This window comes from Sorex araneus, chromosome X (assembly GCF_027595985.1).
Source record: "Sorex araneus isolate mSorAra2 chromosome X, mSorAra2.pri, whole genome shotgun sequence".
NCBI classification, from domain to species: domain Eukaryota; kingdom Metazoa; phylum Chordata; class Mammalia; order Eulipotyphla; family Soricidae; genus Sorex; species Sorex araneus.
The window spans coordinates 82,190,740-82,479,097 of record NC_073313.1 but is presented as its reverse complement, the minus strand read 5'-3'; the positions used below and the strand labels follow the sequence as shown (position 1 = coordinate 82,479,097).

General features: G+C 44.3%; 1 protein-coding gene and 1 non-coding gene across 2 annotated transcripts; one reads left to right on the top strand and one right to left on the bottom strand.

The window, feature by feature from the left end:
- Positions 1-56,864: 56,864 nt before the first annotated feature.
- On the top strand, positions 56,865-57,030 carry LOC129400609 (U1 spliceosomal RNA). Its single transcript, XR_008627815.1, has one exon. It is a non-coding gene; the product is annotated as a U1 spliceosomal RNA (small nuclear RNA).
- Positions 57,031-138,582: 81,552 nt separating this feature from the next.
- On the bottom strand, positions 138,583-284,333 carry GPC4 (glypican 4). The gene is made up of 9 exons (XM_004606377.2): positions 283,618-284,333; positions 185,908-186,066; positions 168,844-169,235; positions 149,096-149,261; positions 144,019-144,149; positions 143,753-143,920; positions 142,436-142,572; positions 141,188-141,363; positions 138,583-141,089 (listed from the first exon to the last, which is right to left on the bottom strand). The coding sequence occupies exons 1-9, from the start codon at positions 283,775-283,777 to the stop codon at positions 140,887-140,889; spliced, it is 1,692 nt and encodes a 563-aa protein (XP_004606434.1). The 5' UTR covers positions 283,778-284,333; the 3' UTR covers positions 138,583-140,886.
- Between the last annotated feature and the right edge of the window lie 4,025 nt (positions 284,334-288,358).

Here is a 288,358-nt window from a genome sequence, read left to right as displayed (position 1 = left end):
GCTGACCCGAGTTTGATCCCCAGCATCCCATATGGTCCCCCGAGCACTGCCAGGAGTAATTCCTGAGTGCATGATCCAGGAGTAACCCCTGCGCATCGCCGGGTGCGACCCCCTCCAAAGAAGCAAAATTATGAGGCAGTCATTAAATTAATTCAACTGTATGGAAAAAGGGTTGCAGCAATAGCACAGTGGGTAGGGCGTTTGCCTTGCATGTGGCCAACCCAGGTTCGATTCCTCTGCCCCTCTAAGAGAGCCCAGCAAGCTACTGAGAGTATCTCACCCACACGGCAGAGCCTGGCAAGCTATCGTGGCGTATTCGATATGCTAAAAACAATAATAATAAGTCACACAATGGAGACGTTACTGGTGCCCGCTCGAGCAAGTCAATGATCAATGGGATGGCAGTGATACAGTTATATATATATATATATATATATATATAATATTTTGCTTGTTGGGTTACACCCGGCGATGCACAGGGGTCACTCCTGGCTCTGCACTCAGGAATTACCCCTGGTGGTACTCAGGGGACCATATGGGATGCTGGGAATAGAACCCGGGTCGGCCGCGTGCAAGGCAAGTGCCCTACCCGCTGTGCTATCACTCCAGCCCTGATACAGTGATATATTTTGTTTCATAAAAGTAGTTTACAATATTTCATTACAAATAATATTCAAACACCAATCCCACCACCGTGCACCTTCCCACCACAATAAAAGGGAAGTTTGTGAAGGTTGTTGTATTTTATTCTGGAAACATTTCAGCCAGAATATAAGAGAATACAAGCAAGTATGTTAAAACCAAACAAATGGGTACTACTTTTGATAAGTGAGATAGAGTCAGACGTTGCATGGCCGCTAATGCAGCCACACACTCCAGGAAAATCTGTGGCGCTCTCTTTCAGGAGCTTTGGTTTATAGTCTCTGGTCTTGGCCGTTGATGAGATTACGTGGTGCCTGGGGTCAGTTTGTGGGTGTGACTGCCAAGCTACTGGAAAACTTGGGAGCTGGGAGGTGGAGGCCCAGTCCGGATCCATGTTTTCATGTTTTAAAAACCTTTCCAGACCAGGAATGTGGGATAGTGATAGAGCTCTGAATGTGGGATGCCCTGTGTTCAGTCCCTCCCATGCCACAAAACAAACACACAAAAATCTTGATGGCTGGAAAGAGATTGCCACCGGTGGGTCTAATCAAGTCTCAGAATTAGTGAAGAAATTCTAACTGGTCTTCTACAGAAGTCCAGGAAACCCTACTTAGAAGCAGTAAGACGCAAAGTAAAAACCAACACATAAGATGGGAAAAGAAAAAAGGCAATAAAGGGAATTCCAAGAATGAACTTCCGCGCTTTAAGGCTAAAAGGAAAATATGGTTAGAATTTAAGAAACAAATTACATGACAACTTCAAAACAAAAATACACAGAAGGTACAAAGAAAAGGCAAGGGGAAGTTGAATACTACACAAGTTGCTGGTATCAAAGTGCAAACAGAGAAAATAAGGGAAAGTCAAAGAAGTTAAAGCAAACTGCAAAAAAAAATAACCATGCAAAATACCGCAATATGGCAAAAAATCCATGATGTTAATAATGTTTTCCATTTAAAAAATTTTAATTGAAGAGGCAGGGAGAGGGGTGGAATGGGGGTGAGGGATACTGGGGACATTGGTGATGGAAAATGTGGACTGGTAGAGGGACGGGTGTTTGATAATTGTATGACTGAAATTCAAACATGAAAGTTTTATAACTGTAGCTCACGGTGATTCAATAAAAAGTACAATAATATAAAAATAAATAAATATTTTTTTCTTTTTGGGTCACACCTGGCAATGCATAGGGGTTGCTCCTGGCTCTGCACTCAGGAATCACCCGTTGCAGTGCTCAGGGGACCATATGGGATGCTGGGAATCGAACCCAGGTCGGCCGCATCCAAGGCAAATGCCCTATCCGCTATGCTATCACTCCAGCCCCCAAAATAAAAATAATTGAATTACTGTGAGATGCACAGAGCCAGTGCCCCCACTTTCCCTCCCATCTCTCCAAGCGCCTCCCCCTATGAATATTTATATGGCAGGCACCTCTCCTCTCTCTCTTTCTCTCTCATTTTAGGCATATGGTTTGCAATGCAGATGCTGAAAGGTTATTATGTATATCCCTTTACTTACTTTCAACATTCATCTCTTGTCCAAAGTGATCTTTTCTAACTAATGTCATTGTAATGTATCCTCCTCTATCTTAACTATCCTCCACCCCCCACACCCTTGTGGATGTACTTTTTCTTTTTTTCTTTTTAGGCACTCTGGTTTATAATACTGCTACTGATAGGGTATCATCCATCTCACTTTACCTCTTTTTAGCACCTAGTCCTAATCCAGAGTGACCACTTCCTCTCTCAATGTCGTAGAGGTTCATTCTCTGACTTATCCCACCTCTTCATCCTTGCGTACCCACCAAGGGGATTCTTCTTACGAAGGACCAATTCCCCTGCTCTTTGTTTCTGTTGGCGTCGGGCTTTAGTTATTGCTCTATTTTTTTCTACATACCTCAAATTAGTACTATTGTTCTGTGTCTGTCCCTCTCCCATTTTCACACAACATGTTACTCTCTGTACATCAGCAAATTGCATGACTTAATCTTTTCTTACAGCTGAGTACTATTCCATTGTGTAGATGTACCATAGTTTCTTTAGACAGTCCTCTATTCTTGGACTTTTGGGTTGTTTTCAAATTTTGGCTATTGTGAATAGTGCTACAATGAACATACAAGTGCAGATAACATTTCTGCTATGTATTTTTGGCCCCTTGGGGTTACATTGCCATCAGTACAGTTGTTGGGTTGTATGGAAACTCAATTTCTCGTCTCTGAGGAATATCTATATTGTCTTCTATAAAGGCTGGACAGGTTGACATTCTCACCAGCAGTAAAGGAGAGTCCCTTTACCCCCACCATCCTCCCCAACACTGGTGGTTGTTGTTCCTTTTGATGAATGCCAGTCTCTGTGGTGTGAGGTGATACTTCATTGTTGTTTTTATTTGCATCTCCATGGTTACTAGTGATACAGAGCACCTTTTTTATGTAACTTTTTGCCATTTGTATTTCTTCCTTGAGGAAGTTTCTGTTCTTCTCTCCGTTTTTGATGGGGTGGGATGTTTTAACTCTTGTAAATTTCTACAAGAGCCTTATATAGCTTTGATATTAAATATTTATTATATGGATGTTGGATAAATAATGTTTCAATTCCATCGACTGTCTTTGTATCCTGGTCATCATTTCCTTTGTGGTACAGAAGCCTCTTAGTTTAATATCCCATTTGTTTACCTTTGCTTCCACTTACTTGGTCAGTGGTGTTTCATCGGTGAAGATGCATCAAGTGTGAATGTCATGGAGGGTTCTGCCTATGTTTTCCCCTATGTACCTTATGGATTCAGGACTGATATTGAGGTCTTTAATCCATTTCGGTTTGACTATTTTGCATGGATTTACAACAAAGTCTGAGTTCATTTTTATGCACATAGCTACCTAGCTTTCCTAGCACCACTTTTTGAAGAGGCTTTACTTTTTCCATTCGTGTTTTTTGCTCCTTTATCAAAGATTAACTGACCATATACCTGAGGGTCTGTCTCCATCAGAAATTGTGGGATACAGCAAAAGCAGTGTGAAGAGTAAGTTTTATAGGTATGCAAGAAGGAATAAAGGCCCATATAAACAACTTAACTGCATAGCTTAAGTAACTGGAAAATGGCCAATAAAACTGCCCAAAACAGACAGACTAAAGGAAAACATAGAGTAGAAATTAAAAAATTGAAATTAATAAATTGGAATCCTCAAGAAAAACCAACCCAAAATATTAATGAAATCAAAAGCTGGTTCTTTGAAAAAATAAACATGATCAAAATCACACGATCAAAACATGATCAAAACCACTAGCAAAATCACAAAGAGAGAGGATCATAATTAACTCAATCAGAAATGAAAGGGAGGACATCACAGAAGATACCACAGAAGTTCAAAGGATCATCAGAAATTACTTAGAAAATTTTTATTCCACAAAATGAGAGAACCTAGAAGAAGTAGATGAATTCTTGAACTCCTATAACTTTCCAAGGCTGAACCAAGAAGATATGGAACACCTGACATGACTTACCAGTATTGAGGAAATCTAAATGGTAATCAAAAGTCTCTCCCTAAGAATGCCTTGCCACAGAGGCAGGGTGGGATGATGGGGGTTGGGGTGGGGGTGATGGGAGGGATACTGGGAACATTGGTGGAGGAGAATGGGCACTGGTGGAGGGATGTAAACCAAATACAAACATGAAAGTTCATAAGTTTGTAACTATCCCACGGTGATTTACTAATAAATTTTTTTTAAAAATTAAAAGAAAAAACTTAACAATCCTATAACGAGACATAACAATTTTCACATAAAAATGATTTTTTAATTACTTATTGATTTTGACATTGGACTTTGTTATCTAATCAATTTCACCTCTAGAAATGTATCAACAGTTGTGATATTTTTTTTTGCTCTTTTGGGTCACACCCGGCAATGCACAGGGGTTACTCCTGGTTCCACACTCAGGAATTACTCCTGGCGGTGCTCAGGGGACCATATGGGATGCTGGGATTCGAACCCAGGTCGGCCGCGTGCAAGGCAAACGCCATATCCACTGTGCTATCGCTCCAGCCCCATCAACAGTTGTAATTTTTGTCTATATTAAAATAAATTTTGAAAAAAAATTTTAAAAGTCATTTCCAATGGGAAAAAAAGACATTGCCTATTACCCTCTTGTGCCAATGTGTCCTCAAGATGATATGTCTGTGCATTATTGTCTATGACTTATCACATGAACATTGTCTGAAGTTATTTTTTAAAAAATTAAATAAAATAAAACAGACTCAATAACAGAGCACAAAAAAAGTCTCTCCCTAAACAAAAACCAAAGCAAAATTTGCAAAGCTACTACTAATAGACCTGAGGAGAGACATCTATAGTAATTAAATAGTAGTGGTAAACTTTAACACCCCATTCTCATCAATGGATCCATCAACTACTTAGAAAATCAATATGGAAACAATGGTCTTAAATGAAGAATTAGAAGAACTGGGCTTAATAGGCACACACACATGGCTCTCTATGTTTCCCCTCAGCCAAATCAAATACAGATTCTTTTTCAGTGAACATGGAACATTCTCCAAGATAGACATGGATAGACATGGAACAAGTATCCATAAAGTCATGAAAAAAATCATATCAAGTTTCTTCTCAGAGTACAATGCTGGGAAAGTAGAAACTAGTAAACACAAAGCTGGAGAGGCTCAAACAGTTGAGACTAAATAACATTCTATTAAACAACTATTTAGTCAAAGCGAAAATCAAAGAAGAAATTAAAATATTACTGTAAAGAATAGGAATGAAGAAATAAACTATCAGGATCTATGCGACATGGCAAAAGTAGCTCCTTTATCAAAGATTAACTGAGGGATGGTCATAGAAGCACAAGTTTAAATCAGGAAGCAAGAAAATGCTCCAATAAATAACTTAATTTCATATCTTAAGAAACTAGAAAAGTAGTAACAATTGAAACCCAAAATAAGAGGAAGGAAAGAAATCATAAAAATCAGTGCAGAAATAAATAATTTAGAAATCAAGAAAGCATTACAAAGAGGTTAAGAGCTTTTTTAAAATAAATAAATAAATAAAATTGACAAACCTCTTATTGAAAATAATGAGTAAAGAAAGAAAACGTAATAAATCAGATCAGAAATAAAAAGACAGAAGCTACAAATACTACAGAAACACACAAAAATATATAAGATAATACTACAAAAAATACTTTATGCAACTAAATTGGAAGACCTAGAAGAAGTGAATACATTTTAAGAATTATAGACTTCCCAAGTTTGTATCAGAAGGAAATCAAAAACCTGTAGAAGCCAATTGCAAGCCAGGAAATTGAAATTGTATTTAAATGTCTCCCCAAAACCGGAAGCCCAGGTTAGACAGGTTCACTATTGAGCTCTACCAAGCAATCAAAGAAGATCCAAAAACCTATTCTCAAGTTCTTCCAGAAGTTGCTCCAGAAAATAGAAGCAACACTAACTTTTCCTGAAGATTTCTATGAGGGCAATATTCTTCTAATACCAAAAAGTGATAGAGACATTACTAAAAAAATCAATTTACATACCAGTATATTCGATGCATATAGATGCATAGACACTCAACAAAATCCTAGAAAATTGAATTCAATAATATGTGGGTGGCAGAGAAAGTATGTACAGAGAGTATGGAGGGAGAAAAAGGAGGTATGGCACTTGCCTGGCAAGCAGTCAACCTGGCATTTTTCCTTGTTACTGCATATGGTTTACTGAGCATTGCCAGTATTGATTTTGAGCACAGAGCCAAGAGTAAACCCTGAACACTGCTGGGTGCAGCCCCCCAAGCAAACAAACAAAAACCATGAAACAGATCATGCACTACAATCAAGTAGGATTCATTTCAAGGATGCAAAGATGGCTCACTATATGCAGGTCAATTAAAGTTAATACCACGTCAACAAAAAGAAATAAAAGTCAGGGCTGGAGAGATAGTACTTCAGGTAGGGTGCTTGCTTGCCTTGCAGGAGGCCAACCCAGGTTCTATCCCCGCACCCCATATGGTTCAGAAATGATTCCTGAGCACATAGCCAGGAGTTATTCCAGAGCATCACTAAGTGTGGACCCAAAACAAACCAAACAGAACAAAAAACCCAAACCCAAACCAAAAGATAAAAATCATATGATCATAGCAATTGATACATAGATTTTTGAAAAGCCTTATCACTGATTTAATAAAAATGGGAATAAACGGAACTTACCACAATAGAGGAAAAATCTTAAATAACAAACTCCCAGTTAACATTATACCGAATGGAAGAAACCCGAAAGCTTTTCCTTTAGTATCAAGCTCAAATCTTGCATGTGTTTGACATCACTTCAACCCCCAGTACCACATAGTCACATCAGCATTGTTGAGTGCAGCCTTGAAAACCCCTGAATATTCCAGGGTGCAGATCTAGAGGTCCGCAGTCTCTAAGCAAACACTTGTGGGGTGGCTGGGTCATTCTGGGCAGCACAGGGCCCAAGCAGAACCACATCTTTGGGTCCTCACATTGAACTCCAACCTGGTTGAGCGGAGCCTCCTGGCTTGCTAAGCACTACTTGGAATACCCCCAAATAAATAAGAAAACATGCAGGGCCAGGAAAAATAGTACAGCAGGTAAGGAATTCTTCTTTCACGCAACTGACTCAGATTCAATCCCTAGTACCACATAGGGTCCCTGAAGCCCACCAGGAGTGATCCCTAAGAGCAGAGCCAGGAGTCAGCCCTGACCACCACCAGGTGTGACCCTAAAAATAAAAATAATAAATAAAAATAGATAAAAATAAAATATACACATAGTTTTAAAAATAAATAAGTTTTTTGGTACAACAGTTGTGGAAAACAGAACGGAGAGTTCTCAGTAAACTTAGAATTAAACTGTCATATGACCCAGCAATTCCACTTTTGGGAATCTATCAAAGGACATTAAAAACACTCTCTCAAAAGAATATATGCACACCATTATTCATTGCTGCACTCAGCGCAATAGCGAAGATATGGAATCAACCTAGGTATCCAGTAACAGATAAATGGATTATGAATATGGTATTTATACACAATGGAATACTATGCAGTTGCAAGGAATGATGAAATCATGCAATTTGCTACAACATGGTTGGAACTGGAAGATATCATGTTGAGTGAAGTAAGCCAGAACAGGATGATATCACTTATCTGTGGAATATTGATGGTGAGGAATTCTAGGTGAGGAAATGTATTGAAGTAAAAGGAAGGTGCCTAGATCACTCCTGACCCTAGTGTTTAGAGAGAAGGACAGAAAAGAAAGAAATCAAGGGAGGAAGAGGAGAATGAGAAGTAATGGGTGAACAGGCATCAAGGCTTCAGTTATACAGTGATAAGAGTGAGAAGCATAGCCATATAGCCAAAACGCAGATTCAACAAAACTGAAAACATGAGATCTAAGAGGCAACCACTGAAACTTTGTAATGTGCCCGTCAAGTTAAATAGGCAGGGGTGGGGTGGGGTGAGGAGGGAATCTGGGAACACTGGCAGAGATAAGTTGACACTGGTGGAGGGAACAGTTTTGAATTATTGTATGCCTAAATCTGAACTACCGATAACTTTGTAAATCATGACTCTTTAATAAAAAATGGTCATCTGTGATATCATCCAGGCTTTGTTGGTGCATTTAAGGAGCACAGACAGAATAGATTTAACATCATTATTTTTGTTTTGTTTTATTTTATTTAGGGGCCACATTCAGCCAAACTCAGTGGCTACTCCTGACTCTGTGCTCAGGGATCATTTAAAAAAAAATTTTAGTGAGTCACTGTAAGGTACAGTTACAGACTTATTAACTTTAGTGCTTGCATTTCAGTCACACAGTGGTCGAGTGGCCATCCTCCACCAGTGCCCATTTTCCACCACCAATGGTCCCAGCATCTCTCCCACCACCCACACCCCGTCCTCCCCCCACCTCACCCCGCCTCTGTGGCAGGGCATTCCCTTTTGCTCTCTCTCTCCTTTTGGGTGTTGTGGTTTGCAGTAGGAGTATTAAGTGGCCATCATGTTTGGTCTACTAAGAGTCTACTTTCAGCCCGCATCTGTCAAGGGTCATTTTACCAATACTCAGGGGACTCTATGGGATGCAGGGGATCGAACCCAGGTTAGCCATATGTAAAGCCTTATCTGCTGTACTATCTCCCTGACCGCTGAAGCATCACTCTTAAGGATGCAGAACTTTTACAATGGCAAGTGAGCATTGGCATCAACGTAAAGTCACCAGCTACATTAGTACGAACAAGAGAATATCTCCTTTGAATCCTGGAAGTTTTAAAAAGTTTTAAAAAGATACACTTCTTTTATCTAACTTTTCTTCTGTAGTTATAATCTTGTTCCAGTATTAGGCTGTTTCACCTACATTGAAAACCTATTGTTGAATGCAGCTACTCCGAACAATGATCTTATTTTGGGTCAGAAATATAGCTTAATCGGCTGGGTGCATGCCTTGCCTACAGGAGGTCCCAAGTTCTATCCATGGTATTACATGGTTCCTTGAGTACCACCAGGAGCAACTCCTCTGGAAGAGTGGTGACTGAGCACTGCTGGGTGTGATCCAATTCCCCCAGAAAACAAAGTCAGTAATTTTAGTTAGTTCTTTTGGAGAACTTGATAGAATCTCTATTCTATGTCAGTATTTTCTGCTTCCCCTTGCACTAAGATGTTATGGCCTTTTTAAATTAAATTTCATAAGTAAAACTAACTATTCTTCTGCAGCGCCCTCACTTCTCTGAGCCCTTATAGTATTAAGAGAGTTAGTGCCTAGCTCAGGATTAGGCTTCAGCTTAAGGGAATGTTGTGGTTGGTTTGATCTTCTATGCAGACCACTAATACTTTCTCCCTATCAGCCATAAGGCTGTTTTGCTTTCTTATCATTTGTGTGTTCACTGGAGTAGCACTTTTCATTTCCTTTAAGAACTTTCCCTTTGTATTCACAACTTGAACAACTGTTTGGCACAAGTGACTTAGCTTTTAGTCTCACTTGGCTTTCCACATGCCTTTTTCATTAAGTTCCATCACTTATAGCTTTTGATGCGAAGTGAATCTTGAATCCTGTCACTTGAATGTGTAGAGGTCATTGCCGTGTGATTAATTGATCTGGTTTCAATATTGTGTCTCAGGGAACAGGAAGGCCCCAAATATCTGGGGATGTGGCTGGTAGGCAGAACCATCATAACACACACAACATTGATCTATTAACTGTCTTGTATGGGTGCAGTTTGTAGCACCCCCAAACAGTTACAATAGTAACATCAAAATGTGGCACCCCAAAACAGTTTAAATAGTAACATCAAAAATCACAAATTACTATCATATGTATAACAGCAGTGACAAAGTGTGAAATATTAAAATAATTATCAAAATTGGATATACAAACACAAAGGGAGTGCATGTTACTGGGGAAAAATGGTGTAAGAGAGGGTCAAGGAAGCTAGAGTACATGCTCTGAGTGCTGCAGGCCCAGGTTTATTCCCCAGCACCCCTGAAGCAACCCACCAGAACCAAGCCTCGTAAATTGCCCCTGAGCAGCACCACTCTATGTGAGCTCAGATCAATGGTGCCAATATACTTGCTCAACTTTAAGTTGCTTCGAGTCTTTAATTTGTAAAACCCAGGATCTGGGAAGCATGGTTATCTGAAGGCAATAAAACTGTTTGGCCTTCTGGGGTTATGATCTAAACTTCTTCCTAACTCCTGTCTTCTACCTCCTTACAAGCCTCATTTCCTTCCCATGAGACCCTGCATGGCATGGATAGCTCCTGTATATAGCACCTGGGAGCACAGTCAATTTTGTTTTCCGAGCCTCTCCTCATCTTTCTCCTGTGCCCATCTCTGACTTTTGACCATGTCAAAAAGAATAAGTCATAAGCATCCCAATCAACATGCTGTGGATTGGAGGTACAATGACAAATAAGTCACACAGAGCCCCTGCCTTCAAGGAACTTGAAACTCAATAGACGACTTGGGTTATATCTGTGGCACTGCAAAAAAAAAAATTTTGAGGAAAAAGAAATAATCATCCTCCTTCACGATACTTTAGACACACTAATAATAGCTAACATTAATAAACCATTATCATGGCTCAGATATGAGGTGAAGCACTAGATATTGTCTTAGACAATCCTTACAGCAACTAAATTAGGTGAACTCTCTTACTCGTCCCTATCCAGATAATAAGATTGAGGCAGGGCTAAGAAGATAGTTCAAAGGGATGACCTTAAGCACTGAGTCAGGATAGCATTGAGCACCACTGGGTGTGATCCCAAAACAAAAACAGAAAAAATAAAACATTGAAGCATAGAAAGGTGAAATAACTTGGCCAAGGTCATATACGTAACAATGGGGTGCCAGGATTTGAGGTTTGGTCTATATGGTTTTTAGTTATATCATATTGAGACTCTAAGGGGCAGGATAGATAGTAAAGTAGGTAGGGAGCTTGGGTTTCACAGGGCTGACTTGGGTGAGATCCCCAGCATCCCGTATTGGTGCATTGAGCATTGCCAGTAGTAATTCCTGACTGCAGAGCCAGGAGAAATCCCCCAAGCATTACCAGGTGTGGCCCAAAAACAAAACAGAAAAATGAAATACAATTTGAAGGCCCAGAAAGATAGTGCAGCAGGCAGAGCACTTGCATTGCATGCAACTAACACAAATTTGATCCCCAACACCTATATGGCTCCTTGAACCTCACCAGAAGTGATCCCTGATAGCAGAGTCAGGAGTAAACCCAGAGGACTTATCGATGGGAATGCCCACCCCCATCAAAAATGAAAAAGAATCAATTCTCTTTTTTTCTTTTTTTTGGGTCACACCCACCAATGCTCAGGGGTTACTCCTGGCTCTGCACTCAGGAATAACTCCTGGCGTTGCCTGGGGGACCATATGGGGTGCCGGGGATCGAACCTGGGTCAGCCACGTGCAAGGCAAACGCCCTACCTGCTATGCTATGGCTCCGGCCGCAAGAAACAATTCTTAACTTATTTGCATTACCCAGAAACTGATTCTGTGTTGGCTGGGATAGTAAGGCCCACGCAATATTTTCCATACTCAATCCATGTTAAGAAGAATCTCACATTTTCCAGCAAAAAAATCATTTTTGGATCAAATGAAAAAAATCACTTAAATTGGGAGAGGTGGGGAAAGGTTTGGGATATTTCTTATTTTAAAAAAGAAACTTTAGTTTCTAACAAATGACTAAATATTAAATAACATTTTTGAATAAAGATAAATATACTCTTACCCATGCCCCCACTGCCTGAAAGCAACTTTCCATTTTGCCCGTTTAGACGTGCTCATTTGTTACCATGTTCACCATAATGGCCTTCATAATGGTTACAAACAATGCAGTATTTTACATTTAATTACTTGACATCAGACCATAAGTATTTTTGGTTTTGTTTTTGTTTGAGGGCCACACTTGGCAGTGCTCAGGACTTACTCCTCGCTATGAACTCAGGGATCACTCCTGGAAGGTCTAGGGGAACATATGGGGAGCCGGAGATCGAACCCCAGTCAGTTATGTGTGAGGTAAGTGCCCTACCTACTGTACTATTTCTCTGAGCCACAGAAGTATTTTTTGGTGTTTTGACAGTTTTCTTAGTTACCATTTGAATTTACTATTAGTTGAGGCCAAAGCAATAGTATAGAAGGAAGGGCAATTTCCTTGCACATGGCAGACCCATTTTCAATCCCTGGCACCACGTATGGTTTTCAAGCCCCACCTAAGCATAGAGCTAGGAGTAAGTTCTCAATTCTTCCATGTATGGCCCTCAAACCAAACACTAAATAAAATTTAAAAAAATGTAATTGCGGGGCTGGAGAAATAGCACAGCAGGTAGGGCATTTGCCTTGCACGCGGCCGACCGGGGTTCAAATCCCAGCATCCCATGGTCCCCTGAGCACCGCCATGAGTAATTCCTGAGTGAAGAGTCAGGAGTAATCCCTGTGCATCGCCGGTTGTGACCCAAAAAGCAAAAAAAAAATTAATTGGTAGCATTAATAGTCTGTAGAGTAGTGAGGCCATAATCTATTTAACCATCCCCTGTTGTTAATTGTGTAGGTCATTTCCAATTATTTAGGAGTATAAATAACAGAAATACTCTCATTGATCTAAATTGATATTTATTGAAATACTTTCATTCATCTACCTTTCTATATTTTCTTGAATTTCAGTTTCTTTGGAGAGAGATGCAGTTGAGGCCACACTTGGTAGTGCTCAGGGCTTAGTCCTGGTTCTGTGCTCAGGTGTCACTCCTAGTGGTGCTCAGGGGACCCTATGTAATGTCAGGGATTTGACACAGGGCTGGTCGAGTGCAAGGTGAGTGCCTGAACACCTATACTTTCTCTCCAGCCCTGGACATTTTCTTGAGATACATTCCCCTAAGTGGAGTTACTGCATCAAATTTTGTGGAAAAGGATTTTAAGTGTCTAGAACCAAGTGGATGGTTGTCTGGTATAATTTTTACTTCTCCTTCAAGACTCATTTCAAAGATTCGCTCCTGTTCAAGCATAGTGAATTACTCCCTTATTTGTGAAAAATTATACTCAGTTCTTGACCTCAATTGCAGTATCAGTGGAGTAATATTAGTCAAGTTATTTAACTTTCCTAGGTTGCATATTCTTTTCCACAATATGGGGATAACCATACCTTACATGCATCATGACTGAAATGATTCACTGAATAACATATATAATGTCTATGAAGTCCTTAGCATTATGAACAATTTCATTTTAAAATGAAAGCAATTATTACCATCACATAGTATTGTATTTTGTGATTATCCAGCTACTTGACCATGAGTTACTGAGAAGAGGGATCATGTCTTGGTTATACGTACGTATCAATATATCAATATAACACAGTCACTGTCACATCAGAAGCATTCACTACTACCAGCACTGTTTGGAAATACTCTTTTGTGGGGGTGGAATGATAAAAATAAGGAAAATAAAATACCATTTTAAACTTTGCCTTCCTAGCATTGAGCTTCTGCTGATATCTGTACAGAGAAGAAGGTTTCTATTCCAGCACATGTAAGGCTGTTTCTGCCACAAAAAGGAAAAATAAAGAATACTTGTGGAAAAGATTCATTTTTACTCTGTTGGAAAGAGTTGAAGTTACTATTTATAACTGATAGCAACCAGACACATTAGCCATTATTTTTTTAATTTCATTTCAATAAAAATTAAATAAAATCTATTCCTCATGGGCTGGAGTGATAGCATAGCGGGTAGGGTGTTTGCCTTGCACACGGACAACCCAGGTTCGATTCTTCTGTCCCTTTCAGTGAACCTGGCAAGCTACCAATAGTATCTCGCCCACACAGCAGAGCCTGGCAAGCTACCCGTGGCGTATTCTATATGCCCAAAACAGTAGCAAGTCTTTCAATGGAGGCGTTACTGGTGCCCACTCGAGCAAATCGATGAGCAACAGGATGACAGTAACACTGATACAGTGATACTCCTCATCTTGCCTAGCCATACTTCAGGTGCATATAGGGCCAAATCACTACAAAATTGGATGGAACAAAAAGTTCTAGCAGATAATGTTGCCGGTGATTCAAAAACAACTTCCTCTTTGATTTTGAAAGCATTTCATAGTAAATTTGCAGTAAAGTTTACTTTCAAAATTGAATTTAACAAATTTTAGATTTGATTTTTATAGGGGAAGGACACCCTGAAATTCTCAGGGGCTATATAGTACCACGAATCAAAGTCATGGCCGTGCATATGCTAGGAATGTGCCCTACGACTGCAGTCATATTCCTGACCTCTGTAATTGACTTATTTGGGGGCAGCATACAGCAGTGTTCACGGAAACTTCTGGCCTAATGTTTGGTGGCATGAGCAGTGCTGCTTAGTGAATCACACAGTGTCAGCAATCAAATATGGGCTGCCACATATAAAACACGTACTCCAGTCGTTTGACACATCACCCTGTCTGTAATGGGCTAATTTTCAATACAACTAATATTCCCTCAGCATCTACTAGCTATGAAGTGGAGAAGATGACCATGGAACTTTAGAAATAGCCAGAAGAAATAAGAATGATATTTTAAAATTACAGAGGATCAAGAGTAGAAAATTTTGCCTTGCATATTTGAAACCATAGTTTGATCCCTGGCACTGAAAAAATATGAAAACAAACCAAGCTTCCATCAAAGGATGAGTGGATAGAGAAGATATAATTATATATTCTATCTCTTTCCACGTATGTACACACACTGGACTACTATTCAACAATACAGAGGAAGGAAATCTTGCAACATGCAACAATATGGATGAACTTTGAGGGAATTACAATAAACAAACTAAAAACAAATCAAATAGCAAAAGGCAGACATGCAAAAAAATGGGTTTAGACCTTGACCTGACACCATGCACAAAAGTCAGATCAAAATGGATTAAAGACCTCAACATTAGACCACAAACCATAAGGTACATTGAAGACAAGGTCGGCAAAACCTTCCACGATATTGAAGATAAAGGTATCTTCAAAGGTGACACGGAACTAAGCAATCTAGTAAAAACAGAGATCAACAAATGGGACTACATTAAACTAAAAAGCTTCTGCACCGCAAAAGATACAGTGACCAGAATCCAAAGACTATCCACAGAATGGGAAAGGATACTTACACAATACCCATCAGATAAGGGGTTGATATCAATGGTATATAAAGCACTGGTTGAACTCTACAAGAAGAAAACATCCAACCCCATCAAAAAATGGGGCGAAGAAATGAACAGAAACTTTACCAAGGAAGAAATACGAATGGCCAAAAGGCACATGAAAAAGTGCTCTGCATCACTAATCATCAGAGAGATGCAGATCAAAACAACCATGAGATACCACCTCACACCACAGAGACTAGTACACGTCCAAAAGAACAAAAGCAACCGCTGTTGGAGAGGATGTGGGGAGAAAGGGACCCTTCTTCACTGCTGGTGGGAATGCCGACTGGTTCAGCCCTTCTGGAAAACAATTTGGACGATTCTCAAAAAATTGGATATTGAATTCCCATTTGACCCAGCAATACCACTGCTGGGAATATATCCCAGAGAGGCAAAAAAGTACAATCGAAACAACATCTGCACATGTATGTTCATCGCAGCACTGTTTACAATAGCCAGAATCTGGAAAAAACCCAAATGCCCCAGAACGGATGACTGGTTGAGGAAACTTTGGTACATCTATACAATGGAATACTATGCAGCTGTTAGAAAAAAGGAGGTCAAGAATTTTGTAGTTAAGTGGATGGGCATGAAAAGTTTCATGCTGAGTGAAATGAGTCAGAAAGAGAGAGACAGACATAGAAAGATTGCACTCATCTATGGTATATATAATAACAGAGTGGGAGACTAACACCCAAGAACTGTAGAAATAAGTACCAGGAGGTTGACTCCATGGCTTCGAGGCTGGCCTCACGTTCCGGGGAAGGGGCAACTCAGAGAGGTGATCACCAACTACATTGTAGTCGAAGGCCATGTGGGGGAAGGGAGTTGCGGGCTGAATGAGGGCTAGAGACTGAGCACAGCGGCCACTCAACACCTTTATTGCAAACCACAACAGCTAATTAGAGAGAGAGAACAGAAGGGAATGCCCTGCCACAGTGGCAGGGTGGGGTGGGGGGGAGATGGGATTGGGGAGGGTGGGAGGGACGTTGGGTTTACGGGTGGTAGAGAATGGGCACTGGTGAATGGATGGGTTCCCGAACTTTGTATGAGGGAAGTATAAGCACAAAAGTGTATAAATCTGTAACTGTACCCTCACGGTGATTCTCTAATTAAAAATAAATAAATTTTAAAAAAGGCAGATATTATAGTATTTCATTTTACCTGTGTGAAATGTACAAAGTAAAACAAAACAAAATTCGTAGATATAGTGAAGAGAAAGTTAGTTGGGAGAGGTGAGGGTGAAATGAATAAAGTGGGTCAAGATTCACAAACTCCCAGTTATAAACTCAATAAGTCACTGGAATGTAACATACAGCATCATGCATATTGTACTGCATAATGCAAATTGAAAGGTGCCAAGAGAGTAAATCCTAAAAGTTAAATCTGAATGACAATAGATGATAACTAAATTTACTGAGATCATTTTATGTAGCATACAAATATTGAATTCATTTTGTAAAATATTGAATCATAAATTAGATGTTGTACACATAAAACTAATATATTAATTATATCTCAATTCGGAAATATTTTTACAGACAGCAAGTCAGTGTAAAACATGGAATTCATTCATAAAAGCACTATTCACAGTCGTCAAAACAAGAAAGCCCTAGATCCATCCATAAGTGATTGAATAAACAAATTGTGGTATCACTGTATCACTGTCTTCCCATTGCTCATTGCTTTGCTCGAGCAGGCACAGTAACGTCTCCATTGTGAGACTTGTTACTGTTTTTGGCATATTGAATACACCACGGGTAGCTTGCCAGGCTCTGCCGTGGGGGCGAGATACTCTCGTAGCTTGCCGGGCTCTCCAAGAGGGACAGAGGAATCGAACCCAGCTCAGCAGCATGCAAGGCAAATGCCCTACCCACTTTGCTATTACTCCAGAGATATTGATATTGAATATACAAATCGTGGTATAAAGTGAAATATTATTCAGTCATAAAAAGGAATGAAGTATTGATACAAGCTACATTTTGGGTTAATCTCAAAAACATAATGATAAATGAAAGAAGTCAGGCACAGAAAGTCACATATTGTATGATTCCTCTTAGATGAACTAGGTAAATCAATAAAGAATGAATCCTGGTGGTTGCTAGAGCCTGGGGAAAGAGGAGAATGAAGAGTTGTTGCCTAATGGCTAAGTGGTTTTTCTTTCAAAGTAATGGAAATATTTTGTAACTAGATAGAGGTGGTGGTTACTCATCACGAATGTTCCAAATGCCACTAAACTGTTTTCTTAAAAATGGTTGATTTAATAAAATAAAATGGTTGATTTCCTGCTATGCAAATTTCAATTCAATGCAGGAATATTTTGTCACAGACATTCCACAAAGCAGATCCCTGGCATGCAGATAAAGTATAGGATTATTCAAACTATAAAATGGGCAGTGGTTTCTTCAGCTGGGTTTCTGCAGAGTAGGACAGCTGCCAAGGAAAGGTGGTTCTTGAAGGTCTCTCTGGGTAGTCTGCTGGGCATGTGCATTTCCCAGGATAAGTAGTCTAAGGTATTGCATCTGGTTATGTTGAGACAGAGCGGTTCTTGGTCTTGGAATTAAAAGAATTTACAGTGGAATGCACAGAGGTCTCTAAACACAAAGCAAGTTTATTGAAGGATAAGGAAAAGTATACTCCTTAGTTCTGGGAGCGGGCAACTAGAAAGCAGTCTGCCCCCAAGGAAATCAAGATTCTGGCCTTTTAATCCCATTTTCATACTGGAGGGAGAGAAGACCGAAGGAAAGACAAAAGTTGTAGGTGGTCTTTTCCTGAAAAGCTCAACCCCTGGACTGCTGCCCCAGTCTCCAACCCTTTTCTACTTTTTTCAAGCAAAACTGGAAAAGTCATGGGGATTCTGAGGGACAGCAGCATCAAAATGACAACAGGAATGTTAGGCTCCGTGGGATATGAGTAAAGGTCACTCAGTAGGCAGTTTCGTTTTCCATCTTGGCTTCAGCTGGTTTAAAGCATTGGTGTTGGGGAGTTTGTGAGCCCAGATGTTAATCAGTTCTTAGCAGAGCAGGATTCTTAGCATTCATCTGGGGTCAATATTCTGTCCCTAATAATTTGGATTCAAGTTGGTTATGGGTTTAAGCAAACCCATCCTCTCCCTTTCTCCCCCCCTTTTTCCTTCCCTTGCCCAATTCATTCCACTTTGCCTGCTGTGAATCCTAGGGAATGGATACATTTTCTAATTGAAGTTGAGAGGAGTGGAAGCAATAATGGTAGGAGTGAATGGAAAAGGAATATAACCAAAGGACTCAACTGCTGGGGACAGAGATCTTTTTTATGTAATTTTTAAAAATGTTATTGAATCACCGTGAAATAGTTACAAGCTTTCATGTTTGGGTTACAATCTCACAATGATCAAACACCCATCCCTCCATCAGTGCACATTCCCCACCACCTATATCCCAGGTATACCCCCCTTTCCCACCCTCCCCCTGCCTCTATGGCAGCCAATATTCCCCATACTGACAGAGATCTTTTTATGCTCGAGATTCTTATATCAGTTAAAGTTCTTTAGAACCTGGATGAAAAAGAAATCCTAGTGGTTCTTGGTCCTGGGTTTGAACTCTGTGTGAGCCAAGTAGCTTGGTTCATTTAGTTCCCCAGATGTCTTTTTCTTACGGAATACAATCCTAGTGCACAGACCACCTTGAGTCTAGTCCAGTTTCATTAGTGATTTGTAGAGTGACTTTGACAAGTTCCTTCCCTTATACTAACATCAGTGTTCGTATCTTCAAAAATGTTGTTCTAAAAGGCACAGTAGGGGCCGGAGCGATAGCACAGCGGGTAGGGCGTTTGCCTTGCACGTGGCCGACCCGGGTTCGATCCCCGGCATCCCATATGGTCCCCCAAGCACCGCCAGGAGTAATTCCTGAGTGCAAAAGCCAGGAGTAACCCCTGAGCAGCGCTGGGTGTGACCCAAAAAGCAAATAAATAAATAAATAAATAAATAAAAGGCACAGTATTCAGAGAAAATGGAAAGTGCACCATCCTCTTCATGAATTTTCAAAAAAGGTAAAGTAGTTCTCCTTTTACATCAAGGAAACGTTTAAAATTTTGAGAAGGCCAATCAACAGTGCACAGGTTCATCCAATATTCCCTAACAGAAGTCTTTGTGCGTGTGTATGTACGTGCGTGCATGCATGCATGTGTGCATGTGTATGTATTTGTGCATGAGTGCTTGCGTGCTCAGGAGCTACTCCCAGCCCTGTGATCAGAGGTCATTCTTGGTCGTGCTTAGGAAAACCTGTAGTACTGGGGACAAGCCTCTTGCAAGCAAAGCCTATTGCAATATTCCCTGAGGCCCAGAAAGCCTTCTGGTTGTATTATTTGTGGCAAGGAGATTCCAAGAAGAGGACCCTAGGGATCACTCATTCCTGGCACTATTTGGATGACCAGGCTGGTGTTTCATGCAGTGCCTGTGGACCACCAAGGCCACATCTGGCAGTGGTCAGGGGCCCCCTTCCAGTGCTATACCAGCAGTTTTTGGGAGACCATGTGGTTCAGGGGATCAAATCTGGGTTTGGTGCATGCCAGGCATAGATCCTAACAAATGTGCTATCTCCTGCCCCCCCCTTTTGCCTGGTGATACTTTCCTAATCCTCCCTGAAAGATAGTGGTCTTGCCAAGTCATTCTAGCTGTCCCTTCAGATATAAACATGCTATTTCATGAGAAGACATGGAGCACAATTGTGATGCATTTACAGAGAGAAATCCAGAGATCTGTGCCCAAGCTCACCTGGAACCAATGTGCTCCTCATCATTGAAAGACCCAGCCACCCTGTCAGCTGTTGGTAAGCAAGGGTAATTCTCCAACTCAGAACCCAGATCCAGTGACTTGAGACAGTGCAAAAAAAAAACTGGAGAGGCTGGAGTGATAGTACAGCGGGGTAGGGCATTTGCCTTGCACACGGCCAACCTGGGTTTGATCCCCGGCACCCCATATGGTCCCCCAAGCACCTCCAGGAATAATTCCTGAGGGCAAAGCCAGGAGTAACCCCTGAGCATCGCTGTGTGTGACCCAAAAAAGAAAAAAAAAAGCTGGAGTGTGAAAATGATTTCTTTTGCTTTCTGAAGGTTGGGAGAGAGAAGATGGCAACTGCCGTGTGGAGAGAGACAGGGAAGTGGTAGAGTCAAAAAGCAGCCAAGATTCCAGTAGAACCAGACAGGTTCTCTAGAACTGAGAATAAGTGTTGGCCACATCAGAGCTTGGTGGCGCCCATGTGGAGGACTGCTTGTATTCTCTGTAAAGCATTTCTTTTGGTTCTTTCCTTCCTGTACAGAAAAAAAGAATGGTTTTAAAATAGCAGCTTGTTTCAACTACATGTAGAGGAATTTCTCCCAAAGAAGTGTTCTGTCTAAAAGAGGGCCAGAGCATTAAAGGAGGAACATGTGGTGAGGATAAGGCTCACAACAGTGACTATTAAAATGAGAGAAATCCCCTAGCATCAGACAGATAGTACAGGGAGTGGGTAAGTGCTTGCCTTGTACGTGTGACTGATCCCTGTTGGGTCCTGGGTCCGTGAGGAGTAAATCCTGAACACCAATGCATGGAGAGAGAGAGAGAGAAAGAGAGAGCCCCTGAAGGGAGAAACCTAAGAGGACCAAGTCAACCTGTTACAGTTCAAACGGTTAAAAACAGGTAGCTTCTGGGTTCTTGGGACGGTGAGTAAAAACAGCATGCTAACCGAGAGCTATCCTCCATGTTACAACTCTTTATTTACAACTCCTAAGAAGGCAGCAGCAACTTCTGTCTAAAGAGGGTCAACCCTAGCAACTACCTTTCAGTAGCTCTCATTCACCAGCGACAACTTCTCAATGGCAGCTCTGGCTAGACCTTCTGTCTCTTTCAGGACCTAAATTTCCAGCAACTAATGGTCAGTGCTTATATTCTTTTTTTGTTAAATTTGGGGCACATCCAGTGATGCTCAGTGGTTACCCTGGGCTCTGTGCTCAGGAACTACTCCTGGAGGGTGCTGGGAAACATATGGGTTGCTGGAGATGGAGCTGGTCGGCTGCGTGCAAGGCAAGTGCTGTACCTGCTGTGCTATCGCTCCAGCCCTCATGTGCTTATATACTTTAAGTATCCCCGCCTGTTGTCTCACTTGATTATGCCCAATATTAACAAGGGACTGAAAACCCATCAAGGTGATTGACTACACAAAACAGCCAATAATCAGATCATCTATATAAAGACCAATTAGATTTCCTGGATAAAGATCAGTCAGATCACTTTCAGGCGCCACCCAGATGGAATATGCAGAGTCACTTGCCTCTTTCAGTTCTACTTTCAGTTTCAATCCCCCACCCACCGCTCCTCTTCCTAATGGACCTGTTTCCAGTCTCTTCTGATGAACTGCATAGCCATGGATGTTGTCTATGTTCTGATTTTAGGGTTTTCAGTTGTACCCGCAAAGCTTAGGGGTTACTCCTGGCTCTGTGCTCAAGAACTTTCCCTGGAGAGCTTGAGGACTATACTGGATGTGGGGAATGGAACCAAGTCAGCCGCATGCAAGGCAAATACCACACTCACTGTACCATTTTTCCAGCCCCTAGGCTTTGTTTTAATAAGAATGCCTATTACCTTGCAGAACCTTTTTATTGCATCTAACCATTGAGTCCTTTGAGAAGCCAAGGAAGGTGTGACCTACTGCCATGCTCCACAAAGTAGGAGATACTGGTCCTGTAGAGTTCTGGAATCACTGTGGGGTGGGGGACTTAGGTGCAATTAAGGAGGGTGCTTTCTGTTTGTTCACTTAAAGAAGGTAGATTTCCAAGGCAACACTAAGTTATTTCTTTTGTTGTTGTTGCTTGTGTTTTGCTGTTTTTTGGAATTGTACCCAGTGGTGCTCAGGGGTCACTCCTGGTGTAGCTTAGGGAACCATATGGGATACCAGGGATCAAACCTGGGTCAGCCGCATGCAAGGCAATCGCCCTATCCACAGTGTTATCACTTCAGCTCCATGACTTCTTTTCTGAAAAGGAGACTGTAGCACAGAAAGGTTTGGGTACTTTTGACTCACTGAATGGAGTCAGGTTTCTTTAGCTAACTGTCAAAAAGAGGTAGTCCTCTCTCACTCAGTCTCTCTTCTCCACTTAGGCACATTAATGCTGTTTTAAGGAAATACCATACCTAGCCTACAAATAATTCTGCCCTAGGGACTGAAGAGATAGCTTAATGAGCCGAGTATTGCCTTGCATGCAGGAGGCCCAGGTTCAATCCCTGGTACCCCAAGGCAAGCACCACTTGGAGCACCACTAGGAGCAACCCCAAAGCATAAAGCTGGAAGCAACTCCTGAACACAGCCGGGTATGGGCCCCCAAACAAACAAAAAGTAAATTGAAATAACTCTGCCCTTACAATGAAAACATTTCAGCCCTCTGTCCCTGCTCACCAATCTGCTCCCAGTCCCAAGACATTATCCCAGGACTCACCACCATGTAAACTTGTAATCTTTTTTTATGTCACTATCTATATTGGTTTATAAAACAGAGGTATGCAATACACTGGAAAGAAAAATGGCACCTGTCAAATACCAAACCCTATGAAATGCCTGCGCAATTTCACTTTTCACCTAGTAAATATCCAATTATTTTCCAGAATAGCTCTTTCCAGAATTCAAATCTGTTTCCATTAATATTAAAAGTTTAGAGGTCTGGGAGAACAGGAAGGGGCTGATTAAAAGCAGACGTGGTTCATTATCTGGTTAATCACAATCCAGCATTTCCCACCCCCATTTACCAACATAAGGTTCTGCCTTGAAAAAGGTCACCCTAACATTCTGCAAATAAAACCTTATCCTATAACCTATCCCAGGCTGGAGCTCCACTTTGGAGGTTCTGAGATGGGTATCACTATAAAAGAAATTTATTTGCTCTCATTTCACCAGGGAAAGAAAAATATCTCACAAAGAATCACTGACCGTTCGGTGGCAGACTGGATGGCCAGCATGTTTGTTAGAGTCAGGCTTGGCCTGAATAGCAATCAGAGGAGATCTGAAGTCAGACGTGCCTTCTGAGAGTTCATGCTTATTTAGGAGACAGGAGACTTAGAGACGGCAAAGGGGTGGCTGAAATTGCACCTCCAGGTAGCAGCCAAGCTGGAACTTAGCCACAGAGCACTGTGGGGTGGTGGGCGTGTGGGAAAAGTGCCGAAAGAGCCTGAATTTGGATGAAATGTATTCATTTCTCAACCCCCCACATCTCCATGGACCACATGTTCATGGCTCATCATTTATGGCTCTCTTGAGAACAGATTCAAAGACAGAGCCCAAATGGGTATTTTAATGCAAAGCATATTAGGAGGCCAGAAGGAAAGAGGAGGTGTCTTCTCAGGCAGCCTGGATGTACTTGGTGGGGAAAACTTTGCTCCAGGTCTTGCTCATTCAGAGGCTCATGGTGCCACTGCAAACGGGGAAACCACAAAAGCAGCAGGGCACAAAAGCTGTGCCTTCCCTTTTATTGAGTTCAAGTTTAACAAGCTATGACAAGTGGAATATTAGGACATAGCTCATCAGGTTCAAAGCCAACTTTCTCAAGCTCATGCAATTGCTTAGAAATCCTTCAGTTGTTGGGGCTGGAGAGCTAGTATAGGCAATAAGGTACTTGTCTTGCATGCAGCTATGTCAGCCATGACCCTGGTTCAAATCTCTGGCACCACAAATGGTCCTCTGAGCACCACGAGGGGTTACTCCTGAACACAGAGCCAGAAATAGCCCCTGAGTATCACCGGGTATGGCCCCAAAGCCTGAAATAAATAACTAAATTTAATTTGATAGGAACACTAATGCCCACAGATGTGACCTCTAAGATTTGGCTTTGGTCATCATTGTTATTTTTAAAGACTACACATGTGAGTATAAGCGGGCTCTAACCTAGAGATGCAGGCAGGTTTTAACATCAAGAGAAATCAGCTAAGGAATGGCATGGCATGTGAAAAGGGGAATTTCCTCTCCTTTTCTGCCCCCTTTAATTTTACGTTCAACTTTGTTTTGTTTGGTTGCCACACTCGGCAGTGCTGGGGGGCTAGCACTGCCTTGGTGCTTGGGGATCTCCACCACAAGTGCGTGAGGGATCAGTGCAGTTCTGAGAACCGAACTCAGGCCTCCTGCATACAAAGCATGTGCTCCAGGCCATGGAGCCATCTACCAGGTCCTATAGCTAAAAAATTATAAAATATGCATACAATAAAGTGGACTATTTCATCATCAAGTTCAGTGTCATTAAGTACAGCCACAAGTTGCAATCCGTTCTACCTTTCATTCACAGGACATCTCTCATGAAAAAACTGAAACTGTTCCCATTAATAATTGGTCTGCATTTCTCTTCCCCACCCCCCCACCCCAACAGCCAACGTTTTACTTGGTCTATATGGATTTGATTACTTTTACATCCCTGATAAAAGTGGAATCATACAGATTCTAAGTGAAATGTCCGTCTGTGACCAGCTTATTTCAGTTAGCATATGGTATTAAAGTTTTCATGTTGTAGCAAGTGTCAGAATTTCCTTCCTTTCTTTTTCTTGGAGGGTGGAGGCCTCCCAAGGGGACCCTGCTGGTGGTTCTCCATCAACTGCATCAAGGAACTTGCAGTGGAAGAATTTTTTTTCTTCTTTCCACCCCAAGGCCTGAGCTAAGTTGTCCTTGGACAGGCAGAGTCGAGATGGCGGAGCAGAGGAGTTAACCACATACGATGGCCACTATTTGTTGTGTTCTGGGACAATTAATAGGTCCTCAAGCACATTGCTGGAGAAGAAGAGTACTAGAGAAAGAGAACAGGACTAAAGCAGCAGGAGCCAGCTATGGAGCTGCAGTGTCAGCCTGTATCCCATTGCTACTTTCAATGGCACCCACACGCCAAGCATGCTAAGAACCTTACAAAGTCTCCTTCATGTTCGCTTCTCTGCTCTGCTTCGTATTCCTCCTGTGGCTGAGCCCTGAATATGTGTGTCGCATGTGTATGCAGTTCCACCTCCAACATACAGAATCGCTGGCTTCATCAGCTTCATCAGCTTCATCAGCTCAGCTGCCATAATTAATATTGACTCAGTGGCTTAAACTGCAATGTTCTTTTTATCAGTTATGGAGGCTGAAAAGTTCTAGATTAAGGTTCCCACAGAGTTGGTTTCTTGGGGAAGGGGAGAGGAAGAATTATCTTTCTTCCTCATCTCAATGGTCCCAGTTCTCTGGGACCAGTCTGACCTCATTTAACCTTAATGACATCCTAAAGACCCTGTCTCTAGATGCAGCCACATTGGGGAGTTTCAGCTGCAGCATATGAATTTTAAGGGATGCAATTCATCCCATAGCAGGTTCTCACCTGGGTTTTCTCTCTGTGCCCTCTGGTACTTGTAGATAAGTAGGTTATGCGGTATTCAATGGGCAGTGGCCAAACTTCTCAGAGACTTTGCTCAAAGAACAAGGCTCCATGAGACAAATAATTGATTTGATACTTATGCATGGACATATTTTCCAAAAATTTCCCCACACCATTTACTATAGTAGTGAATCCAAGAATATAAAGGCCAATATAGGAAATGCCTAATACAAGAAAAAATGGTTGAATCAAGGCAACAAACCGGTAAGATATGTTACAAGATCAGTGAAGTAGCTCAGTGATAGAGCACATATCTGGCTTGTGTGAGGTATGAATTTGAACCTCAGTATTGCAAATGTATATCATACATATAAGTGTGTATTCTGTCTTGTTTTGCCAGCTATATCTTATAACAATAAGATCAACGAATATGTATATAGTGTTTATCCTTTTGAAACTAAGCACAATATCCAGAAGGAATTCAGTTGTAGCTGTGTTTATCTGCACACTCTTTTGATGGACCAAAAATATTTGAATGAGCAATACAGACATTGTCTTGTCTTTGTGTCCCATCACATTTATTTTCCTGTGGTAAATCAGTAAAATTGTGGTGAAATCACTGTATTATGTGTTGCTCAAATCAAAATTTTTCACGTGTCTTGCAGAATAATTAGTTATGATCTAAAGTGAAGGTCAGCAATGCTTCTCTATTACAGGCCATAGTAGCAAAAGTTTGAGACTTTGCAGAGTGTACAGTCTGTCTTACTACTGAACTCTGCCATTATAGCCCAAAGCTATGGCAGACAATGTTAAAAAATAGAGTGTGTGACTGTATGCCAACAAAACTCAATTTACTAAAGCAAGCAGCTTGCCAATGTCCATAGTTCACTAATCCATGACAAAATTAAAAACTGAAATAAAATCATGGGCCCATGAATGTAGCTCAGCAGTAGAACCTGTACCTTATATGTGTAGGCCCTGCATTTAATCCCTGCTGCTACATACATACACAACAAATGTATTACATTTTTATGATGAAACATAGTTTCATGAAAATCATAAATAAAACCTTTTTGAAAGTGTCATACTTCAAAACAGCTTTTTAAAAAATACTCAAAATACAAAGCAAGTTATAAAATTCTTTTTAAAATTTTTTTAAAAACAAGTTATAAAATTCTAAGCAATAAATTAAAATTATTTTAATAGGCCAGAGAGAAGGAAGGACAGCCTAAAGTGCTTTGCATGTGGCAGCCTTGGATTTGATCCCTGGTACTGAGCACCATCAGGAGTGACTCTCCAAATAATAAAATAAAATTTCATTTAAATAAAATTCTTTGTCTGGAGTTGAGCAATCATTTTCATCTTGTTTTGTTTTGGGGCCACACCTGGTTGTGCTCAAGACTTACTCCTGGCTCTGAGCTCAGTAATCACTTCTGGTGGGCTTGGGGGTCGAACTCAGGTCAGCTCTGTGCAAGGCAAATGCCTTACCGCTGCACTAGCTTTCTGGCCCCTGTTTTTTTTTATCATTTCTTACACACATTTTATAAAATTTAAAGATATTTGCGATTTGAGTATTCAAAGTCCATTGAAATCTTGCTACACACAATTTTCACCTAGACCTCCATATTCACAAATTTTGTAGTAAAATGAATAGAGTGCAAAATGTTCCTTAGCTGCCAAGGACAAATCTTATGAATTCAATGCTAATTTGTGAATACCTTCAGAACCACAAATTGAAAGCAACAAAACGAATTTCTGGGAAACGATAATTGGTTATGCAAGAATCTGTTGGTGTCTTTTTCCATTCGCTCCTTCCTCCCTCTCCCTTCCTTCATTGTGGTTGCTGCTGTTGTTGCGATGACCAAGAGTGGCAGTCATACCTCAGGCTGTGGTGCTCACCAGGAGTTCTTCAGCAGGTTGCAGTACATATACATCTGGCCACTGGTGATCACTCACCCCACAGCTTGTGCTACTTTAGTTGTGGTGCTTATAAACATGTTCTCCAGGACTCCCACAATTAGTTGAGATACACAAGTTATAGTTGTGGAGCTTGCTTGGCATGGCTGCAGAGCTAACACACACATGCTTGCAAGCAGTCACACTTCCTGCCCGTGATACTGGAACATCTCTTTCAGTTGCAGCGCTGTCTGAGAGTTGCATCTGCTTTTTCAGTGGTCCTCACATATTCCTGTCTATGACACAGCTTTTACTCTGTGCCTCCTGGACTTCACTTTCAAAGCATCAAGTCTTACAGATTTTCAATATTGCCACAAAGGAGGTCAGTTAGCATTTGGTTATCAAATTTGCTTTTGTTTTAGTAGCTACCAGGATGAATTTGTCCTCCACTGAATGTCAAGACCTCCCCATGATTGAAATTTGGTTCAAACTGAATGCAAGTTGTTAAAACAAAACTCTCTGGTCTTCAGGGTACCGGCAAGAGGTTTTTCTTGGGGAGGATTGTCTTTCTATTTTGTCCCCTTGGCTCCCAGTGGTGGAGATGGTGGTGTTGGATGAGATTCTGGAGCTTCTCTTGGGAATTATTTGGGAGCATGGTTGAAGCGCCTAGTCTCACCATTATTATCATAGTTAGCATGTCCAGGACAGGGACAGGATTGGATGCAAAGGATCATAATAATTCTCTGGAGAAGGAGAGGCAAGACAAGAGCTGTCTTTGCACACACAGGATCCCCACAGGAAAAAACTAGGAGCCACAGGGAGACATTACACAGACATCACTGCTGTTTGCAGAGAGCCAGCAAAGACAAGGACCGTTCAGACAGCAAGAAGCATCCTGGGCTGGTGCTATTCAAGCAATGGCCATCCATGTGTCCATCGGTTAAGAAGAGATTAGACTATTTACAGACCAGAAATGGAGAGAGATAATACAGCAGGTAAGGCTCCAGCCTTGCATGCATCCTACCCAGGTTCCATCCCCAGCATCATATAGGATCTCCCAAGCCCATCCTGGAGTGATTCCTGAACACAGAGCCAGGACTAAGCCCCAAGGACAGTGAGGTGTGCCCCACCCCCCCCTGCACCGAGCGCTTACTAGCTTTCTGAACCATTAGACAGAGTTATTATCAAAAGGGGTCCCAGAGGAGCGATAGTACAGTGGGTATGGTGCATGTCTTGCACATGGCCAACCTAGGTTTGATTCTCAGCAACCCCTCTGGTCCCCCAATCACCACCAGTAGTGATCCATGAGTAAAGAGCAGCAATAAGCCCTGAACACTGCAGAGTATGGCTCAAAAACCAAAAAGGGGAGACCTGGGGAGGTAGCTAAAGGTGGTAGAGCACTATGAGGCCCTGCATTTGACCCCCAGTACCACATCACATTCATGGCCTTCTAAGGACCACGTTGAGTTTGTACTAGTGGGCCCTGAGCACCTCCATGGGTGATCAATCTATAAAATAGATGATCCTCAGGCTACAGAAGTCTATTCCAGACAATTTCAGTTAGCGCAATTCATAGGGGCAAATTTATTTTAGGGAACTGAGAAATCTAAAATTATTATGATGGCACTTCCCTTTGGGGTGATGTGTTGTCTATCCTTCAATAAGCACAAAACATTTGTTGTATATATTTTCTACCCTCTAACACTGTTGCTTGTATCTTTTTTGGGAGGGCAGTGGTCTTTGGACCACACCTGGTGGTGCTTAGGGGCTATTCCTGGTCCCATGCTCAGCAGTGACCACTGGTAGTGCTCCAGGGATTTTGTGCGATGCCAGGGATAAGAACCAAAGATTACCAAATGCAAAGTAAGTCCCTTTTTTGTTTGTTTATTATTTTTCATTAGTGAATCACCGTGAGGGTACAATTACAGATTTACACATTTTTGTGCTGCAAAGAAAGTCCCTTAACCTCTGTAATATCTGCCCTGCCCCAAATACTTTCTTCATACCTTTCCCACCTTTCCTTACTGGCCCAGAAGGGTCAAACATGCAGGATTCTTGAGAGCACCTCCTTCACAACTCAGGGAGCCACTGCCTATGAAGAGAGGTGCCAGGAGGTATGGCTCTTTGGACTACATTCAGAGGATGAAAAGGGAGTAGAAAGAGAATTAATTCTGTTACAAAAACGAATATGAGTTCTTAAATGTTGAATTTGTCTACTACTACCATTCTATTCTATTTAGTTGGTTTGAGGGTCACACCCCATGGTTCTTAGAGGCTATTCCTTGCTCTGTGATTGGGAGTGATCCCTGGTGGTACTTAGGATACAATATGTGGGTTCTCTACATGCAAAGCAAGCACCTTAACCCCTGTGCTTTATCTCTAGCTCTATCACCTGAAATTTTAATCAAGGAATGAATTGCTACTGATGGTGAAAGCAGGCCTGCCAATTATGTGAATCCCCAGAGCTTCTTCTGAATGTGCAGGGGAATTTGAAAGCAGATGAAAGATTTCCTGATGCACACCCCAAACTCCAGCGCTGCTCCCCATGATGCTACCTGTGCGTCATTGCTCAAGGACCGAAGAGCCTCACTTGACCAATTTGAAATCCTTGCACTGTGTGGAGATGAGTAGAAAACAGAATGCAAACGCTCTAAGTTGAAAGTCTATTTCCTACAGAGAAGATGAGACATCTGGTTTGTTGTTAAATAAGATGAATCCTAAGGGATCTTTGACAATGAGTTGCTTTTCGAAATCTGCCTTGTAGTAATTTAAACAAACATGCATGAGGACCATATGGATGAAATGTACAAAAAGGGATGATATTGGATTGGCAAACAATGAGAGAATCTTAGAATAGCAGAATAGAGGGGATTTCCACAGGATTGACAGTCAATGCTTTCTTCTCCTCTCCCTGCATGCTTTCCTTCCAGCAGGCAAGCTGCATGCCCTGAGTTTTCAGCACCTATTGTATGGGGTGGCAGTTAACACAAAATAAACCAGGAATAAGTGGGTTTGTGGCAAGAGAGTGGGATCTTTCAGAAGAAAAATAAAATGGGCTAGCCCGGTTCTGCTGATATCTGATGACAAGATGTATGAATGTGCCAGCACTTTACCTGTGAACCATGTTGTTTCTGGAAACTGGATCCAAGTTGCACTGTGCACACCTAGTATTATAGTATAGGGTTGGGGAGGGAAGTGCACAATATCAGAGACTTAAATGGTTTGCATTCATTAAGCTTCCACCTCTTTGGAAATCCATTTTTGTATAGGTGAGAGCAGGGGAGTTGGGCCACACCCAACAGTGCTCAAGGGTTATTACTGTTCTCTGTGATCAGGAGTGATGGAGTGACTCCTGGTGGCAGCCCAGGGATCATGCAGTGCCATAGAACCTATAGTGGCTGTCTGGTGAGGCAAGTGCCTTAACCCCCGTGCTTCCTCTGGGTCCCAGAAATCCCTTTTTGCATTTAAACAACCCAAAGCTAACATGTCTGGATTGAAAGCCTCAGAGTTCAGGTCTAGTTTCTCTAAGGGTAGGTGAACGGGCACACATGTCAGAGCTGTTTGCATGTATGTGGGTGTGTTGATTGCTCACTCACCAATGGTTGTTTGTAAGTCCCTTATCAACCACAAATTGTCACCATCTTAGAGCCCAGCATTAGTCCTGCCGTGTGTTCGCTCTTCACTTGGACAAAAGGCTCAGGAAGACCGTGATCTAGGCTGCCATTCATGGCCTGGGCTAAGCAGAAGCAGGTTTGGGAGGAATCAAATCACTTTCCCCTCTACTTCAAAGGGGCAGACAGGAGACTGACTGAGAGTCCAGGAGGAATGCAAGGAATTTCAATAAGAAAATTTGATTAGAAATGTAAGGAGCCGTAGCTGTTCCTGAAAAACAATCAAGCAATTGAAAAGTACCGAATGGGGATTTTAAGAGGCACCGAGAAAATGCGAATCTGAAGTATGACTCTATCGTTTAATTCAAAGAACAAAGATAGATCAAAGGCTAAGTATATCGTTTGCTTAAATTTCTATAACAAAAAACATAGAGAAGAAATTGAAGAGCTTTGAATGTCTCAGGGAAATTAAAGAAAAATCGCGGGGTTTCTTTTTTCTCTTTAAGTATCATGGGATACTATCTAGCTTTTTAATGTGAAGATTATACAAGAATTCTTTGTAACTTTTTTGGGGGGAGTACTCCCCAGTGGTGCTCAGGGCCCCACAGGCAATTCTCAGCCAATTGGCTTGTGGTTTAATTCAGGGGCCTGAGGATGCAATTTGGTCAGGCTCTGCTGTTTGGGGGATGGGGCAGGGCCTAGTGTGCTGGAGGCCTCCCGGGACACACCCAGCAGTGCTCAGGAGTCTTCATGGCTGCACCCGATAAAGCTCAAGGCTCTCTGCAGTGCTAGGAATTGAACCCAGGTCAGACACATACAAGGCATATGCCATCACCTCTGAACTATCTCCAGCACTCTTTGAACTCGTTTGGCATTTAAGTCTAAAATGATTTCAAACTTAGAAGAGTTCAAAGGAATAATATAAATGTTCATCAAAATATAGGAACCAAGCGGTTCCGACCTGCATTATTCCCAGCAGCCCCACAAAAACAATCCAAACATTCATCAAATAAAATATCAAGTTTGATCAACAGTAACCATTACGTACTGGTGAAAATAATCAAAGTACTGGACCAAGGAGATCACTCAGGGGCTCAGAAGCGCATGCTTGTCCCAGACCCACTATTGCTGGGCCCAAGCAGTGCCCTGGGCATTAATTCATCTATCGCAGTTGGCCAAGTCTCATGAACAGTGAATCCCAGATTCACCGAGCAGTGTTTAGGGGACCCTCCAACCCAAAAGCACAAACCAGAGCTAGAGCAATATGAAACAAGATGAGAGGATTTCACAGACAAATTTTTTTGTTGTTGTTTTGTTACTGGGGCACCCAGTAATGCTCAGGGGTCACTCCTAGCTCTACACTCGGGAATTATTCCTGGCAAGCTCGGGGAACCGTATAGAAGGCTAAAGATTGAACCTGGCTCAGCTGTTTATCAAAATGCCTTACCTGCTGTGTTATTGCTCCAGCCAAAGCCTGTTTTAAAATGCAGTCATAATTTATTGTACAGTATAAGTAGTTCTAGGTTTCTCCCTGATGTTCAGGTCTCTTTTTAACCTGTGCATCAGGTTACTCATCTGTCCCTTTGTTATACTTGGCTCAGTGTATGACTTCCTGGTCTGAGTTCTGCAATGGATCTCTGTAAGCTGTGTTCCCTTGTTGGGGGTTGTTGCCTTATACTCTGTCGCTGGGATATGGGCTGTGAGAGGCAGGCCATGGAGTGAGTCACAGTGGCTTTCTATACCCTAGGCTGTTCTCTTTTTATCGAATCACCTTGAGATACCCAGTCACAAAGTTGCTCACGATTGGGTTTCAGTCACACAATGTTCAACACCTATCTCTTCACCAGTGTACAGTTCCCACCACCAGTTTCCCTCCTGCTAAGCCCCCACCACCAGCCTGCCTCTATGGCAGACATTTTTGTCTCTCTCTTTCCTTCTGGGCATTGTGGTTTACAATATAGTACTGAAAGGTTATCATGTATCTTGCCCAGTTCTTGTCCAGAGTGATAATTCCCAACTATTATTGTCATAGTGGTACTTCTCTCTCTTAGCTGCTTCCTCCACTTGTGGCAAGCTTCCAACCATGGACCAGTCCTCTTGGCCCCGTTTCTATTGTTTATGGGCACTAGTCTCATACCATGCTTTTTTATATACCACAAATGAGTGCTATCATTCTATGTCTGTCCCTCTCCTTCTGACCCATTTTATTTAGCATGGTACTCTCCCTGTCCATACACTGAAAAGCAAATTTCATGGCTTCATTTTTCCTGTGGCTTCAGAAGATTGCATTGTGTAGCTGAACCATAGTTTCTTTATCCAGTCTGTTCTCAGTCATTTGGGTTTTTTCCAGATTCTGGCTATTGTGAATGGTGCTGCAATGAACATAGAATTACAGATGTCTTTTCTTCTATGTGTTTTTGGGCTCCCATCTTATAATCTCAGAAGTGGTATTGCTGGATCCTATGGAAGCTCAGTTTCTAGGTTTTTTTTTTCTTTTTGGGTCACACCCGGCAATGCAAAGGGGTTACTTCTGGCTTTGCACACAGGAATAATTCCTGGTGGTGCTCAGGGAACCATATGGGATGCTGGGAATCAAACCCGGGTTGGCCGTGTGCAAGGTGAATGCCCTACCCACTGTGCTATTGCTCCAGCCCCTCAGTTTCTAGTTTTTTGAGGAATACCCATATTGTTTTCCAAAGGGGGTGGGCCAATCCGCATTCCTCCCAACAATGAACAAGAGTTTGTTTCTTCCTACATCTGCACCAGCACTGGTTGCTCTTGTTCTTTTTTATTGTGCCAGTCTCTGTGGTGTGAGATGATATCTCATTGTGTTGATTTGCATCTTCCTGACGATTATCAGGATAGGGCATTGTTTTATGTGCCTTTTGGCATCTGTATTTCTTCTTTGAGGAAGTTGCTGTTCATTTTTTCTCTCCATATTTTTATGGGATTGAACTGTTTTTCTTGTACAGTATTACCAATGCCTTATATATATTTGATATTAACCCCTTATCAGCTGGTCATTGGGTAAATTTAGTTTTCCGTTCTAAGGTCTGTCTTTGTACTTTGTTCACCATTTCTTTTGAGGTGCAGAAGCTTCTTAATTTAATGTAGTTCCATTAGTTTATCTTTGTTTCAACTTGCTTGGTCAGTGGTGTTTCATATTTGAAGATTCTCTAGGCTATTCTTTGTTCTCAGGTCACATGGACGAGAGCTGCTGCTTTCCCGGGTAACAGGGGGTAACAGGTAACAGGCAAAAGAGGAAGTTACCCAACCTCCCTTTTATATTTTACTATTTCCCACCAGTCATCTCATGATCTGCTTTGGCTCTCACAAACAAGCTCTTGAATGAAAGAACCCAAATCAAAGGTAAAGTAGTGTAGGGTTCCATTCATAGAAAGCTCAAGTATAATCAGAACTTACCTACAGCAATGACACTCAAAATGGGAATTAATCTGATGCTGGGGAGGAAGTGGCCATGAGAGAGTTTGGGATTGGTTGAAAGTGTCACAGTTCATGGAGGTGCAAGGTAGGCTCTGAGCACGTGACTCAAATATAGTCACAGCTCTATAAACAAAATTTGACTATTAAAAAAAGAAAAAGAATAAAAGGCTTGGCATTAGATAGCTCCCATTCTGGCTTCTTATCTTATCTTCTTATCTTGTTCATCTTTCCCATCCATCATTTCCCTTTTTTTGCTTTTTTTTGTGCACTGGGTTTCAGTAGAGAGCATGTGTCTATTTCAGTACATTAGAGTGGGCTCCTGTCTACTCATTCACCAGGTTGCAAGTTCCTCAAGGATAGGAAGTATGTCTTAATCACCTTCCCCTAGCACAGAACAGATACCTCCCCCCACAGTTTATTTATTTTTACCTTTTATTGATTGAAATTCTGTGGTTTATTTATTTAATTGGGTAGGGGCACACCTGGAACTGCTCTGGGGCTATTCCTGGCTATGCACTCAGGAATCACTCCCAGTAGTGCTTGGGGAACCATATGGGACACCAAGGATTCAACCTGGGTCGGCCACATGCAAGACAAGACAAGACAAGCACTGTACTATCTCTACGGCCCCAATTCTGTGATTTATAATAGATGATGTTTTCTCATGCACGTAATTTCAACACCACACACATAACCACTGAATCCACCTCCCTCCCCCAAGGAACGCAACAGAACCTTCAACCACCTACCAACTCAATGTGGTCCCATGTTTTAGAAGCCACACTATGGACCCCTCTGGCTATGCCCTTCCCAGGAGAAGAAAAACAAAGTACCAAGGAAAGTCTCGATCCATAAAGTGCATGCCTTCCCTTCTAGTCCATATTGTGAATGCCCAGTGTTCAAGAATTGCCAGCCTTGGCAGCTAAGTGCCTGCTTCCAGAACCTTCTGTGCTTGCTTTTGTGATCAGTTTATCCTCCAAGTAGTATGTGAAAGTCTTTGGTAGAAAAGGGGCCTTAGATATCAACCTCATGTGTGTGAGATCCCCTGGGGGTTTAAGTGGGGAAATGGGGTGAAAAAAGGGGAATGGAAGCTTAAACTGAGGACTGGGGTTCTAGAAAGGATTCATCTATGCTGCTAGGTTTGATATGAACCACTGAAGAATCAGATCATTTTATTTTAAGATAAGGCAACAGTTTTAATAAAGAGTTACATAGAATATTATTTTTATAGCATGCTCTGTAAAACAAATATCCTAAGACTGATGGACAGTGTACTTCATAGAATTTGAGGATTTTCAAATTGAACCTGAGCTTTCAGGTCATTGCCAAGATTCACATATTTGGCAAGGTAGAACGAGAGAACAGTTTGGTTAGCAGTGTTAGCTTAATGTGCTTTCAAATTTTTAGACCTGTTGCTTTTGGAGGGGGAGTGGTTTGGATCCCACCTGGCTATGCACAGGGCTTACACCTGGTAAGCCTGACTCACTCCTAGTGGGGCTCAGGGGACCCTATGGGTGCCAGATATCAAACCCAGGTCAACTCTGTGCAAGGTCAGTGCCCTACCCACAGGACTATCTCTCTAGCCCTAAAGCAGCAGCTCTATAGTGGCTCCACAGGCGCAGTCCAAGAACTTTCCTGAGGGCCAAGGAACAAGAGAAAATGTACTGAGTAAAAAAAAAAAAGTTAGTTGGTGGAATAGCGAGGACAATGGTGAGAAAGAGACAGACTGTTGTGCAAAAACCAACAGAGAGACACTGCGAGTTCTTTCTTTATGGGGGGATGGTGCTGGGGGTGGAACCCAGAGCCTCATCTCTGCTATGCATGTGCTCTACCCTGAGCTACACCCCCTTAAAGTTTCTGAACAGAAGAGAGCTATGGCAAATGACACATTTTTAGGAAGACACATCTGGCACTAGCAGAGACTAGTCAGCAAGAGGAAGTGAGGAGGAGGAGAAAGAGGAGGAGGAAGAGGATGCGAAATTTAGTCATGGAAACTTCTGCCAGTTCATTCTGTTTTGCCCACAGTAAGAAATATCTCCATACCAGAGGTAAAAGGCTGGCTGAATCTTTGTCTCATTTTTTCACATACTGGATCTTGCTCTAGAGAAAAGCGCCACAGGTTACTTACTAAATCAGGTTTTCCACAATGGAGTGAGACATAGTCCTTCATACCATGGGGCCTGGGCACCATCCAGGTCAATAACCAAACCCATTCTACAGAAAGACACTGTGTCTTTTTTCCAGTGACATCTCCTGGATGACAGTTGGAATCACTTGAGAGCCCAGTGTCTTTTGTATTCACCGTTGCCTTTCTGAAGAGACGTTCCCATAGGACCAATTTGCAAACACACAACAAATTCCAATAGGAATATTACATGAATGCCTTAAATTGTCAAGAGCTCCCCGCCCAATTTACCCAAGCTAATAGAATTGGCCCACATTCCCGCATTTGCATTGGAGCATGCATACGCCTCGATCAAATGAAGACGACCCAAACAGATGTGCTTTCTGGCAGCTCAGCAAAACCCGCACATGGTCCAGCACAGAGACATGCACGGCACGAGCTCGCTGAGGCTGGGACTCAGGTTTTTCACAAGAATAGTTACCACTGGACCAGAAAGATAGGACAGGGGAAAAGCATCTATGCATGAGGCTGATCCTGGTTTGATCCAAAGCGCTGCATCTGGTTCCCCGAGGCTCTGTCAGAAGTGCTTCCTGAGCACAGAGCCAGGAGCACTTCCAGGTGTGGTCCAACCCCAGCCCCCAATGGTCTAACATAAAGATAGGTAGAAACATTACTCAGAACTCTTTGATTTAGCTCTCAGTGTTGTAAACAGAATTAAACACCCAACCACTTGGCTTTATGGCTTCCATCTACTGGAGTCCATGGTAGATCTGAGCTTCCTTGTTCTGGTTGGATGAATTAAAAAAAATGTGGGGGGGAGGAGGATAGAGTAATAGTACAGCGGGTAGGGATTTTGCTTAGCAAGTGACTTACCTGGATTTGATCCCCAGTACTCCATATGACCCCCTGAGTTCATTAGGAGTGGTTCCTGAATGCAAAGCCAAGAGTAAACCCTGAGCACCATTTGGTGTGACCCAAAAACAAAAGAAAATTAAGTGGGTTCACAAACTAACAGTCCTAAGACATATGAACGACCTCCAGTTGCTAAACATCATTATCCTAGGTACCGTTCTGAACACTCTGATACAACACCACCACTCTGGAACTCGTCTTCGGGAGAAACTCAAAGGAATGGTTTGAGTTAACACAAGAACAAAAATAAGAATCCTGTCCCTTCTCTGTATGCCATTGTAATTAAAAGCAAAGATGGAGCCGAGTCCAAGAGACTAGATTACAGTGTTCTGGGTGGAAACACCGCCAGGGCTGAGCTCACCCGACACAGTCACCGCACCCACCCAGCTTGGAAACCCACCAGAGAAACAATTTCATCAAATCATCCAAAGCCATTTGGCCTATGTGTCTGGGGCCTTTGTAGATCATTTTCAGCTTAACTTGAGAAAAATGTCCTTGTCACCCCACCTTCAAAACCTATCCCAATAATGAAAAGACAATCCATCTTTTTACAGCAATGTTGACTCATTCACATAAACTAGAAGCAAATTTTACTTGATGCCAATTGCAAATTTAGGACTAGGTTTTTGAGAAATAGGGACTACTGATATTCATGGAGTAGTATCCCCTTAATACGTGAAAGTCTTGTAGAGACTGGAAGTATTATCAAAGTTATGATGGGATAGGAGTGACCATTCAAGGGCTGCTGTGCATACTTTGAATGCGGCAGCATCAGATCCATCCCCAGCATTGTATGGTCCCCCAAGCACCTTCAGATGCAACCCCTCGATACTGTAGCCCTGGCACAATAGAAGTGTGGCCTCAAAACAAACAAAATTAATGATAGCTCTAGGTGATGGAATATATAATAGCAGAGATAAGCCTCGATAGCATCATTGATTCTGCATATATTTTTTTCTTCAGAGCAATTTTCTCTGAAAAAGTTGGCATATTTCCCCTGTTCCTTACTTCTTCCTCTTTGCCTTCTCATATATTTTAAGTCCCAACCAAAACATCTGTATATCCAAGGAGCTCCCCATAACCAGCTGCTATCATTAAAACTATTACATTTAAACTGGTATCTTTGAGCACACCAGATGTTTTAAAGGAAGTAAGGATAATAGAGATAGTACAGTAGGCAGGACACTTGCCTCACAAGCAGCCAACCAGTATTTGATGTCCAGCACCCCTTTTGGTCCCCTGAGGCTGCCAAGACTGATCCGTGAGCTCAGAGCCAGGAATGAGCCCAAAGAACCACCAGGCCAGCATGATCCCACCCCACCCCCATAAAAAGAAAGTAAATGAAAGCACCATTTACTGCTTTCTACTATTCTTTCTACATTTGTCTAAGGTCAAGATAAATACTAATCACTGTTGTGATTTTTATATGATATCTTCTCACCCTAGTCAGTTCTTAAGGATTCAGATTGCCCAATTGCTTGGAATATTAACTCTTTTAAGAGACATTTTCTTAAAGAGGACATATAAATGGATGGTAGGCATATGAATAAGTGTTCTGTGTCACTTCTTATTGGAGAAGTGCAAATCAAAACAGCAGTAAGATATAATCTCGCACCAGTGAAAATGGCCTATGCCAAAAGACTGGAAACAACCAGCGTTGGTGGGGACGTGTTGGAAAAGTAACTCATTTACTATTGGTGAAAATGTTGCTTGGTTTGGCCTTCATGGAAAACAAAATGGAAACTTCTCCAGAAAGTAAGAATGGAGCTATAATATGGCCCATTAATTTCAATTCTTGGCATCTACACCAAACACAAAACCATTCATTTTTAAAGACACATACACACCTATACTCACTGTAGTGCTTAGAACAAGATATGAAAACAACCCAAATGTCCAAGGACAGATGAATGGATAGAGAAATTGTGGTAGAAATACTCAATGAAATACTATGCCACTGTATGATAAAATGAAATTATGCAGTTTGATGCTCCTTGAATGGAACTAGAAGGTAGTTTTTAATTGAATAAGTGTGTCACCGTGAGATACAGTTACAAAGCTTTCAAGATTGAGTTTCAGTGGAGTTCATGCCCAATTCAATCAGCTTAATCAATGATTGAATAAATAGCAGTATTACTACATTATAAAAAAGATTGAGTTTTTGTCATACAATGTTCCAATACCCATCTCTCCAGTGTACATTTCCGACCACCAATATTCCCAGTTTCCCTCCTGCCACCCCTCCCCCAGCTGCTTCTATGGCAGGCACCTTTATCTCTCTCTCTCTCTCTCTCTCTCTCTCTCTCTCTCTCTCTCTTTCTCCTTTTGGGCATTATATCTTGAAATACAGATACTGAGAGGCCATCATGTTTGGTCATTTGCCCACTTTCATCACACATGTCCAATAGAGATTAAGCCCTTTCAACCATTATTGTCATAATGGTCCCATCTCTGTCCCAACTACCCTCTCCCCCAGGCCTTGAGGTAGGTTTTCAATTGTGGACCAGTCATCTTGACCCTTGTTTCTACTGTCCTTGGGTGTTAGTCTCTTGCTATGTTTTGTTTCTTTTTTATATCCCATAAATGAGTGCAGTAATTCTATGTCTGTCCTTCTCCTTCTGACTTAGTTCACTGAGCATGATACTCTCCATCTCCATCCATTTATAAGCAAATTCTATGACTTCATTTTTATAACAGCTTGTAGTATTCCACTGTGTAGATGTACCCTGGTATCTTTAACCAGTCATCCATTCTTGGACACTCAGGTTGTTTCCAGATTCTGGCTATGGTGAACAGTACTGCAATGAACATACAAGTGCAGATGTCATATCTGCTGCATATTTTTGTAGCCCAGTGGCATATTCCCAGAAGTGGTATTGCTAGGTCATATAGAAACTCAATTTCTGGTTTTTTGAGGAATGCCCATATTGGTTTCCAAAAAGGCTGGACCTGGAGGAAAACATAGGAAGAACCCTCCATGATATTGAAGCTAAAGGCATCTGTAAAGATGAAACACTGCTGACCAAGTAAGTGAAAGCAAAGATAAACAAATGGGGCATTAAGCTAAGAAGCTTCTGTACCTGAAAAGATACAGGGACAGTCCATGGAATGGGGAAATTTACCCATTACCCATCTAATAATGGGTTAATATCCAAGGTATATAAGGCACTGGTAGAACTTTATATGAGAAAACCTCCAACTCCATCAAAAAAATGGGAGAAGAAATGAACAGAAAATTTCTTAGAGAAGAAATACAAATGGTCAAAGGGCACATGAAAAAGTGCCCTACATCACTAATCATCAGGGAGATGAGAATCAAAACAACAATGAGATATCATCTTCCACCACAACAACTGCACACATCAAAAAGAATAAGAACAACCAATGCTGGTGCAGATACATGGAGAAAGGTTATCTCATTCACTGTTGGTGGGAATGCGGACTGGAAGGTATCATTTTAAGCGAAATAAGTTAGAGGTACAAAGGAAAATATCTGATGAATTCTCTCATATGTGGAACAGAGAGAAGCATGATAAGGACCAAATATAAACATACCTTGAGAGTTGATCTCTAAGACTAAGTTCATCAAGGGAGTGGGATACAGGTTTGGGGAAGGGGACCTTGAAATAGTGGTGGAGGGAGATTGACACTCTTTTAGTGGGCTTGGAGTTAGAACACTGTATGCCTGAAACTTTATTATTAACAGTATTGTAAACCATGGCCTTCAATAAAAGAAGAAAATATGGGAATTTCCCTGTTCTGAAAAGTTGATGCATGATTGTTGGATAACATTGGGTTGCCCTTGCTCCTCCTGCAAGGAGCTTAGGTTTATTGAGTTACTCCCACAACAGTGCCCCTGAGGCACACCCAATTCCATCAAGCACTAATAATCTCATATTGGTTTTATCTTTCCTTTATGGCACTTGCATGGCTTAGCAATGTGGGTTTTTTTTGTATAGACACAGGATGACAGTTCATGCCATGCTTTTGTAATATGGGAGTTAATTGACTCCAAATAATATTTACTCCTGGGCATCCATCATACTTACCTGGTTTAAACCTCAATTGCCCTTAGTTCCTAATACCCACCTCCAAAGCAAGTTCCCGGTGAAGGGACTGGATGGGCCCAGGGCAAGCTGTGAACCTACACTGACATAAAAATGGGCCAGGCCAAGCACCATAATACTATACATTAAGAGCACGGTCTTGGACAAATTCTGTTATGACCCAAAAAGAAGTAATTAAATAAGGATCCTGCTGGGGCTAGGAAAGACTAACCTGGCCTGAGAACTGTGGTCTGGAATATGTAGCAAGATGTTCCCAGGAAGAGCCAACCTTTAAGCTTAATATATCTCTTACTGTGTTAATACAAAATGACTAGAAATATTATAAGAAGTAAATTTACTATGATTGTTTAAATGGATTACGATCTGAGGAAAGGAGAAAGCAATACACCCTGGATGGAATCCTGCCCTTGAGAGGATCGCCTAGTAATCTGGAGTGCTGAACACTCAGATGAGATTTTGTCTTTGAGTTAATCTCCTAGAACTTCCTCTCAAAGAGTAACTTTACCTCTGTTTGTTGTTATGACAATGTTCACCCTCACCTATGTGTACCCCCACCCTTGATGCTTTCTATATAACTATGCTGTAAGGGGAAAGAGGAAACTAGAAAGAGAAGTACTAGATGAGAACTAAGAGAACTTCGAGGTCTACGAGGAGACTAGGATGATGGAACTATGATGACTGGGACTACAAGCAAAACTATGACTACGTTTGTGATGTAAGGGGTGATATCTGACCACACTGGGGAGGAGAGAGAAATAAACTGACTACTAACATGCCTGGGGCCCTGTTTCTCCACTCCCCACCCCTTAATCTATCTGCTGCCATGGGCAGGCCAGGGGAAAAGTTCTCAGCCACCAAACCCACACGTGCCCATGTGCCTTTCTTTGAAACGCACAGCTGATGTCCTTGAGTGAGCCTGAGCCACCAGCTGGAGGGCATCTAAAGATAAGCATTGCATTGGTGGAACCCCCCCCCACTTCCAAAGCTTATTGGGAGAACAAATTTTTGGGTTAATGGGGACTTAAACATCCTAGCTGTTTCCCTCTACTTAGAGAAGAGTGTGATAGTAATTTTTTAGGGTGCTGGGAGTTAGAAGCCTAGCCATCCCCCCTACTAATATGGGACAGAATCTGGGCCTCCCCAGACTCTTCCAGTGTATCTCAGGCCAGATTGAATTGGATAAGCCATTTATGGATTTGATTCAGTATTTATGGATTTGATTCAGTATCTTTCCCACAGAACAGGGGACCTGGAAGAATTAGCCCATATGTTTCCAAAAAAAGTTTAAATATTGGGCTATTGACTGTGATAATTATTTGTATCTCTTACATAATTGAGTACAATGGTTCCTATAGAATACATCATCAATATTTGTTAAGTAGTCAGTGAGTGACTGACTTATAAAACTTTAACACATTCACAGGTGAAGCATACATCCTTCCGTTGGTCTCTTCTTACCTCATTGAGTCTTCAAGGTTAAATGTGTAGAGCAACAACAGGTGTGATTCAAAAATTCAGAGTAGGTTGGGGAGGGTGATGCCACCCATCATCTTTTTCCCAAGAATTGTTTTAGCTATCCGTGGGCGTTTATTGTTCCATATAAATTTCAGGATTGCTTGCTCCGCTTCTTTGAAGAATGCCATGGGTATCCCTATAGGGATCGCGTTAAATCTGTATAATGCTTTTGGGAGTATTGCCATTTTGACAATGTTTATTCTCCCTATCCATGAGCAGGGGATATGTTTCCATTTCCTCATGTCCTCTTTTATTTCATGGAGTAGAGTTATATAGTTTTCTTTGTAGAGGTCCTTTACTTCTTTAGTTAAGCTGATTCCAAGATATTTGATTTTCTGGGGCACAATTTTGAATGGGATTGCTTTTTTCATGTCCCTTTCCTCTGTCTCATTGTTTGCATATAGGAAGGCCATGGACTTTTGGGTATTGATTTTATAGCCTGCGACTTTACTGTATAGGTCAATTGTTTCTAAGAGTTTCTTACTGGAGCTTTTAGGTTTCTCTAGGTATAGCATCATATCGTCTGCGAATAGTGAGAGCTTGATTTCTTCCTTTCCGATCTGAATCCCCTTAATATCTTTTTCTTGCCTGATGGCTATTGCTAATACTTCCAATACTATATTAAAGAGAAGTGGTGAGAGTGGGCATCCTTGTCTTGTCCCCGATCTTAGAGGAAAAGCCCTTAGTTTTTCTCCATTGATTATAATGCTTGCCCTAGGTTCGTGGTAGATGGCTTTGACTATCTTGAGAAAAGTTCCTCCAAAACCCATTTTGGTGAGAGTTTTTATCATGAATGGGTGCTGGATCTTGTCAAATGCTTTCTCTGCATCTATTGATATGATCATATGGTTTTTATCTTTACTTTTGTTGATGTGATGGATGGACGATTCTCAAAAAACTAGAGGTTGAGCTCCCATTTGACCCAGCAATACCACTGCTGGGAATATATCCCAGAAAAGCCAAAAAGTATAGTCGAAGTGACATATGCACTTATATGTTCACCGCTGCACTGTTTACAATAGCCAGAATCTGGAAAAAACCCGAGTGCCCTAGAACAGATGACTGGTTGAAGAAACTCTGGTACATCTATACAATGGAATACTATGCAGCTGTTAGAAAAAATGAGGTCATGACGTTTGCATATAAGTGGATCAACATGGAAAGTATCATGCTAAGTGAAATGAGTCAGAAAGAGAGAGATAGACATAGAAAGATTGCACTCATCTGTGGAATATAGAATAATAGACTATAAGACTAACGCCCAAGAATAGTAGAAATAAGTACCAGGAGAATGTTTTCATGGCTTGGAGGCTGGTCTCTCATTCTGGGTAACTCAGGGAAGGGACCACCAAGTAAAATGTGGTTGGAGGTCATGTGGGGGAAGGGTGAGGCGGGTGGAATACAGACTAGAGACTGAACACAAGGGCCACTCAACACCTCTATTGCAAACCACAACACCTAATCAGAGAGAGAGAACAAAAGGGAATTCCCTGCCATAGTGGCAGGGTGGGGTGGGGGGAGATGGGTCTGGGGAGGGGGGAGGGATGTTGGGTTTACTAGTGGTGGAGAATGGGCACTGGTGAAGGGATGGGTTATTGAACTTTGTATGGGGGAAGCATGAGCACAAAGATGTATGGATCTGTAACTGTACCCTCACGATGACTCTCTAATTAAAAATAAACTAATAAAAAAAATTCAGAGTAGGGCTCTAGAAATAATGCTGTGGTAAGGCACTTGTCTTGCATGTGGCTGACCCTGGTTCAAATCCCATGTACTGCATGTCATCTTCTTAGCACCACCAGGGCACAGAACCAGGAATAGCTGCTGAGCACCACCAAGTGTGCCTCAACCTACCCTCAATCAAACAAATAAACAAATAAGACCCAGAGCAAAGGAAATTAGGAACAAGCCAGAAATAGAGACTAACAAAACTTTCAAAATCCTCAAGATTTCCCAATTGACTTTCTTGGCTTCCTTTTCCCTGACTTTCAGTATTCAAGACTTTCAAAAAACATGTGTGAGTGTGTATATATATATATATATATATATATATATATATATATATTGGGGGGTGGCTCTCGGGGGTTACTCCTAAACCTGCACTCAGGAACTACTCCTGGTGGGGCTCAGGGGATCATACACGATTGAACTCCGGTTGGCCACATGCAAGACAAGCGCCCTACTGGCTGTACTATTGACATATAAACATATGACTATTTTTTCGTTCTTTTATATAATCACCATGAGATACAGTTATAAAGCTTTCATGTTTGAGTTTCAGTCATACAATGATCGAACATCCATCCCTCCACAGTGCACATTTTCCACCACCAACGTTCCCAATATCCCCCACCATCCCATCCCTCCTTTCCCCTCTGTGGCAGACAATTTCCCCCATACTCTCTCTACTTTTGGGCATAACATATGCCTTTTAATGGTCAGGCGCCCCTTGAATTAAACGCCAAGTTTGCAGCCTCCTTACTGTTCCTCAAGCACAGGAAACATTTGAGCTTCAGCATCTTTCCACTTAATTTTCCCTCTGCCTAGAAAGATCTAATAGCCAACATCCCTAGATATCACTCTCACCCCATCACTCTTGCATCTGATCAAATGATATTCTTATGCAATGCCTTCCCTGACGCCTCACTGTCCTATCCCCATTACTCCCTATTCATACATCCTAGAGTTTATCTTTACTTCACATGTTTGGAGTAAACTCATTGCCACATGCTTATTGGTTGATTTGTTGACTTTCTCTGAAAATGTAAGTTCCATGTGTAGGGATAGGGAAAATGGTGTTGTAACTTAGTCACCATTTCCTAGAAATGAGAATGCTCTCTGACATGAAAGAGGTGCTCAGTAAATATTTGTGCAATGGATAGAACAAGTAGCTATAAAAAGGGTTGACCCTTGGAGTCCTCATAATGGCTCTCTAACTGCACTTAAAGCATTTGGAATTCTACCAATTTCCATAGAACAATGCCAACTTATTCAGACATTAATTTAATATTGTAAACATTTAATAGTAAAAGCTATAATATATGAGTTTACTGTGTTCTAAGCATTTGATTTAATCCCAAGACAGCCCATAGAGGAGTACTTTTGGGGGGGTTCTTTATAAGTTTCCTTTTTTAAATTTTATTGAATCACCATAAGATAGTTACAACCTTTCATGTTTGGGTTACAATCTCACAATGATCAAACACCCATCCTTCCACCAGTGCACATTCCCCACCACCGATATCCTGGGTATAGCCCCCGCCTTTCCCACCCTCCCCCTGCCTTCATGGCAGACAATATTCCCCATACTGTCTCTCTACTTTTGGGCATTATGGCTTGCAACACAGACACTGAGAGGTCATCATGTTTGATCCATTATCTACTTTCGGCACACATCTCCCATCCCAACTGGTTCCTCCATTTTCTTAGTGATCCCTTCTCTATTCCATCTGTCTTCTCCCCTCCACTCATGAAGCAGGCGTCCAGCTATGGGGCAATCCTCCTGGCCCTTGTCTCTACTGTTCTTGGGTGTCAGCCTCATGTGATGTTATTTTATACTCCACAAATGAGTGCAGTCCTTCTATGTCTCTCCCTCTCTTTCTGATTCATTTCACTTAGCATGATAATCTCCATGTCTATATAGAGGAGTACTTTTAATATTCCTCCATGTTACAGATAAGGAAACTGAGGTTCTTAGAACTAAAAAAAATCTCAAATTCCACAGCTAGTTAAATTGGATTGGAGGAGGGAGCTTTGGAGCCTTACACAAGATGAACGGATGAGCGAGTATCACTTGAGTATGGGCAGTTGGGAGAGTGGTTATACAATGAAGAGGTTGGTTGTGAGTTGATAAATGATTGACCAGTTATAAGAACAAGGAAGTAGGACCAGAAAGATAGTCCAGTGGTTAAGGCACTTGCAGTGCATGTGTCAACACTGTTTCAATTCCCAGCACTACTTATGATTCCCTGAGCACCACGAGGTGTGGTACCTGAGCACAGAGCTAGGAGTAGACCCTGTGTCTCCCCAGGTATGACCCCAATACACACAAAAGAAACAAAAAGAAAAATAACTAGGAGGTGTAAAATGAGTCTAAGATATAGCCCTTTAATCACCACATCTGGAAGTAGTAAATCCTGTTGGGATTGTGGCAAAAAATAAGTTCTTAGTTTCCAAGTACCATTGGAAGTTGTCCTTGGCAGCCCTGGTTGGGAGAACCAGGAGAGAAAAGTAACATATTCAGGATCTCATCTCTTGCAACTGAAGTCAGACAGACCCACTTCCAAGCCCAAGCTGGGCAGGTTAGTCCCTAGCACACCTCCTAAAGGTGGGCTCGAATCAACCTTGACTTAGGCAAAGACTTCCAGAACAGGGGGTTCTTATTGGGAGCAAGTGGGATTTGAGGCCATTCCCAGTGGTGTTTGGGGGCTACTTCTGCCTCTGTGTTAAGGGATCACTCCTGCAAGTGCTCAGGGAATCCTATGCGGTGCTGGGAATCTAAGCCAGATTGGTCACAAGCAAGGCCAATACATTCTCCCCTGCACTATCTGTCCAGCCTGAGAGACCAGGGGTTCTCGCAGATGATTCCTGAGTCAGTCCAGACTAGAACCAGCTCTATCCAGAACTCCTTCTGCTTACATAGCCCTGACCACTGCAGCAGTGTTTTCTTTTCCAGACTTATATTTTGTGGCTGCTGTGAGTTACTATCAATTAAGGAGGAAGGGAGGGGCCACTTGTGAACATGGAACCAGGCACAATCCCTAATGTTCCAAATTGATCTAGGCAGTAGGAGCCTGATTCAGTAGATCCTAGGTATGGTTTCCAAGAAACAACAACAAAAGATATAGAATCTCAGTTCCTAAATCCAGAACAGCCAAATCTGCATTTGACCGGCCTTCCAAATGATTTTTATGTGACTGAAGTTAGATATCCATTGTATTGCCAGCCTTAATTGCCTAAAGCCAGAGTTGTCGATTTTGGCTACATCTAGGAATCTCCTAGGAAGCATAGAAATATAGTGGATTCTGGGGTGACTTAAAAATCTTACCAGAAATGCCAATCAAAACGATAAGATATCACCTCACACCAGAGAGAATGGCTAGTATTTAAAAAAAAACTGGATAAAACCCAGTGTTGGCAAGGATGTGGGGGGAAAGGAACCCTCATTTCCTGTTGATGTGACTGTCATCTGATCTAGCATCTATGGGTCTGTCACCTAATCTAGCGTCTACGGAAAGTGGTATGGGGATTTCTCCAAAAAGTCATAATAGAGCTCCTATAGGACCCAGAGATTCCTCTTTCTGGCATCTACACTCAGAATACAAAAAACATTCATTTGATAAGATGTATGCACACCCATGTTCATTATGGCACTAAATACCAAAGCCAAGATAAAGAAGCAATGCAAATGTCTAATGACAGATGAAGAATAAGGAGGTTATGACAAAAGCATATGTATATATGAATATTATTCAGCTATGAGAAAAGAAGAAACCATGAAGTTTGCTGCAATTTGGATGGAGCCTAAGGATATTACAGTTGACATAAGCCAGAAAGAGAAAGACTACTGTTGAATGATATCACTAATCTGTGGAATAGAGAGAAACAAAATAAGGAAAGAGACAATATCATGCTATTTAACCCTTGGCCTTGTATTACAAAATTGAGATTACCAAGCAGTGGGTGAAGTGGATGGAGCAGAGGAAGAGGCAAGCTAGAGGTGCCATATGGGCGGTGGTGGAGAGGTATAGAAACTTTTTGATATCAGAACAGTAAATAACAACACTACTGTAGTCATATTACTTAAACTAAATAGTTTTTAAAACAGATCAAAGTCTTCTGTAGTGTACAGGAGTTTCACGCGCAGCTATAGTATATATTGGCTAAGAACAAACCCACAGTCCTTCGGTAAGAGTTCCTTCCAGAATGATTCTCTAAGCAAGGTTTTGTGTGCATGATTTTCTTTTAAATATCTACTAGGTCTGAAGTATAAAGTGACATTTGAGCAGATTTGGCATCTCCCAGGAGATTATTCAAGGCTCTCTCAGGAGATACTAGGGGTGAACCCACTGGGCCAATGGGGTCAATGATCAGATCTCCAACTCAGTTGCCGAAGTCACCCTCAACATTCAGAGCCCAAAGCCAGAGAGATAGTACAGAGGTTAAGGAGTTTGCCTTGGACACAGCTGATTCAATTTATTCCCTGGCACTACATATAGTCTCAAAGCAGTACCAGGTCTCGCTCCTTAGCACAAAGATAGAAATAACCCCTGAGCACCAGGGAGGTAGCCACCCTACCAAATAATCAGGGCTCTATCTATATCCCTACAACAAATAAACCCACGGCACCTGCTCTTAAAGGGGGGCATTGGTACCAAGGTAGCTATGTGCTTCCCATTGGGCTCATTTGAGATTGTTTTAGGACTTGATGATTGGAAAAAGAGGAAGCTCCAAAGAGCTGAATTTTGCTTTTCTAATCCCTGCCCCCTCCAAAGAAACAAGGTTTGTGTGAAGTAGCTACCACATTCAAATCTTCAAGCCTCATCAAAGGCTCCAGGTCCATTTGTGTGTCTCGGCTGTGACTGATAAATAGCCATCCATCCTCCTGTGACTGCAGTGGCCGTTTGTTGTCATAGTAGGTAAGCAATTGTATAAATTACCTCTCATCCAAGTCACACTATATGTTTGCCAAAATGACTTCTTCTAGAATTGTCAAAGCGGAAATAGAGTGCACGGAGAGAAATTGCGTTTGCTCCAAGGGGCTATGAATGCACCATTAAGGAAGCCTCAAAAAGAGATTAGCAATCCATCTGGTGTGTTTGCACATCATTTAGTGCCATTTTGGGGTATTTCAGAAGTAATGACAGTAACGGAGGGGAGGAAGAAGAGGTGCTACTGGCCATTAAGACCATATACTAAGAGGCTGTGGTCATTAGGGCATGCAGCCAGGCAGGGCGCTGACCTCAGCTCAGCGAGAACGGTGAACACGCCAAAGTTTCATAAAAATCAGTGCTGAGATACCAGTGCCAGGAAATTCGCTAAGACATTGTTATAAATTATGGGCCACGTTCCCTGAATAAATGACTCTCCACATCTTCAGATATCCGCCCCCTCTGTGTGTGTGTGTGTTTCTCTTTGTTTCCACCACGTCTCGGGTCAGAGATACTACAGAGGTTAAGACACTTGCCTTGCACATGAGCCACCCCATTTCAATCCCCAATAATGCATATAATCCCCTGAACACGTCCAGGGCAGACTCCTGGGTACAGAATGCAGAATGCGGTGTTGTCCCTGAGCATCACCAGGTATGGCCCCAAACTTTTCCACAAAACGCCCCCTCTCCTGTCTACAAATATACTCCTCAAAGAAAACTGACCATGAACCACCTCTGGCACCATGTAAGCTCTTTCATTGGCCATGATCCAGAGATCCATAAATAAATTCTGAAAGAGATGAATAAATTGCACGATTCTTCCAGACACCGTGCAAGGCTGAGTCATCCAGGGTGCTCCGGAGGAGGAGTGGATGAGCCCAGCACCCGCCCAAACAGAGCCCTGGCATCCAAAAATACTACACTCCGAAATCACCTTTATGCTCCCAGCCAGACTCCACTGCTCAGGATGAGTCTCGTCCAGAAATTAATCTGTTAAGAACTCAGGACTCGACCTAGAGTTGCTTTAAGTTCCAGGGATGGAAATGAGGGCTTCCACAAGCAAAGCCTGTGCTCCAGCTTTGAACTATCTCCTTGACTCCCAAATGAACTCTTTCAAAACCATTTATATTGTCCTATTTTCTTCCCACAGAAATGCTGTTTTTTTTTTTTTTTGCTATACTGGTTAGGTTTTTACCTAGTCTGTGAGAGAAATTGCAATTTCAATCCAGATAAACTCTCTTTGTCTTTGAATTTGTCCTCACTTTCAGGTTAAAAGTTCAGTATGAAAAAAAAGTTCAGTATGAGGAGCTAGAAAGATTATTTGGTGGGTTGGGTCCTTGCCCTGCATACGGCTAACCAGGGTTCAAGTTTCAGGATCCCATATGGTCTCCCAAGTCCAGAGCATCACTGAATAGGGCCCCAAACAAAAGTTCAGTATGAAAAAGAAAATTCTTTCCCCACTCCTTCCCAACTTCCTGACTCCTAAAAGTAACCAATGTTAAAAATTTCTTGTGTTGGGGCTGGAGCGATACCATAGCGGGTAGGGTGTTTGCCTTGCACTCGGCCAACCCAGGTTCGAATCCCAGCATCCCATATGGTCCCCCAAGCACCTCCAGGAGTAATTCCTGAGTGCAAAGCCAGGAGTAACCCCTGTGCATCGCCAGGTGTGACCCAAAAAAGAAAAAAAAAAGATAAAAATGTCTTGTGTTAAACCATAAGGTACATTGAAGACAATGTCGGCGAAACCCTCCACGATATTGAAGATAAAGGTATCTTCAAAGGTGGCACGGAACTAAGCAATCTAGTAAAAACAGAGATCAACAAATGGGACTACATTAAACTAAAAAGCTTCTGCACCGCAAGAAATACATTGACCAGAATCCAAAGACTATCCACAGAATGGGAAAGGATATTTACACAATACCCATCAGATAAGGGGTTGATATCAATGGTATATAAAGCACTGGTTGAACTCTACAAGAAGAAAACATCCAACCCCATCAAAAAATGGGGCGAAGAAATGAACAGAAACTTTACCAAGGAAGAAATACGAATGGCCAAAAGGCACATGAAAAAGTGCTCTGCATCACTAATCATCAGAGAGATGCAGATCAAAACAACCATGAGATACCACCTCACACCACAGAGACTAGCACACATCCAAAAGAACAAAAGCAACCGCTGTTGGAGAGGATGTGGGGAGAAAGGGACCCTTCTTCACTGCTGGTGGGAATGCCGACTGGTTCAGCCCTTCTGGAAAACAATTTGGACGATTCTCAAAAAATTAGATATTGAATTCCCATTTGACCCAGCAATACCACTGCTGGGAATATATCCCAGAGAGGCAAAAAAGTACAATCGAAACAACATCTGCACATGTATGTTCATCGCAGCACTGTTTACAATAGCCAGAATCTGGAAAAAACCCGAATGCCCCAGAACGGATGACTGGTTGAGGAAACTTTGGTACATCTATACAATGGAATACTATGCAGCTGTTAGAAAAAAGGAGGTCAAGAATTTTGTAGTTAAGTGGATGGGCATGAAAAGTTTCATGCTGAGTGAAATGAGTCAGAAAGAGAGAGACAGACATAGAAAGATTGCACTCATCTATGGTATATAGAATAACAGAGTGGGAGACTATCACCTAAGAACTGTAGAAATAAGTACCAGGAGGTTGACTCCATGGCTTCGAGGCTGGCCTCACGTTCCGGGGAAAGGTCAACTCAGAGAAGCGATCACCAACTACATTGTAGTCGAAGGCCATGTGGGGGAAGGGAGTTGCGGGCTGAATGAGGGCTAGAGACTGAGCACAGCGGCCACTCAACACCTTTATTGCAAACCACAACAGCTAATTAGAGAGAGAGAACAGAAGGGAATGCCTTGCCACAGTGGCAGGGTGGGGTGGGGGGGGAGATGGGATTGGGGAGGGTGGGAGGGACGCTGGGTTTACGGGTGGTGGAGAATGGGCACTGGTGAAGGGATGGGTTCCCGAACTTTGTATGAGGGAAGTATAAGCACAAAAGTGTATAAATCTGTAACTGTACCCTCACGGTGATTCTCTAATTAAAAATAAATAAAATTAAAAAAAAATGTCTTGTGTTTTCTTCTTCTCTGAAGATCATATTCATGTCAGTATATATAGGCCTATGTATGAATAATTCTTTTAGATCTGAGGATCACACTATTTTGTACCATGCTTCTTTTAAAAAACCATTCTAGTGTAAAGCAAACAAAAGTGCATAAAATGTAATTGTCCAGTTTAAGCAGTACAAGAAGCATGGATACAATTGCTGCCCAGGTCAAGAAATATCTAGGGGGACTGGAGCGATAGCACAGCGGGGAGGGCGGGCGTTTGTCTTGCATGCGGCCAACCCGGGTTCTATTCCCAGCATCCCATATGGTCCCCTGAGCAATACCAGGGGTGATTCCTGAGTGCAGAGCCAGGAGTAACCCCTGTGCATCACCGGGTATGACCCAAAAAGCCAAAAAAAAAAAGAAATATCTAGGGCCAGAGAGCTAAGTCAGGGCCTATGGACTTGAGTTCTACTCCCCGGGGATGAGTCTCTGGGACTATATACGGCCCTCTGAGCACAGAAGTCCCTGAGCAGCAATGAATGTGTCCCCAAAACCAAAAGAAGAAACAAAAATATCTGCAAAAATAAGTTTATCAAGAAGGGGGAGAGGTATGTGAGTGGGGCAACTTGAGACCCTGGTGGACACGTGAGTGGTGAGTATGGTATTAGACCATTGTATGCCTGAAAATGAATTATTAACCTTGTAAATATTGTGTATTGTAAATTACAATTTCTAAATAAAATATGGGGAGAAGAAAGAAAACTGACCAATGGGAAGACCTATAACTTTAGCTTCATCATTTCCCAAGTCAAACTGTGCAAGCTCTTAATGAAACGTGGGTCACATCCATTTTCCACCAAACACTCCCCCACACTGTAGCAGTCTTCAGATCAGATCAACACGTAAAGATCCCCAGAACATCCCAAGGTAATGTTGGGATCCTTTTGCGTGCAAGGAAATAGTCACTTACCTTGCACACAAAAGGATTCTTCTTCAGTAGGTATTTTCTTTTTCTTTCGTGACCTTCTCTTCTGCTCCTAGGTCATTAGGGCATGCAGCCAGGCAGGGCGCTGGCTGGAGAAATATTACAGGGAAGACCTGTAATATACAGGGAAGACCTGTAATATTTCTCAATCTACCAATATAACTGTAGTGAGATGAATGCCACTTGCTTCTACCGCATTATGAAAATTGGAAATTCTGTATACTATCCCATTGTGTTCCCCACCACTACCCTATGTTATATCCAATGCCAAAATCTTGACCTCTGGGGAAATGTTCAGAAACAATCAACACAGAGTGGATTTAAAAAGCTAAAAAATGACAGCAAAAGAGTTTATTTCAGATTGAAATGATAGTACAGGGGGTGAGGCTTGCTTAGCAAGCTGTCAACTCAAGTCCAATCCCCTGTATGGTCACCGTGAGTACCACCAGGGTCACTCCTGAAAACAGTGTCAGCATAGTCCCTGGATGCAGCGGATTATAGTCCAAGCCCTCCTCCATCATCCAAAAATGTTTTTTTCTTGGCAGAAACACAACCTGCACCAACCCAGGAAGGAAGGGAGCCAGAGGTAAGAATCTCTGTGAAATGCAGTCAGTGGGAGCTTAACCCAGAGTTCTGTCTTATTTTCTTTTTTGATCTGCATTCAGAAGCCTCGTGAAGTGTGTGAGGTTCTCTATGAGCAGGATATGGAGTTCACTCATTTGGTCTGCTTCAAGCAACAGGTTAGCTTCCTAGTACAGATATGTGTTGGATACATAGTCAAGACTCTACACATATTTTCTGCTTTGTGTTTTAATTGGAAAAATACAATATGAATTGAAAACTTTGGAGAAGTTAGTTTGGGGATCACGTGCCCCCTGCCTTGCTTGTACAGGTCCTGAGTTTAATCCCCAGCACCTTATGCCCCCCCCCACCCCAAGAGCACTACTGGGTGGAACCCTGGCTGCCCTTCTATATCTCCAGATCCTAGCATTGAACTATTTAGATTGGCTGCCCAAGTGGTTCCAGTAGTGATCTCCACCACGCGGAGTTCCTTGAGCACTGCTTGGGACACCCCAAATCCAAAAAACTTCAGGTAAAGGTTATCAACATAGACTATCCTGTCTCTAGAGTCAACAACAAGAGGAACAACCCGATCTGTGTCTTCTGGTCTACTTCTCTACTTTTGCTCCCATTCCTGGTCTTGCAGCCCTATGGGGTGTGAGTCAGAGCACAATCTCCCATCAGGACCCAGCATTGTCTAGGACAGGAATTTTGCTAAGAGAGCAGATGCCAGACAAAAAGGACAACCTCTGTCCCCGGGGCACTGTACTTCTCTTACAGAAAGGGAATTCCAAATGCAATGACACATACAAGCAGACCATTATACCTCAGTTTCCAGGACAAGAATTTCTAAATGGCCATTCACAGACTGTTTCAGAAGCTCTTCATAGGATCCCCGTGGCATTTGAGCATTAGAGCCAATATAATTGGGCCCCAGGAGAAAGCACTTAGTTATTGGTTAAATATTATTCAGAAAATTCTAGAATAGTGTTTCCCAAGTAGGAGATACCAAGCCAGACTGATCCAGGAGTGTGGTTATAGCCTCAGATGCGATTGCAGGCAATTTCTGTTCATTTGTTTAACAGACTAACTCCGGCTGGTACCACTGGTGGCTTACATTTGGATGTCCCATGGGCAGTGTGTATCACTGGTGGCTCACATTTTGATATCACATAACATCATATATATTAGGTCACCAAATATGTACAATAGTTCATTAAACTCATCTGTCAAATAGAAATAACTGCCATATGGCTGATAATTGACTTACTGATTGATCACTTCAAAATTTTAATTATATTTATTGAATATCTAATATATATGTATTTAAAACCATAGAATATATGTAATGATGTAAATGTGGAAAGAATAAAGATTTCTAAAGGGTCACTGGATGACTTTTTTTTCTAAGAAGAGGGCAGTGGGCCACATAACTTTGGGAACTGCTCTAAGAGCTGAGTATTACTTTCTCATAACAAGCCTAACCTTTTATCAGCAATAGTAAAATTTGTCACTACAAAAGCATGTGATTGATTTTGAAAATAATGTCTAAGGGCCAGGCAGATAGTATAGTGGTTAAGGCACTTTCTTTGTAGCCCACCAACCTGACACCACATACCTTGAGTGCCACCAGGGGTCACTCATGAGCTCAGAGCCAGGAATAGCCACTGAGCTGTCATGTGTGACCCCAAAACCAAAACTGGAAAAAAATTCTAAAAAGTAATAACATCTATAAACAAAAGACTCTAATGTAAATATAGTCCAGTAATAGCAGAACAAAAATTTTCAGGGGGAAGGAAGTACCCATAATTTCATGTACCATTTTTTCTGTTTTAAGTTTTCCCTACCTCCCAGCCCCAATGTATATTTATACTTTCATTATATATGATATTTTTAAAAGTATTTGCTGTTTTTATATACACAGTAGTACACATATATGATACAAAAATTAAGAGTTCAAAGGACTGGATCACGTGCTTTGTATACTGGAACCCTAGACTCCATCCCAGCGTTATATGGTCTCTTGACTACCTCTTAGAGTAACCCCTTCTCATCTCCACCAGGTGTGTCTCCAAAACCCAAACAAAATTAATATAGATAAGCAGAAAGAAAATCAAAATGGCTAAAAGTCTAAGCAATCAGGGCTGGAGCAATAGCACAGAGGGTAGAGAGTCTGCCTTGCTCACGGTGAACCCGGATTAAATTCCCAGCATCCCGTATGGTCCCCTGAGCACCGCCAGGGGTAATTCCTGAGTGCAGAGCCAGGAATGACCCCTGTGCATTGCTGGGTGTGATCCAAAAAGAAAAAAAAAGTCTAAGCAGTCATAGACAACCAATATTAAAGTTTTGGCGCACATTTCCCAACTTAAAACATTACCTGACAGGGGAGATACCATGATCACAAATGTGGTTTTTTTCCAGGGCAAGGCTTATTCATTGCATTCCAGATGTGCTGACCCCAATGATTTTCCGAAATGTGGGAAACTCGACTGCATAATTTGTGGTAGTGGGGGACTGCATTCGCTCTCTCCCCTGGGGAAAAAAATCACACACCCCACTGCATTTAGATCTATGGTTTTCTATTTAAGAAATTGCCTTATAATTTTGTTTAATAATAGATTGTGGACACATTTCTATAAACAACATTGTTGTAAGATACTTCTTACAACCTCTCACAGCCCAATAGCCCCAATTATTAACGTCATGAGTCAATTCTCAGGGAACTACATTAAAGTATATCGACTAAGAAGATCATGATCCACTGCCCATTGTGTGCCTTGCATAGAGTTTGATTTTTCGGAGAAGAACATATTATCTACCATCTATTACCAACTTATGCACCAGGCAGGGTGCTATTGGCTCATTGCAAAGATTCCCTTTGAGATAGGTGTCTATTCAATCCTTTGTAATTATTCCCGTTCCATGAAGAAAATGAGAGGGCCTGAAAGAAGTACTTAAATTGTTCTCTTAGAGAGACAGTACAGATTAGGAACTTGCCTTGCATGCAGGTACAATGACCATGACCCTAGTTCTAATCCTCAGTACCACATATGGTCCGTTAAACACCAACCAGGACTCGCTCCTGAGCACAGAGCCAGGAATAATCCCTGTGCACTTCTAGGTGCAGCCCAAAAACTTCCTCCAAAATAAGTAAAATAAACTTATGTCAAAGCTAGAAAGCAAGGGATGCCAAGTTGAAAATAAATCTGACTTCAAGGCCACTCTTGTTGTTTGAGACTAATTTGGGGGGGGGGCTGGAGCAATAGCACAGTGGGTAGGGAGTTTGCCTTGCACACAGCCGACCCAGGTCTGATTCCCAGCACCCCATATGGTCCCCTGAGCACCGCCAGGGGTGATTTCTGAGTGCAGAGCCAGGAGTAACCCCTGTGCATGGCCAGGTGTGACCCAAAAAGCAAAAAAAAAAAAAAAAGGTCGAGAGACTAATTTGGGAGTGAAGCCATGGCAGTTAACATTTGATAAGCGAATGGGCTGGAACAGAGTTTGGGGGTTAGAAGGGTTCTAGTAGAGTCAGTTTAATAAATACCCTCAACTTTTGTGGAAGCCAGAGGTATAGTACAGAGGTTAAAGTGCTTGCCTTGCATGTAACTGACTCTGGTTAGATCCATCTGCAACACTGCACATGGTTTCCAAGCATGGCCAGGAGTGATTCCCCTAAGAGTGGAGCTGGGAATAGGTCTGGAGCACCCACTGGGAGTTCCCCTAACCCCCCTCCCCAAATTTAAAAGAATCTCAACTTGTATGAGACTGACAATTCATCCCACGATTTCAGAGAAATTGGAGAGATCCCTATTGGCAAGAATAGTCAGAGAGCTTCATGAGGAGGAGGAATTAGGGAATGCTCTTGAGAAAAAAGCGAGAAAGGCATTTTTGTATGAGGCGGCAGCAGGGCACAAGGCTTGGTGGTAGAAATGTAACATTGAATGGACTTGGCCTTGGCCTAATAAGCACACTAGTCTCATGAGAGGAAGGGTTGGCCCTGGCAATGAGGCCATTGAAGAGGGCTGAGTGCCTGCACGTATGGTCCTGCACAGTGTCAATGAGAGTCACTCATACTCTGACAGTATTTGAGGAGCCAAACTATGTAGAACATTTTGTTTCCATATGGTGAGTTACTTATGAATTCCAGAACTTGGAAACCTTGCAACCTTTGGAAAGAACCAGACTACATATTAAGGGATTAAAGTTTGAAATGTCATTTTCCGTTTCTGTCCAAATGAGGTTGAGGCATTTTTTGATGAAAAAAAAATAATTAAGCTTTTCATGACTGGTTTCTTGCACGGTATCGGAATGCTCTGGATCACTGGTTGACTTGAGGGTAGCTGCTAAATGCTGAAATACAAATCCACACTGATCCTGTAGATTGCCAGCATCCAAGTCCAGTCCTGATGCTGCGTAGTAAGATTTGGGTTTCTGAGTTAAGCATGCCACTCGAAATCTTTTCTTTCAATTCACTTTGATAAGGCCCATTCTTTAACCAAACTTCTCTTTCTCTTTCATTTGCTCTATCTTTTGATCTGAGTCACCCTAGTGGAAGTAACTTCCTTTTGAAACACCCTTTTTGATGGAGTCTACACATTCTACAGTTAGGCAGCGTCTTAGCCTCCAACAAACCAGTTTCTTGATTCTGTGGGCAGGGGCAGACTGTTTTGATCCTGGTGCACGCGCACACACACACACACACACACACACACACGCACACGCACACACACCAAAACACTGGTTATCTGAATATTTGACCCTTGAACCAATTATTCTAATGACAAGTAGATCCCGGCCGGAGATAAGAAATAGTACTTGTAGGGGCTGGAGCGGTAGCATAGTGGGTAGGGTGTTTGCCTTGCACACGGCTAACTCGGATTCAATTCCCAGCATCCCATATGGTACCCTGGCACGGCCAGGAGTGATTCCTGAGTGCAGAGCCAGGAGTAACCCCTGTGTATCACCGGGTGTGACCCAAAAAGAAAAAAAAGAAATAGTACTTTGTAGGATTACATAGCCTCAGGTAGTTTAGGTTTATTGGGTTACTCCCGTTACAGTGCTCCCATGCCTCTGTATTTATTTGTAGCTTCTTTCTTAGTGTTCTGTTGACTTGTAAATATTGTTTTTCTCTTCTCCTTGAGTCCTTTGCATAGTTTATTCAGAGCAATGTCCCTTTTGTATGGACACAGGAAGACTTAACAAATGCTATGCTTTTGTAACCTGGGAGTCATTTGACTCTACATGATATTTTCCTCCTGGGCATCTGTTCTCTCAACCTAAGCCTCAGCTGCCCTTACTTCCTAGCACCTCCAAAAGCAGGGTCCCGACGAGGGACGAGACCGACCCAGGGCAAGCAGTGAGTTGTGTGCTACCCTGGCATCGAGATGGGCCTGGCCAAAATGCCTAATGCTCAATTATAAGTTAAAAGCTTGATCATGGACAAATGTTGTCATGATCCAAACAGTGATAACTAGATTCAGACCCTGCTAGGGTTAGGGATGATTAATCTGGCCTGAGTGCTGTAGTCTGAGTCTGTGACAAGATGTTGCCAGGAGAGCTGTCTTGCAAGCCTCAATGTATCTCTTGCTATGTCCATACAAAAAAACTAGTATTAAGATGTTAATGAGTGTTTGGACTAAGGAAAGGAGAAAAACACCTTAAGAGTCAGAAAGGGCTTTGGAATGCCCAGCCCTCAGGAAGGGCTTTCTTATGTTGATTTTGCTACCTGGCTGGGTGTAGCCTAGGGGCAAGGGAGAGAGAGAAAGAGGGAGGAGAGAGACAAGAGAATCCAGAGAGAGGCTGCAGCAGATCCAGAGAGAGGACGGAGCTGGGAGTGTGGGAGATGAGAAAGATGGAAGATTGGATAAACGGTAATTAATCAGCAACCAGCTTGGTCCTCATTCTTCCTTCGCCTGTCCTTGGCCAACGGCCGTCCCGATCCAGCCCATACACAGTGGTTCCAGAGCACCGAACGTGGGCGGTGAGATAGAGCTGCCCAGAGAGCTGGCGAATGCACACGCCCTTCAGCGTGCTTTAGTTTTTTTACAGTACTTGTATTTGTCCCCCCTTCATTGTTGCAACAGGGGAGAAAGGTTCCAAGGTCATCAACAAGATAGTGGGCTGGGTTTTAAACTTCTCATTGAAAGCACAGTCAATGCTGTGTTCACCAGGCATGCTCTGGTTTGGCTAGGATGCAGGTGAGAAGGCAGGATGCAATGCCTTCTTCAGGGAAGACTTTGAAAGTGGGTACTACCCCTTATTTGCTTTTACCAACCAAATTTTGGTTGCTTTACCCACTGGCATTCATTTGTCGAGAAAATCAAATGTGAACCCTCGGACACACTAACAAGGGTAGCAAAGATTGGTTTCCGGGATTCACAAGGTGACCCAAGTTGAGGATAACTTGGGCCAAGTGGCTTGAACTGCTATTAATCTTTGCTGCCTTTCTTTAGATGTGTGGTAGTGAGTCATCCTCTGGAATTGGATCAATCCTGTCTTGTAGAAGTGGACAGAGATTCCACCCAGATCTCATATAACATGCTGGCCTGAAGCTCAACATGCTCTCTCTTTTGGTATCAATTCTTAGCTACAGGGTATTTTACCAAGTCTGAGTAATTATTAAGCCCAGCTCTTATTTCTTAATTTCATTTAAAATTGTTTTAGAATAGTACCAACATGATTTTATCCTTGCAGTGCTGCTACTCTCTGCCCACCTCAGAGTACTAGGATACCTCTGTCATTGTCACCAGTCCCCTTCCCTCACACCATTCTCTTTAGACCTGTCAGACCACAGTTCTATTGGCCTTATGTCAGGGCCAATTGTCATTGTCAAGTGTCAAATGACAATTGTCATTGTCTTGTCATTGTCAAGCACAATGTAAATGTGTGTGTTTTAATTTTTCTATTTGGAGGGCCATACCCAGCAATGCTCATGGCCTTCTACTGGCTCTGTGCTAAGATCACTCCTGGTGGGTCTCAGGGGACCATGTGGGATGCTGGGGGCTGAGCCTTGGTTAGTCATATGCCAGATAAGTGCTCTACTCACTGTATTATCTCTCTGCCCCCCAATTTTTCTTTGGTTACTTGATTGACAGAAATCCCTAAATTGTTGCTTTAAACTGCAGTCCAGTCCAGTCCAGTCCAGTCCAGGAGTGAAGCAATAGCACAGCTGGTAGGGCGTTTGCCTTGCACAGGGCCGACCCAGGTTCGATTCCTCCTTCCCTCTCGGAGAGGCCAGCAAGCTACTGAGTGCATCCCGCCCACAAGGCAGAGCCTGGCAAGCTACCCGTGTTTTGATATGTCAAAAACAGTAACAACAATAACAGTAACAACAATGGAGACGTTACTGGCGCCTGCTTGGGCAAATAGATGAACAACGGGATGACAGTGCTACAGTGCTAAATTGCAGTGCTAGTTTTCCACTCCTTAGCACCACCTTGTCAGTAGCCCGCCACCACTGTCCCGAGATTCCCCTCACCACATACCTTCAACCTTTGGCACCACAGATTTCGGTTTTATTGGCACTGGCTCAGAATGTGTTTCCCCAGGGAATGTCTTCTCCGCTTGGTTTCTTTATAGTCCACTTACCATTCAGCGATGATCTTTTTCCTTCAGCCTCACTTCACTCAGCTCAAACCCCTCCAACTCTATCCCCTAGCAGGAAACTGTAAACTGTGATGAGGATAGTTCATGGCATGCCATGGCATGCCACAGTACAGAGCTCAGCCTTAGAGATGATATACCAACTGTCCCTAATCCAAATCCCTCTACTCATATAAGCAGTACTCTCTGAAGCTGGCTTTCCTGATTAACACAATTAGTGTGGTTCTAGAACCTAGGAATTAGACGATCTGCCATTGAGTCCTGTTCCTCATTGCCTCTGTGACCTGAGACCTGGGTCACATTTCAATTCTCTGGACCTACATTTTCTCACCTGTCACGTGGATCGCTCTATTTCTGCTCTGCTCACCCATCAGTGCTGCTGTGATTATCATAGCAGCTAATGTACATCAAAGTACTTCAAAGACCAGCGCTTAGAACACGGACACCAGAGTGTTTTCATCACTTTGGACTTTGAGGGCATGTGATGGTTATGTTGTTCATTCAACCTAAAACTTTATAATCCAAAGAATAGCAGGCCTCTATATATTTTCTTAAACCAGCCTTTGCAGCCTTGCAAAGGTTTTGAAAATTAAGCCCCAAATTTGAACACTCCAGGAAAATCTAGACCCCCAAACATTACTTGAGATAAACCAATAAAAAGGGGACTTTTTTTCACTTTAGGAGCTTCCAAATGCCATCCCAGCAGATGGGCCCCAGCTGTCAGTGACAATGCGGCCCTTGAAGCATTGCCAAGAGCCTACCACCCAGATGTTCTGCGCATCTGTTCCACGTTTAGCAAACTCCTAAACTTTCCAGAAACTACCTAAGACACTCTAAGATGTTATTTACGCCAGGCAATGGCACAGGAAACCAGCTTAAATCAAAGGGAGAAGGATGTCTTTTGTGTGGAAGGTCCCGAGCAAGGCTTGGCAATTTCTCTGAAGGGAGAGTCAGACATAACAAATTCCTGTTCTGTATACACAAGGGTGAAGTGAACCAAGCGAACATAGGTCTGGAGAGAGACAAGGGTCACCAGCACAGGCTGCCTGATGCTATCCCACATCCTCGTCCCCTTTCAAGATCTATATGAGCTAATAAGCACCTCATGCTTTTAAGATGCAAGTAATCACCAGGAAGACCAGATTCTTTTGTGTTACTTACACCTTAGTAGAAATGCCTTTAGCTAAGTCTCAGTTATATCCCTCAATCTGACAAATATGTCAATGTGACCAGCAAGACTTTAAGTACTTTTTGAATTTCAGGTTTGTGGAGAAGGGTGGCTCTGGGTGGATGGTGAGATAGGGTGTCATACCTTTCCTGGGCCTAAGGTGAACAAGGGCTACCAGAAAGCCAGATGAAAAGAATCAAAAAGTGGGGAGTAAAGGCCTTAAAGACTCAGGGTAGGTTTCTAGAAGGCCAGTGAAAATAACACAAACTTGGCATTTGAATATGTAAGCTGTGGCTAGCCCATGAGAGATGATGGGATTTGGGCGAGAGAAATAATATCAGAAGTAAGGCCAACTTGCATGTGGTCAACCCTTGTTTAAATGTCTGGCACTGCATATGGCTCCTAAAGCACCACAAAGGGTCATTCCTGAGCACAAAGTCAGGCATAGCCCCTGAGCACCACCAAGTGTGGCCCCACACCCCTTCCCAATCAAGTGATGGGAGTGAAGATTAGTTTTACTTCAAGGAGAATGGAGGAAGGCTGTGGTGACACTATGTACTTAGTCACTCGTAGCAATCTCAGTTACCGAGCTTGTGGATCTCAGTTATCAAGGCCTTGGCATACTCTTCACTCAGCCTCAAGAACAAGTACTCTTCATAATTGGGGCAATTTGATCTTTTTAAGTTAATTTTATTTTTTGTTTAAAATACTATTAATAGGGGCTGGAGCGATAGCACAGTGGGTAGGGCATTTGCCTTGCACGTGACCAACCCGGGTTTGATTCCCAGCATCCCATATGGTCCCCTGAGCACTGCCAGGAGTAATTCCTGAGTGCATGAGCCAGGAGTAACCCCTGTGCATCACCGGGTTTGACCCAAAAGCAAAAATGAAAATACTATTAATAATGGCTTCTCATGGACATAATTCAATCTGAGCTCACAGAGCCATACTAGCAGTCTAGCCTCAGAGCCCTGGTTCATCCCCATACCCAGGAAGCCCCAGGGCTCCGAACTTGCATCCCCATTGAACCAACTCACCAGAGAAAACGAAAGTTTCAGGTGAACATGAATTTTTTTCTTTTAGGAATTTAAGGAGAAAAGTGAAAGCTTCCAAGAGTCCCAAGAGATGGATATCAATTGAAGCACCTTCAATAGGCCCAAATCCACATTTCCACTTCAAGACACCAGAGAAATTGTACAGAGGGCCATGGTACTCTCCCTGTATGTGGCACATCATGGTTTGATCCCAGCACTGCATATGGTCCCTCAAGCCTGGGATCACTCCTGAGCACAGAGCCAGGAACAGGCCTGAGCACCTGTGAATATGGTCAGAGGAAGGAAGAAAATAGGATGAAGCCAGGGAGATAGTACAAAAGGCTGATTACATGCTTTGTCTTGTTCAAGCCCTGGCATTATCCCCTAACGACCACCAAACAAACCAAAAGAGGATGGATGGATCCATAGATAGATAGGTTGTTAAACACATATAGTCAGACACTGGTGGAAAAAAAAGATGTTTGTGTTTTTTGCTCTATTCTTAAAAGTTCTATTTTTAAAATGGATCATTTAGGGGATGTGTAATTTTTGTCCATGCTTAATTTGGGGGAAGGAGGGGATCATGCCCAGCAGTGCTCAGGGAATAGTCTTGGTTCTGTGTTCAGGGGATATTCCTGGTGGTGTTTCGGGGGGACCATATCAGGGATCAAACTGAGTCAACTATTTGTAAGACAAGTAGTTTAACCCCTGTACTATCTCTCTGGCCCCATACCTGCTTAACTTAGAACAAGTTCATTTCTGAAGAAGGTGGAACACTAGTTGAGTGTATTCCTTGCCAAAATGGTCTCAGCAGGCTTTGCCATCCAACTTCAGAGACAGAAAGAGCATCAAAATAAGAGAGGTCCAAAGTTTTAGAGAAAATGCAGCCAGGATATCATGGTTTTTAATACTGTGTCCCAAAACTCTTCAGAAGGAAAATATTCCTCCAGTTTAAAACACCTTTATCATTCTGCTTGAGTAATTGTATACACATGTGTGTTTTAAACTCACTCCTGTGAAAATTAGCACAGTTTATTAATGGACAAACACACATTTGCTGATTAAAGTGAGTTGAAAGAAGATCTTAGGACATAAAGAACGCCTTTCATGAGAAAACTAGAGTGACAGACTTGGGGGTAGGATGGTGTTAGGGATTGGACCCAGAGCCTCATACACATACAAAGTATGTGCTCTACCACTGAGCTGTGAGTAGCTCCTGAGTACTGCCAAGTGTGACTTTACCCCTACACTTAAAGTAAAATGAAAGTATACATTATCTGTAGAAATGCCTCAGTAGTAGAGGGAGGGAGGGAGGGACGAAGGAAGGAAGGAAGGAAGGAAGGAAGGAAGGAAGGAAGGAAGGAAGGAAGGAAGGAAGGAAGGAAGGAAGGAAGGAAGGAAGGAAGGAAGGAAGGAAGGGAGGGAGGGAGGGAGGGAGGGAGGGAGGGAGGAAGGGAGGGAGGGAGGAAGGAAGGAGGGAAGGGATGGAGGGAGGGAAGACAGGAGGGAGGGACGAAGGAAGAAAGGGAGGAAAGGACGGAGGAAAGGGAGGAAAGGAGGGAAGGAGGACAGGAGGGAGGAAGGGGGAGGGAGGGAGGGAGGAAGGGAGGGAGGGAGGATGGAAGGAAAGTAGGGATGGAGGAAGGGAGGAAGAGAGGGAGGGAGGGAGGAAAGGAGGGAGGGAGAAAGGGAGGGAGGGAGAAAGGGAGGGAGGAAGTGAGGGAAGGAGAGAGGATGGAAGGAAAGGAGGGAAGAAGGGAGGAAGGGAGGGAGGGAGGGAGGAAAGGAGGAAGGGAAGGCAGATGGAAGAAAGAAAGGGAAAAGAAGGGTGGGGAAAGAAAAAAAGGGAAAAGAAATGGAGGAGGAGAGGGAGGACAGAGGCAATTCATAAACAGGCATAGACTGGCAGCTGTGGGCTGCCTTCCAGAAAGCGGACCTGAGCATTTAGATTACTTTCTGAAACTCCTTTCTCATAGGCACGGAGCTATTCCAGAATCAAATTTAGGCTCTGCCAAGTCCAGGCTCCTGAAAGCAGCTGAAGCCTTCTGGTAGCCTCATTGTTCCACCAGACTCCTCTGATTCTTAGAAATGACACGTGGAAGGTGCCCTTTCTATGGCCTTCAGTAACAGCCTTTCCCTCTGCTTTTACTGGCCTGCTTGTCTGTGGAGCTGTTGCGAGACCGCACAGGGCCACTGGGCTCAGAAGTGAGTGTGTGTGTTTGCAGACTAGTAACTAGGAGCAGGCCGGACGAAGCCCCTAATCTTTAAGAGGATTCTCTAATCACCGGAACGTGGTGGGCCCGGCCTGTGCTGGCGAGATGGAGCTTTGCTTTCCGAGGCAGGCTTTGCTAAGCTAAGCAGAGGCACAGGCAGAGCCCGAAGTCATGTCGTTAGCAAACGGTGACTTTGACACCTGCTCCCTCGGTCTCACTCTTAGGGCCTAGGGGAGAGCTCCTCAGTCCATTTTTTACTCCCTGACCACGGGGAAAGGAACATGTTTGCAAGGTCCAAATGGCAAGGAAAACCCTGCCTTTTTGATCCAAAGGGATGTTTGGAGAAGAGAGATCAGAGTCGGCTTTGTTTCCCCCACCCCTGCCCCCCCTTGGCTGATTTCATAAAGGAAAAAGAGGGAGGAGAAAAGTCTGTCAGGCTTTCTCAAATGAAAAACACGTCCACACTGACAGAAATAGACTGTTTTCTATTAAGGAATCTGGTCATGGTAACAATTATATTTTTGAATTTATCATCGTGTTTATAAAACGATACTCAAGAAAATATTTGGGGAGGAGATTTTGTGAACAAAGTCCTCCAGCCTCGTTCTCTTTGGAAATGCCTCCATAAGCACCACTCGCTCCACTGCTGGCATTTTTGTCTCTAGAACATCATCGCAAAGAGCTGACAAGGACGGCTAACCGAAGAGAGGGCCATCTTCTGTTTTCCAATCGGTGATATCGGGGCTTTCTGTTTATTAAGTGCTCCATGCCACCTAGTGTTTATCTGAAGAAATACCAGATTCCTGGGAAGTACCCCCAGTTTGATGCGGTGCTTCAAGTTCCTGCTGTAACTCAGTTACACAGACATTGGCAGGCCACGTGAAACCACCCGAGTCAATGAACAGTTGGTAATCATCTTCATAATTTCACAATTCAACGTGAAAACAAATGACTGAATTCCTCTCCCTGAATGAAACCTGGACTTTCTTCTCCGAGGATATACTGATATTAAAGACTTTAGAAAGATCATAGCGGAAATGACCTTTGACTGCTCTCATACAGCTACCTCATTGTTCTGCTAGGAAACACCCATCTACCATGCAGTGTTTCAGAACTTCTCTGAAACTTCAACTTTTTTCTTGATTTTTTTGGGGGGTTACACCCGATGATGCACAGTGGATATTCCTGGCTCTGCACTCAGGAATTACTCCTGGCCGTGCTCGGGGGACTATACAGGATGCTGGGAATCGAACTCGGGTCAGCAGTGTGCAAGCCCTACCCGCTCTGCTATCACTCCACAGCCCTCTTGATTTTTTTTAAGTTTCTAAATGACACGGCAAGGAAGCCCAGGAAGGGCCCCCAGACCAATTTGGTTTCTGTGTTTGCCTGTGAGATGCAGCATTATGCACCCAGAAGTATTGAGCAGGGAAAGAAAAGGCCTGCTTTAGGTTTTGGCAGATTCTGGCCCAACAGCAAAATTCAGGACTCAGAGAGTTCTAGCTGGAAGGGCTTGATCGAATTCCTCCTCCTTCTTCCTAACCCTGTCCAAGAACAACAAACTCTAACAAACAATGCCGGTAATGTTGGCAACAACAAAGCTGTCCTTCACAAAATCTGCCTTCTATCATTTGCCTCCAGTGATTACCAAGGCCTTCTAAATGCTACCAAAAGCTGAGTGAGGACTGGCAGGTCTCGGGGGGGAGGGTAGCGACAGAGGTAGGAATGAAGAGCAGGTTTCCAAAGGGACCCTGGCAATCCTGCAGAGGCCCTTTTTGGGGTTTCCAGAGAGTAAGATTTGTTCTAATTCTGGTGAACATATGTGCTGTGCTTTATAGAACTCTCCCAATTTCAAATGTCCTTGTCCCAGTCGCATGGTGCGTCAGGGAGTGCCTGGAAGGAAGCTCACCTTTTCTTCAGGGATGAAGTCTCAAGAAGGCAGAGAGAGCCATGTTCCCTGCACACTTTGGCAAGCATCGTTGCTCAATCATCACTTCCGTCTGCAAGTTTATTGCTAAGACTGGGGCTTGGGCACCGAGCTTGAGACACACAGAGTTAGCAACCACCAGCTAGACACTGGGAGTCTAAAAAGCACATTTACTCCAGGAAAGTAAGTATGAAGTCAATCTGAATTTGTTTTCTTTGGGGTGGGGGAGGGGGAATTTTCCCCAGTGTTTCCTGATCTGGGCAGCCTACAAATCTTACTGCAACAGACAAAATACCATGAGAATGACTATATTAAAACCCATCTGCAGCGAGACAGGGAGCCAATTGTCAGAAGTATCTCTATACTAGGCCCCAGAGGATATGGCCAGGAGGTGAGAGCTACACTTGACAAACTCCACAGGCTCTGGATTTCTTGTCAGCTCTGCAGGGGAAGGACAGCATTCCTGCTGACCACACACCCTAGCAGATGTCCTGAATTGGACCTTGGTCTCCCAAACATTGAAACCCTCAGGTCCTATCAAACCCTCAACTGGGGTAAAAACATTACAAAGGGAAGGGCCTAAGAGGAGCTCTAGAGGAAGTGGTGCCGGTACAGTGGAAGAACCAAAGCCAACGAGGAGAAGGAGAAGAAGATAAGGGGGCCCGAATGGAAGGGGCAGAGACAGGGCATGCAGGGTGGGTTAGGGCAGATCAGGACAGAACAGGAAGGAGGCCATGCTAGCCTGATCCCAAGGCTTTCAGGCCATGCCACCAATCAAGTCTCTCCAGCACAATCTAAGGAAACACACAACTGAGTGTGCTCCTAAAATCTTCTCCCTTTTACCACCATCTTGCCTCCCTGTTTTGTTCCTTGTGAATCTTTCTTGATTTTCTTCCTGTGTTTTCATTTCATTAACAAAACCCTGCCCCTATTTAACTACTCATCCCCCCCTCTCCCCAATTTGGCAGTTCCCCAGCATTTTCTTTTTTAAAAAATATAATTTATTATTTTTTATTAATGAATCACCGTGCGGGTACAGTTACAGATTTACATATTTTCATGCTTGTGTTTCAGTCATACAATGCTCGAGTACCCATCCTTCCACCAGTGCCCATTCTCCTCCACAGATGACCCCAGCATACCTTCCACCCCCGCTCCCATCCACCCCCCTCCCCTCACCCTACACCCCCCCACACCCCGCCTCTGTGGCAGGGCATTCCCTTTTGTTCTCTCTCTCCTTTGGGGTATTGTGGATTTGCAATGCAGGAATTGGGTGTCCCCAGCATTTTCTGATGTGGCATTTCCAGCAGCCACTCACTTAAAGTTTTCAAACCACATGTGCCAAGCTCCTAACCTTCAGTGTGTCTTGTTAACACCTACTTTCTTCTCGCTGGCTTCTCCCTTCCTATGGCCACAAGCCCCAGACAGCAGAACCTCCCGAAAAAAGGGCTTGTGTTAGTGAATACAGCGGATTTTTGCAAGCCTCAATGACCTGAATTACACCGTTGAGTTGAGGGTGTCATTAGGTTGTCATTGGACTGAGGGTGACTGAACCTTCTACCTTAGCAGATGCACGTGATAGGTTAGAGATCTCACTTGGCGCAACAGAGAGACAGAGGCGATTAAAGTGAATAAATAGGAAAGCTTGATTGGGGAAAAGTTTATTGGGGTGGTGTGCTCCCAGGTGGACCCCTCACAGCCCCTGGCAAGGCTGGGGTAGAGTTGCGCTCTGGGAATGACTACGCTCTCCTTGGCATTTTAAATTCTCTGGAGCTGGAAAAAGGAACCAGAGAGACCAGTGGGACCAGGGCATTTGGTCTGGCATTCTGTTATCTGTAGGGCGTCCATGTGAGGAAGCATGGAATGCAGTCTGGTGACTTCCTGTCTCCAGGAGGGCCATAAGTTCTGTCTTCTGAGCTGGGGGCAGGGTGATCTTTGATTCTGAAAAGGTCACTATCTCATCAGCCAGCCGCCATTGGGTTCCAAGCAAACCTTGCAGCACGGTTTGTCACTCCACACCCCAGGGCTTTTGGCAATGTCCCCCTCCATTTCATGGAGTAGAATCCCAAGGCCTGTGTGGAATGAGGGTCCTGCTGAGCTCCGTATTCCCACCTAGCCACCACTACTGGCTATTTACTGCAGACTGTGTGGCATCAAAACACAAAATGGAACATTCTAAACTGCTACGCAGGGGCTGGAGCGATAGCACAGCGGGTAGGGCATTTGCCTTGCACACGGCCGACCTGGGTTCAATCTCCAGGATCCCATATGGTCCCCTGAGCACCACCAGGAGTAATTCCTGAGTGCAGAGCCAGGAGTAACCCCTGTGCATCGCCGGGTGTGGCCCAAAAAGCAAAAAAAAAACTGCTATGCAAAAGTAAGATATTGCAGAGCCATAAAATATTGTGGAGCCAGAGAAATAATTCAGTGGGTAAGGCACTTGCCTTACTCATGACCAATCCATATTTGGTTCTTAGCATCACACAGGGTCCCTGAAGCCCCGTCAGTAGTGATCCCTGAACACAGAGACAGAAACAAGCCCTGAGTGCCACTGGGTGTGGCACCAAAACAAAAAAATTGCAATGATGAAAAATTCCTAAAAGCTATTTATTGAACTTTTACTTCCTGAATTTAATTTCTATGGCAGGGGCAGCTGAAGTGGAGGAGAGGGGCATGACTATCAATTTCATTCATTTCTGCTCCATTCCCTTGGCAAACTAATTTCCTTTCATGTTACATTAGATGGACTGGAGCGATAGCCCAGCGGGTAGGGCGTTTGCCTTGCAGGCGGGTTCAATTCCTCCACCCACTCGGAGAGCCCAGCAAGCTACCGAGAGTATATCGCCTGCACGGCAGAGCCTGGCAAACTACTTGTGGTGTATTCAATATGCCAAAACAGTAACAAGTCTCACAATGGAGACGTTACTGGTGCCCACTCGAGAAAATCAATGAACAATGGGACGACAATGCTACAGTGCAGTGCAGTTACCTTAGATTTGTTTGCAGGTGAGATGAACGTTGACCTCTACGGCCATCTCTTATTACTCCAGAAACTTCAAGGGGAAACTATTTGAAAGTAGATAGTCACACCATGGTGAGTTCAAATAAGTGCTAAACAGCAAAGCTTTAAATAGCTTCAGTGTTCACCACCAGAGTCTCCAGTGGGTCTACGAAGCGCTGGGTGCAATGAGGATTGGTCCTCTAGAGTCAGAAACCAAAGAGGCAAATGGATGAAAGGGAAATCTTGGGTCCTGGGTCCAGCCCGCTGGGTTCTCAGAACTAACAGAAAAGACCATCGAATAAGAGTGAACCATCTCTGCAATCCGTATTTTGCAGTACTATTCTGACCCTGCAGCCTGCTCGCAGGAGGAGGGGACAGCACTGGCAGCTGCACTTTGCAACTGGTGAATCAAGCTCTGAGACTTTGATCTTTTCTGCTTGTCACTTCATGTTTAATCTTGTGTTTCTAATTTCCCTTCTTTGTTGCGTAGCTGACAAACCTTACTCCTTCAGTCTAAGCCATATTGTACATAAACGGACTGGATTTTCTTCTCCAAACCCAAGAGGCTTGAGCCCATTTGACCTCTGTGGTTTGCACCAAATCACCACAGGCCCCAGAGGAATTTCTACATTTGCAAAATGCATGAACTCGTGGAATCTCCTGCTGAATGGAGCTGTTGAAACGATCTAGTTCAGACTTTTTTTTTTTAGGGATGAGGCAGCTGCCGTCCTCAGAGAGCTGACATGTATGCAAAATAACACAGGCTAAGACCCATGTATCCAATCCTGCTTGATTACTTTCTTTTTCTTCCTCCCTTGCTTCCTTCCTCCCTCCCTTTCTTCCTTAGTTGCTTCCTTCCTTTCTCCCTTCCTCCCTTTCTCCCTCTCTTCCTTCCTTTCTTCTTTCCCTCCCTTCTCCCCTCCTTTATTCTCTCTTTTCCTTCCTCGCTTCCTTCCTCTCTCCACCTCTCTCTCCCTTCGTTCCTTTCCCCCTCCCTCCCTCTCTTTATTTCTCCCTTTCTTTTTCCCTTAATTCTTTCCTTTCTCCTTCCTCTTTTTTCTTATTTTTCCTTCTTTTCTCCTTTTGTTTATCCTTTTCTTTCCTCTCTCCTTTTCTTCCTTCCTTCTGTTCTTTCTTTCCTTTTCTTGCATCTCCTTTCTTTCATTCTTATATTCTTTCTTTCCTTTCTTCATTCTTTTTTTTTTTTTTTTTTTTTTTTTTTTTGCTTTTTGGGTCACACCCAGCGATGCCCAGGGGTTACTCCTGGCTTTGCACTCAAGAATTACTCCTGGCAGTGCTTGGGGGACCATATGGGATGCCGGGGATCGAACCCGGGTCGGCCGCGTGCAAGGCAAACGCCCTCCCCGCTGTGCTATCGCTCCGGCCCCTCCTTTCTTCATTCTTTCCTTTTTCTTCTTTCTTTTCTCTTTTCTTTCTGTTCTTATTCATTCTCTTTTATTTTTTCATTCTTCTTTTCTTTCTTCCCTCCCTTATTTTCTTCATTTTCTCTCTTTCTCTCTTTCTTTCTTTCTTTCTTTCTTTCTTTCTTTCTTTCTTTCTTTCTTTTTCTTTCTTCCTTTCTTTCCTCCTTTCTTCCTTCCTTCCTTCCTTCCTTCCTTCCTTCCTTCCTTCCTTTCTTTCTTTCTTTCTTTCTTTCTTTCTTTCTTTCTTTCTTTCTTTCTTTCTTTCTTTCTTTCTTTCTTTCTTTCTTTCTTTCTTTCTTTCTTTCTTTCTTTCTTTCTTTCTTTCTTTCCTTCTTTATTTTTTTCTGTCTGCTTTTGCCACACCTGGCAGTACGAACAAGCTATTCCTACTTCTGTGCTCAGGAGCGACCCCTGGTGGTGCTCAGAGAATGATATGTGGTGCTGAGAATCAAATCTGGGTTTCCTGTATGCGAGGCAGGGGCCTTACTCATTGTATTATCTTTCCCCCTGCCTCACCCCTATTATGATTTCTTAATAGAACCCTGCCTCGGTTAGTTTGAATCCATTTCAGATGTTGGAGAAATATGGTTAATGGGGCAACATCATGCAATGAACATTCTGAGAATAGATGGATAGAAAGAGATAATATAAATATGAATATAGATGATATAAAAAGAGATATAGAGGAGCCGGAGAGATAGTACCGGTATAAAGGTGTTATTCTTACATGTGGCCAACTCCAGTTTGATCCCCAACACCACCTATGGTTCCCCAAACACCACCAGAAGTGGTTCTTGGGCATTGAGCCAGGAGTGGGCCCTAAACACTGCCCCAAAAAATAAAAACAAGAGCCATATCAAACCCCTATCTCATACTTTACACAAAAGTCTATTCAAAATTAGACAACTTGATATCAGACCTCAATCCATAAATTATATTAAGTAAAACATACACAGAAACCTTCAAAATTAATATAGTGGTAACTTGAATATCATTGGACAAGCAAACAGGAGCAAAAATTAAACAAATTAGACTGCATTAAATGAAGAAGCTTCTGTACCTCAAAAGAAGTGTTACAAGAATGAAAAGACACCTCCCCCCTAGAAATAAATATTTGCCCACCACTCACCTGACAAAGGGTTAAATTTAAAGGTATATAAAGCACTTGTAAAGCTTAGCAATAGTAATAAAACAAACCCATCCAAAACTTGCTGGAAGAGATGAACAGGCATTTTCTTTAAAAAGATATAAGATGAGGGGCTGGAGTGATAGCACAGCGGGTAGGGCATTTGCCTTGCACGCAGCCAACCTGGGTTCGAATCCCAGCATCCCATATGGTCCCCCAAGCACCACCAGGAGTAATTCCTGAGTGCATGATCCAGGAGTAACCCCTGTACAGCGCTGGGTGTGACCAAAAAAGAAAAAAATATATATACAGATGACTGATAGGTATATGAAAAAAATTCTCTTCATCACCTATCAGGGAAATGAAAATCAAAACAACAAAGAGATGTTATTTCATACCAGTGACACTGGCACACATTAAGAAATAACAAAAATAACCAGTGCTTGCATAGATGTGGAATAAAAGGAATACTCATCCGCTATTGGTGAGAATGCCAACTGGTTTATTATCCTTGCAAAACAATATTAACACATCTCAAAAACCTAAGACTTGAGCTTCTATATGACCCAGGAATTCTACTTCTTGGCCTATGCCCCATAGGCACCCCTATTTCAAAATGATATTTGTATCTCAAAGATCACTGCAGCACTATTCACAATAGCCCGGATCTGGGAACCACCCAAGTTCCAAAGAACAGACGACTGGCTAAAAAGATATGGTACTTCCAGAAGGTTGTCTCCATGGCTTGGAGGCTGGTCTCTCATTCTGGGCAACTCAGAGAAGGGAACACCAAGTAAAATGTGGTTGGAGGTTATGTGGGGGAAAGATGATGCGGGCCGAATATAGACTAGAGACTGAACACAATGGCCACTCAACACCTTTATTGCAAACCACAACACCTAATCAGAGAGAGAGAACAAAAGGGAATACACTGCCATAGTGGCAGTGTGGGGTGGGGGGAGACGGGACTGGGGAGGGGGGGAGGGTTGTTGGGTTTACTGGTGGTGGAGAATGGGCACTGGTGAAGGGATGGGTTATCAAACTTTGTAAGGGAGAAACATGAGCACAAAAATGTATAAATCTGTAACTGTAGCCTCACGTTGACTCACTAATTAAAAATAAACTATTAATTAAAAAAGATATGGTACTTATACACAATCAAATGCTACTCATTTATAAGAAAATAGGAAATCATACACTTTGCCACTACAGAGATGACATACTGGAGGGTATTATGCTAAGTGAAGTTGATCAGAAGGGGAGGGATAGACATAGAATGATCTCTGTCATATGTGGGATATAAACAAACCACAAGAAAACAACAAATGGCCAAAGGTCTCAGAACTGGAGCATTGATCCACAGAACTGAACTTACCTGGATGGGGGGAGGTGGTGGTGGATGGGAGGCATCCCTATGTCATTGGTGGAAGAAACCTAGTTCTCTGGTGATAGACGTGTGTTGGAACAAGGTGTGCATGAGCTTATTGTGAACAGTATCAAAAATCACAGTATTTCAATACAAATTGGAGGAGGAGAGAAGGAAAATGCCACAGAATATTCTCTTACTGGCCACCCAATGTAATGGAAGATAATATGTCTTCCTTGGACATCAGTTTTATCTCCGCTAGCTTTCCCAGCACACCCACCTTACTTACAGTGCTGCTTCTGTGTCCACCATCCGTGGGAGGAAATGGAGGATCATGCTTTATAAACTTTAGCTAGAGGCACAGCTGATAACACCCTGCAGTGGTAGCTCTGTTCAGAGAAGATCTGATGACATCCTAATGCCTACTCCCTTCTCCCGTTTTCCTTCAGCTGACCTCCTTTCTTTCTACCCTGCAGATACTGTTCATGAACTAAACCAAATAGTTATGTCCAGGTGACTTCATCCATCTGTAGCATCCATCCATTTGTAGCACGTCACAAATCAGACCTTCATAAGAGAAGGAAATCTCTCTGTGAGTTTCAGAATCTCATGTTTTGGGCCAGAGAAATAGTTCAGCAGTTAAAGTACTTGAAAATTTATATGGTTCCCTGAGCACCACCAAAGGTCACGACTGAGCACTTCTGAGCACTGTTGGATGCGCTCCTCTGGCACAAACAAAAAATTCAAGTTATTCAGCAGTAAAATTCTTGGTCTTCTAAGTTCACGCATTGTAGGTCCCTTCTTGAGTTAGCACAGTATTTAGTCTTTTTAATTTTAAAAAATTGAATCACTATGAATTACAAAGTTACAAAGTTATTTATGATTGTGTTTCAGGCATATAATTATTCCAAAACCAATCCATTCCCTAGTGCCTACTACTCTCCCCCAATGTCTCCAGTTTCACTCGCACTAGTCCTGAGACATTTAGTTTTACTTACCCCATGATCTCTTCTTGGGAGTCAGCTCTCCACAACAGTGATAGATATTCAGAACTATACATATCTCCCAGAGTTGAGGCATGTAGGCACTGAGAGCCAAGAGGTCTAAAGGGTCCCAATGTAAATAGACCCAAATAGAAAAGCTCTAAGATACATAATGATTAGAACAGCAAAGGTCAAAGACAGAATATTTGAAAGCAGCGAGATCAAAAAGGAAATTCCAGGGGCTTGAGCAATAGCACAGTAGGTAGGGCATTTGCCTTGCACACGATCAACCCGGGTTTGATTCCCAGCATCCCATATGGTCCCCCGAACACCTCCAAGGGTAATTCTTGAGTGCAGAGCCAGGAGTAACCCCTGTGCATTGCCAGGTGTGACCCCCCAAAAAAAAGCAAAAAGGAAATTCCATACAAAGGAAAGGCCCTAAGATTCATAACAGAACTACCAAATGAGACTTTATGAACTAGAAGAGAAAGGTGGGACAGAGTATGAAAAAAGAACCTCAATGAAAGAACACCTTTCCAAAATACTCTATCCAACTAGATTTGAAGGAGCAATACAGAGCTTCATGAACAGAAAACAGCCTAGGGTAACTCATAGCCTTGAAACCAGGTTTGCAAGAAGTATTAAAGGAACCTCTTTAACAGACAAGACAAACATCTCAGCACTTAGCTGTTGAGTATAGCATTCATTCCTGGCACTTATGGTTGCCCACTATAATAAGAAATAAGACATGTTTATTCCTGGCTTGCTGAGAGATTTTTATACTTTTTAATAATGAATAAAAATTTCATTTATATTAAATGGTCTATGTCTTATTTGGGTGATTTTTGCATCTATAGAAATTTTTATATAATATTGTACTTATAGATACTTAAGCCACATCTATAATATAATGTTTTCTAACATAAAAAGAACTATACATAGGCATAGCTCAGGGGACTATATACGGGACTAGGGATTGAAACAGAGTCAGTCATATGCAAAGCAAGTGCTGTCAACTCTGATTCCAGGCTAATTTGGGACCTATCACATAAATGACTCCATGAAGTCTTCCCTGACCAACTTAAGACTCCTCCAACCTAAAAGCCATGTCATCACTTGACCTTTTCATTTTGTTCATAAAATTTACCCAAATCAGAAATCATCTTACTGATTCTATCCCTCACCCCAACTAGAATGTAAAACTCCCTGAGGACAGAGATTTCCTTGTCTTATTCATGTGAATACCATTCCCTATGTTTTTCCTCTGCATCTAGAGCTTAGCATTGATTAAAGTGCCTGCCATATAGAAGGAAATTACACATTGATTAAAGACTGTGCAGTGGCTTAAAAGAATGGGGGCAGGTTCAATAAGAACCACCATGGAAAGTTATATGAGTCAGACTGTTGCATGATGGATGCAGAAAAATACTGCATGATCTGATATCATTTGAATAAACATACATGGTTTGATATCATTTAAATATTAGAAAACATTTCAAATAATACTACATATTCTCATATGCAGTGATGCCCTTCTAAATGCATTGAAAATATCTTAGTAAAGAGGAGTGAAATACACATTGCCACCATACCAAAACTGAACAAAGACACTACAAAAAAACCAATATCCTTGATAAACCTTAATGCAAAAAAATCTTCAACAAAACACTAATAAACTGAATTCAATAGCACACAGAATGACATGCCATGACCAAGACATTTAGAATGCAAGTATAGTTCAACATGTGGAAATCAATCAATGTAATCTACCACATTTAAAAGATTTAAAGAACTACATGATATCGTAAGTTGGTACAGAAAAAGCATTTGAAGAAATGCAAGCGAAATTCATGATACAATCAACAACCTAGTAATATGTGGAAGCTACCTCAACATAAGAGATACTACAGCTAACATCATATTCAACAGTGAAAGGCTAAGTATGTTTCCTCTAAACTCAGCAAAAAGGTTAAGATGCCCATATGCACCCATATGCACTATCCTTTTTCAACATAGTTCCCGAAGTCCTAGCTAGAGCAATAAAACAAGAAATGAGGGGCCAGAGATATAGTACTTGCCTTGCACACAGCCAACTTGCCGACTCAGATTTGATCCCCCACGCCCCATATGGTCACTTGAGCACCACCAGGAGACATACCTGAGTGCAGAGACAAGAATAAATCCTGAGCATCACTAGGGGTGTCCCCTGCCCAAGCCCCAGCCCCCCAAGAAAAACAACATCCAAGTTCTAAAGCACTGTAGCACTGTTATCCCGTTGTTCATCGATTTGCTCGAGCAGGCACCAGTAATGTATCCATTGTGAGACTTGTTGTTTCTGTTTTGGGCATATCAAATACACCACGGGTAGCTTGCCAGGTTCTGCCGTGCAGGCGAGATACTGTTGGTAGCTTGCTGGGCTCTCTGAGAGGGGCGGAGGAATCGAACCCAGGTCGGCCGCGTGCAAGGCAAATGCCCTACCCGCTGTGCTATTGTTCCAGTCCCAAGTTGTAAAGAAAGAAGTAAAATTATCTCTGTGCACAAAAGATATAATCTTATAAATGTAGAAAAATATCGGCAGTAGTAAAAGTAGAAAAATCGAGATTGCAGTGTATTATGGGATAGAGTATAGTACGGGATAGTATAGTACGGGATAGTATGGGAAAAGGGTGCTTGATTTGTATATGGCTGACCCAAGTTCTATCGGTGGTACTCCATATGGTCCCTTGAGTTCTACCAGGAGTGATCCTTGAGTGGAGATCCAGAAATAAGCCCTGAGCAAAGCTAGGTGTGCCTCAAGAACAAACAAAAACACTAAATAAATAAATAAATAAAAGTAGAAAAACTCTAGAGAATCTATATAAAAAGTGTTAAAACTAGGAAATAGAGGTTGGAGCAATAGTGTAGTCAGGAGGTCACTTGTCTTGTACAGGTTCTATCCCCAGCACTCTATACAGTCTCCCCAAGCCCAATCAGGAGTGATCCCTGAATGCAGAGCCAGGCATAAGCTATGAGAACTGTTAGGTGTGGCACAAACATCAAACAAACACAAAAACCTAAGAAACAATTACAAAAATGTGACCTGATACCAAATCAATACAAATGTCAATAGTAATTTGTAGGATAACATAGCCTCAGTAGTTTAGGTTTATTGGGTTACTCCCGTTACAGTGCTCCTATTCCTCTTTGTTTATTTGTAGCTTCTTTCTTGGTGTTCTGTTGACTTGTAAATAATGTTTTTCTCTTCTCCTTGAGTCCTTTGCATAGTTTATTCAGAGCAAGTCCTTTTTGTATGGACACAGGAAGACTTAACAAATGTTATGCTTTTGTAACCTGGGAGTCATTTGACTCTACATGATATTTTCCTCCAGGGCATCTGTTCTCTTGACCTAAGCCTCAGCTGCCCTTACTTCCTAGCACCCCCAAAGCACGGTCCCGACGTGGGACAAGAAGGACCCAGGGCAAGCGGTGAGTTGTGTGCTACCCTGGCATCGAGATGGGCCTGGCCAAAGTGCCTAATGCTTAACTATAAGTTAAAAGCTTGATCATGGACAAATGCTGTCATGATCCAAACAGTGATAACTAGATTTGGACCCTGCTAGGGTGAGGAATGATTAATCTGGCCTGAGTGCTGTGGTCTGAGCCTGTGGCAAGATGTTGCCAGGAGAGCTGCCTTGCAAGCCTCAATGTATCCCTTGCTATGTCCATACAAAAATAACTAGTATTAAGATGTTAATAAGTTCCTGGACTAAGGAAAAGAAAAAAACCTTAAGAGTGAGGAAGGGCTTTGGAGTGCCCTGCCCTCAGGAAGGGCTTTCTTATGTTGATTTTGCGACCTGGCTGGTTGTAGCCTGGAGGGTAAGGTGGGAGAGACAAGTAAGTAGGAGGAGAGAGAGAAGCCAGAGAGAGAAGCAGCAGTTGAGCAGTAGATCCAGAGAGAGGCCGGAGCTGGGAGTGCGGGAGATGAGAAAGCTTGAAGATTGAATAAACGGTAACTAATCAGCAACCAGCTTGGTCCTCGTTCTTCCTTCGCCTGTCCTTGACCACCGGCTGTCCCGATCCAGTCCACACACTGCGGTTCCAGAGCACGGAACGCGGGTGGTGAGACAGAGCCGCCCGGAGAGCCCGCGAGTGCTCACCCCCCCCTCGGCGTTCTTTAGTTTTTTACAGTAATTCTTGCTTGTTTGTTTTTACTTTGGGGCCACACCTAGTGATGCTCAGGGGTTGCTCCTGACTCTGCACTCAGGAATTACTCCTGGAGGTGCTCTGGGGACCCCAGATGGAATGTCAGGCATCAAACCTGGGAAGGCTACATGCAAGGCATTCCTCTACCTGCTGTACTATCTCTTCAGCCCTACACATGTATTTTTACACAGTAAAAATGACCAATCTGAAAAGAAGAAAACAGATCCCATTTTCACTAGTATCAAAAAGAATGAAATACTTAGGAACACATTTAACCAAAGAGGCACAAGACATTTACACTGAAAACTTAAAAACAGTGCTAAAAGAAATCAAAGGATACATGAAGAATGGAAGACAGATTGTGAACTAGGAGATTTAATGTTATTAAAACGTTCATAATATCAAAAGGATCTACAGATTGATTGCAATCCTCATCAAAATCCCAGTGGAATTTTTTGCATAAATAAGAAAAATCCCGAAATTCATATGACGTCTCCAGAGACCTTGAATAATCAAAATAATCTTGAAGAAAGAACAAAGGCCTTAAATTTATAATTTCAAAACTTGCTCCAAACAAAAATAGTGAAGACAGTGTGATGGTACAAATATAGACATGTAAACAAACCACTGAAACAGAAAGCCCCAAAATAAACCCTTGCATGTAGGATCAAATAATTTTGACAAGCATTTGAAGATCACACAATGGGAGAAGAATAATTCCTTTAACAAACGGTCTTGGAAAAAAATTAAATGCCCATGTGCAAAAAAATAAACAAAGTAGATCCTTATACCATATATACAAATTAACTCAAACTAGATTACAGACCAAAATTATGACCTAAAAGACCTATAAAATACCTAGAAGAGAACAGATGAGAGGTTTTAATACATTGGCTTTTGCAATGACTTCTTTGATATGACACCAAATCAACCAAAGGAAAAAATAGACAAATGGGACTCTCTTGAACGTTAAAACTTATGTGCATGGCAGGAAATGGTCAACAACATGACAAGGCAGCTTACATAATAGAACAAACTCAAAATTCATATATTTAATACGACACAGGGAAATAAACAAGCTGAGTAAAATGAACAAAGTGGAAAATCCTGAGAAATGGTATAGGCATTAAGGCACATACCTTGCACATGGCAGACCCCAGTTAGATCCCCACCAGTGCCTCTGAGAATTTTCAGGAGTTATCCCTGAGCACAGAGCCCTGAGCACCACAAAAATCAAACAAAAAAGCATAGAACTTAAACCGGCAATTCTCTAAAAATATATAAACATATCCAACAAGTACAAGAAAGGATGATCAATATCAGTTATCACTAAGGAAATGCAAGTCAAAATCACAACTAAATATTACCTAATAGCCATTAGAGTGGTCCCTAGTCCAAGAACAGAAAGCAACAAGTGTTGGCAAGGATACAGAGAAATTGAAAAACTTGTGCACTGCAGGTGAAAAGGTAAACATTTTGGCTGCTAGGGAAATAATGCATGATGGCTCCTCAAAAGTTAAAAACAGAAGTTCAGGAGAAGTTTCAGTGGCAACAAATACCCATTCTGAAAGCCTGAGCCTGGAGTTTTTAATCCCCCAGAGCCAGCTACATATACCAAGTTGGTTCAGGTGCTCACTGTTTGGAACCCCAGGCAACAGAATGTGCGAGAATGCCATAATTAAAGGCGTGCAACCCCCAGCAAGCATGTATGTGACCTCTGGTTGTCACGGCAGCAGCAACCACAAAAGGGAAGGGGAGGGGGGATTTAAAATAGGATTATGATTGTCATCCCACTTCTGGATAGATACACATCAGACTTGAATGCAGGTTTTCAAGGAGACACCAATAGCCTTCGTGTTCATGGCTGTGTTATTCACAGCAGTCCCGAAAACAGAAACGGTCCAAATGTTCATCTGTGGATGAATGGATAGACACGAAGTGGTAGAGCCATCTCTTGGAATAGCTTTCGACTCTTTTGGGGCATGGGGCATACCTCCTGGCTCCAGTCTCAGGGGTCATTTCTGGTGGGGCTCAGGCGATCATATACGGCACCGGGAAATATACCCAGGTTGGCTACATGCCAGGCAATCACCTCACCGGCTGTATTATCTCTCTGACCCCAAATATTATTTAGTTTTTCACAAGATTGACATTCTGACCCATACTATGAAGTGGATAAACCTTGTCATCATTCCACTAAGTCAAGCAGCCCAGGTCCAACAGACCCAGATATGTGGTGCAGTAGTAATTCAGTGCATGCGTCGCATGCATGACACCTCGCGTTTGCTCTCTGGCCCTGCCCCACATCCTCAGCGCTGTGGTGTGCTCCCCAGCACCCCAAAGTGTGACCCTTCGTGTTCCCTTCCCCCGCCCCCATGTTATCCAACCAAGTGTGCGACCCTTCGGGCAATAGCACAAAGGCCGCAGGAAAGGAGCAAGAGAGTGTGATTCCCTTGACCGGAGGCACCTTAGTGAAAGTGAAATAATTCACAGAGCAAGGAAGTCGCAAAAGCATTGCCAAGGGTGGATCCAGGGAGGGGAGAGAGGGACACGGTATTTAATAGACAGAGAGTTTCAGTTGGGCAAGAATGAAAAGTTCTAGCCATCGGTTGCACAACGAAATGAATTTACTTAACACTCCCGAGCTGTATAATTAAAAATGATTAAGAAGGTAAATTTAATGCCCTGTGCTTGTAAAAAATAGAAATTCAAACAAAACCAAAGGACTGGGATTGCTAGGGAGGGAACCGGGGATGGGGAACTGAACAGGCAACATTGCTTGATCTCCAGCCCTCCCCCCACCCCCTGAAACTGTTTTCGGGTATTACTTGTGTAATTGTTGTTAAGCGCTTTAGAAAAAAAAATTAGAAAGGTTCCGTGCCCGGGAGGCATTAAGAGTCTGGTGAAGGAGACAGACATGTACACAAAGCTTGTGCCTCCGAGTGCGGTAGGTGCGTGAGAGAGATCTATGCCAGGTGTGTGTGTGTGTGTGTGTGTGTGTGTGTGGTTGTGGTTGTGTCGGGGGAGGGGGACGGTGCTTTCTCCCAGGCAATTGCAGTGGCTGACTCCGAGGACAGGTAGGGATTTGTCTGGGGAAAGGCCAGGCTCAGCCCAGACCATACCATTCAAAACCTTCTACTTTATTTCCAGAGGCTCAGCTGGAATACACTCAAATTGCACTTAGCTCAAAGAATTCTAGGAAATATGAAGGGGGGAAGAAGTCTTTTTAAAGACCCCTTTGAAAACAGTTGATAAAATAACTAAATGAAACGTCAAGGAACGCTAAAGCCCTAAAGCTTATTCTCGGCATTCACAATGTGATCTAAAGCAGAGGCGGGGCGTGCCAGACCCCACAAGCTGGTTCCAAAGTGATTTTCATATACTCATTAGGGTTAGCCAAACAAAAACGATTACAGAGAACTCCTTGGAGGAGCCGCTGAATGAGTAAGAATGATTTTTAATCGGCATATTAGTTTTTTTTTTACATCAATGTGAAAAAAGGGCTGGAGGGGGGTTGAGACATTTGTTCTCTTTAATTCAGCCAAGCTTCAGGGTTTACACTATTAATTTGCTCAGCACACCATTTATTCATAGCCGGAGCAAAAGAAGCTTGAACTCAACCCTTGTCTGAAATTCAAATGGAAGGGGCTTGAGTTAGAGAGGGCAGTCTACAGTCAAAGGATTTAGCTAGTCAACTCTTCGTTAACCCCCTACAGAAGGAGGAAGTGTTCACACAGAGGGCTAAAGGCTTTCTTCCAGGGATCCGGTCCGTGAAATTTTCTTGTCATCATCCCACTGCCTTTCCTGTTTTGTTTTCTTTCACTGAAATAAGCAAACCAGTTTTCGGTCCTAAAGTGCCTCAGAGACAGAGGAAGAGATAAAAATAGTCGTTTGGGGTCAGAAATATAGTACAAGGAGTTAAATTGCTTTCCTTGCAGCACGGCCGACCAGGGTTCAATCCCAGGCATCGCATGTCAAGAGTCAATCCTGAGTACAGAGGAGGAACAGCTCTCAAGTACTGCGGGAAGTGATCTCTGAGTGCAAAGTCAGGAGGAAACCTTGAGAACCTTGGGTGTGGGCCCCGCTCCCCAAAAAAGCAAAACAAAAGAAATGAAACTAGCCAAAGGACCAAGTTAAACATTCCCAAGGGGATGGCCGGCAGCTACAATTGCTCACAGAAACCTCCTAAGCTCCTTATGTCTTCCATATCTGCAGGTTGGCAAGGAACACCAGTTCCCGGCTACAGAGCAAAGTTGTTTCTTTTAAAAATTGCTCAGGGGCTGGAGTAATAGCATAGTGGGTAGGGCATTTGCCTTGCACACGGCCGACCCGGGTTCGATTCCCAGCATCCCATATGGTCCCCTGAGCACTGCCAGGAGTGATTCCTGAGTGCAGAGCCAGGAGCAAGCCCTGTGCATCACCGGGTGTGACCCCAAAAAGCAAAAAAAAATTGCTCAGTGGGCAGGATGGATAGTTGAGCAGGTAGGTCTTGCATTCCACCAACTCAGGTTTGATCCCTGGCACCACATGTGGACCCCGAACTCTGCCAATAGTGGTCCCTGAGAGCAGAGTCAGGATCAAACCCTGATCATTACTGAGTGTTACTTTAAGTCCCCTCCCAAAATATAAGGCGGACACTTGCCTTACATATGATCAACACTGGTTTGATCCTTAGCATCCCATGTGGTCCCCTGGGCCCTGCCAGGACTGATCCCTAGGTGCAGAGTCAGAAGTAAGCCCTGAACACCGCCGAGTATGGCAAGGAAAAATTAAGAAATGAAAAAAGAAAGCTTGTCTGGGGTTCTGAAATCAGGAGCGGTAAACTTTACCCTGGAAATAGGCCTCAGTGATCACAGCTTCCTGGAACAAAGCCAGAGGTATCATAATCCTGCCTGCATAGACATTTGCCACTTGCTAGTTCTGTGACCTTGAACAAGTAATTTAACCACTGTTCTTTTTTTTTTCTTTTTTGGGTCACACCTGGTGATGCACAGGGGTTACTCCTGGCTCTTGCACTCAGGAATTATTCCTGGTAGTGCTCAGGGGACCATATGGGATGCTGGGAATTGAACCCGGGTTGGCTGCCTGCAAGAAATGCCCTACCTGTTATGCTATCGCTCCTGCCCCTAACCACTGTTCTTGTGCTTCCATCTATAAAATGGGTATAATGATTGTGGTGCATTCACACGTGTTCAAACTTCTTAAGTTTGTTCTAAACCTTGCAGTGCATGTTAGCCTTGAAAGTTTCCTCCTTCTACTGGATCAGCTCAGCAGCTTTCCCCAAGGACTTCTAAGGAAGCCTCAAGCCTCTGGAGGATTTGCAGTCCTGGAGTCACTGGTTAAATTCTATTACAAAGGTTAAACAGTTCAGTTTCCCCACTAGACTGTGAGCATCTTGATGGCAGGGCCAAGTGTCAGTGACTTTGGTCGTGGTGGTGGTGGAGGTGGCCACACCTGACAGTGCTCAGGGTTTACTCCTGGCAATGCTCAAGAAACCATATGTAGTTCCAGGGATAGAACCTGGGTCAGCTGCATACAGGCAACTTCCCTACCTGCTGTACTATTGCTCTGGCCCTTAAATAATAATTGTTTTAAAAAGCCATCCTCAGTCTGCATAAGAACCAAAGAGAGCACAGAGGGTGTTGGGTGTTTGGGTACTTAGCATAACCAAGAACATCAGCCTGTCCGGGCATACTCAGGTCTGCCCACCAAAGAGAAGAAAAGGGAACCATATTGACCTATCAAAGGCCACCTACTGAAATTCCACCAGTCACTGCTTGACCACTTTATATCACTGAGAATTGCCCTGAAAACCTTATTTCCTAAAACAGACTAGAATGGGTCTACCTCACCAAGGAAACTTGAAAAGCTAGTTCAAGTTCTTCTTGGGATTGTGTTTTCTAGACTACAGTCCTGAAACCTTGAACACGCATTTGCAAACTGTAACCTTGAACACACATTTGCAAACTGTAACAAGGTTGATGCAATTCCAGCAGGCTTTGGTTTGAGCTCAGTCTAAGTTTTTTTTTTTTTTTTTTGCTTTGGGATCACACCCAGTGATGCTCAGGGGTTATTCCTGACTCTGCACTCAGGAATGACTTCTGCAAGTGCTCAGGGGACTAAATGGGATGCCAGAGATTGAGTCCAGGTCAGTTGCATGCAAGGCAAATGCCCTGCTTGCTGTACTATCTCTCTGGCCCCAATGTAAGTCTTTTTTAAATTTGTTTTTCATTATGGTATCATAGTTTACAAGAATATTGAAGTCATTGTTTTATACTTGTAGTGTTGCTCTACCAATCCCTTCACCAGTATATAAAGATCCTAACAGCATTTCCCTCTGCCCCTTCCTTCATCCCCCTTAGCTACCTCAGTTCCCAATTCTATTGATCATACTCGGAATTTGTTCCCAATGAGAATTGTCTAATCTCTTCCTTTGTTCCTTTATATTCAGCCTATGGGAGAAATCATTTGTCTTTACTTTGGATTCACTTCACTAAGGATGTTCCCCTCCAATTTCATTCAAGTTGCAGTAAATGTCAAGGTTTTATCCTTTCTTATAGCTGAGTAGTATTCCATTGTGTTTCAAGACCACAATTTCTTTATCTGCCATTGGGCACTGGGGTGGTTTCCTGATATTCGCTATTATAAATTGTGCTGCAATGGACATAGGTGTGCATATGCCCTTTCAAATTAAAGTCCTTGTGTCCTTAGGGTGCATAAGTGCAGAATCACAGGGCTGTATGGAAGTTCTACTCTTAATTTTTGAGAAGTCTCCAAATGATTTTCTAAAGAGACTGAACTAGGCAACAGCCCCGCCAGCAGTGAGTGAGAGTGCTTTGTCAACATCAGTTTTATTCATGGTTGTATCCCTAGCAACTAGCCTAGTCCCCAGTTTAAGAAAAGAAAATGCTCAGAGAAAGTTTTTGAATAAAGCTTTTTCAAGGCTCCTTTAATTCTGAGCTCAGCAGGGGCCCCAAGTAGCTCATTCCTCAAGTCAATGACCCTGTCTCATTGTCGGGGGTCCTCTGCACGGTAGGGAGAGGCATGGCAAGTTCCACTGTTGGCCCTAATGATTTCTGTGCCAGAATTTCACTGTGCACCAGGAAGAAAACAAATAGCTACAGTTTATAGACTCCCATTCCCCTTAGAAGCTGCCTGAAAAATAGTTTCAAGGAAAATCCCCAAACTTCATTGACCCAGTACTCCCTTTACAGAAAATAAACTGCTCAGCAACCCCTTGAAAATTTACCATCTTTAAGTGAACAAACAGAAATTGCCTCCCCCATGACAACGAAGGCTTCTTACCATCATTTCTGTGCCTCTGGGACAGGCGCCATATAATCAACTTTCTAAAACATTGGTTGACAGTAACCTCTAAAGAAACCCACATCTGAATTTCTAGAGTCAGCATGACTTGACAGGGCAAAAAAAAGGGCTTGGGGTGTGATTAAGTTAAGAAACCTGTGTCATAGAGTTTATTCCTAGATTATCCTGGAAGGCCCAATGTTTTCACCGGGGTAGTTATAAGAGAGAGGCAGGAAGAGCTGGAGAGATAGACAAGAGTTAAGGAGTTTGCCTTGTGCGTGGCCAATCCTGGTTGGAATCCCTTGTGCCACATATACACTTCCAAAAACCACATATCGACTCCTGAGCACAGAGACAGGACTAGCCAGAATACTGAACAAGGCCTAAAAAACATTCCTTCCCTCAGAGAGAGAGGAAGGGGGAGGAAGAGCAGAGTCTGAGATGTGTCAATGGAAGCAAAGGTCAAAAAATGGTAAAATGGAGGATTACTCCACAGCTTAGAAGTCAGCCTTGCATGCTGGGGGAGAAGGCAGCTCAGATAGAGAAGGGACCACCAAGTAAAGGGGCTAGGAGAGCCTGTTCGGGATGGGAGATTCAGGCCAAAACTAGACAATACACCGAACATATGGCCACTTAATACCTCTACTCCAAACCACAACACCCAAAAGGAGAGAGAAAGAGAGAGAGAGAGAGAGGACGGGAAGGGGTGATGGGAGGGATGCCGGGACCATTGGTGGTGGAAAATGGGCACTGGTGGAGGGATGGGCACTTGACCACTATATAACTGAAATGTAGGCACAAAAGTTTGTAAGTCTGTAATTGTACCTCACTGTGATTTAATAATATTTTTTTAAATAAAAGAGGTGGTAAAAGACTGCACTTTTGTCTCTGCACAAGAAGGAAGTGACCCATCCATCGTGACACTGTAGCAGCCTCCATAAATGGGCAAAGAGAAGGAAAAGGATTCTTTGGGAAAGCCTCTGGAAGGAACAAATTCCTGATGATCCTTGCTTCTGACCTCCTGAACCTTAAGATCTTAAGTCTGGGACTGGAGAAATGGTGCAGGGGTTAAGAACATATGGCTTGCTAACCCTGATTCAATCCTTAACACTGCATATAGTTCTTTCAAACACTGTTGGAATGGTAGAAGATATTGCCCACAATATTTCAGAAAAAGGGCTAGGATCCACAGCCGGAGTGATAACACCGTAGGAAAGGTTCGATCCCTGGTACCACCCAAGCACCACCAGGAGTGATTCCTGAGTGCAGAACCAGGAGGAACCCCTAAGCATCATTGGGTGTGACCCAAAAAGCAAAAATAAATAAATTAAATTAAAAATATTTTTAAAGGGCTAGGATTCAATATATACAAAGCTCTCACAAATATCTTTATCAATAATCCAAAAACCTCCATAAAATTGGGAGTGGTATAGAACTGAGATACCTGTATCTATCTAATCCACCAGAGTCAACAGTATGGAAACTATGGTACTTGAACTGCAGTAATTAAATTTACAAATGTATCTGTCAAGGAGTCTGGTTGGTGGATGGGTGGAATTCTGGGGTCACTTGTGGAGGGACGGGGGCTCACAGGATGTTGTGATGAGAGGTGGAACAGTGTATGCTTGAAACCCTATTATAGACAACTTTATAGAACATGTCTAAATTTAAAAAATTAAGTGAAATAGAACATTGTCCAGTATGGTACCCCCGGCCCCACTGGGCATGGCCCCTGAGTACCCAATAGGGCCCAGCAATGCCTCCTCAGGCCATGTTATTGGGGAATCATTGAGAGGGGTCTCCAACCTTTCCAAGTAAGTACCGCTTGGAAGGGCCCCTCAAAATAAGGAAACAAAAGACCATGTATTTGTGTCACTTAAAGCCACACAATTTGGGGTTGTTATAACAAAAAAAGAAAAATGAATAAATAGGTATTTCTGAGGAGTGAACTGGAATAATAATAGGTCTTGCTCTCCTTTCTAAGAAATTCTCGGTCATGTCCCTGATTTTACTCCACTAAATTGGAATCTCAGAGGTAGAAGCTGGAAACGTACATTATCATTAATAGGAACTATGGTAATAGAGGCATAGCTGAGCTATTTAAGCTGAGCACATTTTTTGCATGCAGGAGTCCCACACTTGAGACCCAGCACTGCAGGGTCCCCCAAAAACTGCTGGGAGTATCCACCTAGCACTGAGTAGCGAATAGCCCCTAGTACCACTGAGCCTGCCCCCAAAACCAAAAGAAGGGAATCATATGATGACTCTTACTCAGTATGGAACTCAGGATCATATTTCAACAGTCCAAGTAAAGCTGTTTCCCGCAGTTCTTTTTAAAAAGCAAAGTATGCAGGACAGAGAGGGTAAGAGTTAAGGCACTTGCCTTGCACTCAGCCTATTCAATCTCTGGTACCACCAAGAATTACCCCTAAGCACACAGTCAGGATTAATTCCTGACCACTGCTGGGTTTGGCCCACAAACAACAAAAAATAATACAATAAATGTTAAAAATTTAATTCTTGGGGCTGGAGCAATAGCACAGCAGGTAGGGTGTTTGCCTTGCATGCGGCTGACCCGGGTTCAATTCCCAGCATCCTATATGGCCCCTTAGCACTGCCGGGGGTAATTCCTGGGTTCAGAGTCAGGAGTATCCCCTGTGCATCACTAGGTGTGACCCAAAAAGCAAAAAAAAAAACCCTAATTCTTAAAAGGATAGGGCCCATAAACATCACCCATTCCTTCTTAAAATTGCCCAGTGGCTTCCCATTACATAATGTAAAATCCTCAAAGAGGCCCTATGTTCAATTCCTGCCACTGCAAACAAAACAGAACAAAACTTTTCAGCATTACATTCAAACATCTGTTTCTGAACTGCCTTTATGGCCTCGCCATTCACTGTTTCCAGCTTCCACACCCCATATTCCAATCATAGGAAGTTTCGTATTCTTTCCTGCATCTTGGTCCCCCCACCCCTGATGCTTAGCCTTTTCAGGAGGAGACTTGCCTTTCTCTCTCCCCTTCTTCCACTGAGACTGAGCCAGTGGCCACTGGATGTGCGAGTGGATTGGCAATACCTCCCTTGAGCACACTACATTCTACCTCTTTCCGGGTTACACGTTTGTCTATCACCCTAGAGCATAAAGACAAAGGAGATGACAACAATATTATAAATTTCTTGAAATGTGCTCTTTTACCTCTCACCACCACCACCATCTCCTCCCCCCTCTCTCTCTCACACACACAGACATCCCACAGAGCTATATATGTAATATATCACTGTCATTGTAACTGTCATCCCGTTATTCGTGATTTACTCAAGCGGGAACCAGTAATGTCTCTATAACACTCAGCCCTGACATTTTAGCAGCCTCTCCTTACTTGTCTTTTCCAACGACTGCAGGCTCTTTCAGGGTTAGGGGGAATGAGACCTATTGTTACACCAATACACCACGGGTAGCTTGCCAGACTCTGCCCATGAGGGCGGGATACTCTCAGTAGCTTGCTGGGCTCTCCGAGAGGTATGTATATAATAGGTATGGAAAAACTTAAAGAGTAAGAATAAATAAATAAATAAATAAATAAATAAATAAATAAATAAATAAATAAATAAATAAATAGTGAGTGTCCCCTGGACTGTCCACGCAGATGTGTTGGATGGAAGAGACCCCTCCGACCGGAAGTCGAACACGGCAACAAAAGGAAAGGCCACCGAGGCTTCCGGGGGAACTGGGCAGTCACCTGCTGGAGAGGAAAGAGCCCAGATGCAGAACACAGGCCACTAGGAGCACAGCACTTCGGAGCTGCTGGCCAGCGGCCACAGGGACCAGAGTCCAGCAACCACGGGGATCTGACCTGCCAGGGGACCTCGAAGTGGATTCCTAAGGTTCCTTAAGCTTGGATTTTCCCCAGGGGCCACCTCAACCCAAAGACCCTGCCGGGAGACACTGTCCCTAGAATCCGGCCACAAAACTCACCGAAGGGTGCGGTTCCTGGCCACTTGCAGACGGCTTGGTGCTGGGCAACAGAGAAGGAATCCATCAGTTCAGAGAGATCTGAGGGTCAGTCAAGGGCTCGCTTCAGGAACGGCTGGATCCAGCACTGTGCTCAACTGCCTCCTGAGCTGCCTTCCTGATCGCTCTCTCCCCTACCTCTCTCTCTCACACACGCACACACACATGATCACACACGCGCACACACACGTGCACACATATGCTCACACACACGTACACACACACGTACACACGTTCACACATGCACACACATGCACTCACGCACGCACACATGCAGGAAGGCGACCCGTCTCTCTCCAGCTGTCCAGCCCGAGACCCACAGGCCAGCACGAGCTGTAACTGGGTCTCACACCCCGTCCTGACCCGTGTTCTTATCGCGCAAGGCTGGTTCTAGCTGTGCCGGGAGGCGGGTGTGGGAGGTGGCCGTGAGGGTGCGGTGCCGGCCGTGCTCTCTGACCCCACGGGAGTTTCACTCCTTGGAGCGAGCCCCCAAGGCCCGGGCTGCGGGGTCCGAACGGGCCCTAGTGACCGTCCCTCAGAAAGCCTAGGATATTCCTGCCAGGGCCCTGCAGCCCAGCCCCTGCTCTGGCTGGCAGGAGGCCCCGCGTGCCCAGGGCTGGTGTTACTGGGACACAAGGTCAGCAGCTGATATTTATACCACGGCCCCACAGGGTGGCCACTTGGCTTTGAGGCAAATATGGTCAAAAGTGAGTTCAGTCAGCTTGAGGCAAGGAGGTGTCCTGAAGGTCCTGCTGTCCCCAGGACACCCCTCTGGGCGTGGGGACTCGTTAAGACTGTCCAGGGTGTAGGAGGGACCCTGGACTCAGCCACGCACACATGGCCCCCCAGATCCACCAGGTGTGGCCTGAAAATGGTGTGGGGGAGGAAGAAGAGGAAGAAGGGGAGGAGACGAGGGGGAGGAGGAGAAAAAAAGAGGAGGAAGGAGGAGGGGAAAAAGGGGAGGAGGGAGGGGAAGAAGGGGAAAGGAAGGAAGAGGAGAGAGAGGAAGGGAAGGGGGGGAGGAAGATGGGGGGAGGAAGGGGAGGAGTGGGAGGGAGGGGAGGAGGGGAGGGAGAGGGGAAGGGGGGAAGGGGAGGGGAGGGAAGGGAGGAGGGGGAGGGAAGGGGGACAGGCCTTCCCACCCTCACTGCTTTCATGCCTGCAGGAACCATGCAGCCTGGGGTCCCTCAAGTTCCCACAAACTTGAGTCCCATGAGAACAAGTTTGGGTTACACAGAGCCTCCTCAGAGCTCCGAGCCCCGTGCCTGAGGGCTGGGGGCCCCCTGCACCCTGGCCGAGGCTCAGAGGGGTCGGGGTGCGTGAGCTCGGCTCTGCTGGCCGCTGCATGCAGGAGTGCCCTTAGGCACAGGCGCAGTCAGGATGCTGAGTGTGGGGGGCGGGGCCTGGCTGGGGGGGGCGGTCTGTCATCCCGTGACAACCCAGGGCCCTCCACCACCTCTGGCCCCGGTGCCACTCGCCTGCCCACTGCCCTGTCCACTGCGGCAGCACTTGGCAGTAATATATACTATACACTTAATAGCCAATCAGCAAATGCTAAAAGATGGAGTAGGAGAGATAGTACAAAGGTTAAGGTAGCTGCAGCCACAATCCTGGTTCCAATACCAGCACTGCATAAGACTCCCCCAAGCATCTCTTGGCATAGCCTCTGAATATGGCCAGGCATAGCTCAAAAGTCAAAACGAATAAATACTGCGAGAATAAATGCATATAGGGGGTTAAACTGGCAGAGCTGCAAGAGACCAGTATCTACATTTCTCAAGTGCTCTTCCCTGATCGTGAGGGAGAAAAGGTGATAGGATCCAGGAATGGGTGTTGGAGAGCTTTGAATTCAAGTATACAGAAGTGGGCTGGAGAGAGTTCAATGGGCTGAGTGCATGTTGAGTATGTGCTTTCCGCGCAGGAGGTCCAGGCTTAATCCCCAGCACCGCACAGTTCCCAAACACTGCTGAGAGTGATCCCCTAAGCACAGAGCCAGGAGAAGCCTGAGTGGGCTCAATGGTGCACCCTGTCACTCTGCAAAAGAAACCAAGTGCATACAAGTATATATATACTAGTTGTAGGACTGCAGGCAAGGTACGGTATATCCATATGCTACCGCCACCTCCTTTATCAAATGGAAAGAAGGAGAATATGGGGGCTGGTGATACACTACGGGAGTTAAGGTGCTTGCCTTCCATGCAGTGGACTCCAGTTTTATGCCCCGTCTCTGGTGTCACGTGATCTACCAAGTTCCAAGAGTGATCACTGAGCTCAAAGCCAAGAATAGCTCTGAGCACTGCTGAGTGTGGTCCCCAGACCAAAAATAAAAGCAACAATAAAAACAAAGGGGAATATGGTCAGTCATAGGCATGTGATTAGAGAAATGAGGAAAAATCCTTTCAAAGGCCTTCGATGACCGTCAGCTATTCTTGGGAGTGGAATGAGAATAACGATGACTGCATTCTTAACACGATGCCTGGCCTCTAAAAGACTGTACCCTCGGCTTTCTAGTGGCCTCAGGTTTCCTCCCTGCACCATAATAACCTGCTCACATCCCTCAGTTTAGCTCAAGGGTTACAGGTGATTGAAATTCGTGAAGAAACTGCCTTCTGCTAAGAATGCAAAGTCTTCTGTGAAAGGCAAGCCAAGGCCTGGCTCTCTTCATACTGTCCCACGATCTCTCACAACAGCCTCCTCATCAACATGCAGTCTCCCCCAAGACAGGAAAAGGAATCCAGATGATGTCTACATCCACAGACACATTCTTCTCAGCAGTGGGCGTTCCTTTTTTCTTAACTTTATTTAAACACTATGGTTTACAGAGTGGATCATAACACAAGTGTTTTGGGCATTTCACATTCAGACTCCAATCCTACTACTACTGTGACCTTCCCGCCATCAGAAACCCCAGTTTTCCACCCACTCCCAAGCCCACCTCCCCCCCGCCTTGGTGGCAGGCACACAATAATGCATTTTCTATTCCTTGCTACTGCAAAGTGGGAAGTGGAATTCCCAAAAAATAGTTCCGTGGAAGGAAGTTTGTGAAAATTGTTCGACCTCGCCATGAGATCATTAAAGTCATTGTCCAAGGATTTACTGAGCTGTTTGTTGTTAGTTGAGCCAGTGTACCATGTACCTGGAATTTTTGTCAATTTGTTGTCTCTTTGGATTAGCCGTGAAGCAGTCAAGTTGAGCCCTTTGTATGGCTGTAGCTGTCGGGTGTGGGTGCGGCTTCAGCCAGGCGGGGAGCCGGTCAGTCCCCCTCCCCAGGGCGCAATGATGGGCATTTCTAAATCTGTTCTACTTAGGCTGGGTATCCCGGTGGACTGGATGGGTAAGTAAGAAAAGGCCTTTGGAGAACAGCTCCTCCCGCCCCCCCCCAAGGGGGTGTGGCCTCTTGGCCGGTTTCCATGAGTGATCCTGACATCAGTGGCACAATAGACGCTGGGTGGGAATGCTGTCAAGTTCAAGTCAAGGCTCTTTTTAATGAGCGGGCGTCCTTCTTTAGAGACAGATTTGAAGTGAACTTGGATCCCGACCCTGGGTCCTGAAACGACGCGTCCTACCTTTGTGGCAGCCCAGAGGACTCTTCTGTGCAAAGGCTAGTGTGTCTTTACAAAGGGCATTCCTCACATTTTCTTGAGCTGCGGCCTCCCGCCTCAGCGGGACTCCACTGCATTCTTGGCAGTGGGGCACCTCTTGGCTGGCAGGGGGTCAGCCGGGGGCCATTGGGGGTCTAGGAACCTCCGCAGGCTGCCCCTGTTTTGAAGGCAGACAATGCAAGCACACCCCCACACTGCTTCCCGCCGCAGCAGCTGGGGACTGCCCTGACACAGAGTTGGGGGAGGCTGTGTGAGTGTGTGAGTGTGTGTTCCATGCATTGCTGCTAGAGCACGGTGACCGGAGCCCACTTTATTTTGCCTTTTGAAGGATGGGATTCCCAACACGCTCGAGTGTCTGTTCAAGTAAAAAGTAATTTTAATTTTAATAAAAGACACTTGGGGGGAGCTTGGGCCACACTTGTCAGTGCTCTGGGCTTGCTCCTGATTCTGTATGTAGGGATCATTCCTGGAGGATGTTGGGGGGTGTCTATGGGGTGCCAGGGATCGAAACTAGATTTCTAGCATGCAAAGTAAGTGCCCTGTCTGCTGTACTACCTCTCCAGCCGTAAACAAGAATTTTTTTTTCACAGAGCCTCAAACAATAATAAAATATAGAAAATAAACTGTTTAAAAGAAACCTCCAAAAAAAGACACTTTGAAAGTCACAAGGCGGCCAGGAGATAGGTCAGGGGGTAAGGCGCTTGCCTTGCATGAGGCTTGCGTCCCTGGCACAGCACAGGTTTGCCCAAGGACCACCGGGGGTAGCTCCCAGCGCAAAGCTTGGAATAACCTCCAAGCAACACCCCAGATGTGGCTCTCCATTAAAAGTCACATGAAAACACAAAGGACTAGGAGGAAGGGGTGGGCTAGGGTGTGGAAGCCTGACCCAAGAGTACCTCTTTGTGTGGGGCTGAGGCCATCTTAGGCCTTCAGGGGAAGGAAGGAAGGAGGGACACAGTGAACTTAGGCTGGGCACAGGGGTGCTGGGTGGGTTTCCTTTCCTTCTTGATAGGTTCTGCGGGTTCTCATTCATTTGAACAATGACTAGGCCGGCAGCTGTGAAAGCAGCTGAGCCACCCACCCACCCAGCAAAGCAGCTTTCCCCAGCTTAAGTGGAGGTAGTACTTCCCATAGTGGGGAGATGGGAGACGGTTCCAGTCTCTAAAAGACTGCTTTTCTTCTCTCTTCTCTCTCCTTTCTTTCTTTCTTTTTCTCTTTCTCTTTTTCTCTGCTCTTTCTTTTCTTTTTATCTTTCTTTCTCTCTCTCCTCTCTACTCTCTTCTTTCTTTCTTTCTTTCTTTCTTTCTTTCTTTCCTTCCTTCCTTCTTTCTTTCTTTCCTCCTTTCTTTCCTTCTTTCTTTTTTCCTCCTTCCTTTCTTTCTTTCTTTCTTTCTTTCTTTCTTTCTTTCTTTCTTTCTTTCTTTCTTTCTTTCTTCCTTCCTTCCTTCCTTCCTTCCTTTCTTTCTTTCTTTCTTTCTTTCTTTCTTTCTTTCTTTCTTTCTTTCTTTCTTTCTTTCTTTCTTTCTTTCTTTCTTTCTTTCTTTCTTTCTTCCTTTCTTTCTTCCTTTCTTTCTCCCTTTTGTTATTTCTTTCATTCTTTTTCTCTCTTTCTTTCATCTCCCAGTGATACTCAGGGGTTACTGGGTTCTCACTCAGGGATCACTCTGGCAGTGATTAAGGGACTATAAGAGGTGTCACAAGTCAAACTTGGATCAGCCTTGTGCAAGCCAAGTACCCTGCCCGCTGTATTATTGTTCCAGCTCTAGAAAACTGTGTGTGTCTGGTATGTGTGCCTGTCTGCCTCTCCAAGGAAAAGAGCCACAACATAAAATATAAGAAAAATAATGCATAGTAGATAAGGTACTTGCCTTGCATGCAACTAAGCACCATTAGGCATCATTCCTGAACACCGAGTCAGGAATAACCCCTGATTACTGCCAGATATGTACCCAAGCCTAAAAATAAATATATAAATTCTTACTGTTTTGGCATATCGAATACACCACAGGTAGCTTGTCAGGCTCTGCCATGCAGGCAGGATACTCTCGGCAACTTGCCGGGCTCTCTGAGAGGGATGGAGGAATCGAACCTGGGTCAGCAGTGTGCAAGGCAAATGCCCTACCCGCTGTGCTCTCGCTCCAGCGCAATAAATTAAATAAAACAGCGTTCTCCGAGTTGGAGAGGTAGCTAGGTTCAAATCCCCAGCACCAAATATGGTTCCCACAAGCACCACTAGGGGTCACTACTGAGCACAGAGCCAGAAAGAGCCCTTGAGTTCCCTAGGTATGGGCCAATCAGAACTAGGGTCAGAATCCCAAGTTTTGTGGGGTAATATTTAGGGAGACCTAGCAGTCACTACTGGACACATTCTTATTTCTTTATTTGCAAAACGAATATGAGTCCAGCACATGCCTATGGAGCACTTGAATTGTGACTATTCTAAATCAAAATGTGCTAGGAAGTGCAAACTACCCAATTTTGGACAACTTGGTATGAAAAAAAGGGTTTTTTAAAACATTAAAATCTGTGTTGAAATGACAAGATTTTGAGTTAAAGTAGTTGAGGTGTTGAAATGAAGTTTTCCTTCTTTCTCATAGCTATTCACTTAGAGGACACACGTGGTACATGTTTTATTTTCAGTGGGTAGCTCTGGGGTTCACAGTAGTCTTAAGCTTCATTTTGGGGGTGACACACTTGTCTCTGTTCTCAGGAGTTATTATTGGCTCTGTGCTCAGGTGGCACAACTGGCAGTGCTCAGGGGCCCATTTACAGGGCTGGGATTGGAACCATTGCTCTAGTGGCATGCAAGGTGAAAGAACCACTGTCATTCTATTTTGAAAAGCCAGACTCATTTTTATGCCTCAAGGTCATGCGTTTACCACCTAGTAAGAAAACACACCAGACCCCAAGGGCATGGACATAAATGCTCAGACATCTGACCACAGATAACAAGGACGATTCAAGTAAATGTAGCAAGAAGTGTTAACCATTCTGTTTCGCGTCTGTACCCTCTGCTTGCTTGCTCAAGACTCAGAGAATGCACCAGGCGGGAGGCATCCAGACACACAGGCATGCGTCCAGGCATGTAGGTAGAAGGGCACAGGGCTTAAAAAAACCTCTCCCGGAGAGCGATTGGAGTTCCAAGTCTCTTAGGCTTCTGAACCCTCAGTGCTGAGCCAGCCTCTAGTGCTTGGGGTTCCAAGTCTAGAAAGCGGCCCTAGCTTGTGAGAGCCTCAGCGCTGAAACCCTTGTTTGTATGAGTGCCCTCAGCATTGACTGGAGCGATAATACAGCGGGTAGGGCATTTGCCTCGCACGTGGCTGACCCGGGTTCGATTCCTCCATCTCTCTCCGAGAGTCCAAGAGTATCCCGCCCGCATGGCAGAGCCTGGCAAGCTACCCGTGGTGTATTCGATATGCCAAAAACAGTAACAGCAAGTCTCACAATGGAGATGATACTGGTGCCCGCTCGAGCAAATCAATGAACAATGGGACAATAGTGCTACAGTGCCTCAGCACCGAGTTCACTGTATGAGTGTGTTTTGGTGTGTGAATAAAATCTTGAGATATCTGTCCTGTCTCTGTGGGTCTCAGTCGGCTACTGAACTCAGGGTTGTAGTCACCTAACGAAGGTAAGTGCCTTCATTTCTATCTTGACATCTTTGAGCTTCTTAAATGGTCTCTTGGCAACATCACGATACCTTTGAACCCTCCTGTTTTCCAATTCCAATTTCTTTTCAAGAAGCCAGAGAAAAGAAAACAAGTAAAATGTTTGGCTTGGAGAGTTAGTACAGCAAGGAAGGTGCTTGCTTTGAGTGCAGCCAACCTTGGTTCGATCCTCGGCACCACTAGGGTGCCCTGAGTGAGGAGTGAGTTCTGGGCACAGAGCTGGAGTAATGTGATGTGGTGACCAAGCACTGCACTGTAGCACTATCGTCCCGTTGTTCATCGATTTGCTCGAGCGGGCACCAGTAACGTCTCCATTGTAAGACTTGTTGTTACTGTTTTTGGCATATCGAATACGCCACGGGTAGCTTGCCAGGCTCTGCTGTGCGGGGTGGTGACCAAACAATAAGCAAATAAATAAAATGGTTTTGAGCTCGTTTTAGTATCGGGGTCTCATGACAGAAAGCCTTCTCTCTTCACCTTCTCACTCTTAATAGCACCTTTTAGTAAGAAAGCTGAAAGTTTTCTTCTGGTGAAGGGAAGTTGACACCAGTGGTGGGACTCCTGCTAGAATATTACATATCTAAAGCTCAATTATCAATAACTTTATAAATCACAGCACTTTAGCAAAATTAAATATATATATACTTAAAAACCAGCACGCCATTCTGGAACGGACAATTACCAAGTTCCTAAGTGAATGTGCTACTTAAAAATAAAAGAAGCCATTTCTTTTTTAAGAAATGATAACAAAACAAAATGTTTTTAAATGAAAGAGAGCAGAAAAGTTTCTCCTGTGGTTTCCAAGCCCTCCCTTCCCCCTGCATTGCCAGGCTGACTAGAGACCTGGGGGGTCTGCAGACCTCCATCCAGGAAGCCCAGGTGGGAAACTCTAAAAGGAGCACCCCGCTTCATGCTGCTGTTTCTATAGGAGGCTCCTGTGTTCCTAATGGCCACATGTCCCCCTTTTGTTTGGAGGAGCTCACCTTTGCTCCCCACCCCTGCAAGTTCCCAAGGCCCTGGGAGTGGATGGGGTCCAGTGAAAAGGACAGAGTCAGGCTTTCTCTCTCTTTCACGCAGGTGCCCCATACATACTTGTCCCATTGAATAGCTCGGTAATCAGAAGTGGGGGCCGGCACTCCTCCCACAGCCCTGCTGCTAGCAGTGTGAAAAGCTCTTTTAAACGAGCAGCAAGCGCTGCTTTGAAAATGAACTAGGGAAGAAAGCCGTCTCCAGGCCTTGGGGTAGGGGGGAGTGTGCGGGGAGAGGGGCGGATGGACAGGATGGAAACCAAGTAACACACAAGGAAATGAAGTCAGAGATAACTTGGGAACCAGCACAATTCCAAAAATCCTGGGGTGCTGCCTCACCGAACTAGAGGGGACCTCCTTCCCTATCAGCACCCCAACAGGGAGATGCATCGCTTTCTAGCAAATTCCACGTTTCCTTTCTCCTGACCCTGCCTGAGTGTGCTGGGGGACTGGGCTGCCTCGTGTGGCACCGTTTTCCACTCTCGTATTCCCTTTAAGACTAACAACGCTAACAGCCCGTGACTGTCGGCCGTCAAGCTCTGGGTCTCTCATTAGAGCAACTGATACATCTTTCCCCCAACACACTGTCCGACAGAACCCACAGAAATCACAAAACTTTACCTTCTGGGTGGCTTGACTGGCCCGAATAAACCTCCACGTAGGGTGCGGCTAAGCCACCAGCTCCTTTCAGGACGGAGTCTGCTTAGATCACTGTGGCCACCTCTAACTTCTGCCCCACTCCGACAAAGGGAAGCTAGAAGCTGGCTCCTGTCTGGGGTGGGGTTAGGAAATCGGAGACCCAGGGAACTGGTTCCTGGGTACAGTCATTTGTCATTGAACAGCCTCCATAGACGCTTGGAAACTGCAACTTTCGACGATATATGCAGACATAGAGAAAGGCAAGTGCTAAGGCCAGGCCCTCCAGTGTGTGGTTGTATTCAATAGCGCAGCAGCGGGAGTTCTTTTTCTCATCAGTGTTATAAATGAAACGACGTTGAAAGAAACTCCATTATTGGAGGACCTGCTGTACAGAATGGCGCTGCTCTTGAGTCTGGGATAAGGAAAGCCCTGTGTGCATGCTCCCGGGGTCAGAATGAACCTGCTCGGCTGTTTGCCGGTTTCTGGAAAAGCTGAAGGGCTGCCTTTGGGTTTAATGAGCTCCAGCCAGCTTACACTGCCCCAGCAGGTGGGAAGTTCAACAGATACTCAGCTTGCTCCCTGGGGGAAAACCAGCTGAAATGCCTCTGAGCCAAGTGTGGTCCCTTTCCTGTGAACAGAAAAGCCAACTTGAAATTCACAAGAAAACCCAAGTCCCATCAGTGGACAATGACTGGACAAAGGCAGTTGTTTTTCTCCTGCGGGTCGAGGGGCTGTTTCTTTGTGTCCTGGAGGAAGTATCGTGGTGTTTGTGTCACTTAAATCATTCCCACGGATCGATCTAGGGTTAAGCTTGGTGAAGTTTCGGGCCAATGGAGTGCTTCTTCTCTAATCACATTATATGCGATCTGGAAGGGAGGGGGTTGCTAACAGCGGGGTCCGTCCTTTCATTGCGCCGTGTGAAGGAGCAGAATCCCAGAGAAAGAACAATACGTTGCCCATCTCACAGCAAGTTGGTGGCACAGGCAGGGTGGGAATGCAGCTCCCCCAGCTCAGCCAATACTTTAGAGCACTCCGTCTTCTCTCACCCCATTTCTAGGCACCAGGGATACAGTAGCGAAGAAGGCAACCTTGGCTCTCTGCAGCCTCAAAGCTGCCCGTCTCTTTCTTCAAATACAGCTTTGAAATGGAACATTCACTAATTATTCCAAGCAAGCCTGGCAGAATATTCGGAGTTCTATTTCCACCAGCGGGTGGGGACTAACATTAGTTCTGTGGCACTATGGCTTGGGCCAGTCTCTCAGCATGGGCCCATTTGTCAAACTTGCAGCCTTTTGGCCAGAGAGTCAGTACAGGGCTTAAGATGTTTGTGTTGCACGCAGCTGATCCTAACTCAATTCCCAGAACCACAGAGCAGCATTGCCAGAGTATTGCTCAGTGATCCCTGAGCACAGCGCCAGGAGTAAGCCCTGAGCATCACAGGATATAGCCCCAACCTCTGACCCCTCCACTCCAACACCAAAAAGACCCCTTCAGTCTTTTGCTTCAAATTCCCACCCTTTATTTATCAAGAGCTTCTAGTCATTTTATCTCTTGTGGGCTGGAGCAATAGCACAGCGGGTAGGGCGTTTGCCTTGCACGTGGCCAACCCGGGTTTGATTCTTCCATCCCTCTCAGAGAGCCCAGCAAGCTACTGAGAGTATCCTACCCACACGTCAGAGCCTGACAAGCTACCTGTGGCGTATTCAATATGCCAAAAACAGTAACAAGTCTCACAATGGAGACGTTACTGGTGCCCGCTCTAGCAAATCGATGAACAATGGGACGACAGTGCTACAGACAGTGCTTATTCATTGTGGTTTGGGAACCAAAACCAGAACCTTACACATGCAGGACACTGAGCTGCATTCCTGCCCCACCTTTTGATTTTTAAAAATCATTTTAAATCATTATATTTTTCCACATTCAGCTCAAACTCAAATTCATTTATTGTAAATAGTCAAAATTCTTCATTTCTTCCCTTATTTAAAATAAATTATTAGAGTTAAGGTAATACATTTATAATGATGTTAATATTTATGGTCTTGGTGTACACAATTGTAGCACTCTCTGTAGCACTGTTGTCCTGTTGTTCATCGATTTGCTCGAGCGGGCACCAGTAACGTCTCCATTGTAAGACTTGTTGTTACTGTTTTTGGCATATCGAATACACCATGTGTAGCTTGCCAGGCTCTGCCGTGCGGGCAGGATACTCTCGGTATCTTGCCGGGCTCTTCGAGAAGAACGGAGGAATCGAACCCGGGTTGGCTGTGTGCAAGGCAAACGCCCTACCCATTACCTCAAAGTATTTCTTAATTCTAAGCATAGGGCTCAGATGTCGAGTTTTGAGTTTGATCCCTAGATTCCCAAACAACAAAATATTCCTTAAGCCTTTTATGTGGGGTGGGGCGGGGGAGTAGCAGAAGACACAGTCAGTGGTGTTCAGGGCATACTCCTGGCTCTGTGTTCAGGGATCACTCCCGGCAGTGCTCAGGGTGTGCCCATCACCTGGATCAGTCATGTGCAAGGCAAATGTCTTAAGCACTGTACTATCATACGTCTCTCTTTCTGTCCTGGTTCCTCTTAACAGTTGTCTGGTTTCCCATATTCTGGATTCTACTTATTGCAGCATCTTTTTTGTTGTTCCCTGGATTGCCTATCTGTTGGAAGTTAAAAGTAGAAGTTTGTGGGGCTGGAGCGATAGCACAGTGGGTAGGGTGATTGCCTTGCACGTGTCCGACCCGGGTTTGATTCCCAGCATCCCATATGGTTCCCCGAGCACCTCCAGGAGTAATTCCTGAGTGCAGAGCCAGGAGTTACTGTGCATTTCCGGGTGTGACCCAAAAAGAAGAAAAAAGTAGAAGTTTGAGAGCCAGACAAATAGAAGTAGACTGCTTGCGTGTGTGAGGCCCTGGGGTTCAATACCTAGTACTGCAAAAAAAAAAAAAAGAGTCACTGGCTTTGTTTGGGCCAGCAAGAAGGTTCAAAGTGCTGGAACACATGTGGGAGGCCTGGGTTTGATCCCTAGTACCACATGGTTCCTTGGGCACCAAAAGAAACAATCCCTGACCACAGAGCTGGAAGTAGTCTCTGAGCTCCACCAGCAGCAGCGGTAGCCCCTCCCCCCAATATAAGAAGGGAAAGAAGAGCAGGAGAAAAAAATGTTGTTAATGAAGTTTGACTAGGTTCAAGTACAATTATTTGAGACCTCTTCGTAGGGGTGGTAGGTGGGTTATCAGGAGTCACACATTGTCTGTCCTCACTAACACCCTTGTTATGATGTGAATACAGTTGATGATTGATACTCTTAGGCCCATTAATTTATTAGTGGAAGTGGTAGTTTGCTATCCATTTCTGTTGGTCTGCCTTCATTTTGTTTTTGTTGTTGTTGTCTTGTCTTTGCTCTACACCTGGTTGTGCTCAGGGATTACTCCTGGACGGGCTCTGGAGACCATATTGAGTGCTGCGAATAGAATCCAGGTCAGTCACGTACAAGTCATGCGCAAGTTACCTGTACTATCACTCTGGCCTCTCCATTTATTGTCTGGAATGCTTTCTAGAAAATAAATCTGCCCAGGAGCTAGAGATGTGGCTCAGTGATAGAGCACCTGCCTGGAAGGCATGAGACAACAATTTCAGGCCCACTGCTAATCCTCAGGCCCAGTGTGATCCAGGTGGAACTTCCATTCACACCCCCAATCCCCAGCATTACAAATAAAGTGTGTACCATACCCCCTTGATGGACAACAACTAAATGTACGTGTGAGCCTCCCCCTCATTCAAAAAACAACCACCCTTCTTTATTTTATTTTATTTTATTTAGAAATTAAAATTTTTTATTTTTTATTCTTTTTTTTTTCCTTTTTGGGTCACACTTGGAGATGCACAGGGGTTATATTCCTGGCTCTGCACTCAGGAATTACTCCTGGCGGTGCTCAGGGGACCATATGAAATGCTGGGAATCGAACCCAGGTCTGCTGCGTGCAAGGCAAACGCCCTACCAGCTGTGCTATCGCTCCAGCCCCTACTTTTATTCTTGAAGCAACATGGTAATAGTATTTAATAGAAGCAATTAAAAAATAATGTTCCATCTCCCTGCCTCACACCAGGCATTGCTCTGCCCATTGGGGCTACAGTCACGACCAAACCTCTTCCTGATGGTGTTTACAATCTGGGGTATGTTCCACTGAATAATCGCTTCCTCTGCCTTTTTGGTAGGTGGTAATGCCCTGAATGTCCACATGTAACCATCCATAGGAGAGTTTAGCAGATAAGCCAACCATCCCGCTATCACCCCTTCTCCCACACTCTTCTGAGCCCCTTCAAGTTCACCTTTTGTAATATCCATCCCCCCTGCTAATCTACACTGGGCAATTATTTGAGGCAAAGTTTAAGGAGGAAATGATTAAACAAGAGGAATCTGCCACCTTTTCATCTCTTCCCCCTTCTGGCTCTCCCAGGAATAGCTATCTCAGTGCCACTCAAAACAGCTAGCAGATTTTTTTTTTCTAGAATCCTGTGGCCCAGGTATCCATGATCAGTGGCACCATTACCAGTGCAGATCGTGGCTTGTTTTGCCTCTAGAGGTGGGCAACAGCAGCTGAAGAGCAAAAACCTAAGCTGCAGGGTCAAGAGACTTGGCACAAATCAAAGCCATTGGCTAACTTGCTTCCCAGAAGACATTTAGAAGAGAAGCAGTTCCTCTTACTACAGTTTGCCTGGCTTGGATCCCAACCATCATGAAATGAACTAGGTTAAAGAGGTTGCTGACTGCAGTGAACAGGTGATCTTTTAATTATTTATTTTGGGTTCTATGCAAGCTTAGAGCATCATGGCAAGGTCAAAGCAACAGCCCACACAAAAGTTGGCTAAACATGTAAGAGATGGAAAATGTTGATGAGGGCAGCTAAATATAGATGCACATATGGGTGTATTCCGGAAACTGCAAAGCAGTGAACCTGACACTGAGTCCCAGAAAGATTCTGGACCACATTCTCCAACAGGTGGCTTTTGCATATTTAGAAAAGAATGTGGAGCCCAGACCCTATTGGGTTGGAAAAGGTTAAAGAGGAAACCTCTGAGCAGTAACAGTCAAGGAAAGATATTTGACACTGACAAGTAGGAATGACCACGGAGTTCTTGTTTCTGTAACAACACCTGGAAATGGTTTTAAACATGGACTGTTGGGAAGATCATGAAACATGATGAAACCGACTGAACCTGTAGCATGAATTATATACTGCCCTGTGGTTCACCCCAAATGTCCCCCTAGTCACAGCAGCAGCAGATGTCACATTAGCTAACCATGGCCATTTCATATCATGGGGTCTAGTCAATAAAATACTATTGACATTGGTTTTTGTTTCTGTCAACCAACCTGTAATGTATTTCTATTTTCTCCACGGGTTTTCTATTTCTATTAATACCACGGGTGTAAGAACTCTGCCATTTTGCAAGAGTGTATTTAAAATAGGAATATAGCTAGCCAGTAGGTTCTTGCCGCTTTTCAAGCCTTTTTCCTAGACCACCATTTTCACTATCACTGTCATCCCGTTGCTCATCGATTTGCTCGAGTGGGCACCAGTAACATCTCTGTGTGAGACTTGTAACTTGTTGCTACTGTTTTTGGCATATCAAATACACCACGGGTAGCTTGCCAGGCTCTACCGTGCTGGTGAGATATTCTCAGTAGCTTGCTGGGCTCTCTGAGTGGGGCGGAGGAATCGAACCCAGGTTGGTCGAGTGCAAGGCAAATGCCCTACCTGCTGTGCTATCGCTCCAGCTGAGACCACCATTACTCAACCTTTTCCCAATTGTGACCCTCTTCCGATCTTGTTTCCTGCCTGGGCCCCATCCAGTTGGGCCCTAGACTCATGCCATAGTACCTCATTGTCGCAATTTTCACCTGTGACCCCTTTGGGATATCCTGGGGCCCACAAGAAGCCATAGCTCACATGTTTGAGAAATGTTGACCTCAACAGGTTCTCCTTAAATTTTCCACTCACAATTGTTTTTCACCAGAGAAACACAATGCTGGCAAGCACTGCTAGAAACACCTCATACCCATATTGCAGTTGATTTTGAATTCAGTTTTGGTTTAGGCATTCAGCAGCATTTTCCTGCACCTAAGTTTTCACAATGCCCTGTGGGGGTCCAGAGGCACTGTTTAAGAAGTTAGGTACTAGACTATAATGGGTTTCCCAGACAGAACTCTAATTGCTCCATCCCTTCCAGAGCCATGAAACCCTTGCTCCAGATTTGCTGCTCTACTAAGCATGCTTCTTGACTTGAAAGTTCCATGTTTCACAGATCATTTGTGTGCCCTAAACCGTGTTGACTGCCAGGGTACTCTTGCCAATAAAATGTTGCAATGCATGGGAATGGTTAAGGAGGGCTGTGTCTGGTTGACTGACTCTCCCCAGGGAACTGATTAATGGTGGCGTCAGGCTGGAGGGGAGACTGGGGCTGATTCTAGAACTCCAGCCTTGGGCTGATAAGCAGTCTTTGTCAAGGAAAGATGCAATAAAGAGAGTCTCTTGATCAAATTTGTTCATGACCCCAAAGCTGAGAGGGCTCACTTGTTCAATTCTCTACACATAAATAACACACAAACTCCTAACCAAAGCCTTTAACCTGAAACTAGGGGGTTTCATGAGCTGGAAGAATTGACCCGCTCACATTCCTACTCTGAACTTCGGGAGTCCCTGCAGGTTGAAGATCCCTCGTTCTTATCTGCTTGATCTCAGCTCCAAAGAACCAGAGGAGGTCACACTTCTATAGGCTCTCTGTTCTCACTCCAGGTAAGCCTGGGGAGAAAACAATAGCTGAGAGGTATCCATTTCATTCAAAGATCCTGGGAAAATGAAATTCTTCATAGATATCATTTCTTATTAAAGCTGTACATACCAGACTCATTCTAAGACTGAAGGAAGCCAATGTAACACAATGCAATTTGAGCACAAGTCTTAATGTTTTCACCATCATGATTTGCTCAACGAGAAGGCGTTGTTCTCAGGAAATTTTTTAGGTCAATCCTGTCATTGATAATTCCATTAACTGAGAAGAGTGGAGAAGTAATTGTGGACGAAAAATGCTGGTTTCTTTAACATGGTTTCACAGCTAGTGGACATGTCATCCAAATGCTTTGGTTTCTAAATACAACTTAGAGCTTAGAGTTCTCATTTGTTGTTATTTTATTTCATTGTGTCTTTCAAATTCTTATTTATTAGGTTTTGAGGCCATACCAAGCACATGGGCTATTCATGGCTCTGTGTTGAGAAGTGAACCTGGTGGTGTTTGGGGGACCATATACAGTACCAAGGATTGAAGTAGGTCAGGCTGAGTAAGGCAAACACCTTAACTCCTGTACTAGTCTCTCCATCCCATCCTCCTTTGCTTTTGAAGATATTTCAATCATTTTGACAGATCTCCTGGAAATTTTGGCCTATTCAACACTTTTTATTTATTTGTTTGTTTGTTTGTTTGTTTGTTTTAGTGAATCACCATGGACTGGAGTGATAGCACGGCAGGTAGGGCATTTGCCTTGCATGCAGTCAACCCAGGTTCGATTCCTCCATCCCTCTCAGAGAGCCCGGCAAGCTACTGAGAATATCCCACCTGCATGGCAGAGCCTGGCAAGCTACCTGTGGAGTATTTGATATAAAAACAGTAACAACAAGTCTCACAATGGAGATGTTACTGGTGCCCAGTCGAGCAAATCGATGAACAATAGACGACAGTATTACAGTGCTACAGTGAATCACCATTATATACAGTTACAGACTTACAAATTTTCATTATTACTTTTCAATCAACCAATGTTTGAGCATCCATCCCTTCACCAGTGCCCTTTCTCCACCACCAATGTCCCCAGTGTCCCTCCTGCCACCCCCACCCTGTCCCTCTTCCTGCCTCTGTGACAGACACATTCCCTCTTACTCTCTCTCCTTTTAGGTGTTATGGTTTGCAATATAGGCACTAGGCAGCCATCATGTTTGGTCCCTGTCTACTTTCAGCACACAGCAATCATCACGAGTGATCCCTCCAACCATCATTTACTTAGTGGCCTCATCTCCCTCCCACCTGCCTTTTTCCCTAGCACGTAAGATAAGTTTCCAAGCCATGGGGTGATCCTCCTGACCCTTATATATACTATCCTTAGTTGTTATTCTCCTTTAATGTTACTTTATATTCCACAAATGTATTCAAGACTTTTTAAAGCTCACTCAAGCAACCCACGCACTTGGGTTTTGCAAACCAGTCCACAAATGATGCCAACCAAACCAAGAAGCGTGGTGCAGTGCTTGGTTGTGACCTCTTGCTAAAAATAATCAAATCTTCAGAATATTTTGAATGGAGAAATTGTCTCACTTTGTTTCATTCGCTTAGGTCACATAAATCAAGAAAGTCCTTGAGATGAGGGACACAGGGGCATACACTTTCCTCCTCCTCCCCCTCCTCCTTGGAGCGCCTTACTCGACAGGTGGTTATATTTTTATTTCTGTATCTTATCAGCACCTTATTTGCCATGGAATGAAGGAGGCAGTTGTTCAAACATTTTTGTATATACTGATCAGTTACAAGGAAAGTTGGGCCTTAAAATACTCTGCCTGGAAAATACTTTCGACGTCCAAGAAGACGAGGTTGGCCTCAGTTTAAATTCTAACTTACAATTGGGAAGGAAACCCCAGTGTATCCTGTTCTGAAACCAGAAAACCTAATAAACTTGGTAAATGCAAAACTTCATCTTCTTTTAAAGTCTCAGGGAAAAAAAATGTAAAACACATGTACTGTGCCTATACCTGCTATGTTTCTACTATTTCCCTCCACTCCTTATTTCTCAAAGCTTTGGAGCCCAGGATGGAGTACAATTAGCCCAGCATAAGCCTTGCAGGGGCAAAGTCATTCAATCACCCACACAGCTCAGCATGGCCGGGAGTGACCTCTCGACCCCAGTGTTTTTTTCCAAAAGAAAAGACTATTTCTCAAAAAAAACTCTCTCATTTGTAGGTGACTATGACTATTTTCTCCTAGATTTAAAAAAGAATGGCTATAATTCATGAAAAGTTTTACATGAACGGTTTATTTCCATCATAATCCTTTCCCATGATATAGTGTATGTTATGTAAGAATTCTTTCTTTCATTTTTGTTTTCGGACCACGCCCAAAGGTGAACAGGAATCATTCCTGGCAGTGCTCAGGGGACTATATAGGGTGTGAGCTACATGAAAGGCAAGCGCTCTGCCTGTTATGCTATTTTTCATGGCCCCATGTCATATAAGATTTGCATATAATTCTTAAAGTGGATCCATGGGGATACCCCTATGAATGAAATTGTCCTATCTTCAACTGATTGTTGCCAATATATGAAAATAAAATAGACTTTCAATGTAATAAGATTTAATACCATTACACTGGGTTTCTATAAAGGATAAAGATTCAGGGCCATGGCGGGGGTTTCATATGGTCTCTATGTTCATTGCTCAGGTTACTTAGGTGAGTTCATGCTAAGATGTACAATCTGGGGGGGGGGGTTACAAGCAATGCTCAAGGGAACTCAGAGGCCACTCAAATTCTCAGACAACCAGGCAGAGAGTTCAGTTCTAAGGCCCTAGAATGCCTTGGCATATCAGGATTGCCATGGCCACCCCAGCAGTACACAGGGGTGTGGGGTGTAGGACTATGTGGTGTCAATAGAGAAACAGGGTCAGATGTAAGCAAGTCATGAACCCTAACACCTGTATTATCTCCTCACAACATATATCCCATTATGCCAAAAACAGTAACAAACGTCTCACAATGGAGACGTTACTGGTGCCTGCTTGAGCAAATCAATGAACAACGAGACAGTGCTACAGTGCAGTGCTACATATGCATATGTGTGGTGAGAAATCTCCAAAAGTATATGAAGCCCCAAACTCCATTCTTTGCCCCTCTGCCTCACATGCAGTGTAGAATATTTTCAGACTTTTTGTACTCTCTATTTTTGTTTTGTTTTGTTATGGGAGGCAGACCGGGCAGTTCTCAAAACTTCCTCCTGGCTCAGCGATCAGTCCTGGTGGTTCTTGGGGGACCATATGTATTGCTGGCATGTGGATTGAACCAAGGAAGGCCACGTCCAAAGGAAGCACCTTACCCTTGTACCGTCTCTCTGACCTTATTATTATTATTATTATTATTGTTATTATTATTATTATTATTATTATTATTATTATTATTGCTTTTTGGGTCACACCCGGCGATGCACAGGGGTTACTCCTGGCTCTTCACTCAGGAATTACCCCTAGCAATGTTCAGGGGACCATGTGGGATGCTGGGAATCGAACCTGGGTCAACCTCGTGCAAGGCAAACGCCTTACCCCGCTGTGCTGTTGCTCCAGCCCCTCTGGCCCTTTTAGTGCTCCCTTAACAAGGAAGTATTCCACCCAGAATCTGTATGGGTAGACTTTTCAGGCTTCACAGAGTTCATTCACTGTAAGATTCAAGAGAGTGCAATCAAACCACCCTGACCAGAGAGATAGTACAGGGTTAAGGTGCACACATGCTGACCCTATTTGGTCCTAGGCACAATGTACGGTCCCCTGAGGGTACCCTGAGCACAGAGTTGGGAAGAAGCCCAGAGACCCTGGGACGTGGCCCAACTCTCTCCACCAACACCCCCTCCACCTGCCCCACAATCACTAATGAGGAGCAGAACTCTGATTTTTAAAACCAGGGTAGGGGCAACATAGCCAAAGAATGGTCCATGGAGAGCACTGTGACCAACTCCTTAGAGGATCCAAGTGTGAAAATCAAGTATAGGCCTCAAGCAAATGCATGAGACCCAGTCGGAACCCAGAGTGATTTCAGGCAATGACCCCACTAAGTCACCAAACTAAAAAGATCCATCCTATGTCAGGAACAATCAAGACTCCCAAATGGTAATAAACTAGATGGTCCCCAAGCTCAGATCCCCTTTCATGACACAGTTCTGCAGCTGAACTCCAGGCACAGGTTTACAAATTTTTTCTGCAGAGCCAGAAAAGTTTCGGGCCATTTCAATGGGAAGCAGAAAGCCACACCCAATTTGCCCCAAATTTTATACAGAAGTACTTGGGTTGAATGACCCAGCTTGGGAATTGAGTTCTGAGCATTGTCTAGTTCCTTGATGGAAACCTAGTAGACATTCACCTGCAAGACATATGCCGGTCAATAATTCTGTGGTCATTGCATACTAGTCAAGTGTTGGAAACCAATAACTATGAAATCTCACCAGTTGCTTACCAGGTCATTCCATTCATCCCAACAGAAAGCTCAACGTGAGCTTTCTGTTACTTACTTATGTCTTACTGCATTGGAAAAAATTCAGGGAAAATTGATTCTCTAATTACAGTCCATCTCTTTTCAAATAAGCTAAAATTGGGCCAGAGAGATAGCACAGCAGACACAGAGCTTCCCTCGGATGTGGCTGACCTGGGTTCTATCTCCAGGGATCAAACCACTTAGGGTCCTCTGAGCATCACCAGCACTGATCCCAGAGCACAGAGCCAGTACAAAGCCTTAAGTACTAACGAGTTTGATCCCCATACCAAAAATATGTTAAAAACAAAATAAGCCACAATCAAAAGCGATGTTGACCAATAAGGGCTACTCTTATTCTTATGTTATTTATTTATTTTTTTGCTTTTTGGGTCACACCCGGCAACGCACAGGGGTTACTCCTGGATCTGCACTCAGGAATTACTCCTGGGGGTGCTCAGGGGACCATATTGGATGCTGGGAATCGAACCCTGGTCGCCCGCTGTGTTATTGCTCCAGCCCCATTAAGGGCTACTCTTAACCACTACCACCACCCGCCCTCTTCCCGAAACCTGCATAAAACCTCCTCCAACAGGGCAACATTAATGCCATCCATGGATTTCTCTCCAAGTAACTCACATTTAGAACAGATAGAAACTTTTTTTTATTTTTATTTTGTTATTAATGAGTCACCGTGAGGGTACAGCTACAGAGTTTCATTCTTGTGTTACAGTCATACAATACTTAAGTACCCATCCTTCCACCAGTGCCCATTCTCCTCCACTGATGGCCCTAGGGTCCCTCCCACTTCCCCCAACCTGTCCCCCCCACCTTATCCCTCCCCTGTGACAGGGCATTTCTTATTGTTCTCTCTCTTTTGGGGGTGTTGTGGTTTGCAATGGATGTACTGGGTGGCTATTGTGTTCAATCCATAGTCAGCTTTCGACCCGCCTCTCCCACCACACTTTAGTTGGTGTTTCCTTCTCTATCTGAGCGGCCCTCTCCCCAGCTTGTGAGGCCAGCTTCCAAGCCATGGAGCAAATCCCCTGGTACTTATTGCTACTATTCTTGGGTGATAGTCTCCCATTCTGTTGTTTTATATTCCACAAATGAGTGCAATTTTTCGATGTCTGTCTCTTTCTTTCTGACTCATTTCGCTTAGCATGATACTTTCCATGTTGATCCACTTATATGCAAAGATCATGACTTCATTCTTTCTGACTGCTGCATAGTATTCCATTGCGTAGATGTAAAGAACAGGTAGAAACTTTTGAAGCCATATTTAGATCCCTAGGCAAGCATTGCCAAACGAAATGGTCCTTTTGATCTAAATGACATTTTCAGAGCAGGCTGACTGGGTGAGTCCTACACCTCCATCCTTTCAACCTCTCTGAATTTTATTTCACCAATTCCATGGAACCAGCACAACAACTGCACCAACCTGCAAAAAAAAAAAACAGTGAAGCCACACGGACTGGCACACATCCAAAAGAGTAAGAACTACCAATGCTAGCATGGATGCGAGGAGAAAGGAATTTTCATTCATAGCTGATGTGAATGCCACTGGTCCAGCCTTTTTTGGAAAACAGCATAGGTATTCCTCAAAAAACTAGAAATTGATCTTATATATGACCCATCCCCAGCAGTGGGCTAGAGTGATAGCACAGTGGGTAAGGCATTTGCCTTGCACGCAGCCGACCTGGGTTCGATTCCTCTGTCCCTCTATCCCTCTCAGAGAGCCTGGCAAGCTACCGAGAATATCTTGCCTGCACAGTAGAGCCTGAAAAGCTACCTGTGGCATATTTGATATGCCAAAAACAGAAACAACAAGTCTACAACGGAGACGTTACTGGTGCCTGCTCGAGCAAATTGATGAGCAACGGGATGACAGTGATAGATACATTGATATGACCCAGCAATACTGCTCCTGGGAATGTAAGCTAGGGTCAAAAAAACACTGTAGAAAAGTCATCTGCACTCCTATGTTCATTGCAGCACTATTCACATTAGCCAGAATCTGGAAACAACTCAAGCACTCAAGAACAGATGACTGGATAAAGAAACTATGGTATAGCTACACAATGCAATATTCTGAAGCCACAGAAAAATAGTCATGAAATTTGCTTATAAATGGATGGACATGGAGGGTACCATGCTGATTATGATGGGTCAGAAGGAGAGGGACAGACATAGAATGGCTGCACTCATTTGTGAGATATTTTAAAAAGCATACTATGAAACTAATACCCAAAGACAGTAGAAACAAGGGCCAGGAGGACTGTTACATGGCTGGAAACTTGCCACAAGTTGGGAGTGGGGGGTGGGACAATGTAGTTAAGACAGATTAGGGACCATTATGACAATAATAGTTGAAAATAATCACTCTGGACAAGAACTAAGTGCTGAAAGGAGGCAAAGTGACATACATGATACTCTTTTAGTAACAGTATTACAAATCACAAAATCACAGTGCTCAAAAGGAAAGAGGAGAGAGAGGAAGGAAGGAGGGAAGGAAGGAAGGAAGGAAGGAAGGAAGGAAGGAAGGAAGGAAGGAAGGAAGGAAGGAAGGAAGGAAGGAAGGAAGGAAGGAAGGAAGGAAGGAAGGAAGGAAGGAAGGAAGGAAGGAAGGAAGGAAGGAAGGAAGGGTGGTGTCTGACATAGTGGCAGGCTGGGGGGTGGGTGGGAGGGAAACTGGGGACATTGTTGGTGGAAAATACACACTGGTGAAAGATTGGGTGTTGGAACATTGTATGATTTAAACCTAATCATGAACAACTTTATAGCTCATGGTAATTCAATTAAAAAGGGGAAAAACAATGGAGCCTAATCGGGACCAGTTGTAACCAGTAAACAATGATGAGTGGATGAGGCTGACACCCAAGGACAGTAGACACAAGGGCCAGGAGGATTGCCCCACAGCTGGAAGACTGCTTCATGAGTGGAGGGGAGAAGGCAGATGGAATAGAGAAGGGATCACTAAGAAAATGATGGCTGGAGGAACCAGCTGGGATGGGAGATGCATGCCGAAAGTAGATAATGGACCAAACATGATGACCTCTCAGTGTCTGTGTTGCAAGCTATAATGCCCAAAAGTAGAGAGAGAGTATGGGGAATATTGTCTTCCACGGAGGCAGGGGGAGTATGAAAAAGGAGGGGGTATATCTGAGATATTGGTGGTGGGAAATGTGCACTGGTGGAGGGATGGGTGTTTGATCATTGTGAGACTGTAACCCAAACATGAAAGCTTGTAACTATCTCACGATGATTCAATAAAATAAAAATTAAAAAAACAATGATGAGTGTTGGTTTTATTAAACCAAGAAGGATAACCTATTACAAATGCCACCACTTAGGCTCACAGAGGACACTGGATCATGGAGTACAGAAATGGTGTATACAATGGAATTAAATATCGGTTTATAGGTAGCAACAACTGAATGGATCATGTTCTGATGTATTCTTTTCAGAGAGCTTGAAGCTTAATTTATTTCTTTTTATTTTACATCATTGCCATGTGATTTGCCAAGTTGTTCATATTCATACCATTGTTTCAGGCATTTAGTGTTCCAACACCAATCCCACCACCACTGTGACCTTCCCTCCACCTATGTCCCCAGTTTCCCATTCCCCCAAGATTTCCACCTTAGCAGGCACAAATTTACTCCCTATTGCTTTTGACAACACAAAGGCAAATGGGATTATGAAAAAATTGATAAAGTCGATAGGTGAGATCATTGTAATACCTCATAATAGTGTTACTAAAGTCATTGTCTGAGATTTACTGTGCTGGTTAGTGCTAATTGAACTCTGTGTCATTGTTTTCACTCACTGAGCTTGGTGGTCTTCTACCTAAGTTCCATCAGATTTGCTGTGGTCCTATTGGGCTGAGAGTCCTTTGAAATTTGGAGGTGTTTGGCCACTTGCTTCAGTGACCATGGAGCTGGAACAGCTTGTTGGTTTGGTGGCTTGGTGAGGTTCAGTGGAAGAGCTTGGGCGTTTTAATCCTGGAGGCATCAGTTGTGTCAGGGGACTACTGGGCCTTAGGAAGAAAGGGGAATCTGCCCACCCCATTCCAAGAAGGCCTTTTCTTTGTTTTTCTCTTTTTTTCAATTTTATTGAATCACCCTGAGATAGTTACAAGCTCTCATGTTAGACCTTTATTGCAAACCACAACACCTAATCAGAGAGAGAGAACAAAAGGGAAGACCCTGCCAGAGTGGTAGTTTGGGGTGGGGGGAGACGGGACTGGGGAGGGTGGGAGGGATGCTGGGTTTACTTGTGATGGAGAATGGGCACTGGTGAAGGGAAAGGTTCTCGAACTTTGTATGGGGGAAACATGAGCACAAAAATGTATAAATCTGTAACTGTACCCTCACGGTGATTCACTAATTAAAAATTTTTTTTAAAAAAAAGCTCTCATGTTAAGGTTACAATCACACAAAGATCAAACGCCCATCCCTCCACCAGTGCACATTTCCCACCACCAATATCCCCAGTTTACCGCCCCCCCTTTCCCATCCTCCCCTTGCCTCCATGGCAGACAATATTACCCATAGTCTCTCTCTACTTTTGGTCATTATGGCTTGCAACACAGACACTGAGAGGTCATCATGTTTGGTATGTTATCCATTTTCAGCACACATCTCCTATCCCGACTGGTTCCTCCAGCCATCATTTTCTTAGTGATCCCTTCTCTATTCCATTGGCCTTCTTTTCTCTGCTCATGAACCAGTCTTCCAGCTATGGGGCAATCCCGCTGGCCCTTGTATCTACTGTTCTTGGGTGTCAGCCTCATGTGATGCTCATGCGGTGTTATTTTATACTCCACAAATGAGTGCAGTCCCTTATGTTTGTCCCTCTCTTTCTGACTCATTTCACTTAGCATGAGACTCTCCATGTTTATCCATTTATAAGCAAATTTAATGACTTCATCTCTCCTAACAGCTGCATAGTATTCCATTGTGTAGATGTACCAAAGTCTCTTTAACCAGTCATCTCTTTTAGGAAGAAGGCCCTTTCTTAATGTTATTTCTGGCTAGGAGCCACACACAGTGGTGCTCAGAACTTACTCCTGGATCTGTGCTCAGGCATTACTCCTGGCATTGCTTTGGGGGATGATACACAGTGCCTTGGATTAAACTGGGGTTGGCTATGTGCATAGCAAGCAACTGTCTGTACTCTCCAGCACTGCTTTATTTGATTTAACTTTATTTATTTAATAGACCCTATTCCTAGCGGTACCTCAGGGGTGTGCAGTGCAGGGGGTGGGACACAGGGCCTTGTACACACTAGTCATGTGCTTGACCTCTTGACCTATAATTCTTGGTCCTCATTATTTTTGCTGTTTTACTTGTTTTCCTTCCCTTTTCTTTTTGTTGTCATTATTACCATGACCAGAGGGGACACGCACCTGCTTGCATTGTTTACACTCTTGAGTGTGGTGCTCCCCGGGGGCAGCACACCAGGTTGTGGTACTCGCACATACTCAGTGTCGATGAGCTGGAGATTGCATCTCAAATGACCAACTAGCTGGGATGTTTGATGCATGCAAGATGGTGCCAGGAATCCAACTCATGGCCTCACTCTTGCAAGACAGGCACTTTACCACTGAGCTGGTTCTAGGCTACCTCCCTTTGGCTAATTTTTGTGGTACTTGAAAGCCAACACACTAAAAGGGTGAGATATGAGTACAGTTTGCATCACAAGAAGAAAATAAATGCATCATTTATGTAGTAACCAGCCCTCACTCAGAGAAGTGATGGGAGGATAAGAGGTCAAGCACCTCAAATACATCAGTAGTGTGAAGAGTGGTATAGATGCATATCCAAACTACAGAGTCAACAGCAATGAAAACACAAGATCCAAATGTTAAAATGGATCCACAACAGCCAAATGTTAAAATGTACCTGTTGGGAATCCATACGGTACATGAAAGAAAAGGTTGGAAAAACCCTCCACAACATTGAAGCTTAAAGGTATTTTCAAAGATGACAAGCCACTGGCCAAGCAAGTGAAAACAAAGATAAACAAATGGGACTATCTTAAACAAAGAAGCTTCTGCACCTCAAAAGAAACAGTGACCAAAATACAAAGACAGTCTACAAAATGGGAAAGGATATTCACCCAACACCCATCCAATAAGGGGTTGATATCAAGGATAAACAAGGTTTATCCTTGTAAAGTTCTTCTTGAACTCTACAAGAAGAAAATATCCAACCCCATCAGAAAATGGGGGGTAGAAATGAACAGAAATTTTGTAAAAGAAGAAATCCGAATAGCTAAAATACACATGAAAAATTCTCTACATCACTAATCATCAAGAAGATGCAGATTAAAACACCACAGAGACTGGCCCACATCCAAAAGAACAAAAGCAACCAGAGTTGGCATGGATGTGGCAAGAAAGGGACTTTCCTTCACTGCTGGTGGGAATGCTGAATGGTTCAGCCCTTTTGGAAAACAATATGGACGATTCTCAAAAAATTAGAAATTGAGCTCCCATTTGACTCAGCATTACCACTCCTGGGAATATATCCTGGAGAGGCAAAAAGGTATAATAGAAATGACATCTGCATTTCCGCAAAAGATACAGCGACCAGAATACAAAGACTATCTACAGAGTGGGAAAGGATATTTACACAATACCCATCAGATAAGGGGTTGATATCAAGGGTATATAAAACACTGGTTGAACTCTACAAGAAGAAAACATCCAACCCCATCAAAAAATGGGGCGAAGAAATGAACAGAAACTTTACCAAGGAAGAGATACAAATGACCAAAAGGCACATGAAAAAGTGCTCTACATCACTAATCATCAGAGAGATGCAGATCAAAACAACCATGAGATACCACCTCACACCACAGAGGCTAGCACACATCCAAAAGAACAAAAGCAACCACTGTTGGAGAGGATGTGGGGAGAAAGGGACCCTTCTACACTGCTGGTGGGAATGTCGGCTAGTTCAGCCCTTTTGGAAAACAGTATGGACGATTCTCAAAAAACTAGAGGTTGAGCTCCCATTTGACCCAGCAATACCACTGCTGGGAATATATCCCAGAAAAGCCAAAAAGTATAGTCGAAATGACATCTGCACTTATATGTTCATCGCAGCACTGTTTAAAATAGCCAGAATCTGGAAAAAACCCGAGTGCCCTAGAACAGATGACTGGTTGAAGAAACTCTGGTACATCTATACAATGGAATACTATGCAGCTGTTAGAAAGAATGAGGTCATGACGTTTGCATATAAGTGGATCAGCATGGAAAGTATTATGCTAAGTGAAATGAGTCAGAAAGAGAGAGACAGACATAGGAAGATTGCACTCATCTGTGGAATATAGAATAACAGACTATAAGACTAACACCCAAGAATAGTAGAAATAAGTACCAGGAGGCTGTCTCCTTGGCTTGGAGGCTGGTCTCTCATTCTGGGCAACTCAGAGAAGGGAACACCAAGTAAAATGTGGTTGGAGGTCATGTGGGGGAAAGATGATGCGGGCCGAATATAGACTAGAGACTGAACACAATTGCCACTCAACACCTTTATTGCAAACCACAACACCTAATCAGAGAGAGAGAACAAAAGGGAATACCCTGCCATAGTGGCAGTGTGGGGTGGGGGGAGACAGGACTGGGGAGGGGGGGGAGGGATGTTGGGTTTACTGGTGGTGGAGAATGGGCACTGGTGAAGGGATGGGTTATCAAACTTTGTAAGGGAGAAACATGAGCACAAAAATGTATAAATCTGTAACTGTACCCTCACGTTGACTCACTAATTAAAAATAAACTATTAAATTAAAAAAATGACATCTGCATTTGTATGTTCATTGCAGCACTGTTTATAATAGCCAATATCTGGAAAAAAACGGAGTGCACAAAAAACAGACTGGTTAAAGAAACTTTGGTACATTTACACAATGGAATACTATGCAGCTGTTAGAAAACATGAGTAATAAAATTTGCATATAAGTGGATCAATATGGAGAGTATTATGTTAAGTGAAATGAGTCAGAAAAAGAGACAGACATAGAAATATCGTACTCATCTCTGGAATATAAAGTTACAGAATGGGAGACTAACACCCAAGAGTAGTAGAGATAAGGACCAGGAGGTCTGCCCCACAGCTTGGAAACTGGCCTCACATGCGGGAGGGAAAGGCAGCTCAGATAGAGAAGGGAAGAACACCACATAGAGGATGTTGGGAGGACCCATTCGGGTTGAAAGATGTGTGCCAAAAGTAGACCATAGACCGAACATGATGGCCACTCAATACCTCTATTGCAAACTACAACACCCAAAAGGAGAGAGAACAAAAGGGAATGCCCTGCCAAAGAGGCAGGGTGGGGTGGTGGGGGTTGGGGTAGGGGTGGTGGGAGGGATACTGGGAATATTGGTGGAGGAGAATGGGCACTGGTGGAGGGATAGGTAAACAATCACTGTATGATTGAAATGCAAACACGAAAGTTCATAAGTTTGTAACTGTACCTCAAGGTGATTCACTAAGAAAAAATTAAAATAAATAAATAAATAAAATGTACCTCTTGGGGCAGACCAATAGTATAGCAGGTAGGTCTCTTGTTTTGCATGCAGCTGACCTGGGTTTGATCTCTGGAGCCCCATATAGTCCCCTCGAGAACTGCCAGAAGTAATATTTGAGTGCAGAGCCAGGAGAATCGCTGGGTATAGCACCCCTCCCCAAATAAAATAAAATAAGATAAAATAAAATATGTCTGTCAAGGTAACAGCCTAGAAGGAGCAGGAGGGAACTTGGGAACACTGGTGGAGGAAACTTGACACTGGTAGTGGGATTGGTTCTAGAACATTATATGTCTAAAGATCAATTATCAATCACATTGCAAATCATAGTGCTTTGATAGAATAAAAAACTTTAAAAATCACACCTCATTTATGACTCTTTTCTGTCAAGAAAAAGAGATTGTAGGCTAAATGTCCCAAGGATCTGTCACTGTCACTGTCATCGATTTGCTCGAGCGGGCACCAGTAATATCTCCATTGTGAATCTTGTTACTGTTTTTGGCATATTGGATATGCCACGGGTAGCTTGCCAGGCTCTGCCATGTGGGCGAGATACTCTTGGTAGCTCACCGGGCTCTCCGAGAGGGGCAGAGGAATCGAACCCAGGTTAGCTGTGTGCAAAGCAAATGCCCTACCCGCTGTGCTATCGCTCCACCCTCTGGAACAGTATATTTCTTTTTTCCTTTGGTTTTGCTTTTGGTTTGTTTGAAAGCCATATGCAATGCTGCTTGTGGCCTACTTCTGATAGTGCTTGAAGTCGGGTCTCCCGCATACTAAGAAAACATGGCCTCAAACCATTGACTCATCTCCTGGCTCCAGTGATGCCTCCTTTGAGTGTACTTTGCTATGTCATACCTGATAAGAAGTATTTTTCCCTTTCGTTTTTAGGTCACACCCAGTGGTGCTCAGGTCCTCCTCCTGGCTCGGCACTCAGGGATCAATCCTGGTCATGCTCAGGGTCCATATGCTGTGCCAGGAATCAAACCTGGGTGGCACGTGCAAGGAAAGCACCCTACCTGCTTTGCTATTGCCCTGGCCCCGAGAATATATATGGCCAGAATAAGGCTCAAGTTGCAGAGAACGTCTAACACATGGCAGTTTCCAGATATATATATATATATATATCTGGATATATATATATGTATATATATATATATATATATATATATCGAACTCGGGTTGGCCACGTGCAAGGCAAACGCCCTACCCGCTGTGCTATCGCTCCAGCCCCCAAGAATATATTTTTTGGATTAAAGTTAAGATCTGCTTATTGAGACCTACTATTGGTATCATTTTTCCATCATTATGCGCTCACTTTGCATTTCTTGTTTTATTTTCTTTTGTGGCCACACCTACTGCTAGGGGTTACTCCTGGCTCTACTCAGGGACTATTCCTAGCAGAACTCAAGGGACCGTTTGGGGTGCTGGATATTGAACCCAGGTTGGTTGCATGCAACTGTACTATCATCTCTCCAGACCCCTCACTTTGTATTTCTGCATTCTGTAATATTATTTTGGGGGCTGGTGGCCACACTCACTTGTGACAGGGCCTGACTCCTGGGTCACTCTTGGAGGGGCTTGGGAGACCCTAGCTGGTGTTGGGGGTTGAACCAGAGTCAGTCACATGCAAGACAATTTCCTTCCTCTGTCCTATCTCTCTGACCCTAGTGTATTTTATTATTATTTTTTGGTTTCTGGGATAAACCTGGCAACACTCAGGGGCTACTCTGGCTCAGGGCTCAGGGGTCCTTTCCTGAGGTTCATGAGGCATCCTGTAGCGACAGCAATTGAACCTGGGCTTCTCACCTGCAAATGTGCTCAGCCCCTTCTGTCATATCTTATCTCACACATTAGCAGATAAGCCTCCAGTAGATCGACTTCTCCCATATATCAACATAAGGCCTGGCTGCTAGTTAGGGCTCTAAGTCATTTTTTTTTTGCTTTTTGGGTCACAACCGGCAATGCACAGGGGTTACTCCTGGGTCTGCACTCAGAATTACCCCTGGCGGTGCTGGGATGCTGGGAATTGAACCCGGGTTGGCCGCGTGCAAGGCAAACGCCCTACCAGCTGTGCTATTGCTCCAGCCCCTCCAAGTCATTTTTGCTGCTGTTTAGGAACGAGTCCCCAGCAAGCCCTGCGTGTCCACTTTCACTGACGGAACAGATGTGGAGCTTCCTGCCGCTCAGAGAGGTCACCCCCACTTCTTGCCCTGCTTGTCACTCGAAGGTGCCATCTTCAACCTTCAGGAGAGAGAAGCTTGAGCCTGTCCTTAGTGGAGATCCTAATCCACAGCCTGGCTGAGACTTTGGAGCCAGAACCCCATTGTGGGCCTCCAAGGCTCCATTTTAGGAGAGAGTAAAGCGGCCAAAGCCCCAACGCCACCTGTTTTCAATCTGCATGTCTCCAATTCCCAAATGTGCTTTTTGACTTCGGCCTCAAATTAGGTCGAATTCTAAAGCAGCCTCCAACTCCCCACCACCAGCCCAGCCCGCCCCAGAGCTGGGGAACCGCCTGTATAATCAGCTTGCATTGCCCATGGTGGTCTGGCTGGCATCCACTCCTGCTTCCCCCAGCCTTGAGTGCTCACTCAGCTTATCTGGGATTCAAATAGTCACCCCCGTGTGTCTGGTCCCATCACCAGAGGGGCTGGCTGCTGCCTGACATCGAGTAAAGTACTGGGTGGGATGATCGCCCCCCTCCCAGCCCCCCATTGCACCTCCACGCGGAGGAGGAGCCCAAGCGTGACTGCATTGAAAGCATCTTCCTCTTGGCCAGTCATGACAAGGTTCTGGAGACCAGCTTGGTGGCACGTTCTCTGGAGGATGTGAAACAATCCAGCGGCTGGTGTTTTGCCGAGCTAATGAGTGATTTGGGAAACTTGGAAGCAGCCGCAGAGCCCCGCCCTTCCTCTCCACCCAGGCCCGAAATCCCCAACTGACATTGTCACTGCTGCGGCTTGACATGGCCATTGTGTACTTGGCACATGGTTTGGAAGGGAGAGCAGGCCCCTCGGTGTTTTTGGAACTTGGGGCTCCGTAGAAGGAAGAGGCTGATATCTGGAAGAATGAATGGGGCCTGGGATGAATCTAGCTTCCCTCGTCTTTCTCTGCCCCACCTTTACCTCTCACGTTTCAGAATTGGAATGAGGCACAAAAGGACAGGCAGAAAACCTTGAAAGAAGCTGATGGAGCCAGGCAGACAGCTCACTGGGCCCAGTGTGGGTTTTGCATGCGGGAAGCTGCAACTTACTTCCCAGCACTGCAAGATTCCCTGAGCACTGCTGGGAGTGGCTCCTCAGCAAAGCTGGATTTGCCCCTCAGCAGGGAGTTGGCCCTGTGCATGGCTGGGGCGTCACCTCCAAAGAGAAAGAATGAAACTAACAAACTAATGGAATGTCCCCAAGGAAGCTCATATTAATGACTATGCATCCATACATTCATAGAACCAATAGCATTTTTGAGGGGCGGGATGCCGTTCCAAGGGCCACTCAAAACGTTGAAGATGGAGTCCTACTTGGGTACTGTCCTGCCAGAGATTACTCAAACCACACCGCCAGTGCTCTGGGGCTGTCCCCAGTGATGCTCAGGCTATCATGTGATGCCAGGGATCCAACTGGGGTTGGCCATGTGGAAGGCAAGAGCCTCAACCCCTGTATTCTCTTTTGGTCCCACAACCAATAACTTTTTGTTTTGCTTTGTTTTGTTTCTTGCTTTTTGGGTCACACCCAGCGATGCACAGGGGTTACTCCTGGCTTTGCCCTCAGGAATTACTCCTGGCGGTGCTCAGGGGACCATATGGGATGCTGGGGATCGAACTTGGGTCGGCCTCGAGCAAGGCAAATGCCCTATCCGCTGTGCTCTCGCTCCAGCCCTCACAACCAATAACTTTTTTTATAATCTATTTATTTTAAATTAGTGAATCACCGTGAGGGTACAGTTACAGATTTATACATTTTTGTGCTCATGTTTCCCTCATACAAAGTTCTAGAACCCATCCCTTCACCAGTGCCCATTCTCCACCACAAATAAAACCAGCATCCCTCCCACCCTCCCCAATCCCATCTCCCCCCACCCCACCCTGCCACTTTGGCATGGTATTCCCTTTTGTTCTCTCTCTCTAATTAGGTGTTGTGATTTTCAATAAAGGAGTTGAGTGGCCATTGTGTTCAGTCTCTAGTCTACATTCGGCACGCATCACCCTTCCCCCACATGGCCTCCGACCACATTTTACTTGGTGTTCCCTTCTCTATCTGAGTTGCCCTCTCCCCAAACAATGAAGCCAGCCTCCAACCCATGGAGTCAAACTCCTGGTACTTATTTCTACTATTCTTGGGTATTAGTCTCCTACTCTGACACAACCAATAACTTTTAACAAGAGTTTGTGACTTGCACTTATGACAAGTGCTTGTTCCTTCCAAATACAGAGGTTTCTGGGAGATCATGCCTAGCTCCAGCCATGGTTTAAAGCAATGTTTTGAATTCCCGCACTCAGAACCTGTTTCTGAGCCATGTGAAGAAAATTCTTTTTTTTCTCCATCATCACATTTTCTCTGTACAAAATCATTCATCTGGGGGCTGAGGAAACCCCATAAGAACTTGACTTTCTTGACATCCATACATGCAGAAGGATCTGTTTGGTGGCAGAACTCTTTAGCCAGTGCAGCAGGCCTCTGTTAACTTGGGGCTATTAAAAAAATCCAGGGTTTCCATGCATGGCCTGCCTAGCAAACATGTAGTCATGAGTTTGGTCCCAGGTGTCATCTATTGGGAACAAGCTGTCTGGGACCTCAGGTACTGCAATTGAATGTATGATGGCTGGAGCACCACAGCCAGGTATGTGAAAGCACCACCACTAGAGTGGGAAAACCCCGGCGAGTACCACAGCTAAGAGTATTTGACCTTTGATAAGCACAACCAAAAAAAATGAAAGGGGAAGGGCTAGATCATGATTTAAAAAATCATACCCATCATCAAAGGATGCAGATCTGACCCAAAGGGGAATGACTCGAAGCATGCAGCAGGCTGGAAACTGGTTAACCCTGCAAAGCTGAAGAAGCAGAGGCTAATTTCTTGGGGAAATAACCTACACAGACACCATTGGAAGCCAGGGGCACGTCTGTTAAAGAAGGCCATGACCGGAGCAATAGTAACAGTAGGTAGGCTGCTTGCCTTGCATGAATGAGGTCGACCTGGGTTCAATCCTTGATACCATATATGGTCCCCTGGGCTCTATCATAGTAATCTCTGGGTGCAGAGCAAGGAGTAAGCCCTGAACACAGCAGAATGTGGCCCCAAAACAAAAAAAAAAGAAGAAAAGGTGGTCAAGTGTGACTATAGAAAAGTGGATGAGATTTCCTGAGGGGTTATTCCTCTGGGTTGTAAAACTGTTGATCACTGCTAGAGGCGTATGAATTACATTTAGCGTTTGCATATTTGTGCTTAGTGGCTACTCCAGCTCTGTACTCAGGAGTGAATCATGGTGGTACTCAGGGGCCACATTCAGTGGCAGAGATTGAACCAGAGTTGACTATGTATGACACGTGCCTTCTCCGCTATTTTTTCTCTGAAGCACCTGTGCATTGACCTTATTTCCACAAATCCTGTGCCTGAATGTGCTGTGGCCAGACCTAAGGAAAAGAGGTACAGTGTGGGGGAGGGGGAGAAGCTGTTCTAAGGAGAGTGGCTTCAGAGTTGGTAGTGGAGGAAGGGAACACAATATAGGACAGGGTAAGAAAAGCGATGGCGGGGGGGGCGTCTTGAAAAATAAAGTAATACCTCCCTGATAATGTGGCATATTTTTCTATAGTGACATTTGAAAACATTTGACAGCATCTCATGACTGATGAAGCTGGGCACCCCTAAGGTGAGCTATATACTCAGAAGAGTGACTGGAGTATACAATGTCCCAAGACGCTAGGTCTTTCCACAAATCTACCCCAACTCACATCCACTGCTGCACAGTAGTCACTCTTGTATCACTCTCGTTCCCCCGCCCCGCCTCCGTTGTTCATCAAGTTGCTTAAGCGGGCACCAGTAACATCTCCATTGTGAGATTTTTTTTTTTGCTTTTTGGGTCACACCCGGCGATGAACAGGGGTTACTCCTGGCTTTACACTCAGGAATTACTCCCAGCGGTGCTCAGGGGACCATATGGGATGCTGGGAATCGAACCTGGGTCGGCCGCGTGCAAGGCAAACGCCCTACCCGCTGTGCTATTGCTCCAGCCCCTCCATTGTGAGATTTGTTGTTACTGTTTTTGGCATATCAAATACGCCACGGGTAGCTTGCCAGGCTCTGCCATGTGGGCGGAATACTCTCGCTAGCTTTCCGGGTTCTCCGAGAGGGATGGAGGAATTGAACCCAGGTCGTCCACGTGCAGGGCAAACACCCTACCTGCTGTGCTGTCGCTCCAGCCTATTCTACTGATATCACTCCAGCTGGGCACAGTAGTCAAGGCTACTAAACCCCTAAAGTTCTTGACCAAAGCAAGGACCATTCATACTCCCCATTCACCTAGATCCATGCAAATACACCAGTCTTGTGTGAGGTGGCACAGAGGAAATTATATCCTTCCACGGGGACAACTAGGAGTTCAGCTATGCTTCTCCAGTCTCACTGAGGAAAAGGGACACGAGGCCCATCTATAAGGACAATTTCCAAAGCTAGTATCTCAAAGGCATTGCCTTAAAACATGCCTACCCCTACTCTAAATGTGAGTGGTTGACTTCTGCTATAGTCTGTCTCTTGTAGAAAGTATAAAACAGTCAAACCAAATGTGGGCATGCCTTTTGAAAAAAAATCTCCAAAGATCTTCACAGAAACAAGCCAATATTTTTCCCAGAGCTCTTTGGTTGTTTATTATTTTTTAAAGTATTTCTTGGCAACACATAAAAATCTGCAAGGAAATTTTTGTTAGAAACATCTGAAAACTTCCATTTCCAGTGGAAGCAACTTCAAAGGCTCTGCCACCTAATCACTGAGCAAACAGTACGTGAGTCCAGTTTGGAGTCAACGGAAAACGCTTTAGAATATTTAGAGTTGCCTAAAGATAGAAAACACCATTGTAAGTACTGAGATCCGTATCACTGGGGGTGTTCAAACTGATTGGGCAAACGCTTAGCAGGATTAATGTAGAGAATAACCAATTGCCAAGATTCAAGATTGACCCAATAACCTATAAGAAACACTGGGACTTGAGATGAACTGTCATATGTCTAGAAGGTGATGAACTGACATTCTGCTGTTTAATATTTTATTTATATTTGGCTCTGGGGCCACACCTGGCATTGACCGGAACCTACTCCTGGCTCTGCACTCAGGCATCACTCCTGTTGGGGCTCCAGGGACCATACGGGATGCCAGGGATTGAACCTGGGTCGGCTGTGTGCAAGGCAATCAAATGCCCTACCATTGTACTGTCGCTCTGGTCCCTGTTGTTCTATATTTTAGAATACTTTAAGTTCAGTGATGTTTTCTATCCCTGTCTAAGTAGTGGATAGTTAATGCACTGATGTTGTGTTCCACTTCTCAACTCCAAATATAGCAAGAGTGCCATATGCAGCTATTAGCATTAAATAACCCATGGTAGCACACCAGTGTAGCAAATCCAATGGCTGACCTACTAAAGAGCGTCTCCTTCCACCTTGTTAATCCTCTTATTTGTTTGATGTTTTTCAGGTACAATTGTTTTCAACCAAGGGCATGAATCTCGCTTAGCCTTTATATTCAACAGCATAGGGCATGTGAGCTGATTCTTGGGAATGAGAAATGAGATGATAGCTGCAAGAAGATACCTAGTAGGAAATATTTCTTAGCTCTTCCCAAGATCCTTGAGGGGGAAAAAGTAGTCTCACTGTTTCGTTTTTTTGTCTTTTGGGTTTTGTTGTTGTTGTTTGCTTTTTGGGTCACATCCATTGATTCTCAGGTGTGTTATTCCTGGCTCTGGACTCAGGAATTACTCCTGGTGGTGCTTGAGGGACCATGTGGGATGCTGGGGATCAAACCCAGGGAGACCATGTGCAAAGCAAACACCCTACGCGCTGTACTATCGCTCATGCCCCAAGTCTCACTGTTACACACTCAGACAGTGGTGTGTGAAGACCTAGTATTGTAGCCATGTAGTGTAGCCACAACTGTTTCACCCACCTCTTCTCATGCTTTATTTAGGTTTTCCAGGCATCTTTAACCAGGTGGCATGCTAGTCGATGTGATGCAGATGGCAGAGCAGAAAGATAGAAATACAAATCCTTGTGAGCAATATTGAACAATTCACTGCCTCATAGCTTTTTGTTACAATTTCTAAATCCTGTATTGCTTAGATGATTTTGATCTAGGTTCATGCTTGGAGTCAAGAGCAGCTTAACTCACCCCATAATCTCTGATGGGATCTTGCCTTCTCAACCTGAGACAGAGACATAGATCTTAATCTATGTGTTTGGGGTCAGAAGGCTGTAGGATGGGCAGACAAGGTGTATAATTAGACTCCCCTTGTCCCTCCAACAACTGATGTATAAGGATTACCATCCATTTTTCCTTATTTGACCTTCCTCTGGGGTATGGTCCGTCTCAGAGGGCTTCTTTTTTAATATTTTTTAAATTTTATTGAATCACCATGAGATAGTTACAAGCTTTCATGTTTGGGTTACAGTCTCACAATGATCAAACACCCATCTCTCCACCAGTGTACATTTCCCATCACAAATATCCCGGGTATACCCCCCCTTTCCCACCCTCCCCCTGCCTCCATGGCAGACAATATTCCCCATACTCTCTCTCTACTTTTGGGCATTATGGCTTGCAACACAGACTCTGAGAGGTCATCATGTTTGGTCCATTATCTACTTTTGGCATGCATCTCCCATTCCGACTGATTTCTCCAGCCATCATTTTCTTAGTGATCCCTTCTCTATTCCATCTGCCTTCTCCCCTCTGCTCACGAAGCAGTCTTCCAGCTATGTGGCAATCCCCTTGGCCCTTATATCTAACGTCCTTGTGTGTCAACCTCATGTAATGCTACCCTACACTCCACAAATGAGTGCAGTCCCCTCAGAGGACTTCTTAATGGTTTTTGAGATCATGAGACATCTATGTGCAAAGCAAATGCCTTGCTTTTACTACTCTTTCTGGCTCAAGGGAATTTGATTATTTTATATGATGAAGGCTACCACCTTCTTTTGTTGTAACTGTCCTATTGCCAATTTCCTCACTCTTGGTGAGTTCCACCAGAAGGGACAAGAAATCAGGCTGGAGAGGTTGCACATGTGTAAGATACTTGTGTTGCATGTGGCTGACCCTGGTTCAATTCCTGGGGCCACATAGGAACCGCTGAGCTCTCCCAGGAGTCACTCCTGAGCACAGAAATAGGAATAGCCCCTGAGCACCTCCAGCTATGGACCCCAACCCCCACCTCCATAAAACACCCTATTACTGCCTCAAAACTTCATGTGGGTTTGGAGATACACACAACTAGAGCCAAACTGGCTTTCATGGGAGATGGCTCCTAACCAAGGGCCAGGTTCTCTAGGGCCCTAATCTTTGGAGTCAGCTTCAACCTCATGTAGATCTCCAAAGTCTTTGATCAAATAGAAATTTCAATTCTCCAAGAGGAAACTTGAGTACAGAGTTTTTAGACCCCCACAGAATATCCTCCATTAGCCAATCATCTTGACCTTCACCAACTACTTTCAGCTGCTTCTCACTTTCTCGAAGGCCTTGGATTGAATCGTTTGATTTGCACAGCTTTGAGTTCTCTTTGCAGGCTGGCAAGGCATTACTTGGCTTCATTTGAGGACAGAACCTCAATTACTGCAAGTCGCAGCTGTTTCTCTCTGGACCTTCTATCAAAGCCAGAGTCAAGGGGTCGGAGAGACAGTACAATGGGTAAGGCACTTAACTTGCATGGTGGCTGATTTGGGTTTGATTCCCAGCTCGACATACGGTCTGCAGAGCCCAGCAGGAGTGATCCCTGAGTTCAGAGTCAGGAGTTAGCCCTGTATTCAGAGCAACCAATAATAAAGTTCCCAGTTACCTTGTGGGGTAGGACATGGCAAGTTAAAATCTCATCACTCAAGATTTTTTGGTTTTAACATGGTGATTCAATAAAAGAATTTAAAAAAAGATTTTTTGGTTTTAGATGTTGTCTTTTTTTTTGGTGGGGGGTGTCACCCATGCTGGTATTCTGGGTTACTCCCCACCGGTGGTTACTCTGGGGTTCATGCAGTGCGAAGGGTCAAACCCAGATCACCAGCATGTGACTGTACATTGTTACTTCTGGCCTTAGTTATCTTTCTCAAATCACACTTGGTTGACCAGAAAAAAACACTTGTTCAAACTACCCCTGTAGAGTAATGATTGCTACCTTGGTTCTTTGTGTCCAATCTCTGACCTGGGTGTACCTTTAAAGGTGGAATCTTGTCGAGGGCTCTTTAGGAAGCCCAGATTAAATTCACGGGGCCTTGTTTTATCCCAAGATGTATTTACCTCCTTACAAAGCTCCAGCTGATTAGGCAGGAATGAACTTTCCCTATGTAAATCATGGGACTTTTTCGCAACAGATTGTGTTTGCTGAAGTGTCGCGCAAGTTCAACCTTCCCAGCAATGCAACTGCCAGGCGCCTGCACGTTTTCCACCAGGGTCACATGAGGCCATCCTGGAGACAGTAGACAGGATCACTTCATGTCGGTTTCACTTTTCTGTTTTGTTTTTAAGCCACTCCTGGTGGTGCTGTGGGAGGGTTCATGCAGTGCGAGGAATCAAACCTGGGACTTCCGCCTGCAGTGCATGATCTGGGACCCGTTGAACTCTAACTCCAGCCTTACTGTTAGGTTTTCAAGAAGTGGCCCAGAGAGGACCATATGGTCTGCAGACTTTATCACCCGAGCACTTTCTCCTTTGAAGCGGACCAAGAAAGTGGTCGTGGTGTGATGGGAGCATACTTTATCATCATCAGACTTGGTTTCCAGATGGTTCTGGACTCAGATTGGTCAAGTAAGGCCAACCGTGCCTACCATGCTCACCTGGCCATCCCTCAATTCTTTGCCTGGCAAGCCCCACATATTCCATCCCTTCCTGAAGATTTGGAGAAAGGAGACTAAGAGGGAAATAGAAAGTCGCTCTGGAAATATACAAGTTCTGGTACCAGGCCAACTTCTGTTCCCAATCTGCATCTTCACTGTCCGTCACACTTGGACAAGTTACCTGACTTTTTGGAGTCCTTTTATTCATCTGCATAATGCAGGGATTTTTGCTCTACAAGATTGCGAGCAAATCTACATGACCCAGCCAGTGTCACACACACACACACACACACACACACACACAGATTCTTCCCTGCTGCTTTGTCCATCTGGTTCTCACAGGCACAAACAGCCAATCAGTTTTTCTTCTTAACTACAAATATGTCCAAATAGGGTCTGGAGTCCTGTGTGTAGGGCGTTTGCCTATGGTCCTCCAAGTCTGTCAGGAATGATCCCTGAGCACAGAGCCAGGAGTAATCAATTCCTGAGCACCGCTGGGTGTGGTTCCCAAACCAAATACACAAACACCCAATAAAAATATTGTTGTTGTTGCCAGAGATTGTTGCAAAGTATTCAGAATAGCGATTTGTTATATTTTAAAAGAAATGAGGACAAATATTCCGAAGACTCATAGAATATAAAGACAAACGCAGGTCAGGGAGAGAGTTCCAAGACACTAGTTTGAACAGAAGCAATCCAGGCACCCAGAATTCAAGCCCCTCACACTATATAGTCCCTCAAGCGCTACTGGGTGTGGACAAAAGCCCCACACTGTACAAGGACTAATTCAGGGATGGAGAGACATGCTTTGCATGTGGGAGTCCTGGGTTCAATCCCCTGAGCACAAAGCCGGGAGTAATCCCTGAGTACCGCCGGGTGTGGTTCCCAAACCAAATACACACACATACATCCAATAAAAACCTTATTGGATCCTAGATGGCTCCATAAGAACCACCAAGTATGGCCCCAATACCCACCCCTGCCCCCAAAGAAAAAAATTAATGTAGTGAAAGGCTAGAGGCCCTGATACATGTTTACAAAATCATTCATTCATGATTATGCCCAACTTGATACCCACTGTCCAATGCAGGGAGTCACCAAGGACATGTGAGGCTACAGCAGCTTTAAGTTCTTAACAGTAAAGCAGAAAAGTGATTGCAGGTAGTGGTAAGTCATAGAAATTCTAGCTGGGATATATTGCGTGTGAGAGAGCATGTATCCATGCATGTATACTTTTCTTGGAAGCAGACTTACATTTCCTATTATATTTTCCCTCAGCAGACTTTAAAATTAGTCTGTATTCCACAAGTGCTCACCACTGACAGCAGGACAAAGGCAGACCCTTAAGCGATGAGTCAGTAGGACCTGAGAGTAGGTGTTCAAAGGTACACAAAATCTGTGGGCTAGGGATAGTGCAGTGGGTAAAACTTGCTTTGCATGTGGCCAACTTGAGTTTGATCCCTGGCACTCCATATAGTCCTCTGAGCCATGCCAAGAGTGATTTCTGAATGCAGAGTCAGGAATAAGCGTGAGCACTGCCGGGTATGCCCCCTGAAACAAAACCACACAAAATCAACCAGCGTTGGCGAGGATGTGGGGAGAAAGGGACTCTCCTTCACTGTGGTGGGAATGCTGACTGGTTCAACCCTTTTGGAAAACAGTATGGACGTTTCTCAAGAAATTAGAAATTGAGCTCCCATTTGACCCAGCAATATCATTTCTAGGAACATATCCCAGAGATTCAAGAAAGTATACTAAAAATGACATCTGCACTTGTATATTCATTGAAGCACTGTTTACAATAGCCAGAATCTGAACAAAAAAAAAATAAACGAGTGTCCGAGAACAGATGACTGGCTAAAGAAACTTTGGTATATCTACATAATGGATTGTTATGCAGCTGTTAGAAAGGATGAAGTCATGAAATTTGCACATAAGTGGATCAATATGGAGAGTATCATGTTAAATGAAATGAGTCAGAAAAAGAGGGACATAGAAAGATTGCACTTGTTTGTGGAATATAAAGTAACAGAATGGGAGACTAAATCCCAAAAATAGTAGAGATAAGTACCAGGTGAATTGCCTCACAGCTTGAAAGCCGGCCTCACATGCTGGGGGAAAAGGCAGCTCAAATAGAGAAGGGACCACCAAGTTAAGGGTGCTTGGAGGGCCCATTCGGGATGGGAGATGCATACTGAAAGTAGATTATAGACCGAACCTGATGGGCACTTAGTACCTCTATTGCAAATCACAATACCCAAAAGGAGAGAGAGAGCAAAAGGGAGTGCCCTGCCACAGAGGTGGGGGGGTGTGAAGTGGGGGTGAAGGGATACTTGGATCATTGGTGGTGGAGAATGGGCACTGTTGGAGGGATAGGTACTCAATCATTGTATGACTGAAACACAAGCATGAAAGTTTGTAAGTTGGTAAATGTACCTCATGGTGATCCACTAATAAAAAATCATTTAAAAAAATAAACAAAATCTGTGTGGAGGAACATGGTACGTGTGCATCTATGGACAGAATACTTTGACCTTGTCATGTAATAAACACAGTAACAGGATAATGAGGGAACTGTTGCAAAACTCCCCCACCCCCGCCACTAAGGATCAGAGAACAAGACCCTCAAACCTTTTAGACAGCACATGGGGTCTGAACTTTGTGCTTTCGGTGGGAGGGGATGTTGTGGCCAAACCTGGAAGTGCTCAGGGGTTATTCCTGGTTCTGCACTCAGGAATTACCCCTGGTAGTGCTTGGGGGACCATAGGGATGCCAGGGATCAAACCCGGGATGGCTGCATGCAAGGCAATTGCTCTACCCACTGTACTAAAACTCTGGCCCATTGCCTTTATCCTTGATTGATGCCTAATACTTTTATCAGCTTTTTTTTCTTTTTGGGTCACACCCGGCTAAGCTCAGGGGTGACTCCTGGCTCTGCACTCAGGATTCACCCCTGGCGGTGCTCAGGGGACCATATGGGATGCTGGGAATTGAACCCGGGTTGCCGTATGCAAGGCAAACGCCCTATCGGCTGTGCTATTGCTCCAGCCCCTCTTTTATCAGCTTGAACCTGGTAGGATGGATGAAAAATTTTTTTCTTTTCCATAGTACTTTTTTTTCTGATTTTATAACATTTTTAGAAGAAACACCGAAAGTTTAGCCTGTGAATATGGCCAAAATGGTAGAGCTCTTGTCTTGCATGTAAGGTCTTGGGTTCATCTGACATCGACCCCCTCCCCCAGAACCCCACCCTCACCTAAGTAATGTAATTTTATTGTGCATATGAACACTCATGCAGAGGCAGGGATTTCCATCAACTTGACGAATTCTGAATGTCAAGTCTCGACCAGCATTGATGAGTACAAATTCAACATTACATGAAAACAGAAGTTGACCTATGGTTTCCATATTCTTGTCCTTTCAGGATTTTGGGCCACACCTGGCAATGCTCAGATGTGACTCCTGGCTCTGAACTCAGGAATTACTCCTGGTGGTGCTCAGTGGACCGTATGGGATTCCAAGATGAAACCCAGGTCAGCTATGTGCGAGACAAGCACTATACCTGCTGGACTCTGACTCCGGCTCTAATTTCCATATTCTAAAGATTCCGGAGTCAGAGAAAGAGAGAGAGTACAGGGTTAAGGCACTAAGAGTATGGAAGCTGAACACCATCAGGAGTAATTCCCCCATTACAGAGCCAGGAATAAGCTTGAGTACTACCAGATGTGGCCCCCACACAAAATAAAAACAAAACCCCAAAGCTTAAAGATTCCTGGCTCATTGAATAGATCATTCACACAGGAACAAAGCTCTCACTATGCATCTTGCTTTTCTTCTCTCCATTATGTAGTGCAGATGCTACTTCAAGTCATTTGGGCCTAAGGAGGTATTGAGAATTTTGGTAACAGAACAGAAGATGAGTTAAGTCCAGGCCATGGCAGTTCTTTTGAACCATTCCTAAGCAGTGTATGTTTTTATTCAGGGAGTTCAAGCATGATATTCGAACAAACTACTCAGAAGGAACCTTACCTGGGGGCGGGGAGGTGAAGACAGATTACAGGGGGTAAGGCACTTGCTTACAGGCAGCAGGCCCTGGTCTGATGATCCCCATCCCCCCCACTTGGTCCTCTGAGCACTGCTAGGGTTCACTGCTGAACAGAGCCAAGAATAGTCTCTGAGCACTGCCAGCAGTGGGAGGAAAAAAGGAAGGGATTTCTGATTCTATATTCAGGATAATAGCACTGTGGTGCCAAACTTCTTCAAGTGAAGATTTCATAAAATGTTACTTAGATAAACCTGGGTCATAATTCAGCCCTCCCACCCCCAAATGTGGTACATCTCCAAGAAGTCTTGCCATTAGAATAGGAATCAGTGGCTGGAGAAATAGCTCGAGGGGGGTGGTTGAGGTGTTTGCCGTGCACATAGCTGAGACTGGTATGATCCCCAGAACTGCATAGGGTACCCGAACCATCAGGAATAATCCCTGAATACAGAGCAGGCATAATCTCTGAGCACAGCGTGTGGCCCCCAAACTAACACCCAAACCTCTGTCTTTGGGGACCCTTTCAACATTGTAAAGTCATAAATTTTGTTATCACAGGGCAGGAGATGCTATCTATTGAGTGAAAATGGGAAAAGATAAAATTCCCTAATCATATCTAGTTGATAAGTACAAAGATAATTTGGGAGAATAGATACATATAAAGAAGTAAATATTTATCTCATTTACTTATTTACAAATGTGGGGGTTTATAAGGTGTGGGGACCGCCAGGAGTAATTCCTGAGTGCAGAAGCCAGGAGTAACCCTGAGCATTGTTGGGTGTGACCCAAAAATATATATAAGGTGTGGGGAGATCTCGGAAGAGAAACTCAAGATGAAAAGGAAATGTTTACTTTGTAACTTTATTTGTTCTCATCTTTATTGATTTATTTGGTTTTTGAGTCACACCTGACGGTGCTCAGGGCTTACTCCTGCCTGGCTCTTTGCTCAGAGATCACTCCTGGAGTGAGGGAGTGTAATATAAGTGATTGAATCCAGATCTTTGCTGTATGTGAGGCGTTGCACTATTGCTCCAGATCCATTGTTTTTATTTTTAAACTGTCAATATATTGCACAATTAGGAGTGGACATAATAATTATGTGGCAACTAACTGCCTTATGAATATATTCAAATCCCTATGTTACTAGGTTATATTTCAGATATTTTTATATAATGGATTTTTTAGAATAAATAGAAGTTTGGGGCTGGAAGGATAGCACAGTGGTAGGGCATTTGCTTTGCTCACAGCAGATCCGGGTTCGATTCCCAGCATCCCATATGGTCCCCCAAGCACCGCCAGGGGTGATTCCTGAGTGCAGATCTGGGAGTCAGCCCTGAGCATTGCTGGGTGTGACCCAAAAAGCAAAAAAACAAAACAAAACAAAACCCAAAAAACAACAATAAATAGTTTAGAAGTCAACACTTCCTTTGTAAAGTATATTAAAGAATGCCACTACATTTTCCTACTAGTTCAAGCTGAAAGAACTTTCTAAGAGTTTTTTCTTAGTTCAAAAACACACAGTAGGGCTGGAGTGATAGCACAGCGGGTAGGGCGTTTGCCTTGCACGCAGCCGACCCGGGTTCAAATCCCAGCATCCCATATGGTCCCCTGAGCACCGCCGGGGTAATTCCTGAGTGCATGAGCCAAGAATGACCCCTGTGCATTGCTGGGTGTGACCCAAAAAGCAAAAAAAAAAAAACACACAGTAAATTTCGTGACTTCATTTTTCCTAATAGATGTGTAGTATTCCATTGTGTAGATGTGCCATAGTTTCTTTATCTAGTTGTCTGTGTTCGGGCACTCAGTTTGTTTCCAGATTCTGGCTATTATGAATAGTGCCACAATGAACACAGAAATGCAGATGGTGTTTCCATTCTGTGTTTTGGGAGCACCAGGGTATACTCCAAGTAGAGACTGCATTAATTTGTGGTATATAAAAAAAGAATAGTATGAGACTAGTACCCAAGGTCAAGGAAAACAGGGACCAGGAAGAGTGGTTGGAATCTACCACAAGTTTGTGTGGGGGGAGGTGGGGGCAGAGGGTAGGTAATATAGAAATGCACACTGTTGGAGGGATGGTGTTGAGACATTGAATGAAACCCAATCACGGATAGCTTTGTAATAGTTCATCTCATGGTGATTCAATAAACAAACAAACAAACAGACAAATAAATAAATAAGACAGCAGGCCAGAGAGATAGTACAGAGGTTAAGGAATTTGCGCTGGATGTGGTCGACCCTGGTTTAAATCCCTGGTATTACATATGGTTCCCTCAGCTCTGCCAGGGTTCACTCCTGAGCACAGAGCCTGGAATAGCCCCTAAGCACTGCTGGGTGAAAAAAAGTTTCACCTGGTACTTTTGTGTTTGCTTTAAGTTTGAGAAAAGCACAGGGCTCCTGTAATAAAGGGGAAGTCGAATTTTATGTAGTTCCATCTATAAATCTATTTTTTGTTTCTGTAACTGCAAATGATAAATCTTACTCTGCTGAATTCTGGTTTTTCTAACTCTCAGGAACAGAAGTTTAAAAATGCATGTCAGTTTTTTGTACTTGTCCTTTTTAATCAAAATAAATAGGTGTTAATTGCTGACAGTTTTTGAAACAAATTAGTAAAAAGATTTCTTAAGATACAGACTGAAGTGTTTGAAAGAAAAATAATTTATAAATGACTTTATAAAATATAAACCCTTCACATGCTATTAACTGAAACATTGAAAAAGTCATGTCACCCTACTAAGCTTTTATTCTATCTCATACCCTGAACTCTGAAGGCTTTAAAATATTCACGTTGTCTTTATTCTTTTTATAGTGGGGGGCAGGGAAAAAAGGGGGTGAACCTGCCAGCTGGTGAAAAGCCAACAGTTACCCAGTCAGACCTGAATGGAAAAATCTATGATTTGTTTATTTCATAGTTCAAATTCAAAAGCAAGAGACAATTTGAATAATAAAAGGGTAAGAGGAAAAAATGCAAAGAAAGAAAACAAATCAGTAAGAGCCCAAAAGAACCTTCAAGAATATTTAATTCGGAAAATGTTATTGGTTTAGGGAACTTGACTGAAAGAAAACAGCTGGGCAGAGTTCAAGGTTTAAATTAAAAACAATCAAACAAGGTCTATGGGGATAACTCTTTGAGCCACATTTTGGAGACCAGATTCATTTCTACCAAGTAAAAGTATAGCAGTCTAAGCTAGAAAGGAAATTCCTCACAACTGAGGTAGTTACTAAGTATCGGCACAGTTTCCAAGTTCTCACAAGGCAGCTTAGCTACTTCCACTCCATTTTTGCCTCATATGTAAATGGAGCATCTTGGCAATTTTATGTCCTCTGGGATTTGTCAAAAGAAACACACTGATACACACCAGCCAGAATATGCCTATTTTATTAACATCATGCTTTAATAAATAACTGGCTACTTCTAATAAAATTAAGCCTCTGTTCACAACAGTCCCCCCGCCCCCCAATAACTCCATGTTGACCAGCTGAAGAATTTGGTGTAAAAAGGTGAATGAAATGTAGACCCTGAGCTATCAAGTAATTATGTTTCAATATAAAAATAGAGAATTATTCTTACAACTGAAGATTGAACAGGAACACAAAGGAGGACTTTTCTGTGGGCTTTAGCTGCTGGAGAACCACTTGGGACCTTACCAGCAATCTAAAGCCGGAAGAGACTTGCAGATTTTTTTCTTTGAATTTCTGAAAACTTTGGGGGCATGCCTTTGAAACCGATTCCTTCCATCCCCACAGGTTTGTGAGCTGTCGTGTGGTAGGGACATGTGGATAGACTTCCGAAAGGTCTGAGGTCTTTCTTTTTTCTTTGGCCTGGTACAACAGATCCTGGTCTTCGTGTTGTTCTGGCTCACCCCTAAGTCACAATCTTCTCCACTTCACGTACTGCTACCACCCCAAAGGAAACAACACATGATAAGGGGGACACCCTATTTTTCAAATGGGCTTGAGTCATGGGGTGGGACCCCAATGCGAAGCACTACAAATCCTTTGCTGTTTTGATCCTAGGGGTCTGGGCAAAAAGGTGGAAAAAATCGACACCCTTAGAATCTCTTGGGAAAACCTGGGATCCCAAAACCAAAAAAAAAATACACATGCCTTGACAACAAAACTATTCTTGATGATAGGCAGATCCTCCCTGAGCCCAGGTTTTGGACCCCAATTCTTGCTAGCCCTTGTGCTATTGCAGGGTTTGAAATGTGAAACATTGTAAAGAGAGTTTGTGAATGGCATCTTTGTGCCACGGGGATATCAATTCAAATAATGGTTGTATGGACATGAAGATCAGCACACAGTGGCTTGCTAATGTGCCTGGATTCAAAACAAAATCACCCCCCCCACACACACACCTCAAAAAAAACCAAACCCACCCATAAAATCCACTCCCAAACTAAATGTGAACATGTGACAAAAATGACTTTGTGAATGCCTTACATTCCTTCCTAGGGAGAATGGATCAGGACAGTTCTTTGAAATGGGTTAAGTTTTAGTGGGTTCAGAGATGGACCCATACATGATCTTGGTTTCTTTCGGCAGTCCCACTCAACCAAAATGGGGTATCTGTAGTCTCTTCCAGAGAGTAGCTATGACCTTTCTGTGTTGATGCTTGAATTTAACCTGACAAGTGGCCTGGAAGCCTCCTTGTTTCTTCACATTCTGTCCTAGCTTACAAATAAAAACCCCAATCACCTCAGCTTTTCTTTAGGTAAGGCAACTCAAACAGGGATACATGGAAATGTTACTTGCTTGTTGGGTTTTTTCTTTTAATAAGATAACATGATAAATAAAACCTGCTTCTGTACAGCTATTTAATATTTCAGCAATACGTACATGTTACATGCCAAGAAAAGGACCCTGGTTTTCTTGGGAGAAACAAGGTGAGATCATAACTGCAGAAAAAAATCCCCACAAACAACAAGAAAATACAACAAACAATAGAATGATAAAATCACAAATGCACAACTAACTACAGTTCTGTACCTACACTGTTAGCCACGTTGAACAGGATTCAGGAGAGGGGGGGAAAAACTGATTTTACATCCAATTCCTCTCCCCATCCCCCAAAACTGAATGCAAAAAATCAAGTCAGCAATTTTTAAAACCAGTGGCCACATAGTAAAAACTGTACATCGTTGTCCATTCATTGAAAAAGCAAAGTCACTACGATGGTATAAAAATGATAACCGATGCCTTTGTAACTTTTGGATGATGAACACTCTTGCTCTAACGGGGAGAATTATCTCCACTCTCTTTGCATAAGCAGGAGCAAGATGCACAAGCCAGTGAGCAGGTAGGGCTGGGCCCCAGCACGGGGACCTGCGCCGCTGGTTTTGTCGCTGGCACTTTTCCCGGAGTGGTCAGTGGCGTTGTACTCCAACTCCGAAGGGCACTGCTGATATTCACATCCACTTCCACTTCCTTCTCCACTGCTTTCATCACCTAGTTTAAAAACAGAGGCGGGGGGAGATTTCATTTGCTTTGTTCTCTGTACAACCCACACGCAAACCATTTGTGCTCTCTAACCACAAAAGGCTTACTGATATCAAAGAAGTCCACATCGTTCCCGTTGTAAGCATTCTTCATCTTACTGGTCATCACCCGCAGGGCCATGATTTGGCGCAGGATCAGGACATCAGGCTTGCTGGTGTCCACATGAACCTCTGGATTATTGCCCTGGTTGGCTAATCCATTGCTGGTCACTGCAAACAGGTATCTGAAATAACAAATGGACAGTTTGCACACAATCTCTAGAAGAAAAGATATCCAATATTTTGGCCCAGAGTATAATATTTCCAGAGAGCAAAATGAAAGATCCATGCTTCTAGATCTTTTGTTCTTTGTTTGGTTTTTGGGCCACATCTAGCAGTGGACTGGAGCAATAGCACAGCGGGTAGGTTGTTTGCCTTTCATGCGGCTGACCCGGGTTCGAGTCCCCCGTCCCTCTCAGAGAGCCCGGCAAGCTACTGAGAGTATTCTGCCCGCACGGCAGAGCCTGGCAAGCTACCCGTGGCATATTCGATATGCCAAAAACAATAACAACAAGTCTCACACTGGAGATATTACTGGTGCCCGCTCGAGCAAACTGATGAACAGCGGGGCGACAGTGCTATAGACAGGGCTATCTAGCATTGGAAGAGATGAACTCCTGCTGGGGTTCAGGGGACCCTATGATGTGCAGGCGACAGAACCTGGGCATGCAACGTGAACACCCTACTCACTGCGCTATCGCTCCCACCCCCATGCTTCCAATTCTAATGTACTTGAATTTCTCCTTACTCGGATTTCATCTTGTTTCTCCAATGTGACTCTGACTGTTTTCAAAGTGACCTTTTTGCACAGTTGGTGGGTGGGAGCAAAGTACATGGAGCATGGCATCATCAAGGGGATGGAGTTAGTAAGAGAAGGGCATGGGGTGGCTTTAAATTAGAAAGTCATTGGAAGAACTGGGCTGAAAGCAAACCAACCATCAGGCCAAAGACTACAGGGATGGGAAAAGTTTCCAACCAATGATACTACTTAAATGAGTGATTTCCCATAGAAGGCCCCATGCCAAAATGGAAATGCTGTCCTAAACTTCGGCCCCAGTACTCTGCAAGTCCTTAAGTACCTTCCCAATACCTTTAGAGCAAAGTGCACCTTGAAGAGTGACTAGAAGCCTTCCATGTTACGGCTGCTGCCTACTGTGAACTGCTTCCGGTACCTTCATAGACCACCAAGAACCCCTCTTGCAAGTTTCCCAGGTGTCTAAGGGAGGGAGACCACTCCTCCCTTCCCCAGGGGCTGACCTGCTTCTGCCTTTGCCATTCCAGCAATCATCCTCGTTGCCATTTCCCGCAGCCATCCGCTCATCGTTGCACATGTTGCTAGGGAGAGATGACCAGAACTTCTTGGCTTGCTTCAGTTTCTCCTTGACATCAGTTACCTAATGAAGAAGTAGGAAAGCAGCCGCTAAAACAACAGGAAAGTATCTTCAAGTCTCCCCTCCCCAGGGCTATCCCAGAGGGATGTGCAATTCATTTGCCACTGGAGTCACCTGCAAAAGGATGCAATGTGCACTCCGATGCACAGAACCACGTGAATGATTTCATCGTTGAAATGTAAATTCTGCAGAAGGCTACCAAGGCCCTTTGCCCACTCACTCTCTGCATCTGCACTGTTCTCAGAGGCCCACGGGTTCCATGCCCCACGGAGAGTCAAGAAGGGTTCGTCTCTTCCTGAAAGTCTTTGATACTCAGCCTCCAGCTTTTCTGTAGGCATCATTCTTTGAAACTTACCCACCTGCTCGCCCTCCTCTACCCCACAGGACTGCGCCTAAGTGGCTTGCTCATATCCCCCCCCCCCACCAATTCCCATTTGCTAGCTGGTCACTGGCCATGACTTCTGTTAGTAAGCCTGGAAGGCTGCACCACCCTCTTTGTTGTGTCTTAGTTCTGAGCCTCTTTGGAACTACCACAGTGATGGCTTTGCAGATGTTGTCTATGGTGAAACAAAAGGGAGGTTTTGTCATAAGGGTCCCCTTTTTTTCCTGTGCAGGTAGGAGCGGGGGGAATGTTGTTCCCTGTGATACTGGGCCATGTGGCTCATGCCAAGGGCTAGAGAATGCAAAGCTGCTTGTGGCCTAATACGCTCTGAAGCCCCAGGGCCATACCTGACAATGCTTATAGTCAAGAACTGAACCAGGAGCTGGAGAGATAGTCCAGTGAGAAGGACACTTGCCTTTCATGTGGCTGACCCAGGATTGATGCTCTGCAATGCATATGGTCCCCTGAGCACCTCCAGGAGTAATTCCTGAGTGCAAATCCAGGAGAGTCACCCCTGAGCCACACCAGGACCCTAAAGGTGCAAAGTCTGTGCTCCTGACAGACTTTGTCCCCAGCCCCATAGATAAGATGGTTTTTATTTTGGACAGCGTATCTTCTAGATGCAGATGCGGGAACTTTCTCAGTCAAAGGCCACCCACTTCCTGGCATCCACAGGCAGTTTTCTTGCAAAGTAGCACCTCGAAGCCTCTCACTAGCAAGCCTTCCAAGGAGAAAGGCCCTCTGAGCACAATGTTTCGTTACTTTGTCATAAAGCAAGGTCTGGCCTGCCAACTTGCTCACCAGTCGGTCCAAGCTCGTGCCAGCTGCTGTGGTTGGGCGTTCCTCGGGGTGGTACGGTCGGAAACGAGCGCTAAAGGCACTAAATGTGCTGTAGGCAGCCCCTTCAGAGGCGGAACGGGAAATCCGGCCAGCTGGGACGGGCTTGGGGGGTCCACAGCCCTGGAAAACCTGCAATGGGAGGGAGAGCCATGATGTTAGCAGAGGGACACTACAGGCTGGAGGGGACAGAGTACACTCCTTCCCAGATGCCTGCCCTTCTCCATTACCTTCTGAGACACCTGCACGCTATTCTCCTGCATGTTCATAATAGCATCCGAAATCTTCACATCGATGGGATCCATGACCGATTCAATATTGAAAGGCCCCTCGAGCCTCTCCGCCACCATGAGCATAGCATCTGACAGAGCAAGGAACAGGGAGAAAGATTCAGCATCAAAATGGAAATCATCAGTTGGGGCCTGGGCAATCAATCTGATTATTTCCCTGGCTTCGTTCCTTAGGGAGGCTGGGCACACATCCTAATTAATTCCTGTTTCTGTCTCTATTTCTATGCCACCCAACTGCACTTAGTCAGCGTGCACTGCTATCTCTCTAAAGTGTAAACTGGCCAGATAAAGGTTTTCTTTTACTTGGTAGCAAGGAAATCCAATCAGGCATCTTCCATCCACTGATTATTCATCCTCCTGGACGTGAGTGGCTGTCAGCAGAAGGCTCTGTGCTAGCTCCCAGCTGACAAACTGTCAGGCCCAAGGCACAATAACACGCCAGTTCTTCGGGGGGACTTCCGAAGATCTTTTCATTTCAGGTTCCATTTACAAGAGTCAGAGACATAAATCAGTTAAAATCCTAGCCAGGCAATGCTTTTCTTTTCTTTTTTTTTAATGAAACCCTTTCAGATCTGGGGGTGCACAGTTGGAAAATATAAATGAAAGCCCTCCTAGGAATGCTAATGCCTCTGCAAAGAATGGGATTCTGGAGAGAAAATGCCACTTTTGCAAGAAGACAAACTTCCTGGTACCAATCCACCCACGGGCTTTGATTTATTTGCAAAGGAGAACATGTACCTCCTCTTTTATCGTGTGAAAGACAACACAACACACAGCACAAAAAAGAAAAGGCACAGGGCCAGAGAAAGAGACAGCAGGTAAGGTACTTGCCTTGCACAAGGCAGATCCAGGATTCTGTCCCCGGCACTACCACCAGGAGTGATCCCTGGGCAAAGCCAGTAAGCCCTGAGCACTGCCAGGTATAGCAAAAAAAACTGTACTGTAGCACTGTAGTCCCACTGTTCCGCGATTTGCTCAAGCGGGCACCAGTAATGTCTCCAGTCTGAGACTTACTGTTACTGTTTTTGGCATATCAAATACGCCACGGGGAGCTCGCCAGGCTCTGCCGTGCGGGCGGGATACTCTAGGTGGCTTGCTGGGGTCTCTGAAAGGGAAGGAGGAGTCCAACCCGGGTCAGCCAAAAAGAACAGCAAAAGAAAGAGGCACTCTGATAAGGTTATTAGCCAATTTCTCTACTGGCCACCAAGAGTCTGAAATAGTTTAACAAATCTCTTCAACTAGGCTGCACCTCATTTTCCTGCCATTCTTGTTTGCTGTGATGATGCGATTTAGTATTTTTGCCTGAGACTCCAATTGTGCAAAATGGGAAAGCATTGGAAATGCCGTTTCTAAACCAAATGACCACTAGCCAACTTGGTAGTTTGCTCCTTTACACTCTAATGATTACAGCAAGGTAGAAAAAGAATAGCTGAACTACATTATCCAGAGCCTTCGGGCAAACCCAGGCCAAGGACCTTCAGAACAGCTACTTTCCAGCAGAGTCCAGTTTCTGGCCCAAAGCAGGCTATTCTCTAAGATAGACAGAGCTCTATCTTTGAGAATGGCTCAACTTCTACCTAACCTTTCCTAGTGGGGAAACTGGTTAAACATCAGCATATCAATGAAACCAAATTTGGTCCTCAACCTTTCACCTTCAACCTCCAACAAATGCCACCCCACTTTCTCAAGCAGAGGGGTCATTTCTCTCAACTCCAATTCCGATGTCACCAACCACCAATAGATTTCCGTGAAATGCCAGTCCCCCCCCCCCACTCCCAAGTAATAACAAATGAAGTTTCAGATTGCATTTCGGTCAGCGCCAATAAAGTGACGCTTCCAACCTCTGAGGAGAGGTTACCAGCATGAGTATACCATTGTACTGGAGGAGGGGAAAAATGCTTTTGATGTGAGAGCAAAAGGAGACTTTTGTAAATAAGTGGAGCACAACTGAAACGTGTTCATCATTGTCAAAAGACGTCAGGGAGGCCACTTCGAGAAAGCGCATTCCTTTGGAGCCGCGGAGTCGGTGCTGGCTCCAACTAAAAATATTATGAATAGGCAGATAATAAACATCCCAAAGGCAGAGTTGGAATCAAGGGGGCGGCGGGGGGGTGGGGGGGAGAAATAGCACATTGCAGAACTACTTACTCCCCTAGTGGTGAGGCAAAGCCAGAGCACGAATGTGTTTATGAAAGACTGAAAGGCAACATAAACCCCAATTCTTCTGGGTGTTTGGCGTCTTTGTCAACTCCGAGCCAGTCGGCCATACACAAGAGCCTGGGAATGGAGAGGGGAGCTGGGCCTTTGTTGGGGCTGGTGCCATGGCGTTGCACATTGTGCGGCTGAAGAATGTGAATGAGGTTGCGGGCTGCCTTAAGTTGCAGCGCAGGACCAAAGCTGCCGTCAATGGGGCTCATCTGGAGCAGCAGCAAGCCCAGATGAAAAGCCCCAAAGAGAACCTCCAAGATGAGCAGTTCGGCCTTTTGGGTTTTCTTCTGCTTCATCTCAGTCCCAGTTATCCTGTGTCTCCTGCCCCTTGCCAGCAATTGGTGTGCTGTCTTCAATGGTTACCCTAAACCCCCAAACTGAATGCTGACTGGCAACAGGAGCACAGATATGAAGAGTGGGCAGTGAGTCCAATAGATGCTAATATAGCGACACGAGGTGATGGAGAATGAATTGTCCCTGCATCAAACAAAGGACTCTGTACAAACTGGGAGAAAAAGTGTGCAGGCATTAAAAGAGAGAAGAGAGATCTGGTTTTCTTTTTCAAATGGAAGGTTTCATATAACCAACTTCCTTTTTATTATTATTTGATGTCATTTGGTCTTGGGGGGCCACACCTGGCAATGCTAAGGGCTTATTCCCGGATCTGTGCTCAGGGATCACTCCTGACAATGCTTGGGGGACTGTATATGGGATGCCAGGAATCAAACCGAGGTCAGCTGCAAGCAAGTGCTTGACTCACTATACTACTCTCTGGACCCCCACCTTTTAAAATTTAAGATCAAGATATTTAAACTATTCAGATCCTTTAATAGATGCATCTTTATTAGATGTGTTTCAAGAAAGAAGGAGGGCAAATCAGCAGAAGATTGGGGAAACCCATTCTTCAGCCCTTCCTTTTGTTGTTGTTTGGGGTCACATCCAATAGTGCTCAGGGGTTACTCCTGGCTCTGCTCAGGGATCACTCCTGGTATTGCTCAAAGACCCATATGCTGTGCCAGTGAAGAAACCTGGGTCAGCTACTTGCAATGCAAGGGACTCACTGTCTGTGATATTTCTCAGTCCCCATCATTTGTCTTTTAATTTTTTTTCTTTTTTGGTCACACCCGGTGATGCACAGGGGTTACTCCTGACTCTGTACTCAGGAATTACTCCTGGCGGTGCTCAGGGGACCATGTGGGATGCTGGGATTCGAACCCGGGTTGGCCACGTGCAAGGCAAACGTTCTACCTGCTGTGCTATTGCTCCAACCCCTGTTTGTCCTTTCAAACTAGTGCAACTGTGTAATTTCAATGACCAGGATCCTGTTACTGAGGGTCTCCCCCGGGTTTACATAGCAATGTAACAAAGCCCCTGCCTCACTGGGGAAAGCAACTCCTTTTACACTGTGAAGCTAATCACAACCCCTCATCTTCAGTCGTATGACCTGACTGGAAAAAAAATGTGATTCCCAGACAACCCTAAGATCTAATTTAAGGAATGTGTTGGGGGGAGGGAGGGAGAGGAGAGGGTGAGAGGCGGCTTGACCATTCATTAATGATATTCACTTAAAGGGGAAAGAAAAATGTATTGCGAAGGAAAAGAGAGAGAGAGAACATATAGCAGAGGCATGTAGATTGGGACTGAATTTTACAATAACAGAGCAGATTAATGAACCCCTTGTGAGAATTCATGAAAAGGCGCTGGAGATTAACAGTGTCTATTAGTGCTGTTCTTTCATACTGGCTTACTGGAAAAAAAGAATATAATGTCCATCACAAATGAAGTTTAACTACAAATAGATACCCACTCCCCCCAAAAAGTATCACTTAAAATGACAGGAAAGGAGCCAGAGTGACAGTACAGCGGGGAAGGCACTTGCCTTGCATGTGGCTGACAGGCCCTATCTCTGGAACCAGATATGGTTTCCTGAGCCCACCAGTAGAGATCTCTGAGCTCAGATTCAGGAGTAAGCTCTGAGCACTGCTGGGTGTGGCCAATAATCATCCCCCACCCAATGACAGAAGAATTGATCCAAGGATTCCATTTTCACTTGGGTTTGATTTTGTTCTTGAAGGGCAACAAAAAAATTTAACTCACAACAAGAACAATACCAACCTGTGTCTTTTATAAAAAAATATCTGAATACAGGTCTTTTTTTTTGTTTTTAGCAGTACCTGGTTGCAAGCATTAATTAAGTAAACCAGAGTATGATTGTGATTTGATATGGACTTGCAAACTCTTAGAAAAAGACAAGAATTTTTAATTCAAGGATATGAATCACTGAACTCCAAGTTCCCACCAAAGGGAACTTCCAAAGGGTGCTAGAATGTTGGAAGAATGCAAAGAACAAGGCCCTCTGAATTTTCTTCCTGGTTACAGAAAAATTAAGAAACTTAGGTAACAATCTTCATACACTTGAAGGGGGCTGGCAACACGCAGATGTGCTCAGGGGACTCCATGCTGAGCTAGAGATTCTGACTGGGATCATCCATATGCAAGGCCAGCACCTTATCTCCCATACTATCTATTCAGGTTCTGCACGCCAGCCTTTCCAGGGTGCAGAAAGGGAGGAGGACCTCCAAAAGTCACTATCTTGTCATGCAAGTTGCTATTTATTCATTGTCGCTAATGCTTCCAGAGATGCCAGCACCGAGTACAAGAGCACATTGGCTGGGAGGGAGAGAGGAGCTTTGAGTCTACGTAAGGCTCGAGCACACACTTACCAACCAACCAACCAATATTTCAAGGATGACAGTGACAAGCTTTTCCCAGGGCCAGAGAAGGAGCTAGCTGCCAGGAGATAACTCACCTATGAAATTGTTCCACTCATAATCGAGGTCTCCTTGGTTGGCCAAACAGCCTCTCATGATGTTTGAGCAGTAGTTGTAACACGGCTTCACAGTCACAAGACCTTGGCAATGGGAGCAGTAGAGCATCTTCATCAGGGCCTGGGTACACTCATTAGTGGGGGTTACCTAAATGGAAAGAAGAAAAAGATGATGGTAAGACCTGGACAGACACAAAATTATAAATCTATCAAGTTGATATTGAAGGCTTGGCCATGTCTTTAAGGCAATACTGAATTGAGAGACTGAGTATGTAGAGTGCAGAGATAGAACAGTGGGTAGGGTACTTGTCTTGTACACGGTCCATCTGTTTTCATTGCTCGGATCCCTGTATGGTCCCCTGAGCACCACCAGGAGAGATCCCTGAGCAGAGAGCCAGGAATAGACACTGAGCACTGCTGGGTGTGTCCCGTCCTCCAAAGAATGAATTGAGGTGGGATAGGGAGAAAATATAATGGGTAAAGCACTTGCTATGCATGATGTTAACCCTGGTTTCAAATCTTTGGTATCACACAGGATCCCCCACGCACTGCCATAAGTCACATCTGAGAACAGTACTAGGTAGGCATAAGTCACAAGCACTTCCAGATGCAGTTCAGCCTCCCCCTTCACCACCCCCACAAAAAGAAATGAACTGAGTAGGATCATGTTAAGTAGGCGTGGCCTGCTTCTTAATGAAAGGAAGAGAGGAAGTGGGTAGAGAGTATTTTATGCCTTTCCACAAACAAGAAACATGCACCACCCACTCTTCTAAACGCCCTCCAACTCCACCACCTTTTCCTCTCTCAGAAACATATTCATGTTTACTTTCAATCAAATACACGATGTCAAATAAATATCAATAATGTCATTGTTTGCTTCAGTCTTGTAATATCAAGCCTACCTGTAATATCAAACCTTTTTCCTTGTAAATAGAAGTCCCAAAACATTAAAGGAAATTGGTTCAATTAGCTGGGGGTGTAGCTCAGCAACAGAGATATTGCTTTGGATGTGTGAGTCCCTGAGTTTGATTCCTAGCACCATGATTCAATGACCTCAAACCCTTTTTATAAAGAACTTTCAGGGCTCACGGAGAAGCAGTGGCAGAGACTACCATCACTGTGTTCCTGCAGAATGGGTCTCCGGCCCATCTTCTTTTCAAACCCAGTGATTGCAAGAGTGCCCTGTGAACTTAACGGCCCTCTGTATCAAGGTTTAGAAGGGTATCCACCATCAACTTCATTCTGTGCCACTAGCTTTACAGACGACAAAATTGATGTTTTTACCATTAATGAGTTAATTTCTTTATTTTTTATTTGGGGGATTGGGGCCACCGTTGACTGTATACTTAGGGTTATTTTCAGTTGGTTCTCAGGAGATCCTGTACAGTGCTGGTGACCAAATCTGGGTTGACCAGGTTCAAGGCAAGTACCTTAACTCCTGTACTCTCTGGCCTCTATATGAATGAAATTAGACTCATGGTGATATGAAGCCTTCTTAAGCTTAGAATCAGGCAGGCATGAGGGCTTTAGGTAAAAAATAATGGGAGGTAAAGTACTTAACTCAGATTTGGAAGGGGCTGGATCAAGGTGGTCCAAGGGAGGGAGAAGATCCCAGTTAGGGACAATGCAATGAATAAAATCTCTAAGCCAATATGGTGAGTATATCAAGGAGTCTTGGAATGAGGTGTAGGGGTGGTAGAAATAAGAGTCAGATACATATGTGTACGTGGCCTGAATTGAAAGGGGCTCAAACACCAGGTAGAAGCTAAGACAACATATGGCAGGCCACAGGGGTGCTTCAAGTTCCTGATGAAGGGAAACAGCAAGGATGAAAGCGGAACTAAAGGTGGAAGGCTGGCTGGCTTTGGCAGAGAAAACGTGACTTAGTTTCATCCTTCCAGCTGTCTAAGGTGAAACTGGCTTGGGCCCTGGGATAGCTGATTCCTTTCTGCTACTCATTTTCCAGCCATATTTCAACAACTAACAAAGATCAGCTATCACAGATCCTGGCAGTGAAATCTGGTTATCTCCTCCTTCTGGTCAGCCCCATTCCCCATGTCTGTGAAGTTGCTAGCAGAGAATTCCTGCATTTCTCCCCACCAGTAGCAACCAGTCTGGTGAACTTTGACTTTTCAGAGTAGATACTACCACAGGGAAGTTATTAGGGGGCAGGACTGTGAAATGTACTTGCTCTCAGGTGTTTCCTTGAGCTATCATCTAAGGCTGCTATCTGATGGTCTTTCTCCATCACCCCAAACAGAACTCTTATCCTAAAAGACCAACAGCAAGACCTTAACTACATGCAAGCAAATATACATTCTCTTTGAAAGCTTAGACACTTTTCTACTGTTTTAAGAATTTCCAAATGCGGGGCTAGATCAATAGCCCAGCGGGTAGGGCGTTTGCCCTGAATGCGGCTGACCCTGGTTCAAATCCCAGCATCCCATATGATCCTCTGAGCACCAAAAGGGTGATTCCTGAGTGCAGAGCCAGGAGTAACCCCTGTGCATTGCCAGGTGTGACCCAAAAAGCAAAAAAATAAAAAATAAAAAGAACTTCCAAATGCTTTCCCAGGCTCTGAATTCAACCTTTTAATTACGTATTCTTATATAGGAAGATCAAGGCTAGCCAGGATCCTGGAGGAATGGCTGTTTTGGCTAGCTAGCTAGATTTTCTGGCTAGCTGGGAGTTCCTATCTTTCAAGTCAGAGATGGTTAGAACTTTGAAACTTGTCCACCTACCTCATCATGAACAAACAGGCCGGAGAATGAGAGGTGGTCAGAAAATGGTAGAAGAATAGAAGTTGTAAACATTGGAAAGAAGGCCAGAGAGATAGCTAAGTAGGTGGTGTACTTGTCTTCCACGCATATGATGCAGGTTTGAACCCTGCCTCCTCGTAAAGTCCCTCAAGCCCTACAGAAGTGATCATGAGCGTAGAACCCAGAATAAATCCTGGGTGCTGCTGGGTGTGACCCAAAAAACAGAAGAACTGAAAGCTTTCAAGTTCATCAAACACAGCTCACATTTTAAAAATAGTAATAGAAAGGCCAAGAGATTAACCAACTTGCTGACCATCTCTTGGCCCTTATAATGGGATTCTAGTTCTGCAACTGAAAAGACATTTCTGATGAACAACTTTCCATGATCCATCCCCTTCCCCTGCTTTCTTAAACAGAAGATAGGAAATGTTCAACTGAGGCATCGATTGTTTGCTTCATAGATTTAGTTGGGTTCCCTAAAGATGAGACTGCTAACTGGTGGGACTTTAAAGAGGTAAAGAATTAGCATGGCAATGCCTGTGACAATAATTGCGACAGCACTTGGTGTTGATTAAGGCAGAAGGGAAAAGAAGCATTGCACCCAGAAAAAGAAACTTAGGCAGGCCCTAGTGCAGAATTCTTTTTTTTAACTCTAGGAAGAGATCCACTATGTTATTCAATTGTAAATTATCTGATTATTTCTGCAGTGTTCCACATGTCTTCTTAAGGAGCTTGATGGAGACTCAAGTTATAAAACATAGAGACCAAATGAAATGACAGCACAGTTGGATAAAAGGTAGATAATGAAGCTGGGTTTGGCAGAGGTTTTCCAGTTTGTACTTCTAGTCTAAGCGCTGGCTCAGACTCCACACAGGATTTGTTGTGTAATTGCGAAAAAATGATCACAAGTAACTCAGCTAGAACATGCTGTGGAAACACTAATGCCAGAACTGTCATGAGAGATGGGGAAGCTGGAAGAAAACGGGTTTGATAAATGACATTACACCAAAGTTAGAGAAAATCTGCCTTTAATCTCAATACCAGTAATCACACCACCATGTAATAGTTTTTGCTTTATTGGGTAGGGACTTCCAGCAGTTCCAGGGGCCATCGGGACTATATTCAGTGGTGCCCAAGAAGGCACGAGGTGCCAAGATTCCAACCCAGGGCTCTGTGTATGCCAAGAACACACTTCAGCCCTTGGAGTTATCTCTCTGCCTCTCAACATGCAGTAATTTACACAAACAATAACCCCAGAACTGGCAAACAACCCCCTTGTGTGGGATGCGGTTCTGGTATAAAGAGAAGGCTTTGTAGAATAGTTATAAAACCCAAAGAAATACGGCGTGTTCCCATGTTCAGTCTTCAGAGGCTGTCACTGACACTGTCATCCTGTTGCTCATCAATTTGCTCGAGCGGGTACCAGTAACGTCTCCATCTTGAGACTTGTTGTTACTGTTTTTGGCATATCGAATACGTCACAGGTAGCCTGCCGTGCGGGCGAGATACTCTCGGTAGCTTGCTGGGCTCTCCGAGAGGGGCGGAGGAATCGAACCCGGGTCTACAGCATGCAAGGCAAACACCCTACCGCTGAATTGCCAATAATATGACCCTTTCCCAGACCTCCGGTCTCCACTCTCATTGACTTGAACTAAGCTTGGGATGATGAACCCAGAATTCAAGGGAATGGCTGTCTATCTAACTTACTCAAGGTAAACCAGATGACTGTCTCTCTTTAGACATTTCAAAGGGCTTCTCAATAATAAACAACATAAATGGATACAATAGTTGTAGGGGTAACGCTACTGCAGGGGTAGGGGAACAAATCAAATGGTACATGGCACTTTGATTTAAATTTTCCTGTGCAGTTTCCAGGGGAACTTCAGGATCTCCTTAACACACTGACACCAACATTGCAATTTATGTTGATTAAGCCACATTCAAGTATGAATCACTGGTAACACACACTGATATCAGTGTGTAAACCCAGGGGTTTCTTCCTGCTATCATGCCATCGTATAGCAGGTAGTGGTCAGTGTCCTTTCACAAGTTTTGATGGTCTTTCCATTTTATCAGGGCAAACACTTTCCCTGGAAGCAAATAGAACAGTCAATAACAGTTTGTATGGAATCATAAAACACCCCGAATAGCCAAAGCCATACTGAGGAATAAGAAATTAGGAGGTATCACATTATGTAACTTGGAACTATACTATAAATTTATATGGTAGGGAAATAAGGATAGACTCTCTGAAAAATGGGTTAGAATCAAGTACCCAAAGACAAATCTTTAGATCTATGGTCAACTAATTTTCGAAAAGGAAGCTGGGTACAAAAAGTGGAGTAAAAGTAGTCTCTTCAACATGTAGTGTTGGGAAAACTGGCTAATCACAGGCTAAAAATGAAGTTGGATCCATATTTCACACCTCACATAAAGTTAATTCAAAGTAGATCAAAGACCTTGACTGAGGCCAGAATCTGTCAGGTACTTTGAAGAAATATTGGCAGAATGCTCCAAGATTTGGATCATGAAAGTGTTTTGTGATTTATGATTTATGTGATAATATGATTTCACGGGGGCTGGAGTGATAGCCAGCAGGTAGGGCATTGCACGCCTTGCACACAGCCGACCCGAGTTCAATTCCCAGCATCCCATATGGTCCCCTGAGCACCGCCAGGGGTAATTCCTGAGTGCAGAGCCAGGAGTAACCCCTGTGCATCACCAGGTGTGACCCAAAAAGTAAAAAAAAAAAGTATGATTTCACTGGCAAAGGTAACAGAAACAAAAATAAACAATTGAGACTATATCAAATGAAAGAGTTTCTGTATGTCAAAAGAAACACAAGTGAAAAGTGAGACACCCCCCAAATAAACAGAAGACAATAATTTGCACTCAACAAATCAGATAACACCAAGATATATGAAGAACTTACAGAGATCATCATCAACAACAAAACACCATATCTTGTGGGGAGATACTTCTCTGAAGAAAACAAATGACCAGTAGGCCCATGAAAAAGTGTTCATTGACACTTTTGGTTAACAAGATACCATTTCATACCAGTGAAAATGGCACATTATCAAAAAACAAAAACAAAACCAAAGTTAAACAAAACCCACAGTGCCCCAACCCCCAAACTGGGAACCAGCTCTGTTGGCAGAGTTGTGGTAGAAAAGAGAGAAATTCTCATCCAATGCTGGTAGGAATGTCATCTGGTTAAATCCCTACGGAAAACAGTATGCAAATTTCTAAGAAAAAAAACAGAACTGCCACATGACACAGCAATTCCACTTCTTGGTGTATCTATACCAAGGACACAAAAAGATCCATTCTAAAGGACAGATGCACACCGTTATTCATTGTAGCACTTAGTACAATGAGGTGTCCAACAATGGATGAATGGAAAATGAAAGTGAGGTAGGTATATATACACAATGGAGCACTATGCTGCTGCAAAGAAGGATGAAATCATGCAATTCACTAAAACTGGAGGATACCATGTTAAGTGAAATAAATCAAAAAAGAAAAGATAAATTCCAGATGATCTCACATATCTTTAGTATACAGAATAACAGGCCAATGGAATGCAAAGTATTCACAGGGGGTGGACACCTAAATTACCCTGGTCCCGAGATTATAGAAAAGGGAGATAACAAAACCAAGGAGGAAAGTAAGAAGAGATGGTTGGAAGTAACAGAGGAAGGAACCTGTTGGTGGTGTAGAGGTGTTGTTTATCAATATCTCTGATACAATATAAATGAAAGCATGAAATGCAAACTATAACAACCAAATTTTTAAATGTCCTGTCAACGATTCTCAAAAACCTAGAGGTTGAGCTCCCATTTGACCCAGCAATAACACTGCTGGGAATATATCCCAGAAAAGCCAAAAAGTATAGTCGAAGTGACATATGCACTTATATGTTCACCGCAGCACTGTTTACAATAGCCAGAATCTGGAAAAAACCCGAGTGCCCTAGAACAGATGACTGGTTGAAGAAACTCTGGTACATCTATACAATGGAATATTATGCAGCTGTTAGAAAAAATGAGGTCATGACGTTTGCATATAAGTGGATCAACATGGAAAGTATCATGCTAAGTGAAATGAGTCAGAAAGAGAGAGACAGACATAGAAAGATTGCACTCATCTGTGGAATATAGAATAATAGACCATAAGACTAACACCCAAGAACAGTAGAAATAAATACCAGGAGGTTGTCTCCATGGCTTGGAGGCTGGTCTCTCATTCTGGGTAACTCAGGGAAGGGACCACCAAGTAAAATGTGGTCGGAGGTCATGCGGGGGAAGGGTGATGCGGGCCGAATACAGACTAGAGACTGAACACAATGGCCACTCAACACCTTTATTGCAAACCACAACACCTAATCAGAGAGAGAGAACAAAAGGGAATACCCTGCCATAGTGGCAGGGTGGGGTGGGGGGAGACGGGACTGGGGAGAGGGGGAGGGATGTTGGGTTTACTGGTGGTGGAGAATGGGCACTGGTGAAGGGATGGGTTATCGAACTTTGTATGGGGGAAACATGAGCACAAAGATGTATGGATCTGTAACTGTACCCTCACGATGACTCTCTAATTAAAAATAAACTAATAAAAAAAAGAAAGAACAGAAAATTAAGGGAATAAAATCCAAAAAAAATGTCCTGTCAAGGTGGCAGGTTAGGGCTGGGATGGAAACTGAGGACACTGGTGGAGGGAAACTGGCACTATTGATTAGATTGGTGCTAGAACAGTATATTCCTGGAATTCAACTAAAAGGTAATTTTGTAAATCATGGTGCCTAAAAGACTAGGGTAAGTCCATCAGAACTGGAGACATTTTCTATAAACTGAATTTACATGGGGGGTGGCTGGTAGGGGCCCCTGGGACACTGGGAGGGAAGCCGACTCTCTGGTGATGGGTGGAGCACTGGAATGATGTATGCATAAAAATATAACTGGATTATAAACCTCAATGCATCAATAAAAATGTTTTAAAGAGAAACAGTTTGAAGCAAGCAATTCTGTAACGTTTAGCACATTCACAATGTACAATGTTTTATAATCATCATTTCTATCTAGTTCAAAATCACTTTCACCATTCCCAAATAAAATTCTCCAGTGGTCATTAAAAATAGACTCGACTAAGACAGACTTGATTCTGGAGACTTTGTTCCCTTTGAACAAAAATTCAAGTTCATTCACATTCCACTCCTTTAGAAGCCTCAAAACCAATGACTTCCTGTTCTTTAAATAGCTGACTTAAAGAGATTTCCTTCAAGACCCAAGAACAACCAAGTGGTATCACATGCAGACTATGCCACGTATTAACAAAAGAGGGGACTATCCTTCAAGGTCCTCCTTCTTTAACACTTTGCCATCATTGCTGCAATTTATGTTCTTTAAAACACATTCATGTGAGAGCCACCCATGGTACACACCAGCATTAATGTGTTAATTATCAATGGCATATTGATTCTCTGTGGTCAGGCATGTCACCTTAAGTGAACTGATTGTTTCTTTGCTATTGTTGGCTGACAAGGGAAAAGTTCATGACTAACATGTGAAACGCTTTTCTGTTGTTTGCACAGGTCTGCTATGCCACTATGAGTGGCACTGATTTCTGGGGGCTTGGGAAGAGGAGGAGGAATGAGGCTCAGTGATTGCTTTGAGACTACTCACATTTTCAGACCTCTCTTAGCAATGAACTGGAGCTATAGCACAGCAGGTAGGGCGTTTGCCTTGCACATGGCCGACCCGGGTTTGATTCCTCCATCCCTCTTGGAGAGCCCAGCAAGCTACCCCGCCTGCACAGCAGAGCCTAGCAAGCAACCCATATTCAATATGCTAAAAACAGTAGCAAGTCTCACTATGGAGACATTACTGGTGCCCGCTCGAGCAAATCGATGAACAATGGGACAACAGTGCTACAGTGCAGTGCTCTTAGCAATGAAGAAACTGTTTCTCACAATTCAGAAAGTGAGAAAGGCAAAGTGTAGCCCTTTCCCCCTTCGAATCACTAATACAACATATAGTTTACTGATCTCAGGGAGAACATGCTTATTTAGTTTCTGTGGTTTCATTCTTATGTGGTGCCAAGGTTAAGATTCAAAAGAAAACTCTTCTGTTCTATCACAGGATTACTTGTCTGCAGATTGTGCCTATTGTATTCCATTGACTTATATAATATAGATGATTTTTGATAGAATACTCATTATGGAACCAGATTCAGATCAGGCCGAGTACGTATAAACTCATCTGAGCCTCAAAAGAATCCTCTAAATATTATCATCTCACATCAGTTACAAGGAAATGGAAGTTCAAAGAAATGAAGACACATATGCAGAAGCCCCATGTTTGAATGTTTGATCCCTGGTACCATATGGACCCCTTCCCTCAGCACCCCATTGAGCAGTTTTCGGAGATTATTCCTGACTGTGCTCAGGAGTAATCCCCTTACCCCTGTTACTATCTCTTCAGTCTTGGCAGTTTAGTTCTTGAGCAAGTAGGTACACTTGATTCTTGATTTCCTTGCTGTGCATCTGAAGTTTCTTTATTAGAGTGGGGTGGGCCACACCTGGGAGTGCTCAGGGCTTAGCCTTGGCTCTGTGCTCAGGAACCATTCCTGGTGGGATTTGGGGGACCCTATGTGGTGTCAGGGATCAAACTCAGATCAACTTTGTGCAAGGCAAGAGCTCTACCCACTAACTCTAATTATACTGGTTTCTTTTTCCCCACACCTGGGGCTTGTATAGAGCAAACACAGGTAATGAGCAATTTTCAAAAGTCCTGAACACATAATCATTTTTGTTGGTTTTTGGACCAGACCCGGTGCTTAGGGCTCATTCCTGTCCCTTAGCTCAAGAATTAGTTCTGTAGTGCTATGTGGTGCCAAGAATAGAAATGTGGCTGGACATATGCAAGGCAAACTCCTTACCTCCTGTACACTCTCTTCAGCCCACCATAATTGATTTTTGTGGGGGTGGCAAATTAGGACAACTATTCCACTACTGCAATGCTTCACTAGACACCTGGATGAGACCTACGTTGGTTAATAAACCAGAATGACTGATCCAGACAACACTCTATCCTTGGACAATTCAAGATTCATCAGGAGTGAGAAAAACAATGATCTCGATCATCAGCACCCCACCCACAATTCCAAATAAGTTACAAATGAAAACTGGCTGACAAGGGAAAAAGCATTCACGTAAACAAAACAAAAGAGAAACAGTACCTATTTTACCAAAGTTGTAACACACTGAAAGAATTCTTGCAAAATACAGCAGGGAGGGGAAATTTCTAGTAGAAAACAAGATGCTATGATGCTATTTTTTGAGAGTGAAGGTGCCAGAGAGATAGGATAGAGAGTAGGGCACTTGCCTTGCAGCTCATCTAGCCCAGTTCAAATCCCTGACACCATATATAGTTCACAGGACACTTTCAGGGGTGACTCCTGATCAAAGAGCCAGAAGAGCCACTCACTACTTTCCAATCCGCCCCAGAATGAAACGGTTTGCTTTATTTACTTTGGGAACAGCTTAAGAGAAGGGAAAGGGGGCTAGAGCGATAGTACAGCGGGTAGGACAGTTGCCTTGCAAGCGGCCAACCCGGGTTCGATCCTTGACATCCCATATGGTTCCCCGAGCACCACCAGGAGTGACTCCTGAGTGAAGAGTCAGGAGTAAGGCTTGAGCATCATCAAGTGTGACTCAAAGAGCCAAAATAAAAAAGAGAAGGGGAAATATCTGGACTTACCTTTCTCTACTATTTATTTAAAACTTCTTTATTGAATCACTATGAGAGAGACCCTTACAAAGCTGTTCATGATTAGGTTTCAGTCACACAGCGTTCCAACACCCATCCCTCCACCAGTGCACATTTCCCAGGACCTAGGTTTCCCCAGTTTCCCTCCCATCAACACCCACCCAGGGCAGGCTCTCTCTTTCTGTCTCTCCCTTTGGGCATTGTGGTTTGTAATAAAGATACTGAAAAGTCATCAGGTATATCCCTTTACCTACTTTGAACACCCAGTTCTTGTCCAGTGTAATCATTTCTCACTATTATTGTCATACTCGTCCCTTCTCTATCTTACCGACCCTCCACCCCACACGTTTTCCCTGTCACTCTTTTGTATTAACACAAATCAAACTCAGCTCAGTTACTGACCCATCAGGAAAAAATCATAACCAATTTCCAAGGTGTACTCTTGGAGGTGCCTGAGAAGTGAGATTTTAGGAGCCAGATTACATTCCATGGTTAATGCCTGTGGGGGGAAGGATCCTCATTTCCTTTTTAACTTATTAAGACCCTTTTTTTCAAATCCTCATTCCTGCCTTCATCAGGATATACATTTAAAATGACATCTGCATGCCATTTCTGCTATAAAAAGCCTTGGCGGAACAGTCCCCTTCTTTGCAAAGTCTCTTTTAATAGAGATTGAGACTTTTGACCAAATAACCTGCATTTTCCAAACACCACATTAAAAACTACTGCAAGCAGCCCCCCAAACTAAAAAATGCTGGAGTGAGCGCTTCACCCAGCCTGGATTTCATTTCAGTAATTCAGAGCGAGCCTGAAGCCACATAACATAGCAAGGGAAGTCAACATGTTGCAGGGAAGTGAAAAACACATTTCTTTTTACTTTATTCCAGCTCCTAACATACATTCATTGCAACATAGTGAGGAGTCACAAGCGAACTGAAAAATAAAAAGCCTAGATTTTATCTGTTGCTTGGTAACATAAGTGCCCAATAAAAGTAACAGAAAATATTGACCTAAATTATGGTCAAAGAGAGAGATAGACAAACCAAACATACCAGCTGACGTGATGAGTTGTTTCAATGGAACGAACATGTTCTGAATCAGTGCAAAGAGATCTCGTTCATGATTTTCCTGATAAGGGAATTTGTCAATGGTAACAAAAGCTCAGGAATCAGCTGGGCTTTACTCAGAAGTCTTCAGAAAGAGCTTGCAAATCAAACAGAAGCTGCATGCATGCTTGAAAGTCTGTCTGTTTTTGTTTTCAATGAGCACACTCATTTCCAAGTCTGACTCAGTTCAAATTTAGACGTATAAGCCTTAGATGGTTCAAGTTCAAATACTAAGTAAGGCAAAGCATCCCTGTAGCCACCGTCTTGTGGAGGGCTCTATTTTGGGGTTTTAGTGTTTGTTTTTTGGCCACACCTGGCAGTATTCAGGGCTTACGCCTGGGTTCTGGGCTCAGAAATCATACAGGGTGATGGGAATTGAACCAGGTTAAACTGTGTACAAGGCAAGTGCCCTACCCACTGTATCATCACTCCAGCCCCTGGAGGGCTCTATTTTGGTCTTGACATAAATAATCACCCACCCCATAGAGTTTTGTTGGTGCTGTTATACACACACATTTGTGATTCTGGAAAAGGGCAAAACAATTTGTGCAGTACATTTGTAGGTGTCAGGGCATTGTGAATAAACAGAAGTGAGGGGAGAGCTATGGAAATTGTACTCCAGGCAGGACATTCATTTAGACATCACAATGGTGAGGCCCCAATTGCTAATTATAGCCCTTAGAGTTTGGGGTGGGGGTGTAGACATCGTCCCATTATGTCAGTGTTAATTGAAACCATGAGAATGCAACTCTCTTTGGCATAAGAGCTATTAATTTTCATGGTGCATGTAACCACTTGTGCATTTTTGAAAGACCACAACAGACTTCAACCTTCAAGGCAAAACTGCTGCTCCAAAAGCAGGTAAATAAGAAATGTCTCTTGAACCATGACAAGGGAAGATGGAATAAGTAATACAAAGATGTGTAGTACCAGGGTATTTTTCGAACCATCTGTTACTAATTAAAGGGCCTTTTCTGCAGTTGGGATTGGAAATCTCAGTGGAGTGAGTGGGCAATGAGCGGATGTTTGGGGCCCCGAAACATGAAGCAAGACGTATGTTTCAACTTGGTCTTCAAGTTCAGCTTGCCAGGACTATAGACCTGGAAATGGCTCCGTGATAATCCAGTCATTGCTCAACCTCCACCCCATAACCCTTTTATTGGAAAAGTAAACTGGATAGTTAAGGCCCCCACTCCCAAAGAGAAAATGGGAACATCTCCGAGTTCACTATGCAATAACAATCCTCCGGACCACAGTGCTTTTCATTGCTGACTTTAAAAGACTTCTCTGTAGATATAGTAGCCAAGGTGGCTCGCTTTCATTCTTAAACACGTTGTCTAGTGAGGGGAGTCTTTTCCAGGCTCAGGGTAACAAATTTGAATGGTAGAGGATTCCCTCCACCTATGGAGTGATTAAGAACAGGGAGGACTGCTCAGCCACCCTAACTTAGCTCTGCCCAGCCCTGGTCCCAGAAAACCGAGGAAGCCCAGGTGTTGGGGCCCTGCATTTTATTCAGGATAGCCATTTTGTCCCATCCAGATCAGGACTGGCCCCCACCTGCAAAGTGGATAAGGATGGGGAGGGTTGCTTAACCATCCGGCATGGCTCAGCTCAGTCCTGGTTCCAAGAAACTGTGGAAGCACGGCAGGGGGTGGTGCTCTTTACTCCGAATCACTATTTTGCTCCCTAGGTCAGGATTTCTCTTTCCTGCAATGAGTGCAGCTGCTACACTACACTCCACGAGCATACAAAAATATCCTAACTGTAGTCACTTAACCATACCACAAGAAACAACCCCAGGCTGCAAAATTCACAATGTTAAAGCAACACAGAACCCCACCAGGCTTAGTGAGTGAAGATGGCAGTTCAGAAGACTAAACATGTAGTCATGAGCTTTATGACCTCTCCGATAAGGACTTTAGAGAGGAAATGTTGAGGATGTTTAAAAAACTCAAAGAAACAATGGAATGGACTGCCAATAAGACATGAGAGGATATGAGAGCTGAAATGAGGAAACTGCAAGCAATTTTGAATGTCCTGAACGGGTGGATTATTCAAATCCTATCTGCAAACTACAGCTGCAGAGCAGAAAGTAGACAGGGTGGGAACTCAATACTTGGGTATTTAATAACTTGGCTATCCAATAACTAAAAGAAGCTTTACTCATCAAATATCAAGTTTTCAACATGCAGGGTTTGAACTCTTTTTGAAAGGTCACTGTCACTGTCATCCCGGTGTTCATCAATTTGCTCGAGCGGGCACCAGTAATGTCTCCATCGTGAGACATTTGGCATATCAAATACGCCACAGGTAGCTTGCCAGGCTTTGCCATGCAGGGGCTGGATACTCTCGGTAGCTTGCCAGGCTCTCCAAGAGGGACAAAGGAATTGAACCTGGGTCGGCCGTGGGCAAGGCAAACGCCCTACCCGCTGTGCTATTGCTCAAGTTCAACCCTATATCATTCTACCTCAATGTCACTGTTTTAACTGAAAATTCTTGTTATTTTCTCCAGTGCTGGCCATGTAGGGTTTGAAACAGAAAACAAGACACAGAAAGGTAGGTTTTGTAGAATTTGTGTTTTAGCACGTTTAGAAAGTTATCTCGTTGTTGAAGTGTCTTCTTAAAACATTGTTTAGATGGGTGATCTATGGACCAGTACAGGTGGGAAAAAAAATTCCTGCTGGTCCACAGAAAAGCTGTAACTGCAAAATCAAACATGATTTTCCACCTCCAGCCCACAAACTGGTGCCAGTATGTAGGATTAAAAAGTTTGAAAATCACTGGTTTTGGTAATAAAACAACTCCATGCAAAGGATTTGAGTTCAAATCAGTACACGTTTCAAGTCATAAAGCAGCTCAGTCCCATAGCAAAACATTATTTTAAAAGTTTCTAATTACAAACACTTCACATGGTCATCACTATGAAAAATTGTTTTTTCAACCAAACTATTAGTGAGTTAATCTTTACTCAAAGCAAATTACATCCTATAGCTTGCATGCAGTGTATTCTCCTGGAGCACAGCAAATCTTAGGCAGCTAAGAGAAATCAATGACTATATCTAGAGTAGCTCAAATCTAAAATGCTTCTGTTATAAGTCACACACAAATGAGGATGTCTGAATTTTAACTACAAAAGTTCATCTTACTGATTTTTCATAGTTAATGTAAAGAATCCCCTCAAGAAGAAGAGATAGGAGGAAATCACAATCACTTACTTCTCCCTACCACAAGAATTATAGTAAGTAGGTTGACAAAAGACAAGTCATCTTAAACCTGAACCTCCTAACCTACAATACACTATCTCTAAACAGCTTTCACTCAGTGGCCTTCCCCCAAGCTGAGGGTACTGTGATCTCAGTTCCCTAAGAGATCTCTAATATTGCCAAGGTAAAGCAACCGAAAGTTGGGTTTGTATCAGATGACTGGTCCTTCTCGAGAAAGTAGGGATAGGGTAGTTAATGTACAGAAACCAGTTTTCAGTGCCTGGAGAGATAATATAGCAGTTAGGAAACTTGTCTGGGCAATGTTGCCTATGTCATTCTGAGCACCATAGCATTGTAGTACTGTCGTCCCATTGTTCATTGATTTGCTCGAACGGGGACCAGTAATGTCTCCATTGTGAGACTTGTTACTGTTTTTGGCATATCGAATACACCACGGGTAGCTTGCCAGGCTCTGCTGTGCAGGCGTGATACTCTTGGTAGCTTGCCAGGCTCTCCGAGAAGGAGAAGGTATTGAACACAGGTCGGCCATGTGCAAGGCAAACACCCTACCTGCTGTGCTATTACTCCAGTCCTGAGCACAGAGCTACGAATAACCACTGAGTGTCACTAGGATGCCCCAATCCTCCATACCCCTCAAAGAAACCATCCTATGTCTATTCCTTTCTTTCTAACTTCACTCATCATGATATCCTCTAGTCCCATTCATATTGTTGCAAACTGCATGATTTTCTTCTTTCTTAGACCTTCATACTATTCCACTGTGTATTATACACAACTTCTTGATCCATATATCCAAAGTTGGGCATTTCAGTTGTTTTCATATCTTGGCTATTGTACTATTATTATTATTATTATTATTATTATTAGCTATTATTATTCACAATAATGAACATAGATGTGCATATATCCTTTCGAATGAATGTTTCTGTGTTTAGGGGATAGATGCCAAGAAGTGGTATTTCTGGGTTATAGAAATCTTTTCCTGTTTTTTAGCTAGGACTCCATCTTTCTTTCTACAAGGGGCTGATCTCTCGTATATGGGACTTAAAAACACACAACTAGGGGATCAGAGAGAGTACAGTTGGTTGATTGTTTGTTTTGCATGCGTCTGACACCCCATATGATCTCATGAGCCCACCAGGAGTGGTCCCTAAGCACAGAACAATAGTAATCCTAGAGCACAGGTGAGTGTGCTCAAAAACCAAAACCAAAAACAAGATACACAACAAGGTAGCAACAAAGGGCCAAAAGCAACACAATGGAAGAACTGATCTACACAACTGAGTTGGTGGGTAGGGCCTGAAAGGGAGAGGCATTAGAGTCCTTGGGGGAGGGAGGTAGGCACACTGGGTGTAGGTTGGAGTTATGTGCATGAGAAATAATCATTAACAGTACTGTATATCAAAGAACTTCAAGAAGAATCTACTCCAAAAAGGAGAAACTTAAGAATCTATGAATGAAAGAGAGAGAGAGAAGAGAGAGAGAAAGAGAGTGAGAGAGAGCACTTTTCAAACACTTGCAAAGGGTTTTCTACTTAGGACTTTCCTAGAGACCTGCCCATACACACACACAGAGAGAGAGAGAGAGAGAGAGAGAGAGAGAGAGAGAGAGAGAGAGAGAGAGAGAGAGAGAGAGAAAGCACAGGGCAGAACTTTCCAGACTGTTCAGCTAAGGATAAACGTGAGGTCTTGCAGAAGGAGGAAAAATGTGTTAGGTGAACTACAATGTAAATAACTTTGATCTGGATTAACTGTGCATTGTTAAGTGACTCTGAATGAGCATCTCCAACATTATTAATGGTTGTTGAGGTTGGCAGAAGTTCAGGAACCAGATTATTCCTTTAATTATAACCATCAGCTCTCCCCTACTAACTCCCATCCCTCTCTCACATGTCCCAACAAATTTTTGCAATTTACAATGAAAATACCAGGAGAAGGAGTAAACAAAAACATGCTGGAAAATATTGTTCCCGGACAACTTATGCCCAGAGATATGGAGTACAAAAGTGAAATAAATAAAGTGACCAATCAACAAATTCTGAGTCAATTTGAACAAAATACCCTGTAAGAAGTGGTTTGTCTAAAACAAATTTTCTTCTGCTTTAGTATTTGGGGCAACACCACCTGTGGTCAAGCTTAGTATTCGCTCTGTGCTCAGGGGTCACTCCTGTCGAGATTCAGGAGAACCGTATGTGGTGTGGGGGACAAATCCAGGTCAGCCATGTACAAGGCAAGTACCATCTGATACCCTATCTCTCTGGCCCCACAATCATCCATATATACATATCACTGTCATCCTGTTGTTCATCGACTTACTCGAGTGAGTGCCAGTTACGTCTCCATTTGTCCTAGCCCTGAGATTTTAGCATTTTTCCCAACGATTGGAGGCTCTTTTCAGGGTCAGGAGAATTAGACCTGTTATTGTTACTGTATTCGGCATATCGAATACACCACTGGGGAGCTTTCCAGGCTCTTTTGTGTGGGCGGGATATTCTTGGTAGCTTGCCGGGCTCTCCGAGAGGCATATATATTTTTCCCTTTTATGATGTGTGGGACTAGAGCGACAGCACAGCAGGCAGGGCATTTGCCTTGCACGTGGCCGACCCTTGTTTGATTTCTCTGTCCTTCTCGGAGAGCCCGGCAAGCTACCGAGAGTATCCTGCCCGCATGGCAGAGCCTGGCAAGCTACCTGTGGCTTATTCGATATGCCAAAAACCGTAACAACAAGTCTCACAATGGAGACGTTACTGGTGCCTGCTCAAGCAAATCAATGAACAATGTGAAAACAGTGCTACAGTGCTATGATGATGTGTATATGTATATATACATATACATACATACATATATGTATATAAATATATTCACAGACTGATGAAAATACCAGCACTGTGGTTTTCCAGGGAAGTTCTAGTTCCTTGTTAAAAATTAGTAGGAACCAAGAAGATTGCTCAAGGGCTGGAGAGCATTTAAGAGTCCTGGGTTCAATCCTCAGCACTGCATGGTCCCCATGCATGCCCGGAAGAAACTCTCCCAGGGACCAGCGTGCATATACCCCTAAATACTGCCAGGTGTGCCCCACAAATAATAAAATAAAATAAAGGGTTCAGAGAGGTACTACAGGGGTTTAGACACTTGCACAAAACTGACTCTAGTTTGATCCTTAGTGTTGCACATGACCCGCCAAGCACAGAGCCAGGAGTAAGCCCTGATAACAGCTGAGTGTGGTCCCACAAATAAAAACAAAGAGAAAACATTAGTGGTATATATTCCCCAGGTGTGGTAGATAGTCTTTTGACAATAACCATCTCAAATTGCACAATGAATTATATAGCCACCCTAACTCTAAATATACTATCTGATAAGCGGTTAGGTTGCTTTTCAGGGTTTTTATTTGGGGGGTCACATCTGACAGTTCCGGGCATACTCCTGGCTCATTGATCATTCCTGGTGGTGATTGGGGGACCATATGCAGTTCCAGGGATCTTTCTAATTCATGTTAAGATTGATGTGTCTACAATCATCCAGTTTCGTTTTGATGTTCTTTTCCATTTATAGGCCACACCTGGTGCTACTCAGGGCTTACTCCTGGCTCTGTGCTCAGGGATCACGCCTGGTGTGAACAAAGGACCCTATGGGGTGCCCAGGGTTGAAGCTACATAAGCCACTTGCAAGGCAAGTACTTTACCTCTGAGAGTACTTTATCTATCCGGCCCCCTGGCCATCCAGTTTGGCCACTCCTGTGGGCCTCAAAATAATCTATCTAAAAACTATATACACCCAGAAGTCTTAGCAATGGGATCAAATTCTTCTTTCTCTGTGAACCTAAGTTAAGTCTTACAAAGTGATTGTTGGCTCAATACATGATAGTAGTAGTAGAAGAAAGACCTTCAAAACATTCAAATTTCATTGACTATGTGTGTAAGACACAGGACCTTTCCTCTTCCCTCTTGGTATCTTGCTGCAAAGTCTAATGTGCAACAATGAAATAAAGAAAAGCTTCTTGGAGGCAAAAAAAAAGGTTGAACGGCTCAATTGTCTAGAGTCTCATTGAGCAGAAAAGTTTCCTTCCCACAGAAGATGGTGACAACTTCAGACACCCCCAGTTTGTGCTGTTTCCAAAGAACATACTTTATAAACCATTGATATTGGGGCTGGAGCGATAGCACAGTGGGTAAAGCATTTGCCTTGCAAGCAGCAGACCCTGGTTTAATTCCCAGTATCCCATATGGTCCCCCAAGCACTGCCAGGAGTAACCTCTGCGCATCACCGGGTGTGACCCAAAAAAGCAAAAACAAAAAGACAAAGTGTGGAACAGAGAAGAGATTATTATGAAGCCATTGAGTTGATTGCTGAGTTGATTTATTTTTTGGTTTTTGGGCCATGCAAATTGATGCACAGGGGCTACTCCTGGCTCTGCATTCAGGAATCAGTCCTGGCAGTGCTGGGGGTACCATGTGCGATGCCAGTGTCAAGGCAAACATCCTATCCACTGTGCTATCAGTTCTGAAGCCAATGGAATTCTGATTTTTCTATATCTCCCCACTTTAGGGGAAATGGGGGACTTTGAGTGTTTACCCAGCAGTCTTCAAGGGCTATGCCTGACTCTGTGCTCAGGAATAACCTGACGGTACTTGGGGGACCATATGTGGTATCAGGAACTGGAACCAGGATCAGCTACATGTGAATCAAGCACCTTAAGCCATGTACTCTCTGGATCCCACATCCCATTTCCACTTAAAAGATCACAAAGCGGGACCATCAATGTGACTGGTAGCAGAGTGCATGCCTCACGTGTGTGAGGTCCAGTGTTCCATCTCTGGCACCAGTAAAAGAAATAAGCAAAATAAAATCAAAGTGGAACGCAGTGAGTACTTACCACGGAGACTTTGCTCACTACATCTCTCGCAACTGCCAAGCCTTGAGCAAAAGTGCGAGCTGCGACAAAGGCGCGGGTGACCTGTAACTTCAGCTTGCGCGGGACATCTCCAAAGGGCTTCAGCTGTTCGGTGTACTTGCTCACGCATTCCAGATACTCATCTGTAAAATGGTACTGGGAGTTCACTAGGCGGAACATCCGCTCCAGAAGGCGAGCCCAGAAGTCATTTAGCATTTCTTCCAGGTTTACATTTCCTGCCACATAGTAGCGCTTCAACTCATCGAAGAGATCTTTAAATAGCTCCGAGTTTTGCATGTATAAGCGGCCATATGTCTTCACAAACATGTCATTCAGGGATTTCTCTGCATTTTCAAGGAGCTCTTTGAAGAATTCTAAAAAAACCAAACAAAACGGGTTTTCATAATTAAATAGTGGTGCTTTTCAGATAGATTTTAAAATGGAAAAAAAATCATGAAATTTAGTGGGAAAACATGCTGTATACAGGGCAGATTGTTTCTGGGCAAGCTGGCATCTCTGATCGTTTGTAAATGAAGGTATACCTGAGTCAACCATAGGTCATTTCATTTACATCTATGTCTGTAAGGAATTAGTAGCAAGATTTTAACTCTTTCTCTCTTTCTCTCTCTCTCTCTCTCTCTCTCTCTCTCTCTCTCTCTCTCTCTCTCTCTCTCTCTCTCTCTCTCTCTCTCTCTCTCTCTCTCTCGCGCGCGCGCGCGCGCGCGCGCGCTCATACACACGTTAAATAAAGAACTAGATTAAATGGGTATATGAAGTCTACAACATCAGGCTTCCCAGAAACTTTTACTGCAAGAATCTAAACCAAAGTTAATAATGCCTCTCAACTGTAACCTGAAACCAAGACAGGTGTTCCAAAAGGTGTTGTTTTCCTTGGACACATTTCCCCCCATTTTCTCCTCCTCACATCTGCGTAAAATGCAAGGAAAGTGCCTGGGAAATGCCCCAAGGCCAAGAAACATAATGAAACACCTCCAAAAGGAAGCACATGCATTTTCTGAAAGAAAGTTCTCAGGTTTTCCTGTAACATTAGTCCAAATAGTGGTATCTATGTTGACCTCAGGTTTCTCAATGATTCACACACACAATAATATCATGAGGTTCTTTCCAGTATGTGGGACTGGGTGAAGTGGGTAGAAGAAAAGAAGGGGCTTGAGAGAGAAAATATGCATAAAGAATTCAAAGCCAGCATCTTTTTAAGACAGTATGGAAAATTTTTAAAAATAACCCTTGATTCTTTCAGATTTACTATTTGGCTACCACATCCCTAACTGCCTAAGTGTTAAAGATATAAATCTCTTAAGTACAAATGGAAAATTAGTTTCTCTGAAGCTCTGTTCAGGAAGTTCAGTGATGAGCTAAGAGTATATCTGTAGCATTAATCATTCCTAAAGAATCTCTTGTCTGGAATAAAAATAAACACCTCATGATATCAAGTTTATAAGCAGGAAATATAATAAATACCAGAGCAAAATATAAGAACCACATCAAAAAAGAAACTGCCTCTAAGTGAACATGCAGCAGAAAAGAAAATATGAAACCTCCTTCAAAGTCAGAACTTCAGTAAGCTTATCAACACGCAATGGTACTCTGAACCATTCTCTTCTCGTGCTGGGTGGGCAAATCAGAAGCTGGCAACACATTCCAAATAGTTTCTTCTTCAAATTATAGTCAAGCCAAGGTGGTTATACTAGTGTTAAAATTTATGGTACTTATGTATGACTTTACTGCATTCCACCACCACCAAAATGTCCAAGATCCTCCACCACTGCCTCTACATCACCTCTAATTCACCTCTTCATTCCTCTCATTCTCTTCCCTCACTGTTTGGTAATCAGTTTTGTAATCCAAGACCAAAGATTTGTCATCATTAAATACTATTTCTTTGTTTTCTCTCTCTCTATTCCATAGATGAGTGAGATCATCTGGTATTTGCCCTTCTTCCTCTGATTTATGTTAACATGATGCTCTGAAATTCCATCCCAGTTGCAGACTAATTGCATGATTTCAACCATTTTCATGTCTGCATAGTACTCCTGTGCATAAATGTTTCTATAGACCACAGCTTCTCTGTCTATTCACCTCTCATTGGACCCAAATAGTTTAAAACCAGGACTTAATACACTGAAGCCTTTTGGAGGAACAGTATGTGATTTTTCTGATATCCATGAGAGCCCCTAATGTATTATGGTATCACTTCTTTTTTTTTTTTTGCTTTTTGGGTCACACCTGTCGATGAACAGGGTTACTCCTGGCTCTGCACTCAGGAATTACTCCTGGCCGTGCTCAGGGGACCATATGGGATGCTGGGAATCGAACCAGGGTCGACCGCATGCAAGGCAAATGCCCTACCCACTGTGCTATTGCTCCAGCCCCTGGTATCACTTCTTGAGACTTGGGACTAATATCCCTGGTCCTTTGAATTCCAGCTTTTCGAACTGTGTGTACATATTTATTTTGAGGAAAGCTAGTTATTCTTGAGGTCAGGCAGAGTGTATCTAACTTTCCCGTTTCTTCAGTTTTTCTTTCTACCAACACTTGAGTGACTTTCTCGAGGGGAGGGGGAGGGAGGAGAAGGAGAGGAAGTCCATTAAAAGAGGAAATAAAAGAGGAAATAAATGGGCCAACCTTTTATCCCCATTTCAAGTGGGCAGTCTGCCTGGCAGTTGGGCCAAAGTTCTCACCCTGGAATAAAGCTAAAGAGTACACAAGACATAACGGGAACCAAGTGAGAAGTATTATTTAAACAGCTATCTGAGAAGGCCTTGGATCCTTGCCCCAAACTCTCAGTGGTTCTCAAATGTGGTTCCAGGATAGTAGGACAACAGGGGTAGGTGTAGAAAATGCAGTTTTAGGTCCCATCAGAAACATACTGAATCAGAAACCTTGAAGGTAGGGCCCAGCCATCTGTGACTCTGAAGTACCCAAAACTGAGGAAACACTCCCCTTCCCAATGAATCATCTCTCTCATTTTCTCTCTCACTAGCAATCCCTTGCCAGGTCTGGTTTCTGTGTTGAATATGAGACATTCAGCATGTTTTCATGTTTTAATTAGGGGAAAATATCTTTCAATGAATTTTTGTTTGTTGTTTTGAGCCACACCTGACTGTGCTCAGGGGCTGACTCCTGGTGGGCTCAGGGGACCATATGGGGTGATGGATATTGAACCCAGGTCAGCCGCCTGCAAGCCAAGCACTTTAACTGCTGTATTATCTCTCCAGCCCCATCCTATCTGATTTTTTAAATTTTTGCTGTACTCCAAGTATGATTTATAATGCTTCAGGGACAAGTTTTCTTTTATGGAAGTGCCTCTCAACTAAGTGTCAAGACACAGGCAGCTCTTTTCTAAAATTTAAAATTGAAGGGTTTCTTGATGAGAAGGGATAGTCACCTGGTCTACCTCCCAGACTGGATTCCTAGCATTCTTGTCAAGAGGTATAAAAAGTTCCTCGGGGGGCATAAAAGAAAAAACACTGATTGTGGTATTACATGTCCAAGGTACACAATGCCCTTACTGATAGGAAATATGAAGTCTGATCATTGTGATCAATAGGCAAGTCTTTTGTTAATCTTCATATTTCACAATCTAAATATTTCATAGACAAGATGTCCTTATAATGGACTCTTACGCTATTCATAAAGCTGGCACACACAATTTAGGGTGGAAACAGGCTGCTGAGAATTACTTGACTTATGCTTTCATAATTCATTGACTAAGACATTCACTCACATTTCCAGTGAATGGCATCTATAGTTGGGGTGTTTTTAAGGGTGGGGGAGGAGTGGCACATCAAGCTCAGTGTTAACTTGAGCATCTATAAAATGTCAGAGTTCATCTGTTAGGCTTCAGAAGTGCTCCAGGTCAAATAAACACTGAAGACACTGAACATTTTAGAGTAAAAATAAAGCATTCTTTGAGTTCCTCATTGAGGTCAAGAGCCCCTGGGTTGGCGTAGCTTCATTTAATGTTGCTACTTCAGAAAATGAAAGAAACCATCTGAAGAGGAGGAGACAAATTTCAAATGCACATGCCCCCTGCCACCACCACCATGGCCCTCACTGTGGTTCCCATGAGTCAGATAATGGCAGTTTGAATATTTGTATAAGATGTTAGTTTATACTATGGAAGATTGGCTTGATGCTAGGCATATATGAAAGTCTAATTTATTCAAATAATCCAATTTATTTTATTTCCTTCATAGTTTTGAAGATGCATTAATTTGGCCCTATCAGTGCAAATATAAAGATCTTTAAATGGACGACATAGGAAAATTCTATTAACTGATAGAACAAGTTGTAATATGAGCTTATGCTCGCCAAATGACCTGCAATTTAACAAGTATGTACTTGAGTGGCTATTACAGCATTCAAATCTGAGCACCCAGCTTAACCATGAATCTTCCTGACCCCATCAGACTAACCTTTCTGCTCCCAACAGACTTTGATAAACAATTTTAGAAGGCAAATGTCCTCAAAAGTTCAGCTTTATTCTACTGCAGCTCCCCACACATAGCTTTATGTGTGGAACAGGGATCTTCAAAGCACTGATAGACTCTTTCATCCTTCACTTAATATAACAAGTTAAATTTTTTCATCTGTTTCGCCTATGGGAGTTAACAGAACAGAAGTGAAAGGATTCAAAAGACCCAAATCCATTCATCCTTGGACTTAAGTCTTACTGGCCTTAATCAATAGGATTATACCATGTACATGTTTTACCTCAGCAGAGACATTGCAAGAATTGCTAACATCACTTAAAATTCTAAAAGCCATACCAATTTGGTGCATTATCAAGCATAATCATTTGCTGTAAGAAAGAAAAGAAGTTTTCCATCTGTTCTCTTCAAACTAGCAGAGAAGTCTGGGTCTGTATGTAATTCTTTACCCTCCCCGCTCGGTTTATCTCAGAACACAAATCAGACCTCTAGTTCTCAGGCAATAGGACTATCATTCATCCTGGCTATGCCCATCTCCATTTTTTATTCCCAAAATTCAAAACTCAGGATCAGGGTCAGATCTGAACTTCTGTGGAAAAGATAAGCAGATCCGAGACACCTAGCCTTCATTCCTTTATCATCATTCTGCCTGAAGTCAATTTTGAAGATGCTTGGTGGTTAAGAGAGAACCGGCCAACAGCAGTGTAAATCAGAGTTTCACAAACGAACAGAAACTGAGTTAATTGGAAATCAGATCTCCCTTGCAGCAATTGCTTGTGTTCATGGAAAATACTGCCCAGGGAGTCTGTCTGAAGGGCAGAAACTGCTGTCTGATAAAGTCCAATAGAAAGGACATAGTTTACAAGCTGTCACTGTCACTGTCATCCGGTTGCTCATCAATTTGCTTGAGTGGGCACAAGTAACGTCTCCATTGTGAGACTTGTTGTTATTGTTTTTGGCATATCGAATACACCACAGGGAGCTTGCCAGGCTCTGCCATGTGGGCAGGATACTCTCAGTAGCTTGCCAGACTCTCCAAGAGGGAAGGAGATGTCGAACCCGGGTCAGCACATCCCGCTGTGCTATCGCTCCAGTCCATTTTACAAGCATTTGAAGTCCAGTTTACAAGCATTTGAAGTAAAGTATCTATGTGATCATGGGTCTCCCTCTCCTTCTGTTTGCAGTTTGGAGGTTTAAGTAATTATGTCCTAATAATCAAGCAATTGCTTACTCCTAGGGCTCACATAATGGACAGATTGGCTTGAGCAGTCTAACCAACTAGGAATGGAAAGCAGCCTAATCCAGAGGGAAATGCCTGGGACCCCTCACTTATGAACTTCGTGACCTTGAACCAACAGCAAAGAGTGTGAATTTCTCAGCTTCCTCATCCATAAAATGGGGCTATGAGAATTTATCCGATATAGATAATGCCTGGCATACAGGAAATGCTTCACAAATTGGTATGGTGAAATAGGTGTAGTGCACATACTCATCCCCGCGGGCTTTGTCTTTGGATGCTATCTGGGCAGAAGGAACAATGAGAAGCTCACTGCCTTCCGGAACAAGAGTATGTTGTATAAAAGGGAGTTGAGACCCAATGAAGAATATACCTGGAAGTAAACGCTGCAGCAGAATTACAGTATGTTCACATTGTAAACACCGAGATAAATTAAAACATGTCCATTATTGGAATACTATGCAGCTGTTAGAAAAAAGGAGGTCAAGAATTTTGTAGTTAAGTGGATGGGCATGAAAAGTTTCATGCTGAGTGAAATGAGTCAGGAAGAGAGAGACAGACATAGAAAGATTGCACTCATCTATGGTATATAGAATAACAGAGTGGGAGACTATCACCCAAGAACTGTAGAAATAAGTACCAGGAGGTTGACTCCATGGCTTCGAGGCTGGCCTCACGTTCCGGGGAAAGGTCAACTCAGAGAAGCGATCACCAACTACATTGTAGTCGAAGGCCATGTGGGGGAAGGGAGTTGCGGGCTGAATGAGGGCTAGAGACTGAGCACAGCGGCCACTGAACACCTTTATTGCAAACCACAACAGCTAATTAGAGAGAGAGAACAGAAGGGAATGCCTTGCCACAGTGGCAGGGTGGGGTGGGGGGGAGATGGGATTGGGGAGGGTGGGAGGGACGCTGGGTTTACGGGTGGTGGAGAATGGGCACTGGTGAAGGGATGGGTTCCCGAACTTTGTATGAGGGAAGTATAAGCACAAAAGTGTATAAATCTGTAACTGTACCCTCACAGTGATTCTCTAATTAAAAATAAATAAAATTTAAAAAAAAACATGTCCATTATTAAATTTGAAAAGAAAAAGAAATTTCTCCATATCTATCACCATTGAAAAAATCTTTTAAAAAATCTTTCCATGGCTGATTTAATTATAGTGGGGGGTTGTTTAGGGACCGCACCTGGCAGTTTTCAAGACTTACTCCTGGCTCTATGCTCAGAGATCATTCCCGACGTTGCTCAAGGGACCAGTATGTGGTGCCAAGGATTGAACTGGGGTTGGACACATGTAAGGCAAGTGCTTTAACCGCCTGTCCATATCTCTGGTTCCATCAAGCTGCCTTTTCTCTTTCCCAACAGAGTTAAACATTATCCATAAATTCATCCAAATCTGATGGAGATGAATTAACAAGACTCAAGGCCTTATAAAACTGGGAGCAACTTGGCCAAAAGAAATGTTTTATCACTTTAGGTTCTTTTCATTGATTTTGCTTTATTTGGGGATGCACCCAGTGGTGTTCATAGCTTACTTCTGGCTCTGTGCTCAAGGATCACACCTGGATGGGCTTGGGGAACCATACCTGGTGCTGGGGATTGAATCCCGGTCAGCTACAAGCAAGGCAAGTCCCTGCCTGCTATACTATCACTCAGGACCCTATCATTTTGGCTTCTTAACACTATCAAATATCTCAGGCACATCAGAGTGTAGGAGTGACTATCATCTGCGAATCACACCAGGTAAGAGACTGTCCATGATATCACACGCATCATTTCTCACACACAGAGATAAGTGATCCTAAATGAGGAAAAGGAAAATTAAGAAAAATAACCTTCAAGTCATCCCCATCCTCTTAAAGTATCCAATTCTGATACTACCTTCTTTGTCAAAAGTCATTTCGGTATACAAGGACTGAGGTAGGGGGTTCTAACTTTCCGGCTCTAAAATAAGATCATTTTTTCCACGTCAATAGTACCAAATTAACATGGAGAAAATAGAATGAAAAGGCAAAACTTTTCCATGTAAAAGAGTTCTATGTAAATATAATGTCTTTAAAAAAGTAAAACATTATGTATTCCTGCAATCTGATGGACTCGCAATCTTCAATCACTTGTTTGCATCCCATCAAATAGACATTCAAAATTCTTGAACAGGTCAAAGGGCTCCTAGTTCTGTTATTAAATACCATTAGTTACTCCTTTATAAACAATGGAGGGGCTATTGATTAATGACCAAGAATGCATTCGAGAATTAACCCATGACCTTTATGACACTGAGAGCCCTTTTAGTTCAATCCATTTGCCCTGTGCTATAAATGATCTCCTTTTATAATGACAGTAGTACGAGGTTTCCTTTTTTTTAACATGGAAGCCTGAATTTCCTCCTTACTGTAAAGGCTGTGTTTCACAGCTCTGGAAGGAGCATACAAACACTAAGCAACCACAAAAACAGATTTCCAGAGAGCAGTAAATGCCAAATGCTACCTATCCTCCGAAATGCTACCTATCACACTTTTCCAACTATGTCTATATACAGTTATACTCATCCATTCTTTCCCTCAAGAACAAGTGTTTAATAAAGTACTGCTAACAGAAGCACATGGATTTACAAGAAAAGCAGCAATTCGGGCAAGCACTTTCCTGACTGCAACCTCATGGATACTTTTGATTCTATCACCTCATCTAGGTGGCTTCTGGGGGTCAAGGCTGTATAGATGTTTAACAGGCACTATCTTCTATCATAATGTCATTTCACTCAAGAGGGTCTACTAGGACAGAGCCAACTAAAAGGACAAATACCTGACTAATGTACATCAATTGATAGGACATCAGCAGACCACTCCTTGGTTGACAAATCAGTTGCCAGCAGTAGACTTATTAGGAGGGGCTGTTAACATATCAAAGGAGGCTATGGTGTTCTGCCCACATAGGCGCAACCTGAGCTTAATTGTATTAGTTAATGCATTTTGAAAAACAAAGTTGCTCCTGAATTAATATCTCTCGGTGAGTATCGTTCATTCTTTCTTTAGCTCAGGAGAGCCTGGGACACCAGACCAATCTTCCAATAAGTACCATTCTCTTTCCACTAAAGGGATGACTCATAGGACATGCCGGTTAATTTGTTTTAGCATACCCACAGTTCTTTGCACTATAAATGCCTGGGGCATGGTTAGGTATACTAGGAGTCTGAGTAGCCATGGGAAGTATTTCCTTGGCCTGATACAGTCTATTTGCTCATGAGCAAAACAGCAAGAGGAAAACCATGGTCCTGAGAAGCAAAATCTACTTGGATTCCAATTTGTAGTCTCAAGACTACGTGCCTTCATGTTTGCGTTCCAGAAAGCTTTGCAGTTGTATCTCACAGTAATTCGATAAAGAATAAAGAAAGAAATAAAAATAAAGACTATGTCCTGTACAAACAAGCAAACAACAACAAAAATGTTGATGCAGTGAATACAAATGGGGGTGTTAAGAGTCCCAGGGATTTTTTTTTTTGTTCTCAGTCTATTTCTCGGGAGTTCTTTCCCCAACCTCAAATTTTCAATGACATTTTAGAATCAGAAAAAAAGAAACACAGAATTTTTTTTTGGTTTTATTTTGTTTGTTTTTGGGTCATATCAAGCGATGCACAGGGGTTACTCCTGGCTCTTCACTCAGGAATTACCCCTGGCGGTGCTCAGGGGACCATATGGGATGCTGGGATTAGAACCGGGGTTGCCGCGTGCAAGGCAAACACCCTACCTGCTGTGCTATCGCTCCAGCCCCCCACAGAATTTTTTCATACCTTTCAAAATAATCTTTTAGGTGGGGTCAGGGAAATGGCTCAAATGGATGGAGTGTGCACAGCATGGTGCCCTGAGCACTGCTGGATGTGGTCCCCAAACAAAAAACAACTTTCTGGGACAAAGTGATAGTATAGCAGGTAAGCTGCTTGCCTTGCATGCAGCCCACCTGGGTTCAATCCATGGTACCATGTAGAGTCCCCCAAACCCCACCACGAGTGATCCCTGAGTACAGCCAGGATTAAGGTCGAGCACCATCAGGTGTGGTCCTAATACCGAAAATAAGTAAATAAGTAAAAAAAAAAGACTTGCTTTTCTTTCTTCTTTTCCGAAGCCTTCAATTTTTCTTTTTCCAACATGTCAACAGTAAGCATTGTGATACTTCCAGGAAAAAAACAAATATTATTTTCAAAATTGTTCTACATTTCTTCACACAAATCCTATGTATCCCTTAAAAAACATTCCTTCCAAATTATAGCAATTTGAAAAATGCAAAGGTATGGAGAAAATAGAAAGGATCCATAATCTCACTCCTAAAAGCAAGCCAACAATACAGTATTGAATTTTCTCCCTGTCTCTTTCCTATGGAAATCTATATTGTCACATGGTTGAGATCTTACTTTAGCTATACCCTGTTCTCATTAACACTCTATGGTCAGCATTTCCTATGTGGTTAAAATCCTCCAAAACATCGTTTTTTATCAACTGTGTTACTGTGACAGCATATGGACAGATAATAATACAATCAGTATGGGACTCTGGGCCTGATGTCTAATTTTTTATTATTAGATGTAATGCTGCAATGAAAATCCTTGCACAGCAGTCAATATGCAGAATCTTGCTTTCTTTGAGATCCATACCAACCAGCAGAAAGACCAAATTAAATGCTTTGAGTGCACTCAAAACTTGGGACAAATGGGCCAGAACAACAGAACAGTGGGTAGGATGCTTGCCTTGGACCATATGGAATCCCCAGAATCCCATATGGTCCTCTGAGCATCACTATAAGTGATAACTAAGCACAAAGCCAGAAGTCCTGAGCACCACTGGGTGTGGCCCCCAAACCCAAACAAAACTTCAACAGGTTCCCAATTCTTGGAAGAACATACCCGTGTATGTAGCTTCCTCCTTATTTAATCCTTACTTATTCAACCTGGATTCTATCTCTGGCACCACTTATGGTTCCCCAAACCCCACCAGAAGTGATCCCTGAGAACTGAGCCAGAAATAAGCCCTGAGCATAGCCAGATGTGAGCCCCCCGAACAAACAAGCAAAAAAGAAAGAAACTTTAAAAAAATAAATAACAGGGAAAGAGCACACTTTATTTTGCATTTCTTCTTTGGAGACACCCTCATCAGGACTGTGGAAAAGAGAAAGAAGTATGTGTGTGTGTGTGTGTGTGTGTGTGTGTATGTGTGTGTGTGTGTGTTTGAGCAGGGGGCTGGGCAGGGTAAAGGTATAGCAGGCATTCTCAGCGATTTCCACCCTGCAATGTGAATTTGAGAGTGGCCACTCAGAGGCTAACAGGGCCACTCAGAAGCTAACAGAGGCTAACGTGGGAGTGATCGGGGAAGTTGTTCAAGGTTGGGGATGAAACTCAGGACCTCATAACCTGGTCAGCATGTGATATACTACTTAAGCTATCTCCCCTGCCCAAGCAACAAAATTCAATCAACCTTAAAGAATGGAATCTGAGGAATATATGATCAATTTGACATCCAATTTTGATGGCACATCTATTTGGAGAAGTTTTGTTTGTTTTTGAGTCACACCTGGTGATACTCAGGGGTTATTCCTCGTGGGCTTGGGGAACCATACAGGATGCCAAAGATACAACCCAGGCTGGCTGCATGCAAGGCAACCTTACCCAGTGAACTATCTCACCGGCTCCCTGTTTGGAGAATTTTAAAGACCTTCATCAAAAGTAGAAACTTGCCAGGTCTTTAGCAACTTCGTATGGTGGTGCACATGGCAATTATAAAAACATGTAGTTTCCAAGAAGAGTAATAAACACGGACAAAATTAAGGGCATAGAGATAGTTCAGGGAGTAAGGTACTTGCTTTGCATGTGGTTGACTTGGGTTTGATCCCCAACACCACAAATGGTCACCGGAGCACCACCAGGAGTGATCACCGAGCATAGCCAGGTATGGCCTAATACCACCACCACCACCCTGCAAAATAGTTAAGGTTGAGCAAATTCCAGAAGTTTCAACTTACCATTATAATGGTCAGGAAATAAGTTGGATATATTGGTTTTGGTTTTGGGGGCTACATTCAGCTCCGTGTGTGGGTGTCATCCCCAGCACTGCTTGTTCAAGGGATGACAAAGTGCTGAAGACCCAACCCTGGTCTCCAGGATGCAGAGCGTGTGTTCCAGTCCTTTGAACTATCTCTCTGACCCCTGTCCTTGTGTTTTAAGCTGAGTGGCCATCTCACTGCCACTGAAGTCATTACTTGCACAGAATATGAATTCTAAAGCCTTCAACTCATCAGGCTTTCACAACTGTTTGTTTTTTTTTTATTGGAGTCATGAAGTACTGGCCAGAATGAACTATGGAAAATTTTCAGTGATTTAAACCGATTTGGCTAAATCTGAAGAGTACAGTGTTTCATGCACTGGCTCAGTGAAATGACCAAAAAATGGAGTGGGGGTTGGGGAAAGAGTGTGAAGGCTGATGGGAAGGAGGGAGGAGGGGGGAATGATTTCTACTTGGCCCCTGAAGCTAGATTGGACAATTATTTCTTTTATGTGCGTTTTCAGCTAATTCAGAAAATTTCTACTATTATTCGAGTTAACAAGCCTCAGGCTCATGGGAGGGTTTTCAAAGGCCTGGCGAAAGTGTTGAGAGTTAAGAAATGATAGGAAGAAAATAGGGGGTACCATACAGACGGCTAATTAACATCTTGTAAGACCTTTCAGCAAAGCAGCTGGTCTCGTCACATGTTTAGAAGATTTGCAAAATTTTGAGAATTGAAAGGGGTCTTTAGAGAACATCGAACTCGGCCCCTCATTTTATGGATGGGAAAACTGAGACTTGGTTAATTGCCCGGGTCACAGAGTGTTTGCAGAAGAAGCAGGCTGACAATTCCATACGTGCCTGTCTCCAGCCCCACATCGCTGAATTTGCTCTTAAAATGACAAATGAAGGACGTTTTCCCTACAAAGCAATAGACATCTCTGTTTCCTTCAGATTTCAGGCCAGCATGCAAAATATTTCAGGCTAGCATGCACCAACAATTTATTGCAAGTGCTGTTAGCAACAAATCTAGTTTCACAGTTGTTCATTCATTTCGCATTTGCGATCCAGAAATATACTTGATATGGCACCTCTAATCTCCTTCATCTATTTGGGCTGTTAGACTAAACTCTGCTACTATGAAAAATAACTCCTCTCACCAAATATTTGGGGAATCTTTAGGTTATGGTCCCCAAAACATAAATTATGCCCCACTTTTACTATGTCTGTTCCCCTTTCCCAACAATTCTTTCAAAGCCCACTGAACTGCGCTAATTAGCATATTTATGAGGTAACTGATTCAGCTATGTTAATTAGCTCTTTTTTTTTCTTTTTTTCTCCTGTTTTGTAATTTCAGAACTGGCCAAAAGGGGGAGCAGCTAGCTGTCACTACAGTTTCCTAGTCTTACTCAGTGCAGGATGATTAAACAGGTATTGAAAAATGTGAAGTTGAAGAGTAAATCAAGATTTCAGTGCCTGAAAATAAAGAGATGAGTCCTAAAACTCAGAGGTTTTCAGTTTCTGATACTGAAAAGCACCTCCAAGTTTGTAACAGAAGGGTGGGGCTAAAGGAAGTGTTCCATAATTTCCATAAATTAGGGGCTGGAGAGATAGCACAGCAGACAGGGCATTTGCCTTGCATGCGGCTGACCTGGGTTCGATTTCCAGCATCCCATATGGTCCCCTGAATACCACCAGGAATAATTCCTGAGTGCAGAGCCAGGAGTAATCCCTGTGCATTGCCGGGTGTGACCCAAAAAGCAGAATTTCCCTAAATTTGAAAACACTGGGACAGTTTGGATCTTACAAACTGATCTCTATACTGTACAGTGTATTGAGACGTTCAAACAATAGAAAAATAAATGTGCTGGTTAATAAAGGACCTTAATAGGGAAGGGGGCTCCAAAGTGCCAGAGCTAGTGCTTGATTTCTGGATTTCAGTAGAAAATGGAGGTATTAAGATGGTTTCTGGTTAAAGAAGGTTCATTCCCTAAAAGCCCCCATGTCTTGTTTTTATTGAAGTGTCGTTTTCTACCTTGGAAAGAAATGCTGTCTCATAAGCACAAGATGCTAGAGGAGGATGCCTGGACTTGGCGCTTTAAATTTAGAATGGGAGGTTAGAGAAAGCATAACCCATTCCTCCTAAGTGGCCAAATCCTGTGTCCATGTGTCCCTGTGCTATTTCTCTATTAGCTTAGCCCTTCCTTCTCTAAGAGAAGTTATCTTCCTTCTCTGACCACCATCTTATTACTCTGTCCAATGTCCTCCGTCCTCTCTCCTATTCACAATGAGTCAGTTACACTTTAATCATTTCTTCGGTAATGGAGATGTAGGTCAAGGGCTGGCATTGCATGCAAGAGACCTGATTTAATCCCCAGTATCAGATTACATGATCTCCTAAGCACTGCCAGGTATCACTGTATCACTGTCATCCCATTGCTCATCGATTTGCTCGAGCAGGCACCAGTAAGTAAAGTCTCCATTGTAAGACTTGTTACTGTTTTTGGCATATTGAATATGCCACAGGTAGCTTGCCAGGCTCTGCCATGTGGGCGAGATATTCTCAGTAGCTTGCCAGGCTCTCTGAGAGAGGCGGAGGAATCAAATCCGGGTCGGCCTCGTGCAAGGCCCTACCCACTGTGCTATCGCTCCAGCCAGGTGTGGCCCCCAAACATACATACACGTGTGTGTATCGGAATAATTGTTTGCTCAAAGCCCCCCACCCTTGAACTTTGGGGAATGACAGTCCTTTATCAATATTACTCAACAACTCAACATCCCTAGATCTTTAGGTATTGCCAGCAGGTGCAAATTGTTGTTTAAATAAAGTTGTGGGTGAGGTGGGGTGGCGCAAAAAGATGGTACAGCAATTAAGGTGGTGCTATCGCTCCAGTCTTTTTCTTGATAATTACCGTACAAAATTATTTGCCTCACAAAATTTAACCTGGATAAATTATGCAATGTATCCCAATTCTGTTCTGCTCACCAAAGATATTTCAGTGACTGCTAACTCAAAAAAATGTTTTTCATCTCTACTGGCTAATTTTATTGCCTTCTGCCTATTTTCATTGGGATTCCAAAGGAACCAAATGGGAGTTTCACAATCACGTTTACGTTTTGTGATCAGTTCTGAAGCTGATAAACAAATAATGTTGAACACATTTATTGAATGTGAAGCATGGTAGGGAAGGGAAAGAAACTTTTTCTGCACTTAAAAAACATATGTTAACACTTAACTGATAAAGTTTCTCTATATGGCTTTCTTAAAACTACACATTGGAATCATACAAGGAATGCTATTAAAAAAATGGGGAATGAGAGGGGAAAGAACAGTTAAACCAGCAGGCCAGCAGGTAAGAAAAGTCACACTGGTGGGTTTCACATCCAAAAGAGACATATCGACTAGAAATGTGATGACTGGGAGGAGGTGACCTTGGAACATGGAAATAGCTTTATCCCCACTCCATTATGTTGCCATCACGACTGTGATTTCTAAGGACCAAGGATATTTTCTGAATTCTCTTAGGTTCCAAGGGGCAAATCTTTTGAAAGGGGGTATTGGGGCCACACCTAACAGTGCCGTTCCTGGTTCTGAGCTCATAAGTGATCCGTGGCAGTGCTCACGGAGCAGACGGGGTCTGGGGCTCTAACTGGGGTAAGACACAAGCAAGGCAAATTCACTAGCTCATTAGCCACGTACACTCTTTCTCTAACCCCAAGGGGGCAATTCTTAACGTTCATCATTACTCAAGTTTTCCAAGAGGAGACTCGTGATTATCTTTTTAAATCTCCTCAAAGTAAAAGAAAATACTTTGACTATTATCTTGCAAGATAAATGCCAGTGGAGAGAATACCATTCTTTTCACTAACAAAGGTGTCCACATTACCCATTTTTCACAGTTACATACACTTCACTGTTCATTACAGAATAGGTATTGAAAAGCATGGGATACTAAGCAGGATATTTAAGTATGTCAATTATTTCTACCTGGGAAAAGGAGGACATGAAATTAAGACTAAACATAATTTTGAATATGAAATGTTGGGGGGGGATAAGTGGGCAAGATAAATGGTATGCTACACAGAAACAAAAGTTAGTTCAACTACATTACAAATTAAATATGCTCTTGTGGTCTAGCCTGAGAACCTAATGAAGCCTTATTAAATCAGTTATAAGTTTCAAATGACGAATCCCAAAGCCAACATTTGAAATACAACCTATTCTTTCGCTGGGGAATGCCTTATCAGCTCTATCAAATCTAATTTAGTTCAAATTCTCACCATGGTAACGAGCCCTTTGCAGAAATACTCAAAGACATTTCACATCTCAAAATCTGCCTTGTACTTCTTCACTACACATAATGTCAAGAAAGGCATGCTTCAAAGGTACTATGTAATTAGAATGGCCTTTAAAAGAGGCACAAAGGAAATCATTCCTATTAAAATGAAATCATCTTCGTAACAATCTTCAAACTGACTGAAGAATGCCAGAGAATCCAAAGTTCTTCTGGACCCCACACCCCACATTCTTCTTTTGTAAACTCTGATAGCCACAGCATTGCTTCAGATATAACTGTAGTGTCTCTCATTTGGTTCCCATTAGCTATTTCTTTTCTACTGAAAGCAAGTGTGCATGTGAGAAGCCTGTTTGGCACGAGGTTGGAGAGAGGTTTGGTTGTGGATTTCCATGGCTACTAAGCAAAAGTCCAAGCCAAATAAAAGAGGCCAAGGAGGGAACCAGCTTAATGAAGACTATAGGCTAGTAGCTAATTCTGGGTCATGGCTACATGGAAACTCAAGGGCTGAGCTTTAATCCCGCCTGTGGTCTATGGAGCTTCTAGGAATTCTAGCTGTCTTTGGGGGGAATCCATTTTGAAATTGAATTTGAAGTCCAGCATCTGCAGAAACTCGATGATTATTTTGACTACATTTTCTGATGCCTGCTTTTTATTAGAAAGATTTTTTTAGTGACTTGCGTCAACAACATTAGTCTGTGTTCACCCAAGAAAATAACTGAAAGCATTTCAATTCAGACTTTAATCTATTTCTTGGCTCTGTGTGACCATATTTCCATAATGCCTACCATCCAGATTCTAATGCATCCAGAAAGATTCTAGCTATAAAGTTGGAGGGTTAAGTGGCTCCCAGTAGACAATGGGGGAAATCATCCTGGCAGAAATAGGGAGCGCAAAGGAGCTCCGAAGAGGCAATGGTACCAACTTCACTGTCAACTCTTCAATGAGACTGGAATTAAAAGGTTGTGTAAAATAAACTTCAGAATAAAGCAAGTAATGTAATGCCCGTTTCAGCCAATATTCCAAAACATACCATCAAACTTCTTGTAACGGGAAGCAAAGACTGCTTGCAAATGATTGCACTGCTCAGTGACAACACTTTTGAAATCATCTTTACTTTGCAGGGTGTACTTCTCTTCCATCTCTTGAGAGCAGCAGGTGTAATCCCGGGAACAGATTTTCATATGATCACCTGGAAGATAAAAAAGTAGGACAATCAATCTCTCTTATCCCCAAAGGAAGTGTGTGGGTAAGGGGAACACACTCAGTTTCATGTTGATCTGCAAGGGGCCTCCAAAAAGCTCTGTAAATCATGTATCTGCAAAAAAGGTGATTATATTAAAAACAGACTGGAGCGATAGCACAGTGGGTAGGGCGTTTGCCTTGCATGCAGCCAACCTGGGTTTGATTCCTCTGTCCCTCTCAGAGAGCCCGGCAAGCTACCGAGAGTATCCCACCCGCATGGAAGAGCCTGGCAAGCTATCCATTGCGTATTCGTTATGCCAAAAACAGTAACAAGTCTCACAATGGAGACGTTACTGGTGCCCGCTCGAGCAAATCGATGAACAATGGGACTACAGTGCTACAGTGCTACATTAAAAACATTCACCCCCTTCCCTGAAAAAGAAACGAGGCTACTCTAAAACTGATTTAAAACCACCACTGTTGGGACCCTATTCCCAGATACTGTGTTGAAAAATGTTATGGAGCTGTAGAGATAGTAGAGTAGGGAAGTTTGAGGAGTTGATACTCCAGGCAAAGAGACCATCACAAAGAATGATTTCTAAAATATGGCGCAATCAGGCTGGCAAGATTGTACAGTGGATAAGGCACTTGCCTTGCACACGGTTGACTTGGGTTCGATCCCCGGCACCTCAGATGGTCTCCTGAGCAAGTATATCTCTGAGCAAAGAGCCAGGAATAAGCCCTGAACATTGCCAGGTGTATCCAAAAGAAAATAAATTTTAAAAAATTAAAATTTAATATGGCACAGTGATAAAAATGGAGCAAATAAACAAGCAACAGTATTAGATTTGGGGAAAGCAGAAAGACACCATGAAGGCTCACAGTGGATAATTCCTACTTAGGATAAGTCACGTGAAAAGCCCAGGTCTATTATTATTCTCATTTACAGGCCTTGCTACGCACTGGCACACAGATAGAATGAAATCTGCAGTCACCCTGGTTCACTCTAGGACAGACTCCAGGTGACAGATGAGTGAGCAAGGGAGACTGAAAATCATGAGACGCACCTTGGGGAACACAGGATTGAAGGACAGACTAGAAAGTCAAGATGGGAAGAAGGGGTGGCAGACCCACAGTGAGGTGACAGAGAAATGAGAAGGAAACAACAGTATGGGGAACAGAAGAACATTCCAGAAAGAAGGTCCAGGGAGTGTTCCAGGCAGGGAAGAAGACAGCATGAAATAGAGGCCAAAGAGATAGCTCAGGGGTTAAGACATTTGCCTTGCACATGGCTGACCTCGGTTGGATCCCTGTACACAGGACGCGCCCCCCCCACCCGAGTCCTACTGGGAAAGGTCCCTGAGCACAGAACCAGGATTAAGTCCTGACCTGAACAGCACTGGGTGTGGCCCACATTCCCTGACTCTAATGGGTGCTATTAAACAATCTTCAAGATTTTTTCTTTTCTCTTTTGGGCCACATCCAGCTGTGCTCAGGGCTTACTCTGGGCTCTGCACTCAATGATCACTTCTGGCAGGCTCTGGGGGACCATGTTGGGTGTTTGGGATCGAACCCCGGAAGGCTGCATGCAAGGCAAGTGCCCTTCCCACTGTACTATCTCTCCAACCCAATTTGAAGATTTTTCTCCTCCAGCCTCTCCGTTCACATTTAATGTGGTACCCACTTTACATTATAGCACATGCATTACAGCAACTCACTGGTCCCATAGGAGACTACTGGCTCCCAGTACATGTTAGAGAGATGTAGAGTGGGAGTTTGAAAATTCCAGAGGAATGTCAGCTCCACAGCTCAACCCATTGAGTATCTCTCCCCTGCGCTCAACACATTCTCCACTTGCGGTTGGAGTGTGAGCAGTTTCGAGGGATGCTTCGTCTAAACCCCAAAGTTCCCTCTCACCATGTTCATCCTCTGTTGCAGAGCAGTGAAAATCAGGCTTAGGAGAGATCCTCCCCCCACTCCTAATGCCAGAGAAATGTGTAGTGCTACACAAAAAGAAAGTGCATGAGGTACGATTGTGTTACTCTGATAGTAAAGGGTATGGCATAGGTATCCCTTCTTAATTTTGCGCAGATGTTTTGAAGGATTCACTTTCACCACTCTTGCTCTTGCTGTCCACATTCCATAGAAGACAAAAGGGGTCTGAAAAGAATCAAAAGCTTTGGAACTCGGGAATGAGGATATTGAAGACAGATGAGCCTGTCGATGGTTAAGTATGTACAATAAATAAATGGCTGGCCAACAAAGAGCCCATCTTCCTTACAACACTAATCTTAGAGAATGAAATGGGCCGTGTACTGGCCACTGCTGAGTCTAGCTGTTGGTGCTTACAAAAAATAAGCCTTTACCTAAGCTAGACTCTGAAGTAGGTCTGTGGCAGGGACTATTTCAGATAAGATGGAGTTGGCAATTTTTCGGACTAACACTATCAACTACACACATGCAAATAATTATACACACGCGCATTCATTCTTTCTTGCGGTTAAGAAGAACTAGAAAGATCTTTCTGCCAGACTAAACCAGGTACTCACGGCCAAAGAGATAGTATAGCGGGTAAGGTGCTTGTCATGAACACAACAGACCTGGGTTTGATCCCCGGCACCACATATGGTTCCATGAACCATGCCAGGAGAACATGAGCATCACCAGGTGAGGCCCAAACGAACAAAAAAGGGATAAGCAGCATGCAGCATTAAAGAAGATTTAAAGAAAGGAAAAGGAAACAATGTTCTTTTGGCATTTAGAACAATACTTGGTTGATATCATTCTAACAAGAAAGAAAATTGACAGGGGGTGGCAGGTAATTTTTTTCAAAGGGCTGGTGCATATGATTTGCATGTCAGAGACCCAGGTTCAATCCTCAGAACCACATGATCCCACTGAGCACAAAGCTGGGAGTATCTTCTAAGCCCCAAACCAAAGGGGTGTTGCATAACAGAGTTGAAAGCTAGCAAACTGCAGAGCAAGAAAATCTGAGATCTGATAGAGAACAGACCACCAAGTAAAGGGTGCTAAAAGGGCCTGTTCGGGATGGGAGATGCAGGCTGAAAGTAGACTATAGACCGAACATGATGGCCACTTAATACCTCTACTGCAAACCACAACACCCATAAGGAGAGAGAGAGCAAAAGGGAATGCCCTGCCACAGAGGCGGGGTGGGGTAGAGGGAGGACGGGGTAGGGGTGGTTGGAGGTATGCTGGGACCATTGGTGGTAGAGAATGGGCACTGGTGGAGGGATGGGCACTCGGCCATTGTATGACTGAAACTTAAGCATGAAAGTTTCTAAGTCTGTAACTGTACCTCATGGTGATTCACTAATAAAAATTTTTTTTAAAAAGAAAATCTGAGATCTCCTTGCTGAAAGGAGAAGAGTTGAAATTCTCATGTTTTAATGGTGACACTTTTGCTACAACCCAAAACAAAACTCCATCTCCACTGGCTTGACAAATTCACAGCAGACCCTGGGTATCCAGACACACAATGAACACAGAAATACCCAGTTGCCTCATGGTTTCAGGATGGACGATTTCCCCCCACCCCCCCTCGATAGCCCTATCATTGAAAATAATCCAGGAGAACCCCACAAATACAGTGACTACTGTAGTTGTACTATATCATAACCACCAGACTTCCCCCCCAACCCTCCCACAGAGAAAAACTAATTGGAATGTGCAATATAAGAAAGTCAAGTCACCCAGGGCTACTTTCATGAGTTTTTACATGGGAGCTGCTGAGTTGAAGCAATATTACAGCAGGGAGGGCACTTGCCTTGCACATGACTGACCTTGGCTCGATCCCTGGCATCCCATATGGTCCCCCAAGCACTGCCAGGAGTAATTCCTGAGTGTAGACCCAGGAATAACCCTTGAGCATCGCTGGGTGTGGTCTAAAAACAAAAATAAGCATGTGGGGGGGAGGCATGGGGGACAGCTACTTATAAAGACAATTAGGCTAACAGACAGGCCCAAAGTACTCACAGGTGAGTTCCCAAGGGCCTACAAAAGATTTCATGGTGAGATGCATGGACTTTCCAAGGTAAAACAATTCCTAAATTTGGAAAATCATCTATGTTCACTCACATCATCTTAAGAGGGTTTCCATCTACGTACTCTACAAGCTCACTTCTTGGATTCTATCAAAATAGGCTTCCAAGGCCTATTTTCTTTTCTCTTTACCCAGTGCACATGCCTAGTGACAAGCATAAGACTGAAGCCAGAAAAAGTCCAAAGACATAAAGAAAAGCTTTCTCATTGGAAGGCGTTAGTCACGGACAGCTTCATCTGGGGGTGGGGGTAGGGGGGTGGGGTTGCATTACAGAAAAGCCCTTCAGAAATGGGTAACAAGGGTCAAGGAGAAATAACAGGGGTCAAGGTGCTTGCCTCGCATGTGCATGTAGCTGACTCTGAACGGGCCATATGGTCTCTTGAGCACTGCCTGAGCACAGACTCAGGCATAGCGTCTGAGTATAGCTCAGTGTGATCTCAGAAACAAACAACCGAAGTGAGTAATGGTAGTGCAAGTGTTACTACTGTCACTGTCTTCCCACTGTTCATTGATTTGCTCCAGCAGGCACCAGCAACATCTCCGTTGTGAGACTTGTTGTTACTGTTTTTGGCATATCGAATACGCAATGGATAGCTTGCCAGGCTCTTCCATGCGGGTGGGATACTCTCGGTAGCTTGCCGGGCTCTCTGAGAGGGACGAAGGAATCGGACCCAGTTTGGCCACGTGCAAGGCAAACGGCCTACCCGCTGTGCTATCGCTCCAGTCCGTGTTACTACTAAATTGCTGAAAGTTGAGAGCACAATTATCACTGGCAGGTAGAGAAAACCTCACAAGGGGCCCTCAGCAGAACTTTCTTGAGTTCCTACCTCAACACATGGCGGGGTGGGGGTGGGGGTGTCCATCTTTGTTTAGGTCCCACCAAACACAAAATGACAAAGAACGTACTTTTATTTTAGAGACCTTTCCATGAAAACTTTGATAGTCCAAGACCAGCTACGAATAGAGGAAGAGGGCAGACACTTGGCTAAGGTTACCACTGGCAAAGCAATCCCCCACACCCCGTTCAAAGAACCCCTCCAACAACCCACTTCTGCCCACACAGCCTGAACATGCCACTTATTCCGCCTGCATTTCTAAAAAGCATTACTTGAAAATGTAATTTGACATTCTTTGACCAAAGCCCTGCCTGAAAGACATGCGGTCCAAGACTTGTAAGTTAAATCCCAAGACATACTTCGGCTACTGGGGATTTGATGCCATAACCAGTTTTGGCTGATGAGCAAGGGGGGTGGGGCGGGAAGGGCATCTGGATGCATTTGAAAAGGGAATGATAGGTCTGCATTCTGCTAAGAAGTCAAGCAAGTCTGTTTGATTTGTAGTACTTAACTTCTACTGGAAGCACTCAAAATAGTTTTTCTGAAAAGCACACATACAGATTATTTAAAGACATTGTTTTGTCTGCACGCAACTGTTTCTGAAACACTGTGCCTGAATGAGAAATGCCTGTTCTTTCTGGAGATCTCCTTTCTAAACCTGGTGATCCTGGAAACTTCTCATTGAAGAAAGACAGCACCATTTTTCCTTTAGGCTGAAGGAGTTCAGCACAGCCCCTACAGATATGAAATATATATGGCAGAACTGGGTACATGTGGCATTTTCTGTTAGTATGTTTGGGGGGACTCTTTTGGGTTTGGGGCTCACCTGGTGATGCTCAGGGGTTGCCCCTGGCTCTGCATGAGAGAGAGAGAGAGAGAATGTCAATTTGGGAATCTCTGTGTGATGAATGAAATTGAAATTAGTCACACACACAACCCCACAAAGAAATATGATGCATAAGGCTAAGCAATCAAAATATGGGCAGAGCTGGACTAACTAATTCAACAGCTCAATTCATGATCCCCAACTAGTATTGGTCTCTTTTTCTTTTTTTTTTATTTTTTGGGGGGATGCCACACCTGGAGATGCTCAGGAGTTACCCCTGACTCTCCATACAGGAATCACTCCTGGCGGGCTTGGGGGCCATGTGGGAAGCCGGGGATCACATCTGGTCATCTGTGTGCAAGGCAAATGCCCTTCCCGCTGTACTGTTACTCCAGCCCCCTTGTCTTCTCTATTTCTATACACCCTGCCAGGGCCAGCTTCCGGCAAGGCTCTCTTTGGGTCCCTTAGAACTCTCCCGACTGCTTTCTCCTGTCATTTTCACTCTCCCCATAGCCGTCTGTCTTAGCTGGCATCTCCATCTCCCCTAACTGCACATATTATGAAACCAAAGGATTGTTTTATTTGTTGGTACTTGTTGAGAGTTCCCTGGTCTTAATTTAAAAAGCAGGTGAATGGAACGCTTTATGGTTTTCTAAGGAAGCACCCAAATTAAGTTGCTTTTTGTACATGGCCTTTGATTAGTTTTTTGCTTTGTGGGTCAGCGGCCTTCAAAAGAAAAAAGGTCCCCTCACCCTGTCCTAGGAGGCTTCGCTTAGACTCAATGAAGCGTGCTCTTAAAGCTTAACTCTATGGCACGGCAAACAAAAAAATCACTCGAAAGAGCCAAACTCTTTTTCAATTGCACCAGCTCTATGTAATTTCTCTTTAGTCTTAATATCAATGCCTGCATTTTCAAAGCGGAACAAAGACAATCACAATAAATTACTACTCAATCCAGCCTGCATGTGTATTGGTTCTTCAGAGGGGGAAGTCCTAGGAATCAATGGTTAAAGGAGCAGGCATTGAATATGAGGATCTGTCCAAGACTTTAACTGACTCGGTGGCCAATAATCTGGAGAACAGTGTTTTCTCCTTTTCCCATATGTGTACTCCTCGGACCAAAGGCTGACTTTAAGGAACAAATGAGCAGCTTCTCATAGAAAATGCTCTACATGGGAGGTGCTCAGATCAGCTCTCATTGTATTTACAATCAAATGGACTATGGTCGGGGTTGAAGTTGTTGGGACCACATCTGACAGTGCTCAGGGCTTACTCCTGTTTTTGCTTTGTTTTTATTTTGGTTTGGAGGGCCACACCTGGCAATGCTCAGAGCTTACTCCTGGCTCTGCACTTGAGACTCACTGCTGGCAGGACTCGGGGGAACATATGGAATGCCGGGGATTGAATCAGGGTCAGCCGTATACAAGACAAGTGCCCTACCTGCTGTACTACTGGACCAACTGAACTATTTTTAAGGCTTTTTTAAAATTGAGGACTGGGGTGATAGCACAACGGGTAGGGCGTTTACGTTGCATGCGGCCGACCCGGGTTTGATTCCTCCGTCCCTCTCGGAGAGCCCAGCAAGCTACTGAAAGTATCCTGCCTGCACGGCAGAGCCTGGCAAGCTCCCTGTGGTATATTCGATGTGCCAAAAACAGTAACAACAAGTCTCACCATGGACACGTTACTGGTGCCCGCTTGAGCAAATCGATGAACAACGGGAAGATAGTGCTACAACAATGCTACAGACAGTGCTTTAAAATGGAATCACTGTGGGGCTGGAGCAATAGCACAGCAGGTAAGGCGTTTGCCTTGCACTCAGCCGACCTGGGTTCGATTCCCAGCATCCCATGTGGTTCCCTGAGCACCGACAGGAGTGATTCCTAAGTGCAGAGAAAGGAGTAACAGAGCCAGGAGTAACCCCTGTGCATTGCCAGGTGTGAACCCAAAAAAAGCAAAAAGAAAAAAAAAGGATAAATAAATAAATAAATAAAATGGAATCACCGTGAGATAGAGCATTACAAAGCTGTTCACGATTGGGTCTCAGTCATACAATGTTCCAACACCCATCCTTCCACCACTTCCGAGCACCAATGTCCCCAGTTGCCCTCCTACCACCCCCAACTCCCCCCTACCCCCAGCCCGCCTCTATGGCAGGGCAATGGGACTATTTTTATAACTTTTTTCTTACCGACTTTCAGGACTCTCTAGCACGATTCGTTTGGATATCCAACTAGATGCCAAGAACTTAAGTCTCTGAATCTCACAATATTGGAAGCAGGATAGAGCACCACTGGTGTGACCACAAAGGTGTGAACTTTCAGTACCCGGAGGAGAGAAAGGAAACAGCGTGGAATTTCTCTCTGCAGAACATCACATGCAGCCAACAGCAGCTAGACACTTTCATAGATAGAGAACCCAGGCTTTGCCACCATGGGGAATGTCTAAGAAAACTTTCTCTGGTTTTCATGAATAAAACAACGAAATCTGGGGCTGGAGCCATAGCATGGCGGATAGGGCATTTGCCTTGCATGCGGCCGACCCAGGTTCGATTCCCAGCATCTCATATGGTCCCCTGAGCACTGCCAGGAGTGATACCTGAGTGCAGAGCCAGAAGTAACCCCTGAGCATCATCGGGTATGACCCAAAAAGGAAAAAAAAAACGAAATCTTCTGTAGAATAACAGAGACAAACTGCACCCACTATCTAAGGGCTGCAGTGAGGAACATTTGCAGTGAGAACAGACTGGAAAGCACTTAGTGAAATGACAACTGTCAAAGACTATTTTCTAGCTCTGGTCTTCCTCAAGGGAAACTGAGGGCCTCCCTGGGGCTGTAAGAAATGCAGCTGGTCTTTGTGAGAAATTCTGAATAAATGAATAAAAGGTGCCAAATCATGGGGCTGGAGTGACAGTACAGCAGGTGGAGAGAGTTTGCCTTGCTTGCATGAAGGCAACCTGGGTTCGATCCACTGTATAGTCCCCCAAGCCCCAAGAGTGATTCTTGTATGCAGTGACAGGAGTAAGCCCTGAGCGAAGCTGGGTGTAGCTCCACCTCCTCCCCCTATAAAAAATGGTGTCAAATCCTTAACATTGTCTAGATTCTTTTTGTCCCACAAGAATAATAGCAGTTTAAAGATAAAAGATTGATACTGGACTGGGATGGAGTGCATGACTTTCTTGCAAGAGGCTAGAGAACCCTGGTACTGCCAGGTGTGTCCCCAAAACAATAAAGACTGATCTAAGGATTGGAGAGATAGTATGGAGGGAGGTGTTTGCCTGTCTGTACATGGTTGACCCGGGTTCAATCCCTGAAACTGCATACTTGTGCTAGGTGTGGCTCAATCCCCCTGCCAAAACGAAAAACTAATCTGCAAGTCAGGAATATGTGTCTGAGACCCACCTTTCCATGATTCATTGCAGGCTTTTAGGGAAGTCATTACCCACTCATTACCCACTGCAGTCTACAAATATCCTTTGTAAACAAAAAAAGTAGTAGGTCATGGAAGAACGAATGCAACTGCAAAGTAAAGACAAAAGAGAACATCTTGGGGCCAGAGAAGTAAGAGAGTGGGTAAGGCACTTGATTTGCATGCAACCAACCCCAGTTCCATCACGGGATAGAGAACCGGGCATCACATATGATCCCCATCAGAGCACCACCAGGAGTGATCCTCGAGCACAGAGACAGGAATACATTCTGAGTACAACTGGGTGTGGCCCAAAAGCAAAAAAAATAGAGCTTTTACTCCACTCAAGATGAACCACAGGCCATTAAGAAAATTCTACAAATGGCACTAGGAGAAAGAGAGGGGCCTGTAGAGCAGCCTCATCTCTCCTGCAGCAAGTTCAGGAAGATTCTTTAGTGGAGGAAGAGTCTGAGGGAGGCAAGAGAGCCAGCAAAGAGATCCTACCAATTAGGAGTGAAGTTGCATGCAGAAGGGCTGGTAAACTAATGACAACCCTGCAGAGGTATCAAAAAGGACCGTGCAAAAAGAAAAAGGAAAGAAAAGGAAAAGAAAGACTGGGGAGCCGCTGAGGATGTGACAGTGAAACAGAATATGACATCCTGGATGGGAGCCTGGATTAGAGGAAACAAAGGAAATCACACACAAGTTATAGGCGAATGTTCATAGCAGCATTATTAGTAGTAGCCAAATATCCATCAACAGATGGCTAGGCGCAGTGTGGTCTCGCCATACAATGGGATATTATTCAGTCCTAAGAATAATGAGGTTCTGCTATGTGTTACAGCATGACTGAATCTGGAGAACACTGTGCTAAGTGAAAGCGCCAGTCACAAAAGTCCATGTCTCGTTTGATTTCCTTTAGAGGAAACGTAATGCATATCTAGGACTTTGAGACAAAAAAAAAACGAATGAGAGCGGGGCTGGAGCGATATCACAGCGGGTAGGGCGTTTGCCTTGCTTGTGGCGGATCCTGGTTCGATTCCCAGCATCCCATATGGTCCCCCTGAGCATGCCAGGGGTAATTCCTGAGTGAAGAGCCAGGAGAAACCCCTGTGCATCGTCGGGTGTGACCCGCAAAAAAGCTTAAAAATGAATGAGAGGGGTCAGGGGGAGATCTCAACGTGCTGAGCACTGGCTTTGCATGCAGAAGGCCTAGGTTCAACTCTGACAGTGCATGGTCTCCTGAGCACTGTCAGGAGTGACCTCCCCCACTCAACCCCCCCAAAAAGAGTGATTCTGATTAGTGGCTGATTTTGTTTAGTGAAAAGAGGGCAGAGAGGATGGTCAAAATAGTAAGAGGAGGGTAATTGTTAAAAGTGTGGAAATTTTCTTTAGGATGAAATTATAAGCTTGATTCAGGTGAGCACCATATATTATACACTAGCAACCTATTAGGGATATGAATTATGCCTCAAACTGTTAAGTGTGGGGTTCTATCAATTTCAGCAATTTGTCCTTCAATGTCATCTATTTCAGTGGCTTGGCTGTGACAATTCACTCACTTCTATAAAACACAGGGAAAGATGTAAGAGAATTGGGAAAAATGGGAATGTGGTATAGGAAAATAGTTCTCTCCTCCCAACTTCTCGAATTCTTCCACTCTTCTAGGATAAAAAAAAAGGTTTTGTTGTTTTTTAAATTTAAATGAAGCTTTGCATTTCAAAGTTCAAACTACAGTAGGGAGATGTGAATTTTTTTTTGTAGGAGGCTTTAAAAGATATATAAATACCTGCTATAATTCTAATCTGGGAGCTACATTAAGTGATTATTCGCTGGTATGATTTTGCTAATCCTTCAATTGCCACCTAACTCTCTTTCTAATTTTTATTTGTTCTGAAAGTAAAACAATTTCTAGCTGTTGGGCTAAAGAGTTACGAAAATAGTTTCTGTTCACTTTCTAGGTCTAAATTCTCCCAGAACCACAAGTGAGCTAAAATGCAGGTTGCTGTATAAGGCTGGTCCTGCCAGGCTACCTAAGAACCCCCAGAGGGCTATACAATGGTCTGCTTCATGGGAACAAAGAAAGAAAATCTCGAAAGGTTTTTAATAATCCCGGAGGGGGGGTGGGGAACATATACATTAACCCAGTCTCCCCCTTTACAGAAAGGAGTAAAATTACTGCATATAATATGCTACGCACAAGGAAAGCCTGAAGTCATTTGACCTAAACCTTAATAATAAAGCACATAAATTACAGTCATTATGCAGATGTATGATTTGTGATCACCTACCAATCAGTAGGAGAAATGCAGCTAGTTAGCATTTTGCAAAAAACCTTGCCAAAATATAGCTCTGGAGGGCTTAAGGCTGCCAATTATTTTTAGGTCCACTAATCCCGAGAGGTAGGAGAGAGGAGGCCAATCAGAAACCCATACATTTCAAAAATCAGTTTTATTATATTTTTCTAAGAATACTTTTTGCGTAAGTGGAGCTGGAAGAGTCAGGGTCGCCACTTTTCAAAGGCCACACTTCATTTCAGTGCCCTTGTGAGAGCTTTTAAAATCCATTCCAGATAGAAATTGAGCGAGGCTTTGCATTGCTTTTTTAAGTGATAAGCAAATTAAGAACCAAAGGGGCTGGTTGGTTTTTGCAGAGGGGTGTGTGTGGGGGAGGGGGTGTCAAATGCTTTTCATTATCTGCTCCCTTGAATGAGTTAAGAGGCCAGATGATTTTTCATTGATCACATCATTCTTAGCACCCAACACAATTTTTAAGTGAGGGAAATCACTGTTAATGAAGATCTACTCTTTCAGAAAACGTTTTCAGCATTTATCATTGGCTTACGTACTGGAGCAATAGCACAGCGGGTAGGGCGTTTGCCTTGCCTATCATGTGGCCAACCCAGGTTCGATACTTAAAGATCTCACAACGTCTGTGTGTGTGTGTGTGTGTGTGTGTGTAATACTCATTACTCCCACCACCGCCCCCCTCAAGTCATCCCCCACCTTGCCCTCTGGAAACCACAATCACTTTTTATCAAGTCAAGAAATGAGCTCTGTTGGGTTGTGTCCAGAACCAAAGGTTTTCTCTTGATAATCTTAGACGTCATCCCACACTATTTTAGCTATGCCAACGGCTTATTGAAGTCTCAGCAACCAAACTGGGGTGTTCATATCAGCGGAGGGCTGAAATGTGTGCACTCACCTTCAGTAGTTACCATTGCCTTGAGCACATAAAGCAAATACACCTGTTTATGCTTCTGTTTGGTGGGGGAAGGCCCAAGGGGGCTACTTTCAGTTCTGCTCTGAGGTTACTCCTGGTGGTCCGCTGGGAGACTATGTGGTTCTGGGGGTGGAACCAGGTATCTACAATGCAAAGCCTGCACTCAACCCATTGAGCCATCTTTCTGGTCCCCAGCTGCATCTATTTTGCACAACCAATACTCCTGCACTCAACAGGGATAACCGGTCAGTAACTCCAGTCACTGTCACTGTCACCGTCATCCCGTTCTTCATCAATTTGTTCGAGCGGGCACCAGTAATGTCTCTCAATGTGAGACTTATTGTTACTGTGTTTGGCATATCCAATACGCCACGGGTAGCTTGCCAGGCTCTGCCATGTGGGCGAGATACTCTCGGTAGCTTGCTGGGCTCTCCAAGAGTGGCGGAGGGATCGAACACGGGTCGGCTGAGTGAAAGGCGAATGCCCTACCGCTGTGCTATCGCTCCAGCCCTCCAGTGGCGCCAGTAAATACTACCTAAGCCATCAGCACTAAGGCTCACTGACAAAGGTATTGGGCGCTTTTAGAGAGCAGAGAGTAAAGATGGAGCTTTTGTGGCCATACCCAGCAGTGTTCAGGGATTACTCCTGTTACAGTGCTCAGAGCTTTCTCCTGGTGGTGCTCGAGGAACTTATGCAGCGCCAGAGATCAAACCGGGGTTAGCTGTGTGCAAGGTAAGTGCTTTACCTGATGTCCTACCTCTCTGGTCCCGGAACTGTTGTTTAACAACATACCCAGGAGATCTTTCCTGGCAATGACAGATCCTGCCTTGATAGTCTCACCTGAGTGAGACATTCTCTCCTAATTTCAAGTTCTGAACTGAACTGTTCATCTCAGAATAAATATGTGATTCCCAGGGCCTCTCTGGATTTCATTATCATCCCAGTGCCACCTAGAAAGCTTTTAAAAAGAAACAGAAAAAAAATCAGTGTGTTGTACCATCATGCTTATGAAGGGAAGGTTCTTTTTTTGTTGATTTTGGGCCACACAAAGGCAATGCTCAGGGGTTACTCTTGACTCTGCACTCAGGAATTACTTCTGGCGATGCTTGGGGAACCATATGGGATGCCAGGGATCGAACTCGGGTTAGCCATGTGCAAGGCAAATACCCTACCTGCTGTACTATTGCTCCAGCCCCTAATGAAGGGAAGATTTTTACACTTCTTCTCAAAGGTTTACTTGGTTTCAGCGGAGCTGTCTGGGGAGCCCTTTCTTCCCCATCTTCTGTGTTTGGGGAGGAGGGCTAATGACTATCTACATAGAGACCGATTCCCAGGCTCCGTGTCTATTCTAGCCTCCGTGATTTGGCAGCAAATAGAAAGCAGCGTAGAGAGAAATCCCGGTGCCTAATAAACCCTTTTCTTTGCTGACCAAAAGTACTTCTGGAGCCTTCCCAAGCATCAGGATCCCTGGAAGCCCAAACGCCTTGCTAGAGCCTTCTCTAAAGCTAATCTAAGCAGATTCAGAGGGTCGTAAGGGAAGTTGAGGGTGGAGGAATTCTGCTATTTTGTCCTCTCTTTTTTTTTCTTTTTGGGTCACACCTGGTGATGCACAGGGGTTACTCCTGGCTCTGCACTCAGGAATCACTCCTGGCGATGCTCAGTGGACCATATGGGATGCTGGGAATTGAACCCAGGTCAGCAAACGCCCTACCCACTGCGCTATCGCTCCAGCCCCAATTTTGTCCTTTCTTGTACCCCTGGTGTACTGAGGTCTTATGATTGCCCTGAGCAAAATTTCCTGTGGGCAATCAAATTAAGACTTTAAAGGAAACAAAAGAAGGAAGGTATCCCCAGAAAAAATGGGGGGTAGATAAGCTCACACCAGAGACAGTCTATAATATTTTATATATTATATATATATTATATGTCGGGGGGAGGGCTCTGGACATTTTCAATATCCTTATTTATTTTAATCTTCTCTGTATTTAGCCGGGTCGCTATAGCACAGCGGTAGGGCATTCGCCTTTCACGCAGCCGACCCATGTTCAATTCCTCTGCCCCTCACGGAGAGCCTGGCAAGCTGCCGAGAGTATCGCGCCCACACAGCAGAGCCTGGCAAGCTACCCGTGGCATATTGGATATGCCAAAAACAGCAACAATGTCTCACAATGAGAGACGTTACTGGTGCCCACTCGAACGAATCGATGAGCAACGGGATGACAGTGATTTATTTTAATATTGTTTGTAGTTTGGATAACTAAGAACCTAAAAACTCTTCTGGACTTCTCCTATCCCTTCATGACATAATTAAAATCCCTCCAAAATACAGTGTGAGAATAAAGAAATCTATTAACAAAAAAACCTAAAGAACAAAATAACCCTTTATCATGAATTCTCTGAAAGTTCTTATACCACGTAAAAGCAGTGTCTAATGCTTCACATAAAAGGATTCCCCCACTGCCAGCCACACACACCATTCTTTAAAATTCCAACTAGACATCAGCAAAATCCCTGAGGATTTCACTGAAACAGTCACTTTTTTTTGTACCTGTACATTGGAAACTGAGAACAGTACATTTTTCCCCGATGGTAATTACATCCTTGAAAATCGACATCCACAAAATTCGTATTTAAAAGGTCATGGCATGGGACTGGAGCGATAGCGCAGCAGGTAGGGCATTTGCCTTGCATCCAGCTGACCCGGGTTCAATTCCCAGCATCCCATATGGTCCCCCAAGAACATCCAGGAGTAATTCCTGAGTGCATGAGCCAGGAGTAACCCCTGTGCATCACCATTTTTGACCCAAAAATTAAAATAAAATAAAAAGTTGTGGCTTTCAGGGCTGAAGTATTACAGCAGGGAATGTGCTCGCCTTGCACATGGCTGACCCTGGTTTACATTCCTGGCACCATATGGGGCTCCTCAAGTGCCATCAAGAGTAATTTCTGAGCACAAAATCAGGTGTAAGTAAGCACTGAACACAGCCAGGTGTGGTGGCCCCCAAACAAACAAACAAACAAAAAAGTTCCAGCTTTCTCTATGTGCATCATCTTCTTTCCCATGGACACAAACCTGAGCGAAAGTTGAAAGTGGTTAATTTTGTAATGGGAGAAAAATTCTTCTGAGCCTTTATATATAGACAGATGGGAAAAGAGCCGAGGTTCCCACAGCCCTCCAAATAGCTCCCAGAATCCAGTGTGTTCACTTTTTCCCAATACATGTCATCAGACCATCACACTGTACACACCTTGAATGTGAACTGAAAATTTAGTTACTTAAGATCAAAACTCCTGGGGCTGGAGCAATAGCACAGCGGGTAGGGCATTAGCCTTGCATGCGACCGACCAGGTTCAAATCCCAGCATCCCATATGATCCCCTGAGCACCACCAGGGGTAATTCCTGACTGCAGAGCCAGGAGTAACCCTTGTGCATCACCAGGTGTGACTCAAAAAGAAAAAAACATCAAAGTTCCTCCTTACCATTGTCCTTAGTACCTGGGCTGCCACCTTTGGGACATACACTTAGAACTAATTCCCACTTACTGGACTTTCAGATGTTTGGGAAAACTGAGTTCCAACAGATACTTCCCTTTGAGGAACTCTGGTACTTTATTTTAGTAAAACTGGTCTCAGTCCTCATTTTGGAAGGAATGATGTTGCTATTGATGTTCCTAGCTTGAGAAGCAATCAATTTGTCCCTAGCCTATATTTCCTACCTCCTAGTCCATCATAATGTTTAATAAAACAGTCCCACAATACTGACGGGAAGCAAGGGCAGGGGCACCAAGTTTTTCAAATTCCTTAGCTTGGTGTGCAATCCTGTGAACAGCTTTAGAAAGCCTAAGTTGATTACATCCACAGATGAGAAACACAAGGTAAGGGTCGGAGACACAGAAGAGGGGTTAAGGTGTTTGCCTTGCACGCAGCCAACCTGGGTTCAAATCTCCAGCACTTCTTATGGTTCTCTCAAGCACTTCTAGGAGTCACTTCTCAGCACAGGGCCAGGAATAGCCCCTGAGAACAGTGAGAAGAGGGAAGGGAGAAGAGAAAAGAAGAGGTAAGGGGACAGGAAAGGAAGAAAGAGTATTACGAGCCAAGCGCATACTCCCCTTACTCAAATGATGCTGCATTTCCTAGAGAACTAGCTTCACATACATTTTCAGATTTTCCATGATCCAGTCTAGATTTTACCCACTGGTCTTTATGAAGGAAGCAGCCCCCATCTGACTTTACTTCATCCGAAAAAGCACTACTAGTTCCTTGGTATCACTTAATGTCTTAGTCTCACTCATCTTTTATAATCATTCCTTTAAAAAATAAGAAATTCGGGACTGGAGAGATAGCACAGCGGGTAGGGTGTTTGCCTTGCACGTGGCCGACCCGGGTTCAAATCCCAGCATCCCATATGGTCCCCTGAGCATGGCCAGGGGTGATTCCTGAGTGCAGAGCCAGGAGTAACCCCTGTGCATCGCCAGGTGTGACCCAAAAAGCAACAAAAAAAAAGAATTTTTTTGTCTATTAGGGTTTTTTTTGGGAGGTGGGGGACACACCCAGCACTGCTCAGTGGTTACTCCTGGGTCTGCACTCAGTAAATACTCCTGGCAGTGCTAGGGGAACCATATGGAATGCCAGGGATTGAGCCTGGGTTGGCCATGTGCAAGGCCAATGCCCTACTGCTGTGCTATCTCTCCAGCCCAAGAACAAAACCTGTTGATGAATTCCATTTCATGCATTCATTAGAAGGAAATGAAAGATATTTGCCACCTATTAACCTAGTTATTTCAGCCAACCCACTTCAAGAGATTCTCAGGGGGTGCTGAGGCTATAGCTAGGCAGTAGAGCATTTATCTGTCCATGTGTGAGACCCTCGGTTCAATCCCTAGCATCATGATAAACAAAAGGCTGCTGTACAGTTTTCCAGCTCTAAATCAAAGAAATGATCTATCTTTCCCAAACTAACCCTTGACCTCGTTTGACAGCATAAAACCACTGTCGATGCTTAATGCAGTCATTTCTCAAGGGCCTTTTCTGAGTCAGATACCATACAGCAGTGCAGAAAATACAAAAGGCCTCTTCCAAATTACAAGGTGAGCAGATGACATTGATTTCATTCGGGCTCTAAAGTGTTTTTCTTGTTCCACCTTAACTGTAGAAGCATAATACCAGGCAAATCCACTGAACCCATGCCATTCACATTACATAATGTATGTACAGTGGGTAGGGCACTTTCCTTCCATGTAGTCAACCTGGGTTTGATCCCCGGCATTTCATATGGTCCCTCAAGCACTGCCAGGAGTAATTCCTGAGTGCAGAACCAGGAGTAACCCCTGAGAATTGTGGCCCCAAAACAAAAACAAACAATAGTCATGACTTGTTGAGGGTGGGGAGAAATAGTATACAAGGGCTAAGGCACTTGCCTTGCATGCAGCCGACCCTGGTTTGATGCCAGTCACCACAGGGGGATTTTGAGTCCTACCTGGAGTGATCTCTGAGCACAGCCAGAAGGTGTGCTTTGCCAGAAAAAACCACACACATTCACAAAGATGTAATTCATATCTTGTCATATATGCCAAGTCCATTTTTGAACTAACCCAAATTACAATAGACTTTATTTTGGCCTCAGAGCAAAATCCTGCAATGGAGAAAGAAATTCTTTGGAACTCTTTCTGCCCACATCTTGGTCAACAAAGGCCCAATCCACCAAGCAAAAACCTTTTTAAAAATGAATGCAATATTTAATTGATTTGGTTGATGAGGCACAAATCATTCAAATTGTCTTTTTAAAAAGCCCATTCCTCAGATGCCTGAAAGATAGTAGCAAAGTTGCCACTTTGCCACCAGCAAGCAGACGACACAGGTGTCTATCCTTGGCACCAAATTTGGCCCCTCAAGCCCTGCCAAAAGTGATCACTGAGCACAGAGGCAAGAGTAAGCCCTGAGCACAGACAGTTGTAGGCCCCAAATCTAGTCTCCTCTTTCACAAAAGCCCACCCTTCAGATGATGTCAATACATCAATTTTTGAAATCTCTGAATCTGATCCCTTAATGACAAGCTTCCCTAAATTTGCATTGGGCTCCTCAATTGATCGGTGGCACAAGGTTCACTGGATAATTGCAGCTGGGGTGTCAGGAGAGGAGGCTTCAACGGAAAAGACACACCAAACAGGGAAGGAATTGAAATCTTTTTTTAATTGAACTGTGAGGTAGACCCTTACAAATATGTTCATGATTAGGTTTCAGTCATACAGTGTTCTAACACCCATCGCTCCCACTAGTGTACATTTTCCCATACTAGTGTCCCCAGTTTCCCTTCCATCACCCCCCTACCCCCTGCCTGCCTTCATTATTTTTTTTAAATTTTATTCAAAACACTGTGAGATAATTACAAACTTTCATGTTTGGGTTACAATCACACAATGATCAAGCACATTTCCCACCACCAATATCCCAGATATACCCCCCCTTTCCCACCCTCCCCCTGCCTCCATGGCAGACAATATTCCCCATACTCTCTATCTCTGCCTTTATGGCAGATACTTCTCTGTGTGTGTGTGTGTGTGTCTCTCTCTCCTCCCTCCCTCCATTTGGGCATTGTTGTTTGCAATACAGATACTGAAAGGTTGTCATGTCATGATATCCTTTCACCTACTTCTAACACTCAGTTATTGTCCAGCATGATCCCTTCCAACCATTATTGTCATATTGAGCCCTTCTCTATCATACCTTCCCTCCACCACACACACACTTGTGATAAATTCCAACCATTTAAATCTTACACAGTCCCTCTCCATCACACCAGGAAGAATTCCCATTTGTTTGGGTCTTCTGATACACCAGTTCAATGGTGCTGAAAGCTGAATGGAAGCATCAATTGTGGTTCTTTTCAGCTGGGCTACTAATACCAGCCACCTAACACTTTCCTCTGCTAAAAGCAGCTCTTCAACGCTAAAATGAACAGGAACCTGATTATTGGGGGGTTGCTCATTTGGAGGGCCACACCTGACAGTGCTCAGGGCTCTGTGCTCAGGAATCACTCCTAACGCTGCCTAAGGGACCTATTTATTTATGACACCAAGAATTAACTTCCTTGTCAAAGTCAGAAAAATTGATGGCTCTTTGGCCAAGAAGTGACAGGGCAACAAGAGAAACTTTTCATTTGCTCCATATTCAAGTCCTGTTCAATTTCTCATAGCTTCCTCAGAAGGTGGCCTGGCAGATCTCCAAAAGTTCAAGGGCCAGAAAGAAAATTAGGAATATTCCAGAAAGCAACTAGTCCACTGGAGGTGGCCTGGGCCTCTTTCTATGAAACTGTTGGATAACAAAGAAGGAAGGGGCTCCTTATTACGGGGTTTGCTTTGGGTGGGACTAGGAAGAAAGGTAACTCTAATTTGAGCAAGAAAGCTTCCTTTCTTAAAGCCAGTGTTGAAGTCATCACAGAAAGAAATTGTCTGCCATAGAACTAACAAAGGCACCAGAAGGGCTATGGAGACCAATCTAGGGGCTGGGGGTATGTGCCTGGCCGGCATGCATGGGCTCCAAATTTGATCTTGGCAGCACATGGATCCTGGAGCAGAATCCTGCTGGGTATATTCCAGGTGGTTTCCAGAACCACAATGCTGGGCTTGAGAGCCGAACTGTCAGACCCACCGACTTGGTCATGATTCAGGGACTTTCAAGCACTGCTGATGAGCAACCCATCCAGAAAGGGTTCACCAGAGCTTCAGAAATCTATCCAGTCTGTCCAGGAGACAAGTTTAAACCCCGAATATCTCACAATAGGGCACTTGCCTTGCAAGCAGCCAAACCTGGTTCGACCCTGGCCTTCCCCCTGTGGTCCCCTGAGCACCTCCAGAAGTAATTCCTGAGTACAGAGCCAAGAGCAGTGAACCCGAAGCATCTCCAGGTGTGGTCTCCAAATCAGGAAAAAATGCCAAATATCCATCAGCTTTCTACACCCATGGAGTAACTGGCACTTGTCCCTCTATTTCAACATCCAGTTTTTCCTTCATAGATCTTTTGGGTCATGGGCCAATGCTTGCTCAGAAGGCCATTAACCTAGCAAACAGCAAATCACAATGGGGTGCCAGTACTCCTCCAGCCCCAGAACATGAGACCTATTAGAGGACACAGAGAGAGAGAGAGTGCATAGCAGGGGTTAAGGTGCCTACCTTGCACACAGTTCATCGTGGTTCAATCCCCAGCACCACAGAGGGTGCCCAGCACTGCCAGGAGTGGTTCCTGAGCACAGCTCCAGGACTCGATCCCTGAGCACCTCCAGGGGCACCCTCCACAAAAAGATACCCACAAAGTTAAAAAGGATGTGATCCATTAGCAATGTCCAAGGCAACTTGAAGATGAGCAGCAGGGATGGGGGAGGGGAGGATCCCGACTGCAGTGAAGGGTGAAGAAGAGCAAAAACTGAGGTGATATACAAGGCTGGAGATAGTATAGTGGGTAGGGTGCTTGCCTTGCATGCAGCCAACCTGGCACCCCCTAGGGTCCTCTGAACCCCGCCAGCAGTAATCCCTAAGAACAGAATCAGGAATAAGCCCTGAGCACTACCGGAAGTGGCCTGAAAACAAAAACAAAGAATTGAGGTGAAATAGGCTGAGAGAGGATAAAAGAAAGAAGGTGTTTTTTAAACTTGGGGCTGAAGAGGGGAAGAACCTCCTAAAGTGGCTTCAAGTGGCAATCTGGCACCAGGCCTCCGGCTCCAGCATGTCCATCAAGCACAGAGCCACACTCTTCTACTTCGTTTCCATTACACAGAGCCTGCAGATGGCACAGTGTATTCCTACTGCAATTATTGACTATAATTATCAGGAGAAGGCTTTGATGTAATAGCAAAAAAAATATATCAAAATGGCCCTTCTTCAGGAAGCCCTCGATAAATACAGCCTCCTTTGGAAAAGTCAAGGACCAATTTCATCCCAACATCTTTGGCTAACAAAGAAGAAGTTACTCAAGCATCCTTGTTTTACAGCTCCTCTCCCCTTGAAGATGTTTTATCTATGTGGAAACAGAATAATGGTATGTGTGTGGTTCAGGATATATTTTGACAGGATACCTAACGGTGACATCAAAGGAAGAGAAAAACTAAAGTCATCTTCTGGCAGACAGACTATTTTCCCAAGCTGCTGGTTTGCCATGATCCCATGGTAACCAATAAGAGGCCATTTCTTCAAATGTCTTCAAGGATGAGAACAAATGACAATCGATGTGAAATACCAGTCAATTGTTTTGAAGATAATACTTGGCGGTGCTATGCTGTCTGAATTAGTAAACATTTTCCTCTACTGTAATGAGTCCTGGTAAACGAATTATGAAAGAACAGAGAATAGTGGACTTTGTTCTCGTACTTTCGACCATAAATTGTGCAAGGTCACATCTTTCTTTTTAATCTAATCTTATGTTGTAACTCTGAGTCAAGATGGCATCATTCCAAATTAGGCCCAGTATTACAGGCGCACATATATTCCACCCCAGTCCAAGATTTCACTTCTTTTTCTTGATCAAAACAAAACAAAAGCTCTTTTTTATTATCTTTAACACAAATTAACATAATCACGATGAAGAATTACAAACCAAACCAAAACAACAACAACAAAAACCTTTTGTCACTCTGCTTGGGATAAAGAAGTGTTCAAATATCCTCAAAATAAAGAATCATCAAAGTTGACAAACTACTACAAACTATGGACTAGAAATCATAATCTGTTTCAACTGCTTTCCATGGGAAAGAAAAAGATCATTTCAAAAGCTGAAGTGAAGGACTTCTGTGGTAATACAGCAGCTAGGGCACTTGTCTTGTGTTCAACCAACCGAGGTTTGATCCCCAGCATCCTATATAGTCCCTTGAGCCCTGCCAGGAGTGATGCCTGAGCACATGGCCAGGAGTAAGCCTTGAGCACCACTGGGCGTGGCCCCTCCCCGCAAAAAGCTTAAATGAAGTTAACTGTCCCATAGGATAAATCCTGATTTGTGCAATGAACTGCTTAAATGAAAATATATATTTGGGGCCGGAGCAACAATTCAGCGGGTAGGGTGCCTTGACACTAGGTTCAATCCCAGCATCCCATATGGTTCCCCGAGCCAGGAATAATTAGTGTCAGAGACATGAATAACCTCTGAGTATCACCAGGTATGGTCCCCCAAAACCTATATATATTTGCTTTATGCCGATGAGAATTTCTATTTTTAATATGCAACAATTAACACTACCCAATACAAAAAAGACAAACTTAACCCAAGTTTCGGTTTACACTGTCAATCTGATCATACAAAATGACTGCACTCCAGTGAAACCAGCTTAGCTTTAGCAAAGAACTATAATTTAATCTCAAGGTTCATAAGCATTCACTTCAATGGGATGGAGCAATAGTACAGCAGGTAGGGTGCTTGTCTTGCATGCTCTTGACCTGAATTCAATCCATAGCACAGCACCCCATATGGTCCCCCAAGCATGACCAGGAGTGATCCCCGAGTGCAGACCCAGGAGTATTTCCCCAAGTACCACTGGGTATGCCCAAACAAACCAAAAAAACCCATCTCAAGAGGTGCTGATGGAGCAAGTGTTTAAATTTTCATTCAGCTGAAAGCCACACTGGAGATGGGTAAAGTATGGGTCACTCACATAAAAAAGAGTACTGCTGAAATTGGAGAGACAGTGCAGGGGTTAAAGAGCTTGCCATGCCCACCCTAATTTAAACCACAGTACCTCACAGGGTCCTCTACACACTACCAGAAATGATCTATGTGTACAGAGCAGTAGTAAGCCTTGAGCACTGCTGGATATACACCCCTTGCCTTCTCCCACCCCTCCTCAAAAAAGGGGGGCTTCTGGTTACTCAGACCAATTCAGCACAAATGAGCTCCGAGTGCTCTGATCGAGCTCTTCATACAGTCTTGAATTTGAACCGACTTCTGTTGCAGATGAGCTGTGTAACTTTGGGTCGATCTTTTCCATCTCTGGGATGCTTTTATCTATCGTAAAAGGGGGACTAAAACAGAACCTGCTTCCTAGCTGCTGAAAGCACTGCACGGAGACAGAGCATCTCAACAACAACAGCTGCAATTAGGAGTACTGACAACAGAAGATGCGAGATATTCCTCAGAAGGGAAATACTTGCTTCAGGGCTTGGCTACATTTAATCTGTTTTGTTTTCTTGTTGTTCTACATTATTAAATATTACTACTATTACGAATGTGATGACTATTAGCCCTAGCAAGCATTCCTTTCTACAAATAACAAACCAACTGGCAATTGAGCTTGATTTAGCCAAAACGCAAACTTGTCCCTTGATAAAAATTCAAGCTCTAACAATACCACTCTGCCATTACATGCTTTGAGAATCTTTTCTTAGCTTTGAAATAGCTCTGTTAGGACCTTGGAGATTAATGAAAAAACAGTCAAGGTGAACACCTAGAAAACTGTCAGTTAAAAAAAGGTTAAATATCAGCCATTTTACATAATCCTGTCTAATATGGAAGAATATCAAGAAATCAACTTTTCATTGATCTATTATTTATTACATCATCTAAACTGTGAATCAATTGTCATTTGTTTTACCTAGAATGCCTGCACTCATGAAAACAATTTAAAAGACTGAAAAAGAAGACATTCAGATTAACTAACTTCAATAAGCATCTTCTTTATAGAAAATCCCTAGAATATATACTATGCCAATTGCACTTTCCTGACAAGCAATCAGGTCTTTTTGTTGCTGTTGTTTTTGGGGACCACACTCAAACGTGCTCAGGGCTTACTCCTAGTTCTGTGATCAGCGGTCACTCCTGGCAGAGCTAGGAGACATTATATGGTGCCAGGGATAAAATCTGGATTGGCTGGTTGCATGCAAGGCAAGCACCTTAACACCCTCCCCTCTCTCTCCAACCTGATCAGGTCTTAATAGCCAATCACTTTGTTGAAATCACACAGCTCAATAAAACAAAGGTGGATGATTCAGAAATTTAAAATATCTGAAGATAAATGCATGTCAGCTTTTTTTTTTTAAAAGAAAAAGCCCCAAACACCCACCCTGAGATGAAGAGCGTTTGTTCCTGTTCCCTATCACATCAAAGGAAAGGAGAACAAAGACAGAAATGACAGCTCTCGGCACAATTGTGATGCATTTAAGTGCTGATTTTTTGATGCTGCTGATGAGAGTATATCGACCTCGGAGTGTCTGTCAATTTATCACCCGATCGCTTCCTGATACTTTATTTCTAAAACATTTCTGTCAAACAGATCTTCCTCACTAGGTTAGCTACTGGTACCATAGATTTCCCCCCACATTAACTTCTTCAGATCCTGTGTAGGATTTTCAGACCTAAATAAAAACAAGCAAATTCATCAACATAAGACTAACTGGCTCATATGGGTAGGTAAAGTATAGAAAGATGAAAGAGGGCTACTTCCTGAACAATCACTCACAGAAGAGGAGTGAGGGCTGGTGAAGTGGGGGAGGGAGGGAGACAGGGAGGAGGGGACTGGGGAGGGTGGAATACCCAGGACACAGTCTAGCCTTGGTCCAGAGTAGGACAACAGGACTTGGGGCAACAAATAACTAGATGAATCAATAGGTGATTCTGACCATAGCATCACTATTTAATCACTATTAAGTTCCAACAACAATCTGGTGAGGGAGGAAAAGAAAAGTGTGAAACTCATTACAAGCTTTTTTTCCAGTTTAAGAGAAAGAAGGTATAACAAATCCCTGGCATTATTAAGGGGAAAGAGTTGTGAAAATAAAGGGCAAGATGCCCGGAGACTAGTTTAAAAAAATAGGGGGCTAGAGAGATAGTATGGGAGTTAAGACGCCTTGCACACAGTCAACCCATTTGATTCCGAGCACCACAAATGGTCCTCTGAGCACTGCCAGTGGTCAATCACTTCTGAGCACAGAGCCAGGAATAGGACCCAAACATTACTGGATATGGGTTAAATAAAAATAGATAAATAGAGAGAAAGAGGTGGGTTATATGACTCAAGTGGGTGAAGCACATACCTGCATGTGCAAGGCTTTGAGTTTGATCCCTGGCACACAGTGATAGTCTGAAAGTACCACAGAATGTAGCCTTGGTGGCTCCTAGCCCTTCTGGGTCTTGCATACCACATGGTAAGAACATCCTGAGTCCTGAATTGCTAGACCCTCTCTGCTGGGTTGAGCATCATGGCAAGTAGGGACCCAGCATACCCAACCCCAGCACTGCTAGGAGTTTCCCTTTAAAAACCAAATAAGTACTTTACTTACTAGAACTTCCCAGTACTTCCCAGTACTTATGGGAGGAGAGGCCCAGAGAAGCTTTAGCAGTGCTAAAAACCAGAGTCAAAGACATGCAAAGTACCTTCAGTTGAGGGGGTGGGGGAGCTTGTCCAGACTGGGAATGAAGTGAAGCCAATCAGGCATAGGCCGTTAGGTACAAAATAAAAAAAAAAAAACCAGGCAAGAGTAACTAGCAAGAAGATTGCAAAGCCAATAGCATGAGGTACTTTCACTCTATCAAAAGGGAGGAAGCCATTTAGAGCATCCAAGGACCCACTTAATCACAGTCACAGAAGTAAAAAGGAGATGGTGAAGAGACTGAATGAATTCTTTGTCTGGTAAGGAGATTCACATTCCCAAACCAGAACACTGAACTCGGCAGGTCAGAGGTACTAGATCAAATAGTGGTAAACACGATGCTCTGCATCTAATCAACAAACCAGGAGTAGATAAATCACTGGAACCAGATGGTATCCACCAGCCAGTTTGGAAGTAACTCAAGGGTGAAATTGTTTTGGCCAACATGTGTCGGCCGTCTTTACAAGCAGCCACTGTGCCCGAGAGACTGGTGCTTGTCAATGTGATTCCTATTCATACGAAGGGGGTTCCAGAAGGGACCCTGGGAAGTAGAAACCAGTAAGTTTCATTTCCATATCAAGCAGGCTGGCCCAAATTACAAGCAAGGTAAAATCACTGTGTACTGATACAAAAATACAGCTGGGGGTGGGGAGGCTCAGAGAACGAAATAATTTGGCACAGAGAAAACACTGCCTTCGCTAATAAACTAGCGCTTGGGGTGGGGGGCATGTAAGGACAATACCGTTTGAAGAGACCCTAAGACAGAATTTAGGGCAGAGGTGAAAACACAATGGAAAATCAAAGCTGTGTACCTATGCTTTTGAAGCCTGGTACTTATTTCCCCGCCAAGATGCAGGGGAAATAAGCAAAGATCAGAAGTTAGGTTAAAAGATGGGGCAATCACTTTAAGGGAGTCGCAGGGAGGGGAGAAGGCCAAAGGCAAACGGATGGAGTGGAAAGACGGAAGTATCATTTCTTTTAATCAAGTCAAGGAGAGGCTTTAAAGCTTCTGGATAAACAATCTGAGAAGCACTGCCATGGGTCCCTGAGCCACTGCTCTGACTTGGGGTGGGGGTGGGGGGCTAACCCAATCAGCCTGGGTCTTAAAAACAACAACTCCAACAACAAAAACCATTCAGAGGCTGTGAAATTTACTGGAGGATATTGGAGCCCACTCAGGGGCACCGCCTTTCGTTTGCACATAAATACTCCAGTTGCATATTGAACCAACTCTGCTGTCTGATTTCTAGACATTCAGTTCTGCCCTGGGTTAAGGAGGACAAAGAGTGAACCCAAATCAATGACAGCAGAAGTGACAGCTGAAAAGGGAGGCAGAAGCAACAGCAGCGGAAAAGTCTGGGGCCATTTAGCCTAGGGGCAAATAGTTGCTGGGACTTCAAAGAGCCTGGAGGACATTATTGCATTAGAGCGCCATTTATTAAATGATTTTCATGATGATGACCCTGGGTATTCTCTGTGTTATTTCCCCCTCCTGTTTAATAAGGTGGTGGTGGTGTGCGGGGGCGGGGGGGGGGGAGGAATGAATATTTAAGGAATATTTACATGGCATTGTTTTAAAGAATTTTTTGAAAGTTGGCTATTTAGGAGGGCAATTATCTGGAAAAATCGTGGACTCAGAATAGTTCCTTTTCAGATAAAGCCAGATAACGAAGCCATTTTCAAACCCAGGGGAGTAAAGGTCAACAGTCGTGACAGGTTGCAACTTCAGATTGCTTCATAAACGTTCTAGATGCACTCAGCGAGAAATCAATGGATGATTTATTAAGGAAAGCCAGTGCCTTAAGTAAACACGTAGAGTCTTTGAATTGTGTTCCAAAAAAGAACAATCATTTTCCTTCCACCTGAGTGTCCTGCCCCGTCCAGAGACACAACAGACCAGAAAGCACTGATCCATGCAACGCGGGAGCGGTTTCCTTTCCAAGGACATCAAACAGCTGATTCATGTGCCCCCAAATATTAATCCCAGAAGCCTTTACAAGACTTTAGTAAATAAGAAAATCAAGCGTATTTCTTCAAACACACGTTCTCCCATTTGGGAAGAGACTGCTAATTGCTCTTCACACCATTCTTTTTTCCTCCCAAGACAACCTGAACAGAGTTAAGGCATCCAAGAAGCCGGCTGACAGACAGTATAGAAGCGGAGCAAACTCACAAACCAGTGGCACATGGATCAGAAAAACATCGTTGCTGGTCTTTGCCACCAAACATATTAAGTCTTCTGGGAGAAATGCAATGGAACAAAACCAGGGTAACTCCAGTGCCAAGATGCCTTAAGTTTTCTGGAAAACAAAATTGCGTTAAGTGGCAGCCTTTGTTCCCTTGTGTATTAAGAGTACCCTCAAGCAAAAGTTGTTTTATCGTACTCACAAGAGGAAAAAGTGGTAGAGCAGGAATCCTTGGGAAGCAAAAGGCCCCCACAGAACAAATGAAGTACAATAAATGGCAAGGGCCTTGAAGAAAGCAGACAGGGCATGAGAAGGAGAGGTAGTGGGGAAAGTGGCTCTGTCTTTTTTTTCATGCTGAAAACTGCCAGTATACAGCAGGGCACATGCCACATTCACACCCCACATAGAAGACAAACGCAATACAAATGCTCTACACTTGAAAGAGCAAGAATAGTCTAGACCACTTTCAATGGCCTTCCTCTGGGGTTGAACTTTGCTATAAACCCATTACTGCTCTCAGTCTCCTAGGACCACTTCTAAACGGATGTGTGTGGTCATGGGGGGCCCTCAGCACTGATTTCCAGAGACCATTTCCTTAGGACAATGGCCTCTTAATATTTCCTATTTCTTAGCAGGATCCGAGAGTGCAAATACCAGTGTAATGCCTTGCTGAAGAAGGGATGAAAAGCTTCACATATTGCCAGCATTTGTGAGAGGAGCAAACATCTTCTGTGAATGTTGTCCTCCTAACAGCCCTGCACTGTGGACACTCACAATCTTTGACTTCATGAAAGCTCGTAAATGCCTTTTTCCTCTTGGCGTGATGAATGAGTGTGGCTGGGGTTCTGGAACCCTTCCAGTCCCCACTACTTGTAGCTTTCTCCCAACACAAAGGACAGGTACAGCAAGTCAGTAGGGCCAAAGGAACTGTGCAAAGGGGCAAAAAATAATTATTAACCTTTCCGTGAAACAAATGGCAGTGATGGTTTCCCAGTCTGACTACATTAGGGCATGTTGAACAGCTAAGAAGACCATGACAGGGAGGCCAAGGGTATCTGGGTAATTCACTTGATCACCCAGATGCATTTCCTCAAATTTTACAAATAGAATTCATGTATCATACAATTCACCCCCATGAAGTGCGCAAGCCAATGGATTTTAGTATATTCACCCAGTTATACAACCATCACTATTCATTTCAAAACATTTCCATTATCCTTCAAAGAAAATTTTACACTGGTGAATAGTTGCTGCCTCCCCTTTCCACCAGCTTCCCTGCCCCAACCTCCAGTCACCCACTCTACACAACCCTCATCTGTTTCTTCTGGTCTCTGTGGATTTGTCTGATCTGGATATATTATTATATAGAAGGAATCACATAAAATCTTTGTGTGGGGCTGGAGCGATAGCACAGCAGGTAGGGTGTTTGCCTTGCACACAGATGACCTGGTTTCGATTCCCAGCATCCCATATGGTCCCCCGAGCACCGCCAGGAGTAATTCCTGAGTGCGTGAGCCAGGAGTAACCCCTGTGCTTCTCCAGGTGTGGCCCAAAATGCAAAAAAAAAAGTCTTTGTGTACTGACTGACTTTCCTCCAACAAAGTATCAAGCTTTCCAAGTTTATCCACATGGAAACATGTTAAGGTTGGAGAGATAGCACCACAGGTAAAGCACTTAGGTCTCATAGCATTAGTCTGGGTTCATTCCCTGGCACCACATATGGGCCTCTGAGTACTGCCAGGAGTGATCCCTGAGCGCAGATCCAGGAGTAAGCCCTGAGCAAGGTTGGGTGTGCCAACATGATCACCCCAAAATATGGTAGCATGTATTGGTGATTCCTTCCTCCAATGAGGAGGAAGTTGGCTGTATCCAAGTTCACTGAATAAGTCCATTAATTAGTGGATTCATTAACTAGACTTTACAATGCTTCCCCTTTTGACAAGTAAATAATACTTTGTAAAATCTACTACAAACCATTTTGGGGGTTTGTTTTTGTTTTGGGGGTCCCATCCAGTGGTGTTCAGGGATCAGTCCTGGCTCTCTGCTCAGGGATCAGTCCTGGCAAGGCTCAGGAGAACAAATGAGGTACCAGAAATTGAACCTGAATCAATTAGATGCCAGGCAAGCGCTGTACCCACTGTACTATCTCTCTGGCCCCTATGTGGTGTTTTTACTCTGATGCTAGATAGAAACACCGACAGGAAACCTGTTTTACAACATTAAAATTGTAGTAGGTTCCAAAGTTTGAGGTTTGTTTTTCTCTCTTTTCCCTCCAACAGAGATTCAACTCTCTTAGTTAAGTTTCTACAAGTAGAATTGCTGGGTTCTATATGTTGAGCTTTTGGCAAATATGCTACTTGTGAATATTTTGGACTGATTACTTCTATCTAGACAGGCCTCAGATAATACCTTGGTCTCCACGAGCTGCTCTGACACCAGACACAATAATGCTATTTAAATGGAAGGTGATGAGCCAAAGCAAACAAATTCTAAAACAAGGGTTTAATCCCTCAAATAAGAAAACACACTTAAATTTAGCCACTACTTCCTGTTTTCTACCTAAAATTTAGACAGGGCATTCTGTACCTCGATCCACACACGTAATGGGAAGAATGGAATGCAAGAGTCAGAATGAAGTCCCGTTGCCTCCACTCCTTAATAACTTTCATGTGAATTCTATCTTGGAGAACCGTTAAAAGGAACACATAATCAACATTCGGGATCAGAACACAACAAAGTACCCCCACAGCTATCTAGAAGGAATGCTGCTGAAAGAATCTAAGAATATCGCCGCACAGCCAAAAAGATGTACTTCCTAGAGTAATTAAGAAATTGAAGACAGTCTCATTCTATATCAAGCGATCCTACGGACACATCATGTGCAAACACTGTCAACTGACCATGGGAGACTGGCTTGGGTCAGAAAAACAGCTTCCTTGTCCAAGAGCATGGCGGGCAGCCCCTTCTCCTTGTTGTGCAGAGTCACAGAGCTTGTTGCTGTCTTTGGACTCTTTTCATTCATTTTGCAGGCTGCTGGGCAGAGCCTCTTACCGTATCACAGCTGTTAGCCCCAAAGCCAAATAGGTCATTTGGTACAATTTCTCCCAAACTTTTCCCGTACTATTTCATTCTTTTTCAACTGCTGTTTTGGTGGCAGCGTGCTGATAGCATCCTGTGCTGACCGCCTAGAGTTTGTGTGTCTGTGTGTGTCTGTCTGTGTGTTTATTAGCGCACTGTGATTTACAAAGTTATTCATAGTTGAATTTTAGACAAACAATATTGCAGAATCGATTCCACCACCGGTATCAAATTCCCTCCACCAATGTTCCCAAGTTCCTTCCTGTATCACGCCCCCACCATCCTCTCCAGCCTGTCCTCTTGACAGGCACCTTTCTAAATTGGGTTGTTAAAATTTGGGTCTCTTGATTTCTGTGTTGTTGACTCTGTGGTTTGGATATTTGGCTCTGTCATTCCTTCAGACCACCTACTGACCTGAAACCCTGACCTGGCCCCAGTTGCTTCTCGTCTGTCTCTTCACACCCACCCTCACCTAGTTTTTAAAAACATTCCCATTTAAATCACGATTTCATTCATTTCCATCACTTGCTCTACCTAGAGCCCCCTCCAATGGGTTTGTTTTCCTTTTCTCTGGTTCGATTCCTCCATCCCTCTCGGAGAGCCCGGCAAGCTACCGAGAGTATCCCGCCCACATGGCAGAGCCTGGCAAGCTACCCGTGGAGTATCGGATATGCCAAAAACAGTAATAACAAGTCTCACAATGGAGACGTTACTGGGGCCCGCTCGAGCAAATCGATGAACAACGGGACGACGGTGCTACAGTGCTGATCACTCTGAGAACCTAGTATATAATGTCAGGCAGGGCAACAAGTGCTGAAGAACAGGCAGCAGGAGACCACGCCCCCTAGCAGCCTAGTTTGCTTCAGCGACCCCACCCCTCTCACTTCAATCCCAGTTATAACACTCCCTTATCAAGCTTCCGTGCCAAGACTATCTATTTGAGAGCCTGTTGAGTTTGCGACCCGGGCTATCATGACCTTTACCGTTTGAAGGAGAACTTTTTTTAGGGGGAGCGGGTGTTGGGCACACTTCTGGCAGTGCTTAGGGGAGCATATGCAGTGGCAGGGATAGAATTTGGATCAGCTGTGTGCAAGGCAAGCACCTTGTACAATCTCTCCTGCCCCACAGGAGACCTTCTGACACTCCACCTTAGTCCCAATAGTCCATTTTCATTCTGATGCTAGCTACAAACATGGATAGAGGAATCTCTTCAGAACACTAAAATCTTAAAGACTGTCCACTCTCAGTTAATAAAGCTGTTAGAATGATTTTTCAAAAGTCTTCCAAATCCACAGACTTTTGGGGCCATATCCAATGGTGCTCAGGGCTTACTCCTGGCCCTGCACTCAGGGATCACTCCTGGTGGGTTTGATACTCAGCACCTGGTTTGATACTGGGGTGCTGAGTATCAAACCCACATCGGCTTCCATGGAAAGCAAGCACCCTACCGTACCCACTGCTCTATGGCTCTGGCCACTCCTTTTTTTGGAAGAAAAGGAAACAAGCCTGTGAAGACCTGCATATCTGCACTATTTCTAAACAGTTACAGCTGTTTTCTATTGCTTTTGTCCACCATTGAGATAAAGCAACAGTCTACAGTAATAGTAGCCTAAAGTCATGCTCTTCAACCTCTTACAGACTGTGGCCTCTTTCTAGCCTTGTTCACTTCCTATGGACCCTGTGTGCTACCAGTTGGTCCCCTAGTCTCAGGCTGTGGCCACCCCCACTGGCACCATTTTCACCTGTGGTACCCTCTTTGAATATCCTGGGGGCACAGGGAGCCAAAAGGTCCCCAGTTAAGAAATGCTGGGTTGGGTTGGAGAGGTAGTACAGGGGTTAGACACTGCCTTCCACCTCCCTGACCTCAATTTGAATCACCGGTACCATGCATGGTCCCTTGAGCACTGGAAGGGGTCACTTGTGAGCACAGAGAAACACTGGATTAGAGCACATACTTCTTTTAATTTATTTATTTTTAATTGAATCACCATAAGATACAGTTACAAAGCTTTCATGACTGAGTTTCAGTCATACAATGATCGAACACCCATCTCTCCCACCCATGTAGATTTTCCACCACCAATGTCCCCATTATCCCTCCCGCCACCCCCACCCTGTCCCACCCACTGTCATCTTGCTTCTTACTCTCACTCTCTACTTTGGGCATCATGGTTTAGAGCACATACTTTGGAGTCAGATCAAACTCAGTGAATAACTAGATATTGAAATGTTAATAAACAATCCCTAGACAGAGGGACAGATAGGCTAGAGCATTCATTAAGCCTGCAAGTTTTCACACGCTATCAGAACAGCTTTTTCAAGTCCTTATCAGCTTTATGGATTGCAGGTCAAAAATATGTATGAAGGCACCAATCAGGCATGCAGGGAGATGATGCAAGTGTGAAAGCATTTCAGTCTTTGGTCTCAAGTTCCAAGACCAAAGCTCCAAATGTTACTGGAACATAAAAGCACACACATATGTTTTCAATGGTCCAGTCCAGTGGTTTCCCCAACCTGTGGGTCTTAGAAATATTTCCCAAAGTCTATGGATTATGTACTCTGAAAACTGCCTCACTTCTATAATATGCTCCAGTTTTCTCGGGCTCCAACAACTTGGCTGCTGTCACTACCAAGCTCAACTACTGTCTGGAGTTTTTCTTTCCCCAGGAACAAAACAGTTGGTGCAGCAGCCTGAGAGCCAAAATGGTGCAGGTCACCCTCAGTGTAGCTATAATGACAAATTATCAAGAGTCTTTGTAAAAGAAGGGTGAACCCTTTCACTTCTGTACTCAACAAAGGGACACTTTAGATGACATCAATGCAATAATCTGTTGGTACCATAAAGAGCCAGGGAAGAGATCTGAAAGATAAGTACAGTAGGCAGGGTGATTGGCTTGCACACAGCTGACCCAGGTTCAGTCCCAGCACCCCATATGGCCCCAAAGCTCCACCAGGATTGATCCCTGAAGGCAAAGTCAACCAGGTGTGGCCTAAGAACCAAATAACAACAACAACCACCACCACAACAAATTACACTGCCTGGACATTGCTGTCCAAGATCATTTAAAGAGCCAGTGAAGAAGCTCAGAAATCTCCTACCTTAATGTAACTGCACCAAGAGGCCAGCCAATGTGCTTCACCAATACCCCTGTTTTGGGCTAGTTTCTCTCATTTGGGGTCCCTAACTGCCAGTGCCCAGGGTTTCCTCCTGGCTATGTATATGCTCAGTGATCACTTCTGGCAGGGTTCAGGAGAGCACATGCACTGCTGGGAATAGAACTTGTTTTACTGCCTGCCACCTTCCAATACATCTCTTTGGTTGTCAGTGACCCCATCTGTTAAAAATGACTTTCCTGTTCTCTTGCTGCTGTGCTCATTCGAAACACTCGGATCCTATGTTCTCTGATCCGGGGTGCTTCTCCTGCAGCTCAAGCCTTATTTTTCTCTCTTGAGCATTATCATTGTCTCTGTACCTCATTGAATTGCCTCTATGATAGCTATCAGAGGATTATGAGGGCTGGAAATGACCTTCCAAACAAAGACAAAAGCCCACACACCTCTCACTTCTTAGTTAACTGGAGCCCTTGATGCTTCTTCTTTGCTAAGTTTCTTTTGTGGGGTAGCCTCCCTCAAGCGGTGCTCAGGAGGCCCTCCTATAAGTTGTTAGCACCCACGGCCAGTGGTTCAATGAAAAGACATGAGGATTTGGTGGGGCTTTAAGAACCCTAGGAGGATGGGGGTGATGCCTAGAGACCTCCAGGACTGCACCTGGAGATGCTAAGGAGACCATGTGGTTCTGGGCACTGAACTAAGGTCAGTCACATTCGAGGCAAGCACTTTTTTTGGTCTGTCTAGATTTAGGGTTTTTTGTTTGTTTTGACAGTCCACTCAGCTGTGCTTAGAGCTTACTCTTGGCTCTGCACTCAGGGGGGCATACAGGTTCTGCAACATGCAAGGTAAGCATTTCTTTTCCTTTTGGGGGCTTTGTTTTGCTTTTGAATTTTTGTTTGTTTGGGGGCCACATCCATCTATGCTCAAGCCATACTCAGGGGTTCTGCACTCAGGAATCACTTCTGATGGTGCTCAGGGAAGGCTATGGTGTGTAGGGGATGGAATCTGGGTTCGCTGCTTGCAAGACAGGTGCCTTACCACTGTACTATCTCTCTGGCCCCTGATTTGTTTTTTGTTTTGGCTTTTTGGGTCAAACCTGGCAATGCACAGGGGTTACTCCTGTTTCTGCACTCAAGAATTACTCCTGGCAGTGCTCAGGGGACCATATGGGATGCTGGGGATTGAACCTGGATCAGCCAAGTGCAAGGCAAATGCCCTGCCCTCTGTACTATCGCTCCATCCTCTCTGGCCCCTATTTTTTTGGGGGGGTTGTGGTTCCTGATATTTGTTTGTTTGGGGGCCACACCCTGTGGTGCTCAGTCCTTAGTCCTGGCTCTGTGTTCAAGAATCACTCCTGGCAAGGCTCAGGAAAACCTATGTGATACCAGAATCAAACCAGGGTTGGCTGCATGCATGCACCTTACCCCTGTACTAAATTTCCAGCCCCTTCTTAATGGGTCTTCAGAAGACCTGCTCAGAGGGGCCAGAGTGACAATATAGCAAGCTGGGTCCCAATCTTGCACATGGCTAACCTGGGTTTGATCTCCAGCACTACATTTAGTCTCTGATCCCACCAGGACTAATCCCTGAGTAAGCCCTGCACACTGACAGGTGTGACCCAAACCCCCCTCCAAAAGGAATATCTGATCACTTTTCATTCCTTCCACAGTCCAATGTCCTGCTTCTCCGAGTTCAATGAAAGCCTACACTCTGCACTTAGCAGCAGGCTGAGCAGGGGAAGCAATATTTTTCACTACCTGTGTGGGATGATTCCACTTGTACAGTCCAATCGTCTCTGAACCCCAAAAGCTGGGAAACAGCAGAGCTCTCAGGCTGTGACATCAGCAGAGCTGGCGGCCTGCCAAGGCTAATGGAGGAACATTTTTAGAGATAACAAATGGGGCTGGTTTTTTTTTCCTTTAGAAGCCAATTCAAATTTACACCACTGACAAACAGAACAGGATTCCCTTTCTATCCAAGAGTAAAGAACGGTAAGCAGTAATGAATTAAACAATAATGAATTAAAGCCAAGCATTCTTTCCAGGGCCTCTGCCAGATGATCCCCCGCTCAGTGCTGGCCTGGCAGAACAGAGGTAAGTCCAATGGACCAACTCCATGAACTATATCCAAGCAAAGCACTACTAACCTTCAGGGGAGATCTCAGTTTCCCTCTACCGAACCAGATGCCACCTAGGTTATTTCTAGCTCCAATGCACTGAGGCATTTCTCAATATTGGTGGTTGAGGGGAGCCTCCCAAGCGCTATTCATGAGGATCAGGAGCCCCACTGGAAATTCTAGGTCATTTGGGCAGGCAGTTCAACACAAGAGACCGAGGATGCAGTGCTGCTCAGACCCTATGGTGCTGGGAATTACCCAGGCCATTCCCTGGGTTGGAAGTCACGAGGGCTGCACCAGGCCACCTAGCAATGTTTAGGGGACCACACAGTTCCAGAAGTAAAACCTGGATCAAGCACAAGCTAAGTATGTGCCCTTATCTCTTTATTAGCACCCATCCCCTTTGCTTATTATTTACTTATTTATTTATTTATTTATTTATTGCTTTTTGGGTCACATTTGGCGATGCACAGGGGTTACTCCTGGCTCATGCACTCAAGAATTACTCCTGGCGGTACACGGGGGACCATATGGGATGCTGGGAATTGAACACGGGTCAGCCGCGTGCAAGGCAAACACCCTACCGGCTATATTATTGCTCCAGCCCCTTTGCCTATTTTTTAAATTAAGATAGGAGAAATTGGTTGCAAGGAACTATGGCAGTGAAACTAAAGAAATAAGTGCTTAGGGCTGGAGCAATAGTCTAGTGGGGAGAGCATTTGCCTTCCATGCTTTCAACAGAGGTTCGATCCCCAGTATCCCATATGGACCCCAAGCACCATCAGGAGTTATTCTTAAGTACAAAGCTAGGAGTAGCCCTTTTGCATTGCTGGGTGTGGACCAAAAAAACAAACAAAAATGAAGTGCTCTTAATCACCACTAAAACAGAAAGTCAGGAAGAAGACCACACAACCTGGTAGAGATGATCATAAAGTTCCAGACTCTCAACCTTCAGCTCAAAAACATCAAGGGTACAGGACTATTTGAAAGGCACTGTTGAGATAGTTCAGAAGCTTCGAGGCACCCAATCTGAAGTTCTCAACAAATATGTATTCAAAACCTGGGGAGGTGTGGCTCCAGTTCTGCTCCTTGCAAATTCTTTTATTATCGTCTCCCTGGGGACCTGACTGTTTAAGAAGTACTTGCCCACAGGCTGAACAAAGAGAGTACAGGGGTTAAGGCAAGAGCCTTGCTTCCTGCTGACCCTAATTTAAATCCCTAGCACCACTTAAAGCATCAGTAAGGATCACTATTTAGCATACAGTCAATGATGATGCCTGAGCATCTCTGCGTGTTACCCAACACACACACACACACACACAAGCATTTGCCTACTTCTATGAGGAGATCCACTTCTCACCCAAGACATTCTAGTAGTAACTTTTACCTGCTTTCCTCACTCTTTCCAAATAACTTAAGTTGTGCCATCATCATCCTAGGTTGAACTGGAAGCCTCATCCTGGTCTACCTTACAGCTACCCCAGGCCACAGGGCCCTGTCACTCAAGGCTCTAGTTTCAAACACTTCCCACAAAAGGCATCTGACCTAGCCCAGTGCCCCAGAACTAAAAAAGACTTCTCCCACCCGAGGGGCTGGCCAGCTCCAGCCAGGAGGAGCAAGCGTTCCAGCGTTCTTCCTTCCCCTGGGACTCAGACTGGCTCGATGTGTCAAGTACTACTCCACATTGTAAATGCTGGGGTGACGGTTGAAGTTAAAGGCACTCAGAGAGCCCACTATGACCCGCATTTTAGAAACACAAGAGGCTGTGTGAGAGAGCTCATCTGCAAGTCAGCCATTCTCTTCTCGACTCCGAAGAGTCCCTTAACCTTGGTAAGCCTCGGAAAGTTTGCAACGGTACCTAAGGAAGAGAGAGATTAAGTGCCTTCTCCAAAGTCATCCAATAGTGCCCAGAAATCATCTATTAATGCTAGGTCTTCAAAACCACATGCCATAAGAATGAAAACATGAACATGATTCCAAAAGAGCTGTGCTCTAACCTTTGGACATTTCTGAACATCAGGTATTATACTGTCCACTTGGCTGATCTTGGATCACTGAGCACAAACCCTAATTCTTACTTGAGACCACTGTTTCTCAATTTTTTTTTTCTTTTCCTACTGGTTAGCTCCCTAATCTCCTGGGGCAGTCGAGAAACACTACTTAAAAAATGTTTTTACATCACCTCGAGGTACATGGTTACAAAGTTGTACAGGATTGAGTCTCAGTCATATGTACATTTCCCACCACCAATGTGAAACACTGCTTTCCTCTGTAGCAGTCTAGTAAAGTCTCCACCAAAAAAAAAAAACACCCAAAACCCAAATCGCAAAGACAGAGCAAAAAGGAATGCTTCTTGGCTGCTCTTTGTCGCTCCCTGGAAAGAGGATGCCAAAGAATAAAAGATTCCCTTTATCTGTCATTTCAAGATGGAAAACCCTGACAGGCCCCCAGGGGAATGCACTTGTGGGTTTTGCATTCCGATTTCAAGAAGAGATGGTGAAGGGGTGGTACAGTTAGTCCACAAAACCCTTGAGTGTGAGCCTGTGGGGCCAGGGAAAGTGACCTTTACAGAGATGGCCCTGAGCTGCCATCAGAATCACACTCCGATGCTATTCAGTGGGCTTCTCTGATTTCATCTAAATGCTTTCTTTTGTTTTTATTTTCTAAAACTATTTAAAGCAAGCATTTATTTATGAGCTGAAGGAGAGAATAACCAAGATAGGTGCAGTCATTGAGGGCCCCAAAAGGGGAACCTTAATTGAATTTTTGGCCGTTTTCAAATATATATATACACACATACATATATTTGCTTCTTGGGTCACACCCGGTGATGCACAGGGGAGACTCCTGGCTCATGCACTCAGGAATTACTTCTGGCAGTGCTTGGGGGACCATATGGGATGCTGGAAATCAAACCCAGGTCGGCCGCATGCAAGGCAAACGCCATACCTGCAGTGCTCTTGTTCCAGTGCCTGTGGTTTTCAGATTTATCTTCGTTAGTCCCTCCCCCTTTCTAAATGGGTGAGAACACTTGGGTGTCTGTGGGCCTGACCATATCTTGTGACTTAAAAAAAATGATTATCTTTCCACCCAAAAACCAAAATCCTTTTTAATAATTTTGAACACTGTGTTTTACAAAGTTGTTCATAATACAGTTGTTAATAGGCACTTGATACTCCACCATGTAAATATCCACTTCTTCTAATACAAGTTACCTAAGGCTCTCTTGCTTGCTTTGAAAAGTGTTCTGGGGCCGGAGTGATAGTACAGCAGGGAGGGCCTTGCACGCTGCCAACCTGGATTCAATCCCTGGCTTCCCATATGGTCCCCTGAGCAATGCTAGGAGTAATTTCGGAGTGCAGAGCAAGTAGAAACCCCTGAGCAGCACTGGGTGTGACCCAAAAAAAAACAAAGAAAAAAAAGACAAGTGCTCTCCCAGGGCTGCACAGATGGTAGTGGGTAAGGTGCTTGCTTTGCAGGGGCTGACCCAGGTTTCATCCCCAGCACCGATATAGTTCCCTGAGCACCGATGGCCACAATCCCAGAGCTGGGACAAACAGCCCCCACCAGCACCATGCGTATGGCCCAACACCCTTGCAAAATTAAAGAAAGTGTTCCCCCAAATCTACGCATTACCTACTTAATCAGCCCGGGCCATTGGTGCCTCAATCCGCAACCTTTGGCCAAGTTATCTCCTGCAAAGAATGTGCAGTTCACTTCACCTTTTCTTGAAGTCAGAATATTTTCAATCCCTTGTAATTATCAAGTTCTTTTGGCAAGGACACCATTTCCTGTCCTTAGGGTGACCATAAATTATAGTCCATGCAGGGACAGTAGTGAGTCAAAGCAAGAGTTATTAACAAGAAGTCTGGGGCAATAGGTCTGAATAGAAACCATGCAAGACAACGAGTGGGCCCCTTCTTGCTTCACAAGTTCTAGCAAAGAATTTCATTTCAAAATTTCAAACGATTCTTAAACTAAAGGGAGGTATCTACCTAACCATTACACCCCATGCCACCTCGCTCCCAGAGAAGACAGTACTGCAGAGGAGCTGCATGTGCTCTCTTCCCTGGCAGCATATGAAACCTGAATGCAATCTCAATTATTGGGATTGTGAACCTAGATACTTCAATGAAATGCAGGCTACTCATTGAACCAGACACCCTGGAGCAACGAGGGACTGTTTCACTGTCCCCTCATCACCCCGAGGGAGTAAACAGCTCAGTCTTTCCAGTTTTCTTATCCAAATTGAAGAGGTATGGTTCCAACTCTTCAAAGACCCCTTCATAAGATGAACCATCTGACAGCATCTTTTGTAATCTTGTGACATATCACCAAATAGATTTTATGGATTCACTATTGGTTTGGTTTGGTTTGGTTTGGTTTGGTTTGGTTTGGTTTGGTTTGGTTTGGTTTGGTTTGGTTTGGTTTGGTTTGTGCAGGGGCCACACCTGTTAGTGCTCAGGGGCTATTCCTGGCTCTGTGCTCAGGAATGAGCCCTGGCAGTGCTCAGGAATATGTGGTTCTGGGGTCGTAAAATGCAACAGAAGTGCCTTAAGCTCAAGGACCATAGCTGTCTGGCCATTCGTTGATTTAGTAAAGCTACTCTCTCAAGATCTTTCAGAATATAGTAATTGTACTGTCTGTGAAAAGACAGAGAGATGATTCCAACATGAAGCAATAAAACATTGGAATACTGCATCTTTAATGCTTTGTACGAGTTTCTTGATTTTGTTCACATAGCCATGTGTAAATAGAACCAAATATAGATGCATACATGAAAGTTATCATAAATTACACTACTTTATAATACACAAGACTGGAACATTTTATTCTACTTACAAGTAATTTACATAAAACATCCTTTCATTGCCTCTCCCAAAGCACATACAATAAATTTACTCCTCATTAGTGCTCTATCTGTGCTTTCAAATCTGTTATTGCATAAAGGTGCAATCAAGTAGGCACTCTTTAGAAACCAGTACATGTGGGGGGCTGGGTGATAGGACAGTGCCTAGGTCACCTGCCTCGCATGAGACAGACTTAAGTTTGATCCCCCCGCATCCCATATGGTCCCCTGTGCACTGCCAGGAGTAATTCCTGAGTGTAAAGTCAGGAACAACTCCCTGAGCACTGCTGGAAGTGGCCCAAATATCAAAAATAAAAACTAGTATACGTTCAGGGGTAGGAGAGTTAATACAGGAAGAATGAGGATTGTTTGCATGCAGCTGAACCTGATTCAAGACCTGACACCACATATGGTCCCCAAGCCCCACCAGGGCTCACTCCTGAGCAAAGAGCCAGGACTAGTCCTTGAGTACCCCTGGGCACGGCCTCCCAAACAAACAAAAATCTAGTATACTTGTAGACCACCTAGGTTGGCCTCCTTTAGGAAAAAGGTTCTGACCCTTTCATATCCTATGTAGCTTATGACCCTTAATCCTATTTTTCTTGTAGTTCTGTCAAGTTCTAATTCTCACAGAACCACTACCAGATACCTGAGATCACTTTAGTCTCTTAAATGCTCTGAAGCTTGTACTCATTAGACACTGTGAGCTAAGCAAAGAACCTGAATGTAGTATTACAGTGCAGCTGATAAAGAATGACATGAAAATGTAGTCAATAATGTCAAAATATTTTTCCAGTGCTTCCCTTGCATGGAGAATTATAATGTACTCCACTCAATCCTCTCATCGGAAGGATTTTAAGTTGAATTCCTCCTTCAGCTATTGACAAAGCTTGCTTTCCAGAATAATTCTTTCTGCAAAGGAGACATCATTTCATAGTGGAAGATTCTTGAACATCAAGGAACACATTCACGGTATAGGTCTGGACATTATATTAGACATTATATTATATTAGACTGTCTCTAATCTTCAGAGATTAGAGACAGACAGAAGTGGAGAATGAGGATTTCTAGAAATCATTTCTTTCCCAAAGATCGGTGCGTGACCTAGGAAACATTCAAGCAAGGGATCTAGAAGGAAGCACTCATAACCCAGCTGTGATTAATATTACTATTAACAATCAACCATTCACGGGACAGATCAAAATAATTAACACTCAACTTGATAAAAGAAAAAAGGCCAAATGACTTCCATATGATTTCTTGGCAAATAACCATGTGAGGTCAACTACCTGATGACTTAAGTTCAAAATGAAAGCTGACAAGGTAGATAGAGGAGAGGTGGGGAGGTCAGGTCTTCCAAGCTCGTCCATCGGAAAATAAAATTTCAAAGGCAAGTGTCTCCTTACCAAATGTCCTAAAGGAGGAGCATGCCTCCAAACCCACCCACTTGGCTCCGAAACAGAGTTGGTGCCCTTGTGTAATACAGGACATGAAATCTGAGGTTTCTCTTCACCTCAGAAGCCACAGCAGCATACTCTATCTCCCCAATTTTATGGTAAAGTTCATAATCTCTTCTGTCTCTTCTTGTTAAATGGTTGAAAGGGAGGGAGGGGCAGGAACTATCTTGGCAGCAAGTTAGCTAAGTGTTCTGGTGTAATTTCATTTGATGGAGAAAACCGAGTTTCTAGGGAACCCCTTGAAAGAAAGCAGCAAAAAAAAAGAGTAGAGCATGGGGAAAGAAATTCTGTTTGGATAATGGGGCTCATCTGTGTGGATTTCGATAGCTCGCTTCTAGACCTACAAGTTCTTCCGTCTTTTGGCAGCTTGGAGATTATTTTTTTCATACCTTCACTGTCGTGGCAGGGGACATTTCCATCATTTCTACTTTTCAATCTGGATCCCATTTCCAGGCTTGCTTACCCTAGAGATGCTTTCAATGCTCTCATTGTAACAAGCCTTTTTTCCCTCCTTGGATGGTCTGAGGCCTCCAGAAGTCACTTACAGATTTAACTAATTTCCCCTCCGAGGATAGAATGACCACGAGCTTCATAACTAGTTGAGAACTACTTCTACATTCAGAAAAATTCCATCCAATTGCTACCCAAAAGAGATGTTCTTTTAAGACTGTGGCTCTTGGGAGTGGAGGGAAAAAGCTTGAAGCAAAAAAGGAAGTTTCAATTACTTTGTGAAGTGAAGCAGAAAAATTAAGTGAGATCCAAGCAAACTTGATTAGCTATGACAAGCAATCCTTAATGCTTTTGTTTCATGAGAGCTCTGAAACCTTTGCTAAAATATTTGAAAAATTCATCAAACTATGCCATTCCAATTTAATTGCTGAGTAGGGGTGTGTGGATGTGTGTGCATATGAAATTAGTCTTTCCTTGAAGCACATTCATAATCAGTGTGTTTTATGAGCACCATTAGGAAATTAAGAAAAAGTCCTAAGCCTTCCTCCTCTTCAAACAGATACATAACTTCCAACTATGGAAAATTTGAAAACTGTTCATTAAAAGACTTATGTGATAGTACCATGGGTAGGGCACTTGTCTGCATACGAGCCCACTTGGGTTGGATCCCTGGTACCCCATATGGCTCTGTCACTCCTGCCAGGAGTGATCCCTTAGCACAACCGGGAGTAAGCCCTGAGAACCTCTAGGGGTGGACCCAAAACAAACACCCCACCACCACCAGAGAAACACCACTTCATTAAAAGTCTGCTTTAGTTCTTTACTTCTACATCTAAGACTAACTTCAATAATTCTTTCAGAATCTGTCTTCAGTCCTGGAAAAAAACATGAGAGGGTATAACTTACAAATTGCCAAGAAGCAACTTTTACTTGGTTATAGTGTTGAGACAAGTATGCAGTCATTTGAATCATGGTACTCTGTCTTACACACACACACACACACACACACACACACACACACACCTCTACTACTCTGAACTCTTTTACTCAAATGACTTATTTTTTGGATGCAGTCAGAAGCTTTCCCCTCCCTGGCCCCAATGCTGAAATATGCTCAGGTTTGGTAATCTAAACAAACCCATCAAATAAAAGCCTGCAGCCATCATTTCTAAATATAAATAAAGCCATCTTTATATATTAAGCCCGTCCTTAATGGCTAGACCATTTCTTGGACAGAAAAAAAATACTGAAGTTGATTTCTACATTTTTCCCCCAAATTGGTTAATATAAATATAACAAACCTTAGGCTATTATATGACTGACAATGTTTCTCATAGGGAGAGGCAATTAACTCACCCAATAGAAACTGAGACCCCAAAATAAGCACTTCATTTTCCAAAACATTCTAAAAGTCATTCTAAAATTGAGCCAAGGGGAGCAGGTGATTTCAGAGAAATGAGTACTGTTTTTACCCTAAAAGACTAGCGTGTTTCCTTCAGCACAAACCCAAACAGCAAACTATGACACCCAGACAGGGCTTAAAAGCTTGAAAAAGAGGCCACATGAAATCCACAGTTTGCTTGTAAATTTCACCAAGTGTTTTGTTTTTTGCCTAGGGCCCAAGGGTATACATTAAGGGTAATCATAGCATGCTTTTGATCATTTTCTAGAAAGTCTCTTAGAGCCCTCTCTGCAAAGCGGACTATACCTACTTACGACCAAGGACCTTTGGAGCCATTTAGTTTCGAGGGTTACTCTTGGCAACTGTTGGTCTCAGAGAGAAAAAAAGATTGCCATTACTAGCTTCCTTCAGAATTTTTCCAAAAGAAAGAAAGAAGAAGGGAGGGAGGCAGGGAGGCAGGGAGGCAGGGAGGCAGGGAGGCAGGGAGGCAGGGAGGGAGGAAGGGAAGGAGGGAGGAAGGAAGGAAGGAAGGAAGGAAGGAAGGAAGGAAGGAAGGAAGGAAGGAAGGAAGGAAGGAAGGAAGGAAGGAAGGAAGGGAGGGAGGGAGGGAGGGAGGGAGGGAGGGAGGGAGGGGAGGGAGGGAGGGAGGGAGGGAGGGAGGGGAGGGGAGGGAGGGGAGGGGAGGGAGGGAGGGAGGGAGGGAGGGGAGGGGAGGGAGGGAGGGGAGGGGAGGGAGGGAGAAAGGGAGGGAGGGAGGGAGGGAGGGAGGGGAGGAAGGAAGGGAGGGAGGGAGGAAGGAAGGAAGGAAGGAAGGAAGGAAGGAAGGAAGGAAGGAAGGAAGGAAGGAAGGAAGGAAGGAAGGAAGGAAGGAAGGAAGGAAGGAAGGAAGGAAGGAATCTTCCATTTTCTGGAAATGATTACAAACCAAGACACATAGCATGAAGGGAATGTCTGTCTATCTGTCTCTCCCTCTTTCCCTCTCTCTCTCACACACAGTAAATTATAAGTTTTCCTAAATGCAAAAATAGAGTAAAACATTTTTATCCATGGCTACATTTGACAGAAAATAACTGTGGTCTCCATTTACTAATAAAGAAACCACTAACCCTTCAACTTTCCCAAGACTACATTATTTTAAAATCCTGGTTGTTGACAGTTGTATAGATACTTTGCATTTCCTAAAATACCCTGACTCAACTCTGTTTCCAATCTACTTTCAAGTTTCTCCACAAGTTCTAATTCTAGGAAAGCACTAGTTAAAGGCCACTGACATTCAGATGCATGTGACTTAGCAGCATTTGTCTTACGGATCATCAAAAATCCCTTTTTAAGAGCTAACGATGGAGGGACCATAGAGAGTTACAACAGGTAGAGTGCTTGCATTGCATGCAGCCAACTCAGCTTCAAATCACCATAATTCCATATGGTCCCCCAAGTCCCACCAGAACACAGAGTCAGGAGTAAGCCCTGAGTACCACTGGGTGTCGTCCCCAGACAAAAGATTTAAGAATGAAGGCTGAACTCTAGTTCTATGTCCAGTACCGCACCATGTCCCCCAGAATCACCAGGGGTGGTCAATCAGCATGGATCCAGGAGTAAGCCTTAACCACCCCTGGGTGTAGTCCCAACACCCGCCCCAGAAAAAAAAAGAATTAAAAATAGAAGCAGTTTGTGGAGAGTTTTATGTTTTGGGGCCACACCCAGCAATACTCAATGCTTCTGGTTCTTCTGTCAGGAATCACTCCTGGCGGGACTCAGGGAACCACATGGGAAGCCAGGGATTGAACTCGGGTCAACCATGTACAAGGCAAGCGCCCTACCTCTTGGACTGTCTCTCCAGCCCCAAAAGCAGTTTTTTTAAAGGCTTGGTTTTAATTCCTAGTTGTATCCTATTTAAATGGGCACCAGCGGTGGTAGGCAGTGAACATCCAATGGCCGAACCTGAAGCCACTTTGCACAGAAAGGGGTAACATTTTTATTAAAATGTCATAGTACATCAACAGCACAAAATCAGGACAGTGTTCTAGGAGGGAAAGTGGCGTCTGCTCCAAGAAGAGGAGCCTTTCAGATGCCTTCGTTTTCTTACAATCCCCTTTCCGCCAGTGAACTTGCCTTAATAGCTCGAAGTAAAATGCCATGATCAGTCCCCCATACTGTCACCCCATGATTCAGTTGTTAAGCTCAACAAGACTCATAATCATCAAATTAGACATTTTGCAAAGCCCTTTGATAAGGTCCCGGGTACAAATTAGAAGTGTTTTAGACCTTGGCTTAAGAGCAAGCATATGTCTTTCGGGAGGGCCACACTGTCCTGCGAATCCTCTTTGTAGACGTTGCCGGGGTAGTTCAGATAACAAGCTTTGAAAGTTCAAAGTGATTTTCAATATGCTGCGCTTCTTAGTGTGTGGCTTTTCAGAGCCTATTGTTGGACAACATTAAAACCAAATGACCCGGTGGAGTTTGCTTTTGAATTTAGCCACTACGAGAGTGTTGGGAACATATGCTGAGCCTCAAAAACGCCCTGAACTGCCAGAGAATTCCCATTAACTGTTTTATTGACACTTTCGCAACTTGGCAATGCCAGCCTCACTGTTATGGCAATCAGAGGAATTGGAGATAGAATCTCCTCACTCCCATTTATTCTCTGGCCGCACCACAAGCATGGCCTCAATTGCAAGTAAAAGCATTCCTGCCCAGATGCCCACCCTCAGATAAGAACGAAAAGAGCGAATGAGAATGAAAGCAGCTACCTAGAAAACACATTTCTATAGCATTAGTAGGAAAAAATAAACATCACTATGTCCTCATAACCTTCTGTTTTTCCCATCTAAAATAAAGAGGCATTGTCAAGCCTGGAAACGGGCAGTGCTGGCAGAGGTGAGGTGAGAAAGGAACCCTCATCCACCGTTGATGGGAATGGCATCTGGTTCAACCTCTGTGGGAAACAATATGAGGATCCAACCAAAATATAGGAATAGAACTACCACATGACCTGGTGATACTACTTCTTGGCACCTATCCAGCTTGCAAAGTATTCACTCAGAAGGATATATGCATGTCAATACTCATTGCTGCTCTTAGTACAACAGCCATGGTATGGAAACAATCCAAATGCCCAATAACAAATGAATAATATCAAGCAGTTGTGGCAAATATACAAAATGGAATACAATGCAGCTCTCAGAAAGAACAAAATAATGCAATCTGCAACAACATGGAAGGAATGAGGGAATATCCGTGCAAAGTCCGTCAGAAGGAAAGGGATAGATACAGAATGATCTCTCGTCTGTGGGATTTAAAGATACACAGCGAGGTAGCAATGAAGGGCACCATAAGAGGAGAACTGATGGAAACAATTGAGTTGGGGGGATGAGAGAAGTGAGTCTCCTTGGGTAGGGGGATGGACACACAGGTGAAGACTGTAGTGTTGGAATCATGTGCATGAGAGACCATTATTAATAATAATAGTATTGTAAACCACAGAATCTTATTGAATAATTTTAATAAACAAATACATACATAAAATAAAGACTTATCTAGTAGCTGGGGTGATAATACAGGAGATATGAAATTTGCTTTGCATACAGTTGTACCAGCAATAACCCTGGTTTGAGTTCCCAGCACTGCATATGGTCCCTAAACATCTGAGTATGGCCAGGGATTGCTATTGAGCAGTGTCAGACAGCCCCTGAGAAGAGCTGTATGTCGTCCTTCCCCAAAAAACTATATAATAAAACATTTTTTTAAAGAACCTTTGCAAAAGTCACAGGAGACAAAAGCATGGATCTCTGATTAGTACTCAAATGGGCAGACCCCGATCTACCTTTAACATAGGCTTTAACTTGTATTTGCAGGGGAGCATATTTTGGGGGAGCATACTCAGCAATGCTCCTGGGCTATTACTGTGCTAGAAGTGATGCCTCTCTGTGCTGGGGGACATGAGTGGTGCCTGATATCAAGCCAGATCAGCAGCATGTAAGGCAAGCACCTTCCTCATGTACTATCTCTCTGAAACATAACTTGCTATTTTAAAATTATTCTACATTTGGATTTTTTACTAGGCGGGGGAATATGTGGCAGTGCTCTGGAGGTATTCCTAGGTCTGTATTCAGGAGTAACCCCTGATGATACTCAGGGGATCATCTGCAGAGCTGGAGATGAAACCAAAGTTGGCAGCATGCAAAGCAGGCACCTTACATCCTGTCCAATATGTCCAGTCACAGGATTATTTTTTAGAACAAGTCCCATAAGTGAGCTTAATTCATTATGGATGACAGGTATGCATCAAGAGTGAGGCTCAGAGCTGGGGGCATGATGTCTCTGCCCTGAGGAAGCTTCCAGAATCAGAGTTTCCCATGACCAAGGTATAAGAATAAAAGGGGCTGCAGCAATAGCACAGCGGGTAGGGCATTTGCCTTGCACGCGGCTGATCCATGTTCAATTCCCAGCATCCTATATGGTCCCATGAGCACCGCCAGGAGTAATTCCTGAGTGCAGAGCCAGGAGTAATCCCTGTGCATCGCCAGGTGTGACCCCCCAAAAAAAAAGGTAGGTGAACATGTGATAAAAAGCAGGGTGCACAAAGGAACAAATAAGGTGCCAGAAAGATAGTACAGCGGGTAAGGTTCTTGCTCTCCACTTGGCCAACCTGGATTCAATACTGGACACTCCACATGGTCTCCTGAGTACAGGAGTGATCTCTGAGCACAGAGCCAGGAATAAACCCTGAGCACAGCTCGGGGTGAGCACCCCCCAAAAAATTAGTAACACATCAAAAAGGTAGTTCAAGTTCACAGAGAGATTCCCCCAAGGTCACCTTCTGGGGTCTACAGAATAAGAATCAGAGTGCCGAGGCAACTCATTTCCAAGTTTCCTTGATTTCTAAAGCTGTGAGTGACAGGTCAAGCAAATGAGGGGAAAGCAGGGGAGGCAGGAAAATCAGGATAGCCACAGTCAAGGTCTTATCACAGCAAAACGGTAGCAGTCAAGACACTGAGCCATACACAGAAGACGGATTGTTGGTTGCCTAGGGTGGGGAGGGAGTGTGTGGGGAAGTGGGGGGCACACTGCCAAAAGGTATGTTGTTTCTTTGTGGGGGCATGCCAAATGTGTTCTAAAATAGACTGTAGCCGTGGTTGCACAACTCTGTGAGTATACTACAAACCACTGCATGGTCCACTTTGGCAGGGTGAGTTTTTCGTCTATGATGTCACTCTAGCAAGCTGAGAACCAAAATAAGCCAGTCTACGATACAGCTGGGGCAGCAAGTGCCTGGCATCGTTGGAAAGGGTCAGAAAGAAAGCCAAACAAATAGTCCCACCATCGTCGCCAATGTGTGTGTGGAGAAAGCCCTGCTCATTATACCAAAGGGTAATTCCCCTTTGTGCCTAGCCTGTCACATGCTATTCTAAAACCCCAAAACAGGGGTTGAAGAGAATACAGGAGCCAAGGCACTCGCCTCACTTCCTTACAGCAGATGCCAGATAGATACCATACCAGGTGGATGCTGATGCAATCTCCCAGAACTGATGTGGTCCCCAGAGACACTGCCAGAGGTCGTTTCTGAGCACAGAAGTCAGCAGTAGCCCCTGAGCATCCTGGAGGGGTGGCCCTGAACCCTAAATAATGAATGAATAAATGAATGAATGAATGAATGAATGAATGAATGAATGAATGAACACCATTTAGAAACTTTCAGAAAAGCGAAAAATAAATGGGAGGAGGAAGGAAAGGAAAGTAGAGTTTAGTGGAAAGGTGGCATGAGAACAGGGGAGAGAAAGGGGGAAGGAAGGACAGAGAAAACAAAGGAACCAGAACAGAGAAGCCCAGTGAGAAAACAGATGAAAGGTGGAAGGCAGGTGAGGTAAAGAAACAGGTCATGCCCAGAGTTCCAAAGTTTATGGCCAGAACAAGGCAAGTCCACCTCTCATTATGGAAACCTGTCAAAGTTTAAGTGCCTGCCATCAGGAAATGGAGCAAAGGGTCATGGGTTGAGAGGAAAGAGCGCTGGAGCATCCATCTGACTCCATGACCTTGAGAACCAATCAATGACCCTTCTTGGGCTTCCACTTCCAGGCTTCAAAGACAGTGTGATTCCTAATTAGGCTCAAATCCTTTCTCGTTAATCAAGTGGCGACTTTAAAGATCCAGGACAGCTATCATGATCCACTGAGTGCACAGTATAGAAATGTACTAGGAAGTCATTAAACAGCTACGAGGATGATACAGGAAAAGACTATACTTCCCAGGGAATATCCAAACCACGGTGCTTTTAAGACCTTGGCAAAATCTTTGACAAAATAAGAGATTCCCCAAATTATTTAGCCTCTTTTCAGGAAAAAAAAATAACTGCCTCTGGTGAAAATTTACCTTCTGGAAGGAAACAAACAGAAAATAACTCCCAATTGCAGATAAGGTTACTACCACCCTTCCCCCTCCAGTCCAGCGCTCCAGAAGAGGTGGGGGAGGCAATATTGCTCACTTTTGTTTTGGTGGGCACACTCGACTGTGCTCAGGGCTTACTCCTGGCAGGGCTCAGAGGACCATGTCAAATGCTGGGGACGGACCCCTAGTCAGCTATGCGTAAAGGCAAGCACCCTCCCTGTAGTATTAGCTCTCTAATCTGGTATTGCAAACTTTGGGAAACACTGGTTTAGTCTGTGAAAAACTCCCCAGGAATTTTCAGGCTTGTTATGAAAGAGATGTAGTCTATTATGGGACTGTGTATTTCTTGCTGCCTGGTTGGCCAATAGAGTCTAAAACAAGTAATATAAACACTTCTACTTCTACCTTCAGCATAATAAAGTACATTCAAAGCTTCTATTTCAGACCTCAATTTGTAAATATCATCTATCAACCACGACAAAGCATCTCACAGGGTTAATACAATCGCGACAGTCCCGCCAACATTTGTGTATTGTGAGATCACAGACGCTGAATCACACACCCGCGATATGTGTCTATGTAGTAGTTTACTGTCTTTTGATTTGTCCCTGTATCTTCCAGGAAATAATTCTAATGGAAGCAGTTCACAGTTTCCAGGTACCAAAGCGAACACGGTGACAAAATGGATAGAGGCATTTGTGGAGATTTCTACCAAAGAGCATTTTATTGAAAATGTATAAATCCAGCCATCAATTGTAATACCATCAGATTTTTAGACAATTTAAAAGGCTGGAGAGATAGTCCAGGGTTTAAGGACGTGGTGCTGCACGCAGTCACCACAGGTTTGATCCCTGGCCCTGGGTATGATCTCCCAAAAAAACACCACCAGGAATTTTTTCTGAGCAAAGAATCAGGAGCAGCCCCTGAGCACTGCTGGGTTGTACAGCCCCCAAGCCAAAAAAGAAATTCAATTCAAAATAAACAATTTAAACTTATTCATGGAATAAAAGAGTATTTTTAAAAGGTAAAAACCATTGACACTGAAAAAAAGAGCTTGACAGGAAACCACTTTACAATGGAAGCAATTTCCATTTCTTAAGAATATTAAACCAGACAAACTACAAGCAGTTATACATTCCTGGAAATGGCCCTATTTGGGAATACCATAGCCTTTGGCCATGTAGTGATCTCATTCGTAAGCTGTGTTCATGACAGCAAAGCCTCCCTTCTTTCTAGTCACTGAAAAGCAGACTTTTTTGGGGGGGAGGCTCAGGGGGTGGGGGAAAATGAGCAATGCTATAACCCAGGAAAGTAAGCAGTGACTCGAACGGGGATACTATTAAAGGCCAGCATGTGAATTGGAACCCTCCTTCACATTGTTCATTTCAGCAGGCCTTAGACTATTTTATGGGTCCAGATATGGGTTTAATCCCCTCCAGAGCTGCCGAATCACAAAGGTCCACCAGGGGATTATGGAGGAAGGGTTCACACCAGTAAAAACTCAGATGAGGAAGGCAGAGAAGAAACGTCACTTAAAATAAGACCGAGAGAAATGGCCCCTCTTCTAACTTCCCAGCAAAGCTTTGAGAGCTGTCCTAAAGCCAAGACTCCCCAGGGTTCTCCTAATCCTCGGCAGCCACTGAAGGGAGCCAGGATGAAACTTTCTTCTGAACAAAGAGAACTGAAAAGGGCCAAGTCTTAAAGTCACAGGCTCTCAGCTCTCCACTGGCTCGAAGCCAAGGTGCAGCCCTTGTGCTCGGCAGCCTGGCAGCTGATGGACAGACATGAGGCTTGGGAGGGGCCCGGGTGGGTGGCAGAGAGCCCGCCTCTGACCTCCAGGGCTCTCTTCAGCTGCCCAGGGTAACAGGGCTTCCCACTCCCGGGCCCTGGTCCTTGTCCTGGCCACACTTCTGGGAGTGCAAGGCCTGGATCTGACCCGGTGTGCATGTGGGTCTGGAGAGTGCCTCTCTGTGGCTTCCACAGGTGAACCCAACACAAACACCGCTTTAGGAAATGATAATACCAAGCTGTTTCTTAGTGATAGTTCACATAGCAGGTGGCAGCCTCTGGATTCTCCTGGCTATATCAGGCTATCAAACAGAATCCGTACACACACACATACACACACACACACACACACACACACACACACACACACACACACACATGCACTACCCCAAGTAACTGAAAGGCAGCCTGGAAATGACCAAAAAGCTTGCTGAAAAGAACAAAAGTATTGGACCAGAGAGAGAGTTCAGAGCTTACAGAGTTTGCCTTGCATGCAAGCAACCTGGGTTTGATGGCACTGCATAGGGTCCTTTAAGCCCGCCAGCAGTAAGCCCGGAGAGCTTAGATTCATGAATAAACCCTTAGCACTACTTGGTGTGACCCCAAAACAAACCAACAATGAATCCATGGCCTGTAGTTCTTGGCACACTCGGTGACAACCTGGCCCCCTTGCAAAAAGAACCTTTCTTCATTGGGGTTCCTCAGTTCCCCATGTCTTAAGGAGTTCAGGGGCACAGGGAGGTGACTAGCTCCAATACTGTCTTCCCCTTACAAGGAACACAGAAGAGAGGGAGTCCACAAGCATAAACCTAGACCATAATGTGAGGTGTAGACACTGTTTCTAAATGACCTTCCACATGGCAAATGGATGAGGGTTCCTGTCGGTGTTTTACTCTACCTCTAGCCCTGGCTCTTTTCAATTCCAGCCCTTCCATCCATTCTGGTCTGGATTGCTCTTCCAGTTCCCTAGGAAAGCTATACTTGAACTCTGCTGATGTAAACTACCTTAAGGATCCTTGAGACTCTAGGGATGGGAGACATTAGGGAAAGAGAGGAAAAGATGGCCAAGGATGCTAATCTATGCCAGGGTCCCTGTGACTGTGAAATTGTGGCCTCCAACGGAATCAGAAGGAAGTTAAGGGGGAGGTTCAGAAGCCCAGAGCTTACAGCCCAGAGCCAAAGCCACATCTATTGTCAGTGATGGCAGAGCAGCCTTTTTAATACAATTTCCTCTCTCACATCAGCACCAGGAGTCTTTTCCAAGCCTATGGGTCTCCCCCACACCCTATATGACCTCATCTCCCATTACTATCCATTCTGATGGCCTCATTACATTGTCCGGTATTGCTCATTTCCGGTACTGCCATGGCCGAATGCATAATTGAATGTTTAAGGCCACTGCTACCTATTTCCTGTCTTTGTGTCGTTGTGGTCCTGGCGTGAATACCATCTATCAGTCAGGCCTTCAAACCCTGTGATGACACCAATGCCAAGAGCCAGCAATGCACATTGAGCACTTGCTCTTCGTCACATACCAGACCAGACACTGTGTAATCTCCATCAGCTCTTCTGAACATCACAACTTTATAAAAGAGGGGCCAGAACTGGGATCCTGCCCCTCTGCCCCACCCATTATAGGAACCCTGACAACAAGTTACTAAAGAACTTGTCAAAGTCAGAGCTCAGAAGTGACAGGGAAGCTCCAGAAACAGTGCCATTTCTTTTTTTTTTTTTTTTTTTTTTTTGCTTTTTGGATCTCACCCAGCAATGCTCAGGGATTACTCCTGGCTCTGCACTCAGGAATTGCTCCTGGCAGTGCTCAGGGAATCATATGGGATGCTGGGAATCGAACCGGGTCAGCCACGTGCAAGGCAAACAAACGCCCTACCCGCTGTGCTATCGCTCCAGCCCCATTTCTTAATGTTTAGGTATGATTTGGATATCATCCAACTCGTCCATTTCAAGTCTAGCACACAGCAGGAATGCCTGTCACTACAACCACAATGGAAAACCAGTATAGTGAGTCCTTCCAAAACTGAAAGTAGAAACTTCATAAGCTCCAGCAATACCATTCCTAGGCATTTATGGGAAGGGCATGAAAACACTCATTGGAAAGGATATTTGCATCTCTGGATTCATAAAAGCTTTATTCATCATAGGCACTACAAGGTGTTTTCCCAAAATGCCTGTGTACAGATGCCTGGAGAAAGAGGCTGTGGTCCCCAGACTCAAGGGAATACAGCTCTGTCATGAAAAGAGGAAACTGTGCCCTTTAGAACAAAATCGATAGACTGGGAGGCAATTATTCTTAGTGAAATAAAGAAAGAAGTGAATGACAAGGGTGAATGACAAGGGTTAAGGCACTTGCCTTGCATAAGGATGATCCCATTGTGATCCCTGGCACCACATAGACATCACCAACAGTAATCCCTGAGCAGAATCAGGAGGAAGCTCTGAGCACCACTGGGTGTGACCCAAATGAAAAAAAACATACATACGGTTCTTATATACATATGTAAATATATATTATATATAGTATATAATACAATAGTTTATAGTCAATTGTACAATGGTTATCGTGACAAATATTAGAACATTTTCATTATTCCTTCTCTGAAAAATAAGCAGACCCAAACCTAGTCGTCATTCCCAAAGTTCCAGGTATTCACTGATCCTTCACTCATTCTCTAGGATTTGCCCATTTGTACCATTCCAAGAATTGTAATTCCATACTCTGTGGTTTCAGTGCCTTAACGCTTTATTTTGGGGCTATTCCTGGCTTATTTAGGAGTAACTGCTAGTGGCGTGTGAGGTGCCATATGGCATGGCAGGGATTTCAACTAGGGTTTGCAGGCTGCTCAGTAAGCACCTGAACCCCTGTTCTCACTCACTCACTCTCTCTCTCTCATACAGAACCTAAATTCTTTTTTGGTAGGCCATACCTGGTGATGCTCAGGGCTTACTCCTGGTTTTGTGCTCAGGGATCACTCCTGGTGGACTCACGAGACCATATAGCTGAGGTGCTGGAGATCATGGTCGGCCACATGCAAGGCAAATGCCCTACCCGCTGAACTATACCTCTGGCCAGCAAAGCCAACACTCTTAAAGATGACCTAAGCCTGAAGAAGACAAGAATGCCCACAGACAAATCTCCAATCATTCCCCAGGTAAGTCATATTACCAACCACTCTGTGGCATCCTGCAACCAATAAGTTTCTGTTAGTGGCTGGAAATGAGACTTGGCAAAGGGATGCTAGAGCCCCAGGGGGTTGTGAGGAGACGGCATGATCTAAAAGAGTAAGCATATCTCCTAGAGTGAGAAAGATTATGGTTACTCCCCAGAAAATGAGTAAATAAAATTAAAAATAATTTATTTTTGTTTAGGGGCCACACCAGGTGATACGCAGGGGTAACTCCTGGCTCTTTACTTAGAAATTATTCCTGGTGGTACTCATATGGGATGCTGGGGATAGAACGCAGGTTAGCAGGATGGCCTCGTGCAGGGCAAGCAGCAAGCATATTATCCACTGAACGTATATCTATCTGGCCCCTAAAAAATTAATTTTTAAAAAAGATTGTGCTTTGGGCCAGAGTGACAGTTCAGTGGATAAGGTGCTTGCCTTGCACATGGCTGATGCAGATTTGATCCCCGATATCTCTTTTTTTCCCGATATCTCTTATGGTCCCCAGAGCACTGCCAGGAGTGATTCCTGAGTTCAAGTAACCCCTAAGCCATTACTTTCCCTGCCTAAAACAGGGTGTTTCTCTAGGCAAGTAAAGAGCCCCTAAGAACAGTGAAATCTGGGAATCCATAAAAAACTCTGACTGTTTTGGGACTGAAGAGTGTAGGGATTAAGTTGCTGGTCTTCTGTGTATCCAAATCTGGATTGATTCCTCGAACTACAGAAGTAACCCCTGAGCACAGAGAGAGGAGTAAGTCCTGAACATCACTGGGTGCAGCCCCACCCAAATGGACTGCTTTGACTCTAAGAGTCCTGAATCTTCTTTACAAGACCTTTAAAAGTGTCAGGTTCTAAATGCAGGGAACTAGTATAGCAAAAGTGCCATAAATTTGATGACACTTCTGCATTGCAAGGTGGTATAAGGCTAAGAATATGTGTGGATCAGTCAATCTACAAGGGAAAAAAAAACCCACAGCATTCCAAGAAAAGAAAACTACTCTGCATTCAATGCATCACTAGTGGGAAGAGGAGGGGTAATCGGAAATGATACACGCACAGCAGATTTTTTATTTTGTGAAGAATACCTCCTTCCAAACTAAAAATAAGGTATTGATTTCCTAGAACAGAAGGCCCTCATTTTGTTGTTGTTGTTGTTATAGCATTTGTCTATGTATTTATATGCAATGTGAATGTCTATTTTTGAAAATAAATTCTGAAGGTGTTGTTTTTCCATTTGAAAATAAGTCTTAAGGTGATCCAAAGTTTTTTTTTTCTCTGCAACAACTGTTTCTGTAATGCACAAGGGTAGGGAGGGGAGGAATGTACAGAAAAAGAGATACAGACATAAGTGAATACCTTCCTGTTAAGTAGGGTCCAATATGCTTTCAATTACCTATGAAGAGAGTCTATGTGAGGCCTCAAACCGGTGGTAAATGGGGATCTGGACTCTCTCCTCATCCTCAGCCCTGACCAATGCTCCATCAATATGAGCTTAATTTTGATTAAGTAACGGGTCTTGGAATAACCTGGCAATCTCCCCTCGCCCCTCTCCTCACTTCCCACAGAAAAGAAAACCACAGAACCAGAGCTAATTAGTTGAGTTCAGCTGCACAACCAGTACAAAAGGCTCCTGGTGGAGGAAGTGACTGATAAGAGCGCTGATCAACGGGCTTTAGATTCCAGCACTCTTGGGTAGCACGTACAAAAGAGGTCCTAAGCAAGTAGCTACTATGAGACTGCCCTGAACCTGTATTAGACAATGCAACAAAAGATATGAAGGCACTCTGCAAGGGTCCTTTGAAAAATGTGCATTTGTGCTCATGTGATTGAGACATTCAACAATTTGCACACCATGTGAATTTCACCATGTTAAGTTACATAAGTTGAGCAAGATGTGAATTTCACGAGCTTAAATAACAAGTGGAGCATGATGTGTATTTCACCATGTTAACTTAACTGAACAATATGAACCTAATGTGAATTTCACATTTGTTTCACTTGGTAACTGCAGAAAACTGCAAGCAGCTGAGCAAATCATCTAGAAATACACCCCCCCCAAAAAAAATCAGAGTACACGTGCATCAGGTACAAACACCCAGGGGCTATCTAGTTGGGTGCTTGGAGTCAAGCCTATTCACAGTTAGTGTCACAGTTTTCCATCTGACTGCAGATACCTGTCCTCCTACCATTTCACAATCACTTAAAACTGCAGCCCTCCAGACACCTATGAGTACATGTAAACCAGGTATTTAAGGAAAAGTGCCATTATTTTAGTATTTGTACATTTCTTAACCTCTCAGCATGTGTAAAAGAAAGTGCTGCTTTTATTAGCTCCTGATTTTTTTTAATGTGTTATTGAAGGTTTTTAGTACTGTGACCTACCTCCACATTTCCCATAAGCCTCATGGTTTTACTATGCACAGTGCAGTCAAGTTTAGGAATGAACAGGTTGTGTTGGGAGCAGAATTGACCAGACTTACCTGCAAGGTTTGTACATTCTGTAAGTTAACTGGCAGTTGCACACTTAGTTGATCGATGACTTCCGACTTCCCCTTTCACCAGAATCATGTTAATAAAAGTGAATTTTCAGTAAGTCCAGGAAAACCCATGACCAGGAAGGATCTCCTTTAAACACTACAGCGCTAACGGCAATATGTAATCAAAATGTCCAGGGCACAGAAGCAATAGACAGCTGCAAGGTTGGTTGCATTACATGTGATAAACCCAGGTTCGATCCCCTGTATCTCTAACTGCAGAGCCATGACGAAAGCCCTGAACACTACCGGGTATAGCCAAAAAATGTCCAAGGCAAGCACTCTACCCACTGTATGACCTAAACAGTCCAAGAGCCAAGCCTTCTTCTGTCCCCAACACTACATATGGTCTCCTAAGCACCACCACCGGAAGTGATCCTTGAACACAAAGCCAAGAGTAAGATCCGATCACTGCTGGGTGTGGGAAGGGAAGGAAAGAAGGGAGTGAGGGAGAGCCAAAGGGCTGGAAAGATAGCCTCTGGGCTACCCATTGCCTTCCATACTTGGGTTTGATTCCTGGGCAGTTTATGGCTCCTAAGCACAGAGTAAGCTCTGGAAGGAGGGAAAGGGGGGGAAGAGGAAGAAAGAGAAGAAATGAGAAAGAAAAGCAATAAGAAAAGGAAAGGAGGGGCTGGAGTGATAGCACAACGGGTAGGGTGTTTGCTTTGCATGCAGCCAGCCCAGGTTCGATTCCAGTATCCCATATGGTCCCCTGAGCACTGTCAGGGGTAATTCCTGAGTGCAGAGCCAGGAGTGACCCCTGTGCACAGCCAGGTGTGACCCAAAAAAAACAAAAAAAAGAAGAAAAGGAAAGGAAAGAAAGGATTGTCAAGCCATGACAAGACAAGGAGAAAGTTCAAATGAACATTACTGAGTAAACAAAGCCAATATGAAAAAGGTTACCTGCTATATGATTTCAAGTAAGTACATGACATTCTGGATATGGAGACAGTAAAAAGACCCCCAGGGGTTCAGGGATGGGAAAAGAGAGGAATAAGTAACAGCAGAGAGTTTTGAGAATAGTGGAAAACATCTTAAAAACAGACTTCTTAAAAAAAGACACCTACTATTATACAGGGTCCAACCTATAGAATATATCACCTCAGGAGAGCCATCTAAAATATGCTATGAGCATTCACAACGAACTTTGGGTAACATTCCAAATTGCTAAGGTATAAGATGAACTTTGAGTAAAATTACAAAATATTGACTGCAGGTATATCAGTTTTAACAAGTGCATCATTCTGGTGGGGGACAGTAATAGAGTCTGTATGCGGGATGGGGAGAGGAGCAATAGCTACATGGGAACACTGTACTTTCCACTCAACTGTATTATAAACCTAGAATTGACCTTAAAAAGTCTAACATAATTATACAGAGTAGCTCTTTGGGAAGGGGACATAGCTCAGCAGTAGAACATTTACCTTGCAAGGACGGGGGCTTCAATTTTCCCACTCCTGCCCCAAAAGAGTAGCTCTTTAAGTTCAAAAGTCCTGTCAAACACATTTATAATTATTGCTGCATGGCACCAAAGAACTGAAAACATACTAGAATTGCAGTTGGGGCCAGAGAGATAATATTTTCTTTTTTTTTCTTTTGCTTTTTGTGTCTGTCACTCCTGGCTCTGCACTCAGGAATTACCCTCGGCGGTGCTCAGGGGACCATACAGGATGCTGGGAATCGAACCTGGGTCGGCCTCGTGCAAAGCAAATGCCCTACCCGTTGTGCTATCGCTCCAGCCCCGAGATAGTACTTTCTTGGTACATACCTTGGTAGTACCTGCCTTTCATGTGGCTGAATCCCTGGCACTGCATACAGTTCCCTAAGCACTGCCAGGAGTTAATCTGAATAGAGTCAGGAATAGACCCTAAGCACTGGCAGGTGTGGTCCCCGAAGCCCCCCAAATAAAAATATAATTGCGTTTTCATCCCCAGAGCCAATGACTATACACAAGATAAAAATAAAAAGGTTGAGCCAGAGAGACACAGGAGTTAAGGTACTTGCCTTGCACACAATCAACCCCAGAGGACTGCCAGAAGTGACCCCTGAGCATGGAGCTCGGAATAAGCCCTGAGCACAGAACATAGAGAGCTAGGAATAAGTCTTAAGCACTGCCAGATGTGACCCCCCAAATGATAAAATTATAAAAGAGCTAATTGTGATTACTGTATGAAAAGAAATCACACAATCTGTTTCCTTTTTCCCCTGAATGAACAGTGCTGTCCATTTTTGAAGTCAGTAAGTCTCCAGGGCCTTGGTCAAACAAAGCCACATCCTTTAGTGGAAGACTGGAACACGGTCACACCCTGCAGTCCGAATCTGCAGAAAATTCATCCTTTTTTAACCCCACCTCCCCAGGATCTCAAAGTTCAAGTGTAAAAGAGGCACTCCAGGTTGCTATAAAGGTCTGTCTTCCTTTTGAAAGGTTACTTAAGGATGTACCGGAGGAGGGGACGCCAAAGCCAAAAGCAGGCTCGGCATTGTCTTTCGCACCTTGGCAAGTGTTTCTGAAAGGCTCCAGACTTCAGTCTACACCCCAAGCAGGACCTTGAACATCCTCAGGTCAGGCATAACTCCCCAAGGGGATCCAAGTCCTTCCAAGGAAACAGGAGCCTGAAGCCTCTAACAGCACAGCTGTCAGGCCTCAGGCACCCCCAACCCCGCCACCCCCTGCTGAACTCCTACTGGCCAGCATTCCCCTTTCCAATGAGCAACCTGCTCCCCAACAGGAAGAATATCTGTGCCAGCTGTCAGAGTCAACTCAGCCTGAAAACTAAAAGCTCTGGTTCATCTCTAACACTGCTGAGAAGCAACTGTCTCTTCGGGGTCCCACCTCCCCCCAGAAACCCTTTAAAAGAACTCAGAGAGGTCTCCAATCAGGGAGGGACTGCAACCCTCCCGTCCCAAGCCAGAGCCTGAAATTAATGCACATATATTCACAGGAAAAAAAGAGTTCCACGCAGGCTAGAGAGATAGTACAGGAGGTAAGGTACTTGCATGCAACTGCATCAACAGTGGTCCTGATTCGAATCCCCAGTACCACACAGAGCCTCCTGAGCACAGCCAAAGATCACTTCTGAGCACAGAGCCAATAATATATATAATATATATGTATTACATATACTATATATGACATACATTGTACATGACTATAATATTATATAATTATGCATATTATATAAAATAAGGGCTGGAGCGATAGCACAGCAGTTGGGCTTTCGCCTTTCACATGGCTGACCCGGGTTTGATTCCCCTGTCCCTCTCGGAGAGCCCGGCAAGCTACCGAGAGTATTCTGCCCCCACAGCAGAGCCTGGCAAGCTACCCGTGGTGTATTCGATATGCCAAAAACAGTAACAAGTCTCAAAATGGAGATGTTACTGGTGCCCGCTTGAGCAAATAATGAGCAACGGGATGACAGTGACAGTGATACTTATATATATTACATATATGTATATATGCATATATCTCCACCTCCAGCACCCTGGATGTGGCCCCCAAGTGAACAAATATAAAATATCTCAAAGCATCAAAATACAGAAAATGAAGGCCTCCAAGACCTTTACAATGAATGACCGCCTTACCACTTCCTGGCACATTTCCAACTTGCAAGTGAATGAAGTCAATGTATTTCAACAATGCCCATCCCTCCCAGAAAGACATCCTTTCAGACTATGGAGCAGAAGAGTCGGTATAGCCAGCTGAGTTACTTGTAAATAGAGTCTGTAGAGCAGTTTTATCTGGGGTGCCAGATCAGGGGCAAGATGAAAGACAATGACAAAAAACATAATTCAGATCAGTGGCCTTGAACCCCAGATTCTCTAGACCAGTTTCTTTTGCTGTTCTTTGAACCATACCTGGAGGGGTTTAGTGACCCTGTGGGGTGTCAGGGACCATTTGTGGTGCCAGGGTTTGAGCCTGGGTTGGCTGTGTGCAATCACCCTGTCTGCTGTACCACCTGGTCACCCCAGCAAGATGATTTTTTTTAAAAAAATTATTAAAGGACTGTGATTTACAAAGTTATTCATAGTTGAGTTTAGGCATACAATGTCCCAGCACCAGTGTCAAATTCCCTCTACCAGGTTCCCTCCCATAGCACCCACCAATCCTGTCTGCCATCTTCCCCACACACACTTTATTTAACACTGTGGTTTACAAAGTTGTTCATGATTTGTTACAGGTATTCAATATTCCAACACCAATCCCACCACCACTGTCACTTTCCCTCCACCATCATCTTCATTTTCCCAATCACCCCTCAAGCCTGCCCCTACAGCAGGCCCACAATCATTTATTTTTGGCAAGCTCCCCAAGGCGGATTAGATATGCCAAAAACAGTAACAACAAGTCTCACAATAGACATTACTGGTGCCCGCTCGAGCAAATTGATGAACAACGAGATGACAGTGCTATAGTGCTACATTGTTCATTACCACTAAATGGCTAATGTAATGTTCAAAAATATACTTCAGTCAAATACAGTTTGTGAAAATTGTTGCATCTCACCATGGGGACATTTAAGTCCTTGTCTGAGTGCTTACTAAGCTATTGCAAATTAAGACTTCTGTGTTAATGCTTTTGTTAGTGGAAATTAGTTGGTGTCTACAGTTTTTAAAGGTTGAAAACCACTGATCTAGATAACAAAGCAATAGTATAATGGGTGTAACTTGCCTTACATGCGACCAACCCAGGTTCTATCCCTGGTACCCCATAAGGTTCCCTGAATACCACCGGAAGTGGTTCCTGAGCACAGAGCCAGGAGTACATCCTGAGCACCAAAGAATGTGGCAAAACAAAACAAAACCTGCTAGGGGCTAGAGTGATAGTATAGCACGTAGGATGCTTGCCTTGCATGCAGCCGACCCAGGTCGTCCCCAAGCATTGCCAGGAGTGATCCCTGAGCACAGAGCCAGGAGTAAGCCCTGATCACTGCCGGGTGTGGTCCCCAAAGCCCCCCAAGCCTCACTGATCTAGAAGGTCTGAGGAGAAATGTCAGAAAACCTGAAGATTTTCGTTGTGAAACATCAGTCCAAAGATTGGGACCATTTGATTTTGATTCTTTTCTTTTATTTTCTTTTTTGCTTTTTTGGGTCACGCCCGGCAATACACAGGGGTTACTCCTGGCTCATGCACTCAGGAATTACTCCTGGTGGTGCTCGGAGGACCATATGGGATGCTGGGATTTGAACCCGGGCCGGCCGCGTACAAGGCAGACGCCCTACCCGCTGTGCTATTGCTCCAGACCTTGATTCTGATTCTTTCTTTTTTTTTTGGCTTTTGGGTCACACCCGGCGATGCACAGGGGTCACTCCTGGTTCATACACTCAGGAATTACTCCTGGCGGTGCTCGGGGGACCCTATAGGATGCTGGGATTTGAACCCGGGTCTGCCGTGTGCAAGGCAAGCGCCCTACCCACTGTGCTATCGCTCCAGCCCCTTGATTCTGATTCTTGCAAGAGTTTATCATCAGGACAGAAGGTAACTGTCTTCATAGTGGAAATGTCTGACATTATAGGGTGCTTATTACTTCACAAAGAGCAGAAGAGGTAGCTCAAAGGACTAGAGTGCATTACTGGTTTGTGAAAGTCCGACCTTAGGTTTAATCCCCAGCAATACATGGCTCCCAGAGCACCAAGCCAGGAGGGAGCTCTAAGCACCAAGCTGGGAATAGCACCCCCAGCAATACTGGGTCTGACCTCCAAATCAACAACAACAACAACAAATACTCAATATAGAAGATTTTACAGTTCTTCCTAGAAGCCCTCAGCTATTACCCTATTTTACAATTTCAGAAACCAAAGCTGGGGGCTGGAGCGAGAGCACAGTGGGTAGAGCATTTGCCTTGCACACAGCCAACCCGGGTTCGATTCCCAGCATGCCATATGGTCCCCCGAGCACCGCCAGGAGTAATTCCTGAGATGCAGAGCCAGGAGTAACCCCTGACCATCGCCGGGTGTGACTCAAAAAGAAAAAAAAAAAACCAGAACAAAACAAAAAACAGAAACCAAAGCTGATTCTGATGAGAAAAAAATGAAAACAGAAATTCTCTCCTATGGAAGCAGGAGTGATAGCTCAAAGAGCAGAAGCATATGTGTTGCATGCGGGGGGCAACTCCTCAGCTCCCTGCACCCCAGCACCACAGGACCATTAAGCCAGAAACTGGCCCTGAGCACCACCGGGTATGATCCAAATAGCTTCTTCTAAAATGCCTGAGGGGAAAAATAAAATCACTGAAAAAAATAAGACTGAAAGTGTTTGAATCCTAAGTCTACCCGAGGTCTAAGAGACAATACAGCCGGTAGGGTAGCTGCTTTGCACATGGCCAACCTGAATTGAATCTCCAGCATCCCATATGGTCCCCGAGCCCATCAGAAGTGATCCCTGAGCACATATGTAAGCCCTGAGCACCACCAGGTCAAACTGAGACCAGCACTCATAAAAACACAAGCCATGTCAATACAGAGTCCAGAACAGTACTGTTCAAAATGCAGATGGTCCTCATTGAGTCAAAAGCTAAGCTCAGAAGGGCACTAGTTAAATGCAGGTCATCTGCAGAGCACTTTCTGCTGTCCCACATCTACATCCGGAAAGGCAAAGCCGCCAAAACTAATGTTTGATTTGTGGATGTAGTATGTGTGTATACGTATTATTAAGCTAATGCTAAAATTAAAGGACATTCCTAGAATAATACCAGTTTGGCAGAGAGAGAGGACTGAGATTTTGGCTTCACTGAGGCACTTATACCGGCTTCTGTGCAGAAACTTCCCGAAGGGCGGCTGGGGAGGGGAGGCTGTGAGCAAGCACAGGCCCTGGAGTCCATTTGTGTGTGTGTGTGTGTGTGTGTGTGTGTGTGTGTGTGTGTGTAAACTAAGCAGCTCTTTAAGGAGTCTACGAAGGACACAAATGGAAATGGAAAATGTTTAAACAAAGAATACATATTTGCTTCTTGAAATTAAAATTACTTTGAGGCGCATTATCGCGAAAATTTATCTGGGAAGTAATTGGGCGAAGCACAAGGGCTCTTAATTTTAACACGTACTGTTTCAGGGAGAATGAAAGGGACATGATTTTATTCCCTTTCAAAGAACAGCCATCAAGACCCTGATGATCCCGTATTACACACGAACGGGCGGTGCTTCGTGACATTAATGGAAATGGAGGCAGGTGCATATTCTTGGAGACTAAAGAACAACCTGAGAAGTGGCTATTAAGTCAGCGATCTGTCTTTTCAGATCTCCCCTCGCCGCCCTTGTTTCAAGGAGCAGCTCAATAACTAGTGGTGTTGTTAAAGCATTAATAGTCCTAATTCACTCTGACACACTTGAAATAAAAGTACCAATTCTCCAAGTACAAAAGACTCCCCCACTTCCAGTTCTCGGTCCGTTTTGGTTTGTGTTTGGGAGAAAAGAGCTAATTTTATGCCACTTTTGGTTTGGGGGGGGTTGGGAAGAACTCCCATTTGGGGCTGGAGCAATAGCACAGCGGGTAGAACGTTTGCCTTGCACTCGGCCAACCCGGGTTCGATTCCCAGCATCCCATAGGGTCCCCCGAGCACCGCCAGGAGTAATTCCTGAGGGCAGAGCCAGGAGTCACCCCTGTGCATCGACGGGTGTGACTGAAAAAAACAAAAAAAAATAACCTCCCATTTGAATTCACCCAGAGCTTCTGGCCTCCACCAACTTGTAGCCACAGGGAGGCTCGATTCTCTACTTGGGAGGGGGGGCAGCAGCCAGAGGCACTCCCCACCCCAGGCCCTCTCTCTGTGAATTCAGTCATGCAAACTGACAAATGGATGGCAGAAGCGGGAATCTGCAGGACACAGAGGAGATGGAAGGGGGGGGGCCTGGACCCAAGAGATGGTTCAAAGGGCTGGTGTCCATGCTTGGCATGTGGCAGTCCCAGCACCATGTGGTCCCCGGGCACTGCTGGGAATGCCAGCCCTCTATCCATACACTGCCAGGTATGCCCTCCTGCCAAAAAAATGAAAGAAAATCAAAGTATGTACACCACTGGTTAAAAGGCCATTTCAATCTACTAGAGAACCTAGGATCAGATGGATTGTGTTGGTTCCTGTTTGCACTTGGGTCCACTAAATCCTACTTGGCCCTAACACTAAATCACTCTCAATTTACCAGTACAAACTGGTTGAGATGCTGGCCTCCCCTGATCCCCGGAGAGGGCTAACCCTCTCTACTTACTCTTGGGACTTCCTGTCCACAAGCATTTTGCTGTGATCATCATTCCTTATTACACCAACTTGGGCCCACATGGCAAGAGCCATGAAACAGCAGCGGCCCTTGGCACATCTAGGTGAATTCCGGACTATCCAATAAATAAATGAAAGCACACAGAAGACTAAATGAGATTTCCACCTTGTTAGTGAATTATAGCTTATGGGTTTAAAATATTATTCTCAAATTCTTTCCTGAAAGGTTTAGGAATAATTATACAGCACTTAAAGGACAGGCATTGCCAGATAAACCTAATAAGTCTATAATTTGTACTAGAGGCAGGGTTTCCTGTAAAAGAGAGCTGGATTTAATGTTATCATTGTACTTGGAAATGTTTGTTGATTGGTAATCACATGGTAGGTCGGACGTGTGAGGCTGTAGCCCTTCATTTTCCTAACTCCAGTGCAGAACTGAGACATACGCGCTCAAAGGCTTCTTGAAGCGAGGGCCCCAGTAAAGTCTTTGGTTTCTACTTTTGAACATCCATTTACACTCAGTGCATAGAGCTGGAGCAATAGTACAGTGGGCAAGGCACTTGCCTTACACACAGCCAACTGAGGTTGGCTCTCCAGCACCCCATATGGTCCCCCAGCACTACCAGTAATGATCTCTACGCGTGCAGAACCAGGAGTAAGCCCTGAGCACAGGTGGATGTGGCACAAACAAGCAAACAAACCATTTCTCTGGTGCAAATGCTCCCTGTTCATGCTCAGGACCAGAGAGATAATACAGCAGATAAGGTGCTTGATTGCACGCAGCTGACCTAGGTTTGATTTCTGGCATCCCATGTGGTCCCCTGAGCATTGCCAGGAGTGGTTCCTCAGTACAAGACTAAGAGTAACTTAGAAACCCCTGAGCATCTCCAGGCACGGCCCAGAAATTTAAACACACACACACACACACACACACACACACACACACACGGAACTAGATGCTCAGAAACTGCCTTCCCTAACACCTTTGTGGTATCTGAAAAGATTTATTCTTGGGACCTAGGAAAATTTCAAGTGTGTATGCTTTCCATGTGAGAGCTCTGAATTCGATGCTTTTTACTAGGTTCCCCCTATTACTGCTAGAAGTGACCCTTTTCCCAAGCAAAGGGCCAGGAGTTTGCCCCAAGGCTCAGGTGTGGCCAAAAAAAGTTCTTACTCTTCTAATGGATTCTCCTATGGCTGAGCGGATGGCATGAAATCTGCACAAGACACAGGCTTGAAGTGAAAGGCATGGGGAGAGCTCTGGCTATCACAAGAGAGATGACAGGCTGTAATACACGCTTCTCTGGGAGCCCGAATGGGCAGCAGTGCTGACTTCTGAGGCTCTAGAGTGAAAAGAAAGAAAGCCCTCGCTGGACCTGCCCAGTGACCGGTTAAACCCTCTGGTTTTAATATACTTGATGCAAAGGAAGGAATGTGCTTCAAAGTCCCACATCCTCAGTGTTGTTAGATCAAAGAGTTACACAAAGAGACGATACTCTGGAAAGGGCTTCTGGGAAAGTCTACTCTTTCTTTTATAAGTAAGAAGTTGGGCGTTTTTCAAACCATCTGAAACATTTATTCATTCCCTGCATGCTGTGCAAAGCACAATGGAAGGTTATCAAGCCGAAGCAAGACATGATATCAGACTTCAGGGAGCTTCAAACCTGGTGCAGCTAACAAAACTGATCATGGGTTTTAGTGTCAGGTAAGTACTTAGAACATGGGGCTAAGGCAGTCCCTGTTCTTCTTGGGGAATTATCAGCGTGGTTTGGCTACATGTTGGTTAGAGACAGGGTGTGGAAGAAGGGGTCATAAAACCATGAAGGCAAAAAGATTAGAGGTTAACGGTTTTTTAACCCTAAGACCAAAATGGTACAAAGATGGGGGCAGGTCTTGCATGCAGCGAATACAGATTTGACCCCCAGTACCACATATGGTGGCCCAGGTATTATTGGAATCAGACCCAGCTCTACCAAGTGTGCCCCCCCACACCAAAACACACAAAAAGAAAGAATGGGGTTAGATGAAGGGTATCTACGCTAGTCCATGTTATCATGACCAGAAAAACACAGATGTAGCCAACACCACAGAACCTGATTGTAACTGAACCTGGTTGTCCAGGGAAGATAGATGAGAACACAATGAGTGACCATGTGCATTCTGTTTCTTGCTGGTGAACACCTGGAGCAAGGAATCAGAAGTGGATGGTGGGGCTGGAGCAACAGCACAGCGGGTAGGGCGTTTGCCTTGCACGAGGCCAACCCGAGTTCGATTCCCAGCATCCCATATGGTCCCTTGAGCACCGCCGGGGTGATTCTTGAGTGCAGAGCCAGGAATAACTGTGCATCGCCAGGTGTGACCCAAAAAGGCAAAAAAAAAAGTGGATGGTAACTCCTTCCCATGTGACTTCCAGTGTTTCACATGCCCTGAAAGATAGTAGGAGCAGACGTTCTATGGCCATTTGAAAGTTTGTGTGCCATGTTGCTGGCACCAGCCTGACAAGTCGACCATAAACATATACACACTGGCTGAGGCAGCCTTATATTTCCTGGCACCATTCCTGCAAGCCAAGAGGCACAACACACCCAAGTCAGGTTTCTCTTTAGAATCCCAGCTCCGAGTATGACTCCAGCTTTCTGAGGAGCCTAGCTCTTCACCTCAAATTGCTTTTTGCATCTTTAACAAAATGAGAGCTGTTCTGACGCAAGTCTCACTATTTGGCTAGACCCTGGGAGATAAATATATATACATATATATATATGTATATATATATATATATACATACATATATACACCACCTCCTTGGCTCCCTCCACTGTAAATGCTTCCTTGCCTCCTCCCACCCACCTGCTTCCCTTTCCTCATTAAATAGCATCGAGTCAAAGTGTGTTTATTAAGCACAGGAATGTCTCTGACAAGAAACGGCCTATCTGAGGGCCCGGAGTCATAGGAGAATGGATAGGGCTCCTGCCTTGAAAGCAAATGACCTTGGTTTGATACCTGGAACCACATAGGGTTCCCCAAGCCCCACCAGGAGTGATCCCTGAGTGCAGAGCCAGAAGTAAGTCCTGAGCACAGCTGGGTGTGGCCCCAACCTCTCTCCCACTCCACCGCCCCCCGAAAAAAAATAAAGCCTATCTGGACTCTCCAAAATCATTCAGCCTTCAAAGACACTGATGAAGCAAAATCTAATGAGCTGGAATTCTAGGTAAGATTCTCCCCTCCCACCTTATGTGTCTCTTAACTTGGCATAGAATTCTCAGGAATTTCATGCTACAGTTTCTAAGGCTGCCGGGGAAGCAGCCCAGAAGAAGGGACAGGCTGACAGCAGGACAGAATGACAGCTGACGACAAGAAGGGAGACAAAGGACCATTCAGCAGGCTCACTTACCCAGAACTGCTCATTTCAAGGTTTGATTGCATTCAAGAATACATATGCAATGGGGAAAAGGGCGGTCCACTACTCCCCTTATCTTTGCAGATCATGTCCTCAGCTCTCAACACATTTGCTATCAGAGCTGGTGATAATCTAGTTCAAAGCCCTCCTTTTACGCACACGAAGAACAAGGCTCTGATTCGATGACAACAAATGACCATCAGGCAGCTGGTCAGTGGCCGAGCAGGGAGCAGCTTCCAAGCTTCCAAGTTTCTTCTGCCTCCTGCCTGGCAGCGAAATGTTTATATATATATATATATATATATATTTATATATAACAATATGTATTGTTATATATATTTTATATATGTATATATAATATATATTAATATATATATATATATTGCTTTTTGGGTTACACCCGGCGATGCACAGGGATTCCTCCTGGCTCTGCACTCAGAAATTACCCCTGGCAGTGCTCAGCAGATCCTATGGGATGCTGGGAATCGAACCCGGGTCTACCTCGTGCAAGGAAAATACCCTACCCGCTGTGTGTGTTCCAGCCCCCATGTTTATATATTTTTAATTTTTATCAGAGAAGCACTGTGATGTACAGTTAACAAACTTATGAACTTTTGTGTTTGCATTTCAGTTATACAGTGATCGTTTACCCATCCCTCCACCAGTGCCGGAGACAACTTCGAGAACGGACGAGTGCAAAACCAAACAGAAATCAGCTTAGACGCTAATGTAAATACTGAAATCTAATAACATGCCAGGGGAGAGAAGAAAAGTAGCTTAGGACTTCTGATGGGTCAGTAAAAAGGAATTACAAGCGCCGTCTATTGTGAGGTTTCTAGAAACCCCTCCCTAATCAAATTGGAGTGCTGTTTAATAGGTCTCGCTCTGCCTTCACTTTCTGAGCAAGCCATCCTCTTCCATCTCCAGGCTCTGTGAGTTAAAGAGAATTCCTGCACCGCCACCCCAGTCAGCATCCCTTCGCGACAGAGCTTTCTTTGCCTCAGCAGATGGCCTTCTTCCCAAGCCGTCTTTGTTACAAAAAAGTTCTAAGTACAAAAAGGGAAGGCAGCGGCTCTCTGCTTCCTGCTTTTACTCTAGCTGATCAATTTCATTTCTGCCTTGGAGGTCATTTGTCAAATAGGATTAGGGAAGAGGGTCTGGAAAAGAACTACCTGGGCCCCCAATCCTGTACTCTCTAGCCTACCTGTGGTTGTTTCTACAACTTCATTCTTTCCATCTGAACCTTAAATCTTGTTCTGAATTATTAACAAGCTTTAATCTACTAAATGCACTGTAGTGGACAATAGAAAAAAAAAGTCACTTTATGTACTCGGGAAGGGGGAAGGGAATCAGAAAATAAGTATCTGACCTTGAATCTTCAAACCACCTGGAATATTATTGACTAATTTCAGATAGTGCATGAGCAACGAGGCATAAATTCCACTGAATATTCAGGACAGAACAGATGAAATGCCAGTCTGGGGCAGGGGCAAGCCAGACACAGGAGTTTGTAGGGTAGAAAGGTAGTGCAGGAGTTAAGGCGCTTGACTTGCAGTGACTGACCCTAGCTCGATCCCCAATACTGCAGAGTAACCCCTGAGCACTGCCAGAAGTGATCCCTAAGCAAAGAGCCAAGAGTAAGCCCCGAGGATCACTAGCTGTTCTAATTCTCACAAATTAGAACAAAAACCCGTTAGCTGGGGCCAGCGAGATAGTACAGTAGGTAGGGTATTTGCCTTGCACTTGGCCGACCCGGGTTCAATCCCCAGCATCCCATAGGGTGCCCCAAGCACCGCCAGGAGTAATTCCTGAGTACAGAGCCAAGAGTAACCCTTGAGCATCACCAGGTGTGACCCAAAAAGAAAAAAAAATTTAAAAAAAAACTGTTCACCTTAGAAGGCTCCACTTCCTTGCAAAGGGGTCTCCCATTCACCAAAGTTAGAAGTGGAAAGTCTGTCCAGCCATAATCCAGAAGCCCTAGCTCCTGTGGTGGACAATCAGCAGTGAATGTGCCACTTTCAATCATGGGATCAACGAAATTCGCTAGAAAAAAACCAATCAGGAATATTGGAAGCGTTCCCTAGGACTATCTCTGCCAGCGCGCTGGCCTGGATTCTGGCAGATCCAAAGACAGTGCTACTGATAAGGACACCTAGTGCTATTCACTGATGATTCATCACTCCAGCTCATTACAGAAAATTAATCAACACCGAAGTATCTTCCAGCTTCTAATTCTGGCCCTCGTAAAAGGCCAAGAGCGGGGGCCCTAGGAAAAGGCCAAGAACCAGTGCTGTTTCTCAAAATGGGACAGCAGCCTTCCCAGCACATGCCTTATTGGCAAAGTCCTCCCTCACGGCCCCCTTCCTAGCAAATCGCCATTTGTCAGATGTTCCTTCTATCCCTCACACACACACACACACACACACACACACACACACACACACAGTAGCAACTAACCTCGCTCCCCCAGTTCCACTTACAAGGCTTCACGCCCCTGGACCGCACCCCTTCAGCACCTCTTTCTCCAGCCACCTGTCAAAATAAAGCCCGTTGCCGAACTTTCAAACACTGATGCTGGGAAGAGAAGCCATTGGCCGATTTTTTTTTTCCGCGGGATCCGTTGAAAGATAAAAAAGATGAAGCAGGCAATTGAAAAGGCGAGGCTGTACCCTCATCACAAAGCTGGGAGCAGACAAACCGTGGAAGTCCGTGACACAGGAAACGCCCTTTGACCAGACACAGACACTAGGCAGCGCCAAGTTATTTTCCATACAGAATAAGACGCTGAATTAAGCCATTTCACAACTAATAGTCATAAAATCATTTCATTGTAAAAAAAAAGTGGGCAAGGAGGGAGAATGGGGTGGGGGTTATTAGGAGCCCCTCCTTTTAAAAACAATGACACTGCTTTCTAGGAAGTTTCTGTTCAGATGACAAATGTTTCAGCAAGGCTTTTTGTTTGGGCTCTTTCCCTTTGTTTCTTTCTCTTTCTTTCTTTTTTTTTCTTAAGTGAGACACAGACATGTGAAAACTTCTCCTCCAATCAAAGGGCAGAAGAACCACAGAGAAAGGCCTGGCCCTTTAAGCAAACAATGTGTACTGCCTTCAGGTTTAATTACCTCTCCCCACAGCCAACATTTTTGCTGCTTCTGGGAATACTGCTGAACTAGATTTTTAGCAACTAATGTTGAGGCAGGCTCCTGGCAAAAGCTCAAAGATGGTGTATCTGGTAAATGCTGGAGAAAACCTGGATTCCTAGAGCTGGCCAACTCCCAGACGAAACCTCCCCATTCCCTGTGCCACACACCTGAACAGAGACATCAGGCATGCGCTGTAGTGATCTGGATTAGGTTTTAGGCACACAGGAAATGTTTCCTTCTTTGAAACCTTTTCAAGTTAAAAAAAACTGAGCAACTATCCATAAACTTGAACTAAAAGCAAGGTATTCAACAGAAGCCAAACACAGAGGAATTCATCATTATAGTTTTGCTTGTTATAAAGCCAACACACACACAGAGCTATGGACTACAAGAACTAAGGCAAATGTCCTTATTGGGACATATTGATTGTGGTACAACCACTTCAGGGAATATTATGCAACCACTGGGGAGAAAATGTTACTGGTGGAGATGCAAGAAGCATTGTTTTGATTTTGTGTTACGGTAAACAGAGTAGGTATGCCAGGGATGGAGAGATAGCACAGGGGTTAAAGTGTAAGCATCTGACCTGGGTTTGACCCCTGGCACCACATTAAGGTCACCAGGCACTGCCAAGAGTAAGCTCTGAGTACAACCATGTGGGGCCCCCAAACAAAAAAATACAGAAGAGTAGGTGTGATATGAGGTAGAATGTGCTAGCTACTACTTAAACCACATGAAACATATAGTGTAAGCCCGCACATAAACTATGATTAGTTGGTTGGGAACTGCAGTTTTAAGTAATGAATCCAGGTCTTTCAGTAACATTTCATTCAACATCTTCTCATTGCAGCTTCCTAAACAAAGTTGACGCTTCCCAAGGGTGGATGGTACAGATGAACCATGACCAGACAACTACAGGCAAAGGATATGGAAGTAATGCACTCTTTTTTTTTGGCTTTTTGGGTTACACCCGGCGATGCTCTGGGCTGACTCCTGGCTCTGCACTCAGGAATCACTCCTGGCGGTGCTCGGGGGACCATATGGGATGCTGGGAATCGAACCCGGGTCGGCCCCGTGCAAGGCAAACGCCCTACCCGCTGTACTATTGCTCCAGCCCCAGTAATGCACTCTTATTGGGGGGTGAGAACGTCTTTTCAACTGGAAAAAAGTTCAGCCTACCATAAACCATAATCTCCAGAGGGCATCTGACAGTGCCCGCACAGTGCCAGCTACAGTGTGGAGACAAGAGTTAGTGTGGGCAGGGAGAATGAAGAAAGGCCCTGGAAGAAGAGAAGATGCAACTGAGCCCCACAACCCCCTCCCAAATGATTTTAATTATGTAACCGGAAGGGCCTGGGGTGCAATCTTTTTAGTCCTCTGCTGTTTGCAGCTGATTTTCTCTGCTGTTATCCTAGTGGGGTTAGCAGGTTATCAACTTTTCAGGAGAGTGCTGACTCCAAGGCAAGAGAGAAATTCCTACCAGAAACTGAAGTAATTGCCAATCAAGATAGCAGCTTCTTTTTATTTTGTCTTTTGTTTGTTTGTTTTGGAGCCACACCCAGTGGTGCTCCGACAATAGTGATGCTCAGGGGACTCCGAAATGCTGGGAATCACCAAGTCAGTTTCATGCAAGTGCTTTAGTCACTGTGCCCAATCTCTCTGGCCCCAAACTTCCTCAGATACAAGACCACACCATGACCACAGCAAAGTTTGACTCTCTCTCTCAAATGTTATTTCCTTGGGGTCCGTGGGTGAGCAGGACAACAAACAAATTCCTGTTGTGCTGCTTGATCTTCGCTGAATGTCTCTTACCAAGGAACCTACAAAAGAAATTCCCTCTAAATTTAGCAACAAGCCCATGTCTTGCTTGAGACCTGTTCCAGCTTCTTCTTTGTTATCAGATAAATGAGAAATGCATAACCAGTTGGGTGTCATTCACTGCTCCAGCCTTGCTTTTAAATTTCTTTATTCCATCCCCAGGCCTTTTTATTTTCTGTTTATATAAAATGAGCTAATTTGCATAATGTGTTCCAAAAGGACCCACAGTGAGCACTCAGTAAATGCTTGCTATTGTTAGTAAAACAATAATTAATGACAATTATCACTGTGATTCTAGGACTCTCACAGAATATGCATTAAATAATTTGAGGTAGGCACAGTTTGTATTACAGTTATATTCTTCAAATCTTGGAATAAAAGGGCATGCATGACTAAGGCCCTGCCAGATTTTAAAAAATTAAAGACAGATGGTTGAATTGGTCACTAGCTCCTTTTAAAACTGCACCCTCGCTGTTTGAGGGACCAACAGATTTCCATTAGCAAAGCAATTAGAAGGCTGATGAAATCATGTTACTCTCTTCTTGTTTTTTTAAACTGGAAAAAAATATCAATATTGACTGATTACACAAAACAAATATTGGGCAAGAAAGGAAGAAGATAAATGAGCTGAGAAAGGTTCACTAAAGGTTATAATAAATTGCATTAAAAATAACGTAAGGGCCAGAGAGCTAGCACAAGGGTTAAGGCGCTTGCCTTGCACGAGGCCGACTTCAGTTCAATCCCAAGCACCATACATGGTCACCCAAGCACCAACAAGGAGTGATCCTTGAGCACAGAAGCTAGAGTAAACCAGGAGTACTATTGGGTGTCACCCAATCCTCCTCAAATTCCTTCATTTCAAAAAATAATTATTAAAAAGTTAACTATTTGAAGTACACTGTAATAGCCCCCTGGAAAACTTGTGCAGTTGGGTGGTACTTTGGTTCACAAGGGCATGCACTATTAAACACGCAATATTATATAACAGTGTTAAGGTTTGCAAGAACTCCCCAAGCTCACATCAGGTAATTTGAAGGTGGGAAAAAATTCCTTTCCTACCATTTTTGTTCAGAAAAGGGCTTAATAGCTGAAGGCAACCAACAGTTCTAAAGAACACACTACTTAAATGTGACCCCAGGAAGTCACAAAGTACACAGCACAGACTGGGAGAAGTCAGTTCTGAAATAAACAGCAGCTACAAACGCAATCGTCCTCCCTTTATTCAGCTAACATTCCTCGCATTAAAAACACATCTCAATTGGGGGGGTTGTTTTGTTTTGCTGCAAACTAAGAGGCTACAACAGCTGCTGGAACTTCAAGAAGGAAAACAAATACCATTTTCTAGCAGCCGAGCTGTATTCATCTCTCATGTTAATATGGCCAATTATAAAAAAAAAAGATCATTGGAGAGAATCAGGGCTTTATCATACAAACTTTTAAAGACACAGACTCATTTTCAAACATAAAGACCACCCCCGGAAGTCAGGACAACTACAATAACTTAAAGGGCCTCTTTTAATAGAGATCGATTTGTCACGAGTACAGTCATTTCCATTAAAAGTGTTGTTTCTGAGGTTTGGAAATACTCTGACGCTTTGGAGGTGCTAAACATCTAAAGTTCTCTTTCCACCAGTCATTTGCTTCTCACACTCTTGACTAACAGACCCAGCAGAGATGAAAGACAAAAGCTCAACCCTCACGCCTACCATTGCAGAATCGAATTTTACTTCATGGCTGAGCTGACAGGCAGCCCCAGAAAAATCTCCAAGCCCCAAGAGAAACACCAAGGCGAGAGATAAAAAAAAATGGTACAGGCGACATCTATTTAAAAAATAAAAGCAGAGGGGACAGAGAGAGTACTGCGGGTAGGGCATTTACCTTGCACACAGCCAACCTGGGTTCGATCCCCAGCATCCCATATGGTCCCTTAAGCAGGGGCCGGTTGGCTTCACGAACTCACATGTTTTAGGGCACACCAGAATACTTTATAGCACAGGGATCATTTGAACCATCAGACAAGAACTAGCCTGCTCAGTTAAGCTATAGAAGAAACCAACATGACAATTATAGTGAAAATGATCATTCTGGAAAGGAACTGAGTGTTCAAAGTAGGTAAAGGGATATACCTGATAACCTTTCACTTTCATTATCGGTATTGCAAACCACAAGGCCCAAGAGGAAAGAGAGTGAGAGAGAGGGAGAGAGAGAAAAAAAATGTGCCTGCCATAGTGGCAAAAAGTTCCAACTCTTGTTGGAACATTGTATTAATGAAATCAAATCATGAACAACTTTGTAAATGTGGATTATCACTGTGATCTAATTATAATTTTTTAAAAAAAATTTAAAAAGAGCCTGCTTATTTGAATTCTTATTGGAGGTTTAGAAGTCACTCTAAGATGTGCTCAGGGCATACGCCTGAGTCTGTGCTCAGGACTTACTCCTGTTGGTGCTCGGGGGACTATATATGATGCTGGGAATAGAACCAGCTTGGCTGCGTGCAAAGCAAAGCACCTGAACGAACCTTTGTACTAGCTCTTCAGCCCATGTTCCCAATTGGGCAAGTGATCCTTAAAACAGCAAGCTTATGGTATAGTAAATAGGACATATTCCAAAATCTGCATATTTCACTTTCTATTAAAAGTAGGGCACACCTCAATCTGCATAACTAAGCAAGACTTATTAGCATTGCATAGGAACACATGTACCAAATTTACTACAATGCAGTCAGTTGCATTAAATGGGGAGGCTGGCGCTTCAGTCTTTGCCACCACACTTTGCGAGAGGGGTATAGATTTGACAGTGGCCAAAACTCTAGCTTGAAGCCTAGGAAACACCAGGAATACTGGGATTTGGGAGTCTGGGTTAAAACTGGCAGTACACCTGGGGGCTGGAGAAAATACAGCAAGGAGGACACTTGCCCTGCACATAGCTGACGGGGATTTGATCTCCAGCATTCTATACGGTCCCCCAAGCACGCACAATAGTAATCCCTGAGCACAGAGCTAGGAGTAACTCCTAAGCATTGCTGGTGCAGCCTTAGAATGAAAAGCAAAAAAAAATAAGGAAGGAAGGAGGGAAGGAAGGGAGGGAGAGACGGAGGGACGGAGGGAGGGAAAGAAGGAAATTTAAGAAGCTTGGAGAGATAGAACAGCGGAGGAGTTGAGGTGCTTGCCTTGCTCACAACCTACTCCAGCTCGATCTCTAGTACTGCTCAATCCCTGAGCACCACCAGGACTGATCCCTGAGCACTGAGTTATGAACAGCTGCTCAACACTGCCAGATGTGGTCCCCAAATCCTTCCCAAAACATTCTTTTATTTAAAGAAAGTCATCTAAAAAGCAATCTTTCCTTGGAAATCTTTCTTGCAAACCCTCTTCTCAGAAGCACTGGAGGAAGCATGGGTCCTCCCCACCATTCTGATAAGTGCTCAAACACTTATCATTTGGAGTCGCTGACTTCCCATCCTCTCTCCCGCCACAGCCTTCACGTGGCCCCCACAGCCAGGGCATCCTTTTCTCTGGGCCACTCATACACTAAATCAGCAGGAGCAAAGGTTTGGGGAAGAAAGGCCATGGCTCCAAAGCTGGCGAGGGCACCTGGTCCATTCGGTACTGAAGCTGAGTTCATGGCTGGCCCAGAAGTCTGAAGTGATAGCCACTCAGCATTCAGACAAGCCAGCATTTCTGTGGTCTCAGAGGAACTATCGGGGCCCCCGATCCTTCGTAACAACCCCAAAATAGTAGCTCTCATGGGTCTGGGGTGCTTCCTTGGCAGGCCACCTCAAGAATAGGAAACAAGAGTATGAATTAAGAAAAGAGTTCACTTTGCACCTAGAGAGGGAGTGTGACCCAGGCAGTGCTCAGAGCTTACTGCATCTGGGGAGGGATCATTGGACCACACAAGGCAGTGCTCCGGGCTGACTATGTTCAGGAATGCCTTCTCAAGGTGCTCACAAGAGCCTTATGAGGTTCTAGGCATCGTACTCAGTCAGTATGGGAGCTCCAGGTTCAATCCCCAGCAGAATGCGAGGCCCTGGGCAACGCCAGAAGTGACCCACAAGCACAGTTTCCGTCCTCAGAAGCTTTGGCTTTCACTCTGAGTCTCGGGGAACTACTGGTACATTGGGAGCAGAGAAACAACGTGATCTATGTTAGGTGGGAGAGGGCACCAGTTGCTGAGCTGCCAACAATCTGGGGTGGGAAAAGGCAAAAGACTAAGAGACTGGCAGGACAGCCACAATAAACCAGGGAAGATAGGATGGAAGAGGCGAACAGGCTGCAGTTGTGGAGGTGGTTAAGAGAACCAGGCTTGAGTGATAGTACAGCGGGTAGGGCACTTATTTTCCTTGCATGGCTCATCTGGGTTCAATCCCTGCTATCCCACATGGTTCCCTGAACCTGCCAGGAGTGATCCCTGAGCACAGAGCCAGGAGAGATCCCTGGGGACAGTCAGGTGTGACCCAAGAAACAAAAGAAAGAGAATTGATTCTGGATGCCTGTTGATAGCAGTGGCCTAAAGAAGACATTAGGAAAGATCAAGTAAAAATCTAGCTATCTTCGGGGGGCCAAAGTGATAGTACAGCGGGTAGGGCGTTTGCCTTGCATGCGGCTGATCCGAGTTCAATCCCCAGTATCCCATATGGTCCCCTGAGCACCGCCAGGAATAAATTCTGAGTTCAGAACCAGGAGTAACATCTGAGCATCGCAGGATGTGACACCCCCCCCAAAAAAATCTAGCTACCTGGCCACCTAAATCTTTGTTCAGATCACAAGAGGTACTGATGGCAGGGTTTGGGCGACTCTATGGGATGCCAGAAACTGAACCTGGGTCTGGAGTGTGTATGACAAGTGCCGTACAAGCCTTTACTATCTCTCAGGCCTTCAGCACATCTGCTACAACTGCCACTCAGCTTAATGATCAACCAGACCCCACCAGCGGGAGCTTCCTCCACGGAAAGTCTCCACGTCCATCAGAGCTAAAGGGGCAGGGGCAGACCAAGTGAATTCCCAAGTGAGAATCAACAAGGCAGACCGTTAATGAAACAGTCAACTGGGGAGGCATTTCACTTAAACCCAATTTAGAGTGAACCCACTGCACCGTCTTTAAAAGACACAAACAGGGGCCAAAGAATAAGTACAGCCAATATGGCCCTTACCTTTCAATCACAGGCCAACCCTGCTTCAAATTCCAGCAACACATACGATCCCCTGAGCACAGGAGTGAACACTGAGCATGGCCCAGTGGGAGTGGCCTAACTTCCATCTCCCCCCCACCTCACTGAAGAAAACAAATCAAAGGCTAAAAACACACCCCGAACCCATCAAAGTACAAAGCAGATTTATCGGGCGCTGGAGCAATAGCACAGTGGGTAGGGTGTTTGCCTTGCACGCTGCCAACCCAGGTTCAATTCCTAGCATCCCATATGGTCCCCTGAGCGCTGCCAGGGGTGATTCCTGAGTTCATGAGCCAGGAGTAACCCCTGTGCATCGCTGGGTGTGACCCAAAAAGCCAAAAAAAAACCCAGATTTCTCATCGCATCCTTCCAGGCCCCATTCAGGGTGATTTTGAAGGACCATTTCTCCAGTGCACTGGTGAAAAAAAAATTGGTTTTGTTTTGCTTTTGCAAATCTTTTGCATGGGGAACTATTCTGTAATTAAGGCAATTTTTAACAATAGTAGATAATAATTTGACTATAAATTGTGAGGAATGTAATGACTGCTTATTCTGGCACCAAAGCAGCAGGCCTGTCTGTGAAGTGCCTGCCAAGAAAAAGGATACTCCCACTCAGACTGGACCAGTGCAAGTAGTAACTGCTAACCACATGCTTCGCACTGCCTTTCGTTCGCACGGAGAGCGCGTTTTGTTTTCCTCCCCAACCAAACGTCAGACGCAACACTCAATGGAGACCAACCCGGTGGTAGAAATAGAAACAATCACTGAAAGAGGGTAGAGGGGAGGGGAAGACCCGGTGGCGGTCTTTGCCTGCTTGGCGGATGCCGATGTCAAGGGTTTGGAGAACTAAGGAAAATCTCTGCAGTTCCAGAGAAACCACTTCCAATCGGCTTCTGCTGAGAGAAGTTCAACGTTTGAGCAAGCAGCCAGGCTTTAAGAGGCTGGCGGCGGTCAAAGTTGCTGGAGGAGCTGGAGAAGAAAGTGTGCATGAAGAGAAAGGCTAGGATGAAGCAGAGACCAGGGAACCTTGAACTAGCCTGAAGGAAGAACGTCTCTGAAGAGTCTGGGAGCCCATCCTGCCTGCTCCAGCCCCTTCCCCAGCTTCTCCTCCTTCGAGGGTAAGAAGAGGGGAAAGAAAGGAAATGCCTAGTGGAAAGGCCAGGCTCCGAGGAGAGCCCCTTTTTTTCTAAAAGCATACCTCTGCAGCAACACGGAGTTCCTGCTTCCTGCTCACACATTGAATGGAGCCTGGGAAAGGCAGCCACCATATGTTTGCCTGGATTAAAGATTAACCACATTGGGATCGGAGTGATAGTACAGTGGGCAGAGCGCTTGCCTTGCACGCATCCCACCCAGTTTGATCCCATATGACCCCCCTGAGCACCTCCAGGAGTGATTCCTAAACTCAGAGCCAGGAATAAGTCCCCGGTGTGGTCCATAAACAAAACAAAAAAAGAGTTAACCACGTGAAATACTCCACTCCTACTTGCAAAAGCAAGCCAAAAAATACCACTGCTGTCTTGCTTGCCTAAGCCTTTAAAAAGAAGGGGGTTGGACAGACACTACAGGGCGTAGGGCTCTTGCCTTGCCCACAGCCAACCTTGGTATGATCCCTGGAACCCCAGATGGTCTTCTGAGCCCTGCTAGGAGTGATCCCTGAACATAGAGCCAGGAGGAAGTCCTGGGCACAGCAGGATATAGTCCCCAAACAAACAAAATAACCTTTAAAAAGAGGATCCTTGGGGCTGGAGCAATAACACAGCGGGTAGGGTGTTTGCCTTGCACGTGGCCAACCAACCCGGGTTCGATTTCCAGCATCCCATATGGTCCCCCAAGCATGGCCGGGAGTAATTCCTGAGTGCAGAGCCAGGAGTAACCCCTGTGTATTGCTGGGTTATAAAAAAAAGCAAAAATAAATAAATAAATAAATAGGATACTTTTCCTTTTTCCATCTTTTCTTCCTAGACTTTGAGGGCAGGGTGTGGTGAGTAAGCGCTTCCTAAGTGGTGCTCAGAAGGTCTACGGACCCCGGACTTAGTTGTTGACTCCAGGCATGGTTCCAGCAAGCACCTGCCAGGAGCTGTCCTGAAGCACCAAGACAAGAAGCAGCTCTGAGCAGTCCTGGGTGTAGCCCCCAAACCAAAAAATAAGTAACACAAAGTGAAATAAATTAAAAAAGAAACATAGGAGCTGGAACAATAGCATAGTGGGTAGAGCATTTGCCTTGCACGCAGCTGACCTGAGCTCAATTCCTCCGTCCCTCTCTTGGAGAGCCCGTCAAGCTACCGAGAGTATTCCGCCCGCACGGCAGAACCTGGCAAGCTACCCGGGGCGTATTCTATAAGCAAAAAACAGTAACAACAAGCCTCACAATCAAAACGTTACTGGTGCCAGCTGGAGCAATCGATGAGCAACAGGATGACAGTGATACAGAGATCAGTAAATAGGTTGTAGTTTTTATAACTACTGTATAGGCCTATATATTTCAGGTCATGTAATGATTTCTTTTTTTTTTTGGGTCACACTCGGCAATGTACAGGTGTTACTCCTGGCTCTGCACTCAGGAATCACTACTGGCAGTGCCCCAGGGATCATACTGGATGTTGGGATTAAACTCCTGTCAGCCCCACGCAAGGCAAAATGATCTACCCACTGTACTATTGCTTCAGCCCCCATACAGCACTTTCTAAAACTGACTTCCTGAAATTTTCAACCAGACTAGGTCCAACAAGATTATGTTATCTCATTTGCTTTAATTATTTTATTTATTTAAAGATCTGTGATTTACTAAACTATTGATAGTTGCGTTTGTAGCATATTTCAACACCAATTCCTCCGCCAGTGTTTCCATACTCCCTCCTCACCCCCAATCCCCCCCATCCCCGCCTGTCAACTTGATGAGCACATTACAAATGTATAGTGCTTGCAGCTTAGATCTCATTGTTTTCAGCTGACACAATTACTTAATACTACCTGAAACAGTAATGCCAAGGGTTCCAGAACATCCAGCACACCCAGAAAAATGTCTCCAACTGGCAAGATCAGCATGTTCCAGCCTACTGTTCTCTGGAGCCCGATGACAGAGCACAAGCTTAACATATATGAAAACCCAGGGTTCTATCTTGGCATGCAAAAATGCTGAAGCTTTTAATTAAGCAAGGTAGGGCTGGAGCGATAGCACAGTGGTAGGGCGTTCGCCTTTCATGCGGCCGACCTGTGTTCGATTCCTCCACCCCTCTCGGAGAGCCCGGCAAGCTACCGAGAGTATCGCGCCCACATGGCAGAGCCTGGCAAGCTACCTGTGGTATATTCGATATGCCAAAAACAGTAACAATAAATATCTCAATGAGAGATGTTACTGGTGCCCGCTCGAACAAATCGATGAGCAATGGGATGACAGTGACAGTGATAGAAATAAAAATTTAAAACACCCAGGGCCAAAGAGATAGTACAGTGCAAAAAGGTGCTTGCCTTGCACATGGCCAACCTTAGTTCGATCCTCAGGACCCTGTCCCCTGAGTTCTGCCAGGAGTGTCCCTGAGCACAGTGACAGGAGTAACCCCAGAGCACTACCAGGTGTGGTCCAATAAAATCAAATCAATAAAAACGCCCAAGGTCTGTTCAACAGCTAGTCTCAACACAAAACAAACACACACAGACACACACACCTGCTGCTTTGTACCATCATCCCACATTTCCCCCCATACCGAGTTTTGTCTTCCCCTCCAACCCTCTCTGCATCAGGACCCTTCACTCCTCCATCAGCCCGGCACCACTCCTTCGCATCCACCACGAACTGGGAAGACAGATAACCTGAACCTTTTTATCTCTACTCTAGCTTGAGCCCTATCAGGGCCAGGAATGCAGCTCAGGGGCCAAACCATGGATTTTTCATGCAAGAGACTCTAGGTTCAAGGCCCAGCAGCTGCACCAACAACCACCCTACCACCCCCAAAAGGAAACACTATCTCCCAAATGGAATGGAGGCACCTCCAAAGCTTAACTCCTGTTTACACCTCGAACACCCCAGCACCTACTATCCTCCGCCGGGGAGCGGGGGATTCGATCCATGATGGCTGGTGATATGACTCTCAAGGTCTTTGCTCCAAGCAGAATGTCCGCCCTTGTATGACAGCTGTTTCCATCATTTTGTTTCTCTGCTTACTTCTACATTCCCAGCTGTGTTCTGGATGGCTGGGCAGGCCAGAAGCCCAGGGATTTACTGTACTTCTATTTCTCGATAAGATACTTGAGAAGAATAAACACATGGCAAAAAGGACATTAAAGCAGGGGATAAAGAGATTTTTTTCTTATTTTACCAATAAAGAGAAAGGGAAGAAGTATCACGGAGTCCACTGACACTTAATCAATGCATGGCAGCGATGCTGGATCTCTTTCTAAATCTCTCAAAGTACTCTCAATGTCTCAGACTTAGCAAAGCATCGCTGGTGGTGGCTTGTGCTTGCACCGTGATTAAAAAATTCAATTGTTCCCAGTCTGATAAGGCCATCTTCTAAATCCAAGGGGTCTACAGGTGAAATGAGCAGAGTATCCATGAAATTCTCTTCTGAGATAGCAACACTGCAATGCATTTTGATGGAAGATTTAGAATCCTAGAACCTCGGAGATGACAAAGACCTCCGAGACCATCTAGAACAACAACCTGCAGACCAGCACACGTCCTGCATTCCAGTACACAGACCGGTAGTTGGGACCAAGGTGGGAGACCAGTTCTTTTCACCTTTTGCACACCTGCAGGCCAGCAACCAGTCCATGGACCTGTGGTTGAAGATCATGGGTCCAGGTCCAGGCGCTCAACTATGGCTACTCATTAGAAACACTGGACAGCTTTGTCATTTTCTTTTGTCATTTTGACACCACACTAGTATGTGCTCACAGACCACTCCTGGCAGGGATCAGGACTCTCTGCAGTGCCAGGGATCAAATCCGGGTCAGCTGTATGCAAGGCAAGTGCCTTCCTCTCTGTACTATCACTCTAACCCTGGAGAGCACTCTAGAAAGAATTACCATGAATTCATTCAATGCCAGAAATGATGACTTAACTGCTCTGGACTGGTGCCCAGGCATTAGTAAAATTTAAAAGCCCTCCAGGTTCTAGTGCAGACCCCCTTGTGGTGAGAATCAAAAAGCTAGTTCAACACCCTAATATTCTACCACTCCATTTTCATACCAAGAAGAACCTCACCAAAAGTATCAGACAATGCATTTATCACAGAGCAATGTTACAATTGCTTCTGTTCCCCCAAGAAATTGTCCTCTCCACTGGTGCTGGGAAACGTACATTGGTGGAGGAATGGGTGTTGGAATACTGTATGACTGAAACCTTACCATGGACAGCTTTTTAAGGATCTATCTCACAGTGATTCAATAATAAAATCCTTAAAATGAAAAGAACTTGTCCTCTCCATGTAATCTACTCCTTCTAGGACAATGTGTGTTGTCATTCTCCTCTCAACTTGCAGAAACAAATGGAGATGACGAGGTTCAAATGTTCCATTCTGGACTCAATCTAGATGGTTGAGATTATCCTACGGATGACAAGATACTGTATGGGAACTATTGTCAATAATAGTGTAACCTGGCTGGAGCTAATAGTCCAGCAGTTAAAACACTTGCCTTGCATACGATCCACCTGGGTTCAATCCCCAGGGTCCCATAGGTCCCCCAAGCCCTCCCAGGGGTACAAACTGAGCACAGAATCAGAAATAATCCCTGAGCACAGCGAGGTGTGGCCCAACCCCCCAAAAAAACTCTAAGGGGCTAGAGAGACAGTACAGTGTGGTAGGGTTCTTATCTAGCGCATAGCCAACCCAGGTTCTCAGGTTCGAATCTCAGCACTCCATATCATGCCCCAAACCCTGCCAGGAATAAGCCCTGAGCACAGAGCCAGGAGTAAGCCCTGAGCACAGACAGGTACGGCCCCCAAGCCAAAAGAAATAATAATAATAATATTGTAACTAATTTTAAACATGGCCCAGGGGCCCAGATAGCTTAGTGGTTATAAGACCCAGCCTTGGGAACAGAAGTCTTTGAGCTGGATCCCCAGTGCCACCCATTCGTGCCAAATGGAGTCCAGTGGCTTTGCTGTCTAAGACCTCAGGAACTGAAATATCTAGTGTAAGATCTCCAGCAAGTAACACATTTCAATATGGGTAAGCACTGAAGTCAGGGATGCAAACCTCCATCAAAGAAGTATGAACTCCACGCTAAAGCCCAGGCAAGTTTTATGGCTGAATATGCACAACCTGGTGGGTGCATCAGCCCTCCTCTCTGCAACAAGTCACAAAAAGCAAAGGGAAAGGGGGAAGCAAATAGAAAAAATCTTTTTTAAAAATTTTATGGGGGGGGTCTGGAGCAATAGAACAGTGGGTAGGGCATTTGCCTTGCCAACCAAGTTCGATTCCCAGCATCCCTTATGGTTCACTGAGCACCACCGCCAGGAGTAATTTCCGAGTACAGAGCCAGGAATAACCCCTGTGCATCTCCAGGTGTGACCCCCTCCCCCAAAAAAGATAGATAAATAAATAAATAAATAAATAAATAAATAAATAAATAAATAAATAAATAAATAAAACTCAGTGAAAAAAATTATGGAGAGGCTGGAGCAATAGCACAGCGGGTAGGGAATTTGCCTTGCATGCAGCCACCCCGGGTTCGATTCCCAGCATCCCATATGGTCCCCTGAGCACCGCCAGGGTGCTCCTGAGTGCAGAGCCAGGAGTAAACCCTGTGCATCACCGGGTGTGACCCAAAAAGCAAATAATAATAATAATAATAAATTTAGAGGGGCCAGAGGGGGGTGGCTCAAGAGTCTGAACACCTGATTTGCACATTGGAGGTCTAGATTCAATTTGGCACCATATTTGGTCCCCCAAGTACCACCAGGAGCAATCCCCAAGTACAGAACTGGAGTAGAGCCTGAAGCCCATCAGGTGTGGCCAAATTACATACTGAAAGGTTGTATACAAAATTTCCAAGAAAATAAAATTCAAAAGATGTTCAGTGATCATTTTGCAAATGTCAAATCACTATGCGGTACATCTGCAGCAAATAAAACACTGTGCAGTCATTACGCCCCCATAAAAAATAAATGAAAGGGACTGGAGAGAGAGTACAAAGGTTAAGGCTCTTGCCTAGCATGCAGCTGCAGCCACCGCACTGGTTAGAGCCCCAACACCCCACAGGGTCCACCAAGCACCCGTCAGCCGTGGCTCCTGAGCACACACCCAAGAGTGGCCCACAAGCACTGCTGGGTCAATACCCCACCTACACAGAAAAGAATAAAATAAATGAGATAAGCCAACATTCTCACCAAAGTAAACGCTCTTTCTGCACATTCTTTGTCTTAGAACTCCATTGCATAATTTTTGTTGGTGGGGCAGGGGTGGTGACTGTTCACCAATCAATTTCTATTTATGGCTTAGGGGATCATGTGGTGCCAGGAATCAAAACCTGGGCACCCACATGAAAAGTATGCACACCAACACTCTGATCCATCTTCTAGGCCCCACATAATTCTTGCTTGTTCCTCGAGGACCACTTACTTCTCTCTCAAGAATTCTGGAAAGTTCGCAAGCCGGAGAGATAGTATAGAAGGGAGGACAGGGGCTGGAGCAATAGCACAGTGGGTAGGGCATTTGCCTTGTATGCAGCCGACCCAGGTTTGATTTCCAGCATCCCATATGGTCCCCTGAGCACCGCCAAGGTAATTCCTGAGTGTAGACCCAGGAGTAACCCCTGTGCATTGCCAAGTAGGACCCAAAAAAAGCAAAAAAAAAAAAGAAGGGAGGACATCTGTCTTGCATGTAGCAGAGCTAGTTCACTCCCTGGCACTGCATATGGTCCTCTGGGTACTAACTGGGTGTGTCCAAACCGACCCCCTCCCAAAAAAAAGAATTCTGTAAGGTTTAACACATAGATGCCACTGCAGCAATTTACTTAAGCCACAATCAAGTTAAGCCACCAACAGTATATGCTAGGATCATCTTAATCAGTTTCCTCTTTAAGAAGCCATCCGGCTTTTCCTGATAGGTTACCTATCCTTTCCGCATGATCACATGGGTTTTCGTGCAGCTACCTTGCAGGGTACATGCCAAGTTGTTCAGGCTTCCTGCATTTCTAATTGGTCCCTGCCCTGCCATATCTTGGAGACTCCCCTCTTCTGCCATACACTCTCCATTTTGTAAAAGATGCCTTTCCCCCTGGAGTGGAGCCTCTTTCACTCTACCAGTTAGTCATGCTGGGTTTCTTTTTTTTTTCTTCCCCCAAGCAGCTGGTCTTTTTGATGTCTGGCACACATTTATCTGGGCTTCCAATAAGATGTTTTTACATAAGTTGGTGACTTTTTTTAAACTCCTCCATTCAACTCCCCCTTTCTTAATTTCTAACATTTGTTCAAGTTTCCTTTTCAAAAGCTGAATACCTGGCTGATAGATCGCTTTGATTTTTTTCCCTCTGCCACCAGATTGCTGAATTCAATGAATCAGAACTTAAATATAATATTTCAAATTACCTCCAGGATGGGATCGCTTCATGAATGTTCTGCACTTTTCATGTTCTCTAGAGTAAGCAACAGATGTTTAACCAAGTGGAATTGAAAATGCCAGTTCTTACCTGTTTGTATTTTAGTGTGTCTATTTGGATAAAATATTCTGATAGCCTTAAAAGCCTGTGTAGAATATTCTGCTTGGTAAAGAGAGTCAGCTTAAGATTTCATTTTTTTTTTCAAAGGGAACGGATGTGTACCGAATGAACAGCTCTATATGCAGAATCTAATATGTTTACATTGCTCTTCCAAATTTTCTCTCAATTGCCTCATCACAAAAGTCAAGTGCGTCTACCTTAAAAGATATCTCTGAGCAAAGAAACACCCTACTGAATCGTTCCGAACAAATCCTAGAGCACTCAGTTATTAATAAAGTGGTAAAGACAAATACTTATCCAAAAGAATGAAAAAACTCTCTCCAAGTTATCCCAACATATCATGGAGATTTACTCAGAATTTATTTCACTTCAGAGTGTTTAGAGCCAGAAAAGCAGGAGAGCAACAGACCATGAGATGACAATTCATCATCAAAGCAGCATAATCCCATGATAGCACTGGTGTCCTGGCAGAGAACGGAACAGAATTGTTTATGTTGGGTGCAGAAGAAGAGCTCAGGGAATGAAAGGGACTGCTTTGCAAGCGATCGGTCATGAGTTCTAATGCCCAGTGGCCCACATGTACCAAACTTTGCAGTTTGAGCCCGGCAGCTCTACTACAGCCATGACATCTGGTGCCATTATCCACTTCCACCTGCATGATCAGATGGCTGTTATCAGCACCACAAGAAGAAATCTAACCCCTGGCGACCATGATTCTAACTTGGTTACCTGAACTCTGAGTGCAGTCTCTGGAGAGCATGTGTGCAAATTCCACCAGAAAAAGCACAAACTTCAGTGAGCACTGAGGATGAGAGGGTGAGCACCGCACCTAAAGTGGATGCCCCCCCACACTGAGCACCCCAGCTTAAATCATTGCAAAAATAAAAGGTAATGTAGGGAATTAAAATTATTGGGGGGCAGAAAGTACACAAGTTAACTGCTTGCTGACCTTGCATGCAGCCAACTCCAGCTTCAATCCTATCACCACACAGGGTTTCCCTGAGCACCACCAAGAATGAACCCTGAGCACAGAATCAGCAGGAAGCCCTGGGCACTACTGGGTGTGGCCCAACCTCCCAAATACTCCACTGCCAGCATTTTTTTAAATTTGACTGTCACCACACACATATACTTGTTGGGCATATATTGCATTAAGTTACTATAGGACTGGAACGATAGCACAGTGGGTAACCCAGGTTCGATTCCTCCGTCCCTCTCGAAGAGCCCAGCAAGCTAACCGAGAGTATCCCGGCCGCACAGCATATGGTTTCCTGAACCACTATAGGAGTGAGCCCTGAACACAAAACCAGGAGTAAACTCTGAGCGCTACCAGGTATGGTCCACAAACAAACAAAAAATATATTTGAGGGGCTGGAGCAATAGCACAGCAGGTAAGGCATTTGCCTTGCCTTGCACACGGCCGACCCGGGTTCGATTCCCAGCATCCCATATGGTCCCCTGAGCATCGCTGGGAGTAATTCATGAGTGCATAAGCTAGGAATAAACCTGTACATCGCCGGGTGTGACCCAAAAAAGAAAAAAAACATATTTGAGGGGCTGGAGTAATAGCACAGCGGGTAGGGCATTTGCTTGCAAGCGGCCAACCTAGGTGCAATTCCCAGCATCCCATATGGTCCCCCGAGCACCGCTGGGAGTAATTCCTGAGTGCAGGAGCCAGGAGTAACCCCTGTGCATTGCTGGGTGTGACCCAAAAAGAAAAAAAAAACATATTTGATGGGGTCAAAAAGATAGTAGAGGGAGCAGACAACCTTGCATGCAACCTACTTAGGTTTGATCCCAGGAACCTCCTAAGGTCCCCCAAGGCCCACCAGAGTAATCGATGAGCACAGAACCAGGAGTAAACCCTGAGCACTGCCAGGTGTGGCCCAAAATAAACAAAAAAGGATAGAGAGACAGCTCAACAGGCTGTCTCTCTATCAAATCTCTATCAAATCATATCAAAACATGATTTGCCTATAGGACACCTGGGCCCAAAATAAACAAAAAAGGATAGAGAGACAGCTCAACAGGCTGTCTCTCTATCAAATCTCTATCAAATCATATCAAAATATGATTTGTCTATAGGACACCTGGGTTCAAACTCTGGTGTCACATATGATCCTGTGAGTACCTCCAGGAGTGAAGCAGGGATACAGGGCTAGGAGTAATCCCTGAGTACTGCCAAGTGTGGCCCCTACTTCCCAACCCATCCCCACAGTCCACGTTTCAAATCCCTCCTCTACCACACACTAGCTCTAAAACCATCAGTGTATTTCATAGTTCCTCGACTACCCTTTCCTAATAAAATGAGGACAAAGGGGCAGGAGCACTAGTAGAGCAGGTAAGGTGCTTGCCTTGCACACTAATGACCCATATTTTATTCCAACATCCTATATGGTTCCTTGACCATATAGTTCCAGGAGTGATCCCTGAATGCAAATCCAGGTGTCAGCCCTGAGCACCTCCAGGTGTGGTCCCCAAACACAAAAAGTAATGGGTCCACGGAGGTAGTACAGCGGGTAAGGTGCTTGCCTTGCTTGCAGCTGACCCGGGTTCAATCCCCAGTATCCCATAGGGTCCCCTGAGCACCATGAGGAGCAATTCCTGAGTGCAGAGCCAGGAGTAACCCCTGAGCACCACCAGCTGTGGTCCAAAGCTCCCCCAAGACCCCCAAAACAACAAAACAAAAATTAAAATAAATTGGGATTTGGGGTCTGGAGCAATAGCACAGCAGGTAGGGCTTTGCTTTGCACACAGCTGACTTGGGTTTGATTCCCAGCATCCCATATGGTCCCCCAAGCACAAGTTAGTTATAATTTCTGAGTGAAGAGCCAGGAGTAACCCCTGAGCATCGCCGGGAATGACCCAAAAAGCAATAAATAAATAAATAAATAAATAAATTGGGGATGAAGAATAATTCTGATAGCACAGTTTAAATGAAAGAACATAAAGGCTCGAGTATAGGACCAGCTTCAGAGAAAACATACTTGCTCTTTTCATGAAGCTCAAATGCATTTGGTACATGGGCATGACCTCCATGTCAATACAGTTCATATTACTAGGGAGCTAATGTTCATTTCCACTTAATGGTATTTCCCATGTTGAGACAACCAAAAAATTTCCTTTTGCATTCCTCATCTAGTCTCCAGCTAATCACGAAATTGCATTCAACCCAATATGAATGCAGCAACAAAGGAAAACAGTAATTATGCCGAAGCAAACATGTCCTATTTGTATAAAAGAAACAGATTGAGCTGCATTAAGCCAGAACTTTTCTTCCTTTCTTTTTTTTTTTTGTTTGTTTGTTTTTGGGCAACAGCCGGCAGTGCTTGGGACTTACTTCTATTTCTGTGCTCAGAGATCACACCTGGCAGTGCTCAACTGACCATATAGAATGCTGGGAATTGAACTGGGGTTGGTCACATGCAAGGTAAGCTTCCTACTTGCTTTACTATTGCTCTGCCCCTCATGTTGCCCCAAGTCCACTCATGATCATGTCCAAGAGGAGTTTCTGTACTACTTGAGTCCATCTCTATACGATCAGAACCTGTGGTCCCATGAGACCCGCTTCTCATGTCATACGAAGATTCAAACTGATGATTCCAATAGAAGATCACACGCTCCCTGCAAAATCATCGATTTCAAGTGGAGAAAAGGGAACTGAATCCTGAAGGCATGCATGATGTTACCTACAATAACTGCCAATCAAACGTCCTCAGTAGGGTCAGAGAGATAATATATGGGTGAAGACACAGGCCCTGCATGCAGCTCAATTCACCTCAATCCCCACCACCACATCTGACCATATGACACCCCCCAGGCACTGCCAGGAGTGGGTCCTGAGCATAGGGTTGGGTGTGGCCCCCCAATTCACAAACTAAATATAAATTTTAAAGATGTAGTATTACAGGCAAGGCAGTTGCCTCGCAAATGGCTGACCCACATTCATTCAATCCTCAGCATTATATATGGTCGCTCAGGCCCTGTCAGGACTGATCCCTGAGCACAGAGCCAGGAGGAAGTCCTGAGTACTGCTGGATGTGGCTCAAAAACAAACAAAAAAGACTCAGTATTAGAAAAGTATTCCTGGAGCATGAGTGATAGCACAGCGGGTAGGGCGTTTGCTTTGCACGACCCGAGTTCAATTCCCAGCGTCCCATATGGTCCACCAAGCACCACCAGGGGTAATTCCTGAGTGCAGAGCCAGGAGTAACCCCTGTGCATCGTCAGGTGTGACCCAAAAAGCAAAAAAAAAAAGAAAAGAAAAGTATTCCTACTTCTCCAACACACACTTTCCCCCACATAAATCCTGATAGAGATTAAAGAATTCTGCACTCCTTGGACACACACACACACACACACACACAAAACAGGACACACTGTTCACAAACATAATGGGAATAGGAAACAGGAGCTCCCTAATTCCAACTATGACACCAAGTTCCCCAGATATCATTCACCATCCCTGCAGAAGGGACATCTAGCAATTCTGAAGCCCTCTAGTCAACGGGCCTTACCTTTAAAGACAACTTCAGCAAAGATTAGTCATTTCATTTATATTGGCAATTTTATGAGTAATAAAAGCCAAGTGTTGCATGTCCTCTGTCTTTATGAAGGGAGGGACAAGGAAAATGACTATTTTCAGGGCTGGAGAGACAGGACAGAATGGCATGTGCCTTACACACAGCTCACCCCAGTCCAATATCTGGCACCAATAAAGGTCCACCACTCCAATACCAGGAGTGATCCCTGAGCTCAGAGCCAGGTGTTAAGCCCTGGGCACAGCTAGGTGTGAAGCCCAAATCCCCACCTCCCACCCCAAAGAAAATGGCTATTATCACATTTCATATTTTATATATATACTTGTATATATATATATAAACTAGTGAACTATCATTACCAAGCTCACACATTCCCACTTACTTAGCTTACTTTCCCCTTTCAGAGAAAAAAAAATCAAAAGTTTCCCAGCTCCCAAATTCCATCTTCTTTATTTTTGTTTCATCTGTTTGGGGGCCACACCTTCTGGTGCTCAGGGTTAACTCCTGACTGACTCTGCACTCAGGGATCACTCCCGGCAGGGCTCAGGGACCCTGTGGGTTGCCAGAGATCTAACCCAGGTCAGCTGCGTGTAGTCCCAAGTCTACCTTTTTTTTTGGCAGAGCAATTAGCCTGGCCTGAAAATGGTGAACATACACACACACACGTTAAAATATATATGTGTATATATTTTAAATGGTTGGCATAACATACAAAATAGAGAAGTTATTTCCAAGACCCAAAGACAGCCACTAGGCATTATTCATCTTTTGAGGTTGTCAGAGGCTCCAAATGCAACCAAAGCATTCTATGTTTTTTTGGAAAGGATGCCCTACACCACTGCCTGTGGGTTTGAGGACTCAGAAGTCTACCTTTTTAAAGGGACAGAACACATTCCCCGGAAGCACGGGATTCAGCTGGATCATTCCAGTCACTACCTCAGGCAGGGCAGGGGTAGGAGGGCTCAGTATTGCCCACTTTGGGAAACAATGACTTCAATAAGCCTTTGGTCCCAAATCACTTCTCCCTTAGGAGTTCCGGGGCATGCCTCCTCCTCCCCCTCTGGTCCAACATCGCAGGCCACGTGACACCCCAATTATGCATGCACGTGCCTAAGCTCCTGGCTACCTGGCAAAGTCTGGGTGGCAGCGCCCCCCTAACCCTTCCTATGCCCTCCCCACACACAGACACTGCACACAGTAGGCACTCCAAAAAGACCCGCCCATTGAAAGCTGGAGAAAAAAGCGGGGCCTTTGTGTAAAAGCGCTCTTTTGATAGCGACATCTGGACTCCCCATTATTTGATAAGCAGAGGGGTCAAGCGGATAGGCAATGCACGAAGTCGGCTGCAAGCCCTGTCAGCCAAGATGTACTCCCGACACCCTTGAGAGCACATCAAATTATCTTCATTATGATCTCAAGTGACTGCGACTCCTTAAGGGAGTCTTTTCAAAGCCTGTACAAGCCGCCAGGAGGCTAGAAGGCAAGTGCAAGGCCAGGGGAATAAAACCTTCAACTTGAGCTAAGCCTGGGGCGAGGCAACCAGACTACTGTGACCCTCCGGCCTAGGAAACTCTCTTCCACTGGTTGGACTTGATGCATTTTAAAACTCCACGTTCATGTGCATCTTATCTCCACCGCCCAGGGCAAAGACATGGCAATTCATTCATTCAGGGTTCACTATATGAACTATACTTTCCCCCTACCACCACCCAAAAATGACCAAATTTTGCTGGAGTAGACAAGGCTAATGTATGCATTTGGAGAGGCCAGGGTGATGGTAAAGATTACCCCTGTTTCTATACTGGCCGTCTAAAGGTATTTACTTGGGTCTGTCTGTGTTGTGACAGCGTCCTAGACGCAAATGAATGCCTCTAACACTCCACATTTTTGAGCCATTCAGTCATGCATTTTTGTTATTGTTGAAAGTGGTGCGAAATTGCACTGCATGAGCTAAAGTCCTTGGTGGTCTTCCAAGGATTCCAGCTAAAAAGGCACTTCCTTTGTTCCTCAGGAGAATGCAGTCCAGTAGGTCATTCAAAAGGGGAAATAAAAGCAGCAGCCCTGGGAGGGAGATGAAGGACAAGACAAAAAGAATAAAATGTTTTGGGTGTGAGCACATTAGCTTCCATTTCCTGCTGCTGGTCCCTAAGAACTCTCCAAACTTTGCCGGGAGATAATGTCCAGTTAGACACCTTTAGGCAAAAAAAAAAATCCTCAGGTGTTTTCTGTTGACCACAAGGATCAAAGGACACACCTAGTCCAGTCTCCAGCACACTTCAAACTTCCTTTCCCCTGCTGCGCCATGCCGGCCAGGGAAGATGTTCTGCCTGGTGGGTGTCAGACTGCACAAAGTTTGAGCAAAGCAGGGAGGGGAGTTTACAACTGTCCCCCTGGATGCCGGTAGTCCATTTCAAAGACACATATTGTTTGCATGAGCAGAAAATGAAAACTTGTCACATTCCCGTTAAGCGCACTGCTGCATCCAGCCCTTCAAAATGCAGCAATGACAACTGTAACCTTCACGCCAATCATCTTGGCTGGGCTCAGGCCAAACCCGCGCCAGGGCACAAAGACCCCAGGTCTGACCAGCCAAGCCCGCCCAGAGCCCCAGCGGCCCGGCGACTGCTTCACTTCACTTTTCCTGGCAGGGCGGGGAGAGAGCGGGAAAGAAAGAGCTTTTCAGGGCTCTACAACCAATAAAATCGGGCTGTTGAGAGGGCATACTTGAGCTCCCCAAAAGACAGGCAGCTCAAGGGCAAACAGTCTCTAATCAGAAGTGTGCGAGTTCTTTGATAACTGCCAAGGTGCAGTGTGCGCCACGGCTGCTCCAACAATTCGCTTCTATTTCGAGACAGATGCTGCTTCCACTTGCAAAGTGCCCGGCAACTTCCCTCAATTACCTTTGTAATTTATGTGTAATTGATGACCGCACTTGATCTCCAAGGTTATTAATAGCCCCCCCCCCTTTCCAAGTGACCCACAAGTGTGCCCAAGCCTTTGGAACTGCCTGGTCGAGATTCCACTATTTGCTTTGCTGGCTGCCTGCCCCCCTCTGCCCACCCCACCAGGGGTGACCGACACCTCGAGGCAAAGGCGTGCTCTGCTCACTTCCATGAAAGATTCGGAACGGAGCCTCTCTCCCCGGGCTCCGATCGCTCGCTTGTCCGTTAGGTTGAGCTGGCCACGAGCCAGTTAGAATTCGGGTGCTTTTTTCTGAGCCCTCTGGGCGAACGGACTAACCTGAGCAGCCACTGGCCCCAGAGCGCCCCGCGGGGCTGCACGCAACAGTTGGCCTCGGCCAAGGAGTGCGACCTGGCAGGGGTACCGGCTTGGCCCCGGTTGCCCGTGCACAGTGGAGGGACCAAGGGCACCCTTCCGAAATCTGTCTCTCCAGCGCTCCCCGAGACCCCACGCACCCCACCCCCCAACCCAGCAGCGCCCAAATCCCGCGAACTTTTTTCACCCGCTAAGCCGTCTCCATTTGCATAACCATCTCCAAACTGCGATTCAGGTTTCCTGGAATCTGTCCTTTGCAAGGTCTGTAAGTGAATGTGCAATTAACCCTTAAAATGGTGTGAGAAAGGAAAATGGGGGGGGGGGGAGAGAGACTACCCGGCTCGTCCCAACACCTTCCGGAAAGCAATAACGCACCCCCGAGACGGGGTTTGGAGGGGCGGCGAGTGTTTTGGTGAAGGTGGTGCGTTTTTTGGTTTTGATGTTTTGGGGTTTTTTGTTTGGTTGGTTGGTTTGGTTTTAGTTTTATTTTTTGCTTTTTCAAGAGGAGTTCTGAAGCCTCAAGAGCTACTCCAACTCCAAAGCCGGATCGGCAGTGGGAGCGAGGCGGGGAGAAGGTTGGTAAAGAACATCCATGAGACATAGGATTCAAGTTCCACGTTCGACGTCCCCCTCCCCGCCCCGCAACCTGGCAAGACTCTCGAAAGTTCCCCCCCTCCCCCGAACATCCCCAAATGGCGACCCCCGCCCCCGCCCGGCTTGTCGGCACCCACACAACAAAGCGGGGCACCCTGTAAGGAGTTGAACCCGGAAAAAGGCGAGGGAGCTGGTGACAGGCACTTTGCGGGCCAGAGTCGTCCTCGAGGGCTTCCTGGGACCTGAATGGCGAGCGAGCTAGGGAAGCCGGGACAGAGCGCGGGAGTGGCACCCCGCAACTCCGCGGCACCCCGCCGCTCGCAAGGAGCACGCGGGGTCCGCAGCGCCCGCGGGGAACGCTCGGTGCCAGGGCCCGCCCGGGCGCTCTCGCCTGCCCAATTTCTCCCTCTGGGCAACCTGCGGACGTGGGGCCGGGACGAGGGGTTTCCGCGTTCCCGGGCACGGGGGTGCCCACTTTTGCGCTCGCCTTCCCGGGGTGGGTTGCTCCCACTTACCGTTGATCTCGTGCGTGGGGGCATCGTCCTTGTCGAAGCCTTTGGACACGTAGAGGCGTCGCACTTCCGAGCAACTTTTCGACTTGAGCTCGGCGGCCAGCAGCGCGGCGCTGAGCACGGCCAGGGCGCAGAGAAACGTGGGCATGCCGAACCGTGCCATGGTGCGGGCCAGGCGGACGCGCTCCCACCTTCGGGGGACGGGACGGGCAAGTGGCGGGCGCCCGAGTCAGGGGACGCGCGGGGAGGAGTCGGAGGAGGAGAGGAGGAGGAGGAGGAGGAGAAGGAGAAGGAGAAGGAGACGAGGGGCGAAAAGTGGAGCTGGGCCTCGAGCGCGGCGGGCAACGGTCCCCCGGTGCCAGGCGCTGGGGTGGAGGAAGAGGAGGAGGAGGAGGAGGAGGGCGTGGAAGCGGTGCGCCTGGAGAGCCGGGGCGCGAGCCGGGGAGGAGATCTCGGGGCTCCGCGGGAGCTGCGAAGCGGCCGAGCGGGGCTGGCCGGCACGATCGGGGCTCGGGGGAAGGTGGCAGGCGCCGCGGGGACCGCGCAGGGAAGGGGCGGCGGCGGCGGCGGCGGCGGGCGGGTGCTCGCTGCGCGCTGCGGGGCTGCCCGGCGCGGATCTGCTCGGCTCGCCCGGCTCGGCTGGCTCTGCCCTCGGCCGCGCGGCTGTGCCCTCCTCGGCTCTGCCGCTGATTGACTGGCCGGCGTGCGCGGCGACGCTCGACAAACTTGGCCCAGCGGGCGGCACTCAGGGGGGAGGGGACAGGCGGGGGTTGGGGAAAGGGGGGGGCCGGGCCGGAGACGGGCGGGAGCAGGCAGGGCCGGGGCCAGGAGAAAACCTGGAAGCGGGGTGTCGGATCCGGAGCGGCCAGATCCACTTCCTAGGGGGCCGCACCGGGCGCGCGGGCGCTCCCTCGAGCCACGCCCCGGCCGGCTCCTCCCTTCAGCCCTCCTCCCCGGGAGGCGGGGGAGCCTGCCGGCCGCCCCCACCCCACCCACCCCCACGCGCGGGGACCGAGCCTCACTTCTGCTCCAGTGGAGAAGCTCGAGCCCCGGCGCCCCGGGAGGCCGGGACACTTGTTCCGCTGCCCACGTCCAGCGCCTCGGCCTTCTGCGCGCCGGCCACCTGGCCCGAGGCCGCCTTACCTATCCCGAGCCCACCCCACCCCCAGCGCCTGCTCTAGCCGGGGACGGGAAGGCACCCGCATTGCTCGCATTGTTTCGCCGCCCGCTCGGGGTGGCGTGGTGGGGGGCGGCACTCGGGACCCGGAGCTGGCCCTAGCGCCTTCACCTGGACTCCCCAAAACTACTTCCCGTCCTTACTCCCCTCAGGGAGCATGAACTTGTTCGAACCCACCACCACCGCCCACCTCCCCCCCCCACAAATGCCCGCACCAGGTAGATATTGCAGGATTGGGCTACAAGTCTTAACACACACACACACACACACACACACACACACACACACACACACACACACCCTCTCCCCCCCCCGCCCCCCGCCCCGTCGCTCCCCGCCCCAACTGCGAGGCGATGGGACAAAGTCGTGGTTGATTCGCATCGCTCAAGCCCAAGCCTTCCTTCTACGGGTAGGGAAACTGAGGCCCCGAGGACGAAAGCGAAGTCTTAACACGCAGCAGGGCGGAGGTGCATCGGGAACAAGGATACCCGAGGCTCAGGGAGTAAAGGTAACCCAAGCACCTAGCATTCATCTCAGCCACACACGGAATAAAGGTAGCCCCGACCTCCACCACGACCCCCCCACCAAGCGCCATTCCCCCTCTGCCTTCAACCAGGCTTAAATGAGACTAAACGCTCTCTCAGGGACCCCCGTCCCCTATTTCTCCACCAGAAAACTGGAAATGGGTGAATCTTCCCACCTTCCAAGCTTTGTCAGATTCCATTAATGAGTGTTTTTGAAGCTCCCAGACCTCCTCTAATGAAGGGAACTCCACAGATTGGGAACTTGTCATTACTGCTGTTATTGTTACAATCTGCTTTAAGAGGTTAGGGTGAGAAGTGCCTCAGACACCTCGGGAGTGTGCTGGGAACTGGGCAGATAAAAGGGGCTGGAACTTATTATTTGGCTAGACTCTCAATTCCCATAAAATTACATAGGGTGAAGATATGAACCATCATTGCAATTATCGCCCTCATAGGGTGTGTTGAGACTTCCTCCTCCTCTGTTGTTTGTAAACCACATGGACATGGTTGGCTCTCACGAGCTGTGGAATGTCTCTGGACTCTTCCACACTTTATTACTCCGGACTCTTCCACACTTTATTAACTCTTGGAGATCATCAGTATAAACAGATTGTGACCTGTCTCTAAGCAGGACTTACAGTTTCCCTGTGAGTTCACTGAATGCAGAGCTCTGTTTTGCTAAATAGGCAAACTCACCTGCAAGCAAATTTCTTGCCATCCAGAGGGATTCTCCGATAGTCCAAGGTTTTCCTCCAACTGATAACCATCAGGCCCCCCAGCCATTGCTTAGCCCAGCACTTTCAACTTTCATTGATTAGTGCAGTCACTGGAAGATGTTCTTTATCAAAGAGACGTCGAGCTAAAATGCAACCTACATTTATAACCGAATGAATGAAATCTGGGGACTAAGCTATGAAGCCCAAATTAGGAAGCTTCTTTTCGCACCCTGTTCAGCTCGTTCCTTGCCTTCCAATGTATTCCTGCTCTTCCAGTTCATGTCTTATTAACCCAAACTTGAGCCTTTTCCACGAGAAACAGTAACCTCTGGCTAGAATCGGATCTGGACAAGTCTGAACTTTACCACACCAGGCAGGAACCCCAAAGCCTGCTACTTCAAAGCTGCCTTTCATTGAAATACAAACGGGGCGAACAACTGGCAATCTACGAAACAAATACCATCCAGCTTCCCCTTTCAGAAGTTCCAAAGTTCCTCATTCCCTCCCCCACTGCCACCCCAGCTTCCAAGGCTCTGTGGTGTACTCCGTGGTGTACTGCCCAGAGTACAAGAATCAACAAACTCTCAGACCAATGATGAAGCACTTTTTTCATTATGGGAAAATACCCAAATATCAAAGTTGTCACTTGCACCATTTAAAAAGTGTTCAGGTCTGGGGCCGCAAGAGATGGCACAGTGGAGTAGGGCACTTGCATGCAGCCAACCGGGTTTGATCGTTGGCACAACATCTACCCCTGAGCACAGCCAAAAGTGATCTCTGAATACAGAGCCAGGAATCCTTCCTGAGCACAGCTGGGTGTGACCCCCCTCCCCAAACTAGCAAAATTTTCCAAATAAAGTATACAGTCCTGGCCTTGGCCGTAGCTCAGTGGTAGAGTACATTCCTGGCATGTATGAAGCCCTAATTTTGATCGTTGGCACCGAAAAGAAGTTTTTTTTAGAATCCAATTCAATAGTATTTAATTCTGGATAGTTGAGGGGCTGGAGCCATAGGACAGTGGGTAGGCATTTTGCCTTGCGCATGACCCACCTTGGTTCGATCCCCGGCATGCTGTATGATCCCCCAAGCACTGTCAGCAATGATCCCTGAGTGTAGAGTCAGGAGTAACCCCAGAGCATCACCACATGTGGCCCAAAAACAAACCTCCCAAACTCTGGATATTTCATATCCAGGGATTCACACAAGTATCCCGCTTCTTTCACATCACATTATACTTTGAAGAGGAATTCATGTGATTGTGTCCCAGAGCTTATTTGTGTGGCTGCTAATCTTATGTTCCAAGGGTAGCACTTTTGATCATAGGAAGACTTTACAGTTTGTGAAGTACTTCCATATATACTCTTACACTGTTAAAAAAATATTTGTGGGGCTGGAGCAATAGCACAGCGGGTAGGGCGTTTGCCTTGCACGCGGCCAACCCAGGTTTGATTCCCAGCATCCCAGAGCCAGGAGTAACCTCTGTGCATCGCCAGGTGTGACCCAAAAAGAAAAAAAAATATTTGTTCAAAATAGATGAGCAGGGAACAAAAGAGCTAGTACAGGGGTTAAGGCACATCACTTTGCATGCATCTGGTTCCATCCCCTGGCACTACTTTAGGTTGACTGGGCACAGATGTACTAATCCAGGAGTAAGCCCTGAGCACATCCAGGTGTGGACTAACCCCTACCTCCAAATTGATGAGCAGGGACAGAGAGATCCAAGAGTTGGAGTGTGTGATTTGCATGCAAGAGTCCCTGATTTGATCTTTGGACCCATGTTCCCCTGAGTACTACCAAAAATTACCTCTGAGCACTTAGCACCACTGGGCATCGCCCCCAAAGCAAAAATAAATAGATGCAACAGATGTGCACCCTTAGTCTCAGCAAGGTTATGAGTCTTGCCCATAGATAAAAAATTCTTGAGATACTGGATCAGGGTGAAATTTTTCATACTGATGTCTAAGTCACAGATTAGGGGCTGGAGAGGGCACTTGCCTTGCATACGGCTGACCCAGATTCTATTCCCAACAACAAAGTGGTTCCCCCCAATCCCCTCTAGGAGTTATCCCTGAGCTCGAATCCAGGAGCAAGCCCGGAGCACTGCTGGGTGTGGTAGAAGAAAATCCTAAATAAACAGAATGAAGATATAAGTCCCAGATTAAGGATACTGAAATCTCTATGAGTTTTCTGAAACCTTTCCCCTGTGGCCACCAATTTGTTGTTGGTGGAATCATACATTATGCGTGGAATTTCAACTGGGGATGGTCAGTCGTTCTAACCTACTACAAAGCACAAAAATCTAGTTGCACTTGGGTGTGTGGGGGGTG

What these genes read in the sequence shown, in the direction of transcription:
- GPC4 (XM_004606377.2), bottom strand. Translation starts at nt 283,777, where the DNA reads ATGGCACGGTTCGGCATGCCCACGTTTCTCTGCGCCCTGGCCGTGCTC. An exon ending in CCCCACGCACGAGATCAACG is followed by an intron (nt 186,067 to 283,617) that starts GTAAGTGGGAGC and finishes TTTATCTTCCAG; the next exon opens with GTGATCATATGAAAATCTGT. An exon ending in TGAGTGGAACAATTTCATAG is followed by an intron (nt 144,150 to 149,095) that starts GTGAGTTATCTC and finishes TTGCTCTGTCAG; the next exon opens with ATGCTATGCTCATGGTGGCG.